This window comes from Phascolarctos cinereus, unplaced genomic scaffold (genome assembly GCF_003287225.1).
Source record: "Phascolarctos cinereus isolate Bilbo 61053 unplaced genomic scaffold, phaCin_HiC Scaffold_9;HRSCAF=440, whole genome shotgun sequence".
Taxonomy (NCBI): Eukaryota; Metazoa; Chordata; class Mammalia; order Diprotodontia; family Phascolarctidae; genus Phascolarctos; species Phascolarctos cinereus.
Window position 1 is genome coordinate 184,081,714 of NW_027556402.1, and position 288,358 is coordinate 184,370,071.

Genomic DNA, 288,358 nt, shown 5'->3' on the forward strand with positions numbered 1-288,358 from the left:
GTCTGCTTTTCCTTCTAAACTTCCTTCTGTTCTCTTCTGTGCATTTTATTTTATTTCATTATGGTTTCTAAGGTATTTAAAATTTTTTTTTTGTTACATTTTAAGTTTTGAAGTATCTCCCTCCCTTCCTAACCCACACTAGAGAAGGCCACCATTTAACACTGATACACACACACCCCTAAAATCATACTATGAATACTATCAGTTTTTTCTCTGGAAGTAGATAGCATCTTCCTTCATGGGTCCTTTGTAGTCTATTTGAATATTTATAATACTCAGAAAAGCTTAGTCCTTCACAGTTATTCTTTGAACAATATTGCTGTTGCTGTATACAACATTCTCTTTGTTCTGCTCGGTTCACTCTTTCTTATTTCATGCAAGTCTTTCCATGTTTTTCTAAAATCAACCTGTTCATCATTTCTTACAGAATAGTAGTATTCCATCACAATCATATACCATGACTTGTTCAGCCATTCCCCAACTGATGGATATCCCCTCAATTTCCAGTTCTTTGCCACCACAAAGAGAGCTGCTATAAATATTTTAGTACAGGTTCTTTTCCTTTTTCCCTGATCACCTTGGGAAACAGACCCAAATAGTGGGAATTACTGCTGGTTCAAAGGGTAGACACATTTTTATAACTCTTTGGGCATAATTCCAGATTGCTCTTCAAAATGGTTGGATCACTTCACAGTTCCACCAACAGTGTACTAGTGTCCCAATTTTTCCACATTCCCTCCAACATTTGTCATTTCTCCCTCCTATCATTTTAGCCAATCTGATAGGTGGGAGATGATATTTTAAAGTTGCTTTAATTTGCATTTCTCTAATGAATAATGATTTAGAGCATTTTTTCATATGATTATATATAGCTTTGATTTCTTCATCCAAAAATTACCTGTTCATATCCTTTGACCATTTATCAGTTGGGGAATCACTCATATTCTTATACATTTCACAAAGATCTCCATATATTTGAGATATGAGACCTTTATCCAAGAAACTGTCTACAAATTTTTTCCCAAATTTTCTCCTTTTCTTCTAATCTTGGCTACATTGGTTTTATTTGTACAAAAACTCTTCTGTGCGTTGTAAAAAATGCTTCAATGACTCCCCCCCCCCTTTTTTGCCACAATATTACTAGCTTCTCTCTTCTCCCACTTCAAATTCCTCTCTAAACTAGAGGTGGGGAGGTGGAGAGGGAGAGACTTTGTAACCAACATAGTCAATCAAAACAAATTTCATACACAGGCTGGAAAAGTACATCTTGTTCTGCACTTCAAGTACACCATCTCTTTTTGAGGAAATTCATAGTATGCATTGTTACTGGTCCCCTGGAGTCATAGTCATGGCACTGATCTGAGCTCCTAAGTCTTTCTGAGTTTTTGTTTTTACAATAATGTTACTGTATGCATGGTTCTCCTGGTTCTGCTCATGATCTCCTGAATCAGTTCACACAAGTCTTCCCAGGTTTCTCTGAAACTGTCCCCTTTGTCATATTGTATCGCACACCCTCTTTTTCAAAGACATCTAAAAGATGTCTAGAGTGATAACAGAACTCCAAACCTGGTCTCTTGCTGGTTCTCAATGATGATTGGTTGACATCTATCTTAAAGATTAAAAAAAAAGTGAATTATTAAAGTGGAATACAACATCATCTACTAGTAAAGGCTAGTACCAACGGATACAGCAAATGAAACTTTTAAAAAAGGGATCCAATGTAGTACTGACATATGAAGGAAAATATGCATCTCTCTAACATAAAATATTTAAAATTATTTTTAAAGCACTATAGCATATGTGTGTACATGTACACACATAAATGTATATATTATGTATGTATATATAAACATAAATTTCTTAGTAAAAGCAGAGAAACGATCAAGGTTTGATTCTATAATTTGAATGAGGAGTATATACAGTATAGAGATATACTTCTGCTGTAGTTGATTATAGGAAGCAAATTGAAAAGCTCAGGATGAATTTTGAAATCCATATAGAAATTAACTCCATTTTATGTGCAAATGACATAAATAGACATATTCTATTGTTGACAAAGGCAAAATACCTGGATAAGAAGTGGGAAGTTTAATTTCAATTCAATTCAACAAGCATTTATTATAAGTGCCAGGGCCTGTGCTAGATGCTAGAGATACCAAAATAGAATCTGTGCCTCCAGGGAGCATACATTCTTCTGAGAGGAGAGTTCAGTGCCTCATTGTGTGATTTCCTTTAGACACATAGCTCAAAATGAACAGATTTGGTGGGTGTTTAGGCAGGAGGGAGTGGGATAGCCATTGAGTACCTGAGAATGATGATCAATTATGTAAAACGGATACCCAGAACAAAAGTATCTCCAAATGAGCTATCTTCTCTGTAGTCAGAGTAAACCACTCAATAAAGAAAGCTTCAATGGTAAATGCATTTCTAATTTTTACCACAGATCTGGACCCCCAGAATATTATTTTCATAATCTTACATCACTTGGGCCAAGATGTAGATACTCAATGGAGATTTTTATATCATCTGGTTGTTCTGATGGGGTATATCTATCAGTCTATGACATATCAATTTCTTCTTGAACCAAATATCTGTGAACACAGGATTTTGATGGGTATAATTGCTTAGGCCAGAAACTGAATTACTCAGTCACATCGGCTCTCTGATTGTTTCCCTGAACTGAGTCGTTATACTAGTAGGCATTGAGAAAAGCAGCTAGTTTTTGTGAAATCAGTCCTACATTGGCCTCATTTTCTGGCTTGAAAATGCTTTACTTCACAATTTCATTTTGAAAGTGATATTCTTTTGGGGCCAAACCAGTGGTAAAGTTTAGAAATGGATTTGCAAATTGCAGACTCCTAAACATGGGAGCTTTTTAAAAATTGAGTTTTTCACTACCATTAGGAAGACAGTGCCCTGTTTGGAAGGCCTGTTGTTCTGAACATATGATTTACATACTTGATAATTCTGATCAAGTTAGAGTGATATCTGGAGTCTCTTAAAGACTTTTCTTTTAAAATTTATGTTTGAAAAAAAAAAGTGCGACTCCAACAAGCAAATTCCCTGGCTTGTGTACTGAAGATATTCAGAGTTTTGAGTCTAAGAGGAGCTGTGAATTAATCCCTAAGAAAAATTCCTTCCATTTCCAAGTCTGCCAATGCAGGATGTTCAGAAAGGATAGCTGACCAGGGAAGTTAAATTACCTTTTACCATGCAGATGGTGAAAGGAGAGTAAAAAGCCCTTGAAAGCAAACCTATAAAATGGGGGAATTTATTCTTTTTGTATGAAATATATTTTCTTCTTAGAATGGTTATTTTTTAAAAACCAGCCAATTTAAAAAAAATGAATTTATCTCCAGTGTAAGATTTTAGTTTGCTGGTTCTTTGAGTCCTGGTCACGACACATTTTGTGATACTAAGCAAGGCTTTGTATCTGAGTTTCAGTTTTTTCATCTATAAAACGGGGTTAATAATACCAATCTTACAGACTTGAGCCATCAGGGAAATGCTTGGAAAACCAAAATGAGTAATCCAAATATGAGCTATTGTTCTTATTGACTTCGTATGGTATTGAGTATTTATAAACCAGGAGTAACTAACTACTTAAAAGGAAACCAATGTTTGAACTCAATACCCTAGGAAAAATATTTTATTGTTTTGTTTTTGGTTTTTCTTACATTTCTGTCATTTCTTAGCAACTGCGTGCCCCATAAAATCCTCCTTCTATGGAAGAGAAACAGTTAGGTAAGAAAATCTGTTAACAACACATGCAGCTTTCTTCATCCCTAGTAGACCATCCTTACACCTCTTCATTGACAATCTTACTCTCCAAACTTAATCTTCTAAAATTCAGAAAAAAAATAACCTGGAATTGATATATAGCATTACAATTTAGGGAATCTTATGTTTTTCTACGATTGCTTATATTATATGTTTATCACTTTGCTGTCTTTTGAATATGAGACCACCTTCAATGGAACATAAACTAGGATGTACTTCAAGGGCTAATAAGCATTAGTTTTAAGTACTTGGTCCTGAATATTGCTGCACACCCCTCCCTGGCTTCGAACTCCCACACTTGTAACAGGCAGAAGGGAATAGGGAGAGGTTGGGACACACAATTGCATTCATGTCAGTATGACTTTTGATCCTTGGAGATAGTTTATCTTGAATTCAACAAACAAAACTGATACAAATGTACAAAATTAGTACTGTGAGCTCCTCAACCTGAACATTTTCTAAAAGCCAAAATTACATCACTGCTAATCACTGTGGTTAACAATAGAAAGGAGAAAAAGGGGTAAAAGGACAGCATAGCATTTAATTTGAATCTGCCTTTTTTTAATTACGGGGGGAAAGTTCCTCTCGTACATTTGAGAGGTAGGTAAGCTGTGGGCATACATCAAGAACCAAAGAATTCTCAAAACTTGCTTTGGCTTTCATCTACCCAGTAGAGTACATGGTCCTTAATTGGACTCATCCCCACCTCATGACTTACTCAGCTTCCTTTAAGGCCCAGGTAACATCCCACCTTCTAAAAGAACCATGTACTGATCCCCCTTAATGCTAGTATCTTCCTGATTATCTCCAATTTATCCTGTATGTGGCTTGTTTACATATAGTTGTTTTCATGTTGTTTCCTCCATTAGACTGTGAGCTTCTTAAAATTAAGGACTATCTTTTGCCTTTCTTTGTATTCCAGTGCCTGATACAAAGTAGGTACCTAATAAATACTCGTTGACTGACAAGGTACCATTTTGTGCCTATAATATCCTCAAAGTGTTCACTAAAATGCAATATTTCTTAGGTGGCTATTCCAGTGAGCAAAACATAAAAATGTGTCCAAAAATGGCTGAAATTGACTGGCTCAATGTAAAATAAGTAAATTATAGTATATTGGAAAGAATATTGAGCCAGAAGTCAGACCCTACTGGGTCCCTACTCTACTATCTTCTAGCTATGTGACCTTAGGGAAGTCCCTTCCTTTCTTTAGACTTCAGGAGATGGAGCAGTTGGACCAATGTTCTTTCTGAAACTAAAATTCCATGATAATTCTATGAACAGGTTGTTCTGTTTTCTTTAGAAATTAATCAAACATTTCACTCTACCTCTTGTTGTTTCCATATGTAAACACATATATTTGTTCTCACCCTCTGGATTTTTATGGCTGATATCTATTAACAAGGACTTTAACCCACCTTGGCCATAATTAGCACAGAGAATTAATGTAGTGGTCAGTATCAGCCTGTATATACCATAGGTTAGTGCATACATACGTAGTTTTTTTTTTCAGGAAAAAATGGCTAAAAAAGAAAGACTTCACCTGCTTGTGTTTTCAGTAAGTTTGTAGCAATCTGTAGCTTTACCAGGCATGTTCATGCCTCACATTTCATTTTAAAAACACAATCTTCTAGTTCTTAAAATTCTTTACATAGGCTGACAATTAAGTTTGAGAAGTAGACTCTGAGCTGAAAATTATTGAAAAATCAGACGGACCCAGTCATTGTCTAGTATTAGGGTGACCTTTCTCAGTCTTTAATTGGTCTAAAATTCCCTGGAGGCCCTCGCTGAAATGAAATATTTCTTGTGTGGCTATTCCTTTGAGACAAAAATATGTTCAAATAAAATAGTTAAGAGGTACCAACACAAACTAGTGTGTTTTATTGTGGTTTCTCTGTCTCTCTCTCTCCCTCCTGCTGTTGCTGCTGCATCTATGAAGAAAGGAATCCAAGACAAAAAGCAACCTATGCTAGATTGGCTATTGGCTTACTATTCACTCTTCAAAAATTATTTTCCAGTCCCTGCAAAAAAACGATGTCAAGCCAGTTCCTCACTCAAGGCTGCTAGGGGACTTGATTTATATTTGCAAAACACCACAAAGAATACTTGTGATGGGGACCATGAAAATGTTATGATTTGGGGTAAGTTACTTCAGTTTATTAAATAGTGATAATATCTGGCATTTACAAGAATTCTAGAACTAGAGAGATGCTTGAAATGTATGAAAAACTAGCAACTTCTAATATAATTGAAAAATTCAATTCAAAAATTCAAAATGAGACTGAAATGCATGCTTAAGCACGTTAGTTGTACTATGCACCAGAAGAAGGGACATAATTTTCAGTGAGCACATAATAGCACCATAAGTCTAAATTCATTTCCATTTTGATTCTGGGGTTTTTTTTATCTGACTTGAATATTAGTTACTTAAATACATGTGGATTTTTTTGAGAAGTAATTATAAGTTGGCATTCATTTGATATTTTGAAACACTAAAGTAATAACAACATTTAGAATCAAAATTAAGTGAAGAAAAATTCCTGAGGCTAATTCCAGAACACATTATGTTGATAGGGAATAACCTTAAAGAACAACAAACAATTTTGGAGGGAAGTGTAGCATTTTCAAGGATGTATGAATAAATTATATGGAGCAGAGTTTCTATTGGTCCTTTCACTTCCACAGAGAATGAGGAAGTGCTTATAATTTATGACTATTAAGGAAGCTTTATGAATGGTCTTTCTCATATTTCCCCACTGGAAGCCATTAGATAATCTGTTTTTATTATCCAGAGCCAAACATTTGGTTTAATACTGTTTCTTAGAACAGACCACAAAATCATAGGGATATTAGCCATCTCATAATTTTTAGGGATGTCTTAAACCCATGTACATTATTCCCATCCTGAGAGTTTTCTAAAGTTACAATCTTTAATCCTCATGCTCCCCAATTCTGCCCCTACCAAATGTTACCCAAGATACATGTAAAATAGGCATTAAAGGAGTTTCCTACCCCTTGTTTTCTTCATTAGCCATCTACCTTACCACCCACCAGTGTTGCGGATTTAAGAGAGTCGACATAATTGAGTAAGTAAATTAACAAAAACCTAGTCAGCTGCTGCAGAACCCAAGCAATAGATGGGACATTGGCCCTAATGTTCTCAGGTTTGCACATTAAACAAGCAAAGAGGGAGCTCTTAATTGTGCCTTGTTTTATGGGAACACGATAAATTCCTTTTGTTGACCTTCCTGCAAACTCAATGGCTTTTTTTGTGCCCACATTGAATTAATAGATATCAAAAGCCTTAGACTGAAGGATTACTCTGAGTATTTAAGGACCATTGTAAGTAGGTAGTAATAACCCCCCCCCCCAACCCAACTCAACCTGCTGTTCAGTGTTCTAAAGTGCCTGTTATCCAACATTTCAAACTGACAGCTTGTAAATGTAAATTTTATTAAATGCACAGCAATAAAAATTTGTAGGTTTCTGTCACTTTGAATTTTAGAGGCTCAAAATGAGGCCTTTGGCCTTTTAAATCACAGCAGGTACAAGTACAACTCTAAAGCAGTTAGTTTAAAAATGGGAGGTTTTTTAGATTTCATTATGCACATTCATTTACATAATGATATGGATGTTGTATCCCAGACAGGGTCACACTTCCCACTGCTTTTAGATCACATATAGCAAAATGTTACTCTTAAAACCCTACAGCAGGCAAAAGGGAAAGTAGAGAGTAACAGCATCATATTGCAAATCATAAGATTCTTTCCTGACTGTACCACAGAGCAACCTCATTCCCATGGTATTGTTAAAATATCTAGATCCAGAGCTGACACTGGGGTATAGCAAACAGAAGTCTGCTGAATACATCTGAATGCATGATGCCCATTTGCTTCCTTTTGACTCAGGCCTAGAGAGGCTGGATTATTAGCTACAATGCTATCATGATCCCTCAGCTGTCCAGGGGCCCTGATCCACAGGGCGCTGATCCTGTGGCCCTGTCCCAGTGTGACTATGATTGCATTCATACTATCCTTTAAGTCATTACCACAAAGGTGGGAGCCCTGGACTATATTCTATTTCTCATCCAGCCTTGACTGTTTTATTACTATGTAATGGAACCCCTCGTTTCAGCCTTGAATAGATTACATTTACATAGCATGATATAATGGAAAGAACACAGGTTTTGTAGTCAGGAGAGACCTGGGTTTGAATCCTAGTTCTAATACTTAATAGTCATATGGTGGTGGTTAAATCATTTAGCTTTTCTGAGTCGTCATTTCCTAGTCTGTAAAGTGGGGATAATAATATATACTACTTAGAAAAACCAAAAACATTATGGAAATGTGAGTTATCTTTATTATTATAATGCAGTCATTTCTTTGAGTAGGGTTCTTACTCAGCAGACTTCAGTCTAAGTATTAGTGTAGCTAAGTATAGAGGACTGGTCATTATCAGGTCATGCTTTAGCTTCATCAGTCCCTGAAGTAGGGAGAACAGTATCCCTATTTTAGAGGTGGGGAAGCTGAGTCCCAGAAAAAAAGAAGTGACCTGTCTAAGGTCACATAGCTAGTAAGCCCAAGACTTAAGGCCCATGTCTCTTGACTCAAAATATTATACATCTATGTTGGACTGCCACATTAAATTGAAGTCATTTAAAAAAAAAACGAGAAAAAACAAAAACCCAACAAGAATGTAATGGGAAATACTGTGAAAAGAAATCATTGCACTACATGTTAAAATTTATGGGGGTTTCTCCAAACACATCCATAGAGTCACAGTAGCATCCACAAAGCTGGGCTCAGTTATTGATCCAAAATCTCATTGATTTTGGCCCTAGTGGTGAATTTAAATAAAACCACAATTTGGCTTAGATTTTGCTATTAAATAGCCAAAATGTTTTATTTCCATATTTCTTATTCTATGGAGAAGCTACTTTAATTGGTAGTTGAAAACTGTTAGAATTTAGAAATGACAATCAAATGTATGATTTGCTGTTTAATATTACTTCTGCTTGCTGAATACTGTTGCTATAAATGAGTGTTTCTGATGAGACTTATGAGTAAGCATCTGGCCACCTACAGTTGTTAAATATCCCCCTGGCACTTTTCTAAGAGTTGGAGTATTACTCTAGTGTTTTGGCAACATTCCAGTTTGGGTTAATTACATTCTCTGCCTTGCTAAGTTTCCTCTGCAGTTTTAATTGGATATGATCCCTTTCTTCACTTTGGGGCAAGTTTTTTTTTTTTTCCACCTCTCCTGCAGCAAATGAAGGGATGAATATCTCCCTTTTCTGTACCAGATTACGGGAAGCTTTTGCAACAGTGCTGTGCATTGTCCAAATCTCTAAGGGTCAGCTAAAGCCTTGTGCCATGCTCCAATCCTAAGTGTTTTAGTGTTTTTTAAAGGGTGGGTTAGACAGTATTACTCAGTGTAAGCATAGCACCTTTCATCAAAAGGCCTCACAAAAATGAAAACGCTTCACAATACCTCTCTCTTTCTTCCTTCCTTCTTCCTTTCCTTCTCCCTCCCTCCTTCTTTCTTTCCCTCTTTCCTTCTCTCTCCTTCCTTCATTTTCTCTCCTGCCTTCTTTCTTTTTCTCTCTTCTCCTGCCTTCCTTCCTTTTCTCTTCTCCTTCCCTCCCTTTTTTCTTTCCTTCCCCCCTCTCCCCTTCTCCCATCCTCTCCTCCTCCCTTTCTCCCCTCCTCCTCTCCTCCCCTTTTCCCTTCCTTCCTTCCTTCCTTCCTTCCTTCCTTCCTTCCTTCCTTCCTTCCTTCCTTCCTTCCTTCCTTCCTTCCTTCCTTCCTTCCTTCCTTCTTTAATGAGGAAGATCTCTAAAAGGAGAAGCTATTTGAAAAAGGTAAATCAAAGGTGTGCTCAAACTGCTTCAGGAGAGCCAATTGTTAAATTCTCAGTGTGAGTACTTAACACCTCAGAAATCCTCAAATGCTACAAATCAGGGTTTGATTGATCATTTTGTTGATTGTACTTAAGAAAGTGATGGAGAAAATGTTAATAATGCAGATTAAGCTTAAAAGTGTGGCTAGCACAACCCCCTCCCTGGGGTTTTAGACTGGAAAAAGATCTAGTTCAATCATTGTATTCAATCAATTCATTTTACAAACAAGGAAGATAATCAGAGGAATAAAGTAAGGCCATATAAGTATTAAGTTAAATAATAGAGCTAGGATTTGAACTCAGGTTCTTTGATTTCTAAATCCAATCCTTTTTTAAAAATGCATCATATTTCAGAGCTCAATCAAGTTATTGTTTAAAGTTGTAGAAATGTTGGCCTCATCATAATTTTTATGTGTGTAGGGGAACAAATATTTTCCTTGGGAACTGCATATCTCACTTTGTGGAATATAGCAGGTAGTGATGGTAGCCCAGACTGGATCTTGGTTGGATGGGTGAGTTTGCTGGATGCCTGGTGGGAGGCTGAGTGGGATCTACTATAACAAAGATAAAACTTGGAAAGACTTGAGGAAGGTGCTAGAAGAAAAAGAAAGAAAAACTACTGTATGCAGAGCTAGGATGTCATCTAATTACTACTACAATAAACTATGCTGCTGTAAAGCTTTCCTTCTTTCATGGGAACAGCCAGTGAAGGTACTCTCCTACCTGGAGTTTCCATCTGAACAAGTTATTTTTGCAAAAATACTTTGCAGATTCAGTGCTGAGATGCCTGACTATTCAGACTACAAGGTTCCTGAGTTTGATAGCATTCCTTCCCCTTCCCCTTCCTCTAGGATGCTGTGCTATGCTGATATAACAGTTTGGGGAGCTCTTAAAAAGTGGATTTACAAACTTATTTTTACTTTTCCACTAGCTTACAGTGGTATGCTAATAAGCCATCAGGGAAACTGAAGCCAAAAGGACTGACAGACTATATTGCCTTCAAGCTTGGGAAGTTGTAGTTTGTGAAAAGAGAAGAGTGGTGAGTGTGTTCACTGTTTAAAAAATGTGTTATATTCCCTGCATTCTATTTTAAACAAATACTCTTTTTGGTTGTTGTGATGTCATATGATTAACTCTGGCCAGGTACAAAAGAAAATGGAGGCTGATAAGCTGTGGTGGAAAAGATGCTAAATCCTTTAAAACTATTTATTTTTATCCTGAAATTAACAACAAAATAAAATGATTATTACCATATACATTGTAGAAAAGGAAAAGAGATTCTATATGAAATTACAGATGTAATCTTTATTATATATCTTTCATTTCTTTAAAAAAGATATTATAGATTTGACCTTTAACTTTCAGAGCTGTCCTGCTTGTCTGTGATTCTGTCTGGATTTCCTTCGGTTTGTTATGGGATCTTTTTTTTTTTTTTTTTGAGAGTGGCTTTCCCTATCTCATCCAGGCTGGAAGTACAGAAGCCACTTGTAGGACTAGTCCCACTACCAATGGGCATAGAATCTCTGCTCTGCTTTATTTCTGACCTAAGCCAGGTCACTCCCCACAAGGCAGCCTGGTAGCCCCCTACTGTTGGGGAGGGGGTCATCATCTTGGTGCAGGATTTCGTGTAGATATCTAATGAACATTACATCTACTGCAGCTTAGAATTCCCAGGTTCAAATGATCTGCCAGGCTCAGCCTCCCCAATAGCGAGGATTACAATCATGTGGTACTATGCCCAACATTTCTGTGCATTTAATAAATATTCCTCAATTACCCTCGTTTTCTATTTTTTTTGCTACCTTATTCCTTCAAAGATCTTGCAAAAAAACATGCATAGCCATGAAAAACAAATAGCCACATTACTCTATGTCTGAAAATATATGTATTATTTGCATCTTGATTACATCACTACTCTATCAAAAGGAGGGTAGCATGCTTCATCATCAGTCCTCTGGAATAGTAAATCATCATTGCAATGATCAGAGTTCTCAAGTTGTCTGAAGTTTTTTTTCTTTATAATGCCATTGGATAAATTGTTCTGTTTCTGCTCATTTCACTATGCATACTTTTATACAAGTCTTATCAAATTTCTCTGAAACCAACCCCATCATAATTATAGTAAAATAATATTTTTTATATTCATAAACCATAACTTGTTCAGCCATTTCTCAACTGATGGGCACTCCCTGAATTTCTAGTTCTTTGCTAATGTAAAAAATATGTGAAAAACAACAACAACCAAAGAACTCCCCCTTTAAAAAAAATCTACTTTGAGTATTTTTATACCCTTTTCATCTTTGATGTCTTGATTATATATCTAATAATGGTATTGCTGGGTCACGTTCTCAGTTAGATGATTTTTGTGGCATAATTCCAAATCTAATTCCAGAATCCTGAAACAATTAATAATTCCATAAACAGAGTATTAGTTGATAGTAATTTTAAATGGAATTTCTCTTTGTATCTTTTCCTACTAGGTTTTATTGGTATTATGTAGAAATGATGATGATCTGTATAGATTTATTTTATATCCTGTAAGTTTATTGAACTTACTCTTTCAGTAATTTTTTAGTTGACTTTTCAGAGTTAAGTATGCCATTATGTCATCTACAAAAAAGTGCTAATCTTGCATCTTCTTTATCTTTCTTCAATTTCTTTTCCTTATCTTATTGCTATAGTGAGCATTTCCAGTGCTGTGTCAAATACAGGTAATCACAATGAACGTCCTTTTTTCACCCCTAAATTTATTAGAAAGGATTCTGGTTTATCTTCATTATAAATTAATGGTAACTCTGGCTTTTCATTTGTTATTTTACTAAAAGCTCCATTCATTCATATATTTTCTAATTTTTTAAAAGATGGGAATGGATGTTATGTTTTGCCAAAAGTGTTTTTGTTGCCTGCTTTCCTTCAGCCCCTCAAATGATTGTAATTTTCCTAGTTTGTCATTTTTGTCAGTCTGATGGGAATTATTTAGATCCTGAGAGTTGCTTTAATTTTCACTATTCTAATTATTTGGAACATTTTTTTATATGGTTAATGATAGTTTGGGTTTCTCCCTTTGAAAACTGGCAACTTATACAATTGACCACTTATCAATTGGGAAATGGCTCTTATTAGAAATTTGGATCAGTTTCTTGTATAACTTGAGCTTGCTGTAAATATTTTTTCCCCATTTATCAGTTTCCCTTGGAATTTTAAGTGCACTGGTCTTGTTTGTGCAAAAACTTTTAAATGGTCCACTTTGTTTTACTGTGATCTTTTCTATCCCTTGTTTGATTATGAACTCTTCCTCCATCCATAGATTCAAAACATAGTTTCTTCCTTGTTTCTCTAAACTGCTTATAATAGCATGTGTTATGATTAATTCATGTATCTATTTGGAAACTGTCCTGGTATATGATATAAGATGTTAGTCTAAATCTGATTTTTGTCAGACTGCTGTCTAGTTTTCCCAGCAGTTTGTATAGAACAATGAATCTTTACTTTAGGAGCTGTGGTGTTTAGGTTTATTGAACACTAGGCTACCATGTTTGTTTGTTTCTATTGTAGCATTTATTCTACTGATTAACTTCTCAATTTTTTTAACCAATACCAAATAGTTTGATGATTATTGTTTTATGAGTTATGAAACTGCTAGACTGCCTTTACATTTTTTCATTATTTGCCTTGAGATTTTGTACCTTTTATTCCACCATATGACTTTCTTTATTATTTTTTGTAGTTCTATAAAATAGTACTTTAAAATTAGTCCTGCCTAATAGTTTTAGTGGTATGGCCTGAATAAGATAATTTAGGTAATGTTATAATTTTATTATATTGGCATGACCTATCCAGGAACAATGAACACTTTCCCAATTATTTAGGTGTTTGTTTCTGTAAAGTGTTTGGTAGTTTTGTTCATGTGGTTCTGGATGTGTCTTGACAGATGCTCAAACACTGAATGCATTCTGTAGTTATTTTGAGTGGATTTTCTTTTATCTCTTCCTGCTGTGTTTTATTGGTCATATATAGAAATGCTGATGATTTACATGGATTTATTCTTTATCTTGAAACTTAGCTGAAATTATTAATTGTTTCAATTTTTTTTATGTGAACTCCTTTAGATTTTCTAGGTAGACCATCATATAATGGAAAAGGACAATAGTTGTATTTCCCTTTTGCCTATTTTTGCCTCTTGATTTCTTTTACTTGTCCTATTTTTATAGCTCACATTTCAGTCAGTCCATCAGTTGACAAGCATTTATTAGGATACTTCTATGAAGGGATTCAAAGAAAAGCTAAAAAAAAAAAAGCCCTGGCTGTCAAGGAGCTCACAGTTTAGCACTGTGTCAAATAATAGCAATGATAATGAGCAACCTTGCTTTACCCCTGATCCTTTTGGAAAAAACTCTAACTTTTCTCCAATATAGATAATGTTTGCTCTAAAAACTGATTTTTTTGCATCCTACATATGTATTATAGAATGTTGTTTCCTTGTCATTTTCTTTGACAAAATTTTCTGTTATTTCTGTGATTTTTGACCCTCCAATTCTTTATATTTAATTACTTTGTGGAGTCATGTAAATACAGTCATTTGTGCATAAAAACCTTATGCTTTGGATGATATGAAGGCTAGGATTACAAATGCAATCCTTTCTGTCACTGAGCAGCAGGTGATGAAAGTTGTTATAATGTTCTAAAAATGATTAGAGCAATGTTTAGCACAAGACAGGGATTATGTTTAAGATTAATGAGAAACATGATATTTTAAATAATTAATTTTTCAAATGCCTTTTCTTGAAAGTCTGCAGCATTAATCCTTCTGAAGTTATTGAAGTTTAAGGTTGCAATAAGATTTTTGGGACACCCTACATATTCTAGAACTGGATGCCTTATTGGATAGATTTTGGAGGATCAACAAAAACCAAAATAAAGATGTCACAAGTTTGAAGGTTCTCTTCTATTTCTTGCTGCTATAACTTTGATATTTTGTTATCCCAAAAGATCCCTGATTTCATTAGCATGGATGTTCCCTCTGCCACCATATACATAAATTCTTCAATACATTCTTGTCCTGATCATATGTCATCTTTCCCCTAGAGAAGCTGCCCCATGCACCTTCTTATTATTTTGTTATCTTGTGGGTAATTTGTGAAATGGATCAAAATGTTCCCCAGTCCTTCAGCCACAAGGAGCCATAATTTAATCTGGTTTGAGTGCTCCATCCACTGACTTTATTGTTGTTTTAATACTGATCTCTGAGCACTACTATTACAAAAACAAACAAACAAACAAAAAAACAAAATAAAAAACATTCATCCTTTTAAAGGAACTGCCTGGTAAGAAACCCTTCTGAATTTGTCTAGGTTATTGGTAAAGAATTTGAAGAATTGAGTATTCTTTCAATACAGGATGGAAAGAATAACTTTTAGGAATAAAAGAGTCAAGGAAAGATTAGTTTTTCAGGAGAATAGAAATATATTGTAGAGAGAAGGAAAGGAGCCTCTTGAACAGACTGACAAGTCCTCTGCCAGACAGATTCTTCTTTATGAGGAACATTCCATCCTCTGTCAGGATTCATAAACTAGAAAGTACTCCATCAGATTAAATAATGGCTCCTTGTGGCTGCAGGACTGAGGCCCATTTTGATCCATGTAATAAATTACCCACAAGATAACACAATCATAAGTGGAAGGTATACAGGCAGCTTCTCTAGGGGAAATATGACCAATAAAGGGGCAGCTAGGTGGTGCAGTGGATACAGCGCCAGCCCTGAAGTCAGAAGGACCTAAGTTCAAATCCAGCCTTAGACCAAACACTTGACACTTACTAGCTATGTGACCCTGGGCAAGTCACTTAACCCCAATTGCCTTAAAAAAAATGACCAATAATCAGGATAAGAATGTGTTGAAGAGTTTACACAAATGGTAGTATGGGAATAGCCATACTAATGAAATCAAGGATCTTTCAGATAGCAACATATCAAAGATGTAGCAGTAAGAAATGGAAAAAAAACCTCAAACTTATGATAGAAAATAGAAAACAAAAATTCTATTCTGCCACATCATCTTATTTCAATTTTCTATATCTTTCCCCTCCTAGAAACTTGATCTTTCACTGGGAAAAAGAAGGGAAATATACCACTTCCTTATTAATTTGATTTTCTGTACAGGACTCCAAAATTTCTAAGGATATATTTATTATAAGAGATTTTTATGACTATTATAATTTTTCTAATTCAGTCTGAGTACTGTCTTTAAGATGAGTTGGGGCAGCTAAGTAGCACAGTGGATAGAACACTGGCCCTGGAGTCAGGGAGACCTGCATTCAAATCCAGCCTCAGACACTTCCTAGCTGTGTGACCCAGGGCAAGTTGCTTAACCCTGACTGTATAAAAAAAAAGTGTGGATGGGTTGTAGCCCATCCACATTCTTTCATCCTGTGTGATTTCATGTCTTTCCATACATCCCTTATAGAGTGCCCATCAAATATACTTGGGGTCTTCTTCTTTTCATTTTTTCTTTAGTATTTTGTGGATACCAGTGTGGTACTTGGAATACCAATCCATCTTGCTACATGAATAACATCCTTTTCCAAGTCACATATGTCCTTGTTAATATATTTTATACTACTATACTAAACCATCACTGGGAACATGCTACAACTTGTTTACACTTATCATATCTTTTCCTTGCTCCTTAGGTCACCTACAATTATCATCCTTTTGAGATTATCATATTCCAAGCCCTCATCACATCTCATACCACTGAACCTATTGTAATAGCCTCTTAATTGGTCTCCGTATTTTCACCTCTCCTCTTCACATAGTTGCCAAAGTAATCTTTCTAAGGTACAGGTCTAAGCATGTTACTTCTCTGCTCAAATAGCTTCAGTAGCTCCCTAATGCCCGGAGAAGAAAAAACAACCTCCTCAACCTGGCATATAAACCCTCTATACATAAGTTGTCTTTCACCTACCTTTACAATGTGATTCTATATTACTCTCCTTCATGTTCACTATATTCTGGCCGAACTGATCCACTAACTATTCCTTGAACTTAGAATCCTAGTCCCTGTTCTTGATACCATTGCATACACTAAGCGTCTTCTTTTTTAAAAAAAATTATTTATAAACATTCTTTTCTTTTTAAATTTTGAGTTCCGAATTCTCACCCTACTTCCCACCCACTCCCTCACCCACTGAGAAGGCAGGCATTATGATATCAATTATACATGTGCAATCATGCAAAAGACATTTCCATATTAGCCATATTTTAAAAAATAAGAAAAACAAAGAAAGTGAGAAAATTATACCTCAATTTGCATCCGGAGTTCATCTCCAGAGATGGATAGCTTTTTTTTTTTCATCATGAGTCCTTTGGAATTGTCTTGGATCATTCTATTCCTCAGAGTAGCCAAGTCTTTCACAGTTGATCAATATTACAACATTGCTATTACAATGCACGATGATTTCTCAGTTCTTTTCATTTCACTTTGCATCAGTTCATATAAGTCTTGCCATGTTTTTTTTCTGAAACTACCCTGCCTTGTCATTTCTTATAGCACAATAGTACTCCATCTGAACCATATGTCATAACTTATTCATTCGGTCCCAGTCAATGAGCATCCCCTCAATTTCCCATTCTTTGCCACCACAAAAAGAGCTGCTACAAATATTCTTGTATATATATGTCCTTTTCCTCCTCCTTTGATTTCTTTGGGATACAGACTCAGTAGTGTTATATATAGCTAGGTCAAAGGGTATGCATAGCCCTTTGGGCATAGTTCCAAATTGTTTTCCAGAATGGTTGGACCAGTTCACAACTCCACAGATAGTTTGTTACTATACCTTGTTTTCCCTCATCTTTCCAGCATTTGTCATTTCTTTTAGGTATTAGGTGCTACTACAGAGTTATTTTAATTTTCATCTCTCTAAACAATAGTGATTTAGAACATTATTTCACATGATTATAGATAGCTCTGATTTCTTCTTCTGAAAACTGCCTATTCATATCCTTTGACCACTTGTCAATTGAGGAATGGCTCTTATTTTTATAAATTTGACTCTTCATATTCAATATATATTGGAGAAATGAGACCTTTATCAGAGAAACTTGCTGTAATTTAAAAATATTATTTCATTATCTATGATACATTTTAGCAAAATGTGGTCTCCCTGATTATCTCTTTTAATTAGATCTGCTGTTGCTCTTGCTTTGTCTGAGATCATAGTTGCTACCCCTGCCTTTTTTACCTCAGCTGAAGCATATTAGATTCTGCTCCAGCCCTTAATTTTAAATCTGTGTGTGTCTCTGTTCCAAGTGTGTCTCTTGTAAACAACTTATTATTGGATTCTGGTTTCTAATCCATTCTGCTATCTGCTTCTGTTTTATGAGTGAGCTCATTCCATTCACACTTATAGTTATGATTACCATGTATTTCCCTCCATCCCATTATCTTCTGTTTTTTTTTCCTCTTTCTCTTTTATCTTGTTCCTCCTCAAAAGTCTATTTTGCCTCTAAGCACTGCCTCTTTTTTTTTTGGCAATTGGGGTTAAGTGACTTGCCCAGGGTCACACAGCTAGTAAGTGTCAAGTTTTTGGTCTGAGTCTGGATTTGAACTCAGGTCCTCCTGACTTCAGGGCCAGTGCTCTATCCACTGCCCCACCTAGCTGCCCCAGCACTGCCTCTCTTAATCTGCCTTTTCCTTTATCATCCTCCCTCTTTGTCTTATCCCCTACCTTTCTATTTCCTTATTGGGTAAGTTACATTTTTATATACAACTGAGTATGTGTATATGTATGTATGTATATTATCCTTCCCTCTCTGAACCAATTTTCTGAGGAAAATGAGGTTCAAGCATTGTCTGCTACTTCCTATTTTCCTCTCCATTGTCAAATCTCTTCCTTGTGACCTCTTTTATGTGAGAAAAATTTTCCTCATTCTACCTCTCCCTTCCCCATTCTCCCAGTGCATCCCTCTTTCTCACTCTCTTTTTTTTTAAAAGATCATTCCAACCCAATAATGACAAAATTCTTAGGCGTTGCATGTATCATCTTTCCATCTAGAAATGTTAACAGTTCAACTTTATTGAATCCTTTGTGATTACTCTTTCATGTTTTATCTTCTTATGCTTCTCTTGCGTCTTATGTTTGAATATCAAATTTTATATTCAACTCTGGTCTTTTCATGAGGAATGCTTGAAAGTCTTCTATTTCATTAAATATCTTTTTTTACCCTGAAGGATTACACTCAGTTTTGTTGGGTAGGTTATTCTTGGTTATAATCCTAGTTCTTTTCCTTTCCAGAGTATCATCTTCTAAGCCCTCCACTCCTTTAATGTGGAAGCTGCCAAATCTTGTGTGATCCTATCTGTGGCTCCCACAATATTTGAATTGTTTCTTTCTAGCTACTTGAAGTATTTTCTTTTTGACCTGGGAACTCTGAGTTTTGGCGATAATATTCCTAGGACTTTTCATTTTGGGATCTCTTTCAGGAGATAATTGGTGACTTTGTTTCTTTTTGATCTTTTGGATTTAAGATATTAAAGCAATTTTCCTTGATACTTTCTTGAAATATGATGTCTAGCCTCTTTCTTCAATCATGGCTTTCTAATAATTTGGAATTAATAATTTCAGTAATTCTTAAATTATCTTTCCTTGATCTATTTTCCAGGTCAGTTTTTCCAATAAAATATTTCACATTTTCTATTTTTTCATTCTTTTCACTTTATTATTTCTTGAGACATTATTAGCTTCCACTTGCCAATTCTTATTCTTTTTTTAAATAATCTTTTTAAAATTAATTTATTTGGATTTATCAACAATCACTTCCACATGCTTTTGAGTTTAAAAATTTTCTCCCCCTTCCTCCCCACCATCCTCCCCAAGATGGCGCACAATCTGATATAGGCTGTATATATATACTTTGCCAATTCTTATTCTTAAAGAGTTCTTTTCTTCAGTGAATTTTGGTATCTCCTTTTCCATTTGACCAATTCTGTTTTTTAAGGAGTTTTTTTCTTCAGTGAATTTTTGTGTCTCTTTTACCATTAGGCCAATTCTGGGGTTGGGTTTTTGTTTTTTTTTCTGAGTCAGCTGAGGTTAAGTGACTTGTCTAGGGGCACACAGCTAGTAAGTGTTTGAGGCTGGATTTGAACTCAGGTCCCCCTGGCCAAATGGCTGGTGCTCTATTTGCTGTGCCACCTCACTGCTCCAATTCTGTTTTTTAAGATGTTATTTTCTTCAGTATTTTATGTGCTTTTTAAAGAATCAAGCCATTAATTCTTTTTTCATAATTTTCTTGCGTCACTCTCATTTCTTTTCCTATTTTTTCCTCTACCACTTTTATCTCTTTAACTCTTCCAGAAATTCTTGTTAGGTTTGGGTCCATTTAACATTTTCCTTTGAGGCTTTTTTGGGTAACTGTTTTTACATTCTTATCTTCTTCTGAGTTTATATCTTAGTCTTCCCTGCCACTGTAGTAGCTTTTTATGGTTGTTGTTTTTTTTTAATGCACATTTCCCCAGCCTATTTTTTGACTTTGAACTTTATGTTAAAGTTGGGCTCTACTCATTTGTGGGTGGGGAGGCTCTATACCAAAATTCAGGGGTCTAAAAGTTTTTGGTGCTTCCAAGGTGGTGTGATCCTGGGAGAGATGCAGTCACTGTTCTCTTGGCCTGTGCTCTGGTTTTTACGCAGGAAGGGCCCCTGGTCCCCTGCAGCTGTGGCTGCTAGTACTCCTCTATGCTTTGGTACTGTGACCAAGGCCCCTACTCCCTTAGGCTGATCCCCAGTGCACCTGTCCTCCCTGGAACTGCTACCTAGAACTGTGAACGGGCAATAGTGTTGCCAATCAATATCCCTGTAATCTATTTCTTATTAGTTGTTCTACACCCTTACCATCTCTGGGCTGAGAGCTCCTGCAGCTGCTGCAGTCACTGCTGTATGTATGGGCTCTGAACAGACTTCCACCAGCAGCCTGGTGCCACAAACTTCTGCCTACCTCTTAAGTTTTCTTAAGATGAAAAAAAAATCTCACCCCGAGTTTTTGTTGGCTCTGCTGCTCCAAAATTTATTTGAGGCATTATTTTAAAATTTTTTGGAAGGGAATGTTGGGAGAGTTCAGCTGGGTGGCTGCCCCTAAGCCGCCATCTTGGCTTTGCCCCATAGGCTAACTTTTTTGTCCAAAATTCATTACCTACTCACTTTCTTAGTTTCTTTAAAGATTCATCTCAGGAACGACTTCCTATTCGAAGTCTTTCCTGATCCCCTCAGTTGTTATTGTTGTCTCTCCCCTTAATTACCTTATATTTGCCTATGTGGTGCAACAAGCACTTGAAGGGCTGAGATTTCTGCTTCCTGTTGATTACATGTGCCTCACTCAGTGCTGTGGAGGCTAGGCACTTTCAGATGACAAGGTTGTCCCCTTATTGCCACTGAGCAGAGGAGCTGATGACCCTGGGAATATTTTATTTTATTTTATTCATTTATTTTTAGGTAATTGGAGTTAAGTGACTTGCCCAGGGTCACACAGCTAGTAAGTGTCAAGTGTTTGGTCTGACACTGGATTTGAACTCAGGTCCTCCTGACTTCAGGGGTGGTGCTGTATCTACTGCACCACCTAGCTGCCTCCTCCCCCATGAATATTTTAAAAGAAATTACTTCACTCAAGTGGTCAAGGCAGATATGGCTGATAGTGTACTCATCTTATCTAGAGTAGTCCAACCCTGGGAAGGGGCTGCCTCTTGTTTTTATTCTTTTCTGATTGTAAGCAGACAAGGAGCCATCCCCAGATGGATGTGCTCAGGCTTAGAGATTCTGTGAGCTCAAAATATCTGTCAGAGCTGACTGGTGGACTGGGGAGGACTCCCCAGCAGCTACTTCAGTGCTCTTTGAGATGATGACTTGCGTCACCTAAGACAAAACCTTGGACTGGCTTGCCAGAAGACAGATTTGAGTCAAATGGTGGAGGGCCTTAAATTTTGCACTAAAAAGCTGGAATTGTACTCTATAGGCAAAAAGACTATTACTACTTTATTCTACAAGTCACTCAAAGTTTTTGATGAGGAGAGTGACATGATCAGCCCTGTGTTTTTGGGAAGATAACTTCGGCATCTCTATTTTTTTGGCCAGTGCTGCCCTCTACCAGTGTTTTTCCAAAATGTCTAACAAAATGCCAGAGGAAAGGGACATGTTATCTGTTCTCTAAATGCTTCTCCAAACATGGAATTCTAGATATCAAAGGTATGGACACTGTTCAGTAAGGAATGTGCTTACTGAGCTGTTGTTATTATGGCAGGAGAGGGAGGGTAAATGTTAGAATGTTTGGGGCCATGTTGTAAACATACAAATTAAGGACAGTACTCTAGGTGAGAAAATTAATGTTGGTACAGAACATATTAAGCACTCTAAGTAAGAACAGAGATAGCTTCCTAAAAACTGTGAAAGAAAGTAATCAGAAGAAAAAGGAGGGCAAAGAGAAAGGTACCTGGGTTCAACTGAAATAGCAGTCTGCTTACATAGCTGAGGCACTTTCTGAGAAGCAGTGGTAAGGCACCTGAGGTATTAAAATTAATTACCCATGAATTCATAGCATAATTGACTATAAAATAAATACTAAAGATTTTTGAATTATGAAAATAAGAAAGGAAAAGGCATAAAAGATGATACAATAACTTTGTATTCAACTAATGCTAAGAAAGGAAGAAAGACACATTTATATTTATTAGTATAACAGGGTTGATGAGACTGAGTATGTACACTGGCCTTTTCTAGTGGTCCCCATACTCTGATCCCTCGGTCCCCATGTATCGATGGGCTAAGGGCTAGGCATAAGATAAATGTCAATGGAGCCAGGGGAGTCTCTTTGTTGGGACACAGCCAATGCCAGCTCTCCCTTGCACACCCAGAGAAGGGTGTCTCGACCATAAGGGGCTTTTGCTCTAACTTTAAGCAGACGGTTTCAATCTGGATCTCTGAGAAGAGCAAGGCTTTTTTCTTCTACTCTCTGGCCCATTTTGCCCCAAAATTCTGGGAATTTTTTTTTTTAAAAAGCTACTTTCACTTAGAAGAAACAGAATTACTTAAATGCATTACTTAAATAAATGCATTACTTAAATAAACATTTAGATGAGAAACAGGAGAAACTGAGAGGTTAAATTCACTGTCCAAAGACATACTGTGAATCAATGATAAAGGGGGGGAATTTCCAAAGCTTTAATAATGAGTATTAAACTCATATGCTTCTCTGAAATGATGTTTTTCCCTTACCATTTGACAGAGATTCTGATGTTGGTTCAGTCTCCAGCAGAGGACACTCACCACATATATTCAGTTCAGCATTTCTTTCCTTAAATAACCAGAACATTGACATTTTGGGTGACATCTTTAGAGGAAAAAGGCAGGAACCTCTCATCTTTGTATGTTGTGAGGTACAATACAGAGGCAGACCTTTCTACCTCAAGTACTTTAGCGGTGACCTGAACTACTGGAGTTCAGCCTCAGCATAATTGCAGCACAGCATGGAGTCGCTTCTGGAAACCAGCTGCTTGATCATGGATTCATTTATCAAGAGGGTTATGACTCCAAACATTTTTCTAGACTGGGGTGACCATTTAAAGAAAAAAAAAAGAGAGGAGTCTGGGGAACTAATTAGGAAGGAGTGGCTCCCCTCAGAGTCTTGACCTTAACCCCACTGAGAAAGTAGGTGATTTACTTGACTCAAGGAAGGAGTTGAATACTTGACAAAAATGCTTTGGTGGTATAAATTACAACAAATACAGTAAAAAAAAAACTGATATAGACAAAATTCTGAAACAAAACCATGAAATACCTCAATGCTTTACAACAGAAATGCAAAAATTCTTGCTATAATATAGGCTATTTTACCTTTTTGTGGTTGGAGAAATAAGATCTAATTTAGATAGCCATGACTGTTATGGAAAGAGTGTTCCAGGGAATGGCTAAAAAAACTGTGGTACATAATATAAAGAAATATTACTGTGTTGTAAGAAATGATGATTGTAATAAATGTAGAGAAGTACAGAAAGATCTAAATGAACTGATGCAGAGTGAAGAAAGTAGAGCCAAGAAAACAACATACACAATGACTACAACAAAGTAAATGGAAAGAACTATAAAAAAATGAAAAGTGAATGTTGTAAAATTATAAAGAACAAGCATGTCTTGAAAGAAGACATACAAAAATACACTCCCATCCTACCCTTTTGCAGAGGTGGGAGATCTGCCAGCATTGCACATTGTATATATTTGCTGACATTTTTGATGTATTGATGAGTTATGCTGATTTTTCCCCCTCTTTTTATCTTTGAAAATAATATTTATTATATGAGATGGATTTCTGGAAGGAAGACAGAGAAACATACTGGGAGACCATGGTGATGTAAAAAAAAAGACATCAATAAAAACATATTTAAAAATAAAACAAAAAATATTCCATTTAATAACAATATCTAAGATTTACATAATTCTTTAAGTTTGTGAAATACTTTAAAAATATAATTTGATTTCATCCTCACAAAAACTCTGGAAGTTAGGTATTATTATTATCTCCATTTTACAGATAAGGAACCTTGCCCAGGGTCACAGAACTAGTAAGTGTCTAAGGCTGGATTTGAACTCAGGCCTTCTGACTCCAGGTCCAGTGCCATCTAGCTTCATTTAAAAGAAACATTAATGAATTTTTAATTAGGAAGCTATTTTCCTGGTAAAAATGGAGACAAACTAGAAGTATATTTCCGGGTCAACAGTGAAAATGCTGAGGTGTTTATTACCAAGACACAATATTTCAGTTATCTGGAAAAGAACTTTTTTGTAGCTTTCCTTCAAACTATCTATAATTCATTAAATGTATTCTTGGGATAAAGCGTAAGTAACAATTAGGAGCACCAAACTCATTAACTGATTTAGGATGGGCAATTTTCAAATTATGGAGTGGGAAGTAAAAAATGGTATGATGTCAAAAAAGAATAGAGTATATTTCCCCTCTTGATGGAGGAGAAGGGGGGGTGGGAGGGAGCAGGAGGAAGGGAGCAGCAGAAGGAGCAGTGGGAGGGAAGGAGGGAGACCAAGACAGAGACAGAGAAATTCAATATAGGTTCATGGTTAAGTCTAGGACTATAGTATTTCTTCAGAGGTTTTCCTTCATCTTCTCTGCCCTATAGAATTGTCCATTTATTTATAAGAAACACCTAGAATGCAATGAAAACCAGCTTATCTTTATGTAATAAAGGACTGGCCAATAAACCCTGTCCTCTGCTCTGCTAAAGCAATTCCCATGTGGACTTTGAATAACACAGAGATATTCCTCCTGGTTCTGCTCACCTTGCATCAGTTCATATAAGTCTTCCCAGGTTTTTCTGAGAGCATCCTGCTCATCATTTCTTGTTATATAATAGTATTCCATTACATTTGTATACCACAACTTCTTCAGCCATTCCCCAACTGATGGGCATCTCTTTAATTTCCAATTCTTTGCCACTACAAAAAAGAGCTGCTATAAATTATTTTTGTACACATTTTTCTTTATCTCTTTAGGATATATTCCTACTAGCAGGCTTGCTATGTCAAAGGGTATGCCTAGCTTCATAGCCTGTTGGACATAGTCCCAAATTGTTCTCCAGAATGGTTGGACTAGTTCACAGCTCCACCAACAATGCATTAGTGTGACTATTTTCCTGGGGCAGTTAGGTGTCACAGTTAGGTGGAGTGCTGGGCCTGGGGTCAGGAAGACTTATCTTCCTGAGTTCAAATCTGGCATTAGATACTAACTGCATGACCTTAGGCAAGTTCCTCTTTGTCTCAGCTCATCTGGAAAATGAGCTGGAGAAGGAAATAGCAAACCACTCCAGTTTGTCAAGAAAACCCCAAATGGGGTCAAGAAGAGTCAGACATGATTGACCAACAAAATCTATTTTCCCACCTCTCCTCCAGCATTTGTCATTTTCCTTTTCTGTAATTTTAGCCAATCTGTTGGGTGTCATGTGGTACCTCAGAGTTGTTTTAATTTTAATTTCTCTAATTATTAGTGATTTAGAGCATTTTTTTCATGACTATCAATAGCTTTGATTACTTTTTCCAAAAACTGCCTGTTCACATTCTTTGACCATTTATTAATTGGGGAATGGCTCTTATTTTTATAAATTTGGCTCAGTTCCCTTTGGCCTTTGTTAGAGAAATTTGCTGTAAAAATTTTCCCGCAGTTTCCTGCTTTCCTTCTAATTTTGGCTGCGCTGATTTTTTTTGCGCAAAACCCTTTAAATTTCATGTAGTCAAAATTATCCACTCTATATACCATGATCATTTCTATCTTTTATTTGGTCATAAACTCTTCCCTTATCCATAGATCTGACAGGTAAAATTTTCCATGCTCCTCTAATTTGCATATGACATCACCCTTTATGTCTAAGTCATTTATCCATTTTGACATTAATGATATACAATGTGAGATGGTGGTCTATGCCTACTTTCTGCCAAATTGATTTCCAGTTTTTCCAGCAATTTTTGTTATATAGTGAGTTTTTGCTCCCATAGCTCGGATCTTTGTGTTTATCAAGCACTAGATTATTCTGGTCATTTACTACTATGTAATGTTTACCTAACCTATTCCACTGATCTGCTACTCTATTTCTTAGCCAGTACCACATTATTCTAATGATTACTGCTTTGCAATATAGTTTGAAATCTGACATTGCTAAGCCACCTTCTTTCACAATTTTTCATTGATTCCCTTAATATCCTTGACCTTTTGTTCTTCCAAATGAATTTTGTTATTTTTTCTAGCTCTAAAAAATAATGATTTGGTAATTTGATTGATATGGCACTGCATTAGTTAATTAATTTGAGTAGAATTGTCATTTTTATTATATTGGCTCAGCCACCCCTTGAGCAATTAGTATATTTCCAGTTACTTAGATCTGTCTTTATTTGAATGAAAGGGGCTTTGTAATTGTGTTCACATAGTTCCTGTATGTCTTGACAAGTAGACCTCCAAATATTTTAGGCTGTCTGCAGTTATTTAAAATAAAATTTATCTTTCTGTAGGGTTCTTTGGTAATATATAGAAATGATGTTGATTTGTGTGGATTTACTCTACATCTTGCAATTTTGCTAAAGGTATTCATTGCTTCAACTAGTTTTTTAGTTGACTCTCTAGGGTTCTCTAACCATCACATCATCTGCAAAAAGTGACAGTTTTGTTTCCTCATCTTTTATTTTTCTTGTCTTATTGCTATAGCTAGCATTTCTAATATAATATTGGATAATAAGACTGAAAATGGACATTGTTGCTTCATCTCTGTTCTTGTAAGAAATGCTTCTAGCTTATCCTCATTTCAGATAATGCTTGCTTTTGGTTTTAGATGGATATTACTTATCGTATTAAGAAAAGTTTCATTTATTTCTAAATTTTGTAGTGTTTTTAGTAGGAGTCAGTGTTGCATTTTGTCAAAAGCTTTTTCTGTATCTATTGATATAATGATATGATTTTTAAAAAATTATTATGTGGTCAATCATGCTTATAGTTTTCCTAATAATGAACCAGCCTTAAATTCCCTGGTAAAAATCCAGCCTGGTCATAGTGTATGTATAATCTTTTTGCTATATTGTTGTACTCTCCTTGTCACTAGTTTATTTAAAATTTTTGCATCACTATTCATTAGGGAAATTGGCCTGTAGTTTTCTTTCTCTGTTTTTATGTTCTGTGGTTTAAGTATCAGAACCATATTTGTGTCATAGAAGGAATTTGGTAGGATTCCTTCTTTACCTATTTTTTTTCCCAAACAATAAATCATTTTGGCAGATGGGCTAAAGCAGGTTGAGGGTAACTGATAGGCCTCAAACCCTTTAGTGAGTGAGGGGAATGTCTACCCCAAGCATATAAAGACTTACCCTGGTGGAATGGGTGCATGAGAACAATTTGTTCCAACGGCCACGGTGGCTGAAGCAAGTGCTGTAGAGTGTTTAGAGCTTGGTCAGACATCAAAGATGCCAAGGTCATCCACTGCATCCCTGACCATCAGCAATTGTTTCGACTTTGTCTTGATACTGGACTTTGATGACTCTGGAAGAGAGAGTGAGGCTGATGACTTTGCACAACTCCGCCTCACTTAAATCCAATTCATACACAAGTCAAGACATTACCTAGTGGTGTCATTGGCCCTCTTCAAAAACGAAGGATGAATAACAAAAACAGATATTCGGTAACTGGTTCTAGTCTGTTAATCACACGGTGAAGAGGAGATCTTTGATAAATTGCATGGCTGAAACTGGGAGTGCATTCAAAAGGTACAGGCTGATCAGACCCTTTTGCTTCTCTTGGTTGAATTTTCTCATGGCAATGTTCCAGTGAGGGAGACTGGAGGTGAAACTCTGAGACTGGAGCCCATGTCAGGTTTTGTAGCCCATCTAGTGTCAATGCTTCAAGGACCAAAATCCAAGGAATGACTCCTAGAATCCAGTCCAGTGGTGCCTGAGATGAAGATTCATCCAACAGTGATGTCACATTGGGATGTGAATTTGGTAGAACCAATGCTATATAGAAATGCATTAAGTCTGGGCTTACTCTCCCCAGAGGCCAAAGGGGTATAGGGCAGAGTGTGTCCCATGGTGTTGGGGAAAATGTATGTACTTTTGTTCTTACTATATCTTCAAAGTAAATGTCCTCTTGTAAAAACGAATTCTTGTTACTTAGTTAAATGGAACTGAGGTGCTAATCACCAGCAACTAATAGTGGGGAAAGCATGCCAGAATGGAGGCTCAAGCTGATACATTAGAAAAGATACCTCAACCCCTCAAGGGTATCCCTAAAGCCCTGAGATAGACATGTAACCAACCTGGAACTTAGGGAGTGGAACCAGAGTTCTTGCTACATTTATTTAGCAACAAAATTTTCTAAATAAAATGCATACAGCATTAAGGTTAATAAATGCCATTTCTCCAGGCAGCAATGAGCCATGGTGAGGGAGGAAATTTAGAGGGGGACAAATTTGCATAGTTGCATGGAAGTAATAAATCCTTAAGCAGGATAGTGAACCAGACAAGACCACCTGCTCATTATTATATTCAATTTGGCCATCCACCCCTTACACTGCTGTTCCAAAGTTCTCAGGCTTATCCATCCCACAGGGTTTCTACCTCCCATGATCCTTCAGTCCTTCCTTCTAGCTGAGAAATACTACATTTTCCATCAACTGTTTTACTGATAGGTGGATGCACAAAGGTATACCTTATTCCACTATATCTAATCTCAGTTCAGCCTTTATCAATGCAAAGTTGTACTTCTACTGATCTCTGATTTCCTATCACATTGAGCACAGCAACTGTTCCAAACTTTTCCTTCTCAAACTTCTAAAGACAAATCCCTTATCCTCAGAAAATGCAGGTAAAACATGAGACATGTAGGGATATTATTATTATTTATATGAACCTAGAATTATAGACTTGATGTTGGAAAGGACCTTAGAAATCCCCTAGTCCAACCCCTTCATTTTACATATGGAAACGGAGGTCAGGAGAAGTTAAATAATCTGCCCAAAGCCACCTAGGTTGTATGTGGCAGAGCCGGAATTTGAACCCAGGTTTCTGGACTCTAGGTCCAGCGCTCTTTCACTTCTGCTCTCAGTTAACACTTGGTTACATTGAGGAACTCCAGATTATTCATCAGTTGATTTCATGACTGTTTGCAGCCAGGGTGCTTAACTTGGGGCCCATGAAATGGTTTTTAAAAAAATCTTGGTAACTACATTTCAATACAGTTGGTTTCCTTTTATAATCATATGTATTTTATTTTATTCATCTAAGAACATTATTCTGAAAAGGAGTTCGTAGGCTTTACCAGGCTGCCAAAAGGATCCATGACAAAAAAGATTAAGAACCCTATTTCTACAGGAGGAAGTAGAATGAGCAACTAAGTGGTCACAAAGATGAGCTGGGAGACTGTTGCAATAATTCAAATGAGAGATGAACTGAAGAAGAATTTGGATGAAGTCTGTGACAGTGGCTATGGGGAAAAAAGAATCCCAAGGGTATTTGGGGGGAAATATTGGCAAGATTTTTGGTGATGCATTGGGTATGAGGAATGAAGAAGAGGGTAGGAAAAGTTTCTAGTTTGATCAACATGTGTAAGTTGCTTCCCTGGAAGCAGGGAAGATGGGAATAAGAGTTGGTGGAGGAAGATGAATTTATCTTTTTTTAAAATTCAGTTTTATTTTCACTTCCAAATCCTTTCCCTTCCCTCCTCACTGAGAAAGCAAGAAATAAAAAAACACATTACAAATATGTGTAGTCAAGCAAAATAAGTTTCTACATTAGCCATGTTCCACCCCCTTCCCTCGAATGCTACATTTTGCACTCTGAGTGCATGTCCTCTCTACCTTCAGGTGCATAGCATGTTTCATCATGAGTTCTCTGGAATTGTGGTTTGTCATTGTGCTTATTAGATCTCTTAAGTCTTCCAAAGTTGTTTGTTTTTTACAATATTGTTTTTATTGAATAAATTGCTCTCGTAGTTCTGCTCACTTCATTTTGCTTCAGTTCATAAGAGTCTCCCCAGTTTTCTCTGAAACTATCCCCTTCATGATTTCTTACAGCACAATAATATTTTATAACATATCGATATTATAATGTGTTGAGCCTTTCTCCAATTATTGGGCACCCCTTCAGTTTTCAATGCTATAAATATTTTTGTATGTATGGGTCCTTTTCCTATTTTTTAAATCTCTTTGGAGCACAGAACTAGTACTAGTATTGAAGGGTCAAAGGGTATGCACCATTTAATAACTTGTTGGTCATAGTTAAATTGCTTTTCAGAATGGCTGGCCTAGTTCACAACTCCAACAGTGCATTAATTCCCATAGCCTCTATAGCATTTCTCATTTTCCTCTTTCTCAACTTTGCCAATATGAAGGGTATAGGGTGGGACTTCAGAGTAGTTTTAATTTCAATTTCTCTAATTATTGATTTAGAACATATTTTTCATATGGATATTGATAACATTTCTTCCTCTGAAAACTGCCCAGTCATATTCTTTTGACCATTTATCAATAGGGAACAGCTCTTAATGAATTCATCTTCAGATGTATTGAAAGTTAAAATGGCATTGAGACACCCATGGAGTATGGCTAGGAGATGGTTGAAAATGGAGTGGAGGTTATCATGGAATGAAGGGGGAGATTTAGAGTCAGTTGGGCAGAGTTGACTGCAGAAGTTATATTTCACTACATGTTAAAGGGATTTTTGTATAGGGACAATTGGCCTAGATGACATCTGCAGTCTCTTCAGATTCTAAGATTCTGTGAATCTAATTGTAAGTTCTTTGAGGGCAGAGACTTCCCTTATCTTCATATTCTCAGCACTAAACAGATTGCCCCGAACAGAGCAGATGATTAATAAACATAATCTGCCTTTCTGAAGCTATCACAGACACTTTGAGAGATTTCTTACCTCCTTGTTAGTCTACAGAATATTTAGAAAAATGACAATATAATGCAATCCATTGCAGAGAAATTAACAAGGGGATATTTCCTCAGGACAACAACATAGATTGCTTCCCTGCACCTTCCAGTTCTCCTCTGGCTTATGACATAAAGCACATCTGTATTCCTTCCCTGTTCCCAAACCCTGCCCTTGTCATACTCTCAGGGTCCCATCACCATGGCATCTTTCTCCTAGAAACCACCTACCTAAACACTTCATTTTAATTCTTATGCCTTGGGCAAAAATTAAATAGTGGGGACAGAGGGATGTGGAAGATAACTCTTCCCAGTAAAATAGGTTATTAAGAGATTTTTCTATGTAGCCCTGTTAGCACTGATAATCCTTTCTATTATCAATTTTTTCTGTGGGGAGAGGGGAAATTAGTGTATGTACTGTTTAGATTTATATTTTGACACCTTCTGGAGGAAAGAGAACCCAATTAAAGCTTGTTTTGTAAAAATTCCTCCCCTCCCCTTGTGTACAGTTATAGCTCTGATCTAGTATGTTGTCACTGGCAAGGTGGCACCTCATTCTCCATAGTGGGTGCTACCTTAGTTTCAAGGTATGCTCCGAGTCCACATCCACTCATGGTGATATCTTAAGAGTGTTTCCTTTTTCCCTACTAAAGCAGAGGGCATAATTAGTTGAAAGCAAAGGCATTTTATGAAATATGACATCAAGAAAATTTACAATAGAACATTTCCCCATAAATCTAGGGCATACTTCCCATAAATGTACACATCATTAGTGGGGAGAGTAAGCACTCAATGAGATTATGCATGAAGGGCATGTACAAGGGGACTCATTCACTCGATGGATATGCTGCCCCTGAATGTAGTATTTCTCCTGGGTGGGCATTGTTCTTTGCTTCTAGGTCCTCGGGCTCAATTCTACAGGACCACCCAAGCCATTTCAGTTTCAGTCTGCTAGGGGTATGATCTCTAGCTATTGTGTCTGACTCTTTGTGACTCCCTTTGGTCACATTACTGGAGTGGTTTGCCATTTCCTTCTTATTTTACAGATGAGGAAACTGAGGCAAACAGGGTTAAGTGACTTGCCCAGGATCACATAACTAGTAAGTGTCTGAGGTCAGCTTTGAACTCAAGAACATGGGTTTTCCTAATTTCAGGCCCAGCACTCTATCCAAATCACCCTGATATGACACTTATTCAGCCTCCTCATTGAAACATCTAGCCAGTCAGAAGACACACCTATGCTGCTAGAAATTTTGCTCTGTCATTTTGTTAAAAGACCCCATTGTCCCTACTGGGGAGGGGAGGGGTTAGTAGGGAGGGATGTGGTGTCTTTGCTTTTGAGAGGCCATTGACCCCATTTATCAGTATTATTGGCATTTTTATGTTGTTGTACTATTGTTTTCTTTCTGACCCACTCAATTTTCATTAGAATGAAGGCATTCAATTCTTGAGTGAAGCTTTCCACCAACTATTCTAAAGTGCCAGTTTTCCTGTCTTTTTCCATATTATGGGTAAGTTCATACCATTCCTAGTTATGATCATTAATTGTGTAATTCCCTCCATTCTGTTCTCTTACACTTTTCCTTATCTTTACTCTTGCCTCCCTTTTTGCAAAGAAGGGTGGTGAAAAAGAAATGTGCATAGTGATTTCTTTTTTCTTTCCTTCTTTCTCTCTTTCCCTTTTTTGTTTCTTTTTCTTTCTTCCTATTTCTTTTTCTTCTTCCTTGCCCTTTCCCAATCTACCCTCTGAGATTGGAGTTTGTTTTGCTTGTGATTAACCCCTCCCTGAGTCTACCTTCATCTTATTTTCACTCTATGGTGTGAGGGGTTGTGAAGCCCTTTTCAGGATTGCTTATCCACCTACCAGTCAATTTTCATCTGTGGTTCCAAGATGCTGTAGCATTTATAGAGGCCATACCCTGGTAAAACTGCCTCACAGAAGATGGGCTAAAGCAGGTTGAGGGTAATCAACAGACCTTAAACTCACGGGTGAGGTAGGGGTATGTCTAGTCCAAGCACGTGAAGACTTCCTTTGGTGGAATGAGAACAAGTTCCTCCTGAAGCAGGTGCTGGGGAGCACTTAGAGCTGGGTCAGACATTGAAGATGCCGAGGTCATCCACTTTACCCCAGGCCATCATCAGTCATCTTGACTTTTGTCTTGCCACTAGACTTCAAAGATTCTGGAAGAGAGAGTGAGGCTGATGACTTTGTGCAAGCAACTGTGCCTCATTTAAATCCAATTCACTTGTAAGAAATCCCCCCCCCCCCCAACACTGGAGTGGTTTGCTATTTCCTTCTCCGGTGAATTAGCATAGAGGCTAAGTGACTTTCACAGGGTCACACAGCTAGTGAGTATCTGAAGTCATATTTGAATTCAGGTCTTCCTGACTCCAGACCCAGCGCTATAAGAGCCATCTAACTGCCTGATCAATATCCTCTATTTGAGAGAACTAACTCTTTTAGGATTAGTTATTCCCAGAATCCTCTCTGATTTAGAATAGAAATGAATTTGAGTCAGAAGAAAAGGTAAACTAAGGAGGAAAAATGATTGCTTTTTACCTACCTAACTCAAATTCCTGTCTTATTAGGATCATCATATTAGTTGCAAAGCCTGGTTGCTCTGGTACTGTAAATTGGCCAGTGAAAAATTTCCTCCTTACATTATCAACTTCATGACACTCAAAGAAGAAAAACTTTTATAAGTTTAAGAAATCAACTAGAACTCATAACAGAGTTTATGGAAAACAATAACTTCCCAATGAACCGGTCTTCCTGGCAGAACTGTATAACCTCAACCACTTACAATCATGATCTAGGTGGAGCTCCCCAAAGGTGCTATTTCTCCCAGATCCTCTGATTCTTGCTCCTCCAGTTGTTCTCAGTAGTTGCTAGCAAATGGTGTGTGGCATGGAATCTCACTGTGGATCCCAGTTTAGTTATATTAGTAATCCTGTTCCCTGTAGTTTCTTAGGCATTGCTAGAGGGAGAGAAATCTCTACTGGCGCCAATGACTCAGAGGAGAGTCTTCCAGAGTTTACCTGTCTTGTCAGGAGACACAATTCTCCTTATGTCATAGTTCTAAAACAGTGCCAGGCAAAGGTGTCTGCCCTCAGAGTCACTCCTTTTTGTTGCTTCTTAGAAATTGTCTGGGAGGAATACACCTTTACCCTGCCTCTTCCATCTCCAAGTTAGTCTTAGTCATTAACACCAGCTTTATAAGAGCATAAATTTAGGGAAGAGGCTTCAGACATTAGGTAGTCCAACACTTTTATTTTCACATGAAAAGATTGAGGCTTAGGGTAGAGGTGGGGATTGGGGTGGAAATGGACTTGCCTTAGGTTAGATAGGTAATAAGTGGCAGAAACAGTATTTGAACCTTGGGCCCTTGACTTTTATTTTTGTGCTTGACATTTAAAAAAATTTAAATATATTTAATATTTTATGTTGTCCTCAATTACATATAAAAACAATTTTTAATGTTTATTTTTTAAAACTTTGAGTTCCAAATTCTCTCTTTCCCTCCCTTCCCCCCTCATTGAGAGGGCAATTTGATGTAGGTTATACGTGTCCAGTCATGCGAAACATATTTCCATATTAGTCATGGGAAAGAAAACACCAAGAAAAGACCAAGAAAAAACAAACAAGAAAAGCAAAGAAAGTTTAAAAAAAAGTATGCTTTGATTGGCATTCAGACTTCATCAGTTCTTTCTCTGGAGATGGATAGCATTTTTCATCATAAGTCCTTTAGAATTGTCTTGGATTGTATTGCTGAGAATATCCAAGTCTTCTACAATTCTTCAGTGTACAATATTGCTGTTACTGTGTACAATGTTCTGCTAGTTCTGCTCATTTCACTTTGCATCAGTTCATGTAAGTTTTTCCAGGTTTTTCTTAGAGCATTCTGCTTATCATTTCATATAGTACAATAGTATTCCATCACAATCATATACCACAACTTGTTCAGCCTTTTCCTTAATTGATGATCATCCTCTCAATTTCCAATTCTTTACCACCACGAAAAGAGCTGCTATAATTATTTTCATATATTTAGGTCCTTTTCCTCTTTCTGTGATATCTTTGGTATACAGAACTAGTAGTGGCATTGCTGGGTCAAAGTGTATGTATGGTTTTAAAGACCTTCAGGCATAGTTCCAAATTGTTTTCCAGAATGGTTGAATCACTACACAACTTTACCAATAGTGCATCAGTGTTTTAATTTTCCCATATCCCTTCCAACACTTGTAATTCTCCTTTTCTGTCATATTAGTTAATCTGATAGGTATGGGGTAGTACTGCAGAATTCTTTTAATTTGCATTTCTTTAATCAATAGTGATTTATAGCATTTTTTCATATGACTATATGAAAATTGTTCATATCCTTTGATCATTTATCAATTGGGGAATGGCTCTTATTTTTATAAATTTGACTCAGTTCTCTCTATATTTGAGAAATGAGGCCTTTATTAGAGAAACTTGTAGTAAAATTTTTTTCACAGTTATGATTACTGTGTATTTCCCTACATCCTATTTCCCTCCTTGTTTATCCTACTTTCTTTCTCCTTTTACCCTCTCTATCCTCAAAAGGGTTTTGCTTTTGACTACCTTCCCCAATCTGCCCTCCCTTCTATCAGCCCCTCTCCCTTTTTCTTATCCCTTCCTCTCCTACTTTCCTGTAGCGTAAGATAGATTTCTATACCCGAGTGTGTATGTTATTTCTCTTTGAGCCAATTCTGAAGAGAGTAAGGTTTAAGTACTTCCTCCTCCCTCCTCCCCTATATTTCCTTCCACTGTAAAAACTCTTTCATGCCTCTTTTATGTGAGATGATTTGTCCCCATTCTATCTTTCCTTTTCCAACCTTCTTCCAGTACATTCCTCTTTCTCACTCTTTAATTAGGTCCCTTGACTTTGAAACTAGCAATCTTTCCACTATATTATGTTGCTTTTTGTCTTCTTTCCTCCAGGCCATACGTATGAGGGTGCTTAACACCTACTGAAGCTTGACAAAGAACTTCAATTTCTTTCCAGTTGTGCATCAAGTTCCAAATCATTCTCTATGGAACAACTGGGAAGGGTTATTCAAATCACCAGGGCCTGTCCCCTATTATGTCTAATGTGAAGGGGGTAGGGTGATTAAGTTGGGCACTGTTAACTGTGTCCCCCACATCCTCTGTAAACACAATTTGCTGGACAGTGGAGAGAAGGAATAAAAAGAAAGGAGAGTGAAGGAAAGAAAAGAAAAAAAGAAGGAAAGGAAGGAAAAAAGGCAAGAAAGGAAGGAAGGGGAGGAAGGAAAGAAGGAATGTTCTCTATAATATAAATGTTGATCAAATTGAATTGAACATTGATGATACTTTGCAAACATTTTGTGTAGCATTTTCTACTTTTCAAAGCACTGCCATGTATATTTTCTCATTTACCAGTATAAATTAGGTCAGCAGCAGTGATAGGACCAGTTCTTCCAGCCTTCTGGGGATGGGAGAAGCCTTGTGCTTTGCTTTTCATTTCTTCCAGAGTCCTGCTTTAAGGATCCAATGACACCAGACCTCAAGCACTGAGGTAGAACTGTGGTTAGGGGGGCACAAACTGTCCCTGCCAGACCAAGCCAGGATCTAGGAGATCTAGGAGAGAAGGCTTTGGTTTGTCTCTTTCTAGAGTAAAGTTTCTAGGATGTGTTAGAAGCAGAGCTAGGAATAGCTAGAGGCCCTCCTCTATGGACAGACTCTCCTTTCCCTCATTATACTGTGAGCTGCTTGAGGGGAGGGTCTGTCTTTTGCATTTCTTTGTATTCCCATGGTTTAGCACAGAGTTTGGTATATAGCAGGTGCTTAATACATGCTAATTGGCTAAATGACTATGGAGAAGCTTTATATGGGCCCAGGATAGGGAAAGAACTGTTGGTTATACATTAGTCTTTTCAGTCACTGATACAAACAGATCATAATTACTTTTGGTTGTATCAAAGGACAACAATTTGCATTGGAAATTCCTCATCAGAAAAGGGAACAGAAGAAGTGCCCTATGGAATAACATTGAAAAAGATACCCCATGTTGATATCTCAATGTGAGGTTTACAAAGTGCTCTCCTCGACACAACCCTGCAAAGGCAGTCATGCAAGTTGTTATTATTGCCATTTTACAGATGAAGAACTTGGGCTCAGAGAAGTGAGCAGACTTGTCCACAGTCACAAAGTCAATTGCAGATGGCTTTTAGGAAGCAGGTCACATTTCAGCCATACAATTAGCTGAGGGGTATAAAGAATGCAATTTCTTACTGTATTTATTATTTAAGCATAATTTTGAATATTCACTTGGTAGAGCAAAATGCATCTTCCCTCTGCACCAACAAGATTTCTCCCATGCATGTGTTAATATTATCCATAAATGATGGGTTTTAGTAATATTCTATGATGTAAAGTAATGACGCTGGTCTTTAAAAAATATATATCGACACATACATTCAGTAAGTATTGGTTGCTTTCAGAGTAGTCTGCTTGGAAAATTATAAACTTATTTCAACAATTCTGCCAGTATTCAATATATTGTAAATTCGTAATTCCCTTGAAAGCTAGTTAATAAGAAAATAGGTATTGTACTATGTTGTCATCTCCCCCCTTGTTATGATCACTCATTATCACTAGCTTTGGATCCAAGTGGCTTTTGGTTTTTTCCTAAACCCAGTTTATATTTAAAGGAGCTATATCCACAATGCTAGACATTGAAAAGAATATTTTGTGTTCTCTGAAATGTAAATTCAAAGAAAGTGTTCTTAACATGTTCTGAATGATGTAAAGCATCAATGGAATAAGCATAACTCAAAGAGGTTAAGTTCTGGTATTTTTAAACAACAAACCAAAAAAACAATTCATCTCTAAAATGAGAAAGTTGGATTATCTTATCTCCAAGGTCCCTCCCAGCTCTAAATTCTATTGTCTAGAAATGCCTATTTTATTTCACTAAAACAAATCACATTACTTTACATGACTCCATCTCCCCACTAGCTACCTCACCCACTTTGGGGTAACTCCATCACAGGACTGCTCACTGAAAGGCGCTAAGTCTGTGCTTGCGATTGCCATTTGAGAGTCTCCAGGCTTACTATTCACTCTTAGCTCAACTCACTTTCTAACCTGTTCTGTTACCCAAACTTCCCCTACCCCATCTATTTTATGTTTTGTTTTTCCTATTAGAACATAAGCTCTTTCAGAATAAGAACTGTCTTGTTCTCTTGTATTTATATATTCAGAATTTAGCAAACTGCCTGATACATGGTTCAAACTAATAAATATCTATCTAAACAAGGGAGTAATAAATGACAAAATGTGAGAGTTGGAAGAGATTTCAATGCTTACCCAAGGAATAAATTGCCCAGACAATATCCCTGACAAATTTTCATCCAATTCCAATTTAAAGGGCTTCAGTGACAGGTCACTCACTATCTTACAATACCATGAGGTAAGGCAAGTCACAGGTTCACAGAATACAGAGTTGAAAGGAGTCTTGGAGATCATCTCATCTGATTTCTTCTTTCTAGATAATTATAGAAATGACCACAAAGCAGTGTTCTGGGTTTGAGGAATTTTCTTTTCAATTCAATTCCATAAATATCTATTAAGTGCCAACTATATGTGCCTACTATGATAGCTGCTGGGGATATAAAGTAAAAAATAGCAAGAGGAGTTTATATTCTAATGGGAGGCTATAACATGCAAGAGTAAATATAATCTATACGGAAAATAATATAAAAGTAGTTCAAGAGGAAGAGAGTGCTAAGAACTGGATCAGGAAAAACCTCATGTAACTGACCTGTGAGTTGTGCTTTGATGGAAGCAGGCTAGGGACTCTCTGAGGTCAAATAGTGGAATATATTCCAGATATGGGGACCACTTGTGCAAAGACTAAGAGGCTCTAGTCACAGGCATTGTCATCTCACATCTGCAACAATTTCCTAATGAGTTGTACTGCTTTTAGTTTCTTTTTTATCTTATACATAGATGATAGAGTAGTTTTTATTAGATGTTTTCACCCTATCACTTCTCCATTCCCAAATTTACAGTAATTATTGCTTATTGGATCAAATCTAAACTTAACCTAGAATCAAGGTCCTCCATAATTAAGCCGCCAAAATCTATCAATCTTTATTTCTTGAAACCTGTGGGCAAGGATTAAGTCCAGGGTTTCACCTTGGAAATTCCTCACATAAATCAGAGAGGTTAATTTCAGAGACTAGAGAAGTGGTCAGTGTCTCCTGCTCACTTCCCAACATATAGCAGTAATTTCCCAATGGATAGTTATGTAGTAACCTCAGCAGACTTCAACATGGAAGGGATATTCTCTAGATGTGAAGCTTCTTCTATGCAGTTTTTCACAATTACTCAAAACTGACATACATTCAATTTGGACATGACAATTATCTCAATGTAGCCAATATGCTCAATACAGATACTATTAATCATCCTGGGAATGATATTGGATGAAGCTAGTATTATTTTATTTGGGGCAAGGAGTTGGGGGGAAGCCTGTACAGTACAGCTTTTCACAAATCATGAAGGAAGAGAAAGACCTGAATTTTTAATAGACCACCTAATAAGTGGTTATGATCTACTTTGAAGAAAACCATTAATATGCAAGCAAAAAAAGGTTATAATACAATATACTTATTATAAGTGTTTCTTCTATTAGGAAGGGGATGTAAGTTATACTGGTGGTTTTAAGTATAAATTTAGCAATAAATAAATTCAAATCCAGGGCAGGGACTTTATCACTTGGCTTTGGTCCTACAGTGAGAAATTGATACAATAGTGGTTTTTGTTTGTCCTTCGTTTTTGAAGAGGACCAGCGACATCACGAAATGGTATCTTGCCTTGTTCATAAATTGAAGTGAGGCAGAGTTGCCCAGTGTCATCAGCCTCACTATCTCTTTAGAATTATTGAAGCTGAGTGGCAAGATAAAAGTCAGGACAACTGTGGATGCCCTTGGCTCTTTCAATGTCTGACCAAGCTCTAATTGCTTCACAGTAACTGCTTAGTCACCTTCATGGCCATTGGAACAAATTGTTCTCATGAACCCATTCTCCTGGGGAAAGTCTTTACATGCTTGGGGTAGACATTCCCCTAACTCATTGACAGGTTTGAGGACTATTGGTTACCCTCAACTGCCTAGACAATTTTACTGGGGTATGGCCCCTGCACATGGTACAGTTTCTTGGAGCCACAGGTGAGAATTAAATGTTAGGTGGACATCAAAGGTATATGAGCAGCTCTGAAAAGTCTTGGCAAGCCCTCACACCACAGATGCTAGTCTTCCTAAAACACCCCATCTACACCTCATTAGTGGTACATTGAATCCAAAGGTAGGCTGCAGCAGTCACAGGTTCCTGACCAAGAGAAAGGCCACCTATAACAAGAGGTTCTGAATTAGCTAAGGTCATATAGGTAGTAGGTAACAGAGCAGAACTGGGATTCAAACAATCTTCTGATTGCAATTATGACACTCTTTCCCCTTCACCACATTACCCTTTCTGTTTTTGGTAACTATTTTTTTAATTAGATTTTTATTAATTAAATTTTTTTTCTTTTACCAAAGAGCCATAACTTATAACAAAGATATTTTTTTAAAATCAAAAAAGAAAATGAAAACAGCAAAACCAATTAATACATAAAACCTGACATTATATGCTATATTACACACTGCTATATTTCCTACTTCTATAAAGAGTTGGGGACGTAAGTATGTAATTTTGCAACCTTTATTTTCTATTGATTCATGGTTGTTCTTTCCATTTACGTTGTTGAAGTCATTGTATATATTGATTTCTCGGTGCTGTTTACTTCCCTTTTCAGGAGTTCATGTAAATCTTTCTATCTATGTCTATATATTCATTGTCTATGTATTCATCATATTTGTTGCTTCTTATAGTATAGTAATACTCCATTACATTCATGTACCATAATTTGTTTTTGCCATTCTCAGTCAATAGGCATATACTTTGTTTCTTTGTTATGACAAAATATTGCTATAAATATTTTGCTGTACATGGAGCCTTTCTGTTAGACAACTCTAATTGTTAAGAAATGTTCTTCCCTATTTGAGTTAAAATGTGCCTTCTTGTAACTTCCATCATTTGGTTCTAGTGGTAGCTTTGTAGAATATACGTAATCCCATGTTTTTTTTTAATGCTTTAAAAATGTAGATATCATTTCCCAATATTCCTCCCTCCCAATAAAACTGTCACTTATAACAAAGAAGCACTAATTTCTTTTCCAACTTGAAAGCTACCATACCCATCTAGACTTTTCTTCTTAAGGTTAAATAAGTCCATTTTTTCAACTGATCTTCCTATAAGATGGTCTCTAGTTTCACGGAATTACAGAAATTGAAAGTTGGAAGGCACCTCAGTAGCCATGTACTATAACCCCTACATGAAAAGAATCCTTACCATAATATGCCCAACAGTGGTTGTCTTTTGCTTGAAGACCTCTGAAGGAAAATACCACCTCTTGAGGCAGCCCATTTCACTTTTACACAGATCTGTCAGGAAATTTTTCTTGACATCAAACCTAAATATGATTCTTTGCAACTTTAATCCTTGGTTTCCAAGTCTGCTTTACGGGACCAAAGAGAATAAGTCTAATCTCTCCTCCATGTGAAAGATCCTTCAAATACCTGAAAACAGCTACCATGTCCTCTTATTGAGTCCCCTCTTCTTCAGGCTAAATGTGCCCAGTTTCTTCTGGGAACTGAAGAGTGTCCAGTTTATCAATGTACTTCTTAAATAGCGGTGCCTAGAATAAAACACAGCATTCCAGTGGGACTATCATCTCCCCTATTTCTGGTAGCAATGTCCTTAACACAGCCCAAGATTGTGTTAGTGTCCTCACCACGTGGTTGGCTTCCTATGGATGTACTCCATGGCTTATGAGCTTCAATGAAGCTCTCTGGGGTTCCTTTGGGATTTGGAATAAGTCATATTTTTCATAGCTTTACTTGACAGACCTACGATAGTTCATCCTTGAGGAGCAACTAGGTAATTGGTAAAGTGGAAGGGCATAGAGATATGGGATTAAATAATTCAACAAATATTAAGTGTTTACTGTGTGTTTAGTACTGTATCAGGTGCTATGGAAGATACACAATTTAGATAAAACAAATAATTTCATGGAATCCACAGTCTAGTTGGGGAATGGCATCAACAAAGAAAATTTACAACCTAAAATATTACACGAAGGGCACATCAGAGAACTACCAAACATTTTGTTCATTGTTCAGTCATTTTCAGTTATGTCTCACTCTTTGTGACCCCAATTGAGGTTTTCTTGGCAAAGATACTGGAGTGGTTTGCCATTTCCGTTTCCAGCTCATTTCACAGATGAAACAGAAGCCAACAGGATTGTGTGACTTGCCCAGGGTCACAAAGCTAGTAAGTGTATGAGTATAGATTCAAACTCAGGGAGATGAGTCCTCCTGACTCTAGGCCCTATACTCTATGCACTGTGCCATCTAGCTGCTCTACCCAGCATTTAGAGCTTTTTCGAATCTAGTTCCAGTCTCCTTCCCTTCATGTAATTTTTGGTCTAGCCAAACTGGCTGACCAACTCTTTCCCCACATGTGACATTCCATCCTGACATTATGTGTTGCATAGATTATTCCCCCCTTTCTGTAGTGCACACCCCATTCAATGCTCTCTTCCTTTTAAGAATCCCTAGTAACTTGTTCCAGAGCTTGGCTCAAGCCCTGCCTCCCACATGAGGTCATTCTTGATGTTCACAGGACGAAGGCCTTCAACTAGAGTATACCGTATTTACTTTGTTGCTTATTTTGTATTTACTCAAATGTGCACATGTTGTTTCCACGGAAGGGAGCGAGTTCTATGCTTGTCTCTGTATCATTTGGGTCTGGCACATGGTAGACACTCAATGGTTGTTGTTTAACTGAGTGAAAGTACCATGCAAAGGCTGAGGTGACTGGCCAAGCCCTTAATCTAGACAAGTCGTTCTCAAATTATGGTCCAGGGATGCTTGGAGGCCCCTTTTAAGGGCTCCTGAGGTGAATATTATTTTTTATAGTCCAATCCTCCTCATTTTGCAGGTTAATAATAAACAATAACAATGACAAAATATCTGTGTAGTTCTTTAAGGTTTACAAAGTGCTTTCTTCACAAAATCCTGTGAGGAAAATATTGCAAAAGCTATCCTCATTTCACAGTGGGGGAAACCGACTCCTGGAAAGCAGAAGTGATTTGCCCAAAGTCATCACCTCTGAGACATACTTTCCTCATCTGTCAGACTGAGATGTATTACCTGACTTACCAGCCCATTCATGCCTACATTAATAGAAAGAGTATTGGATTTAGATTCTTAAAGTTTGAGTTTTAATTCTGGCTCTCTTACTACATAGGTAGTAACCTTTGTGAATTCAGACAAGTCATTTCCTTGGAGGGTTGGACTTTCAGGGATTTCTAACCAGTAAGGCTGTGATAGTTTACAAATCCATGTGTCCACCAAACACCACAGTATTGCTCCTTATTTGGTTTCAGTAAAATATGCAGTATTCATAATATCCATTGTTTTATGTTATCTATGGTTTTATGTTATCCTAGTTTCTTTCTTTCTTTTTAGATTTCAACATTCACTTTTATGAAATTGAGTTCCAAATTTTTTTCTCCCTCCCTTCCCTCCCCAAGACAGGAAGCAAGCTGATATAGGCTATACACGTACAATTATTATTATGTTATACTAGTTTCATTTGTGTCTAATAGGAAAAATCTGTTATGTACCTTGAAACTTTTTACAAGCATGTTTTTGGAAGAGTTTCTGTACTTGTTGCTTGGAAATCTAGGTCCACAACCACGAAGGAAACAAATCTAAGGCTTAAACTTTTCTTCCTTCAGGGAAACTTTAAATCTCTGAAAGTGGGGAAGCAGCACCTGACATTTAAATGCCTAAATACATGTAAACATTTTCTGCAAAATGAATAAATGACTCCTCAGCATACATATTACTCTTTTACAATTGTGTCTAGATGTTGCTGTGATTAGCAAAATGAAAAAAAAACATTAAGTAGCAGTTTTTGGTCATCATGTATTTTCTCAAACGACTGATCTTTGTTTTGCTTGTAACAAAATTTCAAGCTACTATTATGTTGGGGGTGGGGGCATTTTTTGAACTTAAAAAAAAGCAATGGGGTTTTAAAAAAGGTTGATAAACAAACTAAATGATAATACTTTTTAAAAAACTAGACCTAAGATTTCATTGATACAGGAACTCCCTGAGGAAACTCCCACTACCAGAGCAGATCAGTATTTGCTCCCTAATTTAGAGTTGCCCGGAGCAGGGAAAAGTTAAGCCTCCTCAAACTCCTTGTTAGAGTCAGGCTTTGAACCTAGATGGTCCTTATTGGAAGACAGACTAATTTCTCCTTCCATACTTAACCAACAACTTCTCCTTTGAAACTCACCATCCTACAAAGTTGATACTTCAGGCATTATTGTACCCATTTTACAGATGGGGACACTAGATTTGGAGTTGAGAGGGCAATCAAATTCCCTCTCCCTCCCCCATTCATTCAAAGTCACAGAGGCAAGTAAGCATCAGAGGAAGAATTTGAAAGTAGGTCCTCCGACTCGGTGGGGGGGCTTTTTTCCGACATCCCACAAAATTCCCGCAAGGGTCCTCTCTCCTCACTTAAGGTGAAGTTGCTTTCCTTTTGGTTCCCGCCATCTCTTTCTTCTTTAAAGATCTTCTTCCAACGCCAGTTCGCTACCTAGCAACCGCCCCGCTCCGCCCCGCCGCTAGGCTGTAGGGCTAAGACACGCCCCTCCCCTTCGTGTGCCCTTTCACCTCCAGGTTCCTTAGTTACCAGAGCGCGGCCTCGGCGTCCTCGTCGTCACCGCCAACCGGCCAAACCATTAGGGTTTGAGACTCTTCAGAGTTAGGAGGGGGACCGCGGAAAACTTCCCAGCCAAACGCTACTGCTTCTCCTCCCCTTCCACCTCAGGCCTCCTCTAACTCAGATTGAGGCTAAGTAGGACAGAACCACTGTTCTTCTTTTTTCCCGTTCCGTCTTCTTCTAGGCTCACGCTTCTCTCCCCCCTCCCAGGCCTGCGAATGGTTCTTCCCCCCCAGTGACAGCCTCTTGAGCCGCTGGGGGAGGGGGAGAGGGGGCGGGTGTCGGTGCATGGGGGGGGGCTCAACATGGCGCCCGGCGAGTGATTCGCCCCGGATCCCGCCGGTAGTTGCTGAGCGCCGGGGGGGGGGGCCCTCCGCCCCAGCGCCCGCCGGCCCCCGGCAGCCCCCGGCTCGCGCCCCAGCCGGGGGCAGGCCCGCTCCCCGGGTCACCATGTCCGACTCGGAGGAAGAATGTCAAGACCGGCAGCTCAAAATCGTCTTGCTGGGCGACGGCACCTCTGGAAAGGTCAGTCTGCCCGGCCGGCCCGGCCCGCCAGACCTTCCCTCTCTCGCTGCGCGCCGGCCCGGCCCGCGCCGGGGCTCCCCCTCCCCCCAGGCCGACGCTCGGCCTCCCTCCGCCCCTCAGCGAGCCGCGGGAGCCCGGAGATGGGGGTTGGGAGGAGGGTTCGAATGTCGCCTCGGGCCGCGGGGCAGCCTCGGGCTGGGAAGCTCTTCGAGTCGCGGGCTCTCCTGCACTGCGGGAGCGGCTTGGGCTGGATGGGCTCCGGGGACTGTCCGGCGCCGAAGATCGGGGCTGGTGGTCACCTGACACTGCGAGGACCCTCGAGTGGCCCTCCTCTCCCCCCTTTTAAAAAAACTTCTCCAGTCTCATGATTGTGGAATGATGGAACGACTGTCGCACCACTACGCACCCGCTGCCCCCGCCTATCAGACCCTTTGGTACCTCCGCTTTCCCCAATGTTTTGGGCCCCTTCTATCCTCCTCCCACCCACCTCTTCCTCTCTGTCCTTATCTCCTGCCTTTCCTCCTCCCCGTCCTCATCTTCCTCTTGCCCGTTCTCACCCCCCTCCTCCTTATCTCCTTCCTCTCCATTTCCCTCTCCCTCTGCCCCAGCGTCATTTCTTTTCTCATCTCTCTCCTCCCCAACCTCATCCCCTAGTCATTATCTTCCCTGTCCTCACCTTCTCCCCATCTCCCTCTTCTCCATCCTCATCCCCATCCCCCCATCCTTATCTTTCTCCTCCCCACCCTAATCTCTCTCATTTTCCCTTCTCCCTTTTCCCATCTCCTTTCCCTCCTCCCCCTCCCCCTCCCTCATGTTTTCATTCTGCTAATAACCCTCTTTCCTCCTTATGCCTGTGGACTAGCAAGTCAACACCGGCTGTAATACCTAGGGTTCACAGCTGGAAGAGACCTTAGAAATAATGTAATGCAGCAGACTCTTTTTACAGTTGTGGAAACCGAGGCCCTGAGAGGTCACTTGGGTAGTTAAGAGCACTGGAATTGCAGCTGATTCCAGCCCCACTGCTTTTTTCACAGACTCCACAGTGCTTCCTTTTAGACTAGAGTATTAGCCCTTTATAATGTTCCCAAGCATGATAAATCCTTAATGCGCCTAAATCCTTTCTGCAAATGTTTCATGACCTGTTATCCCCACTATTTACCATCCCTTCCCATCCCTCCCTTAATGATTATTACCCCTTTCTAAGAATGAAAAAAAAGTATTTTGGTGTTACTTTTGGAGTTTGAATATTGATTGCTCCTTTGAGGAGGTCTCATTTTTACCCCCCTTCCCCATTCATACAAAACGTTATAAACTCACCTAATTCCTAGATTACTTTACCAACCCCCTAAGTCGTCGGTTTTTAGAACTGAGGTATGGAGATTAATACGCCCTGCTTATCAGAAAGTTGTTGGGAAAATGACTTGGAAGGCCATTTCTTCTGTTAGGTACACATTTACATCACTATAAATGGAATTATTCCCTTATTGACCTCAGTTACATCTTATCTGTTGCATGGCCTTGTCATTTCATCATTTATGATTTTCTCCTTCAGTTAGCAATTATTTTAATTTCCTAATAGTATTTGAAGTTCTGGTTTCTAAGAGGAGTATCTGCTTCTAAATATGATAATATTTCTTTCTACTTCTCACACTTAGAATTCTTATATAGAATTGTAGAACCTGAGATCCCCCGAATGGACCATCACATTCAACTCTCATTTTACAAATAAGGAAACTGAGCCTGAGAAGTGGAGTGACATATTCTCTTTTTTTTTTCCTTGTGAATTCCTAATATAACTCTCTTGATCTCTTATCCTTGACTTTTTGGTTATATCCTAAACTTCTTAATGTAAGAACTCTTTTTATTTCATCTTTGCAGTCACAGTGCCCAGCATATTGCCCTGAACATAGTAGGTACTTAAATATTTGACTAGAATTCGTGTCATATTTCACCAAATGTTTTTTCTTCATGTCCAATCTAGTCCTCATGTAATTTGTATAACCCTGTTAGGCCATATTGTATTTCTTCCATTGGCTTTTCTCAGATTCTTTTTGGAAACAGGATACAAATAATTAGGAAAAAAAAAGATTATCAGCCTAGTCTCCTTCCTGTTTGTCTCATTATGCTTAACCCTTCTTTTTTGAACACCTTAATTTTTCTGCTTATATTAGCTATAGCATTTTTATAATAATACAGTGGTCTTTGTACCGGCAGAAAAGCTAGCATGCAGCTATTACTTAAAATTCAAGAGAAACTTAGAAATATATTTGGGAGGTGGAGCTAACACTATTGGAAATGCAACTTAAAGACTTGTGTTTAGGAGTAGAATACTGATAATTATGTACCATCCTGCTTTGAGTTTAAACTTATAACGTTTCTTAAAATTAAATTGCCTCATTGTATGTAGGTGCCCCCTAGATAAATTAAGTATAGTGTCTTTTGATTATTATTAGATTAGATTAAGATGTAAAGCATCAAGTCAAAATGTTTCAGTTATCAGTTCAAATTGTTAGAGAAAGGTGTTTATACCATGTCTCCTATTAGGAAGTTATGGGCTGTGAATCACCATTCACAGTGGCATGGAGTTGTAAGGGATAGACATGATACTGTTACAGATCTTTTATTGAGAAATTGCCTCCCACTGACGCAACTGACTTGTCTTCTAAACAAGATAGCAGGAAATGAGATGTCAAGTATCTGTATTAATATTCCATGTGATTCCAAAAGCTTATCATTTTGTCAGTTTATGATCAGTCTCAGTCTAAATATTGGCTGCTGTTAACTGCAAATGTATGAAGGTAGGCTTTAGAGAGTAGTAGTCAATTGGAGTGTCTTTTTATAGGGAGAAAGGGCCTTATTGTGCATTTTTCAATTTTTATATTTTTTGACCTGACAGGGGTGCTATGACTCTTAATAAATAGCTATAGTGAATTTTGAGGACTTTGGATGAAAATTACATACTGTCAATGAAATTCTTCTGATGCAAAATCAATGTTGTTGAGTTTTTCTTTGATTTTTTAAAAGGTACTTTAGCTCAGTTTATGTATTGGGCTTTGTGAAATTATATGTATATGTATATGTAATACATGTTTTATATGTCTATACATATACAAGAAGTAATGATTGAGTTATTTTTCGCTGAGTTATTTTACTGCTTTTTTTTTTTGCCGTAAATTAGTTTAATGATATAGTTGAAGGACAGATGAAAACAAGAAATGTGTGTCTAAGGGATATTTAGCTTAATTCTTTTATTCCACATTAACTCATCAATTTTGATGTTGTAGTTTTATGATTCAAGTAAGCAAGAATATTTTTATTTTGTAGTGAATCCTTTTTGATATTGAAGACAGTGGTTCATTTAAAAATAATTACTGATTGTTTAACTGTTTACAAAACTAGCAGTTTAAAGTTTGAGAATAATCTTTTATGCTCAAAATATTGTAATCTGTCAAATGGAATTTAAGGTGCTTTTGTTTAAATGTAACTTCCAGTACTGAACTTTGGCTAAGTTTTCTTTACTAGTTTTGTACTTATGTTGTAATTATTTATAATAAGTTCTGTGTTAAAGATATTTTAATTTTCTTTAATCTAAGAGCTGACTGTTTTTCCACAACTCTGGGGAAATGCCTTGTATAGAAAAGGGACCTAGTGAAACATTGCTTCTGTTCCCCCCCTACCCTTATCCCTCTCCATTTACATGATAAATTTTTAAAAAGTTTGAGTTGTTCTAACTGACATTAGAAGGTTGATTAATTATTCCTGGATTTATTTTAGAAATATATCTGCTGGTAGAGAACTCCACATTCTTTGAGGCTGCACATTATGATTTTACCTCAATAAGTATAGTTGTACATATTTTTCTTGTCACACATTTCTTATAACTGGTTTAGTACAGTGCCCAGGACATAGTAAGAGCTATATAAATGTTAGCTCTTCTTAATTAACAGCCTAGGAATGTTATAATCATTGGAATGGGAATCAGGTAAAAAGGTATTTGTTGTCATTTGCTTTATTTTAAACTAAGAGTAAATGTATTTTCTGAGTTTAACAGATTTTTGAAAGATTAAAAAAAATTTATTCTATTTTTATAGAACCAGCAGTTTTAAAATATATTGTTTAACTAATTTTAAATTTTGTTCATGTCTTCCTCATATAGATCAAATAAATTATTTTTTCCTTTAAAAATAAAGAAAAAAATTTAGATTTTAAGAGAATTTCCATATAAAGATTTTCCTACTCATCACTTACTATGTTATCTTACTCATAGCCAGGGATGCCAATTACATTCTTGAGCCTTTAGAAATGATATTGAGAATTTTTCATGGCAGTTGCTTTTTTTAGCTGGTACTTAGGTTAAATGAGATTTATATCTCTAATCTTATTCTTGTTTCCTCCCTTAATTAAATGTCTAGAATCCTATTTTCCTGCAAAGAGGAATTGGTTATTATCAGGGGACTTTTAGAGATTTAAGAGGCTCAATAGTGTTGTTCTCACTAATGCTGGCAAGTGAAATTTACCAGGTAAGCATTTAAGCTTGCTCTTACCCTGTCAGTGATTGGAGATACTTAAAAATTGCTCCTTGGCTTAATAGAGGCATAATTGCCAAGATTGTTTAGTAAGATTTTGTACTGGACCTGTGTTTAGGGTTTGAAGAACATACAAACTAATTTTGATTTTGTGCATTTACATTTTATTTCTTCATAGACCTCCTTAGCTACGCGGTTTGCTCAGGAAGCTTTTGGGAAACAGTACAAACAAACTGTAGGACTGGACTTCTTTTTGAAAAGGCTAACATTGCCAGGTAAGGGAATATATAGTTTCAATATTGAGAGTGATAGATACCGTAGCATTTGCAGGGGGGGGACATAGATCAGAAATGTGTATAATGGTTGCATTGCTTCTGCACAAAAATTTAAATATAACTAAACTGCTTAGCTTGGGAGGCATGCTTTCATCAGTCTTTCTCAGTTTGAAGACAAGCACCTTGGGCATGATGTTTATGAGCTAGTTTTATGTTTTTATAACATAGTGATCATTTTGTACAAGTTAAAGGATGAGAGCTTGTTATAAGGCATTTTCAGAAGGTTATCTAACTCATATTATTTTTAATAAATACTTAAAGAGTTTAGGAATACAAGTTTGCATGTGAAAACATTGGGAAAGATGATTTCTTTAAAAATACTTTTTATTTTAGGTAGTCTGTACTTGTATTTTTGGTTGGGGGATGCTGAAGGGGAAGTATAATGTAGCTTTGGAACCACTGTGCCCTAATATGTGAATGCTGTTTTATGCAAGGCAGCATGAAATTGCTGGCATTTAATAGACCACTAAAATTTAGGGTCCCTAGGCACTCATAAAAATACAGTTTGAGCATTCAAGATGTTTCAGTTCACGATGCAAAGAAACTATTTAGATGCCAGTTAAGCACACCGTGTGGAAAATGCGAAGAAATAATAACAGTGGTTTCTACTTTAAGTTTGTTTCTCAACAATTGGAGATTTAAAATAGACTTTGTTTAGTTATGATGGTTTGGTTGTGCATTTGAAAGTATTCCATTAAAACATTTTATTTTGGTGAGCATGATGAACTGCATCCTCCTTCCATATATTAATGCTATGGGAAGATTTAAGTAAAATTTGCAAATTTAACAGCATATTTGCTATACAGGTGATAGAGTTGATATATTAATTACACTGAAAATCAGGATAACTTGAGTGAAATATGTTAAGTTTTCTCTGTTTATAAGCTTAAATGCGTTTGATGACAAAGTACTGGTCAATTGGGGGTATTCTATACATTTTGTTACTATTATACTTCCAATAAGATTTATCAGCATTTTCCCCAGGAAAAATAGATTGTCATAGTGGTACAACATGAAAAAGAGCACTCTGTTCTTTCAGCTTTGCTCTTATTCCATTATTGTTCTGTGAGAGGTTAATAAGAATTATTTGAATATTTTGTTCATATTTTAAAAAATCTGAAAATGACAATATAATTTTGTTTTCATTGTTCCCATTCTCATGGACCATAAGTACAATATGCATAATACTCAACAGCAGTCACTGGTGGAATGCATACACAAATCACACAGTATGCCTGCTGTGAAATGGTATTTTTACAAAGGATTCCCCCCCCATGCCAGCTGTTGTATTAAGAGCTTCTGTATGTACAGTATTTAGCTGTTTACCATTCCTGTTAGATTGGAGAATTTCTTAAAGTCTCTGTCCTTCTTTGTCATTTTATTATTAATTCCTTAAAATTTTTTTAAACCTTAAGAGCTCAAAAGAACAGTTATCAGCTACCTCTAACAAAAAGATTTTACACTTTTTGCTGGTTTTTCTATTTTTCTATATATTCACATATGTATATGTATGTAAATGAAAATGTTATATTTATTCTGCAGCAAACTAATATTAGAAGCATTTTTTTGGGTTTCCTTTGACTACTCTGTAAAATAACCTTTGACTATTTACACATTTGTAGACGTATAGCATGCATTTTGTGTCTTAGTGTAATATCAGAAAGTGCTTAACTTTAGAGTCAACTTTAGGAAATGTGTACTCTTAGTGAATATATATTTTAATTTTCCTGATTAAGCTTTTGTTTTGATGGGCTAAGTTCCAAAGGGGAAAAAAAAATCTTGTGTTGTTTTTTTCAAAGCCAGTCAGTTTCATGCTACTTAATGGGTACAGATTTCAGCAGGAAAAAAATAGTTTTCTATTTTAATCTGTGCAATTGAAATGAATATATTAAGAAATTTATAGAGATGATAATGTATTTTTATAGTTCACTTATAATTGTATTTACCTTATCAGCATCAAAGTAAAATATTAGATAAATGTTTTTATTATTTTGCTAAAATATTACATGGGATATAGTGAAAATCTAATATAACTAAGTATAATAAGAACAAATACAATTTGTTAGAATTCTGATAAAGCTTTTGACTCTCCACTCTCCAGCAATTACAGTTCCTCTTCATGTAACTTTTTCGAGTCAGCTACTTTCTAAATACTGATCTATTTCAGTTTATTTCATGATCCAATGTGCTGTATAGTCTGGATGCAGCCACTGTGCAGATCTCACTGCTTAAAATAGTGTATCTGTTAGTCAGAGATTCAGCTGATAGAACTGCTTGAGAGCCATAGTCAAAATACTTTCAGGAAGGTTGTGGGTACAGCCCAGTAAACAGGATTCTACTGTGAAAAGGATTTTTAAGTCTTCAGTACTAGAAGTGGACAGACATGTGTTATCAGTTCCATCTTGACTTTGCAGCACTTTAAGTAAGATTAACCAAAGCACTTTTGACAAGATCATTGTTTTATCCTTTTGGCGGCTTTAATTTAAAGGGAAAGAAACCTTGTTACTTGTTTTCTCCTCCCTCCAACCCAGCATAAATAATTTCTTACAAAAAAGGATGAAAAAAATTATTTTCGCCTTAAATCTAGTTGTTGGCAATTTAACTAAAATTCTTTATTGATAGGCAGTTTCAGATGAAGTGATTAGGAGGAATGCAAGAACCAAACCACTAAGGTTTTGCTCTGCAGTACTGAATTATTTTAATATTAATTTTTAGTTTTATAGTTCGGAAAATGACCAGTTAATAGAGAACTTTGTATGTATGTTACCTCGAGAATGAAAATTAGTATTCACGTGAACCTCATCTTTTAAATTTTATTTTTTACCTCACAGTAATTTCTCCCCATTTTATTAAGCACACATTTTTAGTTCTTTTTCAAAATTAGCAAATGATTTAAGAATGTGGAATGATCTGTGAAGTTGAATGTTTATCTTTTACAATTACAAGATATCAGTTGTCAGTCTGCTTATCAATAGCTGTTCATATTGAATTAATATGAGATGCTGCTTATGTTTATAAAAACTTTATTTGGAAAGCTTTGATTTTTTTCATCAATTGTGTATGATATTGGTATGATTTTTAATTAGGTAGTGGAAATATATACATGAAGATGGTAATCCTGAAGTCACTGCTTAATTTGTTCAAAATATTATACGTATATGATTCCAGTTATGGTAATTAAAGAACATAACCCAATATTTTTGGGTGTGGGAATAAAGGAATAGGGATTTCTTTCAGAAATATTTCAGTGAGTATTTATTAAAGCTTTATGTAAAAACACCTTTAAATTATTTGTTAATAAAATACCATTTCCCCAGTAAGATTACACAAATTATTCTCAGCTATTTAGCAAATAACTGAAAGCATTGTCCGTGTAAGCAGCGGGATTATGAAAATACTGAGTTTAACGCTGGAGGTGGTTAGTGCTGTTCGATCACAATATTTACATCATCTGTATGGAAAAAAAGTTGTTTCAGCTTCAAGAAATGAAAAGATTTTTGGATTTTTTTTAAAGAATCATTTTATAGATGGGGTAATCACAAACATTTTATTCTGTGGTTTAGACAGATTTCAATCTTAATTTATGTTTTCTTAGTCATAGATTCAATGGTAGAATCTTAATAGTTTTTGGTTACTGCTCTATGTGTTTTGAATGTGTGTTGAATGTGCCTGTATGTGGGAGTGATGAAGGGTGATAAACTTCAGTAGCTCTTATTAATGCTAATGGAAGTTCCTCAAGTAAATCCTCTGCACATTGGCCAGAGAACAGACTTGACTATGTCTAAATAATGGAAAGATTGTAATATAAACCCACAGCACTCATAGTTAAGGCTAAAACTTTGCTTAGGACTCAAATATTAGGATTTTTCTTATTTCTGCATTAGTATGAGTTGTCTGAAATTTCTGTTGTAAACTTGAATATCATAATTTTATATTCTCTAAGTTGTTTTACATGGATAAATTTTATTTATCATAGATTGATAAATCATGGAACTTCGTGATATCCACTTTAAAAAAGTATAATTTATATATTTAGTGTACTTTTATTCCTGGTTTTCCTGATTTTCATATGAGTCTAAAAGGTTTATTTGTTGTTGGGGCTCATTTTGAATTTATGATTTGGAATATACTTGATTTTTTTGTAGATGCTTTGCTCAGTTTTATTAACTGATATAATTTAGTGAATAGGCAATTCCTGAATACATGTTAGGGAAGAATTGTGATGCTATAAATGTGTTGCTTGCAGCTTTTTATACTCAAATATCCTATCAATTCCTATTGCATTTAAGTATTGCTTTTCAGAACACTAAAGTGTTTTTATGGTTGGCCTCAATATAATGGACCATGTGTATAGAGCAGAGAGCTGACTATTAGTAGTATTATATAAGCCTCTTAGAGGCTGCATTCTAGTTATGTTTCTGAATATGTGATTTGATGATGAAAAGAAGAAACTTGTAATGGATTTTTGTTATAGTACGGATCTTCATTTTTGAGTGTTATTGTCAAACATGTTGTTTTATTGATTAAATATTCTCTGAAAACGTGAATTTCTGATTGTCATGTCAGTCATTTACTTAAACCTTATGATATTCACATTAGGAAAAAAATCATATATTTTAGTACTGCTCTAGAAACTTCTACTTTATATTTTTGTAATGTATTAATATTCAGTAACTATGAAATTCAGAAAACAGAATATGTTTTTTTTTGTGTATTCTCTTAGAACCAACGACTTTTTGACAGTTTCTTTAGTGGAGTTGAGGTATATTACTGTTTTGCTCGATGTTACTGAAGATTAAGGAATTAACAACTACAAAGTTTCCATTTTTATTTTCTATTTAAAGTGTTTTTTATATCATAGAAAACATACCTTATTGTATTGTTCTGTTTTTCTTTTTGGGGCTTTTATTTTTTTTGTTCTTTTTTTGAATTTTGCACATATATATGTATGTGTGTATGTATATAATGTGTGTGTATATATGTGTGTATATATATCTATATATCTGATTTTGTCCCATTTATAATATTACGTTTTTCAGTAGGCATGAAGTTTGGTGTGATGTGAAGAATTTCTTAAAGAATTAAAATTTCCTTGATCTTCCCTGTCATTATTTTGAGAGTATTCAGCTTCATTGGATTGAGGCAAAGGTGTAAGCGCACAAATCCCTACCATGATCTGTTATGACAGATTTACCCCAGAACTTCAAATATCTGATCTTATGAGTCTTTAGGCTAAGAGGGAAATTGGACTTAGTATTTACTGAAGATATTTATTATTCCTTTGGAATTTGGTCAATCCAAATGCTACTTGTCATTTAATTTTTGCTCAATTTTATATTTATTTTTGTTTCAGGAAACCTTAATGTTACTCTACAAGTTTGGGATATAGGAGGGCAAACAATAGGCGGCAAGATGTTGGATAAATATATCTATGGAGCACAGGTACAGTAAAATAGTGAAACTTAATAACTCGTATGACAGTGAAAATTTTGCTTTTTAAAAAATTATTCTTAAGAGGTTTACTTTTTTCAGAGAAGAATGAAATTTTATCAAGACATTTCATATAGATTTGTGTACAGATCTTTTCATTATGTACAGTAAAATGATGTTGAAAGTAGTTTGTTGGTGTTACGTATTATTAGTACTAATGTATATATACCTTGTATAGCTTTCACATTGTATTTGCTTTTATTTCAAGGCTGTTGTTGAGAAACTTAAATGTTTCTGGATTTTCATGAGTTATAATGAATATAATCTTCGAGAACATGTGGTCCTATTCATACCCTTTGCCTGCTGCCCCCCCCACCCCCCCACTCACTCTCTCTCTCTCTCTCTCTCTCTCTCTCTCTCTCTCTCTCTCTCTCTCTTTCTCTCTCTCTCTCTCTCTAACTCTAGTGGCTTTTTTTGCCTCCAGGATCAAATATACAGTCCTCTGTTTGGCATTCAAAACCTTTCATAACTTAGCCCCCTCCTACCTATCCTATTTTCTTACAAACTTACTCCCTGAGATGTACTCTTTAATCCAGTGACACTGGCTGTCCTCCATGCTTGGAATCCATTGCAACTACTGATCTCCTTGGCTTCCTTAAGTCCCAGCTGAAATCCTACCTTCTACAGGAAGCCTTCTGTAGTCCCTCTCAATTCCAGTTCCTTCCCTTTTGGTTATTTCCTAGCTCTCTTTGTATATATTTGTTTGTATATTGTTTCCTCCATTAGACTGTAAGCTCCTTGAAGGCAGCAACTTGTATTTTGCCTCTTTTTGTGTCCTCTGTCTACGTGGCACATAGTAGCTTGATAAATGTTATTTGATTGATGAGAGTAAATAGGTGGAAGAGGGTACTTAAGAGGGATCCTACTGATTAAATTTAGAAAGTGAATAAAGCTGCAAGGAAAAAAAAAAGGAAGCTTCCATTGAGTCAGCAAGCATTTATCAAGTACTTACTGTGGGCCTTCGATTCTGCTAAGCACTGGGGCAATAGAAAGAAAGACTAAGAGAACTTATATTCTAATGGAGGCCACAATGTGTACGTAAGTATGTATAATGCTATGATAGCTTACTAAATACTGGCAGATATATAGAAAACTAAAAATTTAGGTCTTGTATGAGATTATTAAACTAAGTTAAATGTATGTTAGGACCATGTGTAGTAGAGCTACATATATTAATGTATTAAGTTTACATGTATATTCAATCATTTAGCAAGCTTTTATTGTGCTCAGCATGAGAGAACAAGAAGAAAGGCAAAAACTATCTCTCAGGGAGCTTACATTCTAGTGATGGAGACTACTAGTAAATAACTAGGTACATATAAGATGTATACAGAGGAGATGGTAACCTGAGAGGTGTTTAATCTTATACTAGAAATAATAAGAATCATTATATTAATAACAAGAATGCATTGCATTTTTACAGTGCATTACAGTGTACCAACTGCTTACATTTACTTGTTGTGAAGGAAGAAAAAATTATTTTTTAATAACTTCATTATGCCAAAAGCTACCTTTCTGCCTTGTCTGGGTTGATACAAATAACATAAAAAAGTATAATAGTGAAGTTCTAAATTATTTAATTATAAAACTTTTCTTTTTTACATTTAATCCCAAATTTGTGTGTTCATTGTATACACTCTGAAAAATGATGTCTCATGTATGTTTGGGCAAATTGCTGCCAATTTAAGTTCTTAAAAATGTGGCCAACTATTGGGTAGTACTGTGTACCTGTTATGGTAGTTTTATGTTGAATTTATCTTGAACACAAATGGTCTTTAGTAAAAAATGATCTTTATTTTTTATCAATTATTAGGTTATTTGAACAGGCTTTTTCTTCTCTCTCCTTTTTTGCTTATCATATAATTTTCTTGAATTTCAGTTAGTCATATCTTTTTCAATTCATATAAAGAATTGAATGATTACATTTCCTTGGGATCAAGCCTTTAATTACCGGTGATCTCCAATTAATTCTTTATTGAAGTTTGGTCTCTAAAGTAGGACGACAGTCCTAGTTGGGACTATGAAGAACCTACGTGTAATAAACATACTTTGTTACCTGAAGTTGGAAGCAATTTGAATTTCCACATATTATTCATAAGTACACAATTAGGTCTAGTATATTGATCTTCGTAGACTGGGTACTTGTGAAATGCTGTTGCCTCTATAAGATATAGAGAGATGAATTAAATATGATATTAAAGCCATGTCTTGATTTTAAAAACTATTTCCACCTTTTTGCTTTACAGAAGTTATACTGAGCATCTGTGCATTAGTAATTTTAGTAATACTGTATTTAGACTTGAGTATAGTAACTCTTTTTCCCTTAGCATCTTTTATTCTGTTATCTATTTGGAATTTCACTGAAAAATCATTTTGCCATTTTTCTTGAGTAGTTGAGTATAGAACGCAGGATAATGGTTCCCATATAAAGGACCTACTTTTCTGAAAAGCTTGCAAGCTAATCGAATGTATCTCACATTGGTATATAGATACTTCATTATCGCTATTATGAATTTCAGAATTGGAAAGGATCTCTTCAGTCATATATTCAGTGCATACCCTTTAAAAAGAATCCCTGTTATCATATTTGTTGTTGTTACTGTTCAGTTGTTTTCCAGTCATGTCTGACTCTTTGTGACCCATTTGAGGTTTTCTTGGCAAAGAATGGTTTGCCAGCTCATTTTACAGTTGAGGAACTGAGGCCAATAGAGTTAAGTGACTTGCCCAGGTTTACACAGCAAGTAAATGTCTGAGACTAGATTTTAACTCAGAAAGGTGAGTCTTCCTGACTGTACTCTATCTACTGTGCCACCTACTTGAGATAATATAAGTCCAGTGCTTTGCAAACCTTAAAGAGCTATAAAAATGGTAGTTATTGTTATCATTATCATCATTATTATTGTTTAGCAAGTGGTATTATATTTGTATTCCTACCACCTAGCACACAGTAGATACTTAATAAATGCTTGTTAATTGATTCGTCATCCATATTCTGTTTGAAGCACTACAGTGAGGGGGAATCCTCTAACTTTTGAAACAGCCCATTTAATTCTTAGTTAGTTTTAATAGTTAAGAAGTTTTTCCTGACACCAAACTAATACATTTTTTTTCATCATGAGTCCTTTGAAATTGTTTTGGATCATTGTATTGATCAGAGTAGCCAAGTCTTTCACAATTGATCATCATTACAACATTGCTATTACTGTGCATAATGATTTCCTGGTTCTTCTTATTTCACTTTGCATCAGTTCAGATAGGTCTTGCCATGTTTTTCTGAAACCACCACTTTTGTCATTCTTATAGCATAATATTATTATATCACAATCATATGCCACAACTTCTTTAGCCATTCCCCATCTGATGAGCATCCCCTTGATTTATCATTCTTTGCTACCACAAAAAGAGCTGCTATAAATATTATTGTATATGTAGGTCCTTTTCCTCCTTCTTTGATCTCTTTAGGATATAGACCCAGTAATGGCATTGCTGGGTCAAAGAGTATTCACAGCTTCACAGCCTCTTGGGCACAGTTCCAAATTGTTCTCCAGAATGTCTGGACCTGCTTACTCCACTAGCTGTTCATTAGTGTACCCGTTTTTCCCTCATCCCCTCTAGCATTTGTCATTTCTGATAGGTATGTGATAGTTGCTTCAATTTGCATTTCTCTAATCAATAGTGATTTGGAGTATTTTTTCATATTACTACAGATAGCTTTGATATCTTCTGACAACTCCCTGTTTATATCCCTTGACCATTTATCAATTGGGGAATAGCTTTTATTTCTATAAATTTGACTCAATTTTATACTCAGTATATATTTGAGAAATGAAGACTTTTTTTTTAAAAGGCAGTTGGAGTTAAGTGACTTGCCCAGCATCATGCAGCTAGTACATGTGCAGTGTTTGGTCTAAGGCCGGATTTGAACTCAGCTCCTCCTGACTTCCGGGTTGGTGCTCTATCTACTGCTCCTCCTAGCTGCCCTGAAATGAAGACTTAATCAGAGAAACTTGTAAAGTTTTTTGATATTAGTATGGTACCTTTTATCAAAATGTAGTTTCCCTGATTATCTCTTTTAATTAGGTCTGTTTTTGCTTTTGCTTTATCTGAGATCATGATTGCTACTCCTGCCTTTTTTACTTCAGCTGAAGTATATTAGATTCTGCTTCAGCCCTTTAACTCTGTGTATGTTTTTCTATTTCAAGTGTGTCTCTTATAAACAACATATTGTTGGATTCTGGTTTCTAATCCATTCTGTCTCCTTCCATTTTGTGGATGAGCTCACACTATTATCATTCACAGTTAGGATTACTAACTCTGTATTTCCTGCCATCACATTCTCTTCTGTTTCTTCCTCTCACTCTCTCTTTTTATCCTGTCCCTCCTCAAAAGTCTATTTTGCTTCTAGCCATTGTCTCCCTTAATCCACTCTCCCTTTTACCATTCCCCATGCCCCATCTCTCTTTTCTCATATCCCCTTCCCTTTCTGTTCCCTATTGGGTAAATTAGAATGAGATTTGTAGGAATTGGAGTGTGTAGAAAAACACTGGATTGGGAATTAGTAGACCTAGGCTCAGGTTCTCATTTTTTCACTTACTGGCACTATAATCTCAGACAAGTCACTTAATTTCCCTGAGCCTGAGTTTTCCTCATCTGAAAAATGAGGGAGTTGGACTGGCTGATTCTAAGGTCCATTTCAGCTCAAAATCTATTACTTAATTTGCCTACTTGTGAAAGTTTAATTTGTTAGCGCAGAAATTTCTTTAAACATTTTTTTGTTAATATAGAAGTCATAACAGAGGGACTATATATATATATATATATCTAATGACATATAACATGAAAATTAAACTTCAATACGTTTTCTTCCACTTAAAATCTAGAATCTACTTTAAAATCATACTTCTAATTGGATTCTATTAATCACATCACTTCAAATAATTATTTTTTGGCTGTGTATAGATGCATTGTACCTGGTATAGCTGTTGACATCTAGTTAGGTACTAATTGGCATATTGGTAGAAATTTCCCATTTTTCTTTCAGTCTTTGAATTCCAAAAGAAATACCCATCATTTTTATCATCCATGACATATTGTGGAGGAAATAAAGCAGTCTATTCCTATACTCTGGGTTGGTTCCAAAAGCAATGATTATAAATATTGATGGATTAGAATTAGCACGATCTTTGTTCGAGTACTTGGTCTGCCACTTACTGTTTGTACAATCATGGATGAAGAGTGCAGGATTTGGAGTCAGAAAATCTAGTTTAAGATCTCTTCATATTCAGCTTTACTAATGTGACTTATCTTCTCTGGGACTCAGTTTCTTTATCTGTAAAATGAAGAGGCTGGACTAAGTGATCTCTAAGGAACCTTTTAGCTCTAAATTCCATGAATGAATGAATCTTATTCTCTTTTATAGGTGTAGAGTGTGTGTGTGCTCTACTGTTTGTGATTCAGAATTTCTGCCAGTAGAGGTATTAATAACTTCCTGTGAAGTTCTGTACATCATCGTTGTATCAGAGCCTCAGAACACTAGAATTTTGAGTAAGCATTTTTAATAGTTTTGGAAAATGGGAATATGGAATATCCCAAAAGTCTTAATGCAGTTTTCAGCTATTAAAACTTAAGTATTGTGATAAGGAAAGGAAATGAGACATATAATTACTTTTATTAATAATACAATAGCGTATCTCACTGCTTTCAAGAGATTCTATGATAATAAACCCAATTTTAAATATAAAGAATACCATTTCTGTTTCTATCCCTGCCCCTCCATCCTACTTTTTAACTCCTGTTTTGTAATATGTGTGTACATCCATGCACACAAACATATCTGGAAAATTGTGAGAACTGGGATTATATTAGGGACATTTTGGCTTTTAGAATAATGTTTTTGAAAATGGTGTAATATTATCTGAATTTAATAATGATCAGATCTATTTCTTGTACATAGATGTTCTAATTTATCCTTATCAGTAGTAAAGGTAAGTGATATATTTGAGGAGTGATTAGTAACTAGACCAAGGAGTCAGGAGTAGAGAAAGCTAGTTTCTTAACTTTCCTGTTGAGCATTCATTTTATTAGACAACACTACCTTATATGTAGTGACTTATACTTGATGATCCCATATTGCTTCTTATAAATGTATTTGAAAATTTCAGTACTATGTGTATTGCTTTTTCCCTTTATTTTCTTAGCTACAGCTGTCTTAATTTGTAAGTTCTATTAGTCTGAAAAGAGATTATGGAAAGAATATTCTGAATATTAAAGTATTGTCAACAAGGCCCTCTAGAGAGATCAGATAATTGTCTTGGCCATATTAGAGTATTTTTGAATTATGGTGCAAATATTGTTGTACAGAAATCTTATATGAATGCTGCTGCTACTGTAAGAGGTATATTAGTGAAGTCACCGATAAATCAGTTCATGAGCATTTATTAAGCACTTCATGTATGCCAATTACTATGATTAGTGCTGGGGATACTAATGGAAAAATGACACAAAGAAACTTTTGATTCTACTGAGGTCACAAGGGTTGTACCATGATTATGTTAACTTTTGGATTCTGTCCTAAAAGGGTTTTCTTAAGCATGTGTTATACTGATGAATTTATCTTCAATTCTTTGAAAATTATCATGTATTTCTTAGGTATTGAAGAAATCACCTAAATCTAAGTATCAAGCAGGAGAGTTAACCATAATCTACAGTGAAATTATTTCCCTTCTTGCAGTAGAAAGAGCACTAGATTTTTAATCAGAGTACCTGGGTTTTAGTTCCAGATTTGTCAGTTATTACTTGTGACCTTAGTAAGTTAACTTTTCTGGGCCTCAGTTTCCTCATTTGTAAAATGAGTAGGTTGGATTAGATGACTTCTAAGTTCCCTTCTAACTCTAAACATATGAATCCTCACAGTGCTTTGTTTCCCCCTCTCCTCACCACTTTTTGCCCAGAGAGACTGAGCGTTAGTAGTTTATTGAGCCATTTCATTCAACTCAGATTGGATTAAACTAAAATAAATAAAGAGATATATTCTACTGAGAAACAGTGCTAAAAATTGACATATTTACTGGTTAGATTTCCAGATTTTAAGTTAACTTAAAATTTTCTAAGAGTTTCGAGAAATATGTTACAGGCTATTTTTCCTAGTGGTTAGGAGCAAATACACAGCTCATAGTGTTTAGTGCTGTGTAACTTGTGGCTAACAGGCTAATAACAAACCTCAGTTGGGATGCTTCATTTTGGTAGCCCTTTCCATTTTGGCATCTAAGTGGTTTGCAAATACTGCCCAACTGAGTAGCCATAAAACTGGTGAAGGAGAGTCATTTGTAAAGTGGAACACAACTGCTATTGTGTGTTAGTACCCCACACAGATGCATCTGCTGTTTTATCACCAACAAAAGAATTTAGTACTTTTATAGTAGTTTAAGATCAAATCAATCCAAAAACTTAGTTGTTGGAGACTCACCTCTCTTTTAATACAAATTTTTATGTATTTGGGGTTTTGCCCCTATATAAGTTATTCAGTTAAAAAAAATTTAACTTAAATATTAGTATTCTTTTTTCAAGGTGCCGTTGATGATACAAAGTATAATGCACACCAATAAATTAAAAATAAATTAAATATCATATAAATTGCATATTTTAACTTGCATTTTTACATAAAACTAAGCTAAATTATTTGTGGATTATGAATGGAAACTGTTCCTAGCTTGCTGTTTTGGAAAGAGAATTTTTTGCCATCAACAAGACTAAATATCTGTGAACACATACTAATAAAATTTACATGAATATTCTAGGTAATTCTCAAATACACCAGTACTTCTAAGGCAGTGATAAATTATTATTGTTAGAAATATGAAATACTTTGATTTAAATGTGTTTTATTGGTAATTAGTCCTAGCTTTGTTAATAACTAGCTGTAGTAACTTACCTAAATTACTTAGCTTCCTTGTGCCTTAGTTTCCTTTTTCTGTGCCTTATGATCTCTAAGTTATTTTCCGATTCTTAAATTCTGTGAACCTGTGTTCTCTGAGGTAGGTGGGAATAAAAGGAATGATGGTTTATCCTAGCTTGTCTCCTTTGAATGATAAAGCTTGCTATTATTGGGAGGCAAGGTGGTGGGAAAACTGATGGGCCTGGCTTTAAATCTTGGCTGTGTTATTTATTGTCTGTGTGATTTTGGGCAAATCACTTCTTTGGGCCTCAGTTTCTTCATCTGCAAAATGAGGGGGCTAAATTAACTGCTATGTAGGACTCCTAACTCTAAATATTGTGATTTTTTTTTGCTTACTTGATTTCTGTGACAGAGGTGTAGCTGGATTTTTTTGGTGGGAAAAAGTCAGCATAACCCCAGCAAGCAATAAATACTTGATAATGGAATCATTGGTTCATTTATCTGCAGTGCTAGGTATTAGAGAGAATTGACATTTTTGATGTTTGTTTTAATGGCTAAAAGCCATTGGTATCTAAGTAAGTATCATCAGATGTTCAATTTGAGTGTTGTGAAGTTTGATATTTTATTACAATAAGTCTTAGGATAGAGATAGGACTGGACTAATGATTTCACAGATGTAGGAAACTTCTAGGTAAAGAAACACTTCTAGTGCAGGTCAGCATCTTCTCTACAACTTAGAGTTTTAAAGAATTCTAGAGCACTAAAAGTGATTTGCCTAGGGTCACACAGCCATTATGTATCATGAGTCATATATCAACTGGATTGCTTTATGTTGTGGAGACCATTTGTTTTTCAATCAGCATCATTATTCTCTTTGTGTTTGGAGGTATCAATACAAAATGAAGCATAGTATATGAATGAACAAATGCTTGGTCAGGTAGATGTCTGGATCTGAATGGGGGGGTGGATTTCTCCTTCTTATCTTATGCTCTAACAAGTTCATAATGCTGCCACAGAAACATTGGTTATTTAGATCAGTGGTTTTTCAGGCTGTACCCCCAGGGTTTCAGGAAATATCTCTAGTCTGGACATTGTGATCATAATGGATATATTTTATTTATTTTCTTACCTCCAGGTCTTACCTTATCCTGACCAGGGGTTGATTTTGTAGTGGGCAAAAAAAAAAGTTCAGTGTAGAAGGGTTCCATTAACTCAAGAGTACAGTGCAAAGTATGTGCTTAGTGGTGGAATTGCTGGCTCAGAGAATATAGTTTGCAGACTTTTGTTCCTGCATACTTCCAAATTGTTTTCCAGAACAGTTGGACCAAATCATGCCATTTGGACCAAATACATTGATGTCTCTGTCTTAATGGGCAAATTAATGAAAAACCCAAGAAGACAACTAGAAAAGAGATTCTCTATTCCCAAGAACTGCTAGAAAAGCTAAAGAGCAATTTGGCAGAAAATAAATGTATGTTACATCTTGGGCACTGATGTCTCATCATCCTTTAAACTCTATTTCAGCCTTTATCATCTTTGCAAATTTCAATATGAGGGGAAATCTTGGAATTGTTTTTTAATTTCTTTTTCTTTTATTAGTAATTTGGAGTATTTTTTTCATTAATGGCGTGTAATTCTTTTGAAAAATTTGTTCCTTTCCATTGATTACTTATCTATTGGAAAATCGTTCTTGGCTTTGTGTATTTATGTCAATTTCCTATATGTCTTAGATAACTTTTATGTGAAACATTTAATTCCAAGATTTCCTTCCCCCCCACTCAAAAGTTGGTTACAGCCTAGGTTCATTGATTGAATTTATATAAAATATTTTAAAATTTAACATAATCAAAATTGTCTAGTTTATATTTTTGTGATCTCTTTCTATTATTTGGTTATGAAGTCTAGCCTTAAGTCCAGATCTGCAAAGCCATGTTCTTCCCTTCTCATCTAATTTTAAAGGGATATAAAAGTTTATTTTTAGGTCATTCAACTTTTTTTGTGTTGCATTGCCCAAGATGTAACATACATTTATTTTCTGCCAAATTGCTGTTTAGCTTTTCCAGCAGTTCTTGTAGAATAGAGAATCTGTTTTCTAGTTGTCTTCTTGGATTTTTCATTAATTTGCCCATTAATCATTAAGCACTTATTAAATGTCCCCAGGGGCTAGGAACTGTGCCATGCTAAGGGGAAACCAAATAAAAAAATTAATAATCTTTGCCCACAAGGAGGTTATACCTACTGGATGTGTAAGGATGGGGACAGTATGTTGTTTACAAATAACTAAATGGAGGGGTTACAGTGAGGCAGCAGGGTACAGTAGAAGAAGCTGACTCTGCAATCAGAGGACTTTGTTTCAAATCCCACTTTTGACATGTAGTCCTTTGTGACCTTGGTCAAGTCCTTCCTGAGCCTCAGTTTCCTTATCTGTAAAATTGAGGGAGATGGGGTTGGACTAAAAACCTTCTGAGGTCCCGTCCAACTTTTAATCTGTAATTTTATGAAATACAAAAGGATTGGGGGACATTGGGGGAATCAAGAAAGGCAAAATGAGGATATTCTTGTGCCAATCCTTGAAGGGAACTAGAGGTTCCAAGAGGCAGTAATGAGTAGGTGAAGCATTCCAGGCATGGGTGACAGCCTGTGCAAAGGAGGTAGGGATTGGGAATGTCTGAAAGTTGGGATCAGCAAGGAGGCCCATGAGGCTGGAGCATAAGACTATGTAAAAGGAGGGTGTGTGTAATCAACCACAAAGTTAGGCTAGAGCTTGACTGTGAATCACTCAGTCTACCAGCAAGCATTTATTAAGCTCCTGTTATGTGTCAGTCCTGTGCTAGATGGTGGGAATATAAAGTTAAAAATGAAATGGTCCCTGCCCTCAAGGACTTTACATTCCGTCAGGGGAGGCTGTGGGGTGTGTGTGTGTGTGATATAAAATGTATGTATGTATATATCATATACACATACACATAGATATACACACATGAAGTAAATGCAAGGTAATTTTTTTTTGTCAAAGGCTCTAACAATTGGGGGGTATCAGAAAATGCTTTGTGGAGAAGGTGGTGCCTTAGCTGAGTTTTGAAAGAAACTAGGATTCTAACAGGTGGGAGTAAGGAGAGAGTTCATTCCAAGCTTGAGGCATGACTACTGCAAAAGCATGAAAATGGAAAAAGTATACTGTGTGTAAAGAAGAGAAGCAAGGCTAATTTGGCTGGATTATTGAGTGTGAGAAGTAGACTAATATACTATAAGGCTTGAAAGGTATATTGGAACCAGGTTATAAAAGTCTTTAAATACCAAACAGGGGAGTATATTTGGGGAGTGTATAGTTGATCATTAAGACAATAGAAGCCCTTGGCATTTATTGAGTGGAGGAGTGACATGGTCAGACTTACATTTTAGGAAAATCACTTTTGCAGTTGTGTGTGAGTGTGTGTGTGTGTGTGTGTGTGTGTGTGTGTTTTAACTTTTGCAATTATATGTATGTGTATCTGTATAGAGAATAGCAAGGAGAGAAAAGATTTTCTTAAATGAATAATACAAAGAAAACAATAGAATGGGAAAGACACGATATCTCTTCAGGAAAATTAGAAATATCAAAGGAATGTTTCATTCAAAATGGGCATGATAAAAGACAAAAATGGTAGAGATGTGTAACAGAAACAGAAGAGATTAAGAATAGGTGGAAAGAATACACAAAAGAACTATACAAGAAAGAACTTAACATTACCAGTAACCACAATGGTATGGTGCCTAATCTAGAGCCAGACATTTTAGAGAATGAAGTCAAGTGGGCCTTAGGAAGTCTTACTGACAGTGAATCTAGTAGAGGTATTGGAATTCCAGCTGAGCTATTTAAAATCCTAGCAGACGATGCTCTTAAAGTGCTCCACTCACTATGCCAGCAAATTTGCAAAACAACAGTGGCCACTGGATTGGAAAAGATCAGTTTACATCCTAAATCTAAAGAAGGGCAATGAATGCCAAGGAATGTTCAAATTACTGAACAATTGTGTGCATTTCCCGCACCAGCGAGGTTATGCTTAAGATTCTGAAATAGAGGCTTTGGCATGTTAAACCAAGAATTACCAGAAGAGTAGGCTGGTTTTTGAAAAGGCAGAAGAACTAGAGACTAAATTGCCAGCATTTGCTGAGAATGCAAGAGAGTTCCAGAAAAACATGCTTCTGCTTCATTGACTACATTAAAGCATTTGACTGGATCACAACAAAATGTGGCAAGTCCTCAAAGAGATGGGAGTACCAGATCATCTTGCTTATCTCCTGAAGAACCTGTGTATGGGCCAAGAAGCAACAGTTAGAATCGAACATGGAACCACTAACAGGGCTGTATATTGTCACCTTATTTATTTAACTTATATGCAGAGTACATCATGCAAAATACCAGGTTAGATGAATTAAAAGCTAGAAATAAGGTTGCTGTGAGTCTCATATATGCAGATGATACCTCTCTGGTGGCCGAAAGTGAAAGAGAAGTCTCTTGATGAGGGTGAAAGATGAGAGTGTAAAAGCTGGCTTGAAGCTTAACATAAAAAACCCAAGAACTTGGCAACTGGTCACATCACTTTCTGGCAAGTAGAGGGAGAAGAAATGGAAGCAGTGTCAGATTTTATATTCTTGGCTCAAAGATCACTGCAGATGGTGACTACAGCCATAAAAGTAAGAGAAGCTTGCTCCTTGGAAGAAAAGCTATACAAATCTGGACAACATACTAAAAAGTAGAGACGTCACCTTGCCAACAAAGGTCTGTATAGTCAAAGCTAGCTTTTTAGTAGCAATATATGGCCGTGAGAGTCGGATTGTAAGGAAAGCTGAGTGCCACAGAATCAGTGCTTTTGAATTGTGGTGCTATAGAATTTTGAGAGTCCCTTGGATAGAAAGGAGATCAAATCAGTCAATACTTAAAGCAATTAATTCAGGCTATTCACTGAAAGGTAATACTGAAGCTGAAACTGAAATACTTTGGTCACATAATGACAAGATGGGACTCATTGGAAAAGACCCTGATGTTGAGGAATATTAAAGGCAAAAGGAAAAGGGGATGGCAGAGGATGAGATGGATAAACAGTGTCATGGAAACAATGAACACGAATTTGGACAGGCTTCACAGATGGTGGAACAAAGAAGGGTCTGGTGTGCTATGATGTATGGGGTCACAAAGAGTTGGACGTGACTGAACATCAACGATATAACAATGCATCTGTAATGCAATCCATAGCACATACAAACATACATAAATGTGTGATATATCCACACGTATAGGTTTACCCATACATAGATATATCCACATGTATAGGTTTACCCATACATAGAGGGTAAACAGGTGATGATTCTGTTGGGAAATTGAGACTTTCTGGCTAAGTTGGCCACCAGAATAGAAGCAGACTCTTTAGCTTTTATATGCCTAATTCAGCAAAAACCTTAAATTTACATGAGACTGTATAATTATCAAGAAGTCCAATGAGAAACTACAGTGAGTGACGTCTTTCAGTCCAGAATTTTTCCAAAATTCAGCTAGAAGTACACAGGCAGTAGAAAAGGAAGTCACGAGCAAAGCCAAGGCAGGCAAACAAATAAGTAAACAGCCTCCCAATGTGACCAGTGATAGGCCAGAGGTATGCATTTCTGTATGTAGACTCAGCAAACGTAGAGATTTCTTCCAGGAAAGCCCCAGGGTGATGAGAAACCCACTGCAGTGACCTTGGAAGCCACCAGGAGGGGGGTAGTGACCTTTGAAGGTCAGCAACACTTTGATTGGGGTAGCCCAATAGCCCAAGCACCCCACTGATATGCCAGAGAAGGCCCCAAAGATGCAGCAATCTGATCTTCAGAAATCTGGAGGTGGCCTAACCCTAGGAGCTGGAAGTCTTTGTTGGAACCCAGGTGACAATGAGTGAGACCAAGAAGAGCCTGATCCAAAAGTGCAGTGGTGGGAGGATCTTGGCCCTGTTAGCCAGTGAAGAAAGAGTTGTAGAATGAATAAATTAGATAAATCAAATAAGACACTACTGTAAGAGATTATTATAGATCTGGAGATGCCCCAAAATAAATCTGTAACACCTGTAAGCAGAGAATCAAAGGAAAAAATGGATTTTCCACAAGGACTGTATGAGTGCCCAGAAGAAATGTTGCAAGAGAGAAGAAAGGAAGTCAAAACTTTGGAAGAAAGAATTGGAAAGAGAATAATAACGTAGAAAGTGGTAAACCTTACCTGAGTAACTCTCTGAAAATTAGAATAGACAAGATAGAAATTAATGACTCTATGAGACAGCAAGTGCCGGGAGTACCTGTGTTCCCTGGCTGTGGTCTGATGCCAGTAGAGTGTGAAGAGAGAAAGAATCACGGGCCAGGTGGGAGCAGTGAAGAACAAACTCTGTTTATTGATCTGAGGGCTCAGGCTCATATAGTACTGGATCAAGCAATAGTAACATTATTATTCATGAAAAGTACAAATCTAATTCAGTGATTTCCTTGCTTCCTTGTACCTTGTCTGTTACATTCTTTCCTGCGTCCTGTCCTGTACCCCATCCGTTTCCTCCCTTCCTGCAACTTGTTCTCAAGAGACAGAACAGGGGGGTGGTGAGCCGACATCCTGAGTTTCACAGCTGTCAGGCTTAGTACAATCTACAGGTAAGACCCGGGCTGGCCTAAGCCCTCCAACTCCCCAAAGCCGGCCCTCTACAAGCAAGAAATAGTATAACAAAATGAAAACATTGAAAAAAGTAGAAAAAAAAAAATATATATATTATAAGGTTTCCAATATAAAACACCTACTGAACTGGAAATTGAGTCAAGGAGAGATAACTTAAGAATCAGTGGAGTCCCTGAAAGCCATGATTTAAAAAAAAAATCCTGGATGCTATATTTCAAGAAATCAAATGAAAACTGCCCAGAACAGTTTGAACCAGGGGGCACCTATTGAAAGAAATCTCAGAAGGAAAAGTAAGGTCAGGATCAAAAAAGACCTGGTAGCTTCTAGTGAAAAAAGAGGAAATCTTAGAATATAATATTCCAAAAGGCAAAAGAGAGAGACTTACAAACAAGAATAATTTACCTTGCAAAGCTGACTACAATCCTGTAGGGGGAAAAATTGATCTTTGATAGAATAGAGTGCCTTCAAACAATTCTCATGAAAAGATTAGAGCAGAGTAGGAACTTTTAAATGTAAGCATAAGAGTCTAGAGAAACCTAGAAAGGTAAAATTATTTGAGAAATCAGACGGGGTATGGTGATGTAGTGCAAGTACTCTCTTTGTGGAGAAGAAACAAGTGTCCTTGTAGAACCTTACTGTGTTCAGAGAATACTGATGGGGTTAAATTAAAAAAAAAATGGAGGACCTGGGAATCTCTTGTTTCTGTTTCTGAGATTTGAGAGTGGTGACAAAAGGTAGGATAAAACCAGGAGTACACTTGTATAGAAAGGAGGAAGAATGGGGTTGAACTTGTAGTTTCTCATAATAGGGATACTAGAGAACAAAGAGTATAGGAACATGGAGGAAGGAATGAGGGAATAGGCATTAGGTGAACCTCACTCTTACCTAAAGTGGATAAAGGAGGGTTCAGCACATACTTATACAAATAATTTGGTGTAGAAATACATAAGACTCAACAGGGAAACAAGTGGGGTTAGAAAGAGGGAGAGGGTGAAGATTAAAGACAGGAGTGATGACTTTATGACTTTCTCCTTTGGAGTTTAGCAGAAGTCAGGTCAGAATGAAGAAGGCAGATTGTGGAAACGATCCAGGTTTCATTTGGATGGGTGTGAGGGGTTGGGACAGGAGAGTTCAGATATTCAGGCCTAGTTCAAGGGCAGTGTAAAGTTGAACTAGTTTTAAATAAAAGATCAAGATTTGACGGTGTGAACTTGAGGCAAGAGTTGGAGTGGAAAAGAAGTGAGTTGCCTGACCTGACAAGGAGGGGTAGAGTGATTGGAAATTGCTGTGGGTTAGGAGGAGAGGTTTAGTAGGATGAATGAAACACAGAGAGAAATGGAAGGATAGTGGAAAAAGCACTGGGTTTAGAGGCAGAGGATCTGGGTTTGAACTCCATCTATGACAATTATTACCTATGTTACCACAAAAATTCAACCAGATGGACTGTGAAATTCTTTCCAGTTCTGTATCTCTGATCCTCTGATCAGAGAAAGGAAATTCAAACAGATAAATGTATTATGTAATTAAAATGCTTATGGATGATGTTGAGATCAAAGGAATGAATGTCTTTTTGTTTGATTGAGATAGAGTGCATGTGCAGATCATAGGAGCTGAAGAGGTTGATGAACTGGGAAGAAGTCCCCAAGTTGATAAAATAGGACTTGATGTGGATAAGAAGGAAATTATTTTGAAAGCTAATACGTTTTTTGAGGTTTTTATCGCTGATCTTTATCACTGAGAGTGTGTCCATTATATGTTAGAGCATTCCACTTTCTGTATTCCATTTTAAATAAAATGGAAGCCAGAAGTAGATTAAATAACTGACTTAGTAAAATAGTCCATCAAAAACAGGATAGATAAGTAAGGTGGAAATTCAGGATATACTTGAATACCTAAAGTTAACAAAAGATAAACACAGTTAATAGAATTGGGAAGTGCTAATTAGACACACACACACATACACACACACACACACACACACATATCTATCTATCTATCTATCTATCTATCTATCTATCTATCTATCTATCTATCTATCTATATTACAGGAAAAAACATGAGCCACTGAGGACCAGTTATGGAGCTTTCATTATGAGTAGAGTCACCACTGGCAGATATTTGACTACAAGTTGAATGGGAGTCAGTAATATAGCTATACACACATGCATAATGATGAGATGTATTAAGGGATATTATAAGCAAGATCCAGCAAACTTGGAATTGTTTAGATATTTATTAGAATATTATATCTCTTCTTTGAAAGAGTATATAGGAACACTGAAGATGGTTTTGGAAAGAAACAATAGAAGTGACTAAAGGGATGGAAAATAGGACCTTTTAGGAAAGATTAAGGAATTGAGCTTTTGTTCATTCTGGAAAAATAAAGACTTATCTTCACATATATGTATTTGGGGTGTGTGTGTGTAGTATTTGCCATAAACAGAGGACCAAACAAAAATTGACTTAAATGGCAAATAGAAAATTTAGTCACTGAAGTAAATTACTGAGGGAGGTTATGGACTATTCAGCCTTGGGAGATGTTTAAAATACCATCAGCAGATAGTTATTTGTTGGGTAGTTTAGCTGTCTGAAGCGTATATTCATTTACTTCTTTGCATATTTATTTTACTCACTTTACTGTAGTTTACTAAACATTATTCTAGGAATCTTATTAAATGGATAATCTTTATGTACTTTTTGTAAAATCCATAGACTCCATATTTCAATATTTTGTCATACCTTTGTGATCTTGAGAAAGTCACTTAACATCCTTGGGTTTCGATTTCCTCATCTGTAAAATGTGTTTGTTAGGTAACATCTGAAATCGTTATGTAGCTCTAAATCTATGTTCTTAAGGTAATTAAGAATTATGCAATACTAGGTGCTCATTTGGCCTATATTCACTTTAAAGTCTGTTCTGGAACTTTTGTATGATGGCATCTGAGATCCTGTAGAAGTCATCTTGTTTTGAATAACTTTAATATATCTTGCTTATCTACTGACAGTTGATAGTTTATAAATATGCTGTAACTCTTTTGCAACAGGGAGTTCTCTTGGTATATGACATTACAAATTACCAAAGCTTTGAGAATTTAGAAGATTGGTATAACATGGTGAAGAAAGTGAATGAAGAGTCAGAAACACAACCATTGGTGGCCTTGGTGGGCAATAAAAGTAAGTTTTTTTTTTTATACTAACATATAGTAACATTTTCTTTACTTACAATAAGTATGAAAGAATAGTTAAGATGCTTAGATTTATAGAAATTTGTAGAAATATAGCCTTCATAGAATTTCCAGATTGTGAGAACTGAAAATATTCCTTGATGTGTATACAGTTTTTTTCAGCATCTGTTATAGTTGGTTGATCCTGCCGTGACTACTTTAACCAATTCTCTTAAGGTAAATGCAGTACTGACAGTGTTCACTTAGGCTTCCTGAGTTATGCACATGTAGTATGGATTATTAAGAATAGCAGCAGAGCTACAGATTTTGCGACTACCTGATTGCTTGTATACTCTGCCCCAGAGATTTTTTTTTTGAAAGATGTGGCTCCTAAAGTGATTCTCTGCCTTAGGGAAAGAGGTAGTTATATTTTGACGTCCGATACATAACTTTTTTCATTTTTCATTATTTTCTTTGCTAAATATTAGGGAATTTGTATTAAAATACTAGATCATTCTGCGTTCTTCTGCAAGTGGATTATTCTGGGTGCATGGGTAAGTGGTGATACACTGCATTGGAAGATGAAAATTGTGGTTGGATAATTTTTTGGAAATTATTTTTAAGGTTGAAATATGGTATGTGGGAATTTGAAGCTGATTTCTCTTTTATATTCAGCAGTAGAGTACTATCATATTCCATGTCCTGAAACCTGAGAGGCTAGAGAAAGAGTTTAAGGGTGAAGACTATAATATAGTTGTTCAGTGTTTAATATTCATAGGACAGTGGCCTGCTGCTTTCTGTCTCACTTGAAGTTAGAACAAGAAGAAATTGTAGCATGAGGGAATTAAGTTTAGGTGTAAGGAAATATTTCCTGCCAATGAAAGTTGTTAAATATTTGAGTGTGCTACTAAGAGAATTATCTTCTCCAAAGGCCTTTTAAAAAAAGTAAGTTATTTGTTGTGGAATGGTTCAAGTATAGTTCTTTCTGAAGATAGGACCCAAGTTTCTCCTGCTTATATTATTCTGTGAATATAGATTGATATAGATTTATTAAAATGGGGTAGGACAAGATGGAGAGAATTTATTGTGTTTCTAGTGTAAGAACTTACCATGATTCAGATAAAAATTTGATTGTGCTTTCTAGAAAATAATTTTGCCCATCCTGACATGGTTTGATTTGAGTAGAAAATTTCATTGTTTTTATAAAGCTTTAGCCAGCTTTCTTTGCATTATATAATACTATTTGCATTCTTCCTTCATCTGCTTTCTGTGGAACCTTGATTGAAAGTGATTGCTAATCATTTTACTGCAATCCTCTTTATTTTTATTTTTTTTGAGGCAGAGTTAACTGACTTGCCCAGGGTCACACAGCTAGTAAGTATCTATGAGGCCACATTTAAATTCAGGTCCTCCTGACTTGAGGGCTGGTGCTCTGTCCACTGCACTACCTAGCTGCTCCTACCTTTTAAAAATCATAGTAAGTTTAGATGACCTTTTCTTTATCCTGTCAACATGCCAGTCTCCACTTTAGGCCATCTTCTCTTAGTTCCAGACTCAGTCGTTATGTATGATTGAACTTGTATGTAATAAACTTTTTTCTGTAATCTTTTGGGAAAATGTTCAGAGGGTGAAGACTGGGGAGAATTTTGTTTTAATTTTTCTCGTAATCTGATCACCATCTGGGCAAGAGATAAATATTCCCTCTTTCATGGTATATTGGCATGGTTATTTATATACATTATGTTGTATGTTTATGCTATGTCCTGAGGCATCTAAGCATTGGTCACTGTCAAAGACAGGATATCAGACTAGATGCACCATTGGTCTGTTCTGGTGTTGCCATTCCCAGGTTTTAAAAACAAATATTTATGCAAAAATACACTAACTCATTGTTTGAGTATGCACAAAAATCCAGCATTTTCATATAGCTGCCTTGGCTATAATCCCTTTCTTATGTGTATTATAATAGGGTCTTTCAGTTTGAGATCATATAACAGAGCATGCAGTCACATAGAGTGGCACATACGTGAAATGAAGAGATTCTAGGACAAAATTTAGTCCCCTTTCTACTAATTTACTTCATAGTCTGTCATTTTGCCTGGTATCACATGTTCTTGTGATGAAAGATCCTTCAACTAAAATTATTAGGATCATAGCTTTGTGTTTCCAGAATAACGTGTGATTTGAATTTCAAACCTGAGGTTATGTTAGAATGTGCATTTTTTTCTTAAAGGAAAATTTATATTTATATGAAAAATGAAATAACTGAAAAATATAGACAGTTGGACCTAAAGCAGTAGAAACATGGAAAACCACATACAGCTTTATTCTGTCTTCATCACTATTGAAATAGAATCAAGTTTTCCAAGCTCGGTTTGTATTTAATTTGTACTGTTCTTGGCAGCCTAAATTCTAGAAAATAAGTGTTAAAAACTAATATATTTTGTAGGTACTAGGAAACATTGGCAGTAGTAGGCAAGAATTTTTAGCCCAGTTAAACACGTTTACGTGATTACATGGATAAGTCAGAGAAAAAAAATGGCGTAAACTGTTTGCTTTAGACAACCGATTTCCTCATTGCTTTATTAATTTTCCCGTTCATTCATGTCTCTTTACTTTTGCTTACATGGTTTTGTCTACCTGGAGCTCTTTCACCTCTTCTCCACTTCTGTAAATCTTAGTTTTTGTTCAAGGTCCAGCTCAGGTTCTATTTTCTCTATTAAGTTGATTTCCCCTTTCCTCAGTTATTGCTCCCTTCCTTGGATTCCCATACCTCCGATTGCCTGTAACACTCTGTTACTTAGCATATGCCAAGCATATTGCTTTTTATGAATACATCCTGTTTCACCAAACAAGACTGTACTATAGTCCCTTCCAGAATAAGGACTCTAACTTTAACAAAGCTCAAAAGAAATGAGTGCTTTGTGAACCTTAAATAAATACTATATAAATACTTTGAAAAGCAATACAATTTTAAATAATACATGTTAAATATCAGCATTGCTTTAAAAATAATGCAACCTTTTGTGCCCTGAGGGACTAGCACCGTGACTTTAGAAATAATAGGTGCTCAATAAATGTCTGATGATGATAATGATTAAAGAGGTGGTTCCTCCAGAAATCCTTTCTTATAGTTTTCTGTTGCACAACCAGGGTAGGCCCTGGTGATTTTTTCTTGGGGATGGGGTGGGGTCTGATTTCAAGACCAGCTCTCTATCCAGTGTATGACCAGCTAGATAAGTTTCTTGAGGACATGGGACCTTGATATACTCTTTGTATTTTCCATGAAAGGCAATTTGGTAGCATAGATAGTGAACTGGCTTCTAGGAAGAACTCCAGCCTTAGGCATACACTTGTATGATTCTGGGTGAGTCATGTAACTTCTCAGTGCTCTAGGCAGTTCCCTAAGACTTAAGTTGCAGAGAAGTTGCTGGTCTACATTGGGAGAGGGAATTACCTCACCTGAGATTTCCTATACCAATAAAGTCACAGGTCCTTCCCTATTCCTCATATGTGTACCTTGCACATTAGTACTTAACAATACTATTTTGATTTGTTTTTTTTTAATTTATGCCTAAAGTATATTTTGATATTTATGCATTTTACTGTGATTAGAATTGGTACTTGGTAATCTCCTCAATCCCACTCCCAGCCATTGGTAGTAACCAGTCAATCAGCAAACATTTATTGAGCGTCAACTATGTGCCCTGCAATGTGCTAGGCATTGGGAATATAAAGATAACAAGGAATCAGGCCTTGCCCTGAAGAAACTTCTGTTGGGGGAGATAGCATATACATATATAAATATATACAGAATAAATAAAAAATATACGATAACTGAGAGGTGTAGGAAGATGACAGTTGGAAGGGGTCAGGGAGGGCTTCATGTGCTCTCTTCATAGAAGATAGCCCTTTATTTGGTTCTTGAAGGAAGTAAGGGATTTTACAAGATAAAATTGATGGAATGAATTCCAGACATGGGAGATAGTCAATGAAAAGATCTAGACTAGAGTTGGGAGCTGTAATGCTATATGTGAGGAGCAGAGTGAAGTCCAGTTTGGATGGATTGTACGGGGCAAGAAGGGAAATGGTGGCTTATGAGGCTGGAAAGACAGGATGGGCTAGGTGATGAAAGGCCTTCAGAGCCAAACCATGGCATTTGTATTTGATCTTAGAGGTAATAGGGAGCCACTGGAGTTTGATTGGAGGACTGAAATGTGCTTAAGGAAAATTGCTTTGGCAGCTGAGTGGAGAATGGATTGAAGAAGGGAGAGACTTAAGGTAGGCAGACCAATTAGAAGGCCAGAAATAAATCCAGGTGAGAAGTGTTGAGGATCTGAACTAAGGTGGTGACTGAGTGAGTTAAGAGAAGGGAATGCATGTGAGAGATTTTTTTAGAGACAGACATGGCAAGATTTGTCAATTGATTAGATATATGGAGTGAATGAGAATGAAGAGTTGAGGATAACACCCAGATTGTAAAGGTGAGAGATTGGAAGGATGGTGGTAACCTTGACACAGACTGAGAGAGGGGTAGGTTTGAGTAGCAATAGAAATTGTTTTGAATGTACTGAGTTTGAGATATGTATGGGATATCCATTTTGAAATGTCCAGTAGGCAGTTGGTGATACTGGTCTGAAGCTTAAGGGAAAGACTAGGGCTATGCATAAACATACACAGACATGGATAGGTATATGTATATATACACATACATAAAATTATTTGCATAATGATAATAATTTAAAACCATGGAAGCTGATGATGTCTCCAAGAGAAAAAGTGTAGAGTGAGAAGACAAAAGAAGGCCAACACAGAGCTTTGGAGTCTATGCACGGTTTGGGGGTGTGATATGAATGGATGAGTTAGAAAAGGAGTCTGAGAAATGGTCAGACAGGTAGGAGGAGAACCTGGGGAAAGTAGTCAAGAAAACTGGTGAGAGAAAGTATCTAGAAAGAGAGGGCCAGCAGTTTCAAATGCAGTAAATAGGTTGAGAAGAATCAGGATTGAGAAAAGACCATCAAATTTGGGAATGAAGAGGTCACTGGTAACTTTGATGAGAGTGATTTCAAATGAGTGATGAAGTCAGAAGTCAGCTTGCAAAGGCTTGAGAAGAAGTGAGAGGAAATGGAGAGAATGGATTTAGACAGATTTTTTTCTAGGAGTTTAGCTGAGAAAAGGTGACGTGGTATATAGCTTGAAGGGTTGGTGAGGTATCTAATGATGGTTTTTCAATGATGGGAGAAATTCAACATATTTGTAGCAAACAGAAGGAACCAGTATATAGGAAGAGATTGAAGGTTGAAGGTGGGAGATAATTGAAGGGACATACTGAGGAAGATGGGAACAAATGGGATTAAGGGCACATTGAGAAAGGTTGACATGGTGGAGGAGAAGGGCTGCATCATTATTTGAGACTGGAGTAAAGGAGGAGATAGGGATGATATTAAGGGATTTTGAGATGAAAGAAAAGAAAGCAAAGATTTTGAGAAGGAAAGAAAAGAGCAAACAGTCAATGATTCTGTTTTCTCAATAAAAGTATGAGGTGAGGTCCTCTGCTGAGTGGATGAAAGAGGTGAGGTGTGGCAGGTATAGGGAGAGAAATTTGGGACAGAATGTAGAGGGTAACATCAAAAATCGATTAGGGAGATTTAAAAGGTTTGCCTTTAATAAAGGCCCAGGTGAAGTCAGATAACAAATATGTATTGGATCCATTTGGCTCTGTTGTGTGACTTCCTCTTGCTCTCCTTGATAATGTGAGTAAAAGCTTAAGGAATGAATGGTGGGAATAATCCAAAGTTGGCATTTGCTAAGGAATGAGCATCAATAGGACAAGGGAGCAAGTGATTCAAGAGTAGAGGACAGGGTACAGTTGAACTGTTTAGCTATAGGGTGAGGATTGAGAAAGGAGGAAAATGAAGTCATAGCAGGGGTAATGGTCTAAGAAAGTACTGAAAGCTAAAAAAAATTGGAGATCACAATGATAACAAAGAATAGATTTAGGAGGGGGAAAGAAATACAGAGGTCAAATGATAGGTGATGATGTAAGAAATGTCATTTTTTTTTTCATCATTGAAGTGGAAAACTTGGGGATAATAGTAAAATCTAGAGTTTGACAATCTCCTTGTGCCTGACGTTGAATGGAAGAGTATAAATCATGATATTTGGGGAGAATGAGGAACTGAGAGATTAGAACAGGGGTGAGGAGCCTAAGCTTTAAGGCCACATGTACCCTTCTAGATCCTTGAGTGAGGCATTTTGACTGTGTCCAAGTTATGTAGAACAAATCCTTTTATCAAGAGAGTTTGTTCAGTGAAGTTTGGCTTCAGTAAAAGGGCTGTACTTGAGGACCTAGGGGGCCACATGTAGTCTTGAGGCCCCCGGTTCCTTACCCCTTGTTTAGGGTGCATGAGGGAGCCCTCAGCATGTTTGTTAAAGTTTTCCACTGGAAAGGCAGTAGGTGGAGAGGAGAGGAAGACAGTGAGCCAGATATTGAATTCCTTGAGAAAGGAGAGATAATGACTTCTAGGTTGGTCAGTAGTAAGCACCAAGATCTGGATTGGGTAATAACATTTTTATAGAGTGAACTTCAAAGGAGGAGAATTTGCCAAATGATGGCTGCAAAGGGAGACTTTAGAAATGGAGGGCAAGGAGTATTCGAATGTCACCATCATCCCAGACCAATGTGATTGGAGGTAGAATGGGAGAATGCGAAGCTAGTGCTGGATAAGATAGCTAGAGATTCATTGTTACTGGGGGAAGCCCAGTTTCTTTGAGTTTTAAAAGATGTAACACAAGAAGTCCAGAATGAAGGGAAGTTTGTTAATTATGGATGTTGAATTCCTGAGGCCACAATAGAAAGGTCAAGCACAGGAGGGGGTAGGGTTGAGGTGGATGGCTGTGAGAGAACAGGAGCTGTGGAGAGGGAATGGTTTATTTTCTCTTTAGTAGCTGGTGGTTAACTACTGCAGAGATCAAGACAGTAATTGGTGCTGGGAGATTGCTAGTCATGGGGAATAGCAGTGTATGGCAGCAGCTCTGCTAAATGGTAAATAATTGTAAGATGGAATATGCTAAAGGATTTGTAACGTAGATCATATTATCAGTTACCTCTCTTAATGAATCTTTTTGTTCCATTAGATTAGGTTTAGCCTTCAGGAATAATGTCAACCAAAAGGTAAAAGTTTATGGTGGCATTCTTCTTTTTTAAATAATATTTTATTTTTTTCTAGTTACATGTAAAGATAATTTTTAACGTTCGTTTAAAAAATTTTTTTGAGTTCCAAATTATCTCCCTGCCTCCCTTATCACTCCCTCCCTAAAGCGGTAAGCAATTTGGTATAGGTTGTGTATGTGCAACAACCATGTAAAACATTTCCATATTATTTATATTGTGAAAGAAGAAACAAGCAAAAAGAACTGTGAAAAGAATAGAAAGTGAAAATAGTATGCTTCCATCTGTATTCAGATTCCATTAGTTCTTTTTCTGGATGTGGATAGCATTTTCCACCATGGGTCCTTTGGAATTGTTTTAGATCATCGTGTTGCTGAAAAGAGTGAAGTTGTTCATAGTTAATCATTGCATAATGTTGCTGATACGGTGTACAATGTTCTCCTGGTTTTGTTCACTTTACTTTGTATCAGTTCATATAAGCCTTTCCAGGTTTTTCTGAGATCAGCCTGCTTGTCATTTCTTATAGTATAATAGTATCCCATCACAATAATACATCATAACTTGTTTATCCGTTCCCCAGTTGATGGGCATCTCCTCAATTTCCTATTCTTTGCACCACAAAAAGAGCTGCTATAAATATTTTTGTACATGTAGGTCCTTTCCCCCTTTTTGTGATTTGTTTGGGAAATAGACCTAGAACTGGTATTGCTGGATCAAAGGGTATGCACAGTTTGATTGTCCTTTGGGCAATCATTCTCCAGAATGATGGATCAGTTCACAAATCCCAACAAGAGTGCATTAGTGTTTTAATTTTCCCACAGCCTTTCCAACATTTATTATTTCCCTTTTTTGTCATATTAGCCAATCTGATAGGTGTGGGGTGGTACCTTAGAGTTGTTTTAATTTGCATTTCTCTAATCAATACTGACTTAGAACATTTTTTTTATATATTTTTATATTTTCATTTCAGATAGCTTTGATTTCTTCTTCTGAAAACTTCCTGTTCATATCCTTTGGTCATTTATTAATTGGAGAATGGCTTGTATTCTTATAAATTTGACTCAGTTGTCTATTTAAGAAAGGAGATCTTTATCAGAGATACTTGCTATAAAGATTTTTTTTCAGCTTTCTGCTTTCCTTCTAATCTTGGTTGCATTGGTTTTGTTTGTGCAAAATCTTTTAAATTTTATGTGACCAAAATTATCTATTTTACATTTCCTAATACTCTCTATCTCTTGTTTGGTCATAAAATTCTTCCCATCTCCATAGATGTGACAGGTACACTATTCTTTGTTCTCCTAATTTGCTTATGGTATCACCTTTTATGTCTAAATCATATACCCATTTTGACCTTATCTTGGTATATAGGGTAAGATGGTCTTATACCTAATTTCTGCCATATTGTTTTCCAGTTTTCCCAGCAGTTTTTGTCAGATAGTGAGTTCTTATCCCAGAAGCTGAGGTCTTTGGTTTACCAAATATTGGGTTACTATGGTCATTTACTACTATGGTTTTTTTTTTAATCTAATCTATTCCACTGATCCACCACTCTTGTTTCTTAGGCGCTACTAAATAGTTCTGATGTTCACTGCTTTATGATATAGTTGGAAATCTTCTGTGGCTAGGAGTGGCATTTTTCTTGATGAAAGTTGGCAAAATAATTACAGCATTAGCTTAAAAAGATATTTAGATATCTTATTTTTAAACTTGGTTGGAATTCCTGGTCTAGTCATAAGAAGATTTAATGAAGGCCAGAAATACATTTTGACTAAATCTAGTTTGGAGCTTAACTTCATCAGTTCTCTACCACATTGTCTACAACTAAATAACTCTGGAATACTATTCTCCTCAGCATTTGAGAACAACAAATACAATTGTATGCCAGTTCCCAGGCTAGCCCAGGAAACAGATTTAATTAATGAGGGGAGGGCCTTTTAGCTGGTTTTGTAGAAGGTTGAAGGGAGAGTGTAAATAGATACAGTATTAGAGAAAGATATGGTGGTAATAGTGAGAGTAATCAGGTCATTCATAGTTGATGGAAACACTATGCCCTCTAAATGTTTGACATTGGAGGGGGAGGGGAAGGTAGGAAGGGCCAAGTTAGCCAGGGAATATGAGGGAGAGTCAGCAGAATGGGTCAACTAGTATTCCTCTGTGTTTTGTAGCACAAGTTGGAGTCTAATGGTTGAGCTAGTTCAGGGACTTAGGATTGTAGTGAGTGAATGGGGACTGTATGGAATGGGAAAGTTGGGGAGGTGTTGGTGGTAGGGGGTGTGTGTGTGTGTGTGTGTGTGTGTGTGTGTGTGTGTGTATGTGTGTGCATGTGTGCATGCACGTGCACACCTGTGCCCATGTACACATCTGTTCATGCAAGAATACAATGGGTGTGACAAATGTTGGAGAGGATGTGGAAAAATAGGGACAGTAATGCTTTGTTGGTGGAGTTGATCCAACCATTCTGGAGAACCATTATGAAGCTATGCCTGAAGGGCTGTAAAACTGCACATATACCCTTTGATCCAGCAATATCACTGCTAGGTTTGTACCCCAAAGAGATTAAAAAAAAAAGGAAAAGGATCTACTTGAACAAAAATATTTATAGCAGCTCTTTTTGTGGTGGCAAAGAATTGGAAATTGAGGGGCTGCCCATCAATTGGGGAATGGATGAACAAGTTGTAGTGTATGATTGTGATGGAATACTATTGTGCTGTAAAAATTGACAAGCAGGATATTTTCCAAAAAACCTGGGAAGACTTATATAAACTGATGCAAAGTGAAATGAGAAGAATCAGGAGAACATTGTACACTGTAACAGCAATGATAGATTGTGAATGACTTAGCTATTCTCAATAATACAGTAATCCAAGACAGTTCTGAAAGACTTATGATGAAAAATGCTATATCCACTTCCAGAGAAAGAACTGATGGCATATGAATGCAGATTGAAACATGCTTTTTAAAAAAACTTTTTTTTTATTATTGTGGTTTTTTGGTCAGTGTCTTCTTTTGCAGTATGGATAATGTGGAAATGTTTTATTTGACTGCACATATATAATCTGCATCAAATTGGCTACGTTCTCAAGAAGGGAAGAGAAGAGGGAGGGAGAGAATTGGAACTCAAAATTTAAGAAAACAAATGTTAAAAAGATTTTGTTTACATGTAATTGAGAAAGCAGAGGTAAACAACACAAAAGAAGAATATACTGGGTAGGATTGGCAGGTAGAAAGGGAACTGGAGATAATCAGATGACTTGGATTCAAATCCTGCCTTTTCCATTGTGTGGTTTTGGGCAAATTACTTACTTTTCTTGGCCTCGTTTGCTCCATCTATAAAGTAAGAGGGTTGGGCTGGATGATATCTAAGGTGACTTCTGACAAAATGATGCAATGATGTTATTATTTTTTAAAACTTTTAATTAATTTATTTTTAGTTTTCAGTATTCACTTCCAAAAGATTTTGAGTACCAAATTTTCTCCCTATTTCTCCCCTTCCCCCACCCCAAGACAGCATGCAATTTGATATAGGCTTTACATATACATTCATATTAAACCTATTTTCACATTAGTCATGTAAAGAAGAATTAGAATCAGTGGGAGAAGTTATGAGAAAGAACAAACAAAAAAAAGAAAAAAGAGAAAGAGCAAATAATATGCTTCAATCTGCTTTCAGACTCCATACTTCTTTTTCTGGATGTGGACAGTATTTTCTTTTATGTGTCTTTTGGAGTTGTCTTACATCCTTATATTGCTAAGAAGAGATAAGTCTACCAAAGTTAATCATTGTACGGTGTGGCTGTTACTGTATACAGTGTTCTCTTGAGCCTGCTCACTTCACTCAGCATCAGTTCATATAAGTCTTTCTAGGTTTTTCTGAAGTGTGCCTGCTCATCATTTCTTTTTTTTTTTTTTTTTTTTTTTAGGCAATTGGGGTTAAGTGCCTTGCCCAGAGTCACACAGCTAGTAAGTGTCAAGTGTTTGGTCTCAGGCCAGATTTGAACTGAGGTCCTCCTGACTTCAGGGCCGGTGCTCTATCCACTGCACCACCTAGCTGCCCCGCCTGCTCATCATTTCTAATAGCACAATAGTATTCTATTACATTCATATACCACAGATTGTTCAGCCGTTCCTCAGTTGATGAGCATCTCTTCAATTTTCAGTTCTTTGCCACCATGAAAGGAGCTGCTATAAATATTTTTGTACTTATGGGTCCTTTTCTTATTTGTATGATCTCTTTGGGATACAGCCCTAGAAGTGGTATTGCTGGGTCAAAAGGTATGCACATTTTTATAGCCGTTTGGGCATAGTTCCAAATTGCTCTACAGAATGGTTGGATCAGTTCGATGTGATGTAATTCTACTGGCTACTTTTACAGTATAAGATGACTCATAGGTTGTATGTCTTCCTAGGCTCAGATTGCCCCCTTTGCTTATGCCTTTAATTCATTCAATGAGCACGTGAAGTAATATTTTCTTTTGGTTCTGTTTCAGAGTGTGAAGAGACTTTCTAGACTTCCAAGCTCTAGATTTACAATAGTAAAGGATCTTATGTAATGTGACCCACCAAATACAAGGTGTCACTATATCAGTCACACTGACCTTCTCTCTGATTATCTCACCTCTAAGCTCCACCCTATGTGGATATATCCTAGGTCTGTTATAGTTTTGTGACTCCACTAGTCTTCAGTCTTCCTAGATCTCTTTACCTTTACTCTGGAACTAAGCTGATTGTGTTCTGTATGGGGAGAAAACAGTTGCTTACTGTCAAAGGCAAATGGCGTAATAAGGATGGGGTGTTGCTACAGGCTTAATTAGAATATTTTTCTCCCCCAATGGTCTTGAAAATCTTGTTATCTAAGAGGTCTCTTGCACAGGTGGGTCACTTGGCGGAAATGTACTATATTCATTAGATTTACATCTGTGATAACAGGAAAAACAGTTTCTACCTTCCCTAAGAAGAGATTCACAAAATAAAGATAGCACCTGCCTCACAGAGTTGGAAGAATAAAATAACATAATATACATAATACTGTATAATAACTAGCTTATTATAATTTTGTCCCATTCTTAATTTTAAAAGCAAATAAGCTGAATATTTTATTTTGTTTTAAAGAAACACATTTCGGCCAAACCAATTATTGTATATGAATGTAATGAAATGTTATTGCGCTATGAGAAATTATGAAAGGAGCAGTTTTAGACAAATCTGGAAAGGCTCATATGAACAGATATATAGCAAAATGAGAAGAAACCACAGAACAATACAGAAATAGCAACTAAAAAAGACTCAAGAATTGATTATTGTAATGACCAATCACAGTTCCAAAGGATTTAGTGATCAAATACTTTTAGTGACTGTCTGACAGAGAGATAATGCCCTTAAGCTAAAGAATGTCATAAATTTTTGGATATAACCGATATGGGGATTTGTTTTGCTTGACTATGTATTTCCGACACAAGGGGTTTTCCTTTTTTCAACTTGGAAGGTAGGGAGAGGAGCTAGAGATGAGGTGACCAAAACTTCAAAAAAATTAAGAAAAGAAGTTTATCAAGCATTTAAAGATAGAAGAGAACAGAATAAGACTGATAGGAAACAGGTACAAGCAGGACAGCTTTGAAAGCAATGTTGAATTTGTTTAATGCTTTAAATGAAAAGCAAGCTATTTATAATATAGATTCATAGCTTCATGTAAAAAAAAGAATGTCCTTCTTTGAGGAATTTTGGGACTATAGACATGAAATACTGCATATATGGTTGGACTTGGTTAGTTCTGCTGAACTGCATTTTTCCTTATGAAATTATTTTTGCAAGAGATAGTTCTTTGGGTTGGGAGTAGAGGGATGTTGTGGGAGGTGAAGATGATGTAAGAACAAAGAACAAAAGATATCAATGAAAATTTGAAGCAGAACAATAGGAAAACATTTTTTGGTTGTTTTTGTGGGTCTGTAGCCCTTTGGAGAAAAACAAAAGTTTGCTCTTGGATTAAAGGAGTTGTCATTTAACTTAGATACAGATAATGAAGCCTGTCTAACCAAATCCAATCTGTCCTTTAAATAAGTCTCACTTCTGAGTAAACTTCCTGAGTAGACTGGACTGTTGCACCCTTTTTTTTTTGTTCTCTTTCTGATGTCCTGTTGTGCTTAGTAGGCTCTTTTTGATAGGTTATGGAGAACATAGGAAATATTCCTTGTCTGGTTTCAGTCTAACCCTTGGAGACTTTGTGGACATGAATGACTGAGGGGCTGTATTATAGAGTAGTGTAGAGTCTTCTGGTTCCTTGAGGAGACTAAGGACTGATGACTTAGGAGGGGCTGAGCCTGAACTGAGTTTGCCTACAAAAGGATCAGCTTTTCTCTTTTTTGGTACTTCTCTTCCTTGGCACTTTTGAGTCTGGAGGACTTCTGTGAGGCAGTGAAATTTTAAAGAGAAGGAAAATTGGCTCCTTTTTCTCCCACCCTGAAGCCATGTTTTTATGTTGCAAAGACTTCAAATATGGTTCCAGAATTGTAGAATTTTGGAATTGGAATTACAGAATGTTAGAGCTGGGAAGACTTTAGATACTTTAGATCTAACCCAAGCACCTAAGTTTTTTATTTCTTTATTATTTTTTGCTCTGAAATTAACAAACACCAAATAAAATGAGTATTTCCATATGTAAAGCGGAACAGAAAAAGAGGATTGTACATAAAGAAACTAATCTGAGCCATATTCAGTATGGCAGTTAGGTGGCAAAATGAATGGAGCACAACCTGGAGTTGGAAAGACCTAGGTTCAAATATGGTCTTAGATACTTATGTATTGTTTGACCTGGGACATGTCACTTAAAGCTCTGTCTGTCTTACTTTCCTCAGTTGTAAAGTGGGGATGATAATTAATAACACCTACTTCTCAGGGTTGTTGTGAGAATCAAACGAGTTCATATTTCTAGAGTATTTAGCACAGTACTTGACACACTGTAGGTGCTTAAATGCTTATTATTCCCTTTTCCTTCCCATATTTTGTTTGTGATGTGGCCTTGAATATCTAAATCTTGTATCTTCTTGGAACTGATGTTCTAAACCTATTTTCTGCCAGACTGCTTTTGAGGTTTCCCAGCAGTTTTCGTTAAATAAGAATTGGGGTCTTTGAGTATATTAAATACTATGCTGTTATATCTGTTTGCTTCTGAATGCTATGTGCCTACTCCATTCCACTGATCAACTTCTATTTAACCAGTACTAAGTAGTTTTGATTACAGCTTTGTAGTACTACCAGACCTGCCCTTTCTTTCTACTTATTTCTCTTTAGTTCCCTTGAAATTCTTAATTTTGTCATTATTTTTAAGGTGTATAATGTAATCATTTGGTAGTTTGGTTGGTATGGCACTGAATAAGTAACTTTATTTCAGTAGTGCCTTTTTTTTTTAGGCAGTTGGGGTTAAGTGACTTGCGCAGGGTCATACAGCTAGTAAGTATCTGACATCAAATTTGAACTTGGGTCCTCCTGCCTCCAGGGCTGGTGCTGTATCCGCTGTGCCACCTAGCTGCCCCCCAGTAGTGCATTTTTATTATTTTGGTGTTTCTTTTACTTTTTAGATGAAGAAACTCATGCTCTCAGAAAGGTTAGTGACTTGTTCAAGTCATATTAAGTCCCTGAACCCTTTTCTTCTCATAAGATTCTCCCTAGAACGTTTTCTCTTTCAGATTGTGCCTGTTTCTGTCAGTTATCCCATTAACCCTGGGTGGCAACCTTGAAGTCAACTCTGGACATCTGGTGAATTTTCCAAACCTGTTGATTTGTCTTTTATAATTTCTGTTGTTGAATTTGAATTCAAAAGGTAGGGATTCAAATCCTGACCCTATGACTTAACTTAATCATGGGGTGATTTTTTCCCTTCCAATTGTATTTGTACAGCAGCTATTAAAGACATGTCCATGGTGGCAGCCTGGTCCAGTGAACAGAAGTTTGAGCTGTGAAGTCAGAGGCCTCCTTTCTTCTCTGCCTGTGCAGTAAATCCTGCTCATTGTTAGTGAGATTTTAAGCACCCTCCTCATGTGAGCACTATTCACAATGAATGTTGAAGGTGATGGTAATTTAATCCCAACTCACCCTTTATCTTTAAGAAACCAGAATATTTGTCCTTCCTAGTTTCATTCAAAAAGGACACCTAAAAATTAATTGCTTCAAGTTTTTGGCAGAGTTGTACTAACCTTGTTGATAATCTGAAGAAGAGGGAGAGAATCACAAAGGGAATCGTAGTTTCTGTGTTCTCATACAATGGTAGTATGTGTCAACCAGCTCAATTACACGTGAGTTTTGGTATATGAATGACTGAAATAACTATGTAGTGAATATTTAAAATTTCAGTGTAGATTTGATGTGAAAGTGGAGGGCTAATGTAAGATGGATAAAATTGTGTATTCCTTTATATTCACAGTTATAAAAATATGATTGACAGTGGAATTGTGTCTGTCTCTTTAAAGCACTAGAACTTTGATATAATGGTGTCTTTCGGGAGTCACATCTTTTAGGTGAGCTCATCTTATGAAAAGATCTTTTGGTCTTTTAGCAGTTTTATTTGCACATTTTTCTCCATTGTTTCTACTATTTTACTTCAGAATAGATGTAGAAGTGAAAAGAATGGATGTGAGCACCTGACTTCTATTTTTAAAAAGTATTCTTGTTTTAGAAAAAGACTAGAGAATTGACTTTTCTTTGTGTGAGGTGCTAATATAAATATATTGTAGGAGAACAGGAAAGAGTGAGATATAATTTAAAGGTAGCATTTCCGTTTCTTCCAAAATTTGAGTTTGGGGCTTAAGTAGCTTTGGTCCAAGGAAAGACAAATCAGGTGAGGTACTACTGTAGCCACAGCTTGTTCATGCCATGCCATCTCAGAGGACTGAATGAAGGTGCCTCTGGCTGAGACTATGGTAGTTACTTAGTATTCCTTGTTTGGTTACTTTTCTAAGCAACTCTGCAAATGGGGGGGAAATAGTTTAGATTTAGAAGGAGAAAAGGAAGAGAGAGAAGAGACTTAGGCTATTCTTCCTTCATCGTAGGTACTGGCTAGCATTATAGATCCTTTTACAGATGAGAAAATTTATGACCAGAGAGCTTAAGTAACTTATCCAAAGCCACAGTAGAAGTAAGTGACAAAGCCTGGAATTGAACCCATGTGTACTTCTATTTCAAGAGTAGTATTCTTTCCACTTTGCCACAGCTTCCTACAGTTTTAACCTCCCCTCCCCCCCTTTTTTTCAGTAAGGGCAAAACATATTCTGCTCTCTTAAAAAGAAAGAAAAAAGCCCAAATCCTGAATAAAGTGCTTTTTATGTCTATGGAATTGATTGATAGGTTTTCTTAAAACCTCAGAGGTGCTGTTTGCGCTTTTAAAGAAGAAAAAGTTTTGGGTTGGTGGGAAAATGTACAGAAAAAAATTTCCCCTTGTTTTACTTCTCAAAATGTAGTAGAGGGAACATACAAGGAGGCAAAAATGCTAATATGTAAAATAAAAGCCCTTACAAGGGCTTCATTGCTGGGTATATGAGCTCTTCTAGGATAGGAACGGTTTCATGTTTGTCTTTGTATATATACCCTTAGAGCCTATAGTAGCACACATAGTAGGCATTTAAGAAATGCTATTGAATTGGAATCATCTTACATTAAGTTTCATGCTCATGGAATCACAAAATCTAAGGTATAAAAAATTTGAGAGATCATCTATTCGAACCCTGTGTTATATGAAGTTGTTCTTCCTAAAATCACATTATCATAGTGTAATAGTGATGATCTTGAAAAATATTGTCTTTCCCATAATTGTAAAGTAGAAGACTAGACCCTGAAAATATAGTGGAATGATATCTTTCTCATGGCAACCATTTTAATATTATATTAATTTAAAAAGTAGATGTGTTTTGAGAGGTTTTCTTGAAATTCTTATTTTCTTTTAAATCATGTAAAATAATATTCATTCGCTTTAGTTCTCTTGGAATGCCTTATCATGGTTTGGAAGCAACCCTAGATTCTTTAAACTGTGCCAGAATTGGAAAGGCTTCATGTATAAGTCTTAGTAATTACTGCTTGTCTCTTACCCAAGGACTGGCTTACGTAAGTTTGGAAAGACGTCTTACCAGTAGGCAGGTCATCAGGTGCTTTTCTTTTTCTGTCTAGCAGTTCTTAAAAATTATCTTAGGTAGGCAGAGAAGGTTGTGATCTGTATTGGTGGAGAATACTTATACTAATGAAACTACAGATCCTTGAAGTATTGAAGTTGGCGTAATAATGTTAATTTTTTGTATTTTCTATTTTTAATCTCATATTTGCAAATGACCTGTTGTCTAGGCCACAGTATACAGTTGTGTGGACAACTTATTATCATTACATATATTTTGAACAGATGCTTCGAATGAATAGCAAACTGGCCCCAGAATTAAAGACAGAAAGAGAACAGTCTGGATTGCATTTGGAAAATTGCACAATATTTTTAATGATGACCCCAAACGTTTTCCTGAAACAAAAACCCTTCATTTTAACAGGACTGGTCTTTTTTTTTTTTTTTTTTGGCTGTTGCTGTATGACTGGAAACCATGGAACAATGTGGTCTCCAAAGAATCAGTATTGCACATGACCTAAAGGAGAGATGTATGGAAGCCATAAATAAATTGAAACATTTTACTAATGGCAACTAGTGTATATGAAGTGGTGTAAATAGTGTTATTCAAGAGATGTGTGACTAGAAAAAGGAGAGAGGCCAATCATGTTTCAAGAGTGATTTTTACTGGTATCTGTGTAATGGTTTTTTAAAAAATTCAAGACTTTTGTTCTTTTAAAAATAAATTTTTATTGATATCCTGTGTATCCCTCTTTTCACCTTCCCAGAGTGCCTTCTCTTATAACAATGAAAAGGAGAGAAAAAAGTTAATCAAAACTAACCAACATATTGAAAAAAATCTGACTTTACATGTAGTCTTCCACCCATAGTCCCCAACATTGGGAGCCTTTTCATATCTCTAATTTGAAGCCAGGTTTGGTCTTTATAATTGTAGATAATTCAGTTTTGATTGTTTTGTTGTTCTTTCCATTTACATTGTTGTAATTTTGTGTATGTTGTTTTCCTGGTTCTGTTTACTTTGAAGCAACTAGGTGGCAAAGTAGACTAGGGTCTAGAGTCAGGAACCCTTGAGTTTAATCCTGCCTCAGACACTTACTAGTTGTGTGACCCTGGGCAGGTCACTTCACCCCTGTATGCTTCACTTTCCTCAACTGTAAAATGGGGATAATAACAGCATGTACCCCCTCCCAGTGTCGTTGTGAGGATCAAGTGAGATAATAATTATAAAGTGCTTATAGCACAGTGCCTGGCTCATGGTGAGTGCTATATAAAATGTTAGCTATTATGTTTATTTCATTTTGCAACATTCAGTGTTAAAAACCTCAAAGGAAGGCTTCACATACCTTGTTGGTTTTTCATATTTAAATGTTTTCCTTAGTTTCTGTTTGCTTTGTTTTTGACCACATTGGGGAAGCCTCCTTTCAAAGATGTGTAGGAGACGATGAACAAGAAAGAATTATACAACATGAGAAGGCATTGATAGATTTTAATCTCACTGGATGCTGTAACAACATTGAAAAAAATCATAGATTCATTTAAATATTGAGGTTTTGAAGTTTTTTTGTGTGTGCTAAATTAATGAAATAATAAATTTTCACTAGGTTGCAAATTCACAATTATTCTTAAGGAGGCATTTGTTAATTACTGTTGTAAGATTACATTAAATAAACATTTGGACATATTATAATTTAACTATTAGTGTTAAAATGAATTTAAGGAACCCATTTCTGTATGTGGCTTTTTAATTTATCATTTTGTTATTTTTCAGTTCTTAACCTATTTTGCTTCTCCACTATCAGATCCATCAGCCAGCTTTTTTGCTGTCAAGCCAACATTCTCAGTGGATGTATTGTAAACAAAAATTAACTGGGGTTGCATGGGAGCTGCACTTTTCTTGATTTATAGTCCTCACTGCTGTAGGGGATGTGGTTATCAGTAACTTCTATTGGGTGTAGGTATTATCAGGCTCCAGTATATAGTGGATGGATGAATGATATCTACTCTTAAAGATATTAACCAGATCCTCTCCCAAATAAAGACTAATAACTCAGATTTTTAAACAGTCTCTATGACAGATGAGGGCAGAGAAGAGAGTGCATCAACACTAATTAATGATGTTGACTGTATATTCGTCTTAGGAGTGATTGATTATTCTTGAAGGGCTATCTCTGCACAGGAAATGATGTTTTATATTGGAAGGTTTAAAGGTTATATTTTAATGTATTCTCTAATTTGTATTCCATGAACTCAGTGGTCATCATGTATTAGTGTAACAAGTAAGCTGCAAATTGGAATTTTTTTTTTACTGGTGTTCTAAGTTGGATGTCTTTTCAGATTCTTAAAGATTGTACTTTATTCCTAAAACATTAGTTGATAAGAAGTATTTATATTTTCACCTTGGAAAAATTAATGAGAAGTCACAAGGTGTTTTTTGAGTTTTCAGATACTCTTACTTGATATAAAGAGGTATAGTGAAAATATATACTGGACAGCATTTAGTTTTATTTAAAAAATACAAAGTACATAGCAAAAATACAAATACTTAGCAAGATTATGAAGTAAATAATCTTTGCCTTCATATACACGAATGTTGTGGCATGCCTCAGAAAACAGAAATAGAGCCAGTGGGGGAATGCAGTGAACTGTCTTGGCAGTAGTGAGTTCCCTGTCTTTGGAGGCCTTTAAATAGACGATGGACGACCAGCTTTATTATAAAAGGGATACTGCTTTCAGGTAAAGGTTAGGGCAGATAAACTTTGGGGTTCTTTGAAATGAGAACATTCTCTGGTTCTGTTATATAAAGTATATATGACTGAAAAGTGCTAGGATAAAGAAGTCATTGTTGTTTATTTTAAGACTAAGCTTGTAATCTTTAAAGCTCACAACAAATAATACGTAGTATTTCAAGACTTTAAAAAGGTTTCCTTTTATTTGAAGGTCATAAATTATTTCTTTTTTATAGTTTTCTCCACTGTTACTTTTTTGGAGGATGGGTATATTTTGTCCCAAATAATGTAAACTCCAGAATGATAGATAAGTCTATTCCAATTGTAGTTGCTATTTCTGTTTTCATGCCTTGTCTCCAGAATTTTTCTAATTGAGATGAATGAAAAAGTGTTTATTAAACAGTTACTGTTTACTAAACTGTGAGATATGAGTAGTTAACTGTTGGAGGAAAATAATTGCCTTTCTGTGCCCTGTGTGAGTGGTTTCATTTTAGGACATTTAATAGTATGGATTCCAGCCTCTCAGAATTGATGTTTTTCATATTTATTCCTACTTAACCTCTCACACGGTATTTTTATTCTTTTATATGCGAACATGGTATTTTAGCATCCTTGAATAGATATATGGGTTTGTGTTTTGAGTAGCCTGGAAAAGCATGATAGACTCTCAAGAATTGAAAGAAGGGACCTTAGTTGATCACTGTAGTCTAGCCCCCTCATTTAAAGTGACTGATTACTGTTGGGAAAGTGGTTTTTATGCCTCTACTTTTTCATAACATTAATCAGAAACCTTTTGTAATTGACAGTTGTGGCAGCAATCTTATTTGATACTTGTTAGTTAATCTTTAAATATAACTGTGAATATCAATATGAATTTTATCTAGAGCCAAAGAAATGAATTTTTCATTAAAAGATGTGAATTTTGGCAATAATGATGTGCTTTTATGAATTCTACCCTTCTTATTTTTTTAATTTAAATTGTTACATACATTCATCTCATAACTCTCAATGGGATTTATATAAAATGTATTGTCAACCTTACTTTTTATTTGTGTTTTGGCTTCAAATAAGACTATGAATTATGAAGGTACTTATGTTTGTAATTTAATGGAAAGGTAGTGATCCAAAAGTAGATTTTCCTGTGAAATTTGAAGATATGGTTATTTAGTTAACATTTTGTGTCATTTAATATTTAAGAAATTATTTGAATTTGTATCAGTTTAATGTGGTAGGAAGAACAGAGGACTAAAAGTAAGGAAACCAGCATTTTAGTTCTGACTCTAGTACTAACTAATTTGGACAAGTTATTTAACTTACTCTGGCACTCAATTTTCTTATCTGAAAAATGAGAGTTAGACTAGATGTTCAATGGCTCTTTCAGTTTTACCATTCAATAACTGTCTGATCCTAAATGGTTAGTTGTATGCATTGATATAATGACAGCATGCACATGCATTTTTCTGAGTTTATTGATTTTAATTTTTAAAACAGTACAAACTTTTGCTCTGAAGTCATATCTTTTGAACTCTTATAGCTCCCTTTAAATCAACTGATAGTTTTCTTAGACTTTTTTTATTGTGTAATATAGTCCTAGGAGTGTGACTACAGTTATTGTAATGTATATAAATTCATTTACATAAGGTGTATGATTCTTGGAATAATAAAATTGCATATTTAAGGGGGCCTTGTGGTTCATCAGCCTCTAATAATGGTGAACTCTCTTAATAATATCCCTAGTTGTTTGGAATTTTTTCTTTTTGTTGAATTGAAATCTGCTTCCCTCTATCTCTTATTCATTGGTTCTAGTGTTACCTGCCAGGGATAAGTAGAATAAATTGAATCTGTTTTCCATTAGATAAACCTTCTGTTTATCTAATTGTGTAGATGTGCTTAGAATGCTAATTTTTATGCTTCAGGATTCTTATTCAGTTTGGAATTCTGGTAAATTACTTTTTATTTGATGACATTTTTCTGTGATTTCAAATAAAAATTTTCTCCTCTTTCCAGTGGAAAATAAATGTTTTTCTCCTTTTTGTCCTATAATAACTGGCATTTTAAAAGAATTTTAAGCTTGTAAGTCTCTTTAAATATATTATGAGATTCTCATGGCAACTCTATGAAGCAGTGAAAGTATTCTTCCTCTGTATTCTTTTTCATTGTCTTTTAACCTTTGCATTTCAGACCTGCATAATTGACAGAAAGCTGTTGTCCAGACTTAAGCTTAAGTGGTACATGTGCTATCCATGCGATTACTGTGTAAGCTGGTTTTATTGAACTATTTTTCTGTGTTACAAGGGAAGACTCAGTATGAATAAATCGAGTATTTCTAGAAATGACTAATGTAAAATAAAAGATCAATAAAACTTGAGTAAAATATATATGAACAAAGGTAAACAGCTTTGGCGGTGGGGTGGGGGTGGAGTAGCTGATCATATCTGCTGTATCCTTTCATTTAAAACTTCTTTTTTGAATTTCTACTGAAAGAGTGAGGAAGATGGAACCAGATCTGCAGGGGAGTTTGTTTTCTCTAGGATCAAATACAAACTCCTCTGTTTGTCATTTACAGCTCCTAGTACCTTGGCTCTAACTTACCTTTCTAGCTTTGTTATACATTATTCTCCTTTACGTGTTCTAGAATCTAACAAAACCAGCCTTCTTGTTGTTCCTCATACAGGACACCCCCATGTCTTGTCTCCATGTTTTTGCACTGGTTATCTCCCGTGGCTGGAACATACTCCCTCAGAATCACATCTCTTAAAATTCCTAATTTACCTCAAAGCTGAGTTCAGTTGTCTAAAGTCCTCTAGCCAAGGACTTTCTTGATCCCCCTACCTTCTAGTGCCACCCCTGTGGCTGCCCAATACCTTGTAGTTATTTTGTATATATATACTTGATATATATTTATATTTGTTATATTTACTATATATTATAATATTAAATATATTTAAGTCTATATATATATACATATATACTTATATGTACATATTGTCTTCCTCCTTGAATACAAAAGCAGTTTCATATTTGTCTTTGTATCCCCACTGCCAAACAGGGCCTGGCACTTAATAAATCCTTTTGATTGCTTTGTGGGACACTGAAGAAGAGTCTGGGACAGAGACCTAAAAATTACCTTTACTCTTATGTGATCAAGTATTGTACTTCTTATTGGTGTTATGGAATTTTTGAAACAGAGTAGCTTTTTCTATTCTAGAGAGAAACTTTAAAATGGATTTTCAAGCTCAGCACAAAAATAGAAAATGATTAGCCCTCTGGTGCAGTAAAAGAGGAAGTTGCCTCATTTTGCAAGGCAAGGAGAAAAAAAGAATGGGAAAAGCACTGGGCAGTCAGGAGACCTGAGTTTGAGTCTTGGAGCCATCATTTACCAGCTGTGTGAGCGTGGGAAGGAATGTCACTTTACCTCTCTGATACTCAATTACCTCATCTGTCAGATGGAGATAATAATGTGTGCTGCCTACCTCACTGTATCACTGTAAGGTAAATACTTTATACATTTTAAAAGTTCTATGTAAATAAAATTGTTATTAATATTATTTGTCAGGTTTCTGCTTATTTCAGTTAAATCTATACATTAGGTCATTGTGTAGTAGAATAAGAGGACCTGGGTTTGAATCATGATTACTACTTATTACTTATGTAATTACTTGGCAGTCACTTAACCCAACCTACGCTTCAGTTTCCTCATCTTTAAAATGAAGGAGTTGAATTAGATCACTTTTAAAATACCTCCCATCTCCAAATCTGTGATCCTGTTACCTTGATCTTTCTTTTTCCTTCCATCCCCCCTCAGAAAGATACTCTTATCCCTTTCCTTTTGTCTCTGAAGGAATAACATTTCTAATTTGACTTTTCTTTTGAAGTATCTCTCCTGAAACCACCTTTCCTGTCTGGCTGTCTGAAGTAGGCTGCTTCTGGTCAGCCTTCTGAGTGGATTCTTCTCCTTTTTAGAGGCTTAGTAGGATATTGGACTCATATTCTAGTATGTGGTCATGTCTTATTTTTTTAGTCGTGAACCTCCCAGTTAGCTCCTAGTTCTGTACATTCCCTTGTGAACTTTAATGGCTAATAAGGTTCCCTCAACCCCCTCCTTAGTCAGTTCTATTGAAAAATCTGACTTTTAGTCACATTGAATAATTTTTTTTCTGCAAAGGCGTTTGTACCACTTTCATTCTTGTTTAATAATGAACCTTGTTCTTTTCTATTATATAATGACAAAATACACAATGTTACTTAACAAGTGGTGAAATTAAAGGCAACAACTATTATAGTATTCTAGCTGTGAAAGATTATGCATGGTAATGGGGAATAGGGGTAAGTGTGGTTAAATGAGATCCACATGTTGGTAGAATCCCAAACCTCACTATAGTCAATAGTTTCAATCTCCTTTCCATCCTCACCAAACCTTGACAAGAGTAAATAGCAAATGGCAAAATAGCAAATAGAAAAGTTGCCAGATTTTCAGTTTTCCTTCCTTTTCTTTCCCCTTTTCACTTTTGGTGGAGATGTGAGCAAGCAATAAAATGGCCAGAGAGTAAGCACTGGGAGGTGGGAGGATGAAGGATAATGACCTCTTTCATAGCAGAAAGTTGAATATATTTTTGGATTTCTGAACATCTTAAAAAAAATTCTCAAGTAGCACTGAGACTTTCAGGGGCAGTTAATGTCTTTGGGAAGTGAATGAGAAAGGACAGTCTTCATATTTCATTGCTTGAAGACATACAAGGTGTTATTCAGATCTTGTAGAATGGATTCTTTTCCCTTAAAATAGTGCCATACAAATGACATCAGAGATGAACAAATCTTTAATTGAGGTGACTGTTAAGGATTAGGCATATAAAGTGATCTCAAACTTCATGGTAGTCTCCAGTATCATTTTAGAGGGAAACCTTAAGGTTGTCATGGTCAGCCCTCAAAAACTGCCAAAATAGCTAGTCTCCAGTCAGACCTTGGGACAGGGGTGAAGGCTGATCTGCTTACATATGTTCTCCAGATTTCAGAGCATAGCCCCTTCTCTTAGTTGACAGGGCTTAGATATACTGTTTAGGAAATCTCTCCACACACATGGCAGACAGGGGAGTTTGGTACATGGTCTTGAGTATGTGGTTGGGCGGCCAGCCCAGATTGGTTGCTGGGACAGATTTCTTAAGTTGGTGCCTGCAAATCTGAACCATGACCTGGGACGGTGGACATGTTGACTTACATTATGAATTCCCCTAGAGAAGAGCATAAGGAGTCAGTATCTTTGGAAAGAGGAACCATTTTGTCAATATTGAGGAAGCCAAACTTTGGAAAGTATCTAGAAGTAGTAAGGCAAATTATTAGGCAAACCACATTGCTGGATTCTGGTTTTATCCCTCTCACTTGTTATCTAGCAATACCTTTTGTAAATATGTTTTCTTTAACTATAAAATTTCTGTAGCAATGTCTGCTTATTTATTTCATAGGATTATCATGAGGTTTTTTTGGTTCAGACGTGTGAGCTTTTTGATAGGGATCTCTCGATGTGGAAACTTCCTCCACTGATATAAATCAACAATTTGTTAGCAATTTATAGTGATATTGAGATATATATATATAAATATATATATATACACACACACACACACACACACACACATATAAAATATGTATGTATGTATATATGTGTGTGTGTATATATGTATATATATACACACACACATATATGTGTATATATATATACACACACACATACACACACACACACACACACACATATATATATATATATATGTATATATATCATGTTATAGTGTACCCTAGGCTATTGCAAGGTTAAATTTCTTGTCTGTGGTTATATAACCAGTATTTGCCAGAAGCAGGACTCAAACCTAACGTGGTGACTCCAAGGCCAGGTCTGTGTCCGCCATGATATATGTGAAAGACTTTTGAAAGGTATAGAAGATACCTTTGCAGGATCTCACATTGTTTATATTTGTTTTGAATTATTTGTGATGGTACGGATAATGTTTTTTTCCATTGTTAGAGCTAGGTAATGGAAATTGCAGGAAACATGATATTTTAGGTTGAAGGTTCAAATAAAAAAATTCATTCAACACTCATTTCTTGAGCATTTACTATATGCAAGAAAAGTACTGTGCTTATCACATTAGAAGTTACAGAGAAGAATGGTGCAGTTTCTGCTCTTGAGTTTATAATCTAGAGTTTCATTTTCTCAGGCTAAATCCCTATTAGGAGTGGAGCCTTGCCTATAATGGGCGATAAGTAATTGTTGAATGAATTGATTCATGTAAAATATAATTAAAAATTTAGGTGCAATATCTCTTTAGCTGTACTATATTCAAAGCATTCTTAAGTGGAGTAGTTACAAAGAAGTTGTTATTCATCATTGAAAAATATTAAAAACAATTGTTTTTAAGTGTGCTTCCATAGTTTCTATCTTTAGATAAGGTCTTAACAATATTTAATTATTTTCACTGCAGTTATCAATTTTATAAAGAGTAAAATTATTTTGCCCTTCAACTCTTCACTATTCTGTATTTTTGATTGACTTTAATGACTTTTTCTGCAATCAGTGTTATATTATGGAAGATGGAGAGTGGTTTTATGTATTTTTAGAATACTCAAAAATTTATCAGAAATAAAATTTGCATGTAATTAATACTTGGGCGCCAAACTTCATTTAAGCTGTACTTTAGAAATGAAAATTATGAAATGTTCTGTTTGCTCTGCATTTAAATAAAAAAGATAGTGGGAACTTCCAGTTTTATAATACCCAAACAAAAAGGGTGAGGGTTCTTATGCTATTGCCATGAATTTATATCTGGTTTATTTTGTAATGTAGACATATGTCTAATAAAAAAAGATGTTGTGTAAACCATCATTTGAATTTGAATGTGCTTCTGTTTTTGGTTTAGGTATAAGTGTTGTTTCTGGCTGCATCCTTCTTACTTAGTTATTCTTACAACAAATGGAAACTCCTTAATTGTACCTAAGGGAATAGTTAACCTGTTGTGGACATATGGTGGACAAAAGCTGAGTCTGGCAAATGAATTCAAATTATAAATAGAAAATATGCAAATGTCTTTAAAGTCTGGCAGCAATGAGAGAGATTGTACTAGTGGAGACTTACTGATTTAGTATTCTTCTCTGGTTCTTTTCTTTAGTTATGTCAGTGTAAATAGTGCATATTGAAAAATTTAAATAGCTTTCTTATTTGCTTAAAAGCCATGCTGTATAAAGTAAATATATTAATTTATCCTTTTAAAGTTATTGATGGTCAATAAAAATTCAACTTCTAGTTAGAAGGTGTGGCTTCAGGTCTCATATCTGTTTCTGTCTTTGTGTCCATGTGCAAGCCATTTATACTCTTTCTTGACTTCAGTTTCCTCATTGATAAAATGAAGTGGCTGGATTAGGAGATCTTTAAGATTCTTTCTCTCTCCTGTAATCTATGATTCAATCTAATATGATTTTGATTCTACCAATAGCAGGAAGCTGATGATACTAGATTTAAATAAATATTATACTTTGATTGATTAGCATTAACCCAGAACAGCTCTTGGGCTTTATAGATTCAAGCATTATATGTGGTTGCACTCCTCCAGCAAAAGGTTAAGTATTAATGGAAAATGGTCACAGCCCTTTTACTCAAAGAAAACATGTTACTTGTAAGTTTTCTTTTGATTTTACTTTTACAGTTACATTGAATGTCTTCATTCATTTAGCCATCCATAAAGCAAATATTGTTGCACATGCAGTGGATAATAAGTCTTTTTAGGACTACTTGTGTGGTATGTCACAGGTCATTAACTGCAAGTAACCACCTGACTGTAGGGGAGTCTGGAAGCATCATTACAGTGAAACACACTTTTATTTCTGTATCACTGCAGCACATTGATTTGTAGGAATGTCTCCAGTAGCTACTGTGAAAATAGAGTTCTCATATATTATCATTAAAGGGAGTTGATGATAGAGATTAACCAATGTAAAGTGTGAAAAAGTCATTGATATCCCTTGACTCTGGAAAAATTATTTAATAAGGACAAACATTATTGCGTTAGTTATTTTATTTGGTGATTAACTTTAAGATGAATATTTTCGGAATACATCTGTAACTATCATAAGTGAAAATAATTTAAAGTATGAATCAACAAAACCTTTTTAGCAACTGAACAGTACAATAGCAAGCTGACTAATTAATGAATTAATTATTCCTCCAAGTTTAGCAGTGGCTAGATAGAATGGGTGATACAGAAGACTCATTAGATATAGTCCATGACCACAGTTCTTTTTAAATTAAAAAAAAAACCCCTTTTATTTGACAGGTTTATTGAAACATAGGGGGAGGTAGCAAAGAAAATCCTCAGTAGCTTATGTTGTTGTATAAGGTTCCACTATGCTGATTGTTGAATCATATATTTTAAAATTTAAATTTCATATCATATTGTATCATATCATATCAAGGCTTTTGGCCAAAACAAGTTTATTTAGCACATCTGTCAAAATATAACAATTCACATATATCTGTGAGTTTATTGAAATCAACATTTCCTTGCTTAAGTTAGCCTAGTAGTGTGCTACAGCTTTCCTTGTTTTCTTCTGACATCATGAGGATACCAGTGGAACATGGAGATTTTTGCCTAGTTATTCCTTGCTTTTGTGACATTAGCAGTCCCATCTTTTTTGACTATACATTTATTTGATGGCATTCTTTACTTTTTATAGTTCTTTGTTGTATTTCAGCCTTTCATACTAGCCATCTGATTTTACATTGCATAGGAGTGATACTCTTTTTATTCTTCAGAAACAATAATATCCAGTCATAAAAACCACCAGTAGGCTTGGTATTAAAAATATAGGCCTTTGTTTCTGGAAGAAGTTTGGGATCATTAAAGGAGGTTTGAAATTTTGGGAAGATAATCCATTCTATCTCTTGTTTAAAACTGTGCCCAACTCTGCTTTACATGGTCTGTGATAGATGTATATACCAATGGATGAACTATACAAGTTGTCCCTCTGAATGCATGTCATGGTCTGGACACTAGTTATTTATTTATTTATTTTTTGGTGAGGCAGTTGGGGTTAAATGACTTGCCCAGAGTCGCACAGCTAGTGAGTATTATGTGTCTGAGGCTAGATTTGAACTCAGGATCTCCTGACTCCAGGGCTGATGACTAGTTATTCTTTATCTACTTGTTTTTTTCTTATGGGGTAGATTAGGCCAAAGCTCTCACAGAGCCCTTTGAGGATGCTCTTCGATATTTAGATGCAAATAGGACAACATCACTTGTAAAAAATTTGTAAAACCTATAGGATCTCACAATTTATAGAGAATCCCTCTTTGCCTTCTCTACCTCAGTGACATATATGTTTCTATGTTTTATACCTTACCAGATATTATCAGAAGGGTCATTGAACAAGGTTATCTCTGTTATAGTGTTCAAAAAATTTTGAATAATCTTATTTAGTATTGATATACAGATCAGAGATAGCTTGATGAAAGAAACCCTTTTAGGTGGCATTTTGTTCTGCTGAATAAAATTTTTTTTAATAGTACAACAGAAAATACAAAATGAGCATTAAAAAAGATCATTTTACTAAATTAGACAGCAGAATTTCCTGCTCATCTAGAATTCCATTATGCTATAGTTAAGATGTCTCTGCAGAACTAGCATTTTGTTATAGGAAGAGATCAAGACTGAGAAGAAGCGCAATAATAAAAGATGAAAAGGCTAGTCAAGGGAACATGTCCTAGAGACTATAGCAGTTGAGGGCAGTTCAACATGTCCAGTGGCAGGTGGATAGGCTTGTGTCATCCCTTTTTTGATCTTCTATACTTTGGTTTGGGCAACTTCTGGAGAAGGTCATTCCTCATCCTGATATTGTTGATAACTTTGGTATGTACACGACCCAAGGGGCTGGTAAGCTGGAGTCTGAAGATGGTGGTGGGTTTCCTAAATTCATAATTCATGTATGATTGAAAATTTTCTTGAAGTCACAATTGGGCCTTGTTATGATTAGAGCTCTGAAGTCTTTAAAGTCTGTTTTCCTTTGCATTATTATTGTGGTCACCACACAAAAAATGTTCTATTTCTGCTTATTGCACTTTGCTTTGGTGCATAATAAGTCTTTTTTTCTTATGGGGTAGATCAGGCCAAAGCTCTCACAGAGCTCTTTGAGGATGCTCTTCAATATTTAGATGCAGATAGCACAATATCACTTGTAAAAAATTTGTTTCTCAATCTCTCTTTTTAGTCATTAATCATGGTACAGCAATGTTCTGTTACCTTCAAGGAACAATAATTTGTTCAACCACTTCCCAGTTTGTTCCTGCCAGTCAATTCTGTATATGTATATATGTATGTGTATGTATATACACATACATTTATATCTTAAAAAACAAAACTGTGCACGTGACAGAAGTTCACAGTTTCTTATACAGTTCCCTTTCTTGTTCTTTGTATATTTAAAAAATTTATATTGATGATAAATTTAGAATATAAAAATATTTTAAAAATTGTACAGATAGAGTTTGGCAGGGCTGGTCCTGCCACTCAGAAAGAAATGTATGCCTGCTGTGCCTATTTTCCACTATTGTCTTGAACACTCAACACAGTTACATTCAGCAAATATTTATTAACCTTCTACTATGTGTCACATAGTCTGCCGGGCACTGGATATGTAAACAAATATGAGATAATCCTTCCTTCAAAGAGCTTGGGGGAACAATACATACAGAAATTAGTATTTCAAAATATGTATGTTATTTTGGTGGTGGTGGGGGAACATTAAGGATTGGAGACTTGGGCATATTTCTTGGTAACAGGGAAAGAACCAGTAGATGAGGAGAGGGATCACTTCCATCAGAGACTAGAATAAAGGAAAAAACTAGGAGGTAATGAGATGTAGAGAAAGGGAGGAGAGGGAGCTCACAGTGAAGGCTCTTGATTTTCTCAGTAAAGTCTGAGGTGAGGTCCTTATCTTAATGGGTGGGGAGATAGAGGAGAGAGTTTGAAGAAAAAGTTTGGAATATACTTAGGAGTGGGATGGAGCAGAGGTGTCAAACACTGGCTGCTGGATATGTGGCCTGAAACACTCCTGAACCAGATTAAAATGCAATTGGGAAATAATTAACAAAACAAATAAGAATACAATAAAAGATAGATAACATTACTGTATACCCGAGGAGGGGATGCTCTCTTTACCAATGCAGTTTGAAACTTCTGCATATTAGAAAGCTGCCTAGAGAATTGAGAAGTTAAGAAACTATCCCACTACATAGTAAGTATAAAGAGAACAAATAAAAGTAAATATAAAATAGTTCAATATAAAGTAGTTTTATCAGAGGGGACTCACAGTTGGGGGAATCAGGAAAGGCTTCATGTAGAAGGTGGTGCTTGAGCTGTATTTTGAAGGAAGAGAGACATTCTATGAGAGAGACACAGGTGAGAAGGAGTATATTCCATGCATGGGGGATAGTCATTGCAAAGACACAGCAGTGAGAGATGGAGTCATGTGTAAGGAACAGAGAGAAGGCCAGTTTGGCTGTATTGCAGAATGTGAGATGGGGAGTAATATAAAATAAGGCTGGAAGTATTGGTTAAGCAAGTTATGAGAAAGGTATTGAGAGACAGTGATGTTATTTTCTGGACAACAGGTGTTTTTCATCTATTAGGTTTTTTCTGTTGTGGATTGTTAAACTGAACCCTTGAGAGACTGGAGCTGTTTTAGGAGGTGGTATTGCAATCAATACAGTGTTATTCCATAAACAGAAATATTTGGAAGACTTCACCATCTATAAGAAATCCCTCTTTCATTTAGACTCTGTGCTGTGTCTTCCATGACAATGGCAGACACTCATGACAATCATGTACGGTAGTCTCTGAATTTCATGCTTTGTTTGGTATTAATAATTGGAGGATCATCAAACAAAAGTCCTTTTATCTGTGAAAGAATGTTTTGATCTTAACCTATATGTGGGAAATACTTTGTTGGAGGAGAATCTTTAAAAATTTTACTCTGCTGAATCAAATACTTTTTTATAAACAACAAAAAATAAACAGTGGTATCTTACCTTCACTGTACTTTACAACATAATTTTAGATATAGTCTGTTATAGAATGTTATTTGTGAAAGCCTGCCTCCTTTTGGTTGTATTTTTTAATAAAAATGCCCTTTAATACATGTTTAAATTATGTAATTTTTTCTTTTTAGAAATTAAAAGGTAGACATTAAGTCCATTGTTATTGGTATTTTCTAGATTGCCTTTTGTGGGGGAAAGTAATATGTATTTTCCTCCATTCTTTTACTATCTTCCCTTCTTTCAGATATCTTTAGAATTGATCCTTCAACTCTCTCAAAACTGTGTTGCCTTCAGCTCCAGCCTCCTCCTATATACTTGCTTTGGTCCAGTTGCTATTCTTATTTCCAGTGATTAGAGTCCATATATGGTGTTTCCACTGTCCTTGAGAAAATAGTTTGTTACAGAAATCTTGACTTTTTTTTTTCATTTTTATTTTATTATCCTTCTAGTTTAATCCTTACGTGGTCTAGTGATGATCAAGCTTAATTGAGTTTCGTTTCAGTTATCTATAAACTTGTTATTCTCTCTACTCCTTACAGTGTTATGAAGTGATTTAACACGTAATCTTCCTCTATCCTCTTTAAGATTTTACAGCTGAATTTATATTTTAAATTGATATTCTTTCTCTTAGACTCTCCCTGCCCATCTTCCTAATTTTCTAACTAATTTACAAATAAATTATTGAAATGTAACCTATGTGCATGGTTGGTATTTTGTGTATTTAATTTCTTATTGCAAATGGGGAGAGCCTGGATATCAGTAATGGGAGTTATCTCTTAATAGTATATACTCTTTGTTGTTGTTTTTTTTTTTTTGCATTTCTAGGCAATGGGTTAAATACTATCTCAATTCATTGGAGTAAGTGGTGAAAGTCATTTTAGAGAGATGCCATTTTTTTTTTCAATTTGGAAAACAGTGCTGTGGGTCGAAATCCAGTGTGCTTTAAAAGAACTATCTTTAATATAGCCAGACGAAGTAATGTAGCACTCAGTACATTAACAACATACATATTTGTATTGCATATAGTAGAAACAAGAAAACCTGCATCTGCTTAGCAGTGGTGGATACAAAACAATTTAATTTTCTTTGGATATTCTTTCATTGTATTGTCATTCAGCAGGAATATTGCCTTCAAAAAGAAATGTTTATAGGAATTCCGTTACTACACAGGACAATTTGTTTATGATTCTACAAAAATATTTTGGAAATACTTCTTTGTGGGACATTGTATTTTTGGAAAGATATTAAAAACTTTTAACAGCTATAGTGTTTAAAAGATAATTGAGTTTTTATTTTTTCCTCCTCTTTAATCCCATACTTTTTATAAACAGAATTTGTTAACTGTCCTCTAAGTGTGATAACAATTAGGGAGAAGTGATATTGATCATACTGTAGAAATGAAAATAATTTAAATGGTATAGGATTTGAAAATACTGATTTTGCATGACGGCAGCCTGTGTCAGTGGCTGCCTATACTATTGCACTTATATAATATATTTTGGCGATCAAAGAAAAAAGATATTATGATTTGTTTTTTTTAATGTTTACTTTAAATTGCAAGTGTATCTATAAGTAACAATACTTTGTGTATTCTTTGTCTTCTAAAGCAATATAAAAAATTTCTTTTGATATTTTATTTTCAAATAGATGTCTAATCTAAACAATTTTCAGATAATTGAATTTTCCTGGAGTAGTTGCATGTTTTTAATGGTTAAATCACTGTGTAATTTTTTTTAAGCACAGCCAGTACTTTTCCAAGTTTCTTTATAGTGATGTTTAAAACTTAAAATGTATTCTACGTAAGCCAACAAGAACCACTTCTTATTAAAGTTGACTCATACAGTAAATCAAAATCGTAACAATTGAAGTATTACCAAAGCCACCAACTTGTTTGTTTAAAAAAAAAATCCAAAAACTAAACAGAAGAATTATGTTTTAAAAACAATAGCAGAAGAAAAATTTGGTGGTATTAGTAGTATAGATTAGATAACTTTAGAGTACCATATGCAGACATCTGGTAGTTTCTATGTAATTTTCTTGTTCTTTATTACAAATTTGTGAAACATTCTTTTTCTTTTATAATCCAATCATATTTTTTTCAGTTAAAATTCTATTTAGCTTAATGTAATTGGACTTCTCTTTTTATGCTGCGATGTTTGCTATTAATAATTAAATCAGAAAGCACTATTAGCATATGAAGAAAGATAACAATAGTCTTATCTAGTCCAAAAAAAACTTAGTGCTTTCTAGTGTATCATTTCAGAGTTTTATTTGTCTTAAAATATTTAATACAAGTGATGATGGATTTTATTAGGTAAAGTTTTTTGATAATGATTGGAATTTGCAATATGAATATGTCTTATAATAATCTGACATTTTATTTTTTTATGTAGTGAATGTGGATAGTATGCTACATTAGAGACAAATTTTAATTTCCTAAAAAGTTTCCTTTCATTGACAATTTTAGTAATTTTTAGTATATTTTGTTAAGAACATACTTTGTATAGTAGGAAAATTTTTAATGAGATATACCATTATTGTCTGACCCCAGTGTCCGGTCAGATCTTTTGATAGTCAACAGATTTTCTTACAGAGAAGTACATGCGCAACAAATAATTAGCTGTGTTTTTGTGCCTGAAGGACAATCTAGAAAAAGAGAAGCAAAAGCCAGTAACATTAAAAGAAAACATACTCTTTATACAAGCAAAATATACTGATCTTGAAGACAGGATATGTAGAGATAATGTAAGAATTATAGGTTTCCCAGGAAAACACAAATCAAAAAAACCTAAAAACTGTATGGAAGAAATAATACAAAAAAACTGCCTAGAACTTCTGCATACAGAAAACAGCACACCAATTAAGAGTCCATAGATTGCCTCCATAAGAAAAGTTAAGGCTGCAAACTCTAAGACATATAGTGGTTTAATATAACAGTTCCATAGAGAAACTACAAATTCTACAAAGAACCAAAGACCTTCAAATACAAAGGAAAGTAAATTTGAATAACACAAGACTATTCTGTATTCACCAGAAATGTAGGATTGAATGGAATAATGTGTTTCTGAAGAGCAATGGAGCTCAAGATGCAGCCCAAGGTGATCTACTCTGCAAATATAAGCTCAACCATAAATGAAAAAAAGATGGACATTAAATAAAAAGCATTTGAGATATCATTACAAAGAGTACTAGACTAGAAGAGATCATTTACTTTTTGCCTAGCTTAGGTAGATGAATGGAATAGCCAGTATAGCAGCACTAGAATGACAACAGGGAGATGGAGAAGTCAACAATGGAACTCAGTAACCTGGTCTTTGATAAAATGGAAAACAAATTACTCAGGAAAGAATTCCTTATTTGATAAACTCTTCTGGGAAAACTGAAAAGCAATCTGGCAGAATTAGGTTTAGACCAACACCTTACACCAAATTCCATGATACATTCTAAATGGATATGCAACCCTAATATTAAAGATTATGATGTAAAAAATTAGAATAGCAGCAGATCATGTACCTCTCACAGCTATGGCTTATTCTTAACCAAGCAAAGGATAGAGGCAATTACAAAAGATAAAATAGGTAATTTGATTACATGAAACTGGGAAGCTTTTGCACAAGTTTTTGCCTGGGATAAGAAGGGAAATGGTTGAGTGGGAAAAAAACCAACAACTTTGTATCAAATTTTCTCTGATAAGGGTTTGGTATCTAAAATATAAAAACAATTAACAAATGTGTATGTATATATATGCACATATCTCTCTCTACATATATGTATCTGTGTGTATATATACACATACATACACACGTGCATATGTACATATGCAGCTAGATAGCACAGTGGATAGAGTGCTGGCCATGGAGTTAAGAGGACTTGAATTCAAATGTGGCCTCAGATACTTACTATCTATGTGACCCTGGGCAAGTCTCTTAATCCTGTTTGCCTCACTTTTGTCGTATGTAAAATGAGAAGGAAATGGCAAGAAAACCCCAAACAGGGTCAAGAATTAAACATGATTGAAAACGACTAGACAACAACTGTATCTATATCCATGCACACACATATGCACATACACATACATATATACATACACACATATTTATATGTATGATCTCTATCCAGAAGACACTCAGATCTAAACCTAATATCTCTCCTGTACTCACTCCCACATGAGCAATTTCTATTAGATACCTCCATCCGGATTTCCTAAAAGTATTTTAAACTCAGCATGTCCGAAAAGGAACTCAACTTTTTCTCGTACCCTTCCTTCAAAATGACCTATTTCTGTTGAGAACACTACTATCATCCTAGCCCTCGAGGTTTATAAATTCAGAGACTTATCTTTGACTCTTCCTTCTCTTTTATCCTTAATGTTCAGTCACCTGTCAAGTTTTGCTGATTATACCTTTATAACCTTTTCTCCACATCTCTCTTGAAATGGTTTTCATTTTAGTCCATGTCCATTTACTTCTTCCTTGGGCTAAATCCTCTTGTTTGGTCTCCCTGCTCTTCTAGTCTTCCCCTTCTCTATACTTGTTCCATATAACTTCCAAAATAATTTTCTTAAGTTATGGGCCTGGCAACATCACTCCCTGGATAGAAAGTTTTGGTTGTTCTTGTTTTCATCTAGGACAAAATAAAACTTCTCAGTCTAATGTTTGAGGCTTAATCCACTTAACCACTTTATCTGGTTCTATTCTGCCTTTCCAGTCTCACAAAATACCTTTCACACACTCTGTCTTCTATCCAAACTGTTTTACTAGATATTTATGAAATTTAACATTCTATTTCCTGTCTCCATGTATTTGCACAAGCTGTCACTCATGCCTGAAAAGCACTCTGTCCTCATCCCTGACAATTAAAATATCAATTTTCTTTTAAGACTCAGTGCAAGTATCATCCACATGAACTGTTCTCTGGTCTCCTCTGGTTGTTAATTCTTTTTTTTTTTGGGTGAATTTTTAATTAAACGAGATAAAACCAGTTACAAAAGGTAAGATAAATTAGATTATTTGAAATGGAAAAGCTTTTTCATGAACATAATTAGTCTGTCAGGGATAACAATAAGAAAGGAAGTGGTGGATTGGGAAAAATATCTTTGTTATCAAATCTGATAAGTATCTCATATTCAAGATATATGTAAAACTCATATATGTGTATGTTATATATATATATATATAAATATTAAAAACCATTCTCTAATAGATAAGCTATCAAAGGATATGAGCAAACAGTTCACAAATGAAGAATTGTAAACCATTAACAATATGAAATAATGCTCCAAATAATTAATGGTTTGAGAGAATAAGAGAAATGCAAATTCAAACAACCCTGAGGTTTTATCTCACAACTGGTAAATTGGCAAAGATGTGAATAGTCGATATTACAGAGATTGTAGAAAAACAGAAACTTCATTGCATTGTTGCTGGTGCTGTAAATTGGTTTAATCATTTTAGAAAGCAATTTGGAATTATGTGAAGGGTGTGACTAAAATGCCATACTTTTTGACTGCTAAGCATATGCACTAAGGAGATCAATGACAAAAGAGAGGTTGGATATAAATGTATATGTTCATGTACACACACATATACATATACATGCATATGTATGTATGCATTCATGCCCTTTTTGTAGTGCCAAAGAATTAGAAACAAAGTTGGGAGTTTTGGAAATGGCTAAACAAATTGTTGTACAAGGATATAATATCATATGTGAAATATTACCATGTAAGAAGTGTGGAATACAGAGAAAGGTGGACTTATATGAAGTGATGCAAAACAAAATAAGCAGAACCAGAAAAACAACATATACAGTAACTGCAACAACATAATTAGAAAAAAAATTGAGCAAAACAATTAAAACAGTGCTATGGAGTTATAATAACAAAGTAATTATAACTGAATTCTATGAAGTTATAATGACCAAACTTGGCACCCAAGAAGATCTATGAAAAGACATCCCTTCCCACTTCTTTGGAGAGGCATAGGACCAAGGCTATGGAATACTGAATATAAGGTCACTCTTTTTTTCAATATGTCAATTTTCCTGAGCTTTTTTCTTCCTTTTAAAAAAATTCCTTACTTTTTTTTTTAAAGAGATGATGCTATAATTTCTTTTCTGTATTTGAGTTTGCTCCAAATGGGTATGTTGAGAAAAGGAAGCTTGCTATATATAATTTGTAAAGGAAAATCAAAGCAGCCCCAAATCCACCCCCCACTCCTACACCAGCTAACAAGAAGCTGTATAATAGTGTTTAAATAATCTCTCAGTGGGGTGGAGCCAAGATGGTGGAGTAAAAGCAGTGACTTGCTTGAGCTCTCCCCCAGACCCTTCCAAATACCTGTAAAAAATGGCTGTAAACAAATTCTGGAGCAGCAGAACACACAAAAAGACAGAGTGAAACAAATTTGCAGTCTAAGACAACGTGGATGGTTGATTAGAAAGGTCTATCATGCCCTTCTGGGAGAAAAATGCAGTTCAGCGTGGGTGCACACGCAGGCAAAGACCAGGCCTCAGTGAGCCTGGAGCAGGCCTTAGAGGACTGAATCATGGGCATCTGTGGTGGTTTCCAGGCTTCTCAATCCACAAATGCCAAAGACAACTTAGAAGGTCAGTAGGAAAAGTCTGTGACTGTAGTGAGAGAGAAGCTCAGTCCCAGTCCTGGCACAGCCCCGGGGCGGCGACTGCTTCTTGAGTTTCCAGCCCACAGACTGAGGGGGGAATCAAGTGGCTGATTAGAGGGGGATTGCAAGGATCTCTTTGCTGGTGCTGAGGCAGGATTCTCTTGCTTTGCCTCTGCTTGGATCTGGGTCACAGTTCTGGGTGGTGATCCTGGGACAAGGAGGAGCCTTGGTGTGGTGGAGCTTGTGGTGGTGGTGTTGTAGAGAGAATCCTTCTCACAGTTCCAAGGTAGAAAAGAGTGCTTATGGTAACTCATAGACCTGAGCAAAGGCCAGAAAAGGAGTAAACACCTTGATCATACCACCTTGGAAGAACTGAAAACTTACAGTTCTAGAAGTATCTCTGAAATCAGCTGCATAAAACTCCTGAAGCTTGGGACAGTACATTCTCCACACTGGAAGTAGACCCCTACCTTAACAAAGAGTTTAAAACTCAAGAAATTGGATGGGATCATGAGCAAACTTCACAAAAAAAAGTCAGACCATAAGATCTTTCTTTGGTGACAAAGAAGATCAAAACATGCAACGAGAAGAAGACAACAAAGTCAAAGCTCCTATATCCAAAGCCTCCAAGAAAAATATGAATCAGTCCCAGGCCATGGAAGAGCTCAGAAAGGATTTTGAAAAGCAAGTAAGAGAAGTAGAGAATAACTGGGAAGAGAAATGAGAGTGATGCAAGAAAATCATGAAAAACTAGTCAATAGCTTGCTAAAGGAGACCCAAAAAATACTGAAGAAAATAACACCTTAAAAAATAGCCTAATCAAAATGACGAAAGAGGTTCAAAAAGCCAGTGAGGAGAAGAATGCCTTCAAAAGCAGAATTGGCCAAATGGGAAAGGAAGTCCAAAAGCTCACTGAAGAAAATACTTCCTTAAAAATTGGAATGCAGCAATTGGAAGCTAGTGACTTTATGAGAAATCAAGACATTGTAAAACAAAACCAAAAGAATGAAAAAAAATAGAAGACAATGTGAAATATCTCATTGGAAAAACAACTGACCTGTAATATAGATCCAGGAGAGATACTTTAAAAATTATTGGACTTTCTGAAGGCCATGATCAAAGAAAAAAAAGAGCCTAGACATCATCTTTCAAGAAATTGTCAAGGAAAACAGTCCTGATATTCTAGAACCAAAGGGTAAAATAGAAATTGAAAGAATCCACCAATTACCTCCTGAAAGAGATCCCCAAAGGAAAACTCCTAGGAATATTGTAGCCAAATTCCAGAGTTGACAGGTCAAGGAGAAAATATTGCAGGTAGCCAGAAAGAAAGAATTCAAGTATTGTGGAAACACAGTCAGGATAACACAGGATTTTAGCAGCTTCTGCATTAAGGGACTGGAGGTCTTGGAATATGAAATTCCTGAGGGCAAAGGGGATTGGATTACAGCCCCAAATCACCTATCCAGCAAAACTGAGTATAATCCTTTAGGGGAAAAAAATGGACATTCAGTGAAATAGAGGGCTTTCAAGCATTCCTGATGAAAAGACCAGAGCTAAATAGAAAATTCAACTTTCAAATACAAGACTCAAGAGAACCATGAAGAGGTAAACAGGAAATCTCTTATTAAGGTTGACTTATTAAGGTTGAACTATTTACATTCTTACATGGAAAGATGATATTTGTAACTCATGAAACCTTTATTAGATTAGGGCGGTTGGACGGGAAAATATATGTATAGATAGATTGATAGATAGAGGGCACGGGGTGAGTTGAAGATGAAGGTGTGATATCTGGAGAATAAAATTAAGGCATGAGAAAGGATTATACTGGGAGGAGAAAGAGAGGTAGAATGAGGTAAATTATCTCACATAAAATAGACAAGAAAAGGGTTTTACACTGGAGGGGAAGTGGGGTAAAGTGAGGGGAATGAGTGAATCTTATCCTCATCTGATTTGGCTTAAGGAGGGAATAACATACGCATTCAGTTGGGTATGGAAATCTATCTTACCCTACAGGAAGGGGGGGGGCAAGAGGATAAGAGAAGGGAGGGCAGATTGTGAGAGGGGGTAATCAGAAGCAAACACTTCTGAGGAGGGACAAGGTCAAAAGAGAGAATAGAATAAATGGGGGGCAGGATAGGATGAAGGGACATATACTTAGTTTTCTACAGCATGACTGCTATGAAAGTGTTTTGCTTGACTGCGCAAGTATAACCTGTATCGAATTGCTTGCCATCTCAATGAGGGTGGGTGGGGAGGGAGGAAGGGAGAAAATTTGAAACTCAAAGTTTTAAAAACAATTGTTAAAACGTTGTTTTCACAGGCAACTGGGAAATAAAATATACAGGCAATGGGGTATAGAAATCTATCCTGCCCTACAGGAAAATAGAAGAGGAAAGGGATAATGGAAGGGGCAGGGAGATGGAAAGGAGGGCAGATTAGGGGAAAAGATATTCAGAATGCATGCTGTCTTGGGATTGAGGAAGGGATGAGATGGGGAGAAAATCTGGAACTCAAAATCTTGTGGAAGTGAATGTTGAAAACTAAAAATAAATAAATTAATGAATCTTAAAAACAAAACAAAACAACTCTCAAAAAGCCTTCAATTCACTTGCATAGTCCCTGATCAAGGAGTTGTCATACAAGGAGGTTATAATTTGGTTAGTTCTTCAGTGTAGACATTGTAAGATCTAATGCATTTAAATTCCATTGTTTTATAGCTCTTGAAATAAGTAATTTCAAACTATCATATTTCTATTAAAATCTAAAAGGTAAAACTTTTTCCTGCAAAGAAAATTTGACTAAAAAAAATTAACAAAATTGAAACCTGAAGTGTTAAGTATTATAAAGGTGCTATATATTAATGATAGCATTGCTTTTATATTGAATGCAAGTTATCATGGCATCTGAGGAGCCTTCATAGTAAATTTTCAATTCCCATTTTGTGGATAACTTAACCGAAGGCACTGTAGAATATTGAAAAGAGCACTAGGTTGTGGAGTAAGGAGACCCTTAATTCTGTCATCATGAACGAAACAAGTAAGTTGCTTTTTCTGAGCTTCAGTTTTCTCAGTGAAATAAGGATATCTATACAAACAACTTGATAGGCTTATTCTGAGGAAAGTACCATAAAAATTTGAGTAGTCAATAATGATGTTAGTAATCATATAAAAGTGAGAGCAGTGCAGAAAGAATGAAGGAAAATCATGAAAGGGAAAATGATCCAGATCTTTCAACAGGATTCTTTTAGCTGGAGTTGAAATGGGGAGAGATGGGAAATAGCCCACTACTGAGCTGTACAGACTTAGACAATTCAGAGTTGATCAGCAGTGTATTCATTTTAAAGTCTTTCACCTTTGATTTGCCTTAATCAAAATTAGCCAAAACTGTACTTGAAGTTTATAGATTAAACAGAAATACAATGCTTTTTCATTCCTAAAATTCTCTGTTCCCTACTCTGCTCCACACACACTGCTTTAGAGAGTTTTTTGTAAATTCCTTATTTGTGATGGCTCTCTGGTAGTATGTGGGTAGGTGAAGAGATACAGAAATGTAAATGATGTCAAAATAAAAGGTAACAGTAAAATTTTATTTAAAAAATGTTTTATTTAAATATGTTGCTTTTACTGATTTCTTTATATGTTGCATCTACTCTGGACAATGCTCTCTCCTGGGATAGATAGGTCTTATTTTTGTTTTTCTCTTCCTAGTGCTTAGTATTGTGCCTTGCATATTATAGATGCTTAATGATATTGAATTCAGTGCATAAAAAAGTGCTTTCTGGAAGCTCAAGGAAGAAATGGGCTTGCTTTAAAGGTAGAGGACTTTTCTTAGACATAAGTGAGAACATTTCAACATCCACATTTTTGTTTACTGTGTACAGTTAGCTATTAAAGGATATAGAAAGTTTAGATAAGACAGAGTCCGTACTTATGTACCTTTTATGTAGCCTAAAAGCACTTGCATGTCAAGGAGATTATATTACAAAGATCCAGTAAAAGAGATTATGGAGTATACTTCCCTGGGATTCTCAAATAGAAAATAGCTGGCTTATGTATTTACTGGGATGAAGGCAGTGGTGGTGGTGGGGGGAGCAGAGAGGGAGGAGGATAAGAAGGGGGAAACGGAAAAGGTAATCTCTTAGGTTCAGTGGTGTTAGATGAAACTTTAGCATGTCTAGCCTAGGTAGATTAAGTTTATGTTAGGGTTTTTTTTTTTTCAGCCCTTCTGTGTCCTACTTCTCTACTTTAGCTGTGGGGTTCATTGTACTTGGCTTCCCTTTCAAAGATCCTTTTTCTAGGCTTTAGGTATTTCTTTTTTTTTCCTTTTCTGAAAAGTTCAATGGCTCTGGGCTCCCTTGAAGTCTTTTCTTAGGTCTGGCACCCTGGATGGGAAAGACCTTTGCTTTTCTGATTTCTATAAAGTTTTGAGACTAGGTCTTACACTAACCTGTCAATCATTTTCATCACTTAGTTGAGAACCCTGAACACTTTAGCCTCTAAAATCCTCCCTTGACCTTGATTCAATAATTTCTTCTTAATTTTTATTATTTATTTTAAAAATTTTTTAATTTTAATTTTTAAATTTTATTAATTTATTTTGATTTATCAACAATCACTTCCATATGCTTTTGAGTTGAAAATTTTTCTCCCCCTTCTACCCCCCCACACCCTCCCCAAGACAGTGCACAATCTGATATAGGCTTTACATTTACGTTCCTGTTAAACATATTTTCACATTAGTGAAGTTGTAAGTAAAAATTGAAACCAATAGGAAGAACCATTAGAAAGATGAAACAAAATTCAACAGAAGGTAAAAATAAGTGATAGTGATTCGACTTCCATAGTTCTTTCTTTGGATGTGGACAGCATTTTCCATCCCGAGGCCTCTGGAGATGTCTTAGATCCTTGTAATGCTGAGAAGGGTTCAGTTTAACAATATTAGTCATTGCATAAGATGGCTGTTATTGTGTACAAAGTCCTCTTGGTTCTGCTCACTTCACTCAGCATCAGACCATATAAGTCCAGGTTTTTCTGAAATCAGCCTGTTCATCATTTCTTATAGCACAATAGTATTCAATTACATTCATATACCACAACTTGCTCAGCCATTCCCCAATTGATGGGCATTCTCTCCATTTCCAATTCTTTGCCACCACAAAAAGAGCTGCTATGAATATTTTTGTACATGTGGGTCCTTTTCCCACATGTTTGATCTCTTTGGGATATAGCCCTAGAAGTGCTATTGCTGGATCAAAGGGTATGCACATTTTTGTAGCCCTTTGGGCATAGTTCCAAATTGTTCTCCAAAATGGTTGGATCATTTCACAACTCCACCAACAATGTATTAGTGTTCCAATTTTCCCACATCTTCTCCAACATTTATCATTTTCCTGTTTTGTCATGTTGGCCAATCTGATAGGTGTGATGTGGTACCTCAGAGTTGTTTTGATTTGCATTTCTCTAATCAATAACGATTTAGAGCATTTTTTCATATGACTATAGATGGCTTTAATTTCTTCATCTGAGAACTGTCTGTTCATATCCTTTGACCATTTATCAATTGGGGAATGGCTTGTGTTCTTATAAATTTGTCTTAATTCTCTATATATTTTAGAAATGAGGCCTTTATCAGAGAGACTGGTTGTAAAAATTCTTTCCCAATTTTCTACCTTCCTTCTAATCTTAGTTGCATTGGCTTTGTTTGTGCAAAAACTTTTCAATTTAATGTAATCAAAATTATCCATTTTGCTTTTCATAATGTTCTCTATCTCCTGTTTGGTCATGAATTTTTCTGTTCTCCATAGATCTGATAGGTAAACTATTCCTTGTTCTCCCAGTTTACTTATGGTATCAGCCTTTATATCTAAGTCTGAACCCATTTTGACTTTATTTTGGTATATGGTGTGAGATTTGGGTCTATGCCTAGTTTCTGCCATACTCTTTTCCAGTTTTCCCAGCAGTTTTTTTCAAAGAGTGGGTTCTTATCCCAGAAGCTGGGGTCTTTGGGTTTATCAAATAATAGATTACTATAGTCATTGACTACTGTGTCTTGCATATTTAACCTATTCCACTGATCCACCTCCCTATTTCTTAGCCAGTACCAAGCAGTTTTGATGATTGCTGCTTTATAATACAATTTAAGATCTGGAATTGCTAGGCCACCTTCCCCTGCATTTCTTTTCATTAGTTCCTTTGATATTCTGGATTTTGTTTTTCCAAATGAATCTTGTTATTATTTTTTCTAACTCTATAAAATAATTTTTTGGTAGTTTGATTGGTATGGCACTGAATAAGTAAATTAGCTTAGGTAGGATTGTCATTTTTATTATATTAGCTCGGCCTACCATGAGCAACTGATGTTTTTCCAATTATTTAGATCTGATTTTATTTGTGTGAAAAGTGTTTTGTAATTGTGTTCATAGAGTTCCTGGGTTTTTTCGGGAGGTAGACTCCTAAATATTTTATAATGTCTACAGTAAGTTTAAATGGGATTTCTCTTTCTATCTCTTGCTGTTGGGCTTTGTTGGTAATATATAGAAATGCTGATGATTTATGTGGGTTTATTTTATAGCCTGCAACTTTGCTAAAGTTGTTTATTATTTCAAGTAGTTTTTTACTTGATTCTCTAGGATTCTCTAAGTATATCATCATGTCATCTGCAAAGAGTGATAGCTTTGTTTCTTCTTTGCCTATTCTAATGCCTTCAATTTCTTTTTCTTCTCTTATTGCTAAAGCTAACGTTTCCAGTACAATATTGAATAACAGTGGTGATAATGGACATCCTTGTTTCACCCCCGATCTTATTGGAAATGCTTCTAGCCTGTCCCCATTACATATAATGCTTGCTGAAGGTTTTAGATATATTGTTTTTATTATTTTAAGGAAGACTCCATTTATACCTATGCTTTCTAGTGTTTTTAATAGGAATGGGTGTTGTATTTTATCAAAAGCTTTTTCTGCATCTATTGAGATGATCATGTGGTTTCTGTTGGTTTTGTGTTGATATGCTCAATGATGCTGATAGTTTTCCTAATATTGAACCAACCCTGCATTCCTGGTATAAATCCTACCTGGTCATAGTGTATTATTCTTGTGATAAGTTGCTGCAATCTATTGCTAGTATTTTGTTTAAAATTTTTGCATCTATATTCATTAGAGAAATTGGTCTATAATTTTCTTTCTCTATTTTGACTCTTCCTGGTTTAGGTATCAACACCATATTTGTATCATAAAAAGAATTTGGTAAGACTCCTTCTTCACCTATTTTCCCAAATAGTCTATATAGTATTGGAATTAATTGTTCTTTAAATGTTTGATAGAATTCGCATGTAAATCCATCTGGCCCTGGAGATTTTTTCCTAGGGAGTTCATCAATGGCTTGTTCAATTTCTTTTTCTGAGATGGGGTTATTTAAGTATTTTACTTCCTCTTGTTAATCTGGGCAATTTATATTTTTGTAAATATGTATCCATTTCACTAAGATTGTCAAATTTGTTGGCATATAGTTGGGCAAAATAATTCCTAATTATTGTTTTAATTTCCTCTTCCTTGGTGGTAGCTTCACCCTTTTCATTCTTGATACTAGTAATTTGGTTTTCTTCTTTCTTTTTTTAAATTAAATTAACCAAAGGTTTATCTATTTTATTGGTTTTTTCATAAAACCAGCTCTTAGTTTTATTTATTAGTTCAATAGTTTTCTTAATTTCAATTTTCTTAATTTTTCCTTTGGTTTTCAATATTTCTAATTTGTGTTTAGTTGAGGATTTTTAATTTGTTCTTTTTCTAGTTTTTTTAGTTGTATGCCCAATTCATTAATCTCCTCTTTTTCTATTTTATTTATGTAAGCATTTAGAGATATAAAACTTCCCCTAAGAACTGCTTTCGCTGCATCCCATAGGTTTTGGTATGTTGTCTCATTATTGTCATTCTCTTGAATGAAATTATTGATTGTTTCTATGATTTGTTGTTTGACCCAATCATTTTTTAGGATTAGATTATTTAGTTTCCAATTATTTTTTAGTCTATCTTTCCATGGCCCTTTATTACATAATAATTTTTATTGCATCATGATCTGAAAAGGATGCATTTAATATTTCTGCCTTTCTGCATTGGATTGTGAGGTTTTTATGCCCTAGTACATGGTCAATTTTTGTGTATGTGCCATGTACTGCTGAGAAAAAAGTATATTCCTTTCTATCCCCATTCAGTTTTCTCCAGAGGTCTATCATACCTAACTTTTCTAATGTTCTATTCACCTCCTTAACTTCTTTCTTGTTTATTTTGTGGTTAGACTTATCAAGTGCCGAGAGGGAGGTTCAGGTCCCCCACTAGTATAGTTTTGCTGTCTATTTCTTCCTGTAACTCCCTGAACTTCTCCTGTAAGAATCTGTATGCTATACCATTTGGTGCATATATGTTTAGTAATGATATTACTTCATTGTCTATGGTGCCTTTTAGCAGGATGTAGTTTCCTTCCTTATCTCTTTTGATTAGATCTATTTTTGCTTTTGCTTTGTCTGAGATCAGGATTGCTACCCCTGCTTTTTTTACTTCAGCTGAGCATAATATATTCTGCTCCAGCCTTTTACCTTTACCCTGTATGTGTCACTCTTTTTCAAATGTGTTTCCTGTAAACAACATATTGTAGGATTATTTAATCCATTCTGCAATCCATTTCCGTTTTATGGGAGAGTTCATCCCATTCACATTCACAGTTATGATTAATATCTGTGTCTTTTTCTCCACATTTATGCTTTTCTTTCTCCTTTTTCCTTCTCCCCTTCACTAGTGTTTTGCTTTTGACCGCCTCCTTCAATCCCTCCTCTCTTTTATTATCACTTTCCCTTTTCTTCCCCTTTACTCTTACTGCTTCTTCCCTCCCTTCTTTCCCCCCCTTTCTTTCCCCCTCCTTTTCTTTCCCCTTTTCCCTCCTACTGCCTGTAGGGCAAGTTAGATTTCTATACCTAACTGATTATATTATGCCCTTCTTGAGCCAAATCTGATGAGAGTAAGGTTCAAACAATGCTCCCCCCCTTCTTTCCCTCTGCTGTAATAGGATTTTGTGTCTTTTCCTGTAATGTAATTTACCCTTGTCTGCCTCCTCCTTTCTCAGTACATTTTCTAAGATCAGATTGACCCACTTATTTGGATCCATTTAACCCACTTGATTAGATTTTTTTTTATCATTACATCAAAGTCAACTAATATCCACCCTCTTTATGTATACTCCTTTAACAGGTGTAATAACAATACAGTTCTCAAGGGTTGCAAGTCATATTCCCTTGTAGGGGTTTAAACAGCTCCCCCTTTTATTAACAACATATTGTATCTTTCTGTCCCATTTACCTTTTTAAGTCCTTCTTGAGTCCTGTACTTGAAGATCAAATTTTTTGTTGAGCTCTGGTCTTTTTATCAGGAAAGTTTGGAAGTCTCCTATTTCGTTGAATATCCACCTCCTCCCTTGAAAAATGATGCTCATTTTTGCTGGGTAATTGATCCTTGGCTGCATTCCAAGCTCCTTTGCCTTATGGAATATCATGTTCCACACCCTGCAAGGTCCTGTGTAATCCTGACTGTGGTTCCATGATATTTAAATTGTTTCTTTCTGGCTGCTTGCAGCACCTTCTCTTTCATCTGGTAATTTTGGAATTTTGCTATTATATTCCTTGGTTGTCAATTTGGGATCTCTTTCAGGTGGTGATGGTGGATTCTTTCTATGGTTATTTTCCCTTCTGGTTCTAGGACTTCTGGGCAGTTTTCCTTTATGATTTCCTGAAAGATACTGTCCAGGCTCTTTTTTTCATCATGATTTTCAGGTAGTCCAATAATTTTTAAATTGTCTCTCCTGAATCAGTTTTCCAGGTTGGTTGTTTTACCAGTGAGGTATTTTACATTTTCATCTGTTTTTTCATTTTTTTGTTTCTGTTTGACTGATTCTTGCTCTCTCATAGAGACATTAGTTTCCATTTGTCCAATTCTAGTTTTTAACAGATTGTTTTCTTCTGTTAGTTTTTGTACTTCCTTCTTCAATTGGCCATTGTGTTTTTAGGACTTGTTTCTTCATGTACTTATCTTTGTTAGTTTTTACTTCCTTCTTCTTGGCCTTGTGTTTTTTAGGGACTTGTTTTCTTCAGTGTACTCTTCTGTTAGTTTTTGTACTTCCTTCTTCAGTTGGCCGATTGTGTTTTTTATGGACTTGTTTCTTCAGTGTACTCTTGTGTTAGTTTTTTTACTTCCTTCTTCGGTTGGCCAATTGTGTTTTTTAGGTACTTGTTTTCTTCAGTGTACTCTTCTGTTAGTTTTTGTACTTCATTCTTCAGTATTCCGATTGTGTTTTTTATGGACTTGTTTCCTTCAGCGTACTCTTCTGTTAGTTTTTGTACTTCCTTCTTCAGTTGGCTGATTGTGTTTTTTATGGACTTGTTTTCTTCAGTGTATTTTTTTTTCCAGTTGGCCAATTGTATTTTTGAAGGACTCTTCTACCTCTCTCATTTGACTATTAAAATCCTTCTTGAGCTCTTCTTAGAAGGCTTTTTGGGCGTCAGACCAGTTCATATTCCCTTTTGTTGTTGCAGATGTGGGTTTGTTGACAATGCTGTCCTCTTCAGAATTTCTGTCTTGATCTTCACTCTTCTCATAATATGAATCTATGGTACATTTCTTTTTATCATGGTGTTTCTTTATTCCCTGGCCTTTAAAGAGATTGAGCTGTCCTGCTGGGGAACAGAGGGCACTGACCCAAGCTTCTTGTGTTGGAAGCCTAGGTCTTGGTCACTGGCTTTGTGTGCTGGGGCCTCTTATGTTGGCAATTGGAGGCTGTAGGTTTCTGGCAGTGTACGTCATGTTGGGCTGAAATCAGCAAGGCTGGAACTTTCAGGCAATTCTAGGTTGCCTGCTTTTCCTCTCCTTTAGCTTTCTTCAGCTCCTTTTAGATGGGTGCTGCAGTGTGTTTATCTGCCTGGGGCCCCCTGCAGTGTTGTCTCCCTTCTTTCTGCTAATGCACTGGGAGATTCCTTTGTGGTAGAGTGCCAAGGCCCTGGTGGTTTTCTGAGCTAGTTTCCACCGGTTCCCCCCTGCCCTCACTGAGGCACTGGAAGGTCCAGGTGTTGGTGTTTGTCTGTTCTACCACCTGGGCTTCAGGATTTCTTCAGAATTGGAGGCTGCAGGGCTCTGACAGCTCACCTGGTGTTGGGCTGGAACCAGCAAGGCCAGGGCTTTAGGAAGCCTTTAGGTTGCTTTCTTCACCTCCTTTCAGATGAATGCCACAGGGTACTTCTCTGCCTGGGGCCCTTTATGGTTCTGCCTCCCTTATTTTTGCTGAGGCACTGGGAGACCCGTTTACTGGGCTGCTGTACTGCTGCTCCCTGTCTTTCTTCTAGCTCAGGTGTTCCAGGGTTTTTTTCTGGGGTGGTATTTTCTGGGTTTTCAGAGGTAGATAGGGGAGAGTGAGAGCGACTACCTTTCACTCTGCCATCTTGGCTTCCAGAAGTGGAAGTCTTTTTTTTTCCTTAATCAATAGAAAAGTGTAGCACATTTGATCAAAATTCACAAAAAAATTGGTTATCCCAGCTAGTTCTTCAGCTATGCAGAGTTAGATTTCCTTACCAATTGCCCTTAAATGGCAGCTGGTCTCTGTTCTAAGTGCCACATGACCTTTATTCTTTAACTTCCTTTTGTGTATGAAGGATACCGAACTTGTTGGACCTCCCATCAAGTTATTCTTTCCAGTATGTTTCTGGGTAGAACTTTGATAAGGTATCTTGGGACCAATGAACATTCCTTTCCTTGTCAACTTTACCTAATTCCTTGGGTTCTCAGGTTGATGACGCATTGCTTGATCTGCTCCTCTCCTAAGTGGAATTTTTCTTTACAGTTTAGGTTTGCAGTAGAGAAAAAATGCTCTAAATAATAGGTAGTTCCACCCATTAGTAAATGAAACGTCAAAGTATAGTAGGATCCCTTTAGGGTCTTTGGGTCAATGGAAAGTATGTAAGTGTTAAATTAATACGGAGAAAAATAAAGTTAAATGATGAGGTAGCTAGATGACTGTTAAGAAGAGAAAGGACATTTCATGTGTGAATTATGGTATATTTTAAGGTTCAAATTCTGAGGAAGCATATATATCTTGGAAGTTAGAGAAGTATTATCAGAGAAAGCTGTAAATAGTTTGTAGTTAACATTTTATTGTCTTAAGTATTCTTTTGTCAGATGTTATAGCTGTTTTTGAATTTGTGTGCCATATACATGTATTGACATTATACTGCCAATATATTTGGAATAATTAATGCTTTTATTTATTATTTCTAATATCATATTTTGCTGAATAGGCAACTCAACTATAAGTCCATTTACTTATCAAAAGATAGAATACATTTGTTCTAGAATTCTCTGTATTTCATCCCATTTTTTTGACCCATATAAGCAGTGGTTCTCTTAACTATAAGCTTCATCTCGTTCAAAGCAATAACTGAGCTCTATAACCACTACATGTTTGTCTAGCTTGCAGTAGGTAATTTATCAGCTTTTAGTGTGGCTGGTGAAAGATGAAATTACTAAGGAAAACAAAAGTTCGATGTGATGAGCATATCAGTGTATTAAGCAGTGTGTACCAGTTGCCCAACAAACTGGGACCAGACCTCCTCAGGTTAGGCCTAGAGTCCAGATTCAGTGGAAGACTTTTCTACATTAAAAACAGTCAAATAAGGACAATTAATTAAAAGGAAACAAAACAACATTAGGTAATCTGATTTCTAATTGGATGAAAGATTAGGGACTTTCCAAGTTGGGAGGGGCAGAGTAAACAGCTGTAGTTCTCTGAATTCATCAAAGAAGGTATCCCATCCCCAAGTATCTCTAAACAATCAAGGGAACATGGAAACAGTAACTGTTTGATTAGAAAGAGTCAGTTTTAAGATCAGACATGTGGGGTGCTTGAGGTATTACAATTGTGAGAAAATTCCTTGCATCAGTCTTTGTATCTGACTGAGTTTCTGGGCAGTATAACTTAGATCCTTAGGTAAGGGTCTCTCAAACCCCACGTAGGGATGGGCCAGCTTCCCAGCCATGCAGGGCTAGGTTCAAAAGACACAGTAAAGTTTTCTCCCAATTCTGACCGTTGAATAAAATTTTCTCATAAAATAGAAGTTGGATTAGACCCATAATTAAATAGAAAGGAAACTGAGTTAACTCCATAATGGAGTCCACAAGATGAAGTCCGTGTGATTCACTCAATTATCACAATTAACCACTTGCTGTCCTAAAGCCCTCAATTCCCTCAGGTGTGGTTCTCATTGACTATAAGGTTTATCTTAATTTTGTGGTTGAGTCATGTCTGACATTTTGTGATCCCATTTGAGGTTTTCTTAGTAAAGATACTAGAGCGGTTTGCCATTTCCTTCTCCAGCTTATTTTACAGGTGAAGAAATTGAGGCAAACAGGGTTAAATGTAGCCCAGGGTCATATAGCTAATTAAGTATCTGAGGGTAGATTTGAACTCAGGTCTTCCTGAGTCTAGGCCCAGTGCTTTATTCACTGTGCCACCTAGCTGGTATCTTGATACCAATTAGTAAGTGCCAAATACTATCACAGGGCAGCTAGATGATGCAGTTGGATACAGCGCCAGACCTGGAGTCAGGAAGATTCATTTTTTTGAGTTCAGATCTGGCCTCAGAGACTTACTAGCAGTGTGACTCCTGGGCAAGTCACTTAATCCTGTCTGCCTCAGTTCTTCATCTGTAAAATGAGCTAGAGAAGGAAATGGCAAACCACTACAGCATTTTTGCCAAGAAAGCTCCAAATGCTATCATGAAGAGTTGGACGAGACTGAAAAGTGATTGAACAACAACAAATACTACCACAATTAATCAGCTCCTTAAAAATAATTAGGAAGAAAAAGAAAGATGTCAAGTGTGAGTAATGCTTCACTTTAGTACAAACAAAGATTTTTGAATTCTATTTTTTATCATTTTTAAAAAAGGATATTCACTCACTGGCCCTGGAGTCAGGAAAACCTGAGTTCAAATCTGGCCTCAGACAGTTACTAGCTGTGTGGCCAATTCATTTAACCCTGATTGTCTCCCCCCCAAAACCCAAGCAAACAAAACCAAAAAAGGATATATACTGCTTTGCTAAGGCTTTCCAGTTTTTATTCTATTTATTTTTTCTTTCATATTTTTCCATTTTTATTGATAATTTATTTATTTTTAGTTTTCAACATTCATTTCCATAAGATTTAAATTTTCTCCCCCTCTAACAGCTTTCCTCCCATCAAGACAGCATGCAATCTGATATAGGCTCTACTTATGCATTCATATTAAGCATATTTTCCCATTAGTCATGATGCAAAGAACAATTAGAACTAATGGGAGGAACAACGAGAATGAAGCAGTAAAACAAAGCAAAGGAAAAGGAGAGCAAATAGTATGCTTCCATCTGCATTCAGACTCCATAGTTCTTTCTCTGGATGTGGATAGCATTTTTAGTCTTTTGGAGATGTCTTAGATTCTTGCATTGCTGTGAAGAGCCAAGTCTATCAAAATCAGTCTTCCTACAGTGGCTGTTACTGTGTACAGTGTTCTCCTGGTTCTGTTCATTCACTCTGCATCAGTTCATGTAAGTCTTTCTGTTGGGGTCTGGGAGATTGAGACCCCTCAAAGACCAGAGTACAGGATGGGTCGTCTGGAATGAATTCACAGACTCAAGCATTCTTCAAGTCATGGGGGCAAAGATTTGTTGTTACACTTTTCAGCGGGCAAAGATTCTTAAGGAAACTGCAGGAGACTGAGGATGGAGCTAGGGTTTATATGGAAAAGGGCATGGGAAAGGAATGTCAGGGACATTGATGAGGTAATCTAAAAGTCCAGGTGTCTTTGGGAGCTATGGATGAGAAAGTACAGGGAGGGAGATGACAGAGGTATGGATCTTGGGAGTCTGGCAGGAGGAAGAGTCCTTGGGCTGGCCAAGGACAAAACTCCTTGGGCTGGGCAAGGCACCACTCTCCCCCTGTCTTGATGAGAGAATGTTCTGCAACAAGGGAAAGCTTTCTCACAAGACAGGAACTTACTAAGGAATTGGGAGGCTTCCAGAGACATGATCTGAGGGCTGGGGCCTAAGCAGGCCAGCACTCTCTCACCCAGCTTTGTGTAGCTGCACCAGGGAGAGAGATAAGGGTTGTGCGGGGGCCCACTCATGAATAACTGCTAGGCACAGTGTCCTTGGGCTGGGGAGTGGTTGTCAGAGACAGTGTTTCTGAGACTAGGGAGAAATTGGGGTACAAGTACAAGCATGAGCACCCCATCATTTCCAGGTTTTTTTGGAAGTCTGCCTGCTCGTCATTTCTTGTGGCACAATAGTATTTCATTACATTCATATACCACAGCTTATTCAGCCATTCCCCAATTGATGGGCATCCCTTCAATTTCCAGTTTTTTGCCGCCACAAAAAGAGCTGCTGTAAAAATTTTTGTACACGTGAGTCTTTTTTCCCATTTTTATGATCTCTTTGGGATACAGACCTAGAAGTGGTATTGCTGTGTCAAAGGGTATGCACGTTTTTATAGCCCTTTGGGCATAGTTCCAAATCGCTCTCCATAATGGTTTTACATTTTACAACTCCACCAACAGTGCATTAGTGTTCCAATTTTCCCACATCTTCTCCAACATTTATCATTGTCCTGTTTTGTCATGTTAGCCAATCTGATAGCTGTGATGTGGTACCTCAGTGTTGTTTTGATTTGCATTTCTGTAATCAATAGTGATTTAGAATGTTTTCATATGACTATAAATAGCTTTAGTTTCTTCCTCTGAAAACTGCCTGTTCATATCCTTTGACCATTTATTAATTGGAGAATGACTTGTGTTCTTATAAATGTGACTCAATTCTCTATATATTTCTCTGCTTTTTTTTTTAAGAGGTTGTAAGTTGTTAACTAACCCCTGTTAAGGGGGTAGAATAATTTGCTTGAATTATTTCAAATGGGAGTCTAATATTAGATGCTAAGGTGGCTTGTGAAAGCCCTTTGTTGGATATTAATAATAATTTTGTGAAGTATGGTACTAAATGGCTTTTTAAATTGATAGAACTTTCCTGTGAATCTATCAGAACCAGGAGTGTTTGCTTGTTGTTGTTTGGAAGTTTTTTTACAGCTAGATTTATTTCCTTTTCTGGGATTGGGTTATTTAAGATCTCTATCTGGACTTCTGATAGTTTGGGTCTTCTGATATTTTATATTTTTGAAGGTATTCCTCCATTTCTTTTATGTTGTCAGTTTTAACATACAGCTGTTTATAATATGCCCTGATTACTTTTTTTTTATGGTTTTCCTGTGATTTCCCTTTACTCATTTGCTGTTTTATTGGTTTGATTTTTCTGTTCTCTCCTTTTTAAGCAATCAGGTTAGGGAAGGCTCTATCAGTTTTATTAGTCTTTCCAAAGAAACAGCTTTTAATTTTATCGATCTTTTCTATTTTTTTTGTTTCTAATTTATTTATTTCCTCATTAATTTTTAATATCTACTTTTTTCTTATTTTAAATGTATTTGTTCACTTTCTAATTCCTTTAAATTCATATTTTGTTCAGTATTTCTCTATTTTTCCATTTTGTTCATTTATGTTTATAAGAATATGAGTTTTCCTTTAAGTACTGCTTTAGTTGAATCCAGCAATTTTTCTATATTCTTTCATTATCATTTTCTTTTATATAGTAATTGATTGTTTCTATGACTTGTTCTTTGACCCTTATTATTTAGGATTTCATTGTAAAATCTCCATTTAGGTCTGTTGACTATTTTTATTATATTATGGTTTGTAAAGTATGTATTTAATATTTCTGCTTTTTTATGTTTATTTGCAATAACTTTGCAAACTTAGTACATGGCCAGTTTTTGTAAAAGTTCCATATGGTGCTGAGCAATATATATATTCTTTTGCTGTTCCATTTAGATGTCTTAAGTCTTTTAACTCTAGTTTTTCCAGAAATTTGTTCAGTTCCATATTTTCCTTTTTGTTTATCTTTCAGTTAGACCTGTCAGAAACTGAGAGAGAGATACTGAGATCTATCAGTTTTGTGTTACTATCTGTGTCTTCTTGTAGCTCAGGTAATGTTTCCTTTACGAATTTGGATGCTAAGGCATTTGGAATGTAAAAGTTTATTGATACTGGTTTATTGTTCCTTTCAGTATAGTATAATATTGTTTATTAATTTTTACTTTTTTCAATATTTGCTTTTGCTGTGACAGATAGCATGATTGGAATTCTTGTTTTTTTGGAATTGCTTTGATGCATAGTAAATTTTTTCCCTAATCCGTTAGTTTTGTTTTGTATATATCTTTGCTTTTAAAATGTATTTCTTGGAACAGATTGTAGAGTTTTGTTTCTTATCCAATCTGTTGCTCTTTTTTGTTTTATTGGATTGTTTATTCTATTCACATTTAAAATTATTAGAGTTAGGTTTATATTTTCCTCTCTCTGTCTCCAGTATTTTTTCCGAAGTTATGATCTCCCCCCACCCCATGTTGTCTAACTCCTCCAGGTGCCAATTACCTTGAGGATCTTCCCACTTCCCTTCTCCCCACCCCCTAGGAAGAGTAGACTTTTCAGGCATCTTGATCTCAAGGAACTCACATTCTAATTATGCTATTTTGAGAATGTATAATTCCAGGGAAGATGGAAAGGCCTGGTGGCCCTTAGTATTCAGTTATTTTCTAAATATTTTTTTGTTTGCTGTCCCTACTTTTGTTTATAATGTTTTCTATGCCTAGAAGAAAATTTCCTCTCTCATCTTCATTATTACCTGTTTATAACCTAAGATTCGACTGGAAAGGCCTGCTTTTGAAGTGTGACATTTCACAACCCTATTAACACATTAGCAAAACGCATTAACATACTTATACAAATATTTAAACATTTCAGGGTGTCCATGGTTTTATTAGTGGCTAATCACAATTCACCCATGCCTTTTTATGCCATGTGATTCTTAATTATAACCTTTCAGAAATGCTATTGATTTCTGAGGATTTATATTGTAGCCTGCAACTTTGCTGAAGCTATTAATTAGCTCACTATCTTTGCTGATTCCCTAGGATTCTCCAAATAAACAATCATGTCATTAACGAGTAGGGATAACTTTATCTCCCTTTTACCTATCTTTATTCCTTTAATTTCTTTCTCATTTTATGCTATTGTTAGCATTTCCAGAACTATGTTAAATTATAGTTGGGAAAGTAGGCATCCCCTATATATTGGAAAAGGTTCTAATATATCCCCACTGCACATGATGCTTGCTTTTGCTTTTAGAGAGATACTTTATACGATCTTTTTGTTATTAACAATATCGACAAATGTGAACATTTCTTAATATAAAGGAATTTAAAGGAAATTCACTTATGAAATTGAATTTTTGTTTCATACAGTTTATTTTAAAATTAAGTGTATATTAAATTTAACAGGAGAGTAACAAAACTTCCCTGCTTGTCTGTATCCCCTTCCTCTTCTTGGAATTACAAAATTTTTTTCATCGTCCCTTCCTCCTTCATCCTCTCTCCCTTTCTTCCTTCCTTTCTATCAACATTTATAAACCTCAATCAACAGTAGTATGAAAAATATGTAAAATTCTATATCATAGTTTTACGTGAGAAAAGGAGCTTCATAGAGAAATAACACTTTACCCTCAACACTTTTTTTTTTGGAAGACCAGTTGATGGATTTGTCATTATAGTAGGATTTATAGACATCTGTTTTAACCTTTGGCAAAGTTTTTAGCATTTACAGGTCCTAACAGCTGTTTTTCAAATTCATTACATGCAAATAGAGAGTTGTAGGCTAATGAAAGTTTGACAGTTGCAGCTAAACCATACTTAGGTGATTATCCTCATAGGATTATCACTCTTAGGTGCTCCTTCCATCCTTTATTCCGTCAAACCACTTTTCTGTTGTCCTTTTGCCATAGATGTCAGCAAAATATGGAAAGAGAAACTAACAAAAAAGGTTTTGATTAATGGGAATTATTTTCATTAAGATTTCAGATTGTTAAACTATAACTCCCAGATTATGTTAATCAGATTACTACCAAATTTGATCTCTCCGAGGATTTGGTAACTTAATATAGAAAAAAGCAAACATTTGTCTGAATGGATAAAATTCTACTTTTATGTTAATCCCTTTGAAATAGATCAAATTCTTAACAGAAAAATTATCAAGGGATATGAATAAGGCGTTTTCAAAACGAGAATTGGAAATTATAAATGAACCCATGAAAACATGCTTCAGATCACTTGTAGTAAGGAAATGCAAATTAAAACAACTTTGTTTTCATTTCACACCATATGAAATAGTACAGATGACCAAATATGGTAACGGTATTGGAGAGGCTGTGGGAAGGTAGGCACTCACTGATATATTCACTGTTGGTGAAGCTTGGAAGTAGTCTAACATTTAAAAAAAAAGTTTCTGTTTCAAATTATGCAAGAAAAGTGACTAAATGGCCTATACCTTTTGACCCTGCAATTCTACTACTAGGCTTGTGTACGTCAAGGAAATCAGAGATAGAAACAAAGGTCTAGTATATGCCAAAGTTTTCACAGTAGCCGTTTTTGTGATTGCCAAGAATGGCAGCAAAGTGATTGCCACCATTCAGGGAATGGTAGAAAAAAAGTATGGTATATGAATGTAGGTGAATATTACTGTGCTGTAAGAAATTATGAATATGAGCAATTTAGAGAAATAGGAAGATTTGTATGGATTGATTAATATAGAGCCAAATAAGCACGAACTAAGAGAATAATATACATAGTAACTGTAACATTTTAAATTAAAAGATTACTCTTAGGAAGTTGAAATCATTTCCTGGATAGTTTCATGCCATATTACCTGGTTTCCAGCCTCCAGCTGTCAGGATTCTCTCATTGTGTCGCTATACTCTGATTGGTGAGAGCTGATCAACCCTGCCATACTTTTCCAACTTTAGTCCTTTCACTCTTCTCCTGGCTCTAGTTCTCTAGTCAAATAAAAACTACCAGTTATGCAAAGGACATGTCAATCTTTTCCCCTATGGCTTTAATCACCATTCCTTCTTATTCCTTGATGTGAAGATGGTATTTTGGGGGGAGATTTATTAAGTCTATTATGGTTCTATTTGTCTTAAATCCACTCTCGAATCTCCTAAAGAGAAATAAGTATGACTTTCTTATTAATGAGAAAGGTCAGACCAAAACATTGTATCAATCATTTGATGTATATGGATGACATCAAGGTATATATTTTCACCAAAAACATATTTAACAGCTTCTTCATGTCAGAGAAACTTTCTTCAATGCTGTTAAGGTGTCATTTGTACTTAGTAAGTATAAAATTCTTGAAGTACACCTGAAAAAAAAGAGACTGAAATTTTGGAACTTGAACCCAGAGGTCATATTGAACCAGTAAATGAAGGCAATATTTAAAATTTCATGGTCTGGCCTGTATAAAATAAATTAAATCTCAAGATATCAAAGAAAATGTGGCCATATGTCAAGAAATTTATTGAAATCTGAATTCAAAGCTGAATTGAAAGAACACATTGAAGGCAAATGATACCCACCCAGTACCAGTCTTAATGCACACTTTCTGAAATTTGTAATGGACCATAACAGATTTTGAAAGTACCCTCTCAAAAGCTTATACAATAGTAATGAAAGTAGGATCCAGCACACTAAGCTATAGAAATATTAGCTCTTGACCTAATCAAAAAAGAGGAAGAAGATCAATAGATATCCTAAAATCACATAATAAGCAGGTAAAAAAAAATTCCTATAGAAAGACATTTGGAACATGGAGACATCACTTCGCTGTTATCACCTCATTTTACATAAAGACTAATGATAGGTACCAATCTTTGAATTTGTCACTAATGTGTCAGTTGTAAGGAATTTGCTACTAATGTAGTTATAGCCATTCCCAGTATGAGTCAAAATATATGAGGTGGCTATTTTTTAAAGAAGAGATGCAAACTATCAGCAAATTATCAAATATGAAAGAATGAACACATGAAATATAAATTAAACAACTTTAACATTTTATTCATGTCCAATTAGATTGGTAAAGATGACCAAAAAAAGGAAAATGAAAAATATTAGCAGACAGACACACTAATGTACTAATGGAGCTATAAATTGATCTAATTATTCTGGAAAACAATTTGGAACTATTCTAGAAAAGTCACTGAGCTGCGTTTTGACCCAGCGAAATTACTATTGGGCATATATCCCTGTCAAATTAAGATAGAGGACAGTGTTTCAAATGTTTGTACAAAATACTAGTAATAGCAGTTTTTGGTAGCAAAAACCCCAGCTGGAAACAAAGTGGGTGCCCATCTGATTGGGAGTGGCAGAACAAATTATGGTAGGTTTTTTTTGTTTTTGTTTTTGTTTTTTTTTGAGGCAGTTGGGGTTAAGTGACTTGCCCAAGGTCACACAGCTAGTAAAGTGTCAAGTATTTTGGTCTGAGGCTGTATTTGAACTCAGTTCCTCCTGACTTCAGGGCCGGTGCTCTATCCATTGCATCACCTAGGTGCCCCCTACAAATTATGATAGGTAATAAAGAATAACAAATGCAAAGTCATTAGATCTCTGAGCAGTGCATTGGCCAGTCTTGACTCCACACGACTCACAGTGACATTTACTTTCTCTGAGTAAAGATGTGGTAATCTAGAGGAGTTAATTGAGGTTTATATTGTCAGACATGGCCAGTACCACTTAGTCATGGAATTTGAGAGTTGCAGGAGACCTCTGCATCTAGTATGTGGTTTTTAACCTGGGTGGTGGTGGGCAGTGAACTTTTAAAACCCTTTTACCTGTACAAACTATTCTGTTCCATCCTGTCATTCTCCAACAGATTGTCTCCTCTGTCATCCAGAACCTATAACTTCAATATCTCCCGGTCTACTGGCTCTTTCCCTACTGCCTACAAATATGCCACGTCTCTCTCATCCTCTAAAAACCATTATTTGATCCTTCGTCCCTACTTTTATCCAGTACCTCTTCTGTTCTTTTGTAGCTAAACTCCTTGAAAGGCCAACTGCAATAAATGCCTCCACTTCTCTCTTTTTACTCTATTTTTAATCCCTTACAATCCAGATTCCTGCCTGAGCATTCCACCAAAACTGCTCTCTCCAAAGTTATTAATGATCTCAGTTGCCCAATCCAGTGACCTTTTCTGTCTTTTTTCTTTCACCTCTCTGCAGTCTTTGTCGCTGTTGATCATCCTCTTCTCCATTGATACTCTCTTCTCTAGGTTTTCGGGCTACCACTCTCTTGGTTATGTTACCTATCAGACTGATGCCTCTTAGTCTTCTTTGCTGGATTCTGATATAGATCAAGGCCTCTATCTGTAGGTGTCCTTCAGAGCTCTGATTTGTGTTCTCTTCTCTCTATATATAATCTTGCTTGGTAATCTTCTCAGCTCCCATGGGTTTAATTACAATTTCTGTGCTGATGATTCTCAAGTCTACATATCCATCCCAGCCCTCTCTGCTGACCTCCAATCTCACATCTCCAACTGCTTTTCAGATAGAACTGGATGTTCAGTAGTCATAAACTCAACATGTCCAAAATCAAACTCATCTTTTCCCCTAAATCTTTCTTCTCCCCTAACTTTTCTGTTACTGTCAAGGGCTCATAAACTAGATGCCATCCCCAATTCTTCACCTGTCTCACCCCCCCATATTCAGTCTGTGGGCAAGATCTGTCAATTTCACCTTTGCAAAATCTCTCGAATATGCAGCCTCTACTTTACACTGTCACCACTCTGGTGCGGGCTTTCATCACCTCATACTTGGACTGTTGCAACAGCCTGCTGATGGGTCTGCTGGCCTCAAGTCCTTTCCCATTCCAGTCCATCCTACATTTAGCTGCCTGCGATTTTATTACAGTATAGATCTGGCCAATTCATCCTTGTCAATAAATTCCAGGATCAAATACAAAATTTTTGTGTTTGGTGTTCACAGCCTTTCATAATCAATCTATCCTAACACTTCCCCTCCCCCCCCTTTCCATTCTTCTTACCTTACTCCCTTTCACATATTCTTCAGTCTAGTGACCTTGGATTCTTTGCTGTTCTGTGAAGAAAATATTCTATTACTTGGCTCCAGGAATTTTATCTAGCTTTCCCTTATACTTGGAATAATCTGCCTTCTTATCTCTACCTATTAGCTTCCCTGGCTTTCTTTAATCTCAACTAAATTCTTTTTTCTACAGGAGGCCTTTCTTGGACTTTCTAAGTGCTGTCCCTCTTAATTTTTTTAAAAAAATCTAGTATATGGCTTGTTTGTACATACTTGTTTGTTTGTTGTCTCCCGCATTAGATTGTGAACTCCTTGAGGACAGGCACTGTGTTTTGCTGTTTTTGTATCTCTGTTGCTTAATATAGTACCAGTCACATAGTGGGCACTTAATGTTTCCTGACTGCTGACTGTTTGACTACTAATGAAAATATTTTGTATTTCAAACTATTTCAATACACTTGGCTTTCTTTATGATCTTATGCATTTTAATTTTATGCATTTAAAAGCTTTTTTTTGAGAAGGCATTCATAGGCTTCCCCAGATTGTTAAAGGAGTGCATGACACATATTTGACCAGAATCCCTGCTATAACATACTCAACAAGTAGTTGTTTAAGCTCTGCTTAAAGACCTCCTTGAAGAATGGAATTTACCACCTCTTGAGGCAGTCCATTCCACTTTTGCACAGCTCTAATTGTTAGGGCAGCTAGGTGGCACAGTGGATAGACTGCTGGGCCTGGAGTTTGGAAGATGATTCGGGTTCAAATTTGACTTCAGACACAAGCTATGTGACCTTGGGCAAGTCACTTAAATCTGTTTATCTCAGTTTCTTCATCTGTAAAATGAACTGGAGAAGGAAATGGCAAACCACTGTAGTATCTTTGCCAAGAAAACCCCAAATGGGGTCACGAAAAGTTGGACATAACCGAATGTCATCACTACCACCACCACCACCACCACCACCAGCTGTTAGGGAGGTTTTCTTGACATCAAGTATATTTGTATCTTTGTATCTTCCACCCATTGGTACTATTCTGTGTCCAAACAGAACAAGTCTTAAATCCTTCCTTCAGGTTACAGTCCTTCAAGGTTCTTCTACAGGTTAAAAATGTCCTTCAATTGATCGTCTTAGGAGATTGATTCATTATGTCTCTGGTTGCCCTGCTCTGGACACTCATCAGCTTATCAAGGTTTAAAACTGAACATAATGTTCCAGTTGAAGTTTGATGAGATCAGGGTTCAGTGAGACTGTCATTTCTTTATTTCTGGAAGCTATGCCCTCTCTCAGTGCAACCCCATATTGCTTGAGCTTTTTTGGTTGCAACATCGTACTGTTGACTCATGTAGAACTTGTAGTCCACTAAAATTCCTGGGTCTTTTTCAGAATCACTGCTCTCTAACCATGCCTTCCTCATCTTGTATTGATGAAGTTTGATTTTTTTTTGTGTGTTCCTCAGTGTAAGACTTGGATGGTGTGCTGTATTTGGAATTAGGAAGACCAGAAGTGGATCTTGCCTCAGATACTTAATAGCTGTGACCCTGGGCAAGTCACTTAACTGCTGTCTGACTCAGTTTCTTTGAGTGTAAAAATGAGGATAATAATAGCATCTACCTCATCGGGTTATTATGAAGATAAATGAGAAAACATCTGTGAAGGGCTTTGCAAATCTTAAAGCATTACATAAATGCTAGCTAGCTATTTTGGCTCCTGGCTCAGGCATCTAATTTATTCCCTATCCCAAGCAGCATTGTGTCATCTGCACATTTAAAGAATATTCCATAAATTAATAAAAATATTATTTTTATTATGGAAAGCTATGTGCTAAGCATTAAACACTTAAAAACAAAAATGTAAGATAATCCCTGCTCTGAAGGAGCTCACATTCTATTAGGGAGAGAGAGCATATATAGGGGATTTCAACTGCAAATCAAAAGGAAAAGCCCAGTGGTCCTTAGATGCAGTGGCAAAGAAGGTGGTAATATATTTTATTTAGTGTTATTTCTATTAATAAACCCTTACTAATTTCTGACATGGAATTTTGTAGGAGCCAAGAAGGTTGTGGGAACTTTCTCATGAGTCTTCATTTCCTATGATTGTTGAACAGACAGCATAGCCCCTCATGGGGCACTTGTAGAGGCTTTAACTAGTTAAAGCCTCTATAAGGGTTGCTTATCTAGAATATGGTCAGGGAATCTGTCCTGAAAGCAGAGCTAGTGGATGGGGGACATTACCATTCCTGGGATTTTTTTGCTTATACTTGCCTGTTAGTGGTTGTTGATTGGCCAGATGGTAATGTTTTAAAGGGATGGCAGGCTCCTTCTCTACAGCGATTGCTCAGGCTGAAAGTGCAAATAAGGATGTTGGTTTGGACAACTGTGTTATTCAAGTTACTGATAAAAATTTTTTAAAGGGCACAAAGCCAAGCACAGATCCCTGGGGCACTCCACTAGAGATCTGCTATATTGAACCATTAACATTCCTGTTCTTTGAGTCTAGCGATCCATTCATGAATCTGTCTAATTTTATTGTTTTCAAGTCCACACAAAAAGTGTGAGATTGTTGTAGTTGTTGTTTCCCCTCATATACTAGTCTTGTAATCCTGTCTTAAAGTTGTGCTTCTTTGTAATCACCATTTCATTTCTAGAGGTTCAACCATCTCTTCAGTGGTGACCCATTGTAGCATTTTCCCAAGAATTGAAGTCAAACTTACTGGTCTTTAGTTTGTATTTTGTCTCTCCCTCTCCCTCTCTCTCTCTCTCTCTCTCTCTCTCTCTCTCTCTCTCTCACTCTCTCTATCTCTCTGTCTGTCTGTCTCTCTCTGTGTCTCTCTCTGTCTCTGTTTCTCTGTCTCTCTCACAACACACAAACACCTAGAACATCTGCCCTTCTCTAATCTTTTTTCTTACCTTTCTTTTTTTAAAAAACAGTTTATTGTTAGTGTTTTCATCATTTACATGTCCCTCTATATCCCTCGTTCTCATTCCTCCCCAAAGAGTTATACCTTGTAACAAAGAATAAAAAAAATCAGCAAAATGAATTAATACCTTGAAAAACTCTGACATTATATATAATGTTACACACTCATTCACCGTTACCTTTGCAAAGGAGTGGAGGATGGTCTTTTTTTTCTTTTTAATGAGAGGCAGTGATAACATTTTTATCTGGTGATATGATTTGCCAAAGCTGCCAAGTTTTTTTTGGTCTGTGATTCAGTCTGATACACAAAGGCAGTAATTTCTCCAGCTCTTTTTTTTTCCTTTTCAGTTTTATTTATTTTTCATTGAACAAAAATATACTTTCTTTCTTTCCCACTTTCCTTTCTACCTTGAAAAAGAAAAAAGTAAAACCTTTACTAAATATGCCTAATTAAGCAAAATATGTCCAGAAAATTGTCTCAATCTGCACTCTGAGTCTTATCATCTCTTTTTCATGAGATAGGTTGTGGGTCACCTGGAATCACAATTGGTTATTAAATTAATCAGAGTTCTCAGTCTTTCATAATTGTTTGTCTTTACAGTGTCATTATTGTATAAATTGTTCTTTCGGTTCTTCTCACTTCACTGTGCATGATGTCATACAAATCATTTTAGGCTTTTCTGAAGTAGTCTCCTTGATAATTTCTAATAGTACAGTGGTATTCCATTATATTTATATACTATAATTTTCCTGGCAAGTTGAATGTGGTGTCTTCTCATAGCTTTACTTTGGGACCAAACTTAGTTGTTATGATTTCGCAGCACTCAGTTTTAATTATTTTGTGGTTGTTCTTTCTGTTTACATTTTTGTAGTTGTTGATTGTTTTTCTGGCTCTGCTTACTTCATTTTATATCATTTCAAATAAGTTTTTCTGTTCTTTTTGGTATTCATCACATATGTTGTTTCTTATAGCATGGTAATATTCCATTATGTTTAAATTTGTTTTACAATTCTTTCATAGACATTTTTGTTTTTCAGGTCTTTGCTACCATAAAATGTGCCGCTACAAATATTTTGGTGTAAATAGAGCCTTTGTTTTTTTCATTGACCTTAGAGTACATACCTAGGAGGGGAATCTGTGGGTCAAATAAGTATGGACATTTTAATAATTTTATTTGCATAATTTTAAATTGCTTTCCATTTTTAAAAACTCAATTCATAACTCTACTAATAGTATATCTCATTGGCTGTCTTTGTACAGTCCCTCCGGTAGACTGTATAAATAGTCCATCGACTATTTATATTTTTTGTTACCTTTGACAATTTGCTTAGTGTGAAACCTTAGAGTTGTTTTAATTTGCATAAATGATTTGGAGCATTCTTTCATGGGATTGTTAATCATTTGCAGTTCTGTTGAGAGCTTTTTCTTCATACCCATTGGGGAATGACTTTTAGTCTTACATAGATTTCTTTCCTTTTTTAATGATTTTTGTAAATTTATTCTGTATCCTGCTACTTTGCCAAATAATTGTCTTTATGTTTATTTTTTATTATTGGTTATTTTCTAGGGTTTCCAAAATAAAGAATCATTTACAAGTAAAGATGATTTTGCCTTCTTTTTTTGGTAGCTCAATTATTAGGAAGTTTCTCCTTTCATTTAGTGTCCGTCTTTCTCCCTGCATTCACATCTCACTTATACTTCTAACGTCTAATCCATCTTTAACAACATAATGTTTCTTTGTAAACTTACATATATTTCTATTGAAGTATCTTGGATATTATTAGACACATATGATACAAAAATTTTTCCTTGTTTCCTTTTTAATCCTGGATACACTAATTTTGTTCATGCAAAAGCATTTCAGTTTCATATAATTAGAGTTATCTTGTATCTCTTGTAGTTAGTGCTATACTTTCTTAAGTTGAGGATTCATTCCTTATTCATAGCTGTGAAAGGCATATAATCTACTTCTCTTTTAATTTTTTATCGTATGCTTTTTAATATTCAGAACACATAACCATTTTGAATTTATTATTGACTGTGTTGTAAAATATTTTAAACCCAATTCCTGCCATACTGCTTTCCTGTTTTCCCAGTAGTTTTGTTTTTTATTTTTTAAATCAAATAGGTTGTTTGTTTGTTTTTTTTGGTTAGGCGACTTATATTTTGGCAATTAATTAACACTGAGGTTATTGAATTAAATTATTTCTGATTCTTCCTTGTCTAGTCTGTTCCTTTGATCTCCTTTTCTTTTTTAAAAACCAGTCCCAAATGTTGTGATGATTATTTTCTTATGATGTATTTTAAGGTCTAGAAGTGCTGTGCCTCCATTATTTTCCTTGATAGTCTAGATATTTTGCTTCACTAAATGAATTTTGTTATTATTTTTCCTAGCCATGTAAAGTTTCCCTTGGTAGTTTGGTATAACCCTATATATAAAAATTAACTTTGGTAGTATTTTCATTTATGATTTTATCCATGAGGACTGATTTTAACCATGGTCTGATTATTCTTCCAGCCATTTGTTGTTCCTTAGCATCTTTAAGAAGCATTTTGTAATCGAACTGATACAAGTATTGAATGTACTAGGGTTTCCAAATGAAGAATCATTTACAAATAAAGATGATTTTGCCTTCTTTTCTGGTAGCTCAAGTATTAGGAAGTTTCTCCTTTCATTTAGCCTCAATCTTTCTCCCTGCATTCACATCTCACTCCTGTTTCTGAAGTCTTCTGAAGTAAATTACTTTCCCAATATTTTATGCATTTTTAGTTATTTTGAATGGAAATTACATTTTATTGTTGTTTTATGGATTGTATTGTAGAAATGCTGTTGATTTTTATGGTTTTATTTTATATCTTGCAACTTTGCTGAAACTATTGTTAGTTTTTTTGATTATTTCATGGGGTTTTATAAACTATCATATGTCATCAGCACAGAGGGCTAATTTTTGTTCCCTCTTTGCCTATATTTATGGCTTTAATTTCTCTCTCAAATCTATTGCTATTAGTAGCATTTCTAGAACTATACCAAATAATAGTGGGGACATCCTTGGTTTACTCATGTCTATTATGAAAACTTGTCTACTGTTTTTCCATTGTTTATGACTCTTGCTTTGGTTTTAGGTACATACTTTTAAATAACATTTTAAAAAATCCTTCTATGTTTAACTTATCTTAGGTGTCAGCTCCTGGTTAAATAATTTTTGTTCTATTGTTATCAGTGCAATGGTCATTCTCTTAGATGGGGAATTGGTGCAAAAATAAGAACTGAGCAGGTCTGATTCCTTTTTCATAACTTCAGCTAAACAAGATATCCTGACCCTTTGGTTAGCCCTCTTTCTCTATCATAATTTAGAAACTGAACTTTTTTGTTGTCTTTAGCTTCCCTCGCCAGCCTTATTCATTCTGAATTACACTTGTTTGCAAGCACATGCCGTGTTTTTCTTCACTTATTGGAAATGCATGGTTTAGCTCCCGTCTTCTGAACATTTCTTTTTAACATCTAGGTTGGTGAGTTCTTTCTGCATCCACCTTGGCTGGTTCAGAAACTCAATGCAAATGACACCTGCATTATATTCAGTCTTACTCCCCCCCCCCCCAGCTTCAGTTCTGTCACCTATCAACTATTGGGCATTGCAAATTGGACCCAGAAATATCAGCTCATCATGGTATCATGGTCAGAACTGAACCCATAATCTTTCTTCCCAAGACCTCTTTTCTTCTAAACTACTCTACTTATATTGGATGCACCATTATTCTTCCAGTCTTTCAGGTCAGTATTATTTTGGGTTCTTTACTCTCCTTCATACCATGTATCCAGTCATTTGCCAAATCTTGTCATCATATTTAAGTACTTTGTACCTATTTATTTTATATTTATTCTATATATATTTACATATTTACTTGTCTTCCTCATTGTCTCATTCCTCATGTCTAGAAAATGCTTTATTTACTTTAATAAATATTTGTTTATTGATTGATTCTTTATTGAATATTTTCCCTTTAGATCTTAAGAATTTTACTCTTAATTATTTTCCACTCGTTCTGGCCCAATTTGTTGATTTACTTTGGTTAAGTATATTTCTTTGTTGCAAAATAACAATTATATTTAAAAAGCACCCCAAAATATTTATAGACACTCACACACACATATTTGTTAACATATGGAACTTTTAAATATTCAGAAAGGCAACTCCCAGTGCCCAATGGATAATGTTCAAAGAATATAAACATTTTTCAAAAACCACCCCACAAATTATTAATTATTTGAAAAAATTCTCAATTTCACTTATAAAAAAAATGTAAATTAGAACCAACTTGAGTACCACCACATACTTATCTAATTGGCACAAACAATTAAGAATAGTGAAACAGTGCAAAAAAAAGTTACATTTATTAATTGCTCTTGGATTTGCAAACTAGATATTTTTATAGCAGTCTGGAAACATACAGTTAAAATTACAAAAACAACCATACCTTTTGACTCAATAATTGCATTGTTGTCAGTAAATCTTAAAAAAAATTAAATCTGGGTGTGGTGATGCTTGCCTGTAATCCCTGCTACTGGAGGAGGCTGAGATGGGGTAGATTGCCAGAGTTTGAGGTATTTTCAGTTGTAGTGGTGCTAATTGCATTGAGCTTGGCACCAAAATGGTGATCTCCCTCAGAAGTCAATGGCCAACGGGCTGTTTGAGGAGGGACAAACTGGCCCAGGTAGGAACAATGGAGCAGGGTAAAGTTTTTATGCCCACCAGCATTTAATCAGACCTTGTGAGACTGTATTTCCAGATAGGACGTAGGGAGACCCATTCTCCTCCTCATCCTGTTCTCTCTGTCCCCGCCCCCCCCCCCCAAAGCCAACTGAAAAACTTAACTGTTTAAGAATATTTGTATGGACTTAAAATTATATGTTGATCTTACATTATTTAGGATTGTAAAAAACTAGAAGCAACCCATTGCCCAATAGTAGATAAATACGTAAACTGTACAGTTGACTAACATGGTAGAATAGTATAACATGATCAGGATTGACAAGTATGAAGACTATAAATATGGAAAGATCATTATGAAATAATACATGGTATAAAATGAATACCTAGGAAAAGTGACTAAAAACTATATTTTATGTGTTGAAATTCACTCATTTAAAAGGAAACAGTTGTAAAGAAGGTTTGATTAGTTGTACGGAAATTTAGTAACAATTTTATAATAAAATTGTTTTCTAAAAGTAAATCAGCAAAATAGAAACATAGCATTTCTAGAGTCAGAGGACCTGGATTCAAATGTTGTCTCTTAGGTTTATCACTTGTATAATCAAGGTACTTAACTTCCCTGGGCCTTAGTTTCCTTATCTATAAAATGAGGAGATTGGACTAGTTGGGCTCTGATTTCCCTTCCAGCTCCTGATCTGTGATCGCTGTTCAGCTGTTTCAGTCGTGTCTGGCTCTTCGTGACCCCTTTTTATTTTTCTTGGCAAAGACCCTGGAGTGGTTTGTCTTTTCCTCCTCCAGCTCATTTGACAGATGAGACACTGAGGCAAACAGAGTAAGTGACTTGCCCAGGATCACACAACTTGTGAGTGTCTGAGGCTATCTTTGAACCCAGGAAGATGAGTTTTCCTGACGCCAGGCCCGGCATTCTACCGTGTCACCTAGCTGCCTCATCTAGATCTGTGATAGAATTTTTCAAAAGGAATAAAAATTTGCATTTTTCTTTGTTTTACTTTTATCTAATTGTATCTGAATAAGCATAGGAAATATAAAGGAGGTATGTATCTGGAAAAAAAAGAAGACAAAACGCTCGTCTTGTTTGCTGGATTTATTTCATTTTCTTTGAAGATTTCTCAATTTTCAGTTTGAAATTTGACAGCAGATTTGTCTGTTCACCTTACTTTTTACCACTAATATAATATGCACACAGTATAATATATATTTAGATGTATATGTGTACATGTATATGTATGTTTACAATGTGCATATATATAGTAGATTTATTCTGATGCATCATATTAACTCTTTGTGCTGAAATGAATTCTGCAATGACTCTATACTTTATCAATGGAAATTCATCTTCTCCAGAATCAAAATTAAATTGTTATTTTAGGGCTAATTCTTGTCATCATTGTAGCTTTCAGGCTAGTATTCATCCATTTTTTGGTTAATATTTGCCAGAGGCTTATTAACATGTATTCTCAATAGATTTCTCTCTAGTTGGATTTTTGCTTGACACTGAATATACAGACTTTCTTCAAGTAACTCTTAGTGGCATAAATAAAGCAAAGTATTTTTTACCTAGTGCTTTAATAGATCATTTCTTGGCTTATTATTGCATTAGCCTAGCACCATCTTCTGATAGTTTTTTTAAATTACAATTTAATGTCATGGTTTAAAGGAAATTTGATTACAGAGAAAATGATTTTGTATTTGTGGAAGTACCTTTTCTTTGACTAAATTATTTTCCCATAAAATATTAAATTTATTTTGATAGTAGATAAGACAAGCCAAACAATATGTTAGCTTTTAAAATTATTTTTATTTTATTTAAAATATCTAGCATACTTTGATTATATATTAATTTTTATATTCATCAGAACATCTCATCTCCTTAATGAACAGATTATTTTAACTTTTTTTATACATACTTTAAAGCTACCTCATCTATCCAGAATTCAGCTATATAGTAGTCTCCTTTATATGGAACAAGAGATTAAGGCCTCTAAATGACAAAAATAAATATCTTAAAGTCTATATACTATATAGTTTTATTTTCATTCATAGGAAGGCCTTTTACTTAGGGCGTATTCTTTTTAAACTTATGCCCAATTCATACAAGCTCAGTTATCTTTTCCAAGTCCACCTCAGGTTAGAAATGGCAAAGTAAAAGGGGAAAGGATAATAGAATAATAGAGTAGAGCTGTAGCTTGCCTTAGATGCCATCTAGTCCAAACCCTGTTTTTTTTTTACTAGAAAAATGAGGCCCAGAGAGGTTAAGTGGCTTGTTTAGTATCACATAGCAAATGTTCCAGGTGAGATTTGAGCCCAGATCTTAATTTTTCCGAATCTAGCACCCTATTCACTGTCTCTTAAAGGGAGATATTATATATCGCTTTGTAAATAGCCAGATGTGACAGCTTCTGTTTATACAGGGGGAGAGATTAAGGAAATAAAATTATAAGAAGAAGATAAAAGTACTCTTAAATTACCACTTTCTAGGAGCATTTTGCATAGGGACAAAAAACTCTGTATAAAGGTTTACCTGAGAGCATCTCCACATTATGGTCGGTGCAATAATAAATTTTTTTTTTTACTTAATCTTCAGGAAAAGGTTAAATTACATGTAAGAGGCCTTTGGAGCATGCCCAGATTACCCAATATAGAGGCAGTGTGCATCCCCGATTACGTGAGTGGGTAGCCATTGTGACTTGTGTTTACGATACTCTAAGAAAGCAGGGAAATATAAAGTGTGTTTAAAAAGGTTTCCATAAATAATTATTAGATTAAAAGTTTTGTTGCGTGTGGAAAAAACATCACTGAATTTAGGATTCCTGGGCTTGAATTTTAGCTTTATTCAGGTCATCAGTAGACACTTAATTAAGTGTCTGCTATGTGTCAGGAACTGTTTTAAATTCTGAGGATACAAAGAAAGGCAAAACAGCCCCTGCCCTCTAGGAGCTCATGGTCTAATGTGGGAAGACAACATACAAAAGGAAGGACAGAAAGGGTGGGGCAGGAAAGAAGGTACTGGATGTATTCTACCACTTTTTTCTGTGTAACCTTTGGAAAACTACTTGGCTTCTCTGAACCCACATTTTCTCACCTGGGTGACCTCTGAGATCCCTTTCAACTTTGATTCTCTTATTCTGCATTGCAAGGAAAATGCTTTTTACAGGGGTTAGACACTTAGTCTTAAAGAAAATCTTAGCTATCTAAATTCATAGATTACTAGTTAGAGTGGACCTTAGAGGTCATCTATTCCAATACACATCTGACCAATAATTCCCTCTAAGGCACTTCAGGTGCTTGTCTAATGTCTGCTTGGTTGTCTGCTTTGAGAGAAAAACCGCTACATCTATTATGATGGAGAACTCTGAAATCCTTCTCTCCAACTACACTTCCCTATCTTTCAGTCTTTCTGCTTCACTCTTCCTAAACCTAATTTCCTAATCACAACTTCTAGCAACTCTACTCCTTCTTATTCTCCTAGTTCTTCACCTCTCATCTGACCTCCTTTTCTTTGCTTCCCTCCCTTTACAACCTTGGCAAACCTGCCCAGCTCAACCATATGTTCTCAACTCCCCTTTAATATGTTGTCCAGTTACCAATCATGTCTTGTCAAACTCTACTCCTGGGTTCTACCAATTATCTAATGTCTTGATCCTTACTCACGTACTACTGAAAATTGTTGGAAGAAATCATGCAAACTTTCTTCCTGGGTTCATTTAAAAACTTTGTTATCTAACCTTACCTGAGGTTTCACACTATATAGCAATCCTTTTTATTCTTCCCAGATTAACTTTCTTCACAGTGGCTACTACAGACCTTTCTACTTAAACTTTTTACACTACCACTCCACTCTCTTTCAGCAGAGGACCCCAATTCCTAATTTGTTGGAAAAAAGAAGTCATTTGTCATGAGCTCCTTCTCCCCCACTCCATACTTCAAAACACCTCTTTATTATCCCTTTGTGAAGAAGTGGGTCTTGTTTTTTCCAATGCTAACTTCCCTCCCTCCCCTTTGATTTGACTCCATCCTTTTCTTTGTCTTCTGGGAGATCTCCTCAGTTACTAGTTTTTTTCTCTCTTATCTCCAATTTCTCTTCAGCCACAGGCTCCTTCCCTTCTGATGGAATTGCTTAGAATTCCTCTATCCTTAAGTCATCGGCTGTCTTCACCATCTCCTAATGTTATCCTCTTATTCCTTTCATAGGCACTTCACTATCCCTTGTAGTCTGTCATCCAAACCCACTATTTAATGGAAATTATTCTCTCCCAAGTTTACCAGTGATCTCTTAACTACTAAATCCAGTGACCTTTTCTTAACTCTCTTTCTACTTGTCCTTTGTGGGCTTTGCCATTATCAATTATCCCTGTCTCTCGAACACTACCTCTTCTCTTGTCTTCCATGTCACTTTTCTCTCTTGGTCTTTATCCCCATTATTTTTCTCTAAAATTGTGTGACTGTTCCTTCTCAGTCTCTTTTGCTAGATCCTCATCCTTTTCTTACTCACAAAGTGTTGCTATCCCCCAAAGTTCTGTCCTTTTTTCCAGTCCCTTCTCTAACTTAGCCTACCTCTATTGATGGCACCAGTATCCCTCTAGTTATTCAGGTTCACAACCTTGACTCATCCCCTTCCTCAACTATTCCCTCTCCCCATATAAAATTAGTTGCCAAGTCCTATCAACTTTACTTCCATAATATCTCTTATTATCTGTTCTTTCTCTCTATTTACATAACCTCTACCCTAGCCCAAATCTTTATTGTCTTTCACCAAGATAACCGTTGAAGGAAAATAACTTTGGCAGTTGTGAGTAGGATGGATTGGAATGGAGAGAGAAATGTGGGGCAGGGAAACCAATTAGGGAAGTGTTGCAGTAGGCTAGATGAAACCTAATGAGGGCCTGTATTAAGTTGATGGTTGTATGAATAGAGAGAAAAGATAAGAAGTGAGAGATATTGTGAAAATAGAAATGATGAGATTTGGCAAACTGATTGTGGGGTTAGGGAGAATGGGAAGTTGAGGATAATGTGAGATTGTGAGTCTGGAAGACCATAATAATGGTGGTATCTTTGACAGAAATAATAAAGTTTAGACGTGGGGAGGGTCTTTGGGGAAAGACAATGAGTTCTCTTTTGGACATATTGATTTTGAAATGTGTCTACAAGGCATCTAGTAATTGGCAATGTGGGACTGAATCTCAGGGGAGGCTGGAGATAGCTACACATAAGTGCATATATGTATATATGAGATTATGTGTGTGTGTGTGTGTGTGTGTGTGTGTGTGTGTGTGTGAAAAAAATAACAGGGGCATGGAGGTTGTGGTTAGTTTATCTTAGGTAGCTGGTGATTTAAATAATACAGAGTTAGGGAACGAAGCAATAAATAAATATGCATATGTGTACACACAAAAACATATATACCTATATCTGTACCTATATCTATATCCTTGATTCATCCATATAGATGATAATTAAAGGAGAGAATAAAGAGCAGGCCTGCACAACCTGTGGCCCATGGGCATGCCAAAGGATTTCATGGTCCACCAGAAATCCTTTGGTGGGCTGCAAGTTGTGCATGTCTGATACAAAGGGATTAGGATAAAACCTTAGAGAATACTTAAACAAAGGAAAATTGATATAGTTGATGAGGAGAATGGGAAGAAATGGTCAGAAAGATAGGAGGAGAACCAGGAAAGAGTATATTGTCATTAGAACCTAGAAGAGAGAGTATCCAGGCAAGAGAGGATGGTCTGTAGTGTCAAATGCTTGAAGTTTGAGACAAAGTTAATAAAGATGAGGATGGAGATGACTTTCAGATTTGGTAAGTAAGAAATAGTTGTAATTTTGGAGAAAACAATTTTATTTGAGTGATGAAGTCAGAAGCCAGACTCCAAAGGCTTGAAGAGTGAGTGAGAGGAGGAAGTGGAAGTTAAAAGAAAGGAGTATAGATGGCTTTTTCTAGGAATTTGACAGAGAAAGATAGGAGAGAGCCAAACCCTCTTAATTATATTACATCCTCTCTGTTAATTATTTCTTATTTCTCCTGTATATAGCTTGCTTTGTACATATTTGTTTCCATGTTGTTTCCTCTATTAGATTGTAAATTCCTTGAGGACAAGGACTATCTTTTACCTAATTTTGTGTTCCTAGTGCTTAGCATAGTGCTTGGTACGTAGTAGGTACTTGATAAATATTTATTAATTGAGTGATATAAGACAAATAACTTGAAGGGGGGGATAATAGGATTTGGTGAAGAATTTTTAAGGGTGGGGGAGAATTTGGTAATTTTGAATTAAAGGTAATAGGAAAGGAACTACTAGCTAGGGAAGAGTTGAAGGGAAGGAGTATTTGACAGAGAGCTGAGATAATAGAGAGGGCAGTTTAGAAGATGGAAGAGTTTAAGATCAAGAGCACGTGTACAAAGGCTGGAAGAGAGAAAGGCTACCTCATTAAAGACTGGAAAAAAAAGAGTGAGGGATGATGTGAAGGGATTTTGAGATAAAGAAAAGGGAAGAATAGGAAACCCATAACAAATTACCTCAGTTTTCACAATAAAGAGGCAAGGTCCTCAGCTGAGAAGGAGTGGGAAATGGAAAGTGTGAGAGGCTTGTAGAGAAAAGAGAAATTTTGGGAAAGCATCAATGGGAACTAATATAGGGAATCGATTATGGAATAATAAAAGTATTGGCTTTCTGCATTGAGGGCCCAGTTGAAGTTATATAACATAAATTTGTAAGAACCTGTTGGTAGGATTTTGTGACTCCCTCCAACTTCAATAACAGTTTGTGAGTAGGAGCAGATGATCAAGAAAGTAGGAATAATCCAGGTCTAGGGTTTGAAAATATGTAAGCAGTGATAAGACGAAGAGGTTAAATAACTGTCAGTAGAAGACATTATATTGAATTGGTTCATAATTAGGAAGAGAGGCAAGTGAAATCAAAAGTAATGGCCTAAGGATGTCTTGAGTTGTGGAGGGACTTAAGGTCTTGATATGAGGACAAAGAATAGGTTTTAGATATGGAATGATTCTGGGAATGTCAGAGATTTTGAAGAAAGAAATGAGGAAATAGAATACATGTGATCATTCCTTACTGTGGCTAAGGTGGGTTGTAGGATTTGAGGAGATTGAGAAACTAGGAGGGCAACAAGGATGTTGAAGTCCCTTAAGATAAGGGCAGTATTTGAGAAGACACACAGATTTTGAACCTTTGAGAATGGGGGAAGAATTACCTAGCGACCTATAGTTAATAGCCACCATTATCTGTATAGAGTGAAAAATGTTCATGGACTGAACTTCAAAGGAAAGTTGCTGAATAAAGGCAGCAAAGAGAGAGCCTAGAAGAAATATCAGTGGGGGACAAGGAGAATTCTGATTGTGCCTCTGAGACAAGTTTGTAAAGAGGTATGAGTGAAGCTATAGCTACTACTGAGAGTGGTGGCCAGATATACAGTGTCTTCTGGTGGAACCCATGTCTCAGTGAATGTGAGTAGATGGAAAAAATATTAGTGGAAGAAATCCAGAGTGATGGGAAATTTGTTCATTTTGGAATGGGAATTCCAGAGGGTACAGTGGAAAGAGGTAGGCAGAATTGGAGTTGAGCATCAGAGATTGGGGCTAGTTTACTGTTAGGTAACTGGAGATGTAAGTAATACCGGGTTAGGAAAAGCAACAGGTAGTGTTATAGGGGGGAGTTTGTACTATGCCTAGAGGCAGTACAGTGTGGGTGATTGATAAATTGTAATGTTTAGAGTCTTCACAAGGTGCTATTATGGGGTAAAGGCTAGGAGTGTGGAGCCTTTGTACCCTTGCTGGCTTTTCTGGGCTAGGTTATAATAAATCATAAAACATAAACCAAATGGAAGATAATATCAGGATAAAGGAAAGGCACCAGCAGTTAGAAGGAGCAAAAAAGGCCTCAAATAGGAAGTGACATTTAATTGAACTTTGAGGCAAAGTCAAGTTTCTAAGAGGCAGAGGTAAAGATGGAGTACATTTCAGTAATAGGAGATAGTCGGTGCAAAGGCACAAAGATGGAAAATGGACTGTAAGTCCAAAGATTACTCTCCTTAGCAGAGATTAACAGAAGTAAAATAAGAATAGAATGCTTCTGTCATTTCTCCTTCACTCATTCATTACTTCGTGCATCCTGAGGTTATATCATTTTTTTTGATCATATCCCCCATTAATATTTTACGTTGATGAAATTACAAATTTGGACCAAAGAAATAAAGTCATGTCATGCCTCATCTCTGTCATTAATTCTAAGATAGAATGCTTATATCCCCATTCATCCTCATGTTTCCCATTCTTTCTTCTTCAGCAATCTGTAACACCTTGTTGGTCAGAAATAACTCTAGAATAACAGTTATCTTCTTTATTTCCTCCACCTTTTGAAGGAAGAAATTATCATTGAGGTAAAAGCCAAGAAGTTATCAGCCTTTCTGCCTTGGTGAAAACAAAAAAGCTTTAGGAAATTTGTGTTTAATTGATGCTCCCCATCACTACTGGATCACACCTCTATGCTAGTCTTGTACTTTATTTCCTGAGCTTCTCTGTTTTCTTTTTTGTGACATGTCACTTTGATTTCACCCTCCATTATTCTTTGCCTAAAAAATACTCTCAAGTAGAGTTACCTCCTCTGGTTTCTAGATTTTTCTCAGATGAACCTATCTTAATATGTACTTAATGTATAATATGCTATTCTGCCTGTTTTTCATCCCTTTATTGCTTTTGCTTAAGTTACATTCTTCTGTTATCACATTATAGTAATAAGTATCATCCCACCACATCTCTATGATATTACTCAAACCTCATTTACTTCCTTAATCCAGATCTCTAGTTCTCCTTGCTTTTATACTTTTATACTATTATACTTTGTGCATGTACATATAGACCTATCAGTGAGGTAATTAATAAGCCTTTATTAAGTATTTATTATGTGGTAGGCACAGTGAGCCTACCAAATTTGTTCTATGATACCGATAAAGGCTTGATAGAAAAATGAGAGAGAGTAAAAACAGAAAAAGAAAACTATAGATGACTGTCTCTAATGAACATCAATGCAAAAATTTTAACAGAATATTAGCAAAGAAGCTAATAAATATGTCATTATAATTATTGGCAGCTAGGCAGTACAGTGGATAGAGTCAGCAAGACTTGAGGTCAAATTAGGCCCCAGATATTTACTACCAGTATGACTTGAAGCAAGTCATTTAACCTCTGTTTACCTCAGTTTCCTCATCTATAAAATAGGGGTAATAATATCATCTACCTGTCTGGGTTGTTAAGAGGCTCAAATGAGATAATGTTTGTAAAATGTTTAGCACAGTAATGGGATACAGTAAGTGCTATATAAATGCTAATTATCATCATTATTATTATTTCATGAAGATTATACACTTTGACCAGGTTGGATTTTTACCAGGAATGTTGGATTGGTTTAATATTAGGAAAAATTATAAACTTAATTCACTGTGTTAATAAAACAAACAACAAAAATCATATGCTCATATCAATAGAAGCACAAAAAGATTCTAACAAAATATAGCATCCGTTTCTGTTAAAAACCCTGGAAAACATAAGAATAAATATTTTATTCTTTCCTTAAAATGATAAATAGTATTTGTCTAAAATCAAGAGCTACCATTATATGTAATGGAGGTAAACCAGAATCCTTTCCCTTGGGGGTGAAATAAGGATGTCCATTGTTACCACTTCTATTTGACATAATGCTAAAAATGCTGGCTAAAGTAATAAGATAAAAAAATTGAGAGAATAACCATAAAGAAGCAGCAAAATTATCATGGTTTTGTGGATGATATGAAGATGTAACTTAGAGAACCCTAAAAAGTTAACTAAAATTTTATTAAACAATTAAAACTTAAGCAAATTTGCAGCATACAAAATAAATCCACACAAATCATCAGTATTTCTGTATAATACCTATTAAACCAAGCAGGAAGGAAAAGAAAGAGAAATTCAATTTAAAATAACTACCAAATATATAAAATACTTGGGAGTTTGCTTACTAAGATACAGGAATCTGGGAATACAACTGCAAACCATTATATTTACAGAAATAAAGACAAGGCTAAATATTGGAAAACTAAATTGTTTATGAGTAGGACAAGTCACTAATTCTCAGAACTTTCCCAAATGAGAATTATGTGCAAAAGTTAAAGTAATTGCTGTTTTCTTCACAAGCTAAGACACCAGGAAGTCTAACAGAGTAACAACTTGGTGAATTAATGTTAGAGAATTCTAATCCTTTATCCCTATTATGCTTATTCCACCTCCCTCCTCACCATTCTGTGTGCTCTAGCATGGTATCACAATTGAGCCATGATTTCATGTGCTGGGATCCACTCAACAGTTTCCTTGTTGCTTCTGCAGTCTCTGCCATCACACTCTGCCCTTGCCCCCACCCCATTATTCTGTGGCAACAAACAGCAGACCTCAGCTCTGCTCATTCCCTTCCCCTCTCCTCTTGCAGTTGAGGTAGTATGAGAAGATGGAAGAAGTAGCACTGAGCTATGAACTACAGAACAGAGAGAGGGCCAGTGTTGTACTGCTAGAAGTTGAGTCAGGGACCAAGACTAGCAAAAATTGAATTTCTCATTGTCTGAGGAAGCTGAGGCCACTTTGAGGTCTAGCTCTTGGAGCATCCATTGTCAAAGGGTAAAAGGGTCAGAAAGTGAGTAATTGATGAATACCAAGAAAAGAGTCTGAAATTATCAGACATTCAAAAAGGAAGAAATAAGAATTATAGAAGCAGAATTTATGCATTGCAGAAATAAGTGACAGAATAGGGGAAGAGAATAGTCATTTATTAAGCACTTCCTATATGCCGGACACTGTACTAAATGCTTTGCTAATATTATCTCATTTGATTTTCACAGCAGCCCTGGGAGGTAGGTGCTGTTATTATCCCCATTTTCTATATTTGAGGAAACTGAGGCAAACAGAGGTTAAGTAACTTGCCCAGGGTAAAACAGCTAATAAATAGTCTTCCTGACTGTAGGGCCAGAGCTCTATCCACTGTACCATCCACCTGCCAAATAAAGAGTTTAATCTTCAGTTTTTTTGGCAGCCATGTACTAAGTTTTTACCCTGTTTAAACTTCTGGAGAAGGAAACAAAAATTTAGTCAATCTCTCCATGGAGTTTACAGTTTAAAATGGGAATGAGACATACATAAATAAGAATGATACAATTATGATAATGGCAAAGGAAAAATCTTAAATGCTTTAATTCCATGTACTTTATTACTTTAAGTGAAGTGTTTAAATATGCTGTTGTATGTTATTTTATTTATATATTTTCCTGTACTTGAATTTTGAGTAAGCTTCATTCCTTTTAGATTGTAAAGTTAGGAAAACTTCCAGCCAACATGGGTGTTTCAACAGGAGGCATTCAGTCCAGCTCCAGCATGGCTACTGAAGCAAAAAACTGAATTTTGCAGCAGACCAAAAAATGATCAAGAAAGTCAGTAGGAAACTACAGTGAATGACTTCTTTTACCCAGAACTTCTCCCAAACAAAATCATTTAGAAGCCCATAGGCAAAAAAGTGCCAGTTCAGGGAAATTAACTTGTAGCCTCTCAGTGGGCCTATGATGGACTTGAAAATCCTGCAGAGTTTTGTGTCATGAGGGAGCAGGATTGGAAGATTCTCTTCAGAAAAAGCACCAGAGAAACCAGAAATTCACAAGGTAGTCAGAAAACTCCAGGTTGTTTTTGCCCACCACCCCTCCCTTCACCCCTTGTCTGCTTCCCCTCCCCACCCAGTTTTGAAGAGCTCCATTGAGCATTAAGGCACAGAAGCTCTCAAGTCCAGGGGCTCCAGGATCTGTAACACTGTACTGAGTTGCTATAGGGGTTTATGAAAACCCATCACTCTGAACCTCAAAGTTTTGAGGCCAGAAGGTAGAGATAATTGCAAGAACTCGGTGACTCGAGGGCCCATGACCACCCCCCAAAATCATAGCAGTGGGAGGAGCCTGGCCCTACCCATTTCAGGAATTAAAGCTAGACAGATGAGTAAATTAGATAGTGATGAATATAAAATATTATTGCAGCTCTAAGAACAAGTAATTCTGTAACAATCATGATCAAATTTTAAAAAAAAGCCTGGATACCATATTTCAAGATGTCATAAATAAAAACTACCCAGACATATTAAAACCAGAGAGCAAATTGAAGATAGAAAGAATTCACCTGTCATCTGAAACTCCAAAAGGAGAAGCTTCTGTAATGTCATAGCCAAAATCCAGAGCTCCCATGTCAAAGAAAAAAGAATTCTGCAAAGCATCCATAGGGAAGCTTAATAAGGAACAGCAGTAAGGATCACACAAGACTTACTAGCTTTTAACTGAAATGAAGGGAGATCTTGGAGTACAGTATATCAAAAGACAAAAGATAAAGGCCTTCAGCCAAGAATAACTTACTCCACCAAGCTGACTTCAATTTTGGAGGAAGATAAAATGGACTTTTAATGTAATAGAGACTGTTCAAGTATTTTTTATGAAAAAAAAAAAACAACCCAGAGCTGATTAGGAATTTGAAAGATAATTATAATATTTGAGAAACTAGAAAGGTAATTTTTGTTGCTTTTGTAATTGGAAGGGACTATATGATGATGTAGTGCTAACATTCTAAGGGGAATGTACTTTCAGAATCTTAATGTCTTCACAAGGTATTAATGGAGTTAAATAAGAAGAAAACAAACAAAAGACTTGAGGGTGTATTTGCTTTGTTCTGAGATTTTAAGAATTAGAAGAGAAGGGATGGCCAAATGGAGGACTACACTGGAATAGAATGGTGTAAGAAGAGGATGAAACTTGCTATTTCTCATCATTGGAATGTGCAAGAAGAATATATAAACATGAGGAAAGGTTGGAGAAAGAGGCAGTTATGTGAACTTCACTTTTATCTGGAACAAAAAAGATTTCAACATATTCAGCCACATAGTTTGGTTTCAAACTCAACATGAAAACAAGTGAAACTAGAGATATGGTGGGAGAAGGGATTAAGAGGGAGGATAATACAAGGCAAAGAATAGATAGAAACAAAATAAACTTTTTAATCCTGAAGAGATTAAAAGGAGGAAAAATACTCAACTAGAAAATAAAAGAATGCCTTAGATTGTTTCTTAGACTGTTAAAGAATGCCTGAACAAATTGTGGTATGTGAACGTGATGGAATGTTTGCTACAGGATAAAGTGAATGGAGTCAGAACAGTTTATACGAAAGTAGCAGAAACATCAGAAAAAACAATTTTGGAAAACTTAAGAGCTCTGATCAATGCAGTGACCAACCATGTCTCCAGAGGACATATGATGAATCATATTGCCCATCTCCTGACAGAAAGGGCATGGACTGAAGATGTAAAAAAAGACATACATTTGTGAACATGTTCACTGTGTGGATTTATTCTGTTTGGTTATTTTATTAAAAGGTTTTTTTTCTCTTTCCATTTCTTCCCCTTTTTGATTGGTGGTACTGAGGTAGAGAGAGATTAACAATAGTGATTCCACTATTGGGGGCCTTTTTTGATGCACAGGAGAGCTCAGAAAGAAGCACAGTCAAGCAAGGTAATTTTGAAACTAAGTTGTGGAATTTATTTCTTGCTTTACAAAAATCATATAGTATGAAATGGAGATTTGTGGTTTCACATAGAATTCTCTTTTGTGTATTTTGCACTGTATATATGGGAAATGTCTCTTTTTTATTCTTTAAGTTCAGAATAAAAAAAATAAATTGCAAAGTTTTAGAGATTGTGTCCTCTCTTCTTTTATTTTCCCCATGTTGAGTGTACATTAGGAAAGGCAGTGTGGTATAAATAGAAAAACACTGGAGTTTGAGTTTAAAGACTTTAGTTTAAGTCTCAGTTCTACCACCTATGAGTGTTGTGTCTTGGATAATTTAACAATTTCCAAGCTTCATTTTCTTCATCTGTCCTTGGGAATAATAATACTTGTACTGTTTGCTTGCTTGGGTTGTTTATTGAGAGTTTCAAATGAGATCATGCACACAGAACAGTTGGTAATCTTTAAAGCATTATATAAAGCTGTTATTGCCAACTGCGTTGTTTCTTAAAATACACTGTGATCCTTCTAGTGCGCAATAAAGGTAGATCTAAAAAGGAATATAAATCAGAATTTTATTAAATCCAATTTTAAGTGCACAAGAACAATTGCTATATTTAGTCCTTCTGAATGGAGACTTTTGTAATGTTGATGGCACATTCTATAATTAATGTTTCATAATTTATATTTTCATCTTAGTATTGTTTTCTTGAAATTACCAGCACTTTTAAAAGGTAAACTTATCATTATAGTTGATATGAATTGTTTTACCAATAAAAGCTAAAAAAATTTAGTAAAGTTTCAATTTACTTTTTATTACTTTTTGTGGATGATTTTATTGTTATGAAAATAAAAGTCTTAAAAATTGCTTGTACATTTTCACCTGAATTTTAGTATTTATTTTTGTTTGAAGCAGTTTAAGGTTTTGTACAAAGTTAAAAGTAATTCACAAAATGCTGAATGCACACTTTAGACAGTTTTTATAATTCTGAGTTAACTAACAATTCTTCTAATACAGTGTGATTTACTAAGCCATGCTAGAAAGATAGCATTAGAGTGTGCATGACAGTGTAAAATTAAACACATGCTCACAATCAAATTAATGTAGTTCATCTGTCTTCAACTAATAACAATCTGTCATGCTATCTATCTGAGTAGGGGCATAAACAGTTTATTTTGTGTTTGGAATAACTTCCTGGAGGTAGTTAATGTGACATGTAGTTTGTTTGAAATGAGTATAACCAGATCAACACTCTAGATGTTTTCCTGATAACCTAAAAATTACTGAGAAAAATCTGTACTAGACATATATTTCTATTTCATTTTTAGCTTCCTTAAATTATAGCAATGACATTTTTTCCTTTAAAATATTCTTTTTCTGACATCATATATACTTTTAAGTTTGAGAAGATTATTGAGTTTAAATGTATCTGGCAAAAAACAGCAGTTTATATTCATCATTTTTGGGCAGTTAACAATCAGCAATAATATTAATTGTGAAATATCATCATTGCAGAACTTCCCCCTTTTTTGCTATGGGAAGACAACTAGGGTTGTGTAAAAAATTGAAATACTTATACTATAGAATGATGATTAATTACTGTAGGGTGAATTTGTTACCAGGCTAAATATTTGGAAAGATATATAAATATCTAAATCAAAATATGTCATGTAGCCAAAGTTATTATTTCTTGACTGTGTTTAAGAATTTCATAATCCAAAATTTTAATTTTAAATGCCTATAAATCAGGTAGTCCAAATGATAACTAATCTGATTTCAGTCATTGGGTTTGAAAACTGTAAGATTTAATACTCTTTTGGGCAGAGGGATGGTTTGTGTGGAACTTTTGACTACTGGTCCCACAGATCTACATAGGAACGAGATAATGTACTAAAATAAAGCTATCTACTATTATAGGAAGAAATTATTTTTTTAAAGTTGTTATGTACTTGACCTTTTATGTTATTACTCAAGTGTATTTTGAAAGGAAAAGGTATACCTAATTTTAGGTATTATAAATAAAATTTTAGGCATATATAAATAAAATTTAATAAATTATTAAAAGTATTTGACTTGTCATATCTGTGTGTTATTCATGATAAATGATTATTTAAACATTATGTAATTTTAAAATTTATATGAACAGCTGAAAATACTTTAAACAGCTTTATAATATTTCATAGAAAAATAAAAATATTTTGATACTATCCTACAATACTGATTGATGTGCTTGTTTTTAAAAAAATGTTACTAATATGTACTTTTTGAACCCTAACTAGTAAAAAGAAATTATTTAGCAGAAACTTGTTTAAAATATTAGAAGTTTTATATCTGTTTTTCCTTCTAGTTTCTTCAAATAAAATTTTGAGTTAAAGTTTCACTTTAAAATTATCTGCTTCTTAGTACCTATTCTTTTGTTCTTTGTGTAAGTAGACCTTTATCTTTTAAAAAAAGTATTCTAGTTTTGTTTAAAATTCAGCTTATTGCAATTATTACTAAGCTAAAATCTAGCTTATTACTATTTCACAACTTACAAGTAATGTTCATATTTATGTATCCAGATTAAATCTCTCACTTGAGCATTTTTGTCTTTCATTTTCAACTACATTTTGGACGTAAACACCTCATACTGAGTGTCCAAAATTAGATTCACTATTTTTCCTCTTACCTTGTTTCTCCTCCAAACTGCTCATAGATGGCACCACCATTCTCTTAGATCATCCTTACTTGATACCTTGCATGGTCTTTAACTTTACTCTCTCCTTTGTTCCCTGGGTTAAATCATTTATGTCTCTCCAATATTTTTTCACAACTGTGCCTTCTCCATTCACATTGCCACTACTCTAGTTCAAGCTATTATTACCTCTTGCCTGGGCTATTGTAAAAACCACCTAACTGGTCTTGCTCCCTTGTAACAAAGACTAGAAAAGAAAGAGAAAAAGAAAAATATAGTTCAGCAAAAATAATCTCATTGACTATTCTGATATTAGGCAATACAAACTGTTGCCCATCTTTGCAAAGAAGGTGGGAGATTGATTTTTCTACCTCTTCTTCAGGGCCAAGTTTGATCATTGTAATTACATAGTGTGTGGTTTCACTGTTGTTGCTATTCTTTCCATTTCCATTGTCATTGTCATCATGCATATTTCCCCCTAGCTGTGTAGGGTGAAACTCTTTACATATTAGTAGACATCTTCCCATGCTTCTCTCTATTCTTTATATACATCATTTCTTAGAGTCTCTGGCTAGTAGTCGAATTTCTGGGCTTGGGTTTGGACATCTGCCTAGTCATTTTCTTAGTATAATTACAAATTTCTAGATTGGTTTCCAATTTACAACTCTAATAGGATATTGGTGTGCCTGACTTTGTACAATCTCTCCATCACTGACTATTCCCTACTTTTGTCATCTTTGTCAATTTGCTAATTGTGAAATGAGACTTCATGTTGTTTTGATTTTCATGTGTCTTATTTTTAGCGATTTGGAGCAATCTTTCATATGTATACTAATAGTTTACAGTTCTTTTGAAAACTGTTTGCTCATATCCTTTGCCCATTTATTCTTGGCTTTTGGTCTTATATTTGTATGATATTACCTATCAGATATGAGATATTGGATAGATTTTTTTTTCTCAATTGATAACTTTCCTTCTTGTCCTAATTGCCTTCAGTGTTGCAAAAGCTTTTCAGTTTCATTTAATTGATTATGTTTTATCTTTTATGATTGCCTTGATCCCTTGTTTGGTTAGAGACATGTTATGTTTTAACTAGCAATAATTTTGAAAGGTACTCTAGTTACTTCAAGAGTTGGAGACTTAAGAAAAAAAGACTTATGTTTCAGAATTATTTATTGCAGCCAAATCAGATCAACAAAACCAAGCCACCAAGGTTTATTTGATGGGATCTAAAATGGATTATGTAATATAGAATTTTTTTTGATGATATTCATTCTAATAGAATTTTATCTGTATTTCTTGGGATGTCACAAATGCCAGTGCATCTCTTCATATCATATTCTCATTTAAAGACTGGGTTTTCTTTTTTCTGGGAGTTATTTATTTTGGGTGAGGAAATTGGGGTTAAGTGACTTGCCCAGGGTCACACAGCTAGTAAGTATCAAGTGTCTGAGGTTGAATTTGATTCCTTCTGATTTGAGGGCCAGTGCTGTGCTACCTCGCTGCCCCTCCTTGGAGTTATAATAAACTACCATAATTCTTTTTGAACAGCAAAACTAGCAGAGAATAATTTAAACAGTAAGTGTTCATTTGACAAGACAAAGGCTTAGGGATATACCTTTAATCTCTAAGTTCTAACTTCTTGATTCTAAACCTGAAAGTCTTAACTAATAGTATAAGGACAGATTACAGCCACTATTTAAAGAGGCATTAACTGGATTGTCAAATGCTAGTTTGTTACCTGTAGCTTAGAAATTTCAGTTATTAGCAACATTTCATTTTTTAGATATCATTTGTTATAGCTACCTGAGCACTCAAATATACCAGGGATATTTCTTCTACTGTTTACTTTTAAAAACATTTTTGAAATTTTTTCTTTAAAGAAGCTAAAGATATACTTTCCACTGAGTAATATAAAACACAAAAGAACAGAAAACAATCAATGGAACAAAATGGTATACATATGATTATCAAATGTGTATGTTTTGATTGAAAATTATGATGTTACAACATTGTTTTAAGTAACAAAATCCACTGGCTTCTATACATTTTGAAGACTATAAATTTTAGAGACTCACATATAGATACATGTTTTTATACTTTTTCCTTGCCCTTTCAGGTAAATGATTTAGATTTCCTCTGCCTCAAATTTCTTTATCCTTAAAATGGTTATATTTGTTAATAGTTCGGTTTTCTATTCAAGTCTTCATTAGTGAATAATAGTGGTGAAGTGTGGGTTAGATTATAGTGCATTTAAGTGGTTTAAAGCACTAGTTAAATTTTCAGGCACAAAAAAGTTAATTGTTCATAGTTTTATCTCAGTTTTAGTGGAATGCTCCGTGAATCCACTTTTTTTTTAGCAGAAATTTCAGCAGACACGTAGGTATTTATACTTCACATTTATATATCATTTTAAGGTTTGCAAAGAGCTTTACTCCTATTACCTTATTTTATCCATACAGCAACCCTGGGAGAAGTAGGTGCCATTTTACACATGAAGGAACTGAGGCTAATAGAGCATAAATGACTTGTCAGGATAACATGGTTATCAAATTTGCAGATGACGCAAAGCTGGGAAAAATACTTAATAATAGTTTGGATGACAAAATCAGCATCCAGAAAAACCATGTAAAATCTAAAAATAGAACTTAGTAGAGATAAATTATTTTTAAAAATGAAGCTAAGAAATACAAGATGAGGAAGAAGCATGATTACACAACAGTTCATATGAAAAAAAGGTCTTGGGGTTTTATATGAGTTAATAGTAAGATATAGCACCCAAAAAGTACTAATACAGTCTCATTAATCTGTATCAAGAGACATATGGTGTCCAGAACTAGCTGCTAATTCTGCTTTACTCCGCTTTGTCAGATTACAACTGGAGTAACTCAAGTATTTGGAGTACGGTGTTCATTTTGAGGCACCATATTTTGTTTTTTTGAGGGTATCTTTTTGTTAGATTTCTAGATGTTGTTGTCACATTATTTCTCTTCAATCTGTCTTCTAGGTCATTTATTTTTGATGTTAGAAAATTTACTTTTTCTGTTTTTTCAATCTTTTGATGTTGCTCTAATACTTCTTGTTCTCTCATGGAGTCATTGATTTCTGTTTGGTCTGTTCAGCTGCCAAAGTTATTTTCCTAAAGCACAAGTCTGGCCATGTCATAACCCCTCCTTCCTCACCTCAAATATGAAATTCTCTATTTAGCATTCAGAGTATGTCAGAACCTAGCTTCTGCCCCCCTCCACAACACACACGTTTGCAGTCTTTTTTAAAAAAATATTTGAATAGTATTTTTCCCACAATTACATATCAAGACAATGTTTAGCATTCATTTTTATGAGATTTTGAGTTTCAAATTTTCCTCCCTTTCTTTCTCCCCTCCCCACTTCTGAAAATGGCAGGCAGTTTGACATAGTTTATAAGTATGGTATCATGTAAAACATTTCCATGTTCATCACAGTTGTGGAAGAAAAAATAATCAAAAGAAAAAAAAACCTACAAGAAAGAGTAAGTGGGAAAAAATGCTTTGATCAGCATTCAGAGTTCATCAGTTCTTTATCTGGATATGGATAACATTTTCCTTTGTGAGTCCTTTCTATTTATTTTGGAGAGAACAATAGCTTATTTCATTTTTTTTTTTTTAAAGCAGGGGGGCCGAGTTCAGAGGCTGTGCTTGTGTTGCTGAGAAAAGCTGAGTCATTCATAGTTGATCATCACACAGTATTGCTGATACTGGGTACAGTGTTTTCCTGTTTCTGCTCATTTCACTTTGTATCAGTTCATTGTTCCAGGTTTTTCTGAAATCTGCCAGTTCATCATTTCTTATTGCACAATAGTATTCCATTATATTTATATACCACAGCTTGTTCAGCCATTCCCCAATTGATGGGTATCCCCTCAATTTTCAATATTTTGCCACCAAGAATAGGGCTGCTACATTGCACATATAGGTCCTTTTTTATGATGTCTTTGGGATACAGACCTAGTAATGGTATTGCTGGCTCAAAGGGTATGCACATTTTGGTTGCCCTTTGGGCATAGTTCCAGATTGCTCTCCAGAATGGTTGGATCAGTTCTCACCTCCACCACCAGTGCCTTATTGTCCCAATTTTCCTACATCTTCTCTGGTATTTATCATTTTCCTTTTTTGTTATATCAGCCAGTATGATTGGTGTGAGGTGATTGATATTTCAGAGTTGTTTTACTTTGCATTTCTCTAATCAAATGTGATTTAGAGCACTTCTTCATATGAGGCACCATATTTTAGAAAGGACATTGACAAACTGGTAAGCATCCAGAGGAGAATGGTCCAGGTGGTCATGGGCCTAAAGATCAGGGCATACTAGGATGAGCTGTAGGAACTGGGGGTGTTTAGCTTGAAAAGACAATACTTAGGTTGTACATGATAGATGTCTTAAAGTATTTGAAATGCTATCCTGTGGAAGAGGGATCAGATTTGTGCTTGTACCTACAGGGCAGATCAAGGAGAAGTAGATGGAAATTGTAAAGAAACAAATTTAGGTTTGATATTGAGAAAAACTTCCTAGCAGAGCTGACCAAAAGTAAATGAGCTTCCTTGGAAGGTAGTGGTCCTTACTGAAATGTCTTGAAATAAAGATAGGGTCACCACTTGTGGGTAAGTTTTAGAGAGGATTCTTATTCAAGTTGGATTAAATGGCTTCCAGAGGTCCCTTTCAACACTGAATCTCTTTATACCTGTGAGTGCTCTGCACTTTAGCAATTCCTTCTATTTTCCGGTAATATTTCCTTTTATTTATTATTTTGGGGGAGGGGGTGTGCCGTTATTTCATTGATGTAGGGCACTCCCAGTAAAGAAATTCTCTCTACTAATGCTGATCTGTAGTTATTCTGCAACATAGCCTAGGAAACTGAGAGGTTAAGTGAACACAGTAATAATACTTTGAAGCAACTTAAGTGTATTTTATTATCTGACAGTTCCACCATTTTGAGTTGAAACCATGAATTAGATCTGTGTTGCATTTAGTGAAATTATATTACACAGTACTACATTGTTTACTTGGCTTATTGTAATGTAAATCAGTGGTGTCAAATTCAAATAGAAATGAGTCCCTGCAGGTGCATATTAAGTTGTTATTGTTGTTCAATTGTTTGTCATGTCTGACTTTTTGTGACCACATTTGGAGTTTTCTTGGCAAGGATACTGAAGTGGTTTGCCATTTCCTTCTCTAGCTCATTTTGCAGATGAGGAAACTGAGGAAAACAGGGTTAAGTGACTTGCCCAGAGTGACACAACTAGTAAGTGCCTGAGGCTGGATTTAAATTCAGGGAGATAAATCTTTCAGACTCCAGGCCCAGCACTCTATTGCACTACATAACTGCCCTGTATATTGACTCAGGAAACCACAAATTAATATTATGCTGTATTGCACATTTATTTTATTATACATTTCCCAGATTATTCTGGTTCTGGCCACACTTGGGAGCAATGAGTCTGATACTCTTGATGTAAGTGATTACATCCTAATCAGTGCTTATGTGTTATCAGTATTCTTATATTTTTAGAATACATATTTTGTTGATACAACTACCTGTGCCATATCAATTTATAATATATTTTCCTCAGCCAGAGGATAAAGAACATAATGAGAAAGGAATGACTTGGAAACTTCTGATCTAGAGAAGTAACTGGCCAGAATATGTACCAAGGTTGATCAGCTGGCAGCTAGCTTGAATAGAGGCTATTTTGAGCGCGGGTGAACCTTGAAGAAATATTGCTTGGAGTAGTATAGGTGAGAAATAATTGGAAATTTTATCAAAATACTGGTATCATAAAAAGAAAGGGCAAGTTTGGAACATGGGAAGTTCTAAGTGGAGAACTTGGCCCCATGCAGGTTCTAGAATGTGAGTAATAGCAGTGACATAGCAATGACTGGATTTTCTTGAATGCTCGTTTGATGAATTAATGTTTTTGTTTCTTGATTTTAAGATTTGAGTTTAGAAAAGAATGGGAAAAGGAGTATGAATAATTCTTATTTTCTATTCAGTTAGTCAGTAAGCATTTAATATGTACTTACTGTGTGCCAGGTATCATGCTAAGAAATGAGGATACAATGAATGACAAAAACAGGTCTCTGCCCTCAAGAAGCTTACCTTCTAATGAGGTAGACAGCATTCAAATAACTGTGTGCACATAAGATCTATGTGGTGTAAATGGATGATAATCTCAGAAGGAATGCACAGGCAGTAGAAGGTACTATGAGAGACGTGTGAGAGAACTGCTGCAGTTGTCAGCTAAATTTTGAAGGAATCTGGGCAGTAGAAGTGAGGGAGATAATTCAAGATGTGAAGGGTAGTTAGTGAGAAGGCAAGGAGTGTGAAAGTAGAGTGCTGTGTACAAGGAATAGCAATTACACCATTGTACCTGGATTGTAGAGTATGTGGGGGTGGGGGTGGGTGGTAAAGTATAAGAAGCCTGGAAACATAGGAATTAATTCAAGTCTTAATTTGACAGTGTTCTTGGGAAAATAACTTCACATGTTACTGAGTATAGTTAAAAGAGAAGAGAACCAATTAGAGTTTCTTTCCTCTGAAAGGAAAGCTATAGGAAGTACCAGAGATATACCTAAGAAGAATAAGTAGTCCACAGTGTTCAGTGACGCATATAAAGAAACTCATTTTATAGAAATTTCCATTAGTTTTGGTAGATGGGTGGCTTAACAGTTCATAAAGGAACGCTTCAGTGGAATGGAATTGGTCATCTATATATTTTCTGCATCCTTCCTTTTTTCTTCTTATTTTTCCCATTTTATCAATTTTATTCCAACTATTCCCTTTTCTCATTTATTTTAGCTTTTCTTTTTTTATTCCTTTATCACTTTTCTTCTCTCTTCTCAATATACACAAATATTTTATCACATGTAGTTGAGTGTATTGTTTTAATCATTTTTTAAGAGCAATTAAAGTACATTAAAAGGCTACTAGAAACCTGGCAGTGGAAAGGCTTAATTCAGTTGTCATAACAACGCTGGGACGTAGGTGCTGTTATTGCCTCTAGTTTATAGATGAGGAAACTGAGGCAAACAGAGGTTAAATGACTTACAGCTGTTGTCTGAGGCTAGATTTCAACTCACTTAACCCAGGTATGAACCCCGGCACAGTGTTCTATCCACTATATCACCTAGCAGTGTTTTCAAGCAAAGGCTAGATGACTACTTAACTTTTTGGTTATATTATATAGGGAATTCTTTTTTAGGTATGAATTAGACTGTGTTTGTTCTCCTGAGTTCTGTATATAATTCTTTTCCAACATCATTTATTTTGTAATTCAACATGGCAAATATTCATTATGTACGTATTACATGGAACAGTATTATGCTAAGTATTGTTTGTGTGGGGGGCACAGAAATGTACAAGGTTAAGAAGGTGTCTGCCCTCAAGGATCTTACAATTTATTAGTGGTTGTAAGACAGAAATATAAGTAATTATGGTAAGACCTACTATAAAGCATTCTAAAAGAGGTACAAATAAAATAAACTAGGAACTCAGAAGGCCTTGTAGAGAAGGTTACATTTAATATGAAACTTGGTAGGATTTTTGACAGACAGAAATATGAGACAAGGTCATCATAGGGTGAAATTTCATGCAAAGCTTAAAAAAGTTTATTATATACTGAGTGAAACTTTTCATCCCTATAGATGAAAAATAAGTCATTAGTTCTAGTGAACATGATTTATTCTTAATCAAAGGTACATTTTTCTGTTCTATTATGACATTTCATATATTTCCTCAACATTCCTCGACAGATGCCCCTTATGTGGAGCCATAAAAGAAGGAAGTTTCTAAACTGCCTACGTCCCTGATAGGCAACTTTATACAAATATGGGTGTGTTCTGTTACAAAAAAATCTGAAGACTCAAAACATGATAATTCACATTAAAAGTAACTTGCTTGCCTGAGTTTCCCAGTTTTAACCCTCATAGCAATAGCTGACATAACCATTTTTGTTTACAGAGTACTTAAAATGCTTTATATCCTTTGATATAATTCAACCCAGCGAGGTAGGTTATGCAGGTATTATTGTTCTCATTTTTGAGATGAGAAAAAGTTTTCTAAGAGGTCAATTTAGCCTTCTCATAAGACAGAACTTCCTAATAGAACTGTTAGGATTGGGCTACCAGGGGAGAGATTTCCCCCTCAAATAATACTACTCCTAATAATAATATAAAAAACTAGCATTTACATAAACACCTACTATGTGCAGGTTATTTGATCCTCACAACAAAGCTGTGTAGTTGCTATTATTGCTTCCAGCTTATAGATGAGGAAACTGAGGCAAAGAGGTCAAATGACTTACAGCTTTTGTCTGAGGCTAGATTTCAACTCACTTAACCCAGGTATGAACCCAGGCACAGTGTTCTATCCACTATATCACCTAGCAGTGTTTTCAAGCAAAGGCTAGATGACTACTTAACTTTTTGGTTATGTTATATAGGGAATTCTTTAATTCTGTGTGATCTGATGATGCTCAGATAGTGAAGTGATTTTGCTTGGCTTTATACAGATAATAAATATACCAAAACTAAGAGATTTGAATCCAGGTCTTCAGACTCCAAATCTGGTGTTTTCTTCATTGTGCCTTACCTGCTCTTTATGCCCTTGTTCTCAGTGTATGATCTTTCCTCCCACTTTATAGAGAAATATTCACATTTGTTTTACTAAGAAGATTAGACTCCTTAACACTTTGGTTTTTCCTAATTATTTGTCATTTTACTTTATAAATGTTTATGTATATGTCTTATCTCCCCACTAGAGTATAAATTTAAGAACAAAGATCATTGTGTCGTTTCCATCTGTCCGTCCGTCTGTCCTTCTGTCCGTCCTTCCGTCCGTCCTTCCTATTGGGGTTAAATGACTTACCCAAAGCCACACAGCTGGTGAGGGTTATGTCTGAGGCCAAATTTGAAATCAGGTCCTCCTGACTCCAGGGCTGATGCTCTATCCCCTGCGCCACCTAAGCTGTGCCTTGTTTCACTTTTTCCACTCCAGTACCTAGCATGGAGTTTTGTGGGTAGTAGGTGCTTTAAATGTCATTTACGAAGGGTTCACTTAGGATCCCTTTTATATTTAGTACACAATTTTAGTTAAAAAAATGGATTTTTATATAAATTGTGAAGAATTCATTGGCAATGTAAAACAAGGTATATTATATATCATGTTTGGTTATGATTAAGGAGTAACCTTTTTTTTTTTTAATACACAGAAAGGTTCAATTCACCAACACATGGTTTGCCTGGGTGGCTTTGTTTTCAGGTCATAAGGGTTCACTTATCATGCATGCTAGTTAATACTTTCTCTCTGCCTTGAGAGCAATAACTGACAACTCATTTAACCTTTGGCATTCCTATGGTTTTTCTTACTTGTCAACCTACCTAATTTCCTCATGATGCCCTAATCCTTAGATCCATGTCATTATCTAACTATTTTATTTCTCCTGTGCCTGGCAACCTGTTCTCTTTCTCTCTGATCACTGAACATTTTTACCTCCCTTACTCCCTTCAGCTTCTGTCTTGGCAGACTATTAATCAGATATAAATAGAGATTTAAGGTTTTTAAAATGTTTTCCTCACAACTCTTATGGGATCATTGAAAATATTGTTATCAACACTTTAAAGATGAGCAAAAAGAAGCTTAAAGAAATTTTTAATTGTCAGTGGCCCCAGAGCTTGTAAGTGTTAGAATCAGGATTTGAACCATGGACTATTCCATCTTAAAGTCCAGTGTTCTTTCTGCTAAACCTCATTTTCTTTCTTTCTTAAGCAACTGGGGTCAAGTGACTTTCCCAGGGTCACACATCTAGTACTTGTTAAGTGTTTGGTCTGAGACCAGATTTGAACTCAAATCCTCCTGACTTCAGGGCTGGTGCTGTATCCACTGCACCACCTAGCTGCCCCTATAGCTCATTTTCTATGCCTTTCTGATGTACCTGTCTCCTTTCCCTCTCTGCTGTTTGCCTAATCACTCTAGAAAGTTCTTGGTCACCTGATAATCTTGGATATATAACAGGACACTAAGGTGATATTATCCTGTTTGGCAACATCCATTGTCCTTATTTTCAGTAAATGGATTCTAGACTGTATGGACCATGTTGTGTCATCACTTATGTGTTTATGATAACTCAGGTCAACACTTCTTATTGCCCACAGTTCTATTTAATCAGCATATATATCCAGGTAGTCAGCTGAAGAATCCTTATCTTCCAATAAATTTTAGTTCAGATACCACTTCTTGAATTCTTCCCTTATAACCTTCCGCTTTTCCCACTTGCTAGTCCTTTCTCCTAACTCAAATTGCATTTTACTATACTTATATTTGTACATTCTGTATCTCCCCAAGAGAATGTAAACCTCTTAAAATCAGGGTCTCTTCCAATTTTGTTTTTGTGTCGAGCATTTAGCAGAGAATATTTTGCATAGTGGGCTCTTAAATGTTATTCAAATTGAATTGAAAGGGAGCATAGACTTAGAGAAAATAATGAACAAAGGCATGGAGATGAAGATAGTTTTCATGATGTTATAGTGAATTAAAATTACTTTTGCTTTGAGACTACTGTTATAATCTTTGGGACAACTTGATTCACCCTGATGTTTTGTCAAAGTGGAGTTGGAACTCAGTGATTACAGACATGTTCTTGTAATCTGTATCATATTCTTAATATTTTTTTCTTTAAAAAACCAAATTTGTTGCTAAAAGAACTATTTGTGAACTAAGTGACTAGCCATGGAAACACGATGTCATTTTATTGGTATGGCTCAAAGCCACCCTAGCATGAATTAGATGGTCAAGAACTAATTATAAGGATGCACCTCTCATAGTTATCTAAGGATAGTGCTGAGACATTGAAACTACTGCTACAGATGGTGAATAAAAAATTTGTGTTTGAAATGTCACATATGAGCAAAAGAAATTCAAATTGAACAAAACAGCAGTAAGCCTGGCAGCCTCAGCAATGCTGATGTGGCACAATGGTAATTTAATATATTTTACAGTGTAAAAACAATGTGACTGTTTTTCAAATTGATGTCTCCTATTTCATATCTTCAGATTGTAGTGAAAGATAATCATATTTTAAAAAGTACAAGGAAGGCAGCTTCTTTATTTTCAGGAGATATGTTCAAGAATTATAGATTATGGTTTATGATTATTGTGCTATACCGATAATAAAAATTTTATAGTACGATGTAGAGATTACCTAATCCAATCCCCTACTTTTATAGATAAGTTCTTAGGTAGATCTCATTCAGTTCATCCCACCTTATGCTACCAGACTAATCTTCCAGAAACACTGTCCTGCTCAAAAACCTTTATTCTTTTCCCAGTCAATCAGTTGAAATTGATAAACATTTATTAAGCACCTGTCATGTGCCAGGCACTGTGCTAAGTGCCATTACTGTACAGAATCAAATTCAGCCTCCTTAGGCATTCTATATCCTACACATGTCCTTAACCTTCAGTGGTTCTAGTCTTATCTTCACTGACTTTCCTAAATTCTCTGCTCTAGACAAACTTATTTATGCATTATCTCATGAACTTAACTCAGTTTCCCCAACCACATTTTTTTTTGCTCATTATATTGTTCCATCCACCTGTGTTACTCCTTCCATTCCTTGACAATTACTCCCTACATCTACCAGTTTTTCAAGAGTCAGCTCAAACTCCATATCCTTAAAGCCTTCTGTAACTCTTCTCATGAAAAGTTGTAGCCACTCTAGTAATTTTTGTCCATGCTCATTGTAGTTATCCACGTGACATACTTCTGTTCTTGTTTGAAACCGTTATTTAATTGTCTTTCTTTTTTGTTGTTATTTAACTTTTCAGATGTTGGTCTCTTGCCTCCCTAGGTAGCCTGTTGAGATCTTTCAGGGCAGGGACACGGCACTTACCATCATGTCTTGCAGTTGGTTAGCACTTAATAGGCATATGTTGATTTTAGTTTGCCCAGTGTCATACAGGTAGTTAGTATTGGGTCTCAGGACTAAAACCCAAATGTTTTTTTCATTCACTATGCCACGTTATTGGGAAGGGAAGGAAAACTTCAAGACTTCTTTAAGATAAGGCTTAAAGAAGGAGCCAGAAGTAAAGAATTGGAAATTTATGGCTATCACAAGATCAGTCATGAGTCATTTTTTGAAAACTACAAATATACCAAGTACCAGTTGTTCTTAGTTCTCACTACTTATTGTGTGTAATTCCTTGAAAATAGCCAGATGAACTGTCTATAAAATAGCAACATATTTTTCTGCTTATGGAATCACTAACACTCATAAATCCTTGAAGGACTTGTTTATAGAGTCAATAATCTTTGGAGGAAGGTAAAATTTTGGTCATTTTTACAATTTTGATGAGTTTGTAGGTAAAGCTGACACAAATATTGTAGCCCTCAGAGAATGAATAAATAGTAAAAGTAAAATATTTCCTTGAAACTTTTTCTTCCTCTTCTTCAGACTCCACCAGAAGATATAATAGTTTAATCAATTCCCAGATATCCATGAATGAACATTAATTAGTCATTGGGCCTAAAATTTGTTTAATAAACTTAATCTGTTCTTTCATATTTATCATTATTAGCAGACCAGAATGCATAGCTAAGAAGAAGAGAAGGAAGCATTGGTAAATGAGAGCAGGCATATACATTCTTGGTTGAATAAAATGTTTGCACTGGGGACGGTTGTGAACTCACCTGCAAGGCACAAACAGGGAACACCCTGTTTGTTGGGTTTCACCATAGAGTTTGAAGTAACTTGAGTATAACCATTTTGTTTGAATTATCTAAATGTAGTTTCACTTCATAGCATAACTAGGTAGAATAGCTTTATGTCACCGGAAAATTTGATGAGCATGTCATTCATGCCTTTATCCAAGTTGCTGACAAAAACATTAAATGGCACAGGATCCAACACAGATCCTTGGGGTACTCTACTGGAGCCCTCCTGTGTCACTGACATTGTATCATTAACAAACACTCTTGGAATCTGTTCAATCAGTTCAAAATCCATACAATTGTATTGCCATCTAGTGTACTTCGTCTTTTCAAAGAGAATAGTGACACTTTGTCAAATGTCACCAAAATCTTGCCAAAATCTTGCTAAATTAGGTCTGTAGAATTCCCAGATCTACTAATTTACTAACCTGTTGAAAAAATTCAGTAAGGTTAGTCTGGCATGATCTGTTCTTGACGAAATCATACTGGCTTTTAAAATCACTGCTTCTCAGGGCAGCTAGGTGGCGCAGTGGATAGAGCACCGGCCCTGAATTCAGAAGGACCTGAGTTCGAATCCAGCCTCAGACATATAACACTTATTAGCTGTGTGACCCTGGGCAAGTCACTTAACCACATTGCCTAGCCAAAAAAATAAAAAACCCAAACAAATAAAATCACTGCTTCCCTTCTTACAGCATCTCTTTAATGCTTGTTTAGGGTAGAACGAAGTAAAATATATGCAATAAATAGTTTTCTTTATTAAGACAATTATTATGCAGTTATTATGTTGCTTAATATGCTAGATTGACTTTTGGTATGGGATATGTTGTATGTATGTGTTTTTTTGATGGAAAATATTCTAGTAAAAAAGGTGACATTGCTTTATGTTTAACTGGTTAGTGATTTCATTGGGGATTTTTCCTAGTGACGTTATTTGCTCTTACTTTTGTTGTTGTTGAATTAGAAGAAATATTTTAGCTTCAATATTATCATAAACTGTAATGTAAACATTAGGGCTAATAGCTTAGTATTTTAGTTCTCCACAAATTAATGCCTGTGGTATCTGGGCGTTTTTAGGCCTGTTCCTATAAACAAGGCCTCAGTGATGTTTAAGGAACACCAACATGTGACCCCCCCCCAAAAAAAGCTCCACATTAACCAAGGTAAGCAGTATAAATAGGGCTTCGGAATCCCCTGTTAGACCAAAAATCTTCTAGAGAAAATCTCCAGAGCCTACAAATTAAAGACCTCCAATATCATTTTAAATAAAGCCTTTTATGTAGTATGAGAGCATTTTTTCAGTTGATAATCAATTGCCACTATTATGCAGGCTTACTAGATTTGCAAATTTACAAGTTTTTACAAGTCAGTTGGGTCCCTTCCTCAGGAAATCAGTTTAAGTTTTTTTTTCCTGTATTGACTCAAAGAACCTAGTTGTCCTTAAATCCTTGTGAATATATTTGCCTTATAATTTGACAGCATTGAGTCAACACCCATATTGGTACTGCAGTGCAATAAAAAGAGAAACTTTTCAATATAGATTCCTGTTAGTAACTTCAGAATCAAATCTGGAAAAATTGGAATGTACATGATAAAACCTGTCAAGATTTGAGTTCCATGTTCTGCTTTTAGTACCTAACACTTCTCTGTGAAATGCTGTCTTGTTTAAGTGCTCTATTTCCAATGGGCCCATCACAGGGAAAATCAATGAACACTACTCTTTAAATACATAAAGGAAGGAAACTTTCTAAAGGAGCTTTCTGAAGTTTCCTTTTATGAAATTAGAAATATTTTAATAACGAATTCAGTAATATTTTGATGTTTCTAGACACTAACCAGATATTTGCCATACAGCATTAAAATTATAAAACTCAAAAACATTATAAGTATGTCATATTGTAAACTATTTCAAAGCAAATTTGTAGGAGGCATATTTCATTAATTTATTTTAAATAAATCTTTATTTTTCAGATGCGTTTATACATTTACTCACTTATTTAACACTTATTAGGTATCTACTATGTATAAGGCACAGTACACATGATAAGCAGACAGTTTTATTATGATAGGAATAAAATAGAATTTTTTTGTTAGTTTTTTAAAAATTAAATTTATTTATAAAAAGTAACATGCTGGATTTTGTTTTTCTTTGAATGCCTTTCTAGTTGATTTGGAGCATATGAGAACAGTAAAACCTGATAAACACCTACGGTTTTGCCAGGAAAATAGCCTCAGTAGCCATTTTGTGTCAGCAAAGACGGGAGACTCTGTAAGTAAAGAGTGTAACCAAAACCCACTTGAAGTTTGTAAGTAAGTGTGTGTGTGTGTGTGTGTGTGTGTGTGTGTGTGTGTGTGTGTGTGTGTGTGTGTACACATTTGGGAGGAAATGCCTTTTTCAGTTCCAAAATCCTATAATTTATAAATGTTTTTTATAAATGTTTCATTCTAGCAGTTGTAAATTCCCTTGCATTGTTTAGAATAGTGGTGGCTTACCAAACCACTTTTATATTTCCTATATTCACCAATATTCATGGGAGTTCTTGACATTAAACAATTTCCTGGGCAGCGTTTAGTTTAGGGTCTAATGACTTTCTCCCTCAATTTGAAGACCAAGTTAAATTCTCTATAAAAGTTGGTTTAAAATGGTTTATTCTGGAAGAGATGACTCTTTCCCAAAACATTTTGTAGTCTAAGTAGAGATTTTTGTAATTCTATAGCTGTATCAAAAACAGTTTTGTGTTTGATCCTGTGTTAAGAGGACGTGGGGCTAAAAATCGACAGTTCATAATGTACTTAGCTGAGAAAGGTAGAAACATTATATCAAGAGAATATTTCACTTCTATTTCCCAAAATGTTAATTGACAAGTAAATTTTGTTTTGTAAAAGACAGTCATGAAGGTCCACAGTGCTGATACTACGATTCTACAATTCAGTAAGCTCTTGATGTCTTTTGGTTGTAGAGAAATAAGGGTAAGCAGGGAGGCCAGAGGGATTGGCAAAGCTTTCCCTTTAATTAGGTTTAAAAGACAAGTAAGGTAAATAGACTGTTTGTGGTTGAGGTGGCAGAAAAGCCAAAGTTAAAGACAACTGAACTACAGAATTGTTGTTTGAAGCCAGAATATTCTGAAGATAACTTCCAATGAGGCTTCCCAACCTTGAAAATATTAAGCTAGAGATAAAGATTAAGTAGCTGAGTGGTGCAGTAGATAGAGTGCTGGGCCTGGAGTCCAGAAGACCTGAGTTCAAATCCAGCCTCAGATTCTTACTAGCTGTGTGACCCTGGGCAAGTCACTTAATCCTGTTTGCCTCAGTTTCCTCATCTATAAAATGAGCTGGAGAAGGAAATGGAAAACTACTTCAGTATCTTTGCCAAGAAAATCCCAAATGGGGTCATGAAGAGGCAGATGCGATTAAAATGACCGAATAACAAGAGATTAAACATTGTTTTAAATAATAGTTAAGGATGGGTGAATAAGCTAACTGTATGTAGATGCTTTCCACTTTTTAAAGAAAATAGCGTTTTCCAGTTCATTGCTGATTTTGATATATAAAAAAGATGACTGAGTAGAAACACATGGCAACTTCCCTCAGTGAAAACTACAGCTTAATTTTTAATTGTCAGAATAGTATTTTTCACCTGTTGGCAATTTACACTAGGTTGAAAACAAAGTATACTTCAAAGACCTGTGATTTCTCTAGGTGCACCAGCATAATTCACATCACCCTCTAGGCCTTAGTTTGATAGTTACTGTGATCAAAAAGTTAATCATCATGTAACCACCTTGGTGAGGACTCTTTCTGACCTAAGCTGGGTTGTTTTTTACGTGGTGGACACAGTCTGTCACAGGGCTGTATTGAACCCTTTCTGGCTTGGTTGGACTTGCTAAAATTTGTGATATACCAGGATAGCCTTTAAGAACCTAGGCTCAACTCCGTACCCTAGTGAAGCACTGGAGTAGAACTTGAGTGGTTTCTCAAAATGACTAAGAAAAATACAAAACTTGTTAAGTGTCAGACCTGGGAATAAAGTCACAATAATAAACATCATGTAATCCTAGAAATTTTTTGAATTTGAAACTAAGCCTGAAGGGCATATCAGCAGGGAATCAAATCACACTTGTAGGGACAGTGATGACTACGTTTTGCTAAGGCATAATAACTGTCTTCACCGACTATCCACCACTTGGTTGGGCAATGACCCAACTATACAGTTCTGGCAAAGTCAGAATTAAATGAGGTTCTGATTTTAGCAGAATAGTCTCTAAGACATGTTCCTACTTCATATCTGCTATTGGCTCCTAATTGGTCTCCTAGCCTCTAGTCCTTCCCCCTTTTTATCCATTTTCCATATAACTGTTAAATTGACATTCCTAAAGTACAGACCTGACTGTATTACTCCCCTGCTCAAGAAACTTAAGTGGTTCTCTTTTGACTGTAGAATAAAATATAAACACCTCTGTTTGGCATTTAAAGCCCTTAACATTCTGGCTCCAAACCTGTTTTTCCAGACTGATTTCACATTACTCCCACTCATTCACTCTCTATTCCAGCCAAACTCTGTTTCCCATTGATGACCTGTTATCTTCCGCCTCTAAGCTTCTGCCCATAATGCTCTTCCTTCTCATCACTACCTCTTGGAACCTCCAAGCTTTCTTTTCTCATAACTTTCATTAATAGTGTTTTACCTACTGCCTCTAGAAATGACTTTGTTTATTTTTTATATTTGCTTATCTGTGTACATGTTGTTTCCCTCTAGGAAATTTATGCTTTTTGAGTACAGGAGCTTTTTTGTTTATATTCTTAGCCGTATCACCAGCCACTGGGCTTGGCACATAGGAATAGTCAAGAAGTGGTTTTTTGAAGTTAAATGGAATTGAATTCCTTTTACAGTATGCCTGTGGCATGTGGAATCATAAACATCTGGAGTTGGAAGTTATGGTAGAGAACATTTAATTAAACTTTTTAGTTTACAAATGAAAATGATATTCAGAGACTTTAAATAACTTTTCCAAGATCACACAGCTAGTTTATGGTACAGTCAGAATTAGAAGTCCATTATGTGATGGTATGTATGTATGCATATGTCATGTATGTATGTATGCATGCATGTATTTGTGTGTATATCCTAGGTTAAATTAGTAGCTCAGCTTAGTTTCCTAATTCAATAATATACTTCCATATTATGATAAAGAACATTTTGGAACATTTCCTCTGCTTTGCTATCCAGATTATCTATGGTTGAACTGTGGGCAGGAAAGATAACACTGATAGTGGCTGTTGTGTCACCGAGGTCTCCCTCCTCAGTCCCTGCAGTCGTTAACTCCTCTCTCAGCCCTAGGATTCTGCTTCATTACTAAAAAGTTATTTTCAGTAGGTGATTGTCTTTGGGTCAAAGACAAAAGGCAAAGACAAAAAGAGGGTGAAAAGAGGTTGTGCACCCATGGAATTAGTTTTGGGTTTATAGACATTTGGCTTTTTAAAAAAATCAAAGATCTAAATAATGTAATATCATGACTTTTCTTGGTTTGCAAGTGACAGCAAGCTGTGAAAGAATGATTAACATCTGGGATGATAGTATTAGAAAAAAAATTAATTTAGAGAAATGGTCAAAGCTGTTTAGTAAGAATAGGTATTAGGTAGAATTTTTAAGTAGAAAAGCTGTACAACATAGTACATTAATAGAGTTCAAAGATATAGAAGTCTTATCCTGAAATTGATCATGAGTTATAATTGTAAAGCTGTTTCTTTTTTTTTCTTTTTTTCTTTTATTTTTTCCATATGCTTTTGAGTTGAAAATTTTTTCTCCCTTTTCCTCCCCCCCACCCTCCCCAAGACGGTGCACAATCTGACATAGGCTTTACATTTACATACCCATTAAACATATTTTCACATTAGTGAAGTTGTAAGTAAAAATTAAAACCAATAGGAAGAACCATCAGAAAGATGAAACAAAATTCAACTTAAGGTAGAAATAAGTGAGAGCGATTTGACTTCCATAGTTCTTTCTTTGGATGTGGACAGCATTTTCCATCCCGAGGCCTCTGGGAGATGTCTTAGATCCTCGTAATGCTGAGAAGGGTTCAGTTTAACATTCTTGGTCATTGCATAAAGTGGCTGCTATTGTATACAAAGTCCTCTGGGTTCTGCTCACTTCACTCAGCATCAGACCATATAAGTCTTCCCAGGTTTTTCTGAAGTCAGCCTATTCATCATTTCTTATAGAACAATAGTATTCCATTACATTCATATACCACAACTTGCTCAGCCATTCCCCTGTAAAGCTGTTTCTAAAAAGGAAATTAAAGAGCCTTTTTAAAGATATATAATTTGCAAGAATAATTGTTTCTAAGATACTCTGAAAGTATGATTACCTGGTTTGGTATACTTACTTAAAGAGAGATATGAAAAATCTGCATGTTGATAGGAGAACCATGGAAGCTATTAAAGGGTTGGATAACAATAATAATTTAAACTTGCATATCACTTTAAAATTCATCAAGGGCTTTCTCAGGTATCCCATTTGATCCTCACAATAGCCCTATGAGGTAAGGAGGGAAGCTATTATTATCCTAATTTGTGAAGATAAGGAAGTAATAATAATAATAATAACTAATATTTATATTGCACTTACTATGTGCCAGGCACTGTGCTAAGCAAATGTTACAAATGTTTTATTTGATTCTCAACAACAACCCTGGTAGGTAGGTACTATTATTATCTCACATTTTATAGATGAGGAAGCTGAGGCAAGCTAGAGGTTAAGTGATTTGCCCAGGGTTACACAGCTAGTCAACGTATGAGGCCAGTTTGAACTCTGGTCTTCCTGACTCTAGGCCTGGCACTATACTGTGCCTCCTAGCTCCCCCTATTTTCAAAATGAACAAATGACTAATAAAGGACACAGCTCTGTAGTAGAATTGAGACTTAGTAAAGGTCATCTTTTGGTTTACACCTGCCACAGACAGACTAAAACCAATTTAAAGAGTATTTTTCATGGGATGAGAAGTGAGAAATTGAAGTCAATAGGTATATATGGCACACTTAAGTAACTTAGAGATGAAGATCAGAAATTAGTTTGAGCTGATCCATTTTCAGGCTCTTCAGGGATTTATAAACCTCTTTTCAGTTTTATACATTATTATTTTAAAAAGCTGTAATTTTATTGAAATATAATAGGTATAATTTTATGTTGGAAGCAGAGTTTTATAGCCCAATTATTTCTGATGAGTATGAATTAGGAACACTGGAAGTGGTTATATTATTCAAATTTGTACTGCCTATGTCCATTCATTCATTGAATAAAATGAACATATTTGATGTAATTAGAACTTTGAATAGTGTAAATTCAAAAACATGTAACCTCTCCATGAGACTTATTATTCTTACTAATCAGGTATAACCTTTGAAACCTGTTAAGGGTTACATCTTCAAGTCCATTTTAACCATTCAGTATACCATACAGTGTCCTTAAAAATTATAATTTAATCCTTTTAATATATCATAATATTTACAATGACACTGCATTTTTCAGATATCTTATTTCCAGAATAGCATAGGATATCGTATTTTTGCAACATTCATTGTTTAGAATTGAAGAAAAATTTGATGTGTTTAAAGGTAATTTGAGGATATCTTTTAATCATTTTTCCTCTATTTCTTGTTACAGGTCTTCCTGTGTTTTCAGAGAGTTGCTGCTGAAATCCTTGGGATCAAATTAAACAAGGCCGAAATTGAACAGTCACAGGTGATTATCCTGAATATTATGCTTTAAACATAATTTTAAGAGGTTGTTTTAGGTCCTTTTCACACTTCTGTGCTAGTGTAATTATTTCAGATATCATCAGAAATACTGTGCATCACAGTTTTGTTGCTGAAAAAGGTGGAAAGCATTCTTTCTATGAAAATAGAAAAGATTCACCTTTTATTTGAATCTTTTTCATGAAGACATATAAATACTTGACAATATTTAATGTAATGAAACCCATTAATTATAGTTTGTGAAATTTCATTATGGGTCAAGGTAAAGTTTCTTGTACTACTTTTGGGTATAAATAGGTCAAATCAGTAATAAAAACAGCATCAAAAGGTGAATACTTAATTTTCTGCAGAGAACAAACATTTAAAAAGTATTAACTTACACACCAAGTTCCCGTGTTAACTGCAATTTATTTCCTAACTTATATACTTATTGAAGTACCTCACATCTTTTACTTGGCAATACTTCATTAGCCTACTAAATGTAGTTGAAAATTATAAAATGACCTTTCTTTGGGAAAAAAATGTTCTATATATATAATTTTTGACTAGTGGGTTTTCAGTGTATCTGGATGAGTGAAGTTTTCCTTTCTCCTCCTTTTTGTTTTTTGTTCTCTCTGTGTTTGTGTGTGTGTGTGTATGTGTATAAAGTGTGCTTTCTTTTTTATTTCAATATTCCCTTTCTGTGTTTCTTTCATTTATTCCTTTCTTCATTTCAGTATATAAAGGATCTATAATTTCATTGCTGTGGGTGCTCTTTCTACCAACACAGATTTTAACTCTTCTAAAACTTAGTATATAATTTTTGTATAATTTGTAAGCCTTTAATTCAACAGATGTTTATTAAGTGCTGACTACGTGTAAGGCACTGTGCTAGGTGCTGCAAGTACAAAGTACAAACAACAGTTTTTGCTCTCGAGGATCTTAACCAGCCTGGTGATAAGTTTCCAGTCTGCTTCTTAGACACAGGGTTCATTACTAATCCTATATAGTTTGGTAGAACTTGACAAAGGTTGTACTCTGCTGGTGGAGCTTCCTTCCCTGCGGTGGGGTATTGTGAGGATCAGATGGGATAATTGATTAATTACAAAGTGGCAGTTAGGTAACACAGTGGATAGAGCCCTGGGCTTGGAATCAGGACAGCTCATCTTCCTGAGTTCAGATCCGGCCTCAGACACTTAGTAGCTGTGTGACCCTGCACAAGTCACTTAACCCTTTTTTCCTCAGTTCCTCATCTGTAAAATGAGCTGGAGAAGAAAATGGCAAACTACTTCAGTATCTTTTCCAAGAAAACGCCAAAATGGTGTTGAATGAAAAGTTGGACACGACTGAAACAATCCAATGACAAAAATCCAAGTTTAAGGTATTATTGTTATCCAGCCCTTTACTAGCTTCCATGGTTCTCCTGTCAGCATACAGATTCGAGAATTCAGGGTCACCTCCATACTGCAGAGAGGCATCAGAGGTAGGACTTTAGTGTAGGGTAATTAATATTGCAAAGGAGAGTTTTGCTAAACTAATACTGTATAGCAAAATACTGGTTAGCTCTTTTAGTGAATTCTTTGGTGGCATACTCTAATTAACAAATAAACCAAAGGTATTAATATACTTCAAGACACAGTGCAAGTAATACCTTTTACATGAAGCTTTTTCTGATTCCCCACAGCTACTTGTCCCTTCCTCCTCAGCTGTATTGTATTTGTAAATCATATTTTATTTTCTTTTAATTCTTCTTATATTTGTTTTGTACCTACTTTTGTGTGAACTTATTTTCCTGATAGAATGTAAATTCTTTGTAAGTAGGGATTATTTCCTTATTTGTATTTGTATTTTTGCAGCCTAGCACAGTGCCTGGCATGTAACAGGTGCTTAATATATTTTGGTTGATTAGGAATCAGAAAGTTTTAACTTGAATTCATTGTGGAACTCTGGGCTTTTATGCTCCTGGCTGGAATACATTTCATAATTGTACTATATTTTTCAATGACTTTTGATATTAAGTTTCCATTAAGTAAGTCAGGGGCTCTGTATGTTTATCAGGTTGGGGGATGAATTTTTTTAAACCATCTTTATTTTAATAAGGTAATCTGGTAACAATTTATTTTCACATTGCCAATCCCACAAAAGATTTTTTTTTAGTGTGGAATACATATTACTTCATCAAAATATGGCCTAAACCATCTGGAAACTGAGAGGTAGGTGTAATTATTATTCCCATTTTACAGCTGTAAATCATCTGTTATCAGCAGATAAAATTTGAAAGAACAATTTGACAATTTTCTCATGTTAATACTCTTAAAATTTATGTAGGCTTAAGGGGAAAAAAGAATTCATTTCACAGTAGATCAGACTTGCGTACTGGAGGTAAGAGAGATATCTGCAAAAAGGGTTGGAAGCTCCAATGATTTATGTCAGAATGTAGAACTGGCCAGGCAGAAGCAGCCATAGCCCTTTATTGTAAGGTAAAGAACATGGTATTTTGGAGGTGAGCAAGTTGGAACTTCACCAACCCTTCATACTATAATTGCAAAGTAGAACAAAATAATGTTTTTAGCTGAGGAATTGTAAGGCCTTATGAAATAGCTAGGTAGTGCAGTAGATAGAGTTAATAGACCTAGAGTCAGGAAGACCTGAGTTCAAATCTGTCCACATTTATTACCTGTGTGGTCCTGGGCAAGTCAACTAAACCTCAGTTTTCTCAACTGGAGCCTTGAAAAGAAAAGAAGGATTTTACCTGAATGAGATGTGAAGGTAAATAGTCCCACATAGGAAAAAAAAAACTAAGTAGATGAAAAATGCCTTTTATCTAGATTGACATAGATAACCAAAGGATATGTTCCTAAAGACCAATTCTTCAGTACGTATGTTTTGACAGACCCTACCAGGTTGACGTTGACCTAGGCTCAGAATCCGATAGGTAGAAAAGAGCAGGCAAAATAGCATTTGAGAAATTGCAAAATGTTTTCAGTGTCCCCAGTCTGCTTACTGAAACAAAATTTCTTCCTTTTAAGACCAATACTTTTTTATTCATATGATGTGCCCACAAATCATGGATTACTACAGTCTTTCAAGCATCAATATTGCAGGCCACTGAGAGAGCAGCGGAGAGATACGGTGATAGGCATGTGTTATTTGTTGTTCAGTCATTTTCAATTGTGTCTGACTCTTTGTGATCCCATTTGGGGTTTTCTTGGCAAAGATATTGGACTCATTTGCCATTTCCTTTTCCAGATAATTTTATAGAGGAGGAAACTGAGGCATACCAGGTTAAATAACTTTCCCAGAGTCATACAGCTAGTAAATGTCTGAGGCCAGATTTGAACTCAGGAAGATAAGTCTGACTCCCGGCCTGGCACTCAATCCACTGCCACCTAGCTACCCCAGTATAAGTAGAGTGAAACATATTCTGAATAGTGAATAGTATATGTGAATAATCTTTTTAAAGAGAGATGTAGGATTGGAAATAGGCCAGTTACATAGTTAAGTGAGGTATAACAGTTGGCAGCCTATATTCTGCATTGGTATACATTTCATATCAAGAGGTCAAGAAGACTTCCCTTAGCCTTTTGGGTGGTTCCTCTTTAAAAGAACATTTATAGGATAGACAAAAGGGAAAGGTAATGACTGTACCATTGGTGTTGGAGAAAGCATCTACATCAGTAAGGTCATAGACCCATTGAAGTAAGGAATATAGAACGTATTGTGAGGTCAAATAAAGGGGGAATTCATTTAGACCAGAAGAATTCAAGTTTTTAAAATTATTGGCCATGTTTTTGGAAATCCATATGTACATGGGTCTAATTTTTTATTCTAAGAGATGAGCTATATGTAATTTTTTTAAATGCAGTTTTCAAGTGATACTAAAGTAGTAAAAAACAATTTAATCCTCATTTATTCAGAAGTGCTGAGTTAGAGGCTTAGTGAATGAAGGAATGAAGCATTTATTTAGCCATTACTGTTGGAAAGCACTATGCTAAGTGCTGGTGATACAAAGAGAAAAGTGAGACAGTCTCTACTCTCAGGGAGCTCCCATTCCGATGGGGGAGAGAGCTTATTTATTTTTTTAATGTTTCATTATTTATTTATTTATTTAGGTGAGACAGTTGGGGTTAAGTGACTTTCCCAGGGTCACATAGTAAGTGTCAAGTGTCTGGTCTGACGCCAGATTTGAACTCAGGTCCTCCTGACTCCAGGGCAGTGCTGTATCCTCTGTGCCACCTAGCTGCCCCAAGACAGCACATCTAGAAGGTTTCAGCTACAAGTTAGATGGAAAAGTCTCATGGTCCTTAGATACAATAGTAAAGCAGATATTAGTACCTTTTCATCAATGTAATTATTAATGTCACTACTCCCAGGACTCCTGTGTTCAGGATTCTAGGCTTTTCCTGATAAGGGTCTGAAGGAAGATGACTGTCAAGGTGGTGGTGATTCAATCTGCCTGGCACATGCTACCTCCTCTCTTTCCCCAGGAAGCCCTGCTACCTTAGCTAGGCTGGCTTATCTGCCTTGTGTGTGCTAGTAATTGATCAGTTTTGATCAAGATAATAATATTTAATAGACTAAACCACTTGTAAGAGGAGTTAAGGTATGTGTCAATTCTGACTCCAGATTATGTCATGGATAGTGTCTTTTAACCTCACTTTCAAAAAGAAAATTTACTTTCAAAAACATAGATACACCAAATATTACTTAGAATTGGCTCATATAGTCAGAAATTTAAAGTTCCCTGTTGGCCTCTTAGTTTATGTGTACTTGCTAATTAGGCAAAGTTTTTTTTTTTTTGCGGGGGGGGAGGGAAGGGGAAGGCAGTGCTTAAAATCTCACCTTAGGGTAAAGAGGTGACATTTGGATTTTGTATTGTGTTGGCCGTATATTGAAAGCCCAAGAATTAGAAAATAATTGGTAATTTTTATTTTGGCACCAAAAATAAAAAATTTCTAACATTGAAGAATTTCTTTTATTAAAACAAAGAAAGGAGAAAAGATAGCTGTTGTGTAGCCAGATATTTTTTGAGGTTTCTGCTCAGGGACGGCAGTTTCCTGAATCTGGGATTAAGCAGGGTCTTGGTTATGGTTTTTCTGACACAGACATGCCACACATCACTGTGGGAAAAGTACATTACCCCAAAGGAAAAGTACTACTACCCTTATGCCTTTGTTAATTTCTTGAAAATTGAAGTCATTAATATTAGAGCATTGATACAAAGTGACTTGAACACAGGTCAGTAACCCTGCTATATTTACATAATGGGATTTAAAGCACCATTTGGGGGGATTAATGAATTGCTTACTGACTGCAAAGATAACTTCTTTTTATTCTACCTTGAGAGTTCAGTTTAAGAAAAAAATTAGATTTTGAGATGTCAGGTAACTGTGTATCCCTTAATCACACTTTATTCAGCAATTGGTAATATTTTTGTTGATAATATCAGACCAAGAGTTTTTTTTTTAAAAGAAAATATAGAGTCTTTTTCACTAGATAAGTTAATATGAAGCTCATAAATTAAAAATGAAGAAAAACAAATCAGGGACTAATAAATCCAAACCATTTGACATACTCCTTATTCCTCTCTTTTGTTTATCAAACCTTTCTTTATAGATGCTGTCAACATGCATATTGCATATGTTTTAATATCATTAATTCAGTACATATTCAAATTTTTGTTAAATGCAGTTATGCTGAAATGTGGGTAAATGTCATATAAACATTTAGAGGTAGTGGAAAGAATTCTGGAGCTGGAGTCAAGTGATATGGTTTTGAATTTTGATATGGGCACTTATTACCTGTGGGCCAGTCTCTTACCTTTTCCTGAGGTCAGTTTCCTACTTTGCAAAATGGGAATAATAATACTTGTTCTACCTATCTAATTCATCTGTCTGTTGCTTGCTCTGGAAGTTGGAATGACCTGGCCTCAAACGTCATCTCTGGCACATCCTAGTTGTGTAACCCAGGGTAAGGCAGTTAACTTCTCCATACCATTGGCATCTTTCTAAGAAGACTATGAGTGTAGAACAGTTGATGCTAATCTGCATGGATAGAGGAAGTTTTCCTCTAGGTAGCTCCCTACAGCGACGATACTGTGTTTTTGGACAAAATACAAAAACAGAGTTCTTCAAAATGCATCATAGGTAGATGTGATTATTAGCATTATTATGTTTGAAACAGCATAATAAATTTAGGCCCTTTCATTTTTGAAGTTTTTCGATAGCAAGTTTTCTCCATTATATGTATATATTTTGTATTTTCCACAATCATTTATTAAATATTGTTCTTATTGTTATGTAATGGCTCCTTCAGGCTGCAGCTCAAATACAGGAAGCCTTGTTGGATGCCTACCCATTGCTAGCACCTTCCTTCCTGGGTTCCAGTCTTTACCTCTGACACATCCCTCCTGTGTGACCTTCAATCCCCTAGTACTCTAGGCTCTGTTTGTACTCTGTTACTAAATATTGCAGACAAAGGATCAGCCTGCATCAGTGACAGGGAATGCCTTACCAAGTGCGCCTAAAACTAATGAAATCACATGTCCAGGCTGTGGCCTCTTTGTATTTATTCTGTCTGGCCTTCTCTATGTATGTGTTTCCTCCTTAGAATATAAGCTCTTTAAGAATGAAAATTTTTTTATTCTTTGAATCTTTAGTGCCGAATGCATAGAATGCACTCAATAAATGATTTCTTATTATTTTACATGATAGCTTTGTCCTTAAGAGGTGTAGGAATGGAAATAATAGCCATTTACATGTGTATAGAGCTTTACAGGTACAATGCATATTATATTATAATATCACATATGTTATCTCACTTGACCTTCAAAAAAAGGCAATTCAAGTATTGGATAGGATTTTAGGATTTAGCCTTGGAAGAAATGTTAGAATTAATCTAGAGTGATTTCTCATTTAAAGGTAAGGAACCTAAGGCTTAGAGAAGCTGTCTGACTTGATATTCAGTGGCAGAGCCTGAACTCCAGAATGGGCCTTCTGAGCCCCACCCATTCCAGTATTCTTTCTCCCTTAGCACTTTTTCTCTATGCTTGATCTCATTGGGAAAATATTTTCATTTGTATTGCTTTAAGTAACTGCCTTAAACATTTTAAAGAAACAGAACTTCATAATACCTGTTGCAGAGCTTTTTATTTAAACCTAATGGAGATTTGCATTTATGAAATTAGAACCCATCTTAAAATTTTTAAGTAAGTCTGCTTTTTTTGTGGGTGGCTGAGAGATGTAATGAGAGTGGTCATGGGTGCATGGGAAGGAATGTAATGGAAAATAAATAGAAATATTTAATGACTAGAAATGCTACTAAATAAAATTCACATGATACAGCTTTACATACACATATAATATTCTTCTGTTTTGTAGACTCAATGTAGTTCTCCATTTTGGTAATTAACTAAATAGGGTGATAAAGAAAATTGGCTCTTGCATCTTTACTCCTTCTCTTTCCTTTTTTATGTGTAAATTTTCCTATGTCTTTGGCTGCATGTTAAATGTATGTTGATTTTCTTTATTTTTTTTCTGAAGTATTCATTTTTTTTCCAGTTATTGAATCTTCTTTCTTTCTCTTTTTTCCCCCTCTCTACCCCCCATTTCTATCTCTCTGTCTCTCTGTCTCTCTCCTTTCTGTTTTTTTAATTCTTCATTCTCTTCCTCCTTGTTTGTCCTTTGTGTACGGGATTTGGCAGCATATTGTCAGGGCAGAAATAGTGAAGTATCCGGAAGAAGATAATCAACACCTCAACTCTACACAGAGTAAAATCTGTTCTTTACAGTAGTTCAGGTATTATTGAATAACTTATTGCCATGTGGGTGGTAAAGAAGGGTGGTAGATTGAACCCAAATCTTTTTGATACATATGAGTTGTTTCTATAATACTTTTACCAACAGGAGGCCCCATATAACTGAGAAAATTTTGCAGATCACTAACATACCAGCTTTATTTTAAAACTTTAAAAAACTGGTCCTTTGTGAAAGGGCTTACAATTTAAATAAGAATTTATGGACAAATTAACAATGTTTCAAAACTGTTTGGCTTTATGAATGTTTATTATATGTTCAGTGAAGTGGAGAATTTAGGCAACCACTTGGTGATTCAGATCTCAATACTTTTTCTGAAATACCTTGATATTTGAGACAGTGAGGTTTTTGGTTATTTTTTTGTTTTGGTTTTTGTTCTGAATTATTTTCAGACGGCCATTTCTGTGTGTAGACATAAAAGAAGAGATGAAAACAGTTGAGAATGTTTTGGTTGAAGTTACCACTTAACAGTGAATATTGTGGTACAGCTTTATTGAATTATTTTTAAAAAGTTGCTTCCTTATTGTTGTGTGTATGTTTGTATTACTGACTTTGCCATATCCTACCAGTAAGAAATTACTTGGAAGTGAATTAGGGGCTTTTAAAAAAGGACTTGTAGGTTCTGAGGGTAAGACCACCACTTATTCATAAAGCCTTTTACAGTTTACAGAGTACCTTCACAAACTTAAGCCTCTAGACTCTTACTAGTCTACCCCCTGCCTAGGGACACTATGAGCTTTAAGTGTGGTATTTAAGGCCAATATTATAATCTCCATTTTACATTTGCACAAACTAAGCTTCAGATGACTTATTTGGCTCCCATAAAGTCACAGAGCTAGTAAGTAACAGAAATGGAAAATGGACCCCAGGACCCTGACCTCAAGTTCAGTGCTTTTCCCACTATACCATGTTGCTTCTTAATTCAAAGCACACTAATTAAATTGGCACTCAAGGGATTTGCATGTGTTAAAACCCAGACCCAGAATGGGAACCTTTTTTGTAGAGTAGAACAGTATCTTTATAAATACTATCTTAGGGGCAGCTAGGTGGCACAGTGGATACAGCACCGGCCCTGAAGTCAGGAGTACCTGAGTTCAAATCCGGCCTCAGACCAAACACTTGACACGCTTACTAGCTGTGTGACCCTGGGCAAGTCACTTAAACCCAATTGCCTACAAAAAAAAATAAATAAATACTATCCTAGTGTGCTGCCTAATATCATTCAGTACTTCAAAGGATGCACTATTTGGTATAGGCAGCTCCCTTTCAGTACGGGTTTCAGCCCTACTATCCCTTAGTAGATGGTTTTATCAGTTGCCGAAGCCAAAAAACACTCATCTCTTTGGTGGTCAACCATCTGCCCAGTTTTTTTAGTAAATACTTTTAAAAGATATGAAGCCAAGTCTATGTGACCCAGATATGAGACTGCAACAGTTAGATGCTGGGGGTTTTTTTTCATCTGAAAGGTCCATTTCTAGTCTAATATTCTATAATGGTGACTTTGACATCTGTCTTAAAACTGCAGGAATAATGCTTCTAGATTGCGTAGAAACCTAACATTGCCCAATTTGTTCAATAAAGCGTATATAGAAGATCCATTGTGAACCAGACTGGACTGAATTTCTTTGTGGAGTTAGATTTGACTGATGTTAAAGAAATATGATAGGGCTCTTACCTAGTGTCTTTCTGGCAGACTCTGTGTTAACTAATTAATAGAATATGGATCACATTAAGTACATGAAAGGAGGAAAAGGAGATACATTTGACATATTTGCGTACCTTGTATTCTCAGTATTTGGGTTTAAGGCATGGTCCTTAAAATAAATCTCGTCTGCAAACCCAAGATATCTTGTGAGGTTTCAGCATTCAAAGTTTATATTCTTTTGGGCAGAGTACCCACAAGTAAGGGTATGATTTCCTATGTGGACAGAGGGAGGACAGCTCACAGAGTAATAGTTTGGAACCCAACTGGCCAGTTCTAGTTGGGCGACGCTCCTTCCTCCCCCCCTCATTCCCTTTCTCCCTTCCTCCCCCTTCCCTTCCTTTCTCCCTTCCTCCCTCCCATTCTCCTTCTCTTCCCTCCTCCCTCCCTCCTTTCTTCCTTCTCTCCTTCCCTCCCTCTGTCCACATAGGGAATCATACCCTTACCTGTGGGTGCTCTGCCCAAAGGGATGTAAATTTTGATCATTGAAACTCCGCAAGATATCTTGGGGTTTAAGGACTAGATTTCTTTTTTAAGGAACATGCCTCAAACCTAAATCATTCTGGCTCTCATTGTTTGGCCAACAGTAGGTTCCAGCCCAAGCCTCACTTGATCATTGTTTGGGTTTTGATGGCTCAGAGTGAGTGTAAGTAGCAGTTGTTTTTGTTTTGGCCAGAAGCCCCCTGAGGGTCTTCCCCTCCCAGTTTGATTTCTTTTAAAAATAGGTAAAAGAGGCCTTATTTCTTACCTAGCCTTAATCACTGAATGGGCATTGCCTCAGACAAACTAAGACATGGGAAAGATCTTAGCTTAAAAAGGCCAAAGTCTCCTACTGCATACTGGGCCATCTCCAGTCATCCAGATCTGTATCTTGCCACTGGACCCAGGTGGGTCAGGAGGAGAGGGTGAGGCTGGTGATTTTATATAGCCCTGCCTCACTTAAGTCCAATTCACTTGCAAGCCATGGCATTACCTTCCTGATATCATGGTCCTCTTCAAGAATGAAGGACAAACAACAACAATTCTCAGTATTCTAAATTTACCAAAATAAAATTTAGACTCAGAGTGTTTATACTTCATATACTCATCATAACAGGTTACTGTACAATAACACATACATATTCTACTTTCTCATTTGCAAATGATTGTGCACTGGCAACAAAAGTATTGCTATTGTATTATGGTTAGTGGTATATGGCATTTGTCTTGTAAACACATAATACATTTTTTCTACCATTGAAACTTGATAAGCCAAAAAACCCTACCTAAACAAATATTTGCAAATGGTTAATTTTAATTCTCTTGTGATAATTTAGTCATGTTTAGTTCATTGGTAAGATAGAAAGTTTCCATTGAATTATATGAAAATTATAATGCATACTTCAATTTTGTGCATACATTTGGTACTAACTTAATACAAGTTGCTGCTAAAGCATGATTTCTTAGGCAGTTGACCAATATTGTAGTTTGTTTTAATCAGTTGTTCTAGTATTGGTAAGAACACATCAGTTAAAATGTGCAGTTTCCAGAAGTCAGCAAAGTTTACAAAATAAAAATGTTAGAGCTGTGTCTAAGTTGTGCTTGTTTCTGATACTCCAATAATAACTTTGTTTTCTTTTATGACAGAGAGTGGTGAAGGCAGATATTGTAAACTACAATCAGGAACCTGTATCAAAAACTATTAACCCTCCTAGAAGCTCGATGTGTACAATTCAGTGAACACATTTTTCTTTGTAATGATCAATTTGGCAGGCTGCACACCTCTAACATGGATGGGCTCAAGGACTGCTAAGAACTTTTGTTTTAACAGTGGCCATCTCTGTAGCACAAAAAGAAAAAACAAACCACTACACCATTTGTGTTGCAAAACAGCAGGCATTTTCTTGAAGTGTCAAGGATTCAGCCTTTGGACCGCACATTTTGAAAACAAAATGGAGAGTCTATTCTTTGGAATTTATATTGCTTCTTTGGATATAGTGATGATGTCTATCTATGTTCTTTAAGGATGTCTACATGTCTTTAACCAATGTTTCCGTAAATTAGGATGCCCATATTTGAAAACCACCCAAGTCCATGCAAGATATTTTGCCGCAACACTGTCTGATTCTGTGGTCTAAACTCAAATGTAGCAAAGTGAAATTCAGATGTTATTGTCAGAGAAAAAACAGTTAAATGAATAATATATTTTATCTAGAAATAATTTTGAAGGAATTCATTTGGTATATATAGAGTGATCAAAACTATACAAAGCTGTATCTAATTGAAAATGCTTAAAATAAAGCTGTAATAAGAATGGTTTTTCATTTTAAAAAAGGTTTTAAAATTGTCCATATTGTAGCTGGAAACTCACTGAGTAGTGAGTATTTGATCTTGTATTTTTCTTACTGTATCATGGTCATTATGTGTGGTATAAAACTCAGGTTAGATTGCTTTATGAATTTTGATCAACATTTACCAGCTGCAACATGAAGTTTCTTTCACAAACTGTTTGCTTAGTTATGTGCTTAAGATGAGTTATGAAGTATTGCTGGATCAATGTGAATCAGACTATGCCTGATGTTCAAATATTCTTTTTCTCCTTCAAATAAATTTATTTAAATCACCCCTACTTGAATGATATTTCAGATACCTTACTTTATCCAAGCAGGGCACAAAATCTATTTGGATATCGTATTTAAAAGCCCAGCGGTGGACTGTTGTCTGAAGACTAGCCTATCTACTTTGGGAAAGGCTTTTCACTAGTTTGGCTGAAGGGTCATGGGTTTTTCAATCACAGCATCTCTCAAAGATCATCTACCAAGGTATAAGTGAAGGATGTTATCTACATCAATTTTTCAAACTTTGAAGAACTAACAGGAGGAATTTATAATCTGGATCAGATTCTTATCAATATGGACAAACTGGTTTCTTGAGTGGAAATGATGGAAACCTTGGCAATGAGTGATCACTCTAGCATAGAATTTGTGATGGAAAAGTGGAAATCATCTGACATGCAACCTAAATTTTATGAAAGTAGTTTTCAAAGAGGTTTGAGAAGGCTAAGTAGGATGCTAAAAATCCATAGGATATAAGTTAGTCTAGTAGGAATGGGCAAGAAATTCTGGAAACACAAAGAGGAACAATTATGATGGGGGGGGGAAAGGGGAACTGACCAATATGAATGCAAAAGGAATTTACCAATCAACTTGAATTTGAAAGATGTGTATAGAAGATATAAGTAAAAGAAGATAATGAAAGGATATGCAAGTATATCATGCCTTGAAAAATGTTAGGCTAGCTAAGTCACAGAATAAGCTGCAACCAACAAATCAGCCAACAAGCATTTAAGTGACCATTATTTGAGCATGGGGGATAAAAGCCAAAGTGAAAAAGCTCCTACCCTGAAGGAGCTTATATTCTGTTTGGGGGACACAATATGCTCATATATAGGTCTGTATTAAAAAAACCATACAAACACAGAAACTTCCCTGTGTGGGGAAGGTGCTAGCAGTTGGGAAAGCCAGGAGAAGCTTCTGGGAAAAGGTGATGCTTGAGAAGAAAACCAAGTTTTCCCAGAGTCAGAAATGATGAAAGAGCATTCTAATATGTGAGACAGCCATTTCTAAGTTTCTAAGGCATAGCAATGGGAAATTGGATGTCATGTTGGAGGGGAGAAAATTAGTGTGGCTGGACCATAGAGTATGTATGGGGAAGAAACATATATATATATATATATGTATATGTATATGTATATGGTGGGGACAGGTTGTGAAGAGCTTTAAATGCAAAACAAAGAAGTTTATATTTGATCCTAGAAGTAAAAGGAAACATCTGTAGTTTATTGAGGGGGAGGGAGTGATATGGTCAAATCTATGCTTTGGAAAAATTATTTTGGTAGATAGGTGGATTGGCACTAAGAAACACTCACAGGGAGAACAATTAAGAGGCCATTAAAATAGTCAAGGCAAGATAGGGATGGGGACTGTGATGAGAAAAGAGGGGACGTTTGAGAAAGATGTGAAGATAGAAATAAGACCTGGATATGTGGAGTGAGAGTGAAGAGGTGCCTTTATAAACCTAGGTAACTGGAAGGAAGTACCTTCACTACAAATAAGAAGAAAGTTCAGAAGAAGGGTGGGCTTAGTGATAAAGATGGTATGGACATACCTCGGTGATATTGTTGGTTTGGTTCCATATCACTGCAGTAAAGTGAATCTCGCAATAAAGTGAGTCACACAAATTTTCAGGTTTCCTAGCACATACGAGTTATGTTTATTGTTCTGCAGTCTATTCAGTATGCAGTATTATGTCTAAAAAATGTGCATACCTTAATTAAAATGATTTATTGCTAAAAAATGCTAACCCATCTCCTGAGCCTTCAGCAAGTCATAACCTTTTTTTGCTGGTAGAGGATCTTGCCTCAGTGTTGGTAGTTGCTGACTGATGAGGGTGATGGTTGCTGAAGGTTGGGTGACTGTGGCAATTTCTTAAAATAATAAACAGTGGAGTTTGCTGCATTGATTGACTTCCTTTTGTCAAAGATTTCTCTACAGCATGAGATGCTGTTTGATGGCATTTTACCCACAGTAGAACTTCTTTCAAGATTAAAGTTAATCCTCTCAAACCCTGCTGCAGCTCTATCAACTAAGTTTTTAAAATATTCTTCAATTTTGTTGTGTCTCAGGGAACAGGGAAGCTTGAGGAGGGAGATGGGGGAATAGCAGGTCAGTGGAGCAGTCAGAACACACAACATTTAACCTATTGTTTAATGTCTTATATGGGTGTGGTTTTAGTGCCCCCAAACAATTATAATAGTAACATCCAAGTTCACTGATCACAGATCACTATAACATGTATAATAATAATGAAAATTGAAATATTACAAGAATTACCAAAATGTAACAGAGACACAATGTGAGCACATGCTGTTGGAAAAATAGCACTGAGAGACTTGCTTGATACAGGGTTACCACAAAATTTCAGTTTATTAAAAAAAGCAATATCTGCAAAACACAATAAAGTGAAGCACAATAAAACAGTGTGCCTGTAGTTTGGTTTTGGACATGTTGAGTTTGAGGTGTGTCTGGGACATTAGTTTTACATGTCCAATTGGCATTTGGTAATACAGGAGTAGAATAGAAGAGGTAAACTAGACTTGATATCTCTGTCTCTCTCTGTCTCTGTCTCTGTCTCTGTCTCTCTCTCTCTCTCTCTCTCTCTCTCTCACACACACACACACACACACACACACACATACACACAGATGTATGAATATATAGAATATATGCACATCTATACCTATGTGATCTATGTATTTATGAACTCTGAGTCATATGCATGGAGATAATCATTAAACCTATGGGAGCTGATTAGTTCACCAAAAGAAAGAGAGTAGAGAAAAAAGAGAAGAGGACCCAAAACTGAGCTACATCCTCAGTGAGTATGAGATAGATAATGATATATAGCAAAGGAGACAGAGAAAGAGCAGTCAGCTGGTGACATCAAGAAAGAACAGTGTCATGAAAATTGAGAGAGGAGAGAGGATCCAGGAGGAAAGGATGGCTATTAGTGTTAAATGCCACAGAAAAATCAAGAAGGATGAGGAATGATAAAATACCCATTGGATTTGGCATTTGAGATCACTGGTAACTTTGGAGAGAGCAGTTTGGATTAAGTAATGAGGTCAACAGCCAGATTGCAGAGGGTTTGGAAGATATTTGAGAGGAGAAGAAGTGGAGACAATGAGAGTAAATAATTTCTAATGGTAGTTTGGCTGAGAAAGGGAAGAGAGATATAGGATGACAGCTGATAGAGATAGTAGGATCTGTAGAAAATTTTTAATGGTGGTAGAGACTTGGGTGTGTTTTGGCAGTAGGGAAGGAACTAGTAGATATGATGTTGAATATTCAAGGAAAGGGATTATGGTAGGAGTAATCTGTTGGAAATGAGGGGATGAGAGTAAGGACCTTGCATGAGGAGAAAGACCACCTCCTCATCAGGGATTGGAGTAAATGAGGTAATGGGGGACAGTTTCAAGGGGGTCATCAGGTGAAAAGGGGAAATGAGGGTTCTCACTGCAAGTGGTCTTGGTTTTCTCCAAAGTATGAGGCAAGGCTCTGAGCTATGAGAATGAATGTAAAGGAGTGCTGTGTAAGAGGAATAAAGAGAAGGTTTAGAAGAATTGCCAGGGTGAGATAGATAATAAAGCAAGAGTAGAAGGATTGACTTGCTTCAGTGAGGACCCAGATGAGAAGAGATAACACTGTTAGTGTGCTTAGCATGGTTGAGTGACTCCAACTCTGTTTGGGACCATGTGCGTAGAATTGGAAGAGGTCAATGGAGGAGGCAGAGCAACATAGAGTTGGCATTTGTTAAGGCATGAGTGCGGATAGGATAAAGAAGCAAGGGATTCAAGAGTTGAGGGAAGCATAGAGTTAAACTAGGAGTAAGGGACAGGGAGAGATGAATTAAGTGGAAATTATAATTGGATATTGGGAGTTGGAGTGGAATAGTAAATCATGGGAGCTTAGTGGATTGAGGAATTAGAAAGTTGGGATATATGAAGGAATATCAATGTGTATGTTGAAATAACCTATGTAGGAGTTTGGGTAGGGAGTGAGACTGTGAACCAAGCACTAAATTTATTGAGGAAGGAGGGAAAATGTCCAGGGGCCTACCAGGTAAGTGCTACTAGGATCTGAATAAAGTGAATCTTAAAGGAGAAGAGTTTGATAAATATTGATGGTTGTCAAAGTCTGGAAATAGCAATGGGAAATAAAGACATTTCATCCTTAGAAAAACTAAGGATAACATAAAGTTGAGTTTTTTAGTCTAAATTGGAGATAAAGGAGCTAAGGTGTGATCATACCACTTCTTGGGGTTGGGCATTATTAACTCATAAAAGGTAGAGCTACTCAAATTCAATTTTTTCTTCTATTTTTTCTTCCGAGGATAATTATCTTTGGACTGGAAAGGACAAAACAAGTGGCTAATTTGGAATTGAAATCCCAAATAAGAAAGGAGATTCTAAGAAAGCATCCAAGTCACCTGGCGCAAATGAATTACATCAGGCAAATGTGATTGCTGAGCTGTTGTCAGTGATATTTGAACAATTGTGATATTAGAGGAGAGAAGAATTGAATAAGGGAAAATGTACAAAAATTATTTTAAGGTCAGAGAATGGAGATTGCAAACTATAGGTGAGTGACATTGACTTTGGTTCCTGACAAAACTGTAGAACTTATTATTAAAGGGATAGCGATTGAACATCTAGGGGAAAAAAAGTTGGGGAAAAAGGTGATCACAGAGAGCCAACATGGATTCATTAAGAACAGATCACACCAGATGAAAAACTTCTTTTTTGACAGCTTTATCAGACTGCTAGATCAGGGGAATCAATTGATTAACAAGCAATTATTAAGTACTTATTACATACCAGAAACTGTGTTAGGCACTGGGAATTAAACTACAAAGAGTAAATAATCCTTGGCCTTAAAGGGCTTTACATTTCTAATGAGGAAGACAGGAAGTACATATATAAATATTTACAGAATAAATATAAAGAGAATAAATACAAGGTAGTTTTAGAGAGAGGGAATAAGCAATTGGGCAGATCAAAAAAAACTATGTAGAAGGTAGTTTTTGAGATGCATCTTGAAGGAATTGAGCGATTTTGTGAGGTAAAAGTAAGGAGGAAGTGCATTCTATGTATGACAGATGGTCAGTGCAAAGTTACAAAAGTGGAAAATAGAGTCCTTTGGGAGTAGAAAGAGAAGGCCAATTTTTCTGGATTGCAGAGTGCAGGAGTATGATTAATGTCCAGTGAGGTTGGAAAGATAGGTTTATGAGAAGTTTTAAAGGGCTTTGAAAGCTTTAAACAGGAGGTTTATTATTTGATATTAGAGTCAATAGGGAACTGCTAGAGTTTATTGTTTAGGCATCACGTAGTCATTATATTTAGGCATCACATAGTCAGATCTGCAGTTAGGGAAAGATCACTTTGGCAGCAGTGTGGTAGATAGATAGGAGTAGAGACATTTAAACCAGGAAGACCAATTAGAAGACTCAATACTCCAGGAAAGAAGTAAGAAGGCCCTGAATTGGTTTTTTGGGTAGAAAAAGAGTGAGATATGAGAGATGTAGAGTTAGACAAAGGGAGCTCAACTAACAAAATCCCACATTCATTTAGCAAGCATTTGTTTTTGAGAATAGGTATATATTTTAATGAATATAAAATAAGCTTCCATGGTCACCTTAGCTTTTGACCCCAGAAAATGTCCTTAAACTTTGAGAACAGAATGAAAATATTGGTAATGTCAATTAATATATAATAGTTCTTCTAATAGTGCTTTGTGTATATCACCAGAACAAATCAGTAGAATAATGTTTCCCTGCATAGGTCACTTATGTGAAGGCTCTATTTTATCTTGCCAAAATAAATTTTCTTTCATGGTATACCTTCTATGAGTACTTCATTTAGAAATGCTTGTGTTAGAATTAAATGGAAATATTCCTTTTGAAGTCCTTTTTTGACCACAAATTTGCCTTTTCTTTTGCTCTTCTTCCTCTTCTTTCTTCTCTTTCTCCTTCTTTTCCTTCTTGCATTATACTTCTCTTTATGGAGATAGTCCAACACTAAGTGTTTGCCTCAGGAGACAACCTATACCTAAGTCTTATTCATTTAGTCTTAGCAACATCTACTGCATCTTTGTATTTCTTTCTAATCCCATGCCTACCACACTATTTCATGGCCTACTACTTATTTAGACTTGTAATAGATTCTTTTTTTTTTAAAGGCTAATATAACTTATGTATTTAGTACATGTAAGTTTATTGTGATATGGATAGTATAGTCACTTTGTTCAACAGAATAAGACTAATTCTACTATCTATTAGAACAGAATCGTAATCCTATGGTACCATTTGTAGGAGTGTGTTGGTTTCTCACCTACATGCATGGGTAGATATAATTTCAAATATGTGTATGTGTATACACACACACACAAAAAAAAAAATTATTTATTTTTAACATTTTAAAAAAAATTTTGAGTTCCAATTTCTCTCCCTCCCACCTCTTCCTTACCCACTGGCAAGCAATATGATATCAGTTATACATGTGAAATCATGCAAAACACATTTCTATATTGCCCTTATCACAAAAAAGCAAAAACAAAGTGAGAAAACTGTACTTGAAATTGCATTCAATTCATTTGTTCTTTCTCTGTAGGTGGAGAGCATTTTTTATCATGAGGCCTTTGGAATTGTATTAGATCATTGTCTTGATCAGAATAGTTAAGTCTTTTATAGTTTATCATCATTACAATATTGCCGTTACTGTATAAAATGATTTCCTAGTTCTGCTCATTTCACTTTGCATTAGTTCATATAGGTCTTGTCTTCCCATGTTTTTCTGAAACCACCCACCTTGTCATTTATTAAAGCATGATAATATTCCATCACAATAATGTGCCACAACTTGTTCAGGCATTCCCCAACTGATGAACATCTCCTCAATTTCCAATTCTTTGCCACCACAAAGAGAGTTGCTATAAATATTTTTGTATGTATAGGCCCTTTTCCTTTGATGGATACAGACTTATTAGTGGTATTGCTGAATCACAGGATATGCATAGTTCTGTAGCCCTTTGGGTATGGCTCCAAATTGTTTTCTAGAATGGTTGAACAACAGTTCATTAGTGTATTTAATTTCCCTCATTTCTTCTAGTATTTGTCATTTCTGATAGGTGTGAGGGGGTACCTCAAGAGTTGTTTTAATTTACCTTTCTCTAATTGATGGTGATTTAGAGCATTTTTATATGACTATGGATAGCTTTGATTTCTTCTTCTGAAAACTGCTTGTTCGTATACCTTGACAATTTAGCAACTGGGGAATGGCTCTTTATTTTTATAAATCTGACTCAGTTCTCTATGTAGATATTTGAGAAAAGAGGCTTTTATCAGAGAAACTGGCTGTAAACTTTTTTTATATTACTTCATTGTTTATGGTATGTTTTATCAAAGTGTACTTTCCTTAATTATCTTTTTTTTAATTAGGTCTCTTTTTGTTTATACTTTGTCTGAGACCACGATTGCTACCCCTGCCTTTTTTACGTTAGCTGAAGCATATTTGGTTCTGCTCTAGCTCTTTATTTTAACTCTGTGTGTCTTTCTGTTTCAAGTGTTGAATACTGGTTTCCAACCCATTCTGCTGTGCACTTCTGTTTTATAGTTATCTGCTTCCATTTTATAGGCAAGCATTCTTTAAAGTACCTAAATCCTCCAGGAAGTCTTCCCTGATCTTATCTGAGAGTGATCTCAGCTTCCTTAGATTCTCAGATAGCACTTTGCCTAAACCTTTACCCTTATCCTTTTGTTTCTTATGCTTACTTATAGGCATATACACACTTACTTGTGTACAAATTTTAATTATTTATTAGGTCATAAACTTTTTGAAAGCAAAGATTGTGTCATTTTTAGGTCTCTAGCATCTAGCACAATATTCTTGGCATATAGTAGCACCACTTAAAATATTTGTTGAATTAATTGAGACATTAGTGATGTTAGGTTCCAGAAGAGGCAGCTTTTTCTACCATTTAATGTTCATTCTTTTCTCATTCTCTCTCTATCCCTTCACATTGTCTCATTTGAGTTTGACTTACACTTCTTGACCCACCTTTGTTTGAAAATTCTAACACACTATGCTGTGGCCAAAAGGATAGATAATAACTTGACCAGAAGAAAAATCCTTGAGAAACAAAAATGACTATACTACAGTTTTTGCATGTGTAGTAAGAAGAAGACAGGAGTATGGTATCCTGACAAACCAAGCCAGTAGACAACATTGGGACAGCTAAAGGGAGCTTTATATATTCATATCCATATACACATACATGTAGCAGATTTCTAAATTCCATATTACAATTTTCCTTCTACCTCTCATTTTATTTTTGAAACAAAAACTGTAGAGTTGGGTTTATTTTATTTAGACTTTACCTCTTTTTAATTTAAAAAATTATAAGTCTTTCCATCCAGTTTTAGGCATTTTGCCCTTCAAAGAAACATGCTCTAAAATTTCAGATACACATTGTGGTTACTTCTGTTGCTCAATGAACTTTGGAAAATACAAAAGTTTTCAACAAGAGCTAGTTATTGTAAACCATCTTTGAAGTTCACCCTTTATTATGGATGGCAAACCACTTTCCCGTGGTTTTTGGAATTGTTCAAAGAACTACTCCTGGGATTGCCTGATTATTCCAAAAGGTAGTATGCCAAGGCCCTTCGAAGTCAGTCACTGAAGTAATATGATGGAACTTAATAATTGAGATGAAATTTAAAAATAGAAAGAGAATTTTCCTTCTAACCATCTTCAATGACTTGCGTAGTGAAATGTCATACACCTACTTGCTTTTCTTGGAATTTCCTTTTATATGTTAATATTTTAGAAAGGGGAGAAAATAATGGAATTCTGTTTTTTTTTTCTGCTCACGTACACTAAATCCTGCATAATTTTTTATTTCTCTAGGAATAGTGCCTAGCACATAGTAAATGCCTAATAAATGCTTGTTGAATGATTGATTGAAAGACATGGAAAGTTTTGATGTCTGTAGAACATTTGAAGTGAAGAAGCTAACAGAAAGCATTTGTCCACTGTCAGGAAGAGTTGAAAATTTTATCTGCCCCCGTTGTCTAAAGGATGCATTGAGTTTTCATATTAGCACATGTTGCTTCTTTGTCACAGAACAACTTCTCACATACTATGGTGATGGAATTTTTTAGTACCGTATTAAAATATGTTCATAATGTGCCTTTTTCATGTTGCAACATAGACACCTGTCTACCTGCCTTCTCTGCCTCCAGTGCAGAGAGAGGAACATTATAGTACCTTCTCCGTGTTTGATTTTAATCGTGCACATATGCACAGACTCATATATACATACACATGTGTGTATAAATTTATGTATGTGTATACATATATACATATATGTGTATGCATACTTATATATGAGAATTGTGAGAAACATGTCTATGCATTATTCAGTTGAGCAAATACGAAGTGTCTGTTAGACTCTGAGATACAAAGATGAAACATAATATAATTCCTGACTAGAAAATGTGGGAGGATATTTGAAAGGATGGGTAACTGGATTCATCCCAAAACTTCACAGGCAGTTGCCATGTAGGGCTTCCGATTTGAAAGGACAAGTAACTGGATTCATCACAAGACTGCACAGATAATTGCCATGTGGGGCTTCCATTTGCATTGAGGCTTCAGTAGAAAGTTAATTGCTAATCAAGGGTAGCTGAATAAGCTAGTGTCACATGTGAGAAAAGGGAGGAGCCCACTCTAAACAAGCCATTACCCAGAAGACTCCAGTAACTGACCCCTTTACCCCCAGTGCCATGGACCCACCATAGCCAACGAGTAGTTTGCAAGGAGAGTCAGTCATGAGGACTACCAGCAAGGTCAGAGGACCGATTATCTTACTTCTAGAAGTTATGTTGGGCATGGAAATCATACCGTAACACGCGAAGAGGATGCTGTGTGTTTTTATTAGTGATAAGGAACAACAGTGTGTACACGAAGCAGACGTTGTTCCCACACCTTGATAGGTTGAAAGTAAATTGATAACCTATTCTAAATTGTCAGGAGGGTGGGATAGTCTTTGAAATAATGGAAGAAATGCTTCAAAGAAGAAAAAGAATCTGAGGGGGAAGAAGTCAGGGAAACAGCTCCTTAAGCAGGTCAGTGAGCCAGTAAAGGCTTCAACCGCCTTTGTAACGGACTGGCTTGCATCTCCAGGATTCTCTCTTTAGGAATCCGAAGTTCCTGGGCTTCCAATCTCTCATCATCCTTCAATTATTCCTGCCAACTAGGAAAGCTGTACTTCCAAGCAGCCCCCTCACTGATAAGGGGCTACATAAGAAACTAGGGTTTTTAATAATAATGCCAGTGATGATGATGATAATGATGATAGCAATAATAATAGTAGCCAGTATTTATGTAGCAGTTTAAGGTTTGCAAAGTGCTCTACAGATTGTATCTCATTTTATCCTCACAATAATGTTGGGAGGTAGATGCTATTATATTCTTATTTTACACATGACGGAACTAAAGCAAAGAGAGGTTAAGTGACTTACCCAGGGTCACACACCTAGTAACTGTCTGAAACCAAATATGAACTCACATCTTCCTGACTCTAGGCCCATTTTTATTACATATGAATATTATATTTTGTCAAAGGCTTTTTTTGCATCTCTTGATATGATCTTTTTGTTTGTTTTTATTTTCATATGATTAAATACGCCAACTGTTTTCATAATGTTGACTTATCTTTGCATCTCTTGTATAAAACTAACTTGGTAATAATGAATAATTTTGTATATATTGTTGTAGTTTGTATTTTTGGGGGGCTAGGATTATATTTTAAAATGTCTTTAATTATCAGAAGAGGGAAGGCTAGAGTCTATAAACTGTATCATATGTAGCAAAATAAATAGAGAAATGAGAGGCAAGATAGTATAGAGGAAAGAAGACTGGACTTAGAGATTTGGGTTCAAGGTCTGACTCAGCTGCTACCTTGCTGTGTGATCTTAGGCAAGCTCCTTTACTTCTCTAGACCTCAGTCTTCTCATTTATGGAATTTTAATAATAATGATTATGATAATAATAATCCATATACTCCTTCACCTACCAGGGCCTCTTGTGAGAAAAGTGCCTTGTAAATATTAAAATACTATAGAAATAAAACATGAACTGTCATGATTGAGAAAGCTCCCAGTGGGACTAGAATTCCTTGGCTATCAATTTCCCAGTCATCTATGCCAAGCATCCCTCAAAGAGATTAGAATCATACAATTAGATGATCTGGGAGTTAAAAGGACTTGAGGATTTATCACTTACCTCACAGGATTTTGTGAGATCCATGTGAGATTATATGTAATTCTTGTTTTGCAAGCTTAAAACACCATGTAAGTATCAGCTATTTTTAAAAAATCTCACTTTCATCTTTTTCTGCAGAGTTCAGATAGAAAGAGTCTCAGAACAAGTTGCTATCCTGTTATTATTTTTATATTTAATGTTCTTTGAGGCAACTAAAATTATTAATTATAGAAAGGTTTCTCACATGCATTGATAAAGGAAGTTGCCTATAATAGTGAAATCACAGGTCCAGTCCCCATACTTATCTCTTATTTAATGTTTTGTGGCATAGGTAGATAAAATAACTGCTTTTTGTAATTAAATAAAAATATCAGAATATAAGTTCATCCTCTGGAGGCTCCCTGAGAGCATCTTTGGCACATCTTCAGCAGCAGACAGGATAACAGGGATAATTATCATAATTGTTGTTACAATATAGAAAGAACAGGAATAGGATAACGCAGGACCTTTGCTCCTAAGGCATCATGGTGGCTTAGGTCTTCTACCAGAATCTGGGGTGAATATTTCAAGCTGTCCTGGTTAGCAGGAGCCTCTCTCCATTCCCAAAGAGTCAACAGTTTCTTACTCTGTAGAGTGACAGGAGTTTGCCTTCCTCTACATCAGGGATGTTTCTACAAATTTTCAGTGACTCATATATTGTTTTGTTTTGTTTTTTTTGTTGTGAGGTGATTGGGGTTAAGTGACTTGCCCAGGGTCACACAGCTAGTAAGTGTTACGTGTCTGAGGCTGGATTTGAACTCAGGTCCTCCTGACTCCAAGGCCAGAGCTCTATTCACTGCGCCACCTAGCTGCCCCTCTCATATATCTTCTTGTAGACACTAAAGCATCTCTCAAAATCTTTCGTTACTTTCCATTCCTACTACCATTTCCCTGATATATTCCCTTCTCTGCCATTAGCACCCACTTTAACTATTGTAATATTTTCCAAACATATCTTCCTATCATCACAACCCCCCCCCCAACCTATATCATCCTTCATTACAATGCCAGGCTAAACTTCCTGATGCATAGCCCTAGTCACCTTATGAGGATTTGCTCCAACATCTTCAATGACTCCCTCTTGCCCACTAAGTAAACTCTAATTAACCAGGTATCCATTTGAGTCATGGAAGAATACTTTACTGAACTTTATTTTTTCTGCCCTGACTACCCTCATTGCCTCCTGCATTGATTAATTCAGCACTCTTCTCTGGGGAACATCTTTACAGTGGCCTTTTCAGTTATCAAGATAATATTTACCAAAAACCTTTTAAAAATTAACTCTCCTACCCAAAAACTTCCCATAGCTCTCAATTGCCTTTTGACTAAGATCTAAATTTCAGGCTTTCACCTTCAGTTTCTTTATCTCCTTTTACCTATTTAACTTTATGTAAGCCATTGGGCAGGAATTTGGCAACATCTTTGTCACAGGCCCAGAGGTTAAGTGACTTGCCCAAAATTACCCAGTTAATAGGTGGGAGAATTTGAATTTAAATCCATGTCTAGTGGTTCTAAATCAAGCAACCTTTTCATGACTCTACCATGTGATTTTCTTTATATGATAGTTTAGAGGACACTTAACAGCAATTTTCATTAATTAATCATAGTTAATCAGTTGGCATTCTATGGAATTGTTTTAGCATATGCTATTTTCAGTTTAAAACTTGATTTAAAATTTGCCGTATTTTGTTAGTAATTGTCTTGGTAATGTTGCTGGATCCGTGGAATGACTGTTTCAAAACTTGGTAACAAAACTTAGTGCATCAGGATCAATAGGAATAAAACATCATTTTTATCTCCATGGTTCTTCCATATTTGGGTTTGGGCACATATATTTAATTGTCAGAATTTTGGTCTTTAATTCTTTTGCTTTATTTTTCCTTCTTCTTATTTGACCTAATTATCTATAATGGGAGTTAACCTTAATTTTACAACTAAAAATCTAAATGGGCACTGGTTACTTTAAATGCCGTGTTGAGGCAGAAAAAGAGTATGACCAGAGGGGCCTCTGTTAATGGGCAGATCCAGTGATGAATTCTGGAAGCCAGCCGTTCAGGGACATGATCATTTTTGGTCAGTTTCTGGTGATTTTCTGTCTCAGTTGAATGTACACGTTGCACATAATATACACATATAGCGAGCAGGCCGGTTTGCTGGTCATCATAGTTAAAACTTTCTGTCTGTTTCTGTGCCTTGGCTCAAGCTGTGTCCCATATGTGAAATTCACTCCCTCCTAACCTCTAACCTATAGAATCCCTAACTCTCTTTTGAGTGTCTTCTCCTCTGGGAAACTTTTCCTTCCCTCAGTTTTATCCTCCTTTCTTAAACTGTCACATATAAACTTGTATGTTTGTATATTATGTTGCCTTCAGTGTGATTTCAGTTCCTCAGTCAGAACCCTGAGGTTCCGTGGAGCACAGTTGGAGGAGTGGCGCTATCAAGAACATTCTGTAAAGTGGCTAATCATCCTCTGATTTATATTTTGTGCCTTTGAATTTCTGCATATCAGTTTTTCTAAAAGAGAAGCAAACCTGTACTATAGTCTTTTATAAGGATAATTCAGATAGTTTTTTAAAAAGCATCTTTTGTTTGTGGTCATTTGGGAACATGTTTAACTTTGAATTTTAATATACATATATACATGAAAGGATAGACACATACATATGCACATATGTTATGTATAACAAATGTATACACATATGTGTTATAATATATGTGTCTTTATGACCTTTGGCCTGTCACTTTGTGCAGTGTGGTGTCAGGGAACAAATGCTCAATTTGTAGTCAGAAGACTCTGGGTTCAAATCCTGTTTTTCTCATTTACTACCTTTGTGACCTTGGGAAAATTACTTAATCTCTTTGGTCCTCAATTTCCTGGTAAGTAAATTAAGGGTAATGACCTTTACAATCCTTACTAGCTCTAAATCTATAATTTTAAGAACCTATAATCTCTCTCTTAACCTTTATAAAATGAAGGATTGGACTAGATTAGCTTCAGTGTCCTTTCCAGTTTGGGCAGACAATATCTATGAAAGGGAATCTGTAAGAAAAAAAAATAAAGAAAAGAGTTGGTAACCTGCATTCTGTCCAGTTGGAGGGATTCATTGCTCAGAGTACATTTTAATGGGTGGAATAATTAATATTTTTAAACTCTTTTCTAGGTTTCTCCATTGAGCTGCTAGATTGAGTTGCCATTGAGAGCAGTCTGCCAACTAGATGCAATGTCTATAAAGAAAAATCAAAGTATCTCAAGGTATAAAAGTATACCTTACACCTCAGAGAATTTTTCTTAAGGTGTGATTTTTGGTTCTAACAGATATTCTGGCAATATTAAAATGTTAAGACTGTGTATCCCTACAAATCTCACATCTAGAAGTGGATTGTTCTGATTTACAGTTATGGACACTGTACATAAAAACTAGTTTCTTTTTAAATCTTTCATTTAATAGACTATTGGCATTCTAGAATCATAGCTGGAGAGAAACTTATAGATCCGCTAGTCCAGGGCTGGGGAACCTTTGGCCTCGAAGCCACCCATGGCCTTTTAGGTCCTCAAATGCAGCCCTTTGAATCCAAACTTCACAGAACCAATCCCCTTAATAAAAGGATTTGGTCTGTAAAATTTAGAATTAGTCCAAAAGGCCACAGCTAAGGACATAGAAGGCTATATGTGGTCTCAAGGTCCCAGGTTCCCCACCCCTGATCTAGTCCAACCTCATTTTACAAAAGAGGAAACTGAGGCTCAGAAAGTAAAACTGACCTGCCCTCATTTACATGGAGAGTATGTGTGGGGAATCTAGGTGGTGCAGTGGACAGAGCACTGGCCCTGGAGTCAGGAGGACCTGAGTTCAAATCCAGGCTCAGACACATAACACTTACTAGCTGTGTGACTCTGGGCAACTCACTTAACCCCATTACCTAACAAAAAGAAAAAACAAAAATCATGGGGAGTGAGTGGTAGAGTTGGGATTTAAATCCAAGTCCTCTGACTACAAATCTAGCACTCTTCCTACTGTACCACATTATGGATAATAATAATAGTAATAATGCTAATTTCCATTCACATAGAACTTGACAATTATAAAGCATTTTGCAGATGTCATCTCATTTTATCTATCTCCCCCAGCCCTGTGAGTCCATAGGGCAGTTATTATTTTTATTTTTCTAACAAGAAGAATGTTTTTTAAACCTCAGTCAACTCTAGTTATTGTGAAGAAAATGAAGATAGGAAAGGTGAGTATCCTACCAAAGGGTCAATCAGCAATTAAAAAGCAGAGCCAAGACTCAAGACTGTCTTCTGATTCCAACCCAGGAATCATTGCTTCATACCATTTTATCCATAATTTAGAGGTATAGTTTAAGGAAGATGATTTGTTAAAAATATTTTAAAGGTATTGTGCTCTTCCTTCTTCATGGATGTAGAATGAAAAGTAATTGATCTCTATTAATTAACAATTAATGAATAGTTATTATGTGCCAAGCACTGTAATAGGTAAACACAATACAAAGACAAAAATAAAGTAGCCCGTGACCTCAAGGAGTTTATGTTTTCTTTGGAGAAACAAATATACACATATGAACAGATACATGTACAAAGTAAATACAAAGAAATTTCAGATGAGGATGGGGAGATACTAGCAGCCCAGGGGAATCCGGAAAAGCCACATACAAGAGGTTGTATTTGAGCTGAGTTTTGAAAGAAGCTAGAGATTCTAAGAGGTAGGGTTGAGGAGGGAGAGCATTCCAGACAAGATGGAATATCATATGTAGGGAATAGTGAGAAGGCCAGTTGTGTCAAAAGGGAGGAATGTATAACAAGCCAGGAAAGATAGGATGGAGAAGGATTATGAAGGTGCCAGACAGAGAAGTTTGTATTTGATCCTGAAGGTAATAGGGAGCCACTGGAGTTTAATGAGCAGAAGAGTGATGTAGTCAGATCCATGCAATATGAAAATCACTTCAAGGGGCAGCTAAGAGTCAGGAGGACCTGAGTTCAAATCTGGCCTGAGACACTTAATCACTTGATACTTACTAGATGGGTGACTTGGGGCAAATCACTTAACCAAACTGCCTTGCAAAAAAAAAAAACTAAAAAAAGAAAGAAAGAAAAAGGAAATCACTTCTAGCTATGGGGAGGATAGATTTTAGAAGAGGAAAGACTTGGTTTAGGGAACTTTTTTTTTCACCCTAGGTAGGTGACTTTAGCTCTCTGTCTCTGTTTCCTTTTTTGGAAAATGAATGATAATCCTTCTCCTTTTCACCTCCAAAGGGTCTTTGAGTGAATCAAAGGATGTAAAGTTTAGGAAAGCTCTTTGAAAAAAAATTGAAACAAGGCACAAATGTAAACTGTAGCATTACTTTTTTTTGGCAGAGACGGAGTAGGAGGATCTCTGTATGTTTTAGATTTTGAATTTATGGAACCACTAGAATTTTAATGGAGAAGCTAGGTGGCACAGTAGATGAAGTGCTGGGTCTGGAGTCAGGAAGACTCATCTTCCTGAGTTCAATTGCAGCCTCAGAAACTTACTAGCTATGTGACTCTGGGCAAGTCACTTTACTCTCTTTGCCTCAGTTTCCTCATCTGTAAAATGAGCTGGGGAAGGAAATGGCAAACCACTCCAGTATCTTTGTTAAAAAAAAAAACAAAACCAACAACAACCCTCAAACAGGGTCATAAAGATTCAGACACAACTGAAAAATGAATGAACAATAGCCATTTTAATAAACTGTAAGTTCAGATTCTCCCCTAACTGCAAACTTTTCCCCTGCTAGCAGTCTGTTTTAGCTTCATAGTTCTAGAGCTGAAAAGGGCCTCCGAGAGGCAATCCCCTTGTGTTAGTGATGAGGAGCTGAAGCCCAGAGAGGTTAAGCAATTTCCACTCACACAGCGAGCATCCAAATCACAATTTGAACTTGGTCCCTGTGACAAGAGAGCCAGTGCTTTCCAGAGGCTGCCTGAATGCTGCCCCTCCCCCCTTTACTCCTCTGGTGCTATTTTATGTCTTTGGGAGATTCCATGGAATCTCCTTTCTTCTTTCTTTCTTTAGGTTGCAGATTGCCGACCGACTAATTGTCTGGCTGCCTGGCATTGGGAGGGGAGAGAGATGAGGTAAAGAGCTGACAGGAGGCTAAAAAAACACCCAACCAGCTGAACACAACCTTATTTTTACCCTAGGCTAGAATAAAATGTAAAAAGGAATCTGTTCTGGTTTATTTTCTGTGTGTCCTTTTTGAGAAACCATTTGGGAAGAGAAGAGGAGCGAAATCTGCTGCTTGCTCATACACCGTGATAAGACCATATTTAGTTCCAGAGAAAATAGTTGGGAATTCAGAATTGTTTTGGTAAGCTTTGCAGACAAAAAATTATTTGAATTTTATGGATAAGAATAATGTAAACTCATGTTTTAAATGTGTTAGTAATGATAAAGTATGTATTTGTCAAATAAAATTCCTTGCCGTGATAAAGTGGGTCATTTCTTAGGTCCGTAACAAATTATGCCTCACTTGAACTGTTTTCACATTTCTCTTTCCTAATATTTCTGTTATCTCCATTAGGGATTAGAATGATTAATGTCGTTTAATCGGTCTGTTAAGCACTTCAGTTAATGTGTGAGCATACGGAGCATCATAAGTCATGAGAAAGTGACAGAGCAGTACTCTCAGAATGTATGCAGGAAGTAAAATTGATGCTCACATTGTTATGTTTTGACTTAAGATTGGACTCTAGCTAATGGATGCAGCAACGGAAGGGCAATCAACAAAATCGTGAATTGTACTTTATTTTACATGCCTGTTCTCAAAGCTACTTGCTGCTATAGGGCATTATAGTAGGCAGAATTGGGATCTGAACTGACACGTTCTGTCTCTGATGTATACTGGCTGTGTGACCCTAGACAAATTGCTTAACCCCTTTATATCTCAGCCAACTCATTCAGAGTATAAATTGGAGAACTCTTCCTGACTTGTATTGGCAAAGGGAGTTCCTTCCCTAGGAGTTCTCTACACCAGTGAAATCAGGTTTGAATAAAAAAAAATTTTGGCTTAAATTGGAGTTTCTGCTTTTAGTCATTAGTAAATAAAAATTTATTTGTATTTCAAAAGTATATGTGAGGTTAGTTTCTTATGTACCAAGAAGCCAAATTTAGCAAATCTATTCGGGGATTAACCAGTATAATAAGACCTGAAGGATTTGCTGATTGATCCTTGCAAGACAAACAGTTAACACATATGTCTGTTCTTTGGATAGCTAAAGTTCTATCTTTAACAGTGGTATATATGCCATACGCCAATAATTCCAGGATTTGTGATTTCATTGATTCCTTCTGGTGATAAAATGGCAGTCTCTTCACTAAGAGACTGTGTCCATAAGTTGCTGTGGCTGAAAAATATTTATGTCCTGGTGGCCAAACATCTAATACTGAGATTCTTTGCTGCTTCTCAGACAGCAAGCTTGTAGCAGGTTAACTAGCCTCTACTTTGAGCCTTTCTAGCTTAATAAAGCCTGCTATACTTTATGGTTTGGGGCATAATCTTTGAGAACCCAAGTCTATTTCCAAGCCAAAGGGAGATACTAAGGGAGAGCTTTTGTGGAGAGTTAATATATACAATTGTATAATAAGAAAAATAATAATATGAGATAGTGTGGTTAATACTGTAGAGGAAAAAATAATACAACTTGAGGTCAATAATAACTTGCATTTCTCTGATGCTTTATAAAGTTCACAAAGCACTTTCCTCACAACATCCCTGTAAGGTAGGTGGTATAAATATCATCCCCATTTCACAGATGGCAAAACTGAGGTTCAAGGCTTCTGGCCTGCCTTGGGAGCTGGAATATCCAGAAATAAGATGAGAGATCCAGGATACCACATCCATGGAAGTAGAAAGGAACCTAGCTCTCAACTTTCTATGTTCATTTTCCATCATTTCTCTAGCCCAGATATCAGAGGAAGGCATTTGGATTTGCTTTTTTTTTTTCTCACCAGCTTTCAGATTCAAGGATCTCAAGAAGCAGTAGAGAATCAGTGGAAATTGGCTTAGAGGGAGATATGGGAGTGGTAGTCTCTGTGAGATAAGGAAGTTTCAAAATTTCAACATGTAGCAAAGAGTCAGAGGATGTTTGCGGGCATAGTACCAGGACTAGACAAGGAGGGATAAGAAGAAAGAATGTCCCTGTAACACCACATAGCTGGTAGTTCTATCAAGAGAGGCAAAGATGGGCATCCTACATTGAACTGAACAAACCTGAAAGAGCACTGGTACTACCAGTTGGGTGGTGAGGAGAATTGCAGATTGAGTAACATGGGGAATAGGACCCAGTTTGAAGAGGGACTCTGATAACTTTGATAGTAGGGATGTGCAAGGGAATCCAAACCCGCTTTAGCTAGAAGTGACTGAGGCTATTCTGAATGTTGGGAAGAGGTTGTTCACTGACACTTATGGTTATTTTTCTAGAGGTTTAGATGTAAATCTGTTAGGTGACTGTCATTCATTAAGCTTTGTGAATTGGTGACTGTACCATACTAGAATTTAGGGCTGTGTCATATACTGAAGTTTTCAGATCTGAGTGGTGATGAACAGAAGAGAGAAGTAAAAGTCTCTCAAAGTGTAAATAGGCCGTTTGTGTCAGGAGTGAGTTATCAGACAGAATTAGCTTATTTGGAACAAGGTGCTTAATGTGCCTCAAAATCATCTGTCACTTTCTGATTCAAGGAAGCAGCAGATAAAGGGTAATTACCAACTGAAGACTTGGTGTCTAGGATTGTTCAGGTCAGATTATGCCCTACTTTGAGAGGTGAAGCATCCAGAGACAAGTCAAGTGAGCCAGGATGCCACATCTGTGGTAGCGGGCAGGAACAAATAGCAACACATGGGGCAGGTGGAAGAAAGCAATCCTTCATCAATGCAGAGAGAATGAATAAGGTAGCAAGCCAGGAACCAACTGTCAAGAACTGGAAAATCAAGCAGGTACAGAGCAGGTATAGTTAGGTATGAGTACGAGAACAATCAGGTACGTGTGAAGCCCAGGTGAACACAGGGAAAGAAGCAAGGTATAGTGTGTGAAGAATCGTAGATTTGGAGTATGGGGAGCCTGCTCTGCTAATGGTTACTTATGTGACCTTGGACAAGTCACTTCCTGTGGATTTCACCTTCCTCCTCTGTGAAAAGAAGGGATCAGAGAGATGATCTGAGGTCCCTTCTAGTTCTGACAACCTAAAACTGTACCTATTTGTGCAGCTTCCTCGCAGTAACAAGCAGGTACATGCTGACCATGCATCCTCTCACTTCTGTAATAAGAGCTGACATTTATATAGTATTTTAAAATTCACTAAGCATCTTAAGTATATTATTTCATTCGATCTTCACTGAAGTACTGTAAATATTACTATCATCCATTTGAAGATGAGAAAACAAAAGCTGAGAGAGTCTGTGATTCACCCAGGGTCACCCAGCTAGTGTCTAAGACAGAATAGGAACCCAGAAGTTCCTGCCTCCCAAGTCCCTTATGTTATACACCATACAGCATTGCCTCTCAAGGCAGCCAGAATGGAGCTTCTGGGATTAGGGATCCAAACACTGATTGCTAGTATAACAAAACACAGAAAGTCCTACTTGGCATTATTGGGATTTGGAGAATAAGCAAGAGTTGGCTTATCTTATAGGACTTTGGTGAGGTATGTGATGATCATCTAGGGAAAAATGAAGTGTGATTTCTGGCTTGAGTCCAATGTGTGTCAAAGCCCAGCAAACCAATGTTTAACTGCTTAATGGAAACTCTGGGAGCCATCTGCCATTCTCCTCATCAATCTGATGACTTGCTTTATCTGCCTACTGTCGAAGAAAGAGTCAAGTGTAAACTAACATTTGGGGCAAATGGCTTGCCTGTTATACTTAACTAATATTTTACCATTAATCTGCTAAAAACATAGAGGCTTCACAATTTGTAAACATGTGTAGGGTATGCAGCTGAAAAAAAACAAATGGTCCTTCACTCACCCCCACACCTAATCATCCCATCAAATTTGCTTAAACAAAGTTCACCCTGTCACCCCTATGCTTTTCCAAAATGACCCCCAAATTGGCAAACATTGCATAATTTTAGTTTTCCGTCAGTGGAGCCTGCACTTGGTCATTAATATTTTGGGTTGGGTACCATCAAGATAATAATGAAACGGGTATTTATATATCAATTTGCACATAATAAACATTATCTCATTTGATCCTCATGATAACCCTGTGAGGTAGGGGCATAAATAGAGAAGTTCAAGATAGATTTTACCCACTCCTGAGGGCATCTTATCACTAACTGGCCAGGTGTAGCTATGGGCCTGACTCTAAAAAGAGCTGAAATGGTCCCTGGGACAATGGCTAAAAGAATCACGATTCCATCCTGCAAAGGTGGAGCCATATGACGGTTGCATTTCACTTGAAAATTAGCTGAGAATGGCAAATGGTCCAAAGGAAGCATTCCAGGAGAGATACTGGTGGATGACAGTACCACAGTGGACCAGAAAATCACAGCACAACAGAGCAAATAGTAACAGACGTGACCACGTGACAACATGGCAGCTTTCTCCCACCCTCCAAAATTGATGATATCAACAAACCAGGAGATGATATCAGTGTGATAGAGGAAGCAGTAAGAAAAAGTATCAGAATCAGGTGGGTGGGATACTGCCTCACGTATATCCCTGACTAGGGGGTATTCCTTATACTCATGACCTCTTCCTCACATATATCCTCCTTTCCATGTGTTCCCTAGCCATGTTTTCCCCATGTTTTATCATTTCTGAATCACTCTGCCTGCTCTCCAGTCATTGCCATCCCACAGGAACCTTGGACTATGCCCCCAGAATCATTCTGGGCACTGACAAGTTAGCCTTTATCTTACCTTGATCAGAAAGACTTCTCTATAAGTTCTTCACCACCATTTCTAAACCACTCATCTCTGACCATAATTCTCATCTCTTCCTCCCTCCCTAGCAATACAGAGCTATTGGAGTCACATGGCCACATGTGAGCTTAAGGAAAATTATCTTGGCAGCAATGTATAGGATGAACTAGGGAGAGATTTGGGGGCAGTGAGACCAATTAAGAGGCTATTGCAATAATCTAGACAAGAGGTGATAAAAGTCTGAACTAAGATGGCAGCTGTGTTAGTGAAGATAAAGAGCTGCAGGCAAGAGATATTATGAAAATAGAAATGAGAAGGTTTGGCAACTGATACGGGATGAGGGAAAGTGAGGATTCCAGAATGTCATTATTATAAAACTGATACACTGAAAGGATGATAGTGCCTTTGACAGAAAAGGAAAGTTTGGAAGAGGTGAGATTTTAGGGGAAAGATAAGTTCAAAAATGTCTCCAGGGCATCCACTTTGAGACATAGGTAGGCAGTTGATGATATGGGACTATAATTCAGGGCATAGACTAGGGCTGGATATATAGTTCTATAAGTCACAAGCACAGAGATGAAAATGAAGTCTTTGGGAGTTGATGAGTTTGCCAATTTATATAGAGGGAGAAAAGAAGAGGGGCTAGGGCAGAACCTTGGGGAATACCCACAGTTAGGGGGTATGATGTGGACGATGAACCAGTAAAGGAGACTGAAGAGGAGTAATGAGACAGACAAGAGGCAAAAAAAGTACAATTGGAAATTAGAGGAGAGAAATCACTTTCTTTTAGGAATATCAAGGAAGACTTTGTGGAAGAGGTGGCATCTAAAGGAAGTGGACTTTGAAAGAAGGGAGGAATGTATACATGTAGAAATGAGGGTTTATGGATGTGATGGAACTATTTTGCTCGTACTTTGGATGAAATCCCATGATGATAGGTGCTTTCTAATACATTGCACTGACCTCCACAACAACTAAAGGGTAGTGGTTAAGATGGTGCCCACATTTTGTATGTCATAGGTTCTTGAATAAACATTTGTTCCTTAAATGTGGGAAAACTATACAAAAATGAAATCATATACCTTCCCATCCCCACCTTCATTTGGCTGGCTAGTTTATACTTCAGCAGAGCTGAGGGGGTTTACTTGGTAAACATCCATATGAGGTATGCTCACCCTCAGCCCACATATCCAATCAGTTACCAAGTCTCACCTGCTCTACCTCTACCACATCTCTCATTCCTGACTCCTCTCCACTCACCTGGCCAGTACCCTTATTTAGACCCTTTTCCGCTTCTTCCCTGGACTATTCCACTGGCCTCCTGATTTGTCTTTCTCCAGTCTCTCCCTTTCTGATCTTCATACAACCCCCAAAATAATATGTAGAACACAGATCTGATGGTGTTGGTCCCATCCTCAAGAAGATTTTGGTGATAAGAAAAAAGACAAATTTCTCTGTCATTTAAAGTCCCTCACAATCTGAATCTAACCTCTGCACATCTGTGCAGAGAATTGTTCTAGTCACTGGTTTAGATTAGACACAGTACCTGCCTTCACGTAGTTAGTTATCTAGGAGAAGGAAATACATAAGCGCAGTTAAGTATCATATACAATACATGATATCAGAGAGAAATGAAACAAAGTTATATATGAGGTCAGAGGGGGAAGAGCGTTAGCAACAGGGAAAACATCCTGGAAGATGTGATATTTGGATTGGGCTTTAAAAAATGTGAAATAATTCAATGATTTGAGGGGGATTTAGGGCAATTTAGCACAGACAGCAATAGAGGTGGCCAAGTTCACGGCTTTTTTAGGGGAGAAGGTAATCCAGTTTGCCTTGAGTGTAGAGAGAATGGAGGAGAGTAATGAGATAAGGCTGGAGAGGGAGGGTGGTATTAGACTGTGGATAGCCCTGAATGTCAAATGGGTGAGTTTGTACTTATTCAACCCCTCATGACCTCTCATCTGTATTATTGCAACAACCTCCTAACTGGTCTCCCTGCCTTTTCTCTGTCTACCTAAATCCATCCAACACTTTGCTGCCAAAGTAATTTTCATTGAGCTCAAACCTGAACATGTGTTCCACCTACTTAGTTAATTCCAATGGCTCCTTATTGTCTCTAGGATGAAATGTAAACAACTTGGCCCCAGTTTATCTTTCCAGACTCATTAGACATCCCTCACTCTACTAAACTCTATAACACAGTCCAAGTGGTCTACTCTATTCTCCTCACACATAAGACTCAGTCTCCCATCTCTTGGTCTTTGCATTGACCATCCCTCATTCCTGGAATTTGACCTTCCTTGTCACCACCTCAGGGAGTTCCTTTCTTCCTTTAGGATATACCTCAGGCATCATCTTTTGAACGAAACCTTTTCTGATTTTCACTCCCAAACTTCCTTGTATTTGATGATTTTGTATATATTTATATTTATTCACTTTTTACTTATTCTAAGTACATTTTGGTATGTATTTGCTATCTTCTCCCATTATAGTGAATCTTTTTGTGAATAAAGATTGTTGCCTTCTTTGCAGTTATACCCCCAATACCCTGCACAGTATTTTGCACACAGAAGGTGCTTAATAAATACTGATAAATTTTGAGCAGTAGATTTCCATGACTGGTTCTCTATACAGCTAAGTTGAGTGTTGAATTGAATTGTCCAATATTTCCTAGTTAGCCAGTGAGTAGCAAGCAAAGCTAAGACTAGAGCCTTAGTAACAGGAACATCGAGCTTAGAATGGAAAGAGATCTTAGAGGTTATTTAGTTCAGGAAACTAAGAGATGAAGTGATAGGACTGTCAAAGGTCATACAGCTAGAACCAAGTGGAGTTGGGACGTCACCCCAGGGCCTCTGATTCTGGACCCCTGGTCCTTCTACTAGGATGCTCAATTCTGTGTATTTCTTCTCCTCATGTTTGCATTTAAGCTGGATCTCTCTTTGTGGAATGAAATGCTCTATACTTGTGACAGAAATTTCATAGAGCATAAGGTAAGTGGGAAAGGATTTTGGGAGAGAGATAAGTGCGTGCCCAGGAGCTTGTGAGTGTGTGTGTGTGTGTGTGTGTGTGTGTGTGTGTGTGTGTGTGTATGTGTAGAATGTCTTTCCCAAATGTCTGAAATCATTCTGTAAAGTTAACCAACTTCTTTGCCTGTGCTTTAGGTCAGCCCTGCTTAATTTCTTTCTTTTCTTTTCTTTTTTTTTTTCTTTTCCCAGCCATGCCTATAATGAATACAATTCATTCATTTTATTTTAGTTATCCCACCGCTCTTGTTCAGGGTAATTGGCCAGTGAGCATCTTTTCTTTTCTCTGGACAGACCCCTGACTGGGTATAGAACTGGGAAATAGGAGCTCACCTCTGCTCTCCTGACCTTTTGTCCCACACCCTGACCTTGAGACCACAGCAAAGCCCTGAAAATTCTAAGGCACTTTGCAAACTCTCTGCTCTCTGAATTAATTTTAGAGTCATTGAAATTCTGCCAGCTCCTGGGGGGAACAAATGGGAGCCAGGCTGACAACCAGAAAAAGAAGGAAATTGCTTTGTATCTATTTCAAGATGAAGGAGCCACAACCACCAAGGCCCCCTCTGTGATGCTCTTAGGGAAAAAAAGACATAAATTTAATACTTTTATGAAATTTGATCCCTTGCCCTCAAATGTTTCAGCTTCAAGGTTTCGTGCTGGGTGCTGCCTTTGATCTGTGGGGGGAGACGATGCTGATGCCAACGGGTATTGTACACGTGGAGTGAGGGAAGGACTGCAGTTGGGCTAGCCATGAGGGGTCCCCAATCTTTGTCCCTTCTTTAAGCCTGCAGATCATCCTAAATATGGGTAGCATAGATAGTGAAATACTTGAGTATGCTAATGGGTTATATCCTAGTAGCGAGTATCTTGGCCAACCTCAGACTTGGAACGTGGCAGCCACAAAGGGCTTGGAGGGCCAATTCAATTTCATCTAATTCAGTTTTAGAGCAGCAGAAAGAACATTGGTGGACTTGAGTGCAAATTATACTTCCAATGCTTATTACCTTACACGACACCTGAACCTCCTTGGGCGTCATTTTCCTCATTTATAGAATGAGTAGGTTGAACCAGATGGCATCTGAACATGCCTTCCATCTATAGATCTTTGAGCCTATTTGTAGATGTAGTAGTAACAAGCTTTAGTACCTTAATAAGATTGTAGAAATGGTCAATTTATTATAACTGATCATGTAGTGAGAATAAGTTCTATTACCTTGATAAGATAGTTTGTCAATTTATAATAACAAAAATATAATGAGAACAAGCTGTATTACCTTTAAAATACTTTATCAATTTAGTAGAATTGATAAGTGAGAATAAGTTTTATTATTTTAATAAAACCTAACATAACTAATTCCATTGTGTTTTAAGCCTCCATTTTGTGATTGAAGGGCAGGTAGGTGGTACTGTGGATAGAGCACAGGGTCTGAAGTCAGGAAGACTTGTCTTCCTGAGTTCAAATCTGGCCTCAGACACTGACTAGCTATGTGACCCTGGGCAAGTCATTTAACCCCGTTTGCTTCAGTTTCCTTATCTGTAAAATGACCTGGAAAAGGAAATGACAAACCACTCTAGTATCTTTGCAAAGAAAACCCCAAATGAGGTCATGAAGAGTCAGACATGAATGAAAAACAACTGAACTGACTTTCTGATTGAGCTGTTTTGAATAAGTTGTTTTTAAATAAATAATGCTTATGTGGTATGATATAGTAAGCAACATGGGTATATTCTCACGTATGCTAAACGTATTATATATGGAATCTCTGATAAGATGGGCCACAAATGAAAAAAAATATTATCAACAACCTCATCAGTAATTTTAAAATATCATTCAAATTACATGAGAAACAACCTAGGGATACCTATAACTAAAAGTATAAGAACCCACCTGAGACCCCAGTCATCGACCTGTTCCTAAATCACGTCTAGGGTGACTAGGGCTGGTTCTTGCATTACCAAACTGGAGACTTGAGCAAGTCTGTGTGGTTCTATGAGATACACAGTCTCTAGCTAGACAGAGAGGGAACCTTGTTGAGTCAGATAAAAAATAAGTGTACCTCTAAAGCATCAGTATGGTGGTTTGTTTTTAGAAGGTATTGTTTGCGTGCTTTGATTAACAAAATTTGATTGCATGCATTGAGAAGTGTAGGTCTAACTAATATTTCCATTACACTGGTTCATCTATACAAGGCATGTTACATTATGGTAGGGTACTTTACAAGGTCTAAGGAATCAATCACAAAAAATTTATTAAGGGCCAACTATGTGTCAGACACTGTGCTAGGTTCTGGAGATACAAACACATGAAATGATAAATCCCTACTCTCAAGGCACTTATGTAGTGCCTGGCACACATTAAGTATTTAATAAATGTCTGTTGACTTGATGATGTGGGGATTGGGGGACGGAGAGACGGGTAGAAATTAGAGCAGTAAGGAAGCCCATACCAAGCTTAGGACAAGGGTACTAACTCTGCTGCCTTAAGTTCCCACTCCTGACACCTTGCCCTTTGGCAAACTCTTCCAGCTCTTTGTTATCTGATTGACCCTATTTCCATAAAGAGTGCTTGAGGCACTGCTGTGATGGAGGGGAGAGATGGGAAGATGGGGAATGGTACCTGACCTTCCTCCCCCCATTACTGTTGTCTGTAGTTACCTGGGCCCATTGATATACAGCCTACCAATTCTCTTGTACCCTGGAACCTTATGGCCTTTCCAACCCCATAAACACTACAGAACCTAGAGATGATAGGGACTCATTGAAATTTATTGATTATGGGGGTGACATAGTCAGACTTGCACTTTAGAAAGACCACTTTGGCAACTGAATGTAGGATGGGTTGGAATGGGTAGACATGAAACAGAGGGAACAATTAAAAGGCTACTGCAGTAGTCCAGGTAAGAGGTGATGAGGTCCTATACTAGGGCATTGGTTATGGGAGTGAAGAGAAAGGAATGTACATGAGTGATGTTATGAAAGTAGGAATGATAGAATTTGGCCCACAAATTTATATACATATGAATACATAAATGCATACTCAAGTACCAGGATTTTGCTGGCTAGGACATGAAATCCTTTTAAAATTGGGTGTTGCGCCAATAAGTGAAGGGTTAAATGTAGGTATGAGAACTTATACGTAGGGAGAGAAACTGGCTATCCACATAGAGTGACGTTAGGGGTTCTGAAAGGCTACTCACTATCCCCAAATATCTCCTTTTGAATATCTAAATGTTCTGTGTAACTCTTCTGGGTCAAGGCACTGAAGGTGTTTATTAAAATACAATATAATCTAGGTGTAAGGTGTAATTAATTATTAGCCATTATTGCCCTCATTTAAATGAATTTGGAATAGGATCATAGGATTTTGAGTTATAGAGGACCTTAGAAGTCAGATCTGGAAACTGAAGGTCACATATATATATATATATATATATATATATATATTATATATATATATATATATATATATTATATATAATAAGCTATATTACTGAAGGTCAGATAGCTTATAATGAATAGATCAGGAATTTGAACCCATGTACTCTGACTACAAGGGGCATCTATGTTCCACAGTGCATAAGGCCTGGAGTCAAGAAAACTCATCTTCAAATCCAGCCTCAGACACTTACTAGCTGTCTTACCTGGGCAAGTCACTTAACCTTATTTGCCTCAGTTTCCCCTTCTGTAAAGTGAGCTGGAGAAGGAAATGGCAAACCACTCCAGTGTAGTGCTCTTTCTATTATACTCTTCTGATTGTTTTTTTTTTTTTACTTGATTTGATTCTCAGTAGTCTGGAAAAATCTAGACAGGGAAACTGATGAGGGAGAGAAGGGTCCAGGTGCTTATATAGATGCTTGAATGACGAACCATAGCAGAAGAGTCTGGGAAACTAAGGGAGCAACACAGGAGCACCCGATGGAGTTGAAGTAAGAGTAAGAGGATCTGGGTTCAAATCCGAGTTTCTTAATCTGTAAAATGAAGGGCTTAGATTAGAAGGCCTCTCAGTTCCCTTCTAGCTCTAAATAAATAATTCTGTGCTTCTGTGGAGAAGGGGAGAGGAATGCTTAGAGAGTGCAAGTCAGGAAGACCAGGATTCTAGTTATGCCTCTGACACATACTGGCTGTAAGACCCTGGACAAATCACATAATCCAGGCAGCTATAAATTGCAAAATAATTGCTGATTTGTAATAGTAAAGGGAACCAAAGTAGAAAAATGATCATATGATATAAAAAACAGTAATGAAAGACTCCTTGCCCTCAACAAGTTTGCATTCTTCTGGGGGAATACAACCAGGACAATACACCAACAAGCCAAGATGGGGAAAGAAGCACTGGGCTGCAGAATACCAAGGCAAGGGATGACTTGCAAGGGGCTTCGGAAATGGCTGTCAAGAAGCCCTGGTTCATAGATCTACCCAGAACCACAGAAGACTTCAGGAAATTTGGACAAAAGCTCAACGTCTCTAGCTGGTGCTGAGGTTAGAATAGGCCCAGGGACTAATTTGTAGTGATGAGATATTATAAGCAAGGACTTCCCGTTTAGGCCTCTTTAAACAAGGGGTTATTTGTGGTGAATGGAGTGGTGTGGTTTCTGTTTTTTTTTTCTTCTCCTCAAACCACATACACAGCATGTTGTTATCAGCTCATGGTTATATGAACAAAAAAAAAGGTTTTGTTGTCCATTCAGCAGATTTTGGAAAGACCTAAAAAATATGGAGATGCTGGGTGATGAAATATATGTGCTCTTGTGGGGGACTAGCCCCCACTTTAAGTTTAACAACCTTGTCTGTCACCTGACACAAACAGAGCTTCATGTTTTGACATGGAGGGCTCATTTTTCTTTGTCCTGTCATGACCTTTGCCACAGAGTGGTAGCTTTGGTCCGGCTGGAATCATGTGCATCCACTTAGTGGTCTCTGTGAACGTGAAACCACGGAGTATAAACTATGCTCATCCAGTGGCTTTGAGCCAGGAGCAAGAGCTGGGTGACAGAGCATTAATTCAAGCAGAGGCCAGGGACCTGGCGAAAGGGGGAATGCCTTTGGGATTAGACCCATGAACGGTGCTTTGACAGCTCCGAAAACTGCAGCCTGCAGGATAATCGACCTGGTGAAGTGTGATAACAGGCTAGCTCACATAACTCAGGCAGCAGCTGACAGTCTCCCGACCTTCCATTGACTTCCGTCAGAAAGTCTCCAAACATCATTTATATTGATTTATGTCTAGAACTTTCCCCACCTCATTTCGTCACCTAGGTGATCAGCTGGATACTTCAGTCCAGTCAAACTGTGCAACATCTGTTTGGAACTCAGGAACCAAAACATGGAGAGAAGGATTTTTGAAAACTGGCAGACAGCCTCCTTTTAAATTCTCAATTGTGTGAAGCCTATGGCACCAGTTTGGTTTGGGCCCAAGACTGGAGAGCCAGACCAAGGATTCTAATGATGCTGGATGGGGGAAGACTGGGAATTCCCACTTTCTGCTGACCCCTATGAGTCAAGACCCAGGTAATCGAGTAGTTTTTATTCCAAAGAGAAAAAGAAACTTCTTATTTATACTTACTGCTTCTCTGTCTCTTTAGGTGTTCATCTTTGAATGAAAGAATGTCTCTGAAATGTCTTCCTTCCCAGTATTCCAATGGACACATCAAAAAGTGTTCATTTTGTATATTTGAGGACAGAATAGTAAACTAAAATTGAGAACTAAAATTATAAACTACATAGGCCGCAAGAACCAAGATACCTGGTCCTTGCTCTGCCAGTAATTTGCTCTGTTGGAGTATATCACATCTCTTTAGGCTTCAGTTTCCTCATCTGTAAAATAATGCTGATGGACTAGCTTAAATGGGATGATATATGTAAAGTGCTTTGCAAACTTTAGGGAACTACATAAATTTATCTACCGTTGTTGATATTGTTATAATTTCTAAAGTTGCTTATAGCTCTAACATTCTATTTTCTGTCTTAAGTGAGTACTGGGCTTGTCTCTCCCAGGCAGTACCCAATCTCCCTGAGGGCAGGGACCTGTCTTCATACTTCTTTTGTTTATCAGGTGGCCATTCAATGTGGTTCCCCTCTCAGTGACATCCAGGTTTGTTGTAATGTTGGGCTGTTTTTTTTTTGGGGGGGTAATTTTTAATCCAAAAACTTCGTGTTAGGAAATGTATTAGGAAACTTCAGTTGCTTAGCAATAGATATAGGAATTTTCTATCATCTGGCCATTCTCTGGTATCCAGAAATTTTCTGCAAGGGTGGAAGTCTCCTGTTTGTTATTTTGCTCTGAGAGTAAGTCTTTTCTTGGCATATGTTATTTCTCTTTCCATTTGTGCTCTCACATATAAAACATATTAAGCATCCAGCTTATTTTTATTTTACGAAAGGTCATATATATAGACATGTATGAACTATGTGGACATATACACATACATAAACACACATTTGCACACACATGCACACTCATCATATAATTTGGTTGATTAAGTAGTCAAGATTCTAACCCTACAGATTTGATTAATCCTCAGTGCCAGAGAATTCAAGAACAGTTGCAAAGTCAATTCTATCTTTATTTACTTTGACTAGCTCTTAAAGCAACCCAGAATTAAGGTTTGTCCTGGACTTCCAGGTTAAGAAATTAATTTACTTGGACCATTTCTTTTAAAAAAGTTCTTTATTTCATTAACTATTTCTCATGTAAACATGTAAACATGTAAAAAGTTTAACGTACATTTAAAAAATTTTGAATTCCAAATTTCTTCCTTTCTTCTTTCCCCTACTCCTTGAGAAGTTAAGCAATATATTGATTATACATGTGAAGTCATGCAAAACATAATTTCCATATTAGCCATGTTGCAAACATGCACACAAACAAGAAAAATAAAGTGAAAAAAAGGTATGCTTCAATCTGTACTCAGAGTTTGGGTTGATGTTTATTTAAATTCATAGCTCTGAGCCCCCACCGATGTCTCTCAATTCCAGACTATACCAAATAACACATTAATTCAAGCAAAAAGCATTCAATTAAAATATAACAAAGTAGATAAGGAGAAATCTTTTCATCCATTGAGGGGCTCAATTTTTGACAGATTCTTATGCTTTAAGTGAGAGGACGAACACTCTTAGATGACTAACAGTCCTAGGGTAGAGGCTGTCTGTACTTCATTGCTGCTCCGTTCTCTATCCCAAATTGCCAATCGCTTCTTTCCCACAGAGCTGTTGTTGTTATCTCTTTCTGAGCTTCTTCTCTGCTGCCATCTGCTGGAACTGTCTTCGCTGCATCAGTTCTTTTTATAATTGTACTGGGGAAAACACACCTGGGGCTATCCAGCACATTTTCAGCTCTTTTGTTAGTAAAGCTTCTGAATCTTGAGGTCAGTCTTTCTTTTTAGACAGCCTTATTCTTCTTCAGCAGGAACTGTCTCACGTTTGGGGTGACTAAAACCCTTTCAGTTCCCATCACGCCCTAGCAAAGGCAATGTGAATTACTCTGAAGCTTCACTTAGCAACACTGAAGCATTGCTTATGTCATATATGACTCCTTTGCTTCCCACCACTCTTTATATAAGTCATCTTCCACTTGATCTACCTCTAAAGTATCTGTTCTTTCCCTGTTCTCTTCTTCTGTCCTATGACCACTGTACTAGTTCAGGTCTTCTTTAGCTCTTGTTTTTGACAAAGTCCATGGGCTGCAGAGTGGTTGTCTATTTTTGTATGTTTGCCTGTATTTTGCATAGCGTGCTGTATGTAGTAGGTGCTTCATAAGTACTTATTGAAATTAGAATCTCGTTGGTATAGGGAATGCTGAACAAAGTAATAATCTGTAGCAAAGTAGATTGGCATTTGCATTAGAGAGTTGTCTGTGGCATTGAGAATGTAGATGGCTTCATCAGGGTCCAACAGCCTGTGTGTATCAGTGATGGGACTTGAATCCAGGTCTTCCCGACTCCACCATTGGCTCTGTCATCCTCTTTGCCAAGGTGCCTTTCATTGATAGGCTAATCCTTGGAAAATATTGAGCTACAGGGGCACTGTCATTCATGTTTAGAGTAACATAATTTTGGAACTGGAAGACTAGATTAAGGTGAGGCCTTAAGAAGGGAAAGGACTTGCCCCAAATCACACAGTGAGCTACTTCCAAAGCCAGCCATAATCTTAACTCGTTTGTATTGAGCACTTTACAGTTTATGTAGGGCTTTCCTTGAAACAATCGTCTGAGGTAAGTTGTACAAGTATTAGTCCCATTTATAAGTAAGGAAAATCAAGGCTCAGAGATGCAAGGTTATTTGCCCAAGGTCACATAACTAATGAGTATTTGGAGGAATATATATATATATATATATATATATATATATATATATATATATGTATATGTACATGTATATATGTATGTGATGTATATGTATAGGTATATATGCGTATATATGTATATAAAACACACAAACACACACATACACACACAGACTTGTTGCCTTCCTCCTTTAGTAAGTAATTTACCGTAATTTGAAACTCAGTCCTCTGACTCCAAGACCAATGATTTTACATCTAAAACCAAACTTCTTGGCTCTCAGGCCATCACTCACTGCACTTTACTTTGTTGCCTCTTGGGATGCCGTAACATTTCTTAGATTGTTCTGTGATAGGAACTAGCTGCCCTGTACAATTTGTACTTCTCATTCTAGTTTAATGGTAGTTGTAGTTTATGGAAAGTGGTGTGTGTATGTGTATCTGTGTGTGTTTGCATGAAAGAGTTGTGGAGGAGACAGAGGGAAACAGGGACTGAGGCTTTAAATATCTCCTTTACAGTTCAGCACTGGCCCCATTTGGGACAAGTTTATGAAGACACTTTCATCATACCCCCTCTATGCAGGGGGAATTTATCCCTTCGCAAATGGGTTTCTTTTAGAGATGGAAGCTGGCAAGGCGTGGTATCAACCTAACTGTGGCCTTTTATTCTTTTTGGGTCTGAAAGAATTTATCTAAGCTGTACAAGCTCATTTCACTTCAGATTTGTAAAAAAATCCCACAAAACAACTTTGGTCTCATTTAAATACATTTTATAAAGAGAAATACAAATCTCCTCGTTTCAAGGTAAAAAGATTCCAAAGTTAAAATGATGGAAAAATAACCTCAATGTAAAAGCTGGAAAAGGCCTTGGGCTATACAGCATAAAATTTTAGAGCTGAGAGGGATCTTTGAACATCTAGCATAGACTGTCAGAAGTGGAAGAGGCCTAGAAACAGTCTAATCCAACTTCCTAATTGATAATCTAGTAAACTGAGGTTAAAGCTAGTTAGGAGATAGAGTAGTGACTAAACATAACTACCAGTCCAATCTATTTCCACTACGTTAGGCTGACTCAAGGATTAATCTCTTAAAATCAGAAGTTCAGCAGAGATTTTTCCCCCTATAGGGTGGCTTTCCTAGCCCAACCAAATTACAGAACAAACTCCTTGAAAAGTTGTCTGCACTAGCTGCCTCTACTTCCTCTTTCTCACTTGCTCATTAATCTTTTGCAAAATGGCTTCTGACATTATCAGTCACCAAACTGGCCTTTTCTCTGTTTCTCACACACAACACTCCATAGCCATGACTACACCTTTATTCTAGCCATTCTCTGTTCTTAGAATACCTTCCTTCCCTTTTTCCCTTTGCCTCATAGAGTACTTCTTTTTCTTTAAAATAAAGCTTAGAAATGATCTTCCGCATGAATCCTTTCCTAATGTTTCCAATCCTCAGTGTTCTCCCCAAAATACCTTTAACTATCTTTTAATATTTGTATTTATTAACTTTATACTTGTTACATATATGTTTATATATGTATACACATATACATATATAATATCCATCCATATATACATACATACATATATCTGTATCTATATTGCCCCCAAATGAAGAGACTTGTATTTCTCTTTATAAAAATGTATTTAAACGAGACCAAAATTGTTTTGTGGGAATACATACACACATACATATATATATATATATATATATATATATATATATACATATGCATATATGTATGTGTATGTATACATGTATGTGTGTGTGTGTGTGTACACACACACACACACACACACACACACACTTGTTGCCTCCCTCCTTTAGTAAGTAAGATCCTTGTGAGTAGGGATTGTTCATTATATGTACTTGTATCCCTAGTGCCGGTGTGGCGCCCAGCACACAGTAGATGCGTAATAAATATTCATTGATTCATTGATTTATTGATGACCACTTCCTGGTGGAAAGATGCTTAGAAATCTTCTGGTGTAACCCTCTGTCATGGCAAATGAGATAAACAGTGGGGAAGCCACTTGCCTAACATTAAACAATGACTTTAGTGGCAGAGTTGAGGCTAGGATCCAGGTTTTCTGCTATCTGCCATGAGGTTCAGTCATGAAATGCTTATTCCTTGTAATATTCTTCACTTTTGGTTTCAATTCTTTTCCTTTAATCCACTTACTAGAATCTGGGAGATTCTTGTGGAGAAGAACATAGAAATGAGTAACATGAAGGGGTTGGGAGAATAATTGACATGGGTCTCAAGTGGAATGGGTGAGAGGCCATTGTACCATCTCCAAATTTCAAATTTTGAAGATACCATCTAGTTCAAGCCAAATGCAAAAAAGAATTCCCATTAAAACATATCTAATTTGTTTGAAGCCCTCCAGTGAGTCAAGTACCACAACCTTCTAAGGCAATCCATTTTGGATAGCTCTAATTATTAATCAACCAACCCATGAGCATCTGTCAGACATATACTATGTCCTTGTCACTGCTAGATGCTAAGGATAGAAATACAAATAATAAAATGATTGCTACTTCTAAGAAGTAACATTCTGATGGGGAAGACAAGGACAAATGCAAATATATGCAGAATAAATATAAAAATGATAAGTAAAAATAATTAAATAGAAGGAGGTTTGGGAAGGAAAGCACTAGGTAGGAGTTTGGTAGGACTTTTGGGAAGGGCGAGACAATGTAATTTACATAAAATACTCTTTAAACTTTAAGACGTTATGTAAATGGAATTTATTTTATTATTATTATTATTATTATTATTATTATTATTATTATTATTATTACCACATGGTTCTTCTACTAACTAGTTATGTGACCTTAGACAAATTACTCTACTTTTCAGGGTTTCATTGTTCTCATCTGTAAAATAAAGGAATTGGACTAGTTGATCTCCCTTCTAACTCTACATCCTATATTCTATTCCCCATTATCCCCCAAAGCCTTGACTTCTTCTTTCTTGGGTTCACTTAAAATACAGAAAATAATTCATGGAGAAGTAAAGTCTTGACTTGGGTCTTAAAGGAAAAGAGGGACTCTGTGAGGTAGAGGAAAGGAGGAAATACATTTTAGGAATAGAAGATGGCCACAGCAAAGGCATAGAGAGAGGAGATGGACTGTTGTGTGTGAAGAACAATGCAAAGGCCGGTTTGGCTAGATCAATGAATTCAGCAAGGGACATACTGTCTAATGAGGCTGGTGAGATGGACTGGGGCCAACTTGTGAAGGGCTTTAAAAGCTAAACAGAATAGTTTATATTTTATCCTAGAGACACTAAGGATTCCCTTAGAGCTGATTGAGTAGTGAAATGATATAGTCTGATTTATTCTTAAGGAAAATAACTTTGGCAGCCATGTGTAGATTGGGACTGGAGACATAAGGAACTTGAGGCAGGACCCATTAGGAGGTTGTTGCAATAATCAGGGTGAGATGATCGAGCTCTGATCTAAGGTGGCAGCTGTGTGAGAACAGAGATGATAGGGCAGATGTGAGAAATGTTGTTAAGGTAGAAACAGCAAGATTTGGCAACTGATTGGATCGATGTGGTGTGAGAAAGAGAGGACTCCAAAATGATGCTGAGGTTACAAACCTGAGGAACTAAAGGGGTGTTATCATGAATGTTACAGGCTGGTTCTCTTTTTCATGTGACTAGTGCATTTTCTAGAGAGGTTAACTTTTTTAGGTACTATTAAGAAAACAACCACTGCCTCAGTCCCTTATTTCCTCTCACTTGGACTGCTACAAAAACATTTTCACTGCTCCCCTTTCCTCTAGTTTCTGTCATTACTATCATATTACTCTTCCTAAAGTGTAGCCCTGATCACTCCTTCATCACTCTGATCATTCTTTTACTCAGAAACCTTCAATGGCTCCCCATACCCTGAGAAATGAAGTTCAAACTCCTCATCCTAGCATTCTGGGCCCTGCATTATCTGGTCACAGTCTACTTTTTAGCCTTTCTATTGACACTCCAGTTTGTGTATTTTTTGTTCCAGCCAAGTTGTATTCCCTGATGATATCTCATCATTTCCTATCTTTTGTGTTCCCTCTGCCTGAAATGACTTCCATGCTTACCCAGGTCTAATTCCTGACCATATATCTGTGCTCAACCACTAATGACACCTTCATGGGTTATAGGATTATAGCTTTAGAATTGGAAGGGACTTTGGAGGTATCGATGCTTTCCTCCCATAATTTTACAGTTGAGGAAACTGAGTCCTAGAGAAGTGAAGTGACTCACTATGAAGCCTTCTCTGACCTCCCCAGAAATGATTGCTTCTTCCTCTGAAATTATATAGTACTTTGTCAGTCTTTTAGTACTTTCATATTCTCCTTTGTGTAACCCAGGAGCAGGTCTTTCCTCTTTACCTGGATTATAAATTCCTTGCGGTCGGTAACCCTAGCAAAGCCACTTTATAAATTTATTTGTATCTATTCTACATTACTTATATATGCATGTCATCTCCCCCAAATGAATGTAAGCTCTTCAAGGGCAGGAATTTTTCATTTTTTTTTGTCTGTGCATATATCCCCAGTGCTTAGCAGAGCACTTGGAACTTAGTAAATACTTAATAAATGCTTGTCTATTGATTGATAGTTTCATGCCTTAGTGCTAGCACAGCACTCTGCACATAGTCAGTACTTACATGTTTATTTTTTTGAAAAATTAGCCTGTAAGCCCTTCTCTGGTAGGGAACGTGCTGCCTTCTTTGTATAACTACCCTTGACATAACTAGGTATTTAAAAAGTGGTTGAAGAGCCAATTCTAGATGCGGGATCTCCTGACCCCATACTGCCTCTGTTTTATTGTGCCACAGTCTGGTCTTATCTCACCGTATGTCCATCTGTTGGGTTTGGTGCTAAGTTGTCCTATGAGAAGTGAAATAAACCAGCAGGCCTCCAATCTGACTAGAGATAAGGGAGCAGTTTTTTATCTGCCTTTCTGCTTCCTGCAAATGGTCATTGAGCTTGACAAATGGACCTTTGGAGGTTTTTCATTTGGAAAAGGGGCACTTGATCATGAGAAGACCATGGTGCTTTGGAGCAATAACATCAGATGCCTGTGTATGAAGCCAGAACAACTTTTTATTACCTCATCTAGTAAACTATCATTGGAAAACTCTCATTGCCTCTTAGAGTCTTCAGATAGAGGCAGTGAAGCATAAGGGAGAAAGCATTGAACTTGAAATCAGAAAGATTTGGGTTCAAATCCTGCCTCAGATACTTACTAGCTATGTAACCTTGGGCAAATCCCTTTACCTCTCTCAGCCTTAGCTTCCTCATCTATAAAATGGGGATAGTAACAGTGCCTGCCTCATAGCACTTTTGGGAGGGGTGAGACATAATAAAACATACATAAAATGATTTTTAAGCCTTAAGGCACTATGTGAATGGAATTATTCTTATTCTTATTACCTGGCTCTTCCACTAACTAGTTATGTGACCTTAGACAAATTACTTTTCAGGGTTTCATGTTTTTTCATCTGTAAAATAAATGAATTGATCTAGTAGCCTCTAAGGCCCCTTGTACCTCTACATCCTATACTCTATTCTCCCTGCCCTCCACTGAAGTCATTGATTTCCTCTTTCTGGGGTCCAGTTTCTTAATCTGTAAAATGAGGGGGACGCACTGGTTGATTTCCAAGGTCCCATCCAACTCTAATGTTTTGTGCTGTTCTGTGAGTGTCTTTGCGTTATCCACCCCCCCACCCCTTTCTAAAGTCTAATTCATGCCTCTAGAGGTTTCTTTGATCCTGCTTTTTGTTCTGAACACTGTGGTTCAGAATGAGTCCTCTCTTTGCCAAAGGAATGCCTGCTCTTGACAGGCAACTCTGATTCCTGGTACTTGAAGGACGTACATTCCAGAGCTCTCCCCATCTCTTCTGGAATGAATGAACACCTTTGAAGGCCATTGGGATAGATGAGGACTATAGTCTCAGTGCATTGTGGGGAATAAAACCCTTTGCCTCATGTCTATCAAACTGAAGAATTTGTCCACGAGCTGCCAGGCTGAGCCTCTCTGAGATGCTAAGGGCATGACATTGTCAATCAAAGTTTATCTCCTCCTTGACCTCCTCCCCTCTATCCCCCAAGTCCACCCCGCAGCCCTGCCCTAATCTCTCAAGGCAAATTTTGTTCCAGAAACTGTTGTTCTCCTTTGGGCATTACAAGTCCAAACTTGTCATCAGGGATTGACATGTCCTTATGATCTATTTACAGTTTAATGTGACTTTAAGAAAAGTGTGTTGCTTTACATGTTAATCTATAAATTTGCTTTTGATATTTTTGATGCTTAAAATTTCTTGTTTTAGTTCCTATAGATTCCTTAGATTTCTCCAATAAAGTAATACTTTGATGTCTCATTGTGAAGTGGAAGTGACCGTTGTTTCTCGGTCTATGACAGCACCACATACACACTCTGGAAGCATCCACTAACCTGAAAAGATTGTTGTATGGGCCCTGTGATTGGTGTTGGGTATGTCACCTGAGATCCAGCCTGGTTAATTTCAGAGACTCACCATTGGGAGGTTGGCTACTGAGTAAATAACTTTTTTTTTTTTGTCACAGAAATTCAGTAAGATTGTGCTTAATAAGGCATGGATAGGTTCCAATCTGCATTGATAGAGGGAGAGCTCACCTCAGTGAAATGATATCTCCTTACAGCATTCAATCCAAGTCAGTGGAGTACGAATTCATTAGGTACCTACCTAAATGGAAGAAAAAAAAACCCATTGCCTTCCCTTAAAGATCTTCTGTTCTTCTAGGGAGGCAACACTTACACAAATAAGCAAATATAATATAATTTGAGGGAGGAGATAACACAAACAACTAGCAGATCATAATAGGTTTCCTATGGGACATGGCACCAGAGATCAGCCTTGAAGGAAAGTTAAGGATTCTAAGAGGAGGAAATATATCCCAGGCATGGGAAGCAGTCTGTGCAAAGAAACATAGATGGAATGTCAAGGCCAGTAAGTAGACCCATTTGGTTGGAATGTGGAGTGCATGAAGGGGAATCATGGGAAATTAGTCTGGCATGGTAGATTGGAGCCAGTGAAGGGTTTTGAATGCCAGACTGGGAATCCTTTATTTTATCCTGGAGATAATAGGAAGTTGTTGAAGGTTCTTGGTCAGGGGAGGAACATGGTTAGATATAGGATGTAGATTTAGGAAGATCATTTTGGCAACTTAGTGGAGGATGGGCTGAAAACAAAATCAATTTGTGGAGTTTATGGAGACTTTGGGACTGAAAAGACTGAGTTAGCTGGATAAACACTTATCTCAAATTTTACCGAGTCCCCGTCTTCCTTCTCTTGCTTTCCTTTGTTTTTTCCTCTTCAATTCAATTGAATCCAATAAGCATTTATTAAGGGACTCACTTTGTATAAGGCAAGTCCTTTCACCACATATAAACATGTCATAAGAACTTGATCACTACCCAAATGAAAATACCATCATGTTTTTCTAAGCAGCTACTTACCCTAACAACTCACATTGAACAATCAGTTAACATTTATTAAGTGTCTACTATGTGCCAGGTGCTGGGGATACAAAAAGAGGGAAGAGACCCTGCCCTAAGGAGGTTATATTCTAATGAGAGAGAAAACAAGCAAACAAATATTAATAAAGGAAGCTATATACAGGATAAATTGGAAATACTTAACAAAGGGATCAGGGAGATCAGTAGTAGGAGTGGAGGAGAGAGAGCATTCTAGGTACAGCCAGAAAGAATGCCGGGAGCAAAGAGATGGAGTCTTGTCCTTGGAAGAGCCACGAGGCCAGTGTCACAGGACTGAAAAGTGGAGAGTACAGTTGTGTAGGGGAGTAAGGACATTGGAAGTGTAGGAAGGGGCTAGGTTATGAAGAATTCTGGATGTCAGACAGAGCATTTTGTATTTGCTCCTGGAGGTAATATGGAGCCATCACAGTTATTGAGTAGAGGAGTGATATAGATAAAAGTGGGGAGCCTAGAGCCAGGAAGACCTGCGTACTCTAGGAAAAGCCCAGGGAATACTTCTTTCTTATTCTGGTCTAGGCTTTCCAAGACTACAGAGTTCCTAGTGATCTTTTCCCCTCCTTCCTGACCCCCTCTCATCTTGTTCCACCACTGTATTGTTTCCCCTTAAATCTACCTTCCCTGGGTTGTACCCTACATTCTAGAAATCTTTTCCCTTTCCCCATCTAAATTTTCCCTGTCATATTTCCGTAAGACCCGGCTCTATAATTTCCAAGGTCACAGCTCCCAATTGGATAAACTAAGTCTTAACTGTTCAGAATAGCTTAATGTGTAAGCCCAACAAGGGTAACTACTATGCAGCCTATCCTTTAATCCAAAGGAGAAAATCTCTAATCACAGAATTTCAGATGCTACTGTGACAATGCAAAAAGGGCAGTTTTGGTCAGGGGGCATTTTTTTTTGGTGCCTCAGCTTTCATCATATAAGCAGTCAGTTATTTTCAGTGCCCAGAGAACGGCCTCTGCTTCCTGTCTCCTTATGGTAAGAGCCGATGAACCATATCTCTGTAGGCTTATTGCTGCTTATGTCCAACCTAGAGACCCATCATATCATTCGACAAGTAACTCTGTCCCTCAGCTAAGAGTTCTTAATACTGAGATTCAAAATTATTACTGAGAAGTTATACTGATAGATGATTCAGAAGCTGTTAGAGACACCTCCTCTTGCTGCTGTTGTGGTTGAGTTGTTCAGTTATGTCCAACTCTTCGTGACCCCATGGACCATAGTACATCAATACTGTGTGTGAGGTTTTCTTGGCAAAGATATTGGGATGGTTTGCCATTTCCTTATCTATTCCTTCTCCTCTTTTTATACTCTTCCAAATAAAGCCCCAAGTCATTTAAGTCTATTGTTGGCGATCCCTTCCCAACCATATTAACTTGTTGACATTCTACCTATCTTTGCATCTTACTCAACTTAGTATTCACATCATCCTCAAAGAAATCCCAATCAGAAATTATATAACCCCCTTCAAGTAATAAATAATACCTCACATCTCTTTGGCTCATTAAGCAGTTTACTAAAAAAATCATTCATTATGACCAAGTTATTTTACTAGGGATGAAAGGATGTTCAAAATTAAGGGGAAGAAGGTTTAGAATTAGGAAAACAACATTATCATAATAAAAACAAACCCCCCCCCCATTAAAATACATTCTTATCTCAGGAGATGCAGAAAAATTTCTTTGACAAAGTACAATACTCATTGATGCTAAAAATTCTCAAGCTTTTAAAGCACCAGAGATTAAATAACTTGATCCCTCATGTAACTAACAAGTATTAGAACTGAAATTCAGATCTAATTCTCTGTCATCCAAATCTGATGCTCTTTTCAGTCAGAAGATTTGCCATTCTGCCTCATAGCTCATAAACTAACCTTTTAAGACACTTTTTTTCTTTTTGTGAGGCAATTGGAGTTAAGTGACTTGCCCAGAGTCACACAGCTAATAAGTGTTAGGTATGTTGGGCCAGATTTGAACTCAGGTCCTCCTGATTCCAGGGCCTATTTTCTATCCACTGTGCCACCTCACTGCTGTAAGACATCTTCTATATGCTAATTATAGCTAACATTCATGTTCCAGGCACTGTGCTAAGCCCTTTACAATTATTATCTCATTTGATCCTTACAACAATCCTGGGAGGTAGGTGCTGTTATATACTCATTTTACATTTGGGGAAACTGAGACAAACAAGTTAAGTGACATGCTCAGGGTTACACAACCAGTAAGTGTCTGAGGCTGGATTTGAACTCAGGTCTTCCTGAATCCAGGCCCAGTGCTCTATGTACTGAACCACCTATGTGCCCCTAATTATGTTCTAATTTGTGTTATGGCTAATTCTACACAAGATTGATCTCCTCAACTAGGCTGTTATCTCCTGGTGGACAGAGGTAATGTCCCTGGCACACAGTAAATACTTAATAGATGCTTCTTGTTGTTGATAATGTAATATTTCATCTCCGTGTCCCTTATAGTCCTAGCCCAGTTTTCTAGACCTAGCAGAAACTGAATAAATGGTTACTGAATTAAGTTAAATTTTACTTACTCCAAGATCATGGTTATGGGGCTTCTCAAAGAAACAGGTAGCAAATTCATACAAATTGTTAGGATCATAGGATTTAGACCTAGAAGAAACCATAAAGAGCATCTATTTCAATCTCCTCATTTTACAAATGAAGAAAATAAGCTATTTAAAGATCAAAATGACCTGTCTAAATTGACTTGTCCAACGTCCCATAGATAGTCAAGGACACAGTGAGGACTTGTATTCATTCTATTTGCTTCAGGATCCAATGGTTTTTTTTTCACTTACCCACCTGCTGGGGTCTCAGCTTGTGGTTTGTTTTTACAATTTGGATTATTTTAGATTGAGTAACCCCATGTGATGTAAGATAAAACCTTGACTCTTGAAACTATAGCCAGCTTAGTTCCCTGAAGATATGAACCATGAGAATTCATGAGTACCTTCACTTTGCAGGGATAAAAAGACATCAGCAGCTCCAGGAACAATAATGATAATAATAATAGCAAACATTTATATCTGAAGTTAAGGACCTGTCCAGAGCTGAATCCAGGCAATACTCCTGAGTGACCAGTAGGGGTCAAAGTAATCTCCCAATTGAACTCAGCTGATTACAGAAGCTAATTGTATATGTCCTTTTCTCTTTCTGTTAGAAATTAGAATAGAATTGAATGAACAGGATAGAATGTTAGAACTAGAAGGGCCCTTAGTACCCAGACTTTAGAGTGTTAGAGTTGCAAGAGATTACAGAGTATACCACCTTTATTTAATAGAGGAAGAATCTTTCAATTGTGCATGTTCTCCTTTTATAAAATTAAAAATAAAAGCAAATTGTTTATACCAATTGGTCCAATCTCTCCCTTCCCAACTGCTGTTATAAATAGGTTCTACAGTCTTTGATGATAACGATCCTTTAAATTTGTGTAGTACTTTGCACTTACAAAGTGTTTTCATCTTCTTTCATTTATTTCTTCAACATCTATTCATTAAGTGCCTAGGATATGCAAAGATGCAAAGGTAATTATGAGTTTGTCCCTACTTTAATGGAGCTTACAACCTGCATTAATTATTTTATTCCATTTTCCTTCCATGTAGCTAGCTGTTAATATCCCTGCCTTATAGATGAGGAAATTAAAGCTCAATAAAGTTAAATTATTATCTCAAGGTCACACAGAAAGAAGGTAGCGAAGACAGCACTTGTTTGTATGCATGTCTTCTGGCTCCTGGTCCATTCCAGGTTTTTTTCATCCTAGTTTAATACAAGATGGTACCATGATATATCTCTTGCCATATTGATTTTCATGGAATGGACAGGAGATGTTATTAGCTCTTATAAATGAACAGCAACCTAATAATCCCACAGAACTATTTTGTTCACCATTTTGGCCACATTCCATAATGTTGTATAGTGGAAAGCACATTGGACTTAGAGTTAGAAGGCCGGGTTCAAGTCTTGGCTCTGCTTTTTATAAATATATGATTTTGGCCAAGTCAGTTAATCTTTCAGACCCCAAGATTCCTCTTTTAAAAATGGGAATAATAATCGTACCTCTCAATATTATTTTTTTTTTTTTGAGAAAGTGCTTTGTAAACTGCAAAGTTCTGAAGAAAAGTGAGTTGTTATAATTTTTATGATTTTCATAAACAGTTGGTTTTGTTCTTATATACTTGGTTATGTCAATACTGTTTGAATAAATTTTGACCTATATCCCACTTCCTTTGCTATAAGTGATTAAGAGATCTTCCCATTATTTTTTTTCTGAATGATTTTTGAAACAGAAAGAGTTGTAGCTAGTCTTAGGGCCAGCTTTACACTAAGATGGTGTATTCAACTTGGTATGACCTGAGACACCATGTCTTATTCATTTAACAAACATTTATTAAACTCCTATGAGGTACTCTGCACTGGAGACTATTAGGTTTTCTTTTCTTTTTTATTTTTAATATTCATTTAAAAAAATTTCGAGTTCTAAATTTTCTTCATCTCTCCAGTCCCTCCCCCATCCATTGAGAAGGCAAGCAATATATTGATTATACATGTGAAACCATGAAAAAAATTCTATATTAGTCATGTTGCAAAGAAAAGGCAAAAAAAAAGTTAAAAATATACTTTAATTTGTACTTAAGAGTTCATCAGTTTTCTCTCTGGAGGCAGATAACTTTTTTTTTTTTATCATGGGTCCTTTGGGATTGTCTTGAATCATTATCTTGATCAGAATTAGACTACTCAGTTTTACCCAAACTCCACCTCATTCCATGCTACCCTTCATAAACTTAGGCTATATTCCTCCTCTTTGGCCTTTAAGAACCATTCCTCCATAAACTATCACCTCCTTTCCTTATCCTTGCAACTGAAAGTATTTTCCCCCAACTTAAATATTTCTAGACCACTTTGTCTGAATTTCTTTTTTTTAATCCCCAATAAGTTCCTATTTTCATCCACAATAGCCTATGAATGCCCCCTCCTCCTGAAAATTCTTTTCTTTGCAGTAGATTATAAGTCCTGGAAGTCAAGGATTGCTTAGCCTTTTGCCTTTGCATCTCTTGTGCTTAACATAGTGCCTGGCATATAGTAAATCCTTAATATATTTCTCTCTAATTAAATTGAATTGCTAGGTGTTTGGGACACTTAGATGCTATACCCTAATATTTAGTATGGTGCCCTGCGTGCAGAGCCACAGAACTGGAAGGATAATTCTCTAGTCTAACCCATCCCAGAAAAGGAATCTCCCATATTGTATTCCTGACAACCACCCTTTGCTTGAAGACTTCTAATGAGGAGGATCTCACCACTTTCTCAGCTGCCAATTCTAGTTTTGTTTAGCTCAAATTGTTAAGAAGTTTTCCTCTAACTTCAAACCTAAATTTACCTCTTTGCAACTTGGCATCTTAACATCATAACAACACATCCTTTGCTCTTGGTTCTGTCCTCTGAGGCCAAGCAAAACAAGCCCAGTGCTTCTTCCACATGACAGCCCTTCAAATACTTGAACACAACCATCATGTTTCCCTTGAGTCTTCTCTCCTTCAGGGTAAACATGCTCTATTCAGTCAACAGACACTCATCAGACATGGGCTTACAACCCTTTACCACCCTGATTGACTTCCTCTGGACACTCACCAACTTACTAACGTCCTTAAACTGTGAACACAATAAACTAGATGTGGTCTGACTGACCTGAAAAGATTAGAGAGAAACGATCACTCTCTCACCCCTGGAAGCTCTGCTTCTCTTAATGAAGCCCAAAGTCACATTAACTCTCCTGCTGCCACACTATGCCGCTGACTCGACTCAGTGTTCTAGTCTGCCAAGATCTTTTGGATCCTGATCTGTTATCTCTCCCAGTTAGGTTTTATCTATGAATTTGAAGAGCATGGGATCCATGCCTTTATTCAAGTAATTGAGACAAATATTAAACAGCGCAGGACCAAGCACAAATCTCTGGGGATGCCACTGGAGACTTCTTGAGAAGTTGACATTAAATCATTAATAAATAGGCTTTCAACCTGCATATTCTTTTCCCCCTTAAATTTGCATAGATTATTTTATTTTTTATCTTTCTTTTTCTTTGGTACTCCGTTGGTGTAGAAAATTGCTCCTCCTTCCTTTTTTTTTTTAATTAAAAATTTTCAACTAACAAGGGTCTATTTTTTTCTCCTTCCCACCTTTCGCCTTCCGCTGTGAAAAAGAAAAGAAAAATAATCCTTATGAAAACAAGCATAGTTAAGTAGAACAAATTCCTATACTGGCCATGTCCAAAAATGTTTCTCTTATCCTGCATCTAGAGTCCATCACCTCTCTGTCAATTGATGGGTAGGATGCTCCATCATTGATCCTCTGGAATTGTGGTTGATCATTACATTAATCATAGACTTCCAAAGTTATTTTATTTTGCATTATTCTTGTTATTGTACAAGTTGTTCTCCTAGTTCTATCAACTTTACTGGGCATCAGTTCATGCAAGTCTTTCCAAAGTTCTCTGAAACCATTCCTTTCATCATCATTTTTTATTATATAATAGTATTACATTACATAAATATATCATAATTTTCTTAGTCATTTACGACTAAGAAACTAAACTTTAGTTTCTAGTTCTTTGCCTCAACAAAATGACCTGCTATAAGTATTTTTGTACCTACTCATTTCTTCCTTGGCTGTACTACTCTGAGACTTCTCTGACTGGTTTGACAATGTCCCAGGAAGCCCACTATTAGGATAACTTCATCACCCTGTAAGATCTCATCAGCCTCGATGCTCTGCCTCATCACTATCCTCTGCCTCTCTGATTGGAGGGTGGAGTCATGAACTCCAAACTTCCATTTAAGGAGAAACCACAGCTCAGATATCCCATTTTTCAACTGGCTGCACTAGTTGAGACTTCTCTGCCTGATTTCTCCAGCATGCCCCTACCTCAAGTATCCCTCCTGACTGTTTTTCGGCTTCCTCTTGTATGTTGGCTCCCCCCATTAGATCGTAAGCTCCTTGAGGGCAGGGAATCTCTTTCTTTTTCCATGTTTGTATCCCCACAGCTTAGCTCAGTGCCTGGCATATAGTAGGCACTTCATAAATACTGATCAATTCATTGATTGATATGGATCCTTTTCCACTTTCTTTGATTTATTTGGTGTATAGATAGCCCCAATAGTGGTATCTGGATTAAAGGTTACTCACAGTTTTGTGACTTTAGGCGTACTTCCAAATCACTTTCCAAAATGACTAACAATTCATAGCTATGGCAATAGTGCATTAATGTGCTGTTTTCCTTCAGCCCCTCCAATGATGTTCATTTTCCTTTTTTGTCATGTTTGTCAATCTGATGGGTGTGAGTTGGAACCTCAGAATTGCTTTAGTTGTCATTTCTCCAATTGTTAGTGATCTACCTCCTTCTCAATATCCACTTTCCTCTTTCTGTTTTTTCCATGTTTTCCTGTTAAAGTTTAATGTATTTCTAGAACAAACTGTGTAAAATAAAACTGGGAAGACCTCTAGGAACCAGTGCAAATTGAAGTGAGCAGAACTAGGAGAGAAATATACAATGACAACAACATTATAAAGAAAAAACCCAACTTTGACAGCCTTTAGAATTCTGACTGAAGCAATGGCAAATAGTAATTCCAAAGGACTCAAGATGAGGTACATTGCTCACCTCCTGACAGAGAGGTGGTCGACTTAAAATGTAGAATAAGACATGCATTTTTGGAGATGGCCAATGTGTGGAGTTTTTTGTTCAATGATTCTTATTTGTTGTGTTTTCCTTTTCTTTTAAAAATATTCCTTGGGGGTAGGGTGGGAAGTAGGGAGGAGAGAAAATAAATACCCATTAAATTGTAAAAATAAGTGGTTTAATGAGTTTCCTCTGTATCCACACCAGCCTTAACACAATTCTCATTTTTCCTCATCAGAATTTTTTCCCTTTGTGTCTTCAGAATTTGATCCACAAGTTTCCCATCTCTCCTAAGATGATTTTTCATGTAGAATTTTAGTACAAGGAATACTACTTATTCTTCCTATGAACCTTTGAAATCCACTTTCTTAAAACATAGAATGCAGGTCAAATTTTGCCTGATTCTCTTTCTCTTAAATATCACAAGTTCTAAAAGAGAGAATGGTCATTTCATCCTCCCTCCCCCAAATGCATTATCATTTTAATCCCAGCAAACAATTTTTTCCAGTTAGCCAGAATAGAATCCAGTACAGAATATTCATTTGTTGCTGCCACCACTTTTTGAAGTATGAAATTATCATAAATTTAAGTCAAGAAATCATTATCTACTCTTGTTTTGGGCACAGAGAGTTCCAGTAGATGTTTGGAGAACTGAAGTCTCCTATATCATATACCAATGCTAGGCTTTTGATATTTATCCTTTACTCCTCAACTATTTCCTCTTTCTGTTCAGGTAGTCTGTAGTAGACTCCAGTGATAAAATCATATCTATTATGATAAAATCATATCTATCATATATAAAATCATATCATCTCATTTATCCAGTAATCTTTGCCCAAATTCTCTTTGACATGCTCCCTTTCTCTGATTCCTGAACTTTTGTCATATGGATATAACAATATTCAACGCTGCTCTACTCCATCCTCCTTCACTTATCTTTTATCTTTTGGATAAAGTATATTTATTCAGTTCCATATTCCAGTCATGAGTTTTACCTCATCAAATTTCATTGATACCTCTGTGGCCCAGTTTAACTCCTTGTGGTAGAGCCTCTATTTTTTTTTTCATTGCTGTGGTTCAGTCATTTTGGTAGTGTCCAACTCTTTGTGACCTCATTTGGGGTTTTCTTGGCAAAGATAACTGGAGTGGTTTGCCATTTCCTTCTCTAGCTCATTTTACAGATAAAGAAACTGAGGCAAACAGGGTTAAGTGACTCCCTTAGGGTCACACAGCTAGTAAGTGTCTGAGACCAGATTTGAACTCAAGTTTTCCTGATTACAGGCCCTACAATCTATCCACAGAGCCACCTAGCTGCCCATATTTCTTTTTTCACTTGCCCAAACTTTGAGTATTTGTATGTGGATGTATGAGGCCATGAATTTTACCACTGGCTTCTTTCTTAGATTTTGACTCCTATGAACTTCTGAGTATCAACAACTGCTCCTCCTTCATTAGAGCTATTTTCTATGGTATCTAGTCTGATGAATCTAGTTATGCAACTTTCTCCCCTCATGCTTTTTCTTTTAAAGCACTTTTGATTAGATTTTCAAGATAATGGACAAATAACACTCTGACCAGCCCCTGTTAGGTGTGCTGTACTCCTGGCTAAGAGTTTATTATTCCTATATTTTAAGCTGTGGTCCAGAAGTCTAAATCCTGTTCTTAGACATTATCTTTTTAGCCATTTAGATACTTCTTAAATACATTTTTTCCCTTACCTTCAATAAGCCACCACGAAGAACATACAGTCTGTGTCCTTATGGTCTTCAATAGCTTATCAAAGCATTAGTACTCTTTGGCAATACTTAGTTTCCTTCTGGTAGTATGTCTTTTGCCCACATCTGTCAGCAGAAATGGGTGGTAGTTGTTCATTTTGAGACATCTTGGGAGGTTTCCTTATATGTCTTATATGCATGCCCTAGGAAGGCAATTGACAATTCTGTTGTTATCAGGTTGACACATAGCTGCCTCAACACACCTGAGCAGTGAGTCTTCTTTCTATGATCAGTGCTGCGTGATCTCTCATCTGACACCTTCTATGACTCTAGGTTATCAATCCTTGGAGGACAAGCAGTTGCTTTGTCCTCAGACCATCGGCTCCCTCCTTTTAAGGAAGAGCCTTAAATTTGCTTTTTAATTCTAAGTTTCCAATTGTCTTTTTGCTTCCCTTCCTCTTCTGTGAAATATTGTTCCATTCTTCAGCTACCTGCGAAGGTCAAGTTTCTCCTCTGGCTTTTTCCCACCATCAAGGCCTCATTGCTGTTTTTTTTTCTTTTTAAAAAAAGTTTGGGAATACTTTATTGTCCCTGATAACCTGGAGTGTGGAGAGGTGTTCCTTGGCATCCCTTGCAGAAAAGGAGTAAATAAATGTTTGTTGAATTGAACTGAATTGAGGGCCACCAAGAAGGCCACTCACCCAGATGTATCTCCCCTCACCCTTTTGCAATGATTATGCACTTTTACACTAAAATTCATTCTTTTCGATCAAGCTTTTTTTCCGTGTTACTGTGAGCTGACATGTTAATCTTCCTTTCAGATTTGACTAGTTGACTCTCACCACCAATACCTTCCCTCTCTTTTTTAACACTATCTAGTGGCTACATCAATCCCTGTAATGTGGCTTCTGCCACCACCACTGGAATGAAGTTGCCTTACTGAAAGTTATATCTTAATCATCAGATCTAACATCCTTTTCTCTGTTCAGATTCTCCTAGATCTCTGAAGCATTTTATTCTCTTGCTTGAAATGCTTGAAAGCATCTCTTCTCTTGAAACTCTGCTCCCACATTTTTCTAGTTCATTTTCTTTCTCTCTGATAGCTTCCTTCTCTCCCCTCTCCTTGTGACTTCTCATCTTGTCCCTCTTTTTGTGTACATAATTTCCTTGGGTGACCTCTCTCATCTACTCACAAGGGTTCAACCACCACCTGTGTGAGGATGACTCCCCACCACCAAACTTTATCTCTATCTCCAACCCTTCTCTCTCTCCTGAGTCCACTTGGCTACTAGACATTTCTTCCTAGATGTCCCACCAACCCTTCAAACTCAGTTTGCTTAAAAATCAAAGCCATCAGGTTCTTTTCCAAATCTGCACCATAATTCTCCTAGTAACCCATCATTTCCCACCCAGGCTGCTTTCCTAGATTTCTTGATCCATAGAATCTCATCACTCTGTAGGATGAAATAAACTCTGAAGCTCACTGCTCTTGAGTACTTCCTACCCCTGGAGCCCTTCCTTCCCTCTGATTGGAGAGGGTGAAGGGTAGACATTAGAGAGCTGCTTCTAGGTCCTTCACCATTTAAGGAGGGCAGCCAGGGAATTAATGCCATAATTTACCACCTGGTTGCTTTTCTGGACGTTTTGATGTCCAAAATCTCATCATTTTGCAAGATGAAATCAACTCTGAAACCCATACCTCCTGAGATAATTTCCCACTCTAGTTGTAGGACTTCATCATGCCCACTGAGCCAGATACCCTCACCCACCCCCATACTTTTCAGTTTCTTTTTATGTTGTCTTCTCCATTAGATTGGGAGCTCCTTGAGGACAGGGACTGTTAATGTCTTTCTTTGCAACTCCAGTGCTTAACACAGTGCTCAACACATAATAGACTCTTAATAAATGCTTATTGACTATTGAAACCAGGTTTGAAATCTTAAAGTCATTTTCATCTATTCTCTCTCCTGCATCTCCTACCTGTTTTAAAGTCATGTTTATTTCAAGTTTCTTTTGAATCTGACTCCTTTCTATTCCCCTTGTTCCTGCCTTTCTGCTAAGGTTATTGCAATGGCCTCATAATTAGTTTCTCTCTTTCCATTCTCTTCCTCATCCAACCCATCAGGCTCACTGTTAGCAGATCAAACTTCGTAATAAGTAGTTTTGATGTAATTGTCTTGCTCAATAACCTTTAATACCTATCTAATCAAATGAAATTCTTAGCCTGGCATTCAATGACTTCTATAATCTATGCCCAAATTAGCTTGACAGGCTTGTCTTTCCCTACTCCCCTAAACTTAGCACACTGGTGAGTAATGAATGCTTATTATCTTGACTTAATTATACATCCTCAATTTTCTAGGCAAAGTAGGCTACCCACTTTCCTCCAAAACATGTCTTAGGACTTCTTCCCTCTGCTTATAGGTTCATAGATTTAGAGGTAACAGGGCTTACAGAAGCTAGTGAGTCCAACCTCCTCATTTTACTTATGAGGAAACTGAGGAAAGAGAGGTTAGACAAGTTGCCCAGGGTCACATAGTTCATGAGTATGGGTTCAAAGTCAAATACTCTTGATTTCAGGTTTAGCATTTCTATCTACTATACTATCTAAATACCTCAAATGATTAGCCTGAGGTCACGTTAAGTGAATGGTAGAGGCAGGATTCAAACCTTGGTCCTTCGACTCCAAAACCAGTACTCCTTCCCCTCTACCACTTTGCCTTCTGCTTTTGCTCATGCTATTCTTCCTTTCTGGAATGCCCTCCGGTATTAGACTATCAGAGCTGGGAGGAACCTAAGGCATCATCTAGTGTAGACCCCTCCTTTTGCAGCTGAGAAAACAGGTATAGAACAGGCTGGGTAATGACTTGCCCAAGACCTCAGGGTTTTCAAATGGTAGAGCCCAGGACTAGATAGCCTAAGTCTCTACTTAATGTTCTTTTACTACTACACCAAACTGACAATATGGGGTATTCTTTTTGAGTAAAGAGCTTGGTAAGTCTTCTGGAACTAGAGAAATATACAGTCTTCTTCATCATCATCATCATCATCATCATCATCATCATCATCATCATCATCATCATCACTATCAGCCAAATGATATGAGCGGGCAGTTTTCAAAAGAAGAAATCAAAGCTATCTATAGTCACATAAAAAAATGTTCTAAATCACTACTGATTAGAGAAATGTAAATTAAAACAACTCTGAGATACCACTTCACATAACACAAAAGGAAAAATACTGGAGGAGATGTGGAAAAATTGGGATACTAATGCACCATTAGTGGAGTTGTGAACTGGTCCAACCATTATGGAAAACAATTTGGAACTATGCCCAAAGGGCTACAAAACTATGCATGCCCTTTGATCTAGAAATACCACTACTAGATCTGTACCCCAAAGAGATCAAAGAAAGGGGAAAAGGATCTATTTGTACAAAAAATACTTTTAGCAACTTTTTTTGTGGTGGCAAAGAATTGGAAATTGAGGGAATGCCCATCAATTTGGGAGTGGCTGAATAAGTTGTGGTGTTTGATTTTGATGGAATACTATTGTGCTATAAGAAATGATAAGCAGGATGATTTCAGAAAAAAAACTGGAAAGGCATATATAAACTGATACAAAGTGAAGTGAGCAGAAGCAGGAGAACATTGTACACAGTAACGTCAGTATTGTAAGGATGATAAACCGTGAACGACTTAACTATTCTTATCACTACTAATCCAAGACAATTCTGAAGTACTCATCACAAAAAATGCTATCCATCTCCAGACAGAGAACTGATAAACTCTTGAGTGCAACTTGAAGTATAATTTTATTATTTTCTTTATTTTTTTGGTAGTCTAATTCAACAAATATTTTAAAAAAATATTTATGATGTGCTAGACTCTGTGCTTTTTTTCTGGGCATAAAGTGATGAAATAAGATGTAGTTCCTATCTTGAGGGAGCTTATAGTCTAAGAGGGAGGATAAGATATGTATACAGGTGACTATGATACAAGGTTGAATGTGATAGCTACAAAGGAGGAGTCCAGACAAAGGGCTTTGGGAAATCTGAGGAGAAAGAACTCATTTTTGGTTGGTGAAGTAGGGCAAGAGTTATAGAGGAAGTGACACCTTGAGAGAAGGGAGGGCAAGGCTTATGTCTGATGCTTCTTCTTTATCTCCTTTAGCACCTAAACTAGCTATGTGAAGCTAAATTCCATTGAATTCTAACATTTACTATATTCCGAGCATTGTGCAAAATGCTGAAGGAAATAGAAAGATGACTAAGACATTGCATCTATGGGGGAAATTAAACATGTATTTTTATAGCAATCATATAAATTGTAATATGGTGAGTGCCTAGGAGAGGTACAAAGCACTCTGGGACTTAGAAGTCAGAAAAATCACTTTCAGTTTAGGGGAGATGGGACTGAGGAATGCTTCTGGCAGGGGGTGGTACCTGAACAGATCTTGGATGATTGGGAGTATGGCAGTCTTCATCAGCAAAGAAGACATAACTAAGTCAGGACAAAGGTAAATAGTTCAATTTGGTGGGAGCTAAGACTGCTTGAAAGAGAAGAGTGAAGGACAAAGTGGAAAGGAGCCAGATTGTATAGGATCATCTTTGGTCCTAGAATATGCCCAAGTCCTTTCTAATGTCAATTTAATCAATAGGCTACATACTGTCCAAGAATAAAACATGAAATATCACTTCTGAGAGGAACCTTGGAATTTGGAATCTAAAAGTTCTGTGTTGTAGCTTGAAGGGGCTTGAGAGATCATTAGATGAAGCCCTTCCTTTTAAAGGTGAGTAGACAAAGGCTTCTGTGTGTGTGTGTGTGTGTGTGTGTGTGTGTTTTGAGAGGAAGTTATTTGACAGCATTTGGACTATATGTGCCTGACCTTGGTAGAGCCTTCTGAGTTCTTATTGGTTTCATAAGTCACATTCAGACACATTGTACCTTGATCCCAACATAGTGATGTCATTAATGTGGAAATATGTGTAACATGATTGTACATGTATAACCTGTATCAGATTGCTTGCTGTCTTGGGGAGGGGGGATGGAAGGGAGGGAGGGAAAAAAATTTGGAACTCAAAATCTTATAAAAATGAATGTTGAAAGCTATCTTTACACGTATTTGGAAAAAAAATACTATTACAAAAATAAAAAAATAAAAAATATATATTTATAGAAAAAAATGGGGATGTCATTTTGGGCCTCTTTGAGAATGAAAGACAGCAACCAACCAATATGACAGTATAACAGGTTGGCATGTTGCTCTCTATCAACATACCTAAATAATTTAATTCTTACAGAATAGAAATTTTTGAGGGCTTTTCCTCTTCTGTGTAGTAAATAGCAATGGGTGCTAGTTGAATCCATTATTGTGAGGATCATGGCATTATTCCCTTGAGAAGCCGAAGAGAAGCTGGCCTGTGCATTTTAGTCCACAATCCATGCTCACAGAGTAGGTGCTGAGCACGGCAAACTGCTGTCAGTGATTGAACAGCGTCTAGGCATATTCCTGTGTTTCTGCTTATTGTGAACCCTGTGGTTAGTTTTGAATTCATTTTCAAACTACCCTTCACCACAAGTTCCATAAATACACACAGACATGCACACACCCACCTACCCACCCACCCACCCACATGCACACACACCCACACGCACACACATGCACACACTCATTCACTCTGGATTCCAAGTTTTGCAGTGGATCTGATTTGCCTCTCTAAGTTTCCCCTTTGCTATCCTTCTTCATGTGGTAATTCTAATATTCAATTGCCCAGTTTAAAGTAGTAGAAAAAGCATTGGATTTGGAGACTGAATACATGGCTTTGAATCCTGCCTTTGCTGTCTACTACCTGTGTGACTGCAGACAAGTAAGACACAAGTAAGTCATTGTTTGGAATTCAGTTTTCTTATCTGTGAAATAGACCAGATGATTGCTAAGGTTTCTTATAGATTTCTATTCTGCACATTAGTTTGTTATTCAACTTTTGATTCTGAAACATCTGCTCATTCTTTTTCCTATCTCCAAACCCTTTGCAATGAATAGCAGCTACCTCTTATCAATGGGCTCTGGCTTCACCCCTTGCCTGTCCTATGCTGGTTCATTGTACTCAGTACAGCTCAGTAGCTGTACCTTTGGATTAGCAAGGTCATCTCTTCTTTGTTCCCCTCAATCCTTGTACTTTTGCTGCCTATCTTTCTTACCCACCATGTAGGTGGCAATTTATTCATAATAGACACATTTTTACTATAATAACGGAACCACTTTCTGCAGAAAAGAACATGGCAATTTTGTTAATGAATATCATATGTGTGAGTCTGGGGTGAATAGGAACTTCTGGGTCTGGTTTGGCCCTGGTTCAAAGCCTTCCGGGAAAATAGAATCTTGCATGGCGACACCCTCTAGTTCCCATTTACCTCTGTCATGTCCATCTGTTTTGCATTAGAGACAGAATAGCAACACATTCTTTGTGCACGTTAATAAATATAAAATGTTCAATAAAATAATTATTAAGTGATATTCAGAAACACTTACATTTTCATTACACATTTACATTAATTCACTCATTATCCCATGACTGACATAGTCACCAGGGCATCCTCTCTCTGGGGCTGACAAGATCACCTTTGACTCTATGACCTTTGGTAGGCACAGCACACCCTTGCATAGGCCTCTCCCCTTGCTTATTGTCTCTCATGGGATGGTGTCTAGTGGGAAGATGTCAGCCAGAGAGGAGTCAAACTAAGAAAGAAAGGCTAAGTCCTTTTGAGTTCCCTCCTATTTTTTGTTCCACAACTGTAACCAATGGAAGAGACTACTGTCTATCACGTGGTTAGCAGACCTGGATCAATTACAGAATATTAACATGTGCTCCAAAGTGTCTTTAGGACACTTCTATTACCTGTCATCACCTCTTAGAAGCAGGTCCTGCATCAATGGTACACTGTGCATGTTTATAGGGCCTAGGCTTATTGGCTAATCTGCCATAATACCAATTTCTTCCACTGTTCCTCATGTGGCATGATTTAAGGTCCCAAATCCTGTACACTTTCTATCCAGATTATTAGTGTTCCTAAAATGCTCAGAATTGAACACAGCCAATCAATCAACAGACATTTATTAATGTCTCTACTCTGTATCAGGCACTGGGGATGCAAAAATAAAATGGCAGTCTCTGCCTTAAAGGAGTGGTCTGATCAAGGCAGAGCACAGTAGGACCATTACCAATCTATTTCTTGACACTGTGCTCTACTTAATGTAGACTAATGGCATTAGTTTTTTTAGCTATCCTATCAAACTGTTGACTCATATTGAGTTGGTGCTCAAATTCAATATTGAGTTTGGTGAACCAAACCCACCTCTCCACCCTCAAATCTTTTTTTTTTTTTATACAGACCGCTATCTAGCCACACCTCTCCCAATTCTGTATTTGTATAATTGAATCTAACAGTAAGGCTGTATATTTATCCTTATTAAATTTTGTCTCGTTGGATTCAGCCTAACATTCTATGCTATTGACATTTTCTGACTTTAAAGAGACTGATGTAAATTCACAGGAACCTCATCAACCATCTCAGTTTTTAAAAAGGAGTATCCAGAAAATCAAAACAAAGGAAGATAGTGAAGGATAAATACAAACCCATGGCATGGTCCTACAATAATATTGTTAGGATTGATAAAACCCAGAATGGACTGAGGCTGGTTACAAAAGCTAGGAATGACCTCAAAAGAGGGTGGGTTTCATTTTCTTTCTTTTTCTTTAGGAAGATTACTTTTTAAAATTAATTTGTTTTAAACTTAAATAATAAAACTTAAATATACAATAAGAAGAGAAAAAGAAATATATTATAAATTCTAAAATTTATATACAAAATAAGAAAAAAAAACATTGTCATGTGCACAGCAGAACATAAGACAGGATTCAAAGTATGCAACAATAAATTTCCATTTCAAGAAAGCCTGTGTAATAAATACTACACATTGTGTTTGGAGTTGTCCATCTTTTCTTTGCTTCTTTGTAAGTTTTCTTTTTTTCCTCTGCTGTGCATTTTTTATTATGTTCTTGTTTCCCCACTTTCTCCCTCCCCTCCCCAAGAAGGCTACAATTAAGGATGGATATATATGTATACATACATATATGCATGTACATAGACACACAAACATACATACTCTTACACAACATATATATACTTGGATATCTGTAATCATACTCATATATAGACATATACATTCATATGCATTTATGTAAGACCATACTATACTTGTTTGTTCTCTGTTTCTCAGAGGGTGAATAACATCTTCCTTCATAGGTCCAAGTCTCCATATTTTTCTAAGTCCACCAATTCATCATTTCCTATACCACAGCAATATTCCAACCTTATACTGTCTAGTTATTTTAAATAGTCTGAAACAATATTGATTAATGTGGCTGACATATCGTGTAATTTCTCTTTTTTTCCCTTTTGTTTAAATCTATTTTAGCTTTAACTTTGTCTGAAATCATGATTACTACCCCTGCTTTTTTCCCTAATAAATTCTACTCCTGCTCTTTATTTTATGTTTGTGTGCATCTCTTATTTCTTATCCCTCCTGACTCCTGTACTTTACTTCTACCCATTACCTTGCCCTCCTATTACTTGATTTACCCCCCCCAAAGATCCCTCCCGTATCTTCTCCCTGCTCCCTATCCCCTTAGCCTTTTATTTCTTTATGAATTCAGAAGTCTTTTATGCCTATACATACATACTTACATACATATATATGTATGCATGTATTATTCCCTCTTAAACCCATTCCCGATGAGAATAGGGTTCCAGAACTACCAGCCATCTTCCACCATATAATTCCTCTGTGTCAGTTCTTCCTCTTGCACCTCATTTGTATAAGATAATTACTCTTTTTACCTTTTCCTGTATGGTTTACTTTTTATTGTCACATCATACTTAGCTCTACCCCAATCTTTCTTTTGAACTACACAATTACTAATAATAATCTTAGACACATGATTTATATTTTCTCATATAAAATATAAAGTCTTTATTGAGTCCCTTGTAATTAGTCTTTGATTTTTACCTTATATTTCTCTTAGATCTTGTATGTCAGATTTTCTATTTATTTCAGGTCTTTTTGCAATAAAATCATGAAAGTCTGGCAATTCATTGAATGCCCATTTTTTTTCCATTCAGGATTATGCTGAACTTTGCTGGGTATGATATTTTTGGCTGTAATCCCTCTTCTTCTGCTCTTCATTATATAGTGTTCTAAGATCTGTGGTCTTTAATGTAACTGCTGCTAGGTCTTATGTGATCTAATTGTGATTCTGCCATATTTGATTTTTTTTCCCCTTTGTTCTCATAATATTTTCCCTTTGAACTGGGGATTTTGGAATCTAGCTTCCTGTAGATTTTCCTTGTAGGATCTCTGTCAGGTGGTGATCAGTGGATTTTTTTCTATGTCTACTTTCCCCTCTTGTACTAACACTTCAGGACAATTTTCTTTAATTATTTCTTGTATTATTGCATCAAGGTTCTTTTTTTGATCATAGTTTTCAGGTAGTCTGATTATTCTTCTGTTTTCTCTTCTTGATCTGTCCTACAGTTGTTTTTCTGAGATGTTTCACTTTCTCTTCTATTTTTTCATTCTTCATATTTTGTTTTGTTGTTTCTTGGTCTCTTATAACTTCACTGGTTTCCCCTCGCCCAATTCTAATTTTCAAGGAGTTGATTTCCTCCTTAAGATTCTGGATCTCCTTTCCTAGTTGTTTGACTTTCTTTTCATAATCTTCTTGTTTTTCATGGATTGTTCTTATTTTAAAAAAAATTCTTCTCAATCTCTATCATTTGATTTTTAAAGTCCTTTTTTAAGTTCTTCTATGAATTCTTTTTGGGCAGGTGACCATTTGACATTATTCTTTGGGGTAGGAGAGGCTTTTTTGACTTCAATATTCTCTTGTGAAGAAGAACCCTGGTCTTCTCTATTATTCCAATAGTAACTTTCTATGTTTGAGTTCTTTCTCCTTTGCCTGCTCATTTTTTTAATTTATTTATAGCAGTTTGTTATTATAATCACCTCTAATCCTGGGGTAGGTGGGTTGGTGCCTCTGGCCTTAGGTCCTCTTTCAGTTCTTTCCTCTGGCCTAGAGCTGAAATCAAGAACTCTGCCCTCCTGTTAATGCCCATAGCCAGTGGTATCCTGCCCCACTGCTTCTGCAATTACCAGGAATGTGCTGGTTCCTTCTTGCCCAGGGCTTTGTCTCAGCAGCACAACTGGGTCTGGATTCCCTTCTCAGTAGAGTTTCCTTCAATCTTCCTGTGTTCAGATTTCCAGCTACTCACACTGTTCCACAGCGTACAGAGGTGAAAATTCATGTGGCAGGAGCTGAAGCTACCTCCCGACCCAGCTAGGTCCTAGGTTTGCCCTATTGCCATTTTAGCAGGACTAGCCGGGAGGCGTTTACACTTCACAAGGACCAAACCTTGGATCTTCTCTGGTTGTCCCGAAAGGACCACTGTTCTGTGCCAACTCTTGTTTATTTTTACTGCTCTACATTTGCCCTGAGGCACTATTTTATCTTATTTATGGAGGAAATCTGGAGAGCTTGGAATTTTCTGATGTACTCTACCATCTTCCCAGAGTCTTCTCTAGTTTTATTTTGTCTTGTGTACAAGCAATTGGAGTTAAGTGACTTGCCCAGGGTAAAATGGCTACTAAGTGTCTGAGGCCAGATTTGAACTCAGGTCCTCCGGACTCTGGGGCTGGTGCTCTATCCCCTGTGCTACCTAGCTGCCCTTCTAGTTTTATTTTCCTTAAACAATTTAGTTGCATTGGTGAAAAGACCAGGATCATGGAAAGAATAGGACTGCTGCTCAGGGTAGATAGGATGATGATAATCAACAACAAAAGAAAACAGAGCTCCCCACCTTATTTTCCTTTTTTTGTCTTCCTTCCCAAGGAGAGTGGTCTTTGGACTTGAAAATACAGAATAGTTGATAGGGTTAGCACCTAAGCCAAATAAGGAGATAATAAAAGAGCTGCTCTTGATGAGATCAAGTTATCTGGCTCAGATATACCATATCCTTAGTCCAGTTGAGCCACGTCAAGTCAACTCAATGAACATAGTACCTACTATGTGTTGGACACTGAGAGAAATGGTGGAGATACAAAGGAAGGCAAAAACCAATCACTAGCTCTCAATGCACATAGTAGGGGCTTAATAAACGCTTGTTATTTGGTTAAGACTGCTGAGCCACTGTCAATGATCTTTGAAAGATTATGAAGAACAGGAAAAATGTCACAGGATTGAAAAGGGCAACTGTTTTCATGATTTGCCAAAATAAAATAAAATAAAATAAAGGACAAGAACAGAAACTAAAAGCCAGTAACCTTGGCTTCAATTCCTAGAAAAGGCTAGATTTTATTACGTTCCTGAACAACCAGAAAAGGAAATGCTTATCCCCAAGAACCAGTATGACTACATTAAGAAAAGGCCATGCCAGACTAATATTGTTTCCTTTTATTGAGCCAGAATCTGGTTCTCTCTTCTCTTTGGCTCTGTCCCCCCAACCTCTACCCATAATTAAAAATGTTTCCCTTTGAAGCATTACAGAAGAAATCTCCTTCCTCCCTCAAATGATAACTCTTCAAATACTTGGAAACAGTGGTCCTCATGTGACCTCTTGCTATCCTGTCCATCTTCCTCTAGACACACTTGTCAGGAAGAGGTGTGCCTAGATGGCCTCTAAGCTCCCTTCCATCTTTCAGACTTTATGACAAAGCTCCAGATGTGGTCTGACCAGAATAGAGAATATTGAGATTATTACCTCCATCAATGCAGCATAAGAGTTCATTATATTTTCTTTCTAGCAGCTGTATCACACTTCTGGCTCTTAGCAAGCTTAAAGATAATTCTTCCATGTCACTAACATACACTTATAACACAGAGCTGAGAACATAATAAGTACTTAATAAATGCTATTAATTAATTCAATCAATACATTATGATTCAATTCTACATGGTAATTTACTAAATACCTGCTATGTGCAAGGCCTTCTGCTAAATCTGAAGAGGATAAAACAGTGATGTTTCAAGATGTTGTCCTTATTCTTAAATAACCTTTAGCTCCAAATGGGAGATAAGGTAAAGACAAAATGCAAAAAAAAAAAATAGAGGTGGGGAAGGAGAAAGATGCTTCAGGCACAGAAGACCCAAGAGTAAAGACCCTACAGAGTCCTTTGCAAATTTTCCCCTCCCAGACACAGATGAAGAATTGTGAATAGAGGGCCAGTCTTGGAGTCAGGATGACCTGTGTAAGTCTTACCTCTGACATATACTGGCTGTGTTATCCTAGGCAAGTCACTTAACCTCTGTAGGCCTCAAATAACATTCTATATTTGCATAAAGCACTTAGCACAGTGACTAGCACATAGTAGGTGTTATATAAATGCTTCCTTTCCCTTTCCCTTCTCCTAAGATATAGAATGTACATCTGCATCCGTGGAGGGAGTTTTACACAGGGGGATTCCTATATCAGTGGAATCATAGGTATACAATCTCAACTATATTTGCTGCTTATTTTTGTGCATGTTATATTTTCCCAGTACAATGAAAGCTCCTCAAGGGTAGAGCCTGTTTTCTTATACAATCATAGATCTAGAGATGGAAAGAATTTCAGGAGCAATTTAGTCAAACCCCTCATTTTATAGATGAGAAAACTAGGAATCTGAGTGACTTGCCCAAAGTCATATAGGTAGTAAATATCAGAAGTGAGATTTTAACTCAGAGTCACAATGTTCTGCCCATTGTACCATACTGCTGAATCTCCAGTTCCTAGCACATGGCAGGTGCTTAATAAATGCTAGTAGAATTGAATAGAATGGGTAGGGTGAGTTTGAGGAAGAGTAAACTCTGATAAAGGTTATTAGCTAGTATCAATTTGACCATTTCCACTTTCTTCCAGAAGGAGGTAGGTTGAAGGGAGTGGTGATGAAATAATAATAATTTTATAATAATAATTAACATTTATATAGCACTTTCTATGTGCCAGGAACTGTGTTAAGTCCTTTACAATTATTATCTCATTTTATCCTCACCATTACCCTGGAAGGTAGGTGCTATTATTGTCTTCATTTTATATATGAAGAAACTGAGGCAAACAAATGTTAAGTGACTTGTCCAGGGTCATACAATTACTAATTGATTGAATTCTGGTTTTCCTGACTTTAGGCCCTATCAATGCTCTATCCATTATGCTACCTCTCTCCCTCCTTGGAGATCTCCTACCACTCTGAGTATCTCTTATGCACTTGCCATAATCCATTTTGTCTATTATAATTATCTTTGTACATATCCCATCTCCTCTAGAATGTTGTTTGCTTCTTGAGGGCAGGTTTGGCCTACCCCAGATCTAAAGATCAAACATGAAGTACTTGAATTATTATTGCTTCTTTTAAGAAGTAGTTCATTATGGTGGAAAGAATAGAGGACTGACAAAATAGATAAATGATTTAAAAATAAAGGGTGATATCATAAATAAATTATGGGAGCATGGAAATTTTATCTGTCAGATCTATGGATAAGGGAAAATTTTATGACCAAATAAGAGATAGAGAGGATCATGGGGAATAAAATGGATAATTTTGATTATATGAAATCAAAAAAGGTTTTGTACACACAAAATTAATGTAGCCAAAATGAGAAGGAAACCAGGAAAATAGGGGAAAAAATTTGAGCAATATTCTCTGATAAAGACCTCATTTCTCAAATATGTAGTTGACTGAGCCAAATTTATAAAAAATAAGAGCCATTCCCCAGTTGGTAAATAGTCAAAAGATATGGACGGGGGCGAGGGGGAGCGGAGCCAAGATGGCAGAGTAAAAGCAGTGACTTGCTTGAGCTCTCTCCTAAACCCCTCCAAATACTCATAAAAAGTGGCTCTAAACAAATTCCGAAGCAGCAGAACCCACAAAAGACAGAGTGAAACAAATTTCCAGCCCAAGACAACCTGGATGATTGATCAGAAAGGTGTATCGCGCCCGGCTGGGAGTGCAGCGCAGCGTGGGCGCGCAGGCCTCAGCGAACCTGGAGCAGGCCTCAAAAGACTGAATCGCTGGCAGCTGTGGAGGTTTCCAGACTCCTCAATCCACCAATGCCAAAGACAATTTAGAAGGTCAGTGGGAAAAGTCTGTTTCTGTCGGTGCTCAGAGAGGAAGGCGGGGTTTCAGCTCCATTCCCCAAGAGTGTGGCCCTTGGGGTGGGCAGCTGCTTCCCGAGCTTCCAGCCCACAGACTGAGGGGGAATCCAGTGGCTGATCAGAAAGGGATTGCAGGGATCTCTTTGCCAGTGCTGAGGCAGGAATCTCTTGCTTTGCCTGTGGTTGGATCTGGGTCACAGTTCTGGGCAGCGGTGCTGGGGTGAGGAGGAGTGCTGGCATGGTGGAGCTTGTAGTGGCTGTGAAGAGGAACCCCTCCTCACAGTTACAGGACAGAAAGGAGTACTTGTGGTCACAGGCCAGGAAAGGAGTAAACACCTCGCCCCTTATCATACCACCTTGGCAGAACTGAAAATTTCCAGGTCCCTACAAGTATCTCTGAAAACAGCTATACAGGTGGGGCAGCTAGATGGTGCAGTGGATAGAGCATCGGCCCTGGACTCAAGAGGACCTGAGTTCAAATCTGGCCTCAGACACATAATACTAGCTGTGTGACCCTGGGCAAGTCACTTAACCCCATTGCCTAAAACAAAAAACAAAAACAAAACAGCTATACAAACTCCTGAAGCTTGAGACAGTACACTCTCCACATTGGAAGCAGACTCTTACCTTAACAAAGAGTTTAAAACTCAAGTAATTGGCCAGGATCATGAGTAAGCAGCGCAAAAAGAGTCAGACTATATTATCTTACTTTGCTGACAAAAAAGATCAAAATATACAACCAGAAGAAGAGAACAAAATCAAAGCTCCTACATCCAAAGCCTCCAAGAAAGATATGAATCAGTCCCAGGCCTTGGAAGAGCTCAAAAGGGATTTTGAGAAGCAAGTAAGGGAAGTAGAGGAAAAACTGGGAAGAGAAATGAGAGTGATGCAAGAAAATCATGAAAAACAAGTCAACAGCTGGCTAAAGGAGACCCAAAAAAATACTGAAGAAAATAACACCTTAAAAAACAACCTAACCCAAATGGCAAAAAAAGGTCCAAAAAGCCAATGAGGAGAAAAATGCCCTAAAAAGAAAAATTGGCCAAATGGAAAAGGAAGTCCAAAAGATTACTGAAGAAAATACTTCCTTAAAAATTAGGATAGAGCAATTGGAAGCTAGTGACTTTATGAGAAATCAAGACACTGTAAAACAAATCCAAAAGAATGAAAAATTAGAAAACAATGTAAAATATCTCATTGGAAAAACAACTGACCTGGAAAATAGATCCAGGAGAGAGAATTTTAAAATTATTGGACTATCTGAAAGCCATGATAAAAAAAAAGAGCCTAGGCATCATCTTTCAAGAAATTATCAAGGAAAACTGCCTTGATATAGTAGAACCAGAGGGCAAAATAGAAATTGAAAGAATCCACAGATCTCCTCCTGAAAGAGATCCCCAAAGGAAAACTCCTAGGAATATTGTAGCCAAATTCCAGAGTTCCCAGGTCAAGGAGAAAATATTACAAGCTGCCAGAAGGAAACAATTCAAGTACTGTGGAAACACAATCAGGATAACACAAGATTTAGCAGCTTCTACATTAAAGGACGCAGGGCATGGAATATAATATTCCGGAGGGCAAAGGAGATAGGATTACAACCAAGAATCACCTACCCAGCAAAACTGAGTATAATCCTTCAGGGGAAAAAATGGTCATTCAGTGAAATAGAGGACTTTCAAGCATTCCTGATGAAAAGACCAGAGCTAAACAGAAAATTTGACTTTCAAATACAGGACTCCAGTGGAACATGAAGAGGTAAACAGGAAAGAGAAATCATAAGAGACTTATTAAGATTGAACTGTTTACATTCCTGCATGGAAAGATGATATTTGTAACTCATGAGACCTTTGTCAGTATTAGGGTAGTTGAAGGAAAAAAATTATATGTATATGTAGATAGATAGATAGATAGAGGGTGAATTGAAGATTAAGGGGTCATATCTGGAGAATAAAATTAAGGGATGAGAGAGGATGATACTCGGAGAAGAAAGGGAGAGGTAGAATGGGGTAAATTATCTCACAAAAAAAAAACAAAAGAAAAGTCTTCACAGTGGAGGGGAAACAGGGGAAGGTGAGAGGGAATGAGGGAATCTTATTCTCATAGGATTTAGCTTAAGGAGAGAATACCATACACATTCAATTGGGTATGGAAATCTGTCTTACCCTACAGGAAAATAGGGGAAAAGGGGACAAGAGGGGCAGGGGGTGACAGAGAGGAGGGCAGATTGGGAAAGAGGGTAATCAGAAGCAAATACTTCTGAGGAGGGATAGGGTCAAAAGAAAGCATAGAATAAATGGGAGGGCAGGATAGGATTAAGGGAAATAGAGTTAGTTTTTCACAACATGTGTACTATGGAAGTGTTTTGCATAACTGCACATGTACAACCTATATTGAGTTGCTTGCCTTTTCAATGAGGGTGGGTGGGGAGGGAGGAAGGGAGAAAATTTGGAACTCAAAGTTTTGAAAACTAATGTTTTAAAAAAATGTTTTCACATGCAACTGGGAAATAAGAAATACAGGAAATGGGGTACAGAAGTCTATCCTGCTCTACAGGAAAATAGAAGGGGAAGGGGATAGAAGAGGGGGGAGAGATAGAAGAGAAGGCAGACCAGGGGAAGGGTATTCAGAATGCATCCATCTTGGGGTGGGGGGAAGGATGAGAAATTTGGAACTCAAAAACTTGTGGAAGTGAATATTGAAAACTAAAAATAAATAAATTTATATAAAAAATAATTTAAAAAAGATATCGACAGGCTGTTTTCAGAAGAAGAAGTCAAAGCTATCAATAGTGATGTGAAAAAAATGTTTTAAATCAATATTCATTAGATCAATGCAAATTAAAGCAACTCAGAGATACCACCTCACAGTTATCAGATTGGCTAACATGACAGAAAAGGAAAGTGAGAAATGCTACAGGGGATGTGGAAAAATTGGGACACTATTGCACTGTTGATGGAGTTATAAACTAGTTCAACCATTCTGGAGAACAATTTGGAACTATGTTCAAAGGCATACAAAACTATGCATGCCCTTTGATCCAGCAATACCACTATTAAATCTGTACCCCAAAGAGATCAAAGAAAAGGGAAAAGGACCTATTTGTATACAAATACTTATAGCAGTTCTTTTTGTGGTGACAAAGAATTGGAAATCGAGGGGAACCCCATCAATTAGAGAATGGCTGAACAAAGTTGTAGTATATGATTGTAGTGAAACACCCTGTGCTATAAGAAATGATGAGCAGAATGGTTTCAGAAAAACCCACAAAAACTTATATGAACTGATGCAAAGTGAAGTGAGCAGAATTGGAGAACATTGTATACAGTAACAGCAATATTAATAGGATGAACAACTGTGAGAGACTTAGATAGTCTGATCAAGACAATGAACCAAGAAAATTCCCAGGGACCCAAGATGAAAACTACTATTCACCTCCGGAGAGAGAAAGAGCTGATGAGCTCTGAGTGCAGATTGAAGCATACTTTTAAAATTTTCTTTACTTTTCTGTGTGTGTGTGTGTGTGTGTTTTCTTTTGCAACATGACTAAAATGGAAATATGTTTCGCATGACTCCACTTATATAATCAATATCATATTGCTTGCCTTTGGAATGGGTAGGCTAGGGGTAGGAGGAAAGGAGAGAATTTCGAATGCAAAAATTTTTTAAAAAAGAATGTTAATTTTTACATATAATTAGGAAATATTTAACAGAATAAATAAAATATATTTTAAAAAAAGAATAAAGAGATAAAAGAAAAAAAGAAAGAAAAGAAAGAAGAAGAATACAGAACTGAGTCAGAAGGACTTGGGTTCAAATCCTAGCACCAATACTTACCTGAAGATAAACCTTGCAGACCGGTCTCTTATGACCCTGTTTCCACATGTATAAAATGGGAGTAATAATATCTGATAGAACTGTTATAAGCAAAGTCCTTCGAAAAGTGTAAAGGACTATAGAAATAAATGTTTTTACTCTTCTCTCAAGGGAATTTGCCTTTTGATCCTCAGCTCTGTTTGTGGGATAAAACCTTTTCCCCTGCTAAATTAATTTTAGTCATCACTGATCAGGAAGGGAAGAGATTTGAAAGATACACAGAAGCTATTCCAGCCTCTTATGGTGAAGTCCCACCCACAGGCTGCCCCCTATTTTGTCTAGGTTCTAAAGACCAGTTTTAATTGACTGAAATGGACTTGGTATAAGCCAAGTTGCCAAGCTGCCAGTGCTAAATGGACCAGGAATGTTTTTCTTGAAACTGTAGGCCTTTCAATGTTACAGTTGAACTGATTTCCTTAAAAAACAAAACCGAAGCCAGTGCACGTTTACAGCTGATCTGAAGGCACTAAACGACTCTCCCAATGTTCTGGCTTCCTTTTCTGAGCTCTCCTGGGTGAGGGTCAGCCAACCCTCAGCACAGCAGAAAAGGAGGGAAGTGGGGGCTGCTGTCCAGGTAGAGAGGTTGTCGGGCAGGACAGGCCGGCTGAGATTAACCATCGCCTGAGGAAAGCAATTACATATTGTAAAGTCAAGATCTGCCAGTCTCGACTGCTCCCCGCAGGCTATGTCAAAACACGTTATCCATATCCTGCTTCTTCTCAGGTTTTAAAAACATACACTGAACTTATGTTTAAAATACCAAGAAGAGGTGTAATGTGCTTACCAAATCCCATCTAATTTACTTGAATATTAACTCTGCTCTCTTTAGAAGGTCTGAAGTAGCATCTCTTCATTTAGAGGCTGTGAAGTGTGTGAAATTCTTAGTCTCCATTCCAGGTCAGAGACTCTTATGAGTTGGCATTTGCTTTAGAATTTAATAAGATCTTGCCTTTCATACACATTTTACAGTACAATATAATGTAATACAATACAAGCGATACAACAATACAAACAATAACTAATACCCTATTGTGTGCTAAGCACTGTATTAGACTCTGAGAGAGATATAGAATTTATTTATGAAAAGTAAATTCTGTTCTAATGGGGATAATGATATATAATGACAATATAACACCAACGTAGCTAACTGTAATGTTCATTCATTCAAAAATATTTATTTTTTTATTAGATGCCTCCTATGTGCCAGCATTATGATAAATGCTTGGGATACTAAGACAAAAGGAAATTATGGGGGAAAACAACAGATAAGCTTGCAGATAAGTAAATAATATATATGCACCTACACACATGTTTTATATATACATATATACACACATACAAATACATTATATGTTATATCTCTATCTATCTCTAATCTATCTATAGATATATATGTTACAAAGTAATTTTGGGAGAGGGCACTAGCAACTGGGGGCTTCTTCCTGTAGAAGCTGATCCCTGAGCTGAACCTTTAAGGAAGGCAGGGATTCTACAGGTAGGAAGGAGAGTGTCCATTCCATGTAATGAGTGGTGACAACTTTTGTAAAGGTACAAAGATAGTATATGAAATATTGTATACAAGAAACACAAGCAGGTTAGTTTGATTGGAAGGTAGAGAGCTTGATGGAGACTAGTGGGTAATAAACTTGGAAAGGTAGGTAGGAGTCAGATCGTGAAAGGCTTAAGAAGCTAAATAGATGAGTTTGGACAAGAGGGACCAATGGGAGCTTCTTGAACAGAGGAGTGATTGGATCAGAACTGTATTCTGGGAACATCGACTTAGTAATTGTGTAAAGAATGAATTGGAAAGGGGAGACCTCAGAATCTGGGAGAGCAATTATGAGGCTATCACAGTAGTCTAGGTGAGAGATAATAAGGGCTTGAAATTAGAGAGATGTTGTCAAGGTAGCCTCTACAATAATACCTGATTGTCCATAAAGGGGTAAAGGAGAACAAAAGTTAAGGATGAGGATGATTCCTAGGATATGTACCTGGGGGCTTCGAAGGATAGCGATGCCCTCAATAGCAATAGGTAATTTCAGAAATGTTGAGGGTTTGGGCATAAAGAATTCTGTTTTGGATATGTTGAGCTTGAGCTGTTCTTGGCAGTGCAGTGCAATGGAAAGACTTAGAGTCAAGAATACCCAAATTCCAATCCCATCTCAAGTACTTAGTAATAAGTGTAATAAGTATTTAGTAAAAGTGTAATAATATTAGTACCTACTTTGTTAGCTTGTTGTGAGAATTAAATGAAATAATATATATAAAACTTTGTAAACCTTAAAGAAATGTATAAATATAAACCATAACAATTATCACCATTATAATTATTTTGGTCATTATTATAGGGCATCCAATTGGAAACTTAGTGATGTGGGACTAGAATTCAAGAGAGAGATTAGGTCTAAATACGTACAACTTGGAGTCATCTTCATAGAGATGATATTTGAACCCATAAAATCTGATAAAATTATCTAAATACTTATTATAATACAAAATAATATGTATGTAGATTGAAAAAAATAGTGTGCTGGTTAATGTTTAACAGGTTCTGTGGGGGAAAATGTACACAAGACACCCTTTAAAGTTTAAAATTATTAACATTTTCATAGAGCATTATTAACATTTTCTCAATCACTTTCTTAAGTCTAGGAAATCAGCAAAACAATAAATCAAACCCTGGTCCATTTATTAATTAGCATTTGCTGATTTCCAAGGTATAAATGTTTACACTGAAAATTTAACAATCAGCTTTTCTAAGCTTGTTCAAGTTGGCTCCAGCACATTCCTGATTAGGGTTATAAAATAGAATGTTATGTTACTTTTGGGGTATAAGGAGAGGCTTCCTGGAAAAGGTGGCATTGGAGTTGGGCTTTAAAGGAAAAACATAAAAGTTGTCCCACCAACTATGTGATTTCAGGCCAATTGTTTTACCCATCTGGGCCTCAGTTTCCTCCTCAGTAAAATGAAAGTGTTGTGCTACATAACCTCCCAGTTTCCTTCCAGCCCTAACATTCTTTTTATAATTTAATTATTTTTTTGTTACATTTTAAGTTCCAATTTTTCTCTCTATCTCCCTCCCCACCCCACACTAGAGAAGGCCACCACTGGATACAGGTACATAAATATGTAAAACCATATAAGAGTACTTCTATTGATCAGTTCTTTCTTTGGAGGTAGATAGTGTCTTCCTTCATAGGTCCTTTGTAGTTGACTTGGATATTTATAATGCTCAGAATAGCTTAGTCATTCACAGTTATTCTTTGAACAATATTGTTGTTACCGTATCCAATATTCTCTTGGTTCTGTTCATTTCACTCGTCATTATTTGATGCAAGTCTTTCCATGTTTTTCTAAAATCAACTTGCTCATCATCTTATAGCACAGTAGTGTTCCATCATAATCATATACCACAACTTGTTTAGCCATTCTCCAATTGATGGGCATCCCCTCAATTTCCAGGGTTTTTTTGCCACCATAAAGAGAGCTGCTATAAATATTTGAGAACATAGAGGTTCTTTTCCCTTTTTCCTGATTACCTTGAAAAACAGACCTAACATTTGTTATTGCTGGGTCAAAAGGTATTTATAACTTTTGGGGCACAATTCCAGATTGCTCTCCAAAATGGTGTGATCAGTTCACAGTTCCACCAAAAGTGTATTAGTATCCCGATTTTTCCACATCCTCTCCAACATTTGTCAGTTCCCCCTTCTATCATTTTAGCCAATCTGATTGGTGTGAGATGATATCTCAAAGTTGCTTTAATTTGCACTTCTCTAATTAATAATGATTTAGAGCAAGCCCTAACATTCCATAGTTGTATAGTTCCCACCTGCTTAAACCATGTCCCAGCCTACTCAGGATTTTGCAGCCATATACAGTGGAAAGAGCCTGAAGTCACCAAAGTTAACAAGTATGAGAGCTGAGATCCCTTCCCAGGTCTTCTGACTCATCATCCATCCTTCTTTCCACTGTCTCCCACACATAAAGAAACTAAGGCCCAGGAAATGAAATGACTTGCCCCTGAACTCAGGAAGGGACAGAGCCAAGAGAAATTGAGCTGCCATCCTAATTCTGTAAAGACGTCAACCTTTGTGAAGTCCCTTGGACCCCACCTCATAGAGCTATTGTGAAGGCAGTGCTTTGTTAACTGTTAAAAGCTGTATAGTTGCAATCTATTCTTCTTCTTCTTATTATTATGTCCCTATCTATAAAGTGGGGGTAATAAGAGTTGTTTTTATGTCTTTCATAGAGTTGTTGTGAGATTCAAATGAGATATAAAAGGGTGTGTAAAAAGGTTTTGTGAACTATAAAGTACTGTAGAAGAGTCAGCTATGATGATGATGAAATTTTATGAATGTAAAAGGATACTGAACAGAGCGTGTATTTGAATATTTACATCTAGAAAGTATGCGTTTGTGCATTTGTATAACTGAACTTTGTATTAAAATCATATGAACAAAAAAGTTCAAGCATGAGCCAGGTGGCCCCTTGGTGTGGTTGTTGGAGAAGGGCTTCATTCTTCAGGGAAGTACTACAGGCTATGTGACCTCTCACGTTTATTCCAATGATAAGAATCTGTGATTCCATGGCTATGCTATTTATGGGATTTCCAAAGTAGACAAACTCAACTCCAAAGAGTAGCAGTCCTTTACCTTCATGTTGCCAAGACTCACTATGGGGCACCCTACCTGGGCAATATCCAATACCTCAGCCTTCATTAGAGTTCAATTTCAAAACCAGACTCTTTTGTGAAAATTTTGCCCATATTTTCCCACAAATCTCCAAAAAGGATCTGCCCTATACAAGTGAATCCTTCTTGGTTCTCTTGATTCTTTGGGTAGCCCATTCATCTGTCATCCCTTATTCTTGCTCCATGACTGACCCATCTCTTTTTTTTTCTGGCCATAAATGCTCTTGATGATAGCTTGGATGCTTTTTCTCCAACATAAATCATCCTTGCTAACAGGCTGCAGCCTCCTTAATCCCACCATGAGTCGTTACATGGCTTTCAAGTTTTGAGTCTTCCCAGATTGTGGTGTTCTTGATTCCCAGTCACACATACCTAATACGAAAGAGTACAGCATTCCATAAGTCTTTCTGCTCTATTTTTCCGGAGAAGGTGGTGGGTAGGGAATGCTCATGTGATAAACTAATTCACAAAAGGATGTAATTTCAGGCATAGGTGCAAGGTTAGTGGCGGGGGTGGGGCGCGAGATTTTGTGTCCAGGAGACCTTTCCTCTGGCTTTTACATTCCACTGATGAAGGTGGCTGTCAGGGCCATCTATGCTGAAGATTGTCTGGGGGACTGCATATTTTCATGGCACTATGGTGATAGAAGGAAACCTGACTGATGATCATCTAGTCTAATCTCTTTATTTTACAGATGAGGTCCAGAGAAGGAAAGCCACTTGCTAAAGACCATTATTACCATTTTCGCAGAGTTCAGAGCAATGACAAGAGTTCTGCTCTATAAATTAGAAGACCTGGGTTTGATTTGTAGCTCTTAACATTAAACTCTTGTGTAAGCTTGGGTAAATCATTTTATCTAACTGGGTTTTAGTTCCTTCATCTGTAAAATGGGGATAATAACATGACTCACATAATCTCACAGGGTTGCTGTGAGGATCAAATGAGATCATGGATGTGAAAGGGGTGAGAAAATAATAATAACACATGTATAAAGTACTTAAATGGATTACAAAATGCTTTCCTCCTAACTACCTTGTGAGACAAGTAGTAACATTCCTGTAGCATTTTATGAGTATTTAAAACAAATTTTTAAAAAAGGGTAAATTGTTTCTGAACTCCTGCAATTCAGGGTGTGACATTAGTTCAGAAGTAAGCAGGCTCAGTTCCCTCCAGCGCTTCCTGGTGTCCCAGCTGAGAGTGGAGACAGGTTACAGACCGTTCTCGGGTGTGTACAATGCATTCTCTGTTTCTGCCTGCCGGACAAGGCTGGAGTAAAAGAGAGGGTCTGCTTTTTCTTTGCAAGGACTTGGGCCTTCAAGGTTTTGGCCCGAGTGCCAACAATAACTCATCAGGAACTCTTTACAACTAAGCAATACAAAACCTGTTAGGCTAGAGATCAGCTGCAAGACAGCACTTGAGGAGGAAATAGGGAAAGCGCTGGTTGACCTCAAGATGATTAATGATTTTTAACACCATGAACTCCTCTGCCTTCCATGTGGATTTCGAACATTCACTCATTCAGGTTTGTTTTAAAGAAGAGGAGGGGGAGAGAGGAGGATTTTTATGGTAAAAGCTGATTTGATGATAATGAAACTGCTGGTGCCATCAGTCTCATGGTGTTTAAACTGCATTAATGAGACCCTGGCCCCACTAAGCGTTCAGAATTTGTGACCTAGTCAATTCTTTCCTACTGGATTTAGAGTCAACAGTTTTGGGTTCAAATTCTGGCTGTGCTACTTACTCATGTAACCTGGGACAAATCATTTAACCTCTCAGTGCATCAGTTTACCCATCTACAAAATGGGGGCAATAATCTTTGCCTTTAAGAATAAAATGAGATACTATAAAGTGCTATGTAAATTTAATCTATGATTATTATTGTAGGTATTATGAGTTGCTTCATGTTTGGGTCAAGGTAGAATCATTATCAAAAGTTTGTTTTCCAGAGATGATGGTTCCAAAAATGAGCTTTAAGAATTGGAGTCTAATTCTGCAGTGCAAAGCTCTCCCCAGTGTATGTTGGGTTAAGGGGATGGACTTCTGGATGTTGTGCGTTGGGCAGGCCAGCTGGATACCCTATGAAACATCTGGTGGAGGCCACCGATATTAGAAAAAGTTTGAGACTAACATGAGACTTAGTTTTCTTATTTCCAAAAGGAAGAGATTAGATTGGATCACAGTGATGAGGAAGATCATAGTAACGGCATATAGGAGGAAACTGATGTACAGAGAAGAGATGAGACTCAGCCTAGGTCACGCAGCTCAGAGGTCACAGCAATGAGCTCTAGAAGGTCTCATCCAATTGGAACAGCCTAAGAATCTAATTGTCTGCAATCTACCTACAACCTCCCTTCTTTCCAACAGCAAATAGAAAAAACTGAGGGAGAGATAAGAGGCTGATACTGGTGCCCTACTGGTGCCCCACTGCTGCCCTTTCAACTTGCTTTTCCTCTTTCAAGTTTAATTTTTAACCTAATTTTACCTGCAAAAATATTCAGGAGGAAGGAGGGTTGGACCACAGCATGACTTTTCCCGGGGCTCTGACATAAGGAATAGGATCTTGTTTGTTTAGCTTTTCTATCAGGTGGAGGAATAACTGCTATTCTTCATCTTCCTCCTCTCTGAAATGAGGGTTTGCATTAGAAGTTTCCCCCCCAGCTTTGACATTCTGTGTTCTAGGGCCCTTTCCAATTCTGAATGAATAAATGAATAAAAAAAAGCATTTAGTGAGCGTTTACTGTGTGCAAAGTACCATACTATGATAGTCTATGTTCTATTTCCTAAGGACCTTTTCAACTCTAACCTTTTCTTATTCCTTTAATTTGCACAAATTCCTGAGATTCTTAAGCACCTTAGCTTAATCTCAGCAGATCTCAGTGATGAAAATGATATGAATAGATGTTATTTATAGTAGAATTTCAGGTCTGCAAAAAATATTATGTACATTACCCTATTTGATCCTCAAAAGAGCCCAAGGTGGATGCTGAAAAAATTGTTATCCTTCTTATAACAACTGAGGAAACTGAGTCTCAGAGAGCTAAAATGACTTCCTTGTGGTAGCATTTGAACTCAGATTCTGAATTCTTTTCACTTAATTATGTTGCCTCTAAAAATATGAGTACCCCAAATTGTGCTTTTCTTATTTAGGATAAAGGCATATGTAGGTTATTGACCAGGATGGCTCTGTCCCTTGGTTTATGTGTCTTAGGCAGTGGGGATCATAATTGCGTCAATTTATTTAATTTCCCACAACCTAAAAAACAAAGTGGAAAGGACTGAGTTGCTGCTGCTCTGACTGTAGGTTCAAATACCAACAACGCACTCAGCAAATGTGTGATCCCCTCTCCCTTCACAATCCCCCCTTTGGAAAAAAACTTGTAAATTGTCTCTGACGGTAGTCGGATTAATGCCAGGAAAGAAAGGCCCAAAGATAGACTGGTGGTTTGAAGGGTGGATATGATTTGGATTAGATACCAATTAGAGACAATTATCCAGAATTAGTTTGTCTGAAAGCAGGCCTGGAAAGCTTAGGAAGGGCAGACGTTCTCCAAGGTTTTCAGTATACCTCTCTTTACACCACAATGAAAATGTCATGTTAGTTTCAAGTGAAGAATCATTGATACTTTTAGCTAGATTCCTTACTATTTCCCCTTTATGCTGTGAATGGGGTACATGTTGGGAGGACTGTGAGTAGCTGCTGATCATAAAACTTTATGTCTTGAAGACACTTTAGAGATTATCTGTAAAGTGAAATAGTGGACCTTTTCTATTTGTATCCCCAATGCTTAACACATCGAAAGCACTTAATAAAAGCTTTTTCAGTCATCCATTCATAGATGTCCTCTGAGGTCCCTAAATCTATGTCTATGTTTGGGGCGGCTCAGTGGCAAAGTGGTTAGAGTGCTGGGCCTGGAGTCAGGAAGACTCATCTTCCTGAGTTCAAATCTAACTTTAGACAATTACTAGCTATGTGATCTTGGGCAAGTCACTTAACCCCACTTGCCTCAGTTTCCTCATCTGTAAAATGAAATGGCACACCGCTCCAGTATCTTTGCCAAGAAAACTCCAAATGGGGTCACAAATAGTCAGATGGGAATGAAAACGATGAACCAACAACAAATTCTGTGATGCCATAATTTAGTCCAACTGCCTCATTTTGTATGTGCATAGGAATCAAAGGCCTTAGGAAGGGGAAATGCTTTGCCCAAAGTTACATAGCTAATTTGTATGACAAACATTACTTAAGCCCCTACAGCATTGCAAAAAAGCACCATGCTAAGCGCTGGGGGAGATAGAAAATTTGGATAAGACAGATTCCTTGCTTTTATGGAATTTAATAGTCTAACATGAAGGTATAAAACAAAAAACAAATAATTATAATATACAATGTTTACGGGATAAATGCCTCAGGGGGAACCAGCTAAAGTGTTCTGGAGGGTGGAGGGTAGTCATGCTCATGAGATCATAGATTTTAGAGCCAGAGGGACCTTAAAGACCATTTAGTTGAGTCCTCCTCATTGTTACTGATGGTAAGGGTAGGGTAATGGAGAAAGTGACATTTCAGTTAGGTTTTAAACAATGGAACTCAATAGGAGAAGAGATGAATCCAAAATGACTATTCAGCAGCAGAGCCCCAATCATAACCTTTTTTGTAAGATAGGAAAAGTCTCTAGCTCAGATGAACTATCTTTCCATTTCCCAAAATAGCCATAGCAACATTATTATTATTTTTTAAAAGTTTAACAGATAACAAGAAACACTTTGGTTTAATGAAAGAGTAATTGGTTGGGAATTTGGAGACCTGGGTTCTAGTCTCAGCTTTTACGCTAACTGGCAAATCACTTGGTCCTTCTGGGATTCACTTTCCCCATTTGTAAAAGGAGATTGGATTAGATAACCCCTAATGTTCATTCCCATTTTTAACATTCTGTGTTCTATGGTCCCACCTGGCTCTGACAATCTGTAGATCTTTAAATCTATTCTAAATTTTATATCCTGTAGATTTGTTCCACTCTACACTTCACCTTACTAGGTATTTATAAGAAAACTAGGGGCTCGTTCAGGCTGTTTGATAACATTTGATGATGATGACATATTCAGAAAGTTGATATTTCACTTGAATGGCTTTTTAAAAAGCCCTCAAAAGCCTGTTAGGAATTGTGAACAGCTCTTTCTTTGTCATCATCTGCCTCATTCAGGAAGGGATTCATGACATCCACATATGTTTGTAGACCCTCAGTCGGTTATGACTGAAAGAAAAAGCACGACCTTCTCCAGACCTACAGCAAACTGATTTCCTCGGCAGGGAGACAGACTGACGGCCAGCGCCCTCCCCAGCTCTGAAGCTTTTGCACGTGCCTCCTCCCCCAAGGGCTCTCTCTCCCTGGGCTCAGGCGTCATTACATGCCTGACTGCAACCCTCTAACTCCGTCTGAAAGAAAACATGGAAAATGTACACTGGCCCAGGGGATCTGGTGAGGAGCAGGCCTGCCCGTTTGGACCAAGGGAGTTGATGGAGGCGCTGAAATGAAAGGTCATCGGCAGGATGAGCTCACCGTCTCCTACCTTCACTTGGGGCCAGGGATATGACAGTGGGTGGGTGGGAAACCCTGAAATGCAGTGATGGGCGACAGAAGAATTTCAAAGAAATTTGTGGTGGAAAAAGCACTGAATTTGAAGCCAGGGATCCTGGGTTAAAATCCTTCCTTTGGTACTAACTAGCCATATGATCGCAAGCAAATCAAGTCATTACCTCTTTTTAGGTCTCTGCTCACTTGTAAAAGGAAAGAGCTGGACAAGGGATTATTGAAGGAAGGTTCCTTCCAGTTTTAAATACTAAAAGTCTACGAACCTATGAACAGACTTGGGTGTGAGGCCTTTTGCAATGTCCAAGTGTTATTTTTCTGCTCAGGGTTTTTTTTTTAGAAAAATATTGGCATATGTTGAAATTGTCCTTGAAATGCTTCCTTTCCCTTCCCCTTATGCCTACAAACCCCGCCAGAGATCACTAATACTAATTTAATCACTCCTTATTTTACATGGCACATATTGGCGGAACTTTTTGCAGGCTCTGTAGTGATTTCCCATACAGTCCCCAGCCTAAGGCTTTTACATAGCAGGTGACTAATAAATGATGGTTGATAAGCATGTGGTACTATGGGAAGAAGGCTTGAAGTAGAGTAAGGGAAATCCTGACTCTGCTACTTACTAGCAATGCCATTCTGTGTATGTCACCTCAACCTTCCTCGTTTTCTGCATCTGAAAACAGAGAGTCTAACTAGACAGCCTTATAGATTTCTTTTAGTTCTAAATTTATGAATTTATGATCCCATAAATCGTCTCATTTGACTTTTAGAACAACTCCATGAATTACATAATACAGATATTTCCCCCCTTCTCTAGCAAACCAATGGAGAAATTGAGTACAGTGAAGTAACTGACCCAAGCAAGGTGAGTAGTAGAGCCAGAATTCAGACCCAAGTTTTCCCATTTTAAGTCCTGGGCTCTTTTCAAGGTGCCACATTGTATCACAATAAAAATATTTTGATATCAAAAGATAAACATTCTTTAAACTTCTATTCTGTATAATGCCCTGCGCTCATGCTTCAGTAGCATGTGAGTTCTCAAAGATTATGTCAGAACTCTTATACTGTGAGATAACTTTTGGGCACCAGGGTCCTTTGCTCCTGATAGACTCAGAATTTTGTAACCGTAAGGGGCCTTAAAGATCATCTAGTCTTTTGGCAGTCTGGTGAAGCCAGTGAACCTCTTCTCAGAAAAATGTTCCAAAGCCATAAGATAAAATTACAAGTATATTGAGAATTACAAGTATATTGAAATACATAGATCAGAATATTAAAAACAAAAACAAGTTTATAGATCCTAAGTGAAGAACTCTTGGAGTGCGATCTACTCATTTAAACAAAAAATAAGATACCCAGAGGAGTACAATGACTTACCTAAGGATGCACAATTGAATAATGGTACTAGGATTAGAACTCAGATTTCCTGCCTTTCAGTGCTCCATTCTTCCCCACTACAGATGTGAATGAGAATTAACAAATTAATAAAGCACTGTTCCCTCACAGAGATATTTGCACTATAAATTAAGGTGCTGGCAGAGGAATATGGATATATAGATAAGTGAACATACATGTAACATTCAAAGTAAATATATAAGGGGAAAGCAGAGAAGAGAAGGGAACAACATACAAATAAGTACATATAAGGTGCAGTGTAAATGGAAGATGATCTCTGGAAGAAGGCACTAGTAGTGGTTGAAGTAGCCAGCAGAAAAGAGGAGAGACCTCCTTTAGAAGGAGGGATCTGAGCTGAGTCCTGAATGAATCCAGAAGGAGGAGGTAAGGAAAGAGAGTGTTCCAGGAATGGGGGACAGCCAGTAGAAAGGTACAGAGATAGAAGAAAGAGGGTCATGTGGGTGGATTTGTGTAGCTGGGATTGTAGAGAGAGAATTCTAAGACTCAAAAATTAGGGAGGGGCAGGGGCGGAGCCAAGATGGTGGAGTGAAAGCAGTGACTTGCTTGAGCTCTCCCCCAAACCCCTCCAAATACTCATAAAAATGGCTCTAAACAAATTCCGAAACAGCAGAACCCACAAAAAGACAGAGTGAAACAAATTTCCAGCCTAACACAACCTGGATGATTGATCAGAAAGGTATATCGCACCAGGATGGGAGCACAGCTCAGTGTGGGCGCGCAGGCCTCAGCGAACCTGCAGCAGGCCTCAGAGGACTGAATCACAGGCAGCTGTGGAGGTTTCCAGATTCCTCAATCCACAAATGGCAAAGACAACTTAGGTCAGTGGGAAAAGTCTGTTTCTGTTGGTGCTCAGAGAGGAAGGTGGGGTTTCAGCTCCATTCCCCAAGAGCGTGGCCCTGGGAGGGGGTGGCAGGTGCTTCGTGAGCTTCTGGCCCACAGACTGAGGAGGAATCCAGTGGCTGATCAGAGAGGGATTGCAGGGATCTCTTTGCCAGTGCTGAGGCAGGAATCTCTTGCTTTGCCTGTGGTTGGATCTGGGTCACAGTTCTGGGTGGTGGTGCGGGGGTGAGGAGGAATGCTGGTGTGGTGGAGCTTGGAGTGGCTGTGGAGAGAAACCCCTCCTCACAGTTATGGGACAGAAAGGAATACCTGTGGTCACAGGCCAGGAAAGGAGTAAACACCTCACCCCTTATCATACCACCTTGGTAGAACTGAAAATTTACAGGTCCCTACAAGTACCTCTGAAAACAGCTATACAAACCACTGAAGCTTGGGACAGTACACTCTCCACATTGGAAGCAGACTCTTACCTTAACAAAGAGTTTAAAACTCAAGTAATTGGCCAGGATCATGAGTAAGCAGCGCAAAAAGAGTCAGACTATATTATCCTACTTTGCTGACAAAAAAGATCAAAATATACAACCAGAAGAAGAGAACAAAATCAAAGCTCCTACATCCAAAGCCTCCAAGAAAGATATGAATCAGTCCCAGGCCTTGGAAGAGCTCAAAAGGGATTTTGAGAAGCAAGTAAGGGAAGTAGAGGAAAAACTGGGAAGAGAAATGAGAGTGATGCAAGAAAATCATGAAAAACAAGTCAACAGCTGGCTAAAGGAGACCCAAAAAAATACTGAAGAAAATAACACCTTAAAAAACAGCCTAACCCAAATGGCAGAAAAAGGTCCAAAAAGCCAATGAGGAGAAAAATGCCCTAAAAAGAAAAATTGGCCAAATGGAAAAGGAAGTCCAAATGGTTACTGAAGAAAATACTTCCTTAAAAATTAGAATAGAGCAATTAGAAGACAATGACTTTATGAGAAATCAAGACACTGTAAAACAAATCCAAAAGAATGAAAAATTAGAAAACAATGTGAAATATCTCATTGGAAAAACAACTGACCTGGAAAATAGATCCAGGAGAGAGAATTTAAAAATTATTGGACTGTCTGAAAACCATGATCAAAAAAAGAGCCTAGACATCATCTTTCAGGAAATTATCAAGGAAAACTGCCCTGATATAGTAGAACCAGAAGGCAAAATAGAAATTGAAAGAATCCACAGATCTCCTCCTGAAAGAGATCCCCAAAGGAAAACTCCTAGGAATATTGTAGCCAAATTCCAGAGTTCCCAGGTCGAGAAGAAAATATTACAAGCTGCCAGAAGGAAACAATTCAAGTACTGTGGAAACACAATCAGGATAACACAAGATTTAGCAGCTTCTACATTAAAGGACGGCAGGGCATGGAATATAATATTCCAGAGGGCAAAGGAGATAGGATTACAACCAAGAATCACCTACCCAGCAAAACTGAGTATAATCCTTCAGGGGAAAAAATGGTCATTCAGTGAAATAGAGGACTTTCAAGCATTCCTGATGAAAAGACCAGAGCTAAACAGAAAATTTGACTTTCAAATACAGGACTCCAGTGGAACATGAAGAGGTAAACAGGAAAGAGAAATCATAAGAGACTTATTAAGATTGAACTGTTTACATTCCTGCATGGAAAGATGATATTTGTAACTCATGAGACCTTTGTCAGTATTAGGGTAGTTGAAGGAAAAAAATTATATGTATGATATATATATATATATATATATATATATATATATATATATATATAGATAGATAGATAGATAGATAGATAGATAGATAGATAGATAGATATAGATAGATAGATAGATAGATAGATAGATAGATAGAGGGCACAGGGTGAGTTGAAGATTATGGGGTCATATCTGGAGAATAAAATTAAGGGATGAGAGAGGATGATACTTGGAGAAGAAAGGGGCAGGTAGAATGGGGTAAATTATCTCACAAAAAAAAACAAACGAAAAGTCTGTCACAGTGGAGGGGAAACAGGGGAAGGTGAGAAGGAATGAGGGAATCTTATTCTCATAGGATTTAGCTTAAGGAGAGAATAACATACACATTCAATTGGGTATGGAAATCTGTCTTACCCTAAAGGAAAATAGGGGGAGAAGGGGACAAGAGAACAGGGGGGTGACAGAGAGGAGGGCAGATTGGGAAAGAGGGTAATCAGAAGCAAATACTTCTGAGGAGGGATAGGGTCAAAAGAAAGCATAGAATAAATGGGAGGGCAGGATAGGATTAAGGGAAATAGAGTTAGTTTTTCACAACATGTGTACTATGGAAGTGTTTTGCATAACTGCACATGTACAACCTATATTGAGTTGCTTGCCTTTTCAACGAGGGTGGGTGGCGAGGGAGGAAGGGAGAAAATTTGGAACTCAAAGTTTTAAAAACTAATGGTTTAAAAAAATGTTTTCACATGCAACTGGGAAATAAGAAATACAGGAAATGGGGTGCAGCAGTCTATCCTGCTCTACAGGAAAATAGAAGGGGAAGGGAATAAGAGAAGGGAGGGGGGAGAGATAGAAGAGAAGGCAGACCAGGGGAAGGGGTATTCAGAATCCATGCCATGTTGGGGTGGGAGTAGGCGTGAGAAATTTGGAACTCAAAAACTTGTGGAAGTAAATGTTGAAAACTAAAAATAAATAAATTTATATTTAAAAAAAGTTAGGGAGGGACCAGGTTCTGAAGGGCATTTATATTTGATTCTCAAGGTAATGGGGAACATTGGAGTGTATTGAGTTAGTAGGTTAATTTGTAATGTAGAGTATATGAAGAAGAGTGATTGGGAATATCTGAAAAGGTAGATGCGTCTGGGGTTGTGGAGACTGTGTAAATCTGCCTCAACTAAGAGAATGACAAAAGTTGGCTTTAGTGAAAGGGATGAAACCAGAAAAAATGGGGGTTATGAAGAAAATGATCTCAGTGGGAGAAGACTGATAAGACTACTGGAATACTAGGCATGAATTCCTAGAGATGATGCTGAAAGTCAGTCAGCAGGAAGCTGTTGTGAGGTGGTATGAATAGGGACATGGTGGGAGAGGGAGAGAGTTTTATAGAAGGGCCACTTTATCCTCACTAAAGTAGTAAAAGGCTGAAGGCTACTGATAGCATCTGACAGCCAGTGTTGGTTAATGAGTCAAATGCACGAACTGTTGAATCACCAGAAGTTAGGTAAAGCAGAGGGGAGGGATGCTAACTGTGGAGTTAAGAATAGAGATCTCCTGAGAAGTAGACCAAATGGGCAGCCTCAGGGAGAAGAAAGGGAGTCCTTATGGAAAATGGTACTTACTACATTGAGAATGGGAAATTCCAGTTGGTAGATAAACAGAGGGATAATCAGGGACAGGAGAAGGACACATAGGAGAGAGACAGAATTATTGGTAGCCAGGGAAACTAGGTCAAAGGAAGCTCAGAGCTGTCATTCAATAGCCTCTTGCCATGCCCAATGTGAGCATCTACGTATGTGTGGCAACTAACTCCACCCCACCTACTGCTTCTTAAAAGCAGCTGTGCATCATGCAGTTACAGTCAAGTTCAATTTTATCATAGGATGATTCCAGCCTTGGGCTGCAACCCTTTCTGGAAACTTCCTTATTAAAAGATCCACAGAAACCCAATTAACAAAGGAGATAGCCAGGGTGGGGTACAACAGACCCTAGACCAGGAGTCAAGAGGCCCAGGATAGATAGAGTCAGAGTCGTTTGGCTGTTAAGGTGACGTGTGGACCTGAAAGTTGTATCTCCTATTTGGCCTTCAGTTTCCTCACGTGTAAAATGGAGGTTGGAGAGGCATCATGGTAGAGTGGATGGAGTGTTGTACCTGGATGAAGAAAGACCTGGGTTCAAATCCTGCCTCAGACACTTTAAAAAGATGTTTAAGTATGCAAAAGTAACTTCTCCTCTCTGAATCTCAGGTAACTAAGACTTATCTACTAAGTTCTAGATGGGTTCTCATCTAAGATGGTGCTGGGAGCTGCTATACCAGTGAAATCATAGACCTTTGATACAAAATGACTGGGTAGTTTTTAAGGTCCCTTATAGCTCTTCTATTCCATGACCATTTTTTTCAGTCATAAACCTGAAGTTATTCTTTCTTGCTCCTAGAATGTGTATACGGGTCAGAGAGGTGACATGTTGACTTTGTTTACTTTTTCTTTATATAAGTTTGGAGAGCTGCTTAATGGGGACTTTAAAAGAGCTCAAAGGGAACTAGGAGTGTATTTTAAAGTCAATGAAAGGAATAGATCTATAAAATGTGAAATAGGGCAATGAAACTGCCTGTAGTATGTATGTGATTATTTGTGATATGTAGTGATATATAGAGAGATATATTCTGATTTTATATATTTTATATATATATATATATAGTAATCTGCCTATCTATAGCTATATGTATGTATATATGTATATGAATATACCCACATATGTATATACGTATATGCATATATGTCCATATGTATCTATCATGATATAGGGCAGCTAGGTTGCCCACAGTGGATAGAATGTCTGGCTTGGAATCAGGAAGCCCTGAGTTCAAATACAGCCTCAGACACTTGCTAGTTGTATGGCTCTGGGCAAATCACTTGATTGCTCTTTGCCTCAGTCATCTGTAAAATGGGGATAATAATAGCATTTACTTCCCAGGAGTTTTGGGAGGATCAAAGAAGATAATAATTGTAAAACATTTAGCACAGTGCTTGGCACATAGTAAGCTCTCCATATATGTTAGCAATTATTATTATTACTATTATTATTATTGAAAGAGCACTGAATTAGGTGTGAATAGTCTGAGCTCTACCACTTATTATCTATGTGACTTCAGGTGAGCATCTCCACTGCCCTGCTCCTGTTACATTTCAGTTCTAAAGATTTCTCTGATCTTTCTCTAGTCCTGACCTCTCTCTCAACTCTATGCCTTCATCTTCAGATACCGACCTTACTGACATCATTACTTGGATGTGTTACTAGTACCTCTAACATGACATTTCCAAAACCTATATTCACATTATGCTCCCATAACCCTAATGGCATGTCCTCCTTGGACCACTTCTAGAAGTCACTCTGAGCACTCAGAATTGATAGTCATCGAGTTAGAAGAAATCTCAGAGAAGATGTAATCAAACCCCATCATTTTACAGATGAAACTGAGGACCGTGGAGGTTAAGGTTCACAAATGCAGGGTTTGAATCAAGACTTCTGTCTCTAAGAGCACCTGTTCTTTCCATCATATCATACTTTCCCCCCACCCCAATTTTTTCTTTCTTTTAAGGAAAGGAATCAGTTCAATCCTCAAATAACTACTTTTTGAGCATTTGTTACATGTAAACCTTTTGAGGTTAGTAGGTCCTATGATGGACTTTGTGAAATATTTTTTTAATGTTTTCAACTGTGTGTGTGAGAGACACAGAGAGAAAGACAATAGAGACAAAGATAGATGGAAAGAGAAAGTGAGACAAAGATAAAAAAAAAAGCAGACTGAGAAAACCCTTACGTAAGTCTCATTGACTGGGCCTGTGTGTTCTATTTATTTATATTTTCTTGTTCGAGCCCTTTAAAAGATCAATTGCAATTTAACATGTCTCCTGCCTGATTTTGACAAAGGGACCTATTGCTCTTATTTGCTGCTGGGGTTTAAAATATCTTCCCCTCAAGACCATGGGGACTATTCCTGTGGGGAAATTTCCTTTTTGTCTCACACCAAGACGGTCATTAGAATAGAAGAATGTCATTTTAAGCCATTGGCCTTGTGACCACTTATAAGAAGAAATAAACAAAGTTTGGAGAGAGAAACACTTAGAGACTGGTGCATGAGTCAGTGTCTCTGGGACTGTGGGGCAGACTATGAGTCAGACAGTGGCCTTTGGCCATTGAATGCCCCTGCCCCCCACTTGGAGTCTTGAACTGGAGACCTGTTTGCAGCTGCCTCTGAGTATCTCTCTCTTAGAAACATAACAGATCTTAGTATGTAGGTTCAGAGGTAAGTTCTCAAAACACATAGAACCATAGAATGCTGGTGCTTAGAGACTTTAGATATCATCTGGTTCAACCTATGCCTTTTGGAAGAGTAAACTGAGGGAAAGAAAGATGTGGTAACTTGTCCAAGGGCCACACAGCTTCGAAATGGCTGAGCCTAGGCTCAAACCCCATTCTTTTGGCTCCATTTCCCTTTATACAACACCACAGTGAGTAACAAAATTTTTTACAAGGACTGATGGAGTTTTCAACTACTGACATGGCAGGTATATATTGCTGCTAGAGAGTTATCTTACCACTCATAGCCATCCTGTGCACGTTGTGCAAGACTAGATCCCTCAGTCTCCTCCAATGTCAGTCATCCTTATTACTGTCAATATCCCTTTGCACATTCCTGGAATGTTCCACCATTTTTTTTTTGTATGAAGGATATCCTGGTTTGCATTAAAAAACTATTTTGTCCATGGGCATATTGTTTCCTGAGCTAGGTTGTTATCTCCTTGATGGTAGGGACTTTCTTACATTTCTTTATATTTTTTATGTCCTTTGTTCTATGCCTTTCATCCTTTGCATTTATCCCCTTCTATCCCCTCTCCATTGGTATCTTGCCAAGCCCATGCTACCTATCATTTGAACTAATGCAAGTGTCCTAACTGTTCTCTCTCTTCTTTAATCCATTCTGCCCATAGCTGCCAGATTAATTGTTCTAAAACACAGCTTTGATTATATTACTTGCTTGTTCAAAAACCTTTTAAGGCTTTCCACTGCCCATAGAATACAGTTCAAATTCCTTAATATGGCATTCAAACTTTTCGGAGTCTGGATTCAGTGTGCCATTTCACCTTTACCTCATATCACCTACCCTCATGTCGTGTACACTCTAGTTCAATAAGACTGCTAGTCCTTATTCATTACCTATGTTTTCCCATCCTGCACCTTTCACTATACCCTGTTATATGTCTGGAATACTCTTCTGCCCTGCCTCTAATATCTAATTGTTGAAATCCCCCTCATTTCTCAGGGTCTAGCTTGAATGTCTCCTTTTCCTAAGAAGTCTTTCTGTAGCATGAAGTGACCTCCACCTCCTTGGAATCACTATGGCTCATTGTACCTCTTATTAAGCCACAGAATGCCACAATTGGGAGGAATCTTAGCAATAACTTAGACTAACTCTTTCTTTTAACAGAGGAGGAAAAACCAAGACTTAGAGAAAGGAAGTGGTTTGCCCAAAGTCTTGTTGAGGCAATGGTGGACCTAGGATTTGAACCCGAGTCTCTGGTTCTTGATCTGGTGCTCTTTCTACATTGCCGCCCTGCCTTTTATACAATGAGATAATATTTGTAAAGCACATAGCAAGTAGTAAGCACTATATAAATCCTTACTCCCTTTCCTCTTTTCCCCATCCTACAGGTGCACCTTTCACATTCTTCTTTAACTACTGTGGTTATTTGTGTCCATTCGTTATTTCTCCTGTTAGAAACATAGGTTCTCAGAATGGGAGGTTGAAGGAACCTCCTCTTTTGGAGGTTCTTATTTTTTTTTGTATCTGCTTCAGGGCCTAACACAGCAGGAGCTTAATTGGTAGAGTTGGTAACGTAGCAGGTCATATTTATTGATCTGAACTGAATTGCCAAGCTGTGGTATCTGCATTGTGTATGGTGCTGGGGTAAGTCATCTAGAGGAAGCCATGGGATGCCTGGCTAGGGCAATATGAAATAGAAAGTCTTAATGAAAATGATCAATACATGCATTAAAGATTTAGACTATTGATGAAAATGTAAGAAGGGAACATGCAGATTTTTGCAGATGGTTTTCTACAACAAGCTAGACTTTTATAATCACACAATTAACTGAAAATTTTAGAGATTAGAAAATTTGATTATAAAAAAGCATTTAATTTGATAGATAAAAACACAGCCTTATAGGATCTCCCCTAACAAAACATCTCATCCTGAGAGCATACAAGATTTCCGCATAGATGCAATGATAAAGTTATGTTTATTCAACAGTCCTTTGATTATTATCAAATGAAACACAAAACAGGGAGAATCAGGCTGGCCCAAGACTTAAGCTCAGTTCCTAAATCTGACACAATAGCTGTGTGAGTACATGAAAGTTATTCTACCTCTCTGAGTCTCAGTTTCTTTTTCTGTTAAATGAGATCATGTGCTTTGCAAACTTTAAAATGCCATGTAAAGGAGAGTTGTTGTTAGCATGAGGCAATCTGTGAAAAAGCACTTTGGTCTTTTAAAAATCAAGACACAATATAAATATAAGATATTCTTTGGAACTGTGATTTTATCAATGTGGGCACCTAATTCTAATAATAACTAACACATATATTGCTTTAAGGTTTGTAAAGCCAGATGCATATCACAACCTCCTCCCCTGCCACTATGCCTTCTTAACTTCTGTAATTCTTGTTCAGAGCTTTCCATGAATCCTTCATAGAGGATCAGGCCAATATGATATGATGGCAGTCCTCCTCCTGGGAGGTGCATAGGGAGGCCTTGATATGTTGCCTGTCCTTCTTGACACATGACTGGCTCACTTCCTTTTCTGGTCGTATATGATGCATAAATCACTGTCAAAAATGTGTTACAAACCTGTTAATGCCAACCATGTCTTTCTATTGTTCTTGTGTTATATGTAATTTGAATTCTTCCAAGATTGAGATGTCTTTTGACTTATAGCCACAACAGAAGAATATTCATGTGAGACAGATGGACTTTTGATGACCCCAAGGTAGTTGGGATACATCTTGATTTTCTCCTCCTATTCAGTTCTGGAATGGAATCTTTGTCCAGCTTCTGTGACTGCTGTAGAAACATTGATGAAATTATTTGGTGAGGTGCATATTATAAATATGGATTAACATACATTTTTTCATCTACTTTGTTTTCCAGTGTTACACCAAATCATTTTTGCATTGCTGGGGATTTAATTGAGAATGTTGTTACAATGGGAACCTGGCATATAGGTTCAGTTTCAATTTTTTTTTTTTACTAGTTTTATTGGTTCTCCCTGTTTTCCTGTTAAATTTTGTGTTAAGGTTTTAGGGGCATAAAACTTTGGTAGATAATTCTATATTTTTGAAATCTTGTTCATGGTTATATAATTGGAAAGCTTTGATTATATTCCCTTTCTCAGGAGATGGACATTCAGTGGTACTTGAGAAGAAAAAGGGTTAGTGCAGAAGACAGAGAAGGAATAATTGAGGAAGAAGGAGAAGAACTAGCAGACTCCAGAGACCAAAGGCACACAGAGTCTCAAGAAAGAGGAGGGTTAGCCACTAATTTCCATTGTAATCTTGGGTAAGTTCATAGGATCACAGATTTAGAGCTGAAAGAAGCATTAGAAGTGATCTAGTCCAGGCTTGGGGAACCTGCGGCCTCAAGGCCACATGTGGCCCTCTAGGTCCTCAAGGGTGGGTGGCCCTTTGACTGAATCCAAACTTCACAGAACAAATCCCATTAATAAAAGGATTTGTTCTGTAAAATTTGGACTCATCAAAAGGCTGTACCCAAGGACCTGGAAGGCCACATGTGGCCCTCAGACTCAGTTAAAAGGCTGTACCCAAGGACCTGGAAGGCCACATGTGGCCCTTGGACTCAGTCAAAAGGCTGCACCCAACGACCTGGAAGGCCACATGTGGCCTCGAGCCCACAGGTTCCCCACCCCTAAGTCTAATTCCTTATTGTGTATAGGAGGAAACTGAGGCCCAGAGAGGTCTAAATAATTTGCCTAAGGACATTTAATAGGCATCAGAACTTGATCCAGGGTATTATTGCTGCTCTTACCCACCTCTGCATCTTAGAATCTTTGACTCCTTTCTAGGCTCAGCTCAAACAGCCTGCTTCTTCTTCCTCGGCTGCTGGTTCCCTGTTCCCGAGGTTGCTTTGTATCTACTTTGTACATTTCATGTAATATACTTATATAGTACATGTTGTTTCCCCAGTAAGAATGCAAGCTTTCTGAGGGCAGGAACTGTTTTTGCTTTTTCTCTGTATCCCTAGTGCTTAGCACAGTACTTAGCACATAGCAAGCCTAAATCAATGCCTGTTAATTGATTCTCAGCCATAGAGCCTGACACAGTAGACATTTAATAACTATTTGTTGATTGATTGATCATGGTTTATTACAGTTATCTGTTTGTATGTGTTTCTCCAGGTGACTCTAAGCTTAACTGGATCTGGGAGTATGTCTTATATAAACTGTGCATCTCCCCTAGCACCAACACAGTGCACTGCACGTGCTAGGCACCCAATAAACATTTATCGAATTGAGTTAAATCTTAAGGAGAATTTTCTCCATTAGAATGGCTCCAAATATTTCTCCATTTTCAAAACATGTAGCCAGAACGACAGGAATGCATACCTGTCATAAGCACAATGCTGATACACAAAGCAGAACCGGAATGTGAATTCAACGTCCCACTGGAGGACATCATTTTCCCCACTCTGGTTCTTCTATCAGCCATATATGGGAATCTCCTACCCAACCAGCACGCAATAAAAAATCCGCATTGGCTGGTCACCTCTGAAACAGTGATAGTGCTTACATAATTTAAGGGAGGGTTCTTATTTATAACTCTGAAGTTCCAACGCATTTAAAAATACCCTGGAGGTGCAGTCCTGGCTGAACTTTGTTGATACGGATCTCCTGTCCTGATTAATCAGTCATAGCCTTCCTTCTAAATGGCATGCTCATGTTTGCATTGTCAGGATGTTTTACAGTGCTTGGCCTCAGGATTTTCTAAATTGGGTGGATGAAATGCCATCTCCATCCATAACCCCATCGCTCCCCACCTCCCATTCTCTTGAGAAAATCCATTAGCACCCCATAGTGTCTTCCTTTTGTTTTCTGAGGTAAAGAAAAATAGCCACTTAGAGTAGAGCCAAATTAAACAAATCTAGAAATGCCAATAGAATGCCCCAGACCAAAATTTTCTGTGAATGACAAAGTACTTCCGTAGACACAAGACTATTTATTTTTTAAACAAATAGACCAGAACCTGTTCATTCAGATGCATGTGGTCCCTACAAAGTGGTCCATTTGGGAGGCTGTGCACCTGCAAGGTTAGACAAGAAGTGAAAAACTTAAGGACTTCAGGGGTCTCAGTATCATTGACTATGTTCCGTGGCAGCCAGCAAGCTCATATGATGTGTTCTGATGTTCAGAAGGAAGGAGGTGATAGTCCCATCGAATTCTCCCCCTGCCAGGCCATGTGTAGAATAGTGTGCCCTTCAGACATCAGCAAATTAGAACATATCCAGATGAATGCAATTATGATGGAGGCAGAGGTTATCTGTTTTTATATAGATAAATGAAGCTTTGAGAATCTCTGAAAATTGGTAAATAACTTTAGTAGAGAATGAACTCTTTTTTTTTCTTCTTTTAGACATTGGTTGTCCTGATTTTGCCTTGGCTTGAAGTGCAGGGGGTACTTACAGCTCAGTCCTTCTGTTCAACTATGGAGGTTTGACCTGCTCTGTTCCTGACCTGGGCTAATTCTCTCCTTCTGGTAAGGTAGACAAAAAGAAAGGGAAATGACAGATGGTAGAGGATCTACAGGAAAACAAGCACATTAGCGTAATGTTGATGGAGTTATGAATACTAGAAAACAATTTGGAACTATTTCCCCAAAATTTCTAAATTGTCTATACTCTTTGACCCAGGAGTACCACTACTAGGCCCAAAGAAAGAGAAAACGACTACATGTGTAAAAAAAAATTTATAGCAAATTTTTTGTGGTTGCAAAGAATTGGAAATGGAGGGAGTATACTCATCAGTTGGGGAATGTTTAAACAAATTGTGGCATAATTAATATGATGGCATACTACTATGTCATAAGAAATGATGAACGGGTGATAGCTAGGAGGACTTGGATGAATTGATATGAAGTGAAATGAACAGGGCAAAGGAGAACAATTTATACAATAAAATCATACTGTAAAAAACAACTTTGAAAACCTTAAGAACTCTATAATCAATTTCTGACTAAGCATGATTCTGGACCACTAATAGTTCAGTATGCTACCCATTTCCTGACAGAAAGATAATTGGCTAAGAATGTGGGACAAGAAATATATTTTTAGACATGTCCAATACAGGAACTGACTTTGCTTGACTGTATAATTTGTTAAAAGCGTTTTCTTTTTTCTTTTCAATGGGATTGGGAGGGAGAGAAAATTGTTTTTTGTTAATTGAAAAAAACTAATAAAAGAAGAAATGTCTAGGGAGGGAGTAGTAGCCATTCATTCCCCTTGGCACTACTTATACACATGTAATTCCCCACTGCATTAGTATGAACAGGAATCCTGGAATCTAATCCCAGTTCCAATAAGACAGAAAGGCAGAAGGAAAAGCATCCCATTTAAAGAGTATGGAGTATAGTTGAGACTGCACAAAACATGTTTTTAGGACAATAATCTCGATATTCTAGCTTAGAGCATAGGGTTTTCTATAGGTGGATAATTAAATATATAGTTAGAAATGCATGTTTTGGTTAGATTTTACAGGACTTTGAATCCCAGGTTAGAGTGGATGGACTTTATACAGCAGAGTATTAAGTGTTTTTGAGTGGAGAAGTGAACTGACATAAGAATGTTTGGAGAAGATTAATTTGGGTGAGGTATATGGGATAGACTGCATAGGAAGAAAGATTAGAGGCAGAGAAGATCATTAGAAGACCACAGCATTAGTCTAATCATGGCATGATGAGAGCTAGACTATGGTGTTGGCAATGAGGATGGAAAAGTAGGGATGGATATAAAGGAAGATTCAACAAAATTTGGTGACTGCTTAGTGGTGGAGAATAAAAGAGGTGCACTCAGAGTAGACTCAGAGATTTCAGGCATGGAATAAAACCAATAGTTCCAATCGTTTGGCTTAGTCACTTGAGCTTTTGGTTAAATAGTGCTCTGTAACTAAGGAAACCATTTTAATACTTTTATCCTTGTACAATCATTATCTATTAATGACTTATCATCAAGAACATTCAAAAGAATCAAATGGGCTCTATAGTCCATGCAAATGGGCCCATAAGAAAGGTCATCTGTGGCTTCATGGGAGTTTATTTAATAAATATTTTTCTTATTTAGAGGTTTTAATTTTAAGTATGTGGTCTACTCTTTTTGTATGATTATTTGCTTAATTTTTTAAAAGTCAGCAACACACCTCATAAAAATTTAATGCTTTAGACCCCAACCCCCTTTTACTGTTTAAATACCACAAAATTCGTATTCTCTGCATGTTAAATGCATTACCCCTGCTAACAACCTCTCAGGGAACAAGGCCCCTCCACAAGTCAGGATGGAAAGGCCATTTTAGGTACGTAGTTGGTTCTAGGAGAGAGGCTTGTTTTAGGCCCTTACTTCTCTTAATGCAAAGAGGCCAAAATTGTCCCATTTATGCATGAAATAACCTTCCTAGTCAACCTGATATGTGTGAGGTGGTACCTCAGAGTTGTGAGTTAGAGCATTTTTATATGACTATAGATAGCTTTGATTTCTTCATCTGCAAACTGCCTGTTCATATCCTTTGACCATTTATCAATTAGTGAATGGCATGAATTCTTATAAATTTGACTCAATTCTCTATATATGTGAGAAATGAGAAATAAGGCCTTTATCAGAGATAACTTGCTATAAAAATTCCTTCCTAGCTTTCTGCTTTCCTTCCAGTCTTGGTTGCATTGGTTTTGTTTGTGCAAAACCTTTTTCATTTAATATAATAAACATTATCTATTTTACATTTTGTAATGCTCTCTATCTCGTGTTTGGTCATAAATTCTTCTCCATAGATCTGACAGGTAAACTATTCCTTGCTCTCCTAATTTGCTTATGGTATCACCCTTTATGTCTAAATCATATACTCCTTTTGACCTTATCTTTAAACTTAGTAATTTTTATGTCTGGGGAAAATTCAGTTGTGAGAGAAGAGGGACAAGGCAGAAGATGGCAGTACAATTGGGAGGGGGCAACTTGTTCCCCATAGACTGTAAGCCATCCTTGCTCCTGGGGTCAATTTCAGGAAAAGGGGCATTGGTGGGATGAGAACCTTCAGGTAGCAATCCAGGGGCTATTATACTATCAGGAAGAAATTAGAACCCCTGGGAGGAAATTAGGCACCTTTGGGTAGGAAATCCCCCCACTTATATCAATGTTCTGGGGGCAAAGCACCCTAATGCCCTATACTAGTTATGGTCTTATTGCAGATAATTCTATAACAGACCATCCTTGTAAAGATATGGTTTAAAGCAGAACACAGTCACCCAATTTCCTGAAAGGTATAGAAAATACAACATCTTACTGGGTTCATTGTTTGATGATTACAAAAATAACTTGACTTAGTAAAACGAAATTTCATTTTGCAGTCAATCTTCTGAAAATGTGTCTTCCATGCATTCGTTTAGTTCATATGAAATTCTTTGATGAATGCCACCAAAGAGACAACTCTGTTCAAAGACCTTTTGAAGATCAGCAGCAAGCAAAACAAAAACAGGAAGAGACTTGTTCCCAGAAGGTGAGAGGAATTCCTGTCCGCTTCTAGAAAGGGTTCCTGAGCAGAGTCCAAATGAAAGAGGGTTCCCCTTCCAAGGGTGAATGCTTAATGCCTGTCTTTCCAGATGACAATATGCTGATTGTATCAAACTCTAGGACATCAATGAGATCCACAGCCATTTGAAAGAGTATGAAAGCATAGGAATAACAACAGCCAGCATTACCCTAGCACTTTAAGGTTTACAAAGTGCTTTACAAATACTATCTTATTTTATTGTCCTCCCAACAACCCTGGGAGGCAGGCACTATTATTATCCCCATTTTACAGATGAAGAAACTGAGGCTGAGTAAAGTTATGTGATTTGCCTAAGGTGACACAACTTGTCAGTGTCTGAGGCAGGATTGGAACTCTTGTCTTCTTGACTCTGGGTCCAATACTTGTACTAGGCAGCTGCCACTTGGAAGAACCAATTGGACGAAGAATATCAGTTGCTCAGATTATGACATAGAGTTGGATGGGCAGCCCATTGAATGAGTTGGTCAGTTGATATCTCTTGAACAGACATCAAAGATGGACAATGGACTGAGCCCAGAGTTGAACAGGAGGAGGAAAGCAGGCTGGGTTGTATTTGAGAAACTGATAAGTACTTTCATAGAATTGCAGATAAGTACTTTCATAGAATTGCAGAATCTCGGATTCAGAAGAAACCTAAGAAATATATTGTCCAAGCCACACCTAAATTGGAAATCAGTCTACTATATCCCTGACCAGGGTTAGTGCAGCCTCTCCTTGAAGACCTCCAGTGAGGAGGAGCCGCCCTCCCCACCTCTTGTGGCAGTTCTTTTCATTTTCAAATAGCTCTTTTTGTTAGTAAGTTTTTCTTGATATCAAGCCTAAATCTGCCTCTGCAATTTTCTCTCATTGTTTCGAGTTTTTCCTTATGGAGTCAGGCTTGATCTCACTACTAAGGAATCCCAATTGCAGTTTTTTTAAAAAATAATAAC

General features: G+C 36.7%; 1 protein-coding gene across 6 annotated transcripts; it reads left to right on the plus strand.

Annotated features, from left to right (window-relative positions):
- Positions 1–45,284: 45,284 nt before the first annotated feature.
- RAB28 (RAB28, member RAS oncogene family) lies at positions 45,285–197,616 on the plus strand. 6 transcript variants are annotated; one of them, XM_020993191.2, is made up of 9 exons: positions 45,285–45,543; positions 50,248–50,344; positions 55,758–55,846; positions 73,503–73,632; positions 162,881–162,970; positions 174,139–174,242; positions 179,640–179,717; positions 187,413–187,507; positions 190,853–190,940. In XM_020993191.2, exons 1-8 carry the CDS (start codon positions 45,307–45,309, stop codon positions 187,500–187,502), a joined length of 915 nt encoding a protein of 304 aa, XP_020848850.1. In that variant the 5' UTR covers positions 45,285–45,306; the 3' UTR covers positions 187,503–187,507; positions 190,853–190,940. The 6 variants fall into 6 exon arrangements, 5 of the variants coding, with proteins under 5 accessions (XP_020848850.1, XP_020848854.1, XP_020848837.1 ...); XR_002325848.2 differs by lacking the exon at positions 187,413–187,507 and adding an exon at positions 181,856–181,923 and having other exon boundaries at positions 45,286–45,543; positions 190,853–190,939; XM_020993195.2 differs by lacking the exons at positions 187,413–187,507; positions 190,853–190,940 and adding an exon at positions 196,156–197,616.
- Positions 197,617–288,358: the final 90,742 nt, after the last annotated feature.

Excerpts from the sequence above, each read along its gene's own strand:
- RAB28 (XM_020993178.2), top strand. The coding sequence starts at position 45,307 with ATGGGGGGGGGCTCAACATGGCGCCCGGCGAGTGATTCGCCCCGGATC. Across the intron at positions 55,847-73,502 it reads AATATATCTATGGAGCACAG|GGAGTTCTCTTGGTATATGA; the intron begins GTACAGTAAAAT and ends CTTTTGCAACAG. Across the intron at positions 73,633-162,880 it reads GGCCTTGGTGGGCAATAAAA|CAGGGGGGCCGAGTTCAGAG; the intron begins GTAAGTTTTTTT and ends TTTTTTTTAAAG.